The sequence below is a fragment of the Vidua macroura genome, chromosome 4 (assembly GCF_024509145.1).
Source record: "Vidua macroura isolate BioBank_ID:100142 chromosome 4, ASM2450914v1, whole genome shotgun sequence".
Taxonomy (NCBI): Eukaryota; Metazoa; Chordata; class Aves; order Passeriformes; family Viduidae; genus Vidua; species Vidua macroura.
In genome coordinates this window covers 33004047-33292404 of record NC_071574.1, presented here as the reverse complement: position 1 = coordinate 33292404, position 288358 = coordinate 33004047, and the positions used below count along the sequence as shown (strand labels likewise).

Here is a 288358-nt window from a genome sequence, read left to right as displayed (position 1 = left end):
TAACATTTTCACCTTGTCAGCTGGACTATTTGCAAGGACAGAAGGAAAGAACCTGACCCTCTCTCCAGACTCTTACCTGGACTCTCATCCTGATTTTAGAATGATAGTTTCAAGACTTAGAACAGAATATCCAAGTTAAAGAATGTAAGGGTTTTCCTTTCTGTGAAAAGAATGCTTTTGGTAATTTATTCATTGGAGAGCTTCCTTACAAATAACCAGCTGTAGCACAGCCAGCTGCTCAGGGTGATACCAAGGAAGTTAACAGATACTTTTGTAGAAACATTACTAAGCAATTCAAATAGTGGAATCAAAATGCAACTTTCACTAGAGACAATCTTTGCAGAGCTGCTTCTTTGTTAGCTACTAGCGGTTTATGTTGTAAAGCTGCTTTCTTTCACAAACCCAGAAGGGACCCATTTGTGTCTCTGCTGTTACAAAAAGCAGGACACATACAGTAAGGCAATAACTGGCAACAGCAAATTTGTTGGTTTTCTTGGTGTACTGTAGGGACCTGGCCACCAGTAAGCTCACATAACATAGACACAATACAGGTGAACCAACTTGGGAATGCTACCATTATTTGCTTATCACACATTATGGAATATCTTTTTTCTTCTCATCTTATAGTGATAGGCTATAAAGTGGAGCATTACGTATATAATTGTGCTATTTCACCAGTAGTGTATTCAGTATATAGAAACATGAAAAAAGAGATGGAAAGGCTGTTCTTATAAAAGCACTGATTTTAGACTACACATTGGGACTTGAGGCCATACCTGAGATCCTGATTTAGATTAAATAAGTGTCAAGATCTTCCAGTTTCACCTGATCTCATATGATCTGCTCCACCTGGATTAATTTGGAAGAATGTAAACTCCTTCAATGAAAGTTGAATGCTTTTTCTAGCAAGAAAGAAAATGGGAATATGTTTTGTCTGTAAAAATACAAAGATAATGCCACACTGCTCATCCTCAGAATCCCAGAAAGTTTAAAATTTATCTAATTCAGAACTAACACCTTTATTTTATATAAAAACAATATGTTAAATTAAAAAACTAAATAAATGAATAATAAAAACCTAAAAACATCTGTTAGTCTGAGAAGTATCCAAAAAAAGAGAGCACAAAGCAGTTGATATTGCTCATGCACCTACACCTTTATAAGAGTAAGGAGCAGCAAGTAATGAAGGGAGCAATGGTCAGCAGATCTCCAGTGAAAGCATTTGAATGACGCATCTTTGAAAGTTTATCAAAGCTGGAAGTTACTGACCATTCAGCATCATCAGTTTTGCTGAATTTTCAGAGAAAAAGAGAAAAAAAGATACCTCTTGACAGAAATAGTAAGGATCTAGTTACTGACATTGAAGGGAATAACATCCATATGCAGACACAAATTTATGTAAAAAAAATCTTAACCTACTTTTATGTCGATAGCAGCATTACATGTCAGCTTAAGTTAAGAAATATGCATTTTGTCCTTCACTGGGAAAAAAGCAAAGTATTTCAAATATTATTGCACTATGTCCCAGGGTCTGTATTCCAAATATAAGAGTTCAAATTTGGGGCTGTTTTGGTTTTAGCTAGTATTTCTCTTTCCTCCCATTTGCTTTCTTTTTTCTGGTCAAAAGTCAAAAAAGAACTTTGAAATCCCAAAAATACTCAAATGTTATCAGAATTAACTCATATCCTTGAAGCAGCATATTTGGAAGACAATAGATGCCATTAAAATCTTTTTAACCAGTATCCCAATATCTTAATTTTTTACTAGCATATCTGCTAATATGCATTTAAGTGGGTACAAAGAAAGGTCAAAAACAGCTCAGTGTAATCTTTAATTAAAGCAACATTGACAAACATTCCATCAATTTGGCTGACAATCCCACTGAGTGGAAAAGGATTTCTGAGAGGGTTCTCATTTAAATCCTTCTCACAATACAATGTAAATGCAATTTTCTTCTCTCAGATCAGTTCACCAATCCTTAAGGAAGCCTATAATAAACCAGTAACACTTGCTAGAGTGATTTTTTACCACTTACTAAGATCACAGACAGCACTGACAAGTTTTAAACTCATGAGCACACATGATACTGAACAGGTTGAGCACAGACACAGGATAAAGTCACATTTAGAAAACACCCATGAGCTAATGAACAGTTTTAGGTGACATTATATTCTTTTTAGATGTATTTCCATAAGGAAACTTTGGCTTCAGCCTGTAACTGAGCCCTGTGTAGGGAGACTTGCAGGATTGTCTCTCCTATGATCACTGGAGATGACAGTGCACAGAGCTTCCCTAGGAAGTTCACAAAGCCACTGCTATCCTAACTCTGAAAATCCTCCACACAGCAAACAAGCAGTGTAGAGGATTATACCCCACACCTTGAGACAGAAATGTAATTTCTGGAGAACAATGCAAAGTAATCCAATATTAATCAAAACATTAATGTTATACACAAATTTCTTTAATAACTTAGGAATTTGATCATAAAATCATACCTATCTCAGTGTGATGCCCTTCCAAGCAAATTGTGGCACATCTTCAAAACACAGTATATTTATAATGGAACTCAGTTTACAACCTGAACTTTTCTGAAACTAGTATTATTTTCTACATCATCTTTGGTATGAAAATTCTGTGCCAAATCCTATTTTTTTGCCAGTATCAGAAGCAAAAATCATTGTAATTATGCAACCATTTAATAAACCTGCCTCTGAAAACTGCTCCTTGTATGAGACTGTCAGAGTCTACCAATGTTCATATTTGTGACGTAGTGTGATAGTGCTGGCCTGAGAGCAGGAGAAAAAGACATATTGCATAATATGCATTTATTCCCAGTACATACTTTTAAATGTACAGGTGGACAATTTAACACTATGATAATCTCATTCTTATTAATGCAGCAACCACAGTTGCAATCTCAATTTATGAGACTCATTCATTCACATCCATCAAGCTGCTAAGTCTTTGATTGCCACAGTGTTTTCTAAAAGAAATGTATTCAGAGTAATTTTAAATTTTAATGCCAAAGTATATTGCATTAGAAACCTCTCCCAAATACATAATTTTCTTCTCAGTTTAAAATTGATTATTCATTCTACATTTTCCTTTGGTTGGCACAATCCACAAAACATTTCTACTGATACATTCAGCTCTCAAGCAATTGAGATCCACCATGTTCCTAATGCCATGCTTTTCCTAATGAGATATTAGAGGTTAGCCCTAAGCATACAAAACATAGAGTTAAAAAGTGGTGCTTGTTTAAATAAAAAACTAATTTGGATTTTTATCCAGAATATGACACTACTGATATTCAAAAGGACATGTGTTTTGATCACAATCAAAACAGTTTTTAAATTTTTTTTCTGTTGATCATTGATCATCCAGTTCAAAATTGTGCTTCTTTCTCTTAACCCACAGTATCGAAGTTGGCAGTGTATATCCCAATTTGTAAAGCATTTAAGGACATGCTTTTCTCTGTGTATGCATGAAAAGCACTTTCCTAGGTTGAAAATAAGGACATTCATAAAAATAAAAGCATTCCCCAGATGAGATGTGAGAAAGTTAGTGGCTACACTACTAAAATGCAGTCAACACAAGCACATGCTAAAAGTAATTGATTTATACATATTGTTAAATCAGAGCCTGAGTTACAATTGCAGAGCCAATTTCCATCTCCCCAGCATTACAATTAATACTGTCAGGCAGCAAGGACTTACTAAAGGGTCTCTGATCCCTTTATTAACAGCATTTAGTGTGGTCCATTGCTCATGTTCAAGTGATAAAAGCAGTCATTTATCTGAACAGAGTATCACATGTACCATCACTGCACTGAGCCCAAACATAGAATTATAAAACCATAGCATAGTTTTTGTTAGAAGGAGCCTTAAAGATCATCTAGTTCCAACCCCCCTATCTTGGGCAGGGATGTCCTTTACTAGACTAGGTTCAGTACAAACATCTGGAAAGTAATTCATGCTAGAAGGCAGCCACATCAGCACACAAAAGATGCAAAGATGCAAAGAAGCCATTAGAAGCCATTCGTTTCTGAAAAAAGGAAGATCTGCTGAGGATCCCCAATGTTACCACTGATCACAGTCACATGAAAGCATGGATCAGAGACCTCCTGATTCACAGCCCATATCACATAATACTTTTGTCTGTCTTTCCAGGACTAACTGATTTGCAACCGTGTATATTTTATTGAAATACAGAGTTTAGGATTTCAAGATCTATCCAAAATGGTCAGAAAGCCAGACAGAGCTGGCTGTACCTAAGCAAGTCTTTCTTTGCAGAGACAGCGAAACAGGCAGTTCAGTGAATGTCAAGAAATAATGCCTCGCTGCCACCTAGGGGCAATCCAGATATTCCCTTTCTTACCGTCATAAAACCTTTCCTGGTTCTCCTGCTCAAAATTCAGATATTCTTTATTGAGTTACAAGGACAAAATAGGTTAATCTCAAGTTGGTTTAGCAGGCAATGAAGTAAATCAATTCTCTATGGAAAATGGGTATTAGTTAACACTCAGTCAAATATCCAGGTCCTTCTAATACCAACAATGTTGTAACTAAGCCTGAAGACTATGCCATCCTGCACTACAGAGATCTCCTTCAGAGGCAAAAAATCTGAGGTAAATGTAAACATGCACATTTTATAACATTGAGGTAAAACCTTGATTAAAGAGTATCAAAGATGCAAAATCACATCTCGGAGGTATAGTTGGACAGTCTGAAGCCAGTAATATAGATCTCATCTTTTACTCTTTAATAAAAGGACAAGAAAGAAGCCTCCAGAATTTTATTTTCACTATTGCTACATTAAAATGCTTGCTGGCTTCTTGAGTGTTGAAATGTTGCTTGAGAAAATAATTTAAACACACAAAGAAACTCTAGACGTGTTCAAATAAAAGGCTCTGTCTTCATTTATTTCTATAACTTTTATTAACATTATCATTGTAACTGAAATTTTCCATGGTGGGTATCTGCACAGACTAATGGATTTGGGGAATTTTTGTTTTTAATATTCAGCCTTCCTCTTTTGATGTAGTTAAGTAAACAATTTGTAAAGAAACTTGTGAGAGTTCGGAGGGGATGGTGGCAGAAATGTCCTAAAAACTATTCGTTTAGTTATTACACTAATAAATTCTAGTACTTCCTAAACTTCAAATTTAAATTTGAAGCTTTAAATTTTCTATGGAGTCATCACTCACCCTGTCTACCTTTTGAAAGACATAAGTTCGCCTATATCTAAGCAGGTTCTACAGCCATGAAATAAGCTGTCACTTGCATGTGTCCAGAAGAAATTTTCAAATAGTTTAGCAGTTCAGTTCTCCAAAGAGTCTGCCTAGAGTGAGTGTCAAAGCTCCTAGAAACCAAAAAGAAAGGACTGCATTCATAGACCATTGTCATTACACATGTTCCAGCCAGTTCATGCAGGATTTTCCCTACAACTATCAGAGGTTATTCAGAGGATACTGGAAACCAATCAAGAGCAGAATTACTAGAAAACATATTCTGAGGTGTCTCAGCTACTCCAATTTTTTTTTCTCCCATTTTTTGTATTCCTTTTTTTTTTTAAATCCCAGGGGGTTTTTTTTGCCTTGTTTAGGAAAAAAAAAATCTACAGAAGTTCTCTTCAACAGTTTAATCCCTGTTTGAAATAGACAAGAACCTGCAGCAAATTGCAGAGACCACGTTGATTTATTCAGAACACATTGATTATACTGGGACAAGTACAAGGAAGCTCAGTACAGTCATTATACAGGTACTGCATCCATTCTGCATGTGACATTAAGCTTATTTATTAGCTATGCAGTTTCTCCCTTTTTAGTGACCATGTAAAATGGAAGATATGGATGAATCTCAGTTCAAATTCTGCCCTAGAGAGAAGAAGAAATACAAAGCAAATGGAATGGGGAGGAAAACATCCTCCATGAGAAGAGGGCTAAGTGCAAGATAGGAATGATGGTTGTGACTGAACTGCAGTCTCTTCATAACAGTATGCTTTGAATACTATCTAACTTTATTACTAGCTGGGAATACCCAATCTGCATGACAGTCTCATAAAAAAATATCCTTCTCATGAAATCTATACTTTTAAAAGCACTGAAAATACACAAGAAACTGTCCTTTTTGCACAGGGAGATTGAAATGACAGCCACCTCACTGCTGTCGGGAGAACTGTATTTGCATTTACTCTCTATCTTCAGGCAGGCTGCTGAGGACTTTAGATCTCTGCTTTCCTAACCAGGTATTTTTAATCATATGTGCCTAAGCAACCAGTAAGACTGAGGCCAGCATTTTGTTCACGACCTTAGCCTCCCCAAAAGTGAACTGTGACTGCATTTACTGCCTGGTTATTCAGCCACTGATGTGAAAGGCTTTTGACTTTCTGTCTTGAGATGATTCAGCTGACCATAACTTTCTGGATGAACAGTCTAGAAAACAAAGGTGTGCTGTCTGGCACCTCTTAAAACATGACACATGGAACACAGATCAGATAGCTACAAAAAGAAAGAAAAAATAAAAGCAACAAAAAAAGCACCATTGCATTCAAATACCAAACCAGAGTACCAGCCAGAAAGATGCTCTGAACTGTGAAAAAGGAAATTATTTTTCATTGTTTGTTTCACATTGTGTTCAGGACAACAGAAAATTCCTTCTTTGAAATGATCAGCATTACATGAAAGAAATATGATTCCATTATCAGTTTATTCCTCTCTTGAGAAGAACCCATAAGCTTCTCTAAAATTGGCTGTTTGGGTCAGAAGTATGAGGTCGTTCTATTCTCTGACATAGACAGTATTGGTTCATAAAGAGGAATTTCAATGGTAGGATTATCTGTTTATCAATACATCTTAATACTTGGCATTATCATTGACTTTTCCTCCTGGGAAACAGATTAAATAGATTTAGTTGTTCACCCCCATATTATAAATTATTTTAAAGACTGAACTCAACTGAAACTGCCTCAGCTGAAGTTTCAGATACTTAAGACAATCAGTGAAAAAGCTACTCTATTTTTCAGAGTTTTTCTCAAATTCCTTGAGTGGTACCCTGAGATGGCAGTGGTTCAGTGACTCTAGGGCTGAGAAGTGAAAGGTAGCAAAAAATCCTCTTGTAAAGTGTTTATATTTATTCCCTGACTTTGGAGGAATGGAGCTGTGGCCAGCTATTAGAAGTGTTTAGCTCATCTTAGGTTACTGGAAGCACTTAAGAAAATTGTTTCTCACTCCTCATTCTAAAAAAAAAAAAAAAAAAAAAAACAACCCATAGAGTTGGATGATACTAATATCCAGAAGCTCACAATTTCTAGCTGGCAGTGATACCACTGCTTGCTCCCTCTGCACCACCCCAGCTGCTGTGTACTTGTATCAGTTGAACCAGCCACAGCATTTGTTGGACCTTCCATGAAAGAGAAGCTGGAGCATTAATCTAACAGAAAATTAGCTCCAAAAAAAAGAAAAAAAGAAAACAAAAACAAAAACAAAAAAAAAAACAAACAAAAATCCCAAACAAACAAACAAACAAACATCCGGGTAGGGAGTGTTTTATCTTGGCTTATGGAACTCAGTTGGCTCCCATAAATATCTGACAGGCACCAAAGCTGGCATGAGGGGAGGGCAGAACTGTGGAGCCAAAAAGTGGTGAAAAGGCAGAAGCAAAGAAATAGAGTGAAAACAATCTTTTAAATACAAAAAAGGTTAAGGTTTAATAGGTCTAGATCCTAAATCTCATGCTCACATGACCCGTTTTCTACAATAGATTTTCCTAATCCAGCAGGCATGTCAGTATAGTGTCCACTTACCTCATCCTTACATATCTGACAACCAAATAAATTTACTTGGCATGAAAAGTTTTGGTTATATTTCTGGCATTCGCTCCAAAGACATGCCAGTATTTCAGAATAACACTTTCTCTGCAATTCAGTGCACTTCAGAGAAGCAGGAAGATGATATGAATTCAGTTGATTTTCAGTATGGATCATGAAATTAGTTCATAGCTGCAGAAAAATCAGTCAAGCTAACCTACGTGCCATGACGCTATTACATCAAAAGAAAATTTCCCAATGAGCCTGCGTAGAAAAGAATAGTATTTAGTAATGATAATTACAAATGTTAATGAAATTATTTCCTCTCAGACACCATATGAATGTGTGAAAGTTACATTGAGATGCAACTGCTGCCAATCATTGCAAGGTCCTTTTCATTGTAGTAATAAGCCATTTGCTATCAACTGTTTCCCTAGTTATTTCAGGTCCACTATTATTTTCAAAATAACTCTCATACTGTTTTTCTTATTCAAACAAATTCCCCTCAGATTCCTATTGCACTGAATGGCAATTTTGAAAGACAAGATATGAAGCTCCAAGAGTGATTTGCAAAGAAAAATGAAGTCCTGGTCATTGCTTAGGATAGCAGTGACAGCAATATGTAGGTGATAAAAACTGATTTATAAAATATAACTGATCATTAGATACTAATGTGCTATCAAGTTTAATGGTCATTGTTTTTTCTTCGGAGTATTTTCTTTGTGACAAGGCACAGCTGTCAGAGCTTCAACAGATCTTGATTTTTTTGGCAGGAAAAAAAAACCAATCTGCAGTTCACTGAATATTTTCCAAGCATATTCCCAGTTGCCATAGAGGTAGTAGACATTCTGGAGAAACTCCAGCTAAAGCTAAAACCAAGCAGTTCTTGGCATTGCAAAAATTATTTTGATACTGTCAAACACTCCAATAAGATCCAATAGAGAATTATAAAAATTCTGCTTCAAAAGTTTCACAAATCCTTCTTTGGAGTTGATCAGAAGCCTCCAAAATACACAAATGTTGCAATATGGGCATACAATAACTTCAGAGCTATGAATGTCTGAGATCTGCCACCAACTGCATCATACTACCTGTGGAGTAGCATCATATTAGGTCAGAAAGTTGGGCTACCAGCTAGCAGTCAAGTACAAGAAAGTTTTGGATATTTCTATACTTCGCAAAATGCTTGCTGAGTAATTCTTACAGAACAGTCTGTTCAGTGATCCTGACAGAGTGGGTGCTCAGGACAAGCTGCCAGGAGGCTGCCATTTGTGTGAATTTAATGCTCAGATTTGATTCATATATTGATCTTGTTTTTGAACTGAAATAGTCAAATTCCTAGCAGTTGTTCAGCTATGTTGCAGGATATTTGCATACTCTCCAAACTGGATGCACTTACAGCATATCCAACAAGTGTTGTTCAAATCAAAGGAAAATGCAGCTGTTTCCCATAGTGCATGAAACCTTGGGATTTGCATTCTGTGAACGTTTAGGATTGACAGACTATCTGGACAGCAAGGAGAGCTGAAAAGAAGGAGAAAGCTTGTTTGAAACAAATTCATTTAACAGTTCAAAACACTTCACACTATTTACCCCAGCCTTAATTATAATTGACTCTGAAGGACACATTTTGCACATAAGAGTACTGAAGAGATTTAATCTCTTTTAACACTCAGAGGCATAAATATCTTATCATGGGATACCTAGGGAGAGAACAATTCCTAAAAGAAAAATCAGAACATATACAAATGCTATAAAAACCTTATTGTCTCCTCCCAAAAAGAAATTCAAGGGAGCTTAAAGGTCTTTTTCAATCTAAATGATTCTATGATGCTAAGACACACATGCCCTCATTAACATATTTCAAACTCATATAAGGGCCTATAAAATCCCACATATAATATGCAGTACTCCTTCTGACACTGTACAAAGATAGTGACTAACACTTGGAGTGATGATTCTATTTCTGACTACTTGAACAGAATCTTATCTGAATCCTGGCCCTTACAACATATTTTCTTTAGATTATGTGCCTTTACAAGGATGATCTCATCCAGATACAGTTGTTCCAGCCATGGACATGCCTATCAGAACATAATCTTGGCTATAAAAAAATAAAACTAAAAAGCAAACACCTATATGACCTTATTAGCACAAGGTCTTGGCATGGTTTAACATAGCAGGCAGTAAAATACCACACAGCTGCTCACTACTCAATTCACCTACACTATCCCAGAGGGATGGGAGACAGAACTGGGGGAGAAAATGTCAAATTTGTGAGTTGAGATAGAGACACTTTAATAGGACTAATAGGACAGAAAAGGAAGAGGAAATAATAATAGCAATACCAATAATACTAATAATGGGATTAGAATATACAAAGAAAGTGATTCACCACCTGCTGAATGATACCCAGCCATACCCAAATAGTGGCCCTGGACCAGCTTTCATCCTAATTTGCATATTCTCCTTCTGGTGGGGTGGGATGAGAAGCAGAAAAGTCCTTTACTCTGTGTAAACATGGCTTAGCAACAACTAAAACATCAGTGTGTTATCAACATCACTCTCACCTTGGTTCAAAAACACAGCACTATACTGCTACTGGAAAGAAAATTACCTCTAATCCTGGCCAACACTGGAACAGATCTCCAGCTCCTCTTCATTCAACCAATGGATATCAATGAACTCCAAGTTTTCTGCAAGCCAGACAGCAATGCTAAATTATTTAATCTGTCATAATGTCAAGATGTGATACTTTAACCTCAAAATCCAGAAGTATTTTCTTAACAATTATTTCTGTACTGAACCAGCTGAGCCTTCAGCCTTTGGCTCCCCTTTTTTTTTTTTTTTTTTTTTTTTTTTTTTTTTTTTATTGCAGAGCAATTCAACTGTCAAATCGCAATAGATGAGATGAGATCCCCTAGAAAAGGTAAGCAATTTCTATCTAAATCTCCCATATTGATTAACTTCTTGTAGCTAGTAGCTATTATTAATAACTAATACAGTAATAGTCAATAGTTAATATTATTTTCAATGGGAAAAGTCATATTGCGCTTCTGAAAATTTCACCCAGCTATTTCAAATTTTGCTTTGGAGTCAGCTATTCACTTTAGTTTTAAAGACTGTTTTTGAAGCTGGTCCTGTTACCAGACATTCACATCCTGATAAAAAGTCATACAATTATTTTACATATAAAATATAAAAATATAAAATATACTTTTTACAGCTGTTACAGTAAATCTTATAAAAATGGCATGGCACCCCAAGACTGTTAGTCAAGACAAATACAGAGATACCATCTCATTCATAAAAGCATAATAGGGCATTGCATTTTTAAGTAGGACTCAAATGTATTGTTTGTCAATTTATAAATTTTTAGACATCATTATCCCACCTGTAAATGAGAAATATTATTTTCAATTTTCCAAACATCTAAATAAACATCTCTCTTTCAAGCTTTGTCTCTTTAGACTAGAAAGAACTCATAGAGCCAAAGTACTAGCCCTGTGCATTAATACTTCTGCTGATCTGGCACCTAAAGCTAATGTTCAAGTTATACATAATATGAAGATTAAAACCTTTAAGGAAAAAAAGATGGAATAAGTCACTTGGGTTCATGGCCATTAATCTTTCATTTTCTGAGCAAATCTTTTGCAAAATACACTTAAGTCACTTATGGTTTCAGACAGAAAAAGAACAAATACAGAAAGTTATCATCAGTTAAGATTTGAAAGTGAAACACTTAGATCCTAGAAGAGAAAACAAGCACTGATCATAAGTAGTTAATTCAAGGTATTAAAATAGTAGTGCATTTCACATTATCATTAAAATAACACTATTGCAGTCAGTTGCCCAATAGGAGTATTCATAAATACTGACAATAATTTTAATATTTTGATTATTATTGACTTTTAGAAATCTTCTATTTCCTGAGAATCCTGTTGATTATTTCATGTCTAGGAATCTACTTGCATCAGAGGATAGACAACTTTCTTTTCCACCCAGTTCCATTTACTGGTTTATTTGGGGGTGAAATTATTTCTTTGTCCTTGTGAAAGTCACAAGGTACCTTTGGAATACCATGGGAAATTCTGAGAACAAGGTGCACACAGGGTAGCAAATCATATGGAAGAAAATATCCAGTGAAACAGGCAGTTCTCTCTACTCAGCTTTTCATACTTGGATGCTGGCAGTAATTGCTGACCAGTGTACTGTGGGTTATTGCACTCCTGCCTGATGGCTTTGCAGTAATACACTCCTGATAATCCTAATAAAGAACGACAGGTGAAAGTTTCTATCTTCTTGTGGGGAAAGGAAGTGATACTTGTTCTAAATCAATCTCTTTAATAACAGAATTTTAAAATGTCTTCACTAATTAGTTCTAGCTGCTTGAAGGATTGTTTGGGGCTTTTTTCCCTCTTAATTATGACAATTTTCTAACCTCATTTAGCTCTGCTATTGTTTGCTAAAATTTAAAAGCACAGCTGTCACAGAGAAAACTTTGATGCTTTGCAGCCTTTTGTATTTTTGTTTAAGTTTTTTTCTCCTAAAGAAGGACTTACACTAATGTCTGAAGTATTTCATGTCAGTTTACTAGTTAGTGTTCAGGTAATGAACCAAAGCACAAACTTCTGATGGAGGGTTTGGTCAGGAGCTACTTCAGAAATGTATTTCTGAACACAAAAATATTTAAATTAGAACTACTTTCATTTTAAATAGAATAATTTATGCTTCTGAGGGAAAAGAAAATTTGAAACCACTCAAGTTTTAGATAATAATAATACATTATTATTATTATTATTATTATTATTATTATTATTATTATTATTATTATTTTGGTTCTAATTTTGGAAGATTGGACAAACTACTGAAAACTTACAAAAACCCCAAATATTTCCTGATTTGGTTTCAAAAGAAAAGCCAAATGTTCATTTCTCCATTAAATTACTTTATTAGTAAAACATGTTCATTTAAAACATGTTTTAGTAAAACATGTTCAACATGCTCTTGCAAGCCTAACATCAAGCATAAAATATAACTGGATATTGCAGGAATGGAAACAGGCAGAAAAATTACTTGTGATTTGAGTAAACGAGCTAAACCTTTCAATTATTCAAGGACAGAAATAAGACTGGAGGTAATTGGGCAGCTCTGCATTGTTATAGAAATGTATGAGAACAGCATGAAGCTGTCAAGGGAGAATTTAGGTATTTAAGCCTATTGACACTAAATTTGCCTTTCTAATTACCCTCTACTCATCCTAAAGACATAGACGCAGGAATTCCCTAGGCCTGTGGACCATGGGTTGAAAACTAATCCTGCAGTGAAAAAAAGCCGTCTCTTTAGGATAAAATTTGAAAAGCACCAGAAGAGAAAGCTTTGGAGTGCTGTCACAGAAATATTAAGCTTGGGATGGAATATGAAGATAAATCTCTATAAGATTAAGAAATAAAGAGTAGTGATTGTGGGAGCTTGGGAAACTAATCACCCCAGCTTGGATGCAATATAAATGCCATCTTTAGGAACTGAAGGCTTAGGTAGTCTTGAACCTGCTGTAAGACAGATTTCTTTAATAAATACCCAGTGAACCAATGAAAATTACTGCTGCTTTGGACACAGGTTTAGCAAGAATCAAGGTCTTACAGCAGAGCTTTTCACAGAAAATCATCTTGGCTGTAGTGATCATAAACTGAATCAGTCTCTCTCAAACTGCAAGGCACACAACAGGCCTGTCTATGACTAATGTTTGAGATTTTAGAAAGGAACTAATGAAAGTATACACAGTAGGAATGAAAAGCTTTTAAAACACAAAGTAAGGAATTACTTTAAATCAAAGAGCAGGCACTATTTAGGATTTAAATTGCAAGGAAGGAAAAACAAAAGAAGCTAATAGAAAAAGCTTATGAGGTTTACTTCAGTGAATTGGCTGCTTTTGTAGACATGCAAATCTACCAAGAACAAAGAGAGAGCACTGTTTCTCAGAAGTTAGAGGATATAGAAAAGATGAAAATAGTGTGTGTGTGTGTGTGTGTGAGAGACTTCAATTACCATTAAAAGAATCATCACAAAGTCTTTGCAGCCAATAAAGGAGCATGGAGAACAAAAAATGTTACAGTGTGCAAATATATAATTTATTGTTAAACAGAGTTTTATTAGAGATTAACATTACTCTGATCTGATTACAGTTCTGATCCACACATTAAATGCATATTTTCCCTCTATTTTCTATAAAGTTAATGATGAGGACATTAGTGGAGAAAGAAGCAAAAATGAAGGTAGTGCATAAGAAATTATGACACCTGAGGGAGAAATAAATGTTAACATTCTTAATACCTCATAAAGCAAAAATAAGGCAGGCTGGATAGTCCACGGTGGAATACAGAAATATGAAACTGTCATATGAAATTGACACTCCAATTGCTAGAATTTTTGAAGGCAGTATCTTATGACTGGAGAACAGCAAATGTAGAACTAAATTCAAAAGAACATGAACAAAGACAATTTCTGGAACAACTAGACTTAATAGACTTAATAAACTGATCTTCAAAAAATACTCAGAATACCATTTGAAGGAAGAGCTAAAGGTAGAGAGATAAACAAAAGGCAGCATAAGTTTTAATGTGGCTTTATCAAGGGTAGATCATCTCAAACCACTCCAATATCTCTTTTCAAAAGTTATCTGCTTTATTAGACAGGATAATATTATTTATCAGATATTTAAATAAGGCATTTCATTCGTTCTCCCTGCAGAGAAAGTTTGCTAAAGGTGGAGAAGCCAGGTGCTAATATTCAATTTCTAAAGCAGTTAGAGGAATCAACAATAACTTATACTGACTAGGTAGACAAGGCATGAGGATAGTTCATTAGGTGTCTTATTTATCAGTCCTGTGTAGTAATTTATTAAAAGTTTTTCAGGAAAAGTACAGGTGAAATGAGCAGACAATATAAAGCTGTACAGGATTATCATTTTTACAAAGACCATAACATCTTATAAAAGCATTAAATTACTTTAACTGATACAATGAAATATAAATTAATAGTAGGAAAAGCAGACTCATGCCACTGGAAGATTACTGAAGTTATGAATGGGCTAATGAGTTCATAAATGCATGGGGAAAGACATTTGGAAGCAAAAGGCCTCATCAGAAATATCGTGTAAGGTTCTGGACAACTAGTTGCAGTGAAGTTTAATTGGAATATCTCATAAAATTATTAAATTATTAGAGAGAGCTAAGTAGGCAATATCAGCACAAGGTTAAATGAAAATGTCAGCTATAAATGCATCTTTACAACAAATTCAGGAAAAGACTTCCAAATAGAGTAATGACAGCAGGAAGAAAATTCTATTATTTCAAGATAAAGACTTATGAGTTTATATATAATATTGTATGAGAAGATAGAAGAGTTCTTTGTGATAAGAGCTTTTGTTCCTCTTACAAGTTTTCCTAGACAGCTACATATGTCTAAGTTACATGCACACATTGGAGTTATCCAAATCAAGTATCCAGTAGGGCTGGTAATCATCACCAGACAAAGTATATAGAAAATAATTTTTTCCTTATGATAGGTCTGCAGCATTCAGTGTTTGACTTTTGGGGGGGGTTTGTTTTTTCATGTTCACCACCACAGCATGCAGCATAGACTAAACTCTGATGAGGGGGTTCATTTCTCTAATAGAATGCTAGTGCAGTGGACAGGACACAAATGAGCATTCACATTGTCTGAGACTCATTACATTTGTGCCATTGCCCTTGTACTACAAACTTAATGTTATATAGTAATGGGAAACATTTCAATACAAGTGGAACACAATAACATGTTATTTTCAAATCTCACTGAACTGGCTGTCTGCATGGATGCACACAGCTGTTTCAGATTATACATATCACCAAATGTTGCCTTCCTGTGTAATGGTGGAGTGTGAGAGAGAACATAACCAACTCACCAACATCAGACAGAAGATCAAAAGAATGAGTGCTCAGATCACATTAAATTTCAGACCTGGATACAACTGAAGCAATCCATATATATACACATATGCATGGTCATATGTATGTATGTATATGTGTTATATATATATTCCACATCAAATTAAGGCAAAAGAGGAGAATTGGCAAAGGACAGAAATTATCAGGAAATTGAAAAGAAAATAAACAACACTGAATTAATTGAAAAATCACCATCAACAAATGGGAAAAAGCTGCATCAATTCCCATTATTGCCTTTATGAATGGCAGCAGAGAAAAAATAATACTGAATTATACAATTTTTTTTTTTGCTATTTTAAGTTAACATTCATGAAGTTTTCCATTTATTTTTATTTCTGATGCCTTTCCCATACATTTCTCACTGTATTTCAAAAAGTATAGAACATGAGGGAAAAAATCTCATTTCGTTTGTTTTTCTGACATGTAAACAAACATGGGCTCCACTGTGACTGACAAATCTGCAAGGCAGATAGAGCAGAATTCTTGGTGAAACAAACTGAACACTTGCAGCAAGTATGTCTAAGTGATGGTGACAGAATCATGTTGAGAGGAAATGGCTATTTCTTAAATTTAGGAGTTTTCTTAAATTTAGGATGCAAGGCAACAAACTCCCCCATTCTATCACCAGACAAATAGCTTATTGGGCTGGAGGGTTAGATAACATGGAGCAAGGTGAACTGTTGTGGGTTGGGTTGGTTTAGTTAGGGATTTTATTAAATGTTAGTTAGTTGGTTCTCTGTAGCCCTATTTCCCCTCACAATGGTTTGCTCCATTGTGTTTACCACAGGAGCTCTTGTCACTCAGACATGTCAATCTTCTCACCTTACACAGTTTTCTCCTTACAAGGTTCTGTCACTCAAGGGTTGTCACTCCTTGTTGGGGTGTCAATCTTGTAGCCACTCCCTGCTTCTTCATGAAGGTTCTGTATCAATCACCCCACCTTTGCACTGCTATTTGTCCCAGAACACTGTACCCACCTCTGTTATGTTACCATAGGTTGTTATGTTCTATGTCACTCCCCTGTCATGCGTCCTCATAGGGCGAGGCAAGTTTCCACCCATGTCTGCCTGTGGGTATTCTCAGCTCAGTCAGAGAGAAAGAGAAAGGTTTTCTAACCAGGCGAGAGCCTGGGAAACAGTTGGGAAAGAACGTAAATAATTATCTAATCTATCTTGTTATTCACATTGTTTATAGATATGTCCTGCCACTGTGCGTCATTCACTGCACACCAATGGTGTGAGATGTTTTTACTCTAAGACCAATGAAATTAGTCTTCTCTATGTTCTCTATATATAGAGCAGTACATTTGAAATAAAAGGAGCTCATTCTCTTTGCCTTCTGATCTGGAGTTCTCTGTTCCCGTCCTGCTCAACAGCATCATCCGCCCACCCCCTATTTAATCTAATGCTTTCTTTTGTCCCGTTGCCATTTTGCCTTGCATTGCACTGGGAGCGGTTGCTCCGACCATCGCTGCGACCACGCATAGAATAAAAGCTCTCAAGCCCGCAAGCAAAGTGTCCTTCTCTCATCCCTTCGCTTCCTCTCAGTGTGAAGCTACCAAAGCTGTGTTACCCACGCCGGAGTGCTCAACGCTCGCAGGGAGGCAAACAACATAACCCTAGAGTGCCCATTCACGTGGCGGCTACGGTCTCGCAAAGGCAGCGCTAGTCAGGGCTTTTCGACTGCTTGAGGTCGTAGCAAGTAACAGCCGCAGTGAACCCTCCATAATCCCCATTAAATCCTTAAGAGACCTCTCTAGAGCTGTCACAAAAACCATGTGTGCACGGTCATGCACAAATGAGGACCCCATGATGTCCCACTATCTGCTACAGTACATTTCACAATGTTAAAACCATTGATTAGAGGATCCATGACAATGCTTAAACCTTAGCTAGCTGCAAAATGGGATGAGATAGAAAGAGATAATGAATATAATAAAAACAACTCCCTAAATGGGTGGAATTAATTTGAGGCATTGCTAGGTCCAGCTGTGAAATGGGCTGGGATAATGCATCAGCTAAAAAGAAAGCCCCCAAGGGACAAGATTACAAAGACAGACCAGTGAAAGAGGAAAGGAAAACTAGACCAAAGATAAAAAAGGTAAGAACCCTCGAACATAATCTCAATAACAGAGAAATGAATTATGGTTGGATTCACAGAGCATTCCTATAGTCTCAATTCAAGGTCAGCCTACTGGCATTACATTGAGTCTAAATGAAGCATTCCAGAAAAAAAATAACAGTGAAAGAAGCATATTTTAACTCCCTAAAAAGGGAGGCAACCCATTCCTCCCACTTAGGGAGAAACTGCAGGACATTAAGTGAGAAAATGAGTAATTGGACTTGATTGTCCAGGATATGGAGGCTGATCAGTGGATAGGTGGTGATGGCCCATACATTTTAACTCCAGTTAGTCCTCAGGGACAATTGGCAACATTTTTAATAAATACAGGCAACATTTTTAATACATGTTTAATATTACATTTTTAATAAATAAATATATATTAAATATTTATTTAATAAAATAAATTTCTTTTTAATAAATATTTATTTAATATAAATAAATAAATTTAATAAACACATTTTAATAGATGTATTTTTAATAAATACATTTTAAATAAATACAGGAGCAAAAATTTCAATAGTAACACAAAAAGCCAAGAAGCAGGACATGAGAGCCATATGGCAAACAGCTGAGGCAAGCAGTGTAAACTGCACAAGTGGGTGTTAAATTGCCAAGGGCAGTTTATGGCTCCCTAATGGGAGGCACGTGGCAATTGCTCACTTCACAATTAAAGGCCATCATGAAAATATTTTAGGTTTTGATGTTTTAAATGGACAAACCTGGCACATGGTGACAGACAGTGCATGTTCCTTCATCTCAGACAGAAAGAGGGAATCTGCTCTGTGGCTACTATGCACAACCCTTGCAGCACCTGACAAAAAATTACTGACACATTGCAGGATCCAATCTCTGTTGTGGCATGAAACAGAATTTCTGAAATCACAGCTGATGTGGAGAAAAGACAGTCATCTTCAGAACCACTTCCAATTAGCTCACCTGTCTAGCCACTTTGGTCACCAAGGTGACTGAGCAATTGACAATACAGCCCCACTAAGAGCTACTAACAGCTACCACCAAACATTGCAAACTTAACATCTATCTTGCAAGCAGCTGCACACCCCTGGATGGGCAGGGTTCAGTACAAAAAGTTATGTTCTCTATGGATCCCATGAAGGGGTAGGATAAAGAGAAGTTTGCTTGGGAAGGAATATAATATGCCTTAATAGATTCTCATAAGGATATAAACATTTACCCACCACTACTCACACTGTGCTTGCTGAACTTCTACAGACAATCTCATTCCCCCAAGATAAGAAACTGTACCAATATATCAGTGATATCTGGATTGGTGAAACTTCCCCTGAGAGGGTAGGGAAAGCAGAAGAAGTAGCATGGCAAGTACTCAATAAAGCAGAAATTGATATTCCACCCAGAAAATGTCACAGACCAAGTAAAGTAATATTTTTAGGTACTTGGTGGATAGCAGGCAGTGCAGTGATTCCTCCAGATACCTTACGAAAAATCAGATGCAAATGCCCCAGTCAAGAAAAGGGTTACAATAATTAATGGGAATTTTAGGATATTGGAGGGTGTTTTATCATTTCCCATCCATTATACTCACTCTTTTGTTCCTCCAGCATATTCATGTTCTGTCTATAATAGTTTATGTGATCTTGAAAGATTTTCAGTTCTAAACATAAGAGGGAGCAGTGAAGCTCCTTTTAATATGACATGAAGGTTACTTGGTAATCACACACCAGTCTTCCAAAGCTCTAATCAGAAAGTGATGCATAAAAGGCCAGCATTTGATGTTTTTATTGACCTGATGAAATATTCTTAAAAAGGGGGATACTCTTTCTGATGTGAAGAGGGCATCAGCTCAAATTAACTTTGTGCTTAAGGACTCTGATTCATCAGACCTTCCAGTACTTCATTTGCAAACCAAATTACAGTGTGTACCTGTGCTCTACTACTGTTAGTCTACTCTCATTAGAAAAACTGGTGTGGAAATATTGAAGTGATTAAATGTCAGTGTAAAAAAATTCATATACTGAAAGGCAAAAATGCCAAAGTGTCTAAGTTTAAATAAGTCTTTCATAACAGAAGTGAAGAAGGCTGAAGACAAAATGTATGCTGCAACCAGCTAATTAAAAAGAAAATTCTACCAGAACAGCTTGGGTAGGCAAATACTTTTGTTTCTATGACAAGTACAATAGGAAATCCAAAGCTAACCAGGACTGACATATTTGTTGTGGTAATGGGCATTTGAATCCCATTGGCAGCTGAAAAGGAAAAGTGTACAAAGTCTCTGCATGTGTTTTGCTCATGTATTTTGCCCATCTACAGCATGAATTGCTTCATCCAAACTTTGCTTTGAGTTGACCTACTGTTCCATAGGAATGAACAGTGACTTGCAGGAGTATATTGAATGCCCAGAATAAATCATACAAATTTTTGCTGCTTATTCGCTTCATTAGGAGACAGGATTTTAACTACAGTCAATTACAGAAAAAAAAAAAAAAAATGAGTCACCAACACGTTTCACCAGTGTCTGCTGTCTGAGCCATTACCCAAATATAGTTACTACCTCAGTAGTTTTGCTATTCTAGGTTATGGAGAGCTAACAACAAAAGAACAAATGTGTCTTACTAGAAACTTTACTTTCCTTTGTTGTCATATATATGTCATGATCAGAAAAATGATAGAATGCTGTTCTTGACCTGCTATATATTTTTTCTTTTATCTTTTCTCAATTATAAAAGCATTGTACGTATATGAGAATTTCACAGCTCATTCAAAATCAGAGAAAAATTTTACCACCAACTTTATCAGAGTGAGATCTTCCCAACAACAAACAAATAATTTAATAGAAGTTTTACATAAATATAACTGAGCACAGACTGCAGTTACTCCTCCTTGTATTTCAAGTGAGAGAGTTAAAGAGAGAAGCCTTTGCTCATAACCAAATATGAATAAATCCAACACTTCAATAAATAAAATCACTATGGCCCATGACCCCTTCTCTGTTTAAAGATAAATGAAGAAGCTCTAAAAGGACTTACATCATTCTTTCCTGCTCTTTTTTTCTTTTAATCTCTGTTATATTTAAGTTCTTTTACAAAGTCACTAGAAGGGTGGGTCTTTACAAGCCTTCTGCTCTATTTTACTGACAATGCTGTAAAGATAACATCTTAGAACAGACTGGGTGCAATGAAAGTCCCGAGTTCTCTAAGTGTTTATTTGTCGTGTGACTGAATCTGCTCAATATTTCATGAAAATAAAAAAGGGAATGACTAAGAACACTATCAGCTGCTCACAGTGTATTAAGGATACAACACAATAATGATTCATTTTAACTATTCTGTTTTCCCCTCCTGTTTATTCAACCAGGACTATGATTATCTGACAGTTGGTTAATATCTTCCACAAAACATGCACCTCTGTGACTGAAGACAGGAACAGGACACTGAGCAATGTGCAGAAACATTAGAGTGCAAACTGTTTGCATGCTTTAAGCAGAGTTTCTCATAATTACAAGAGAGATTGAAATTGTTAAATTGCAAAGCATGCCTAACATCCCTAAATTCTCTGTTGATCACTATGTAGCTGCCTTCTTTTTTTTTTTTTTTTTTTTTTTTTTTAATGCGGCCTTTTTAGGGAAATTTGGACATTTGGCAATGAAAGTCATATGTAGTGACCATGCCCACGATGGCAGAAAACACACACATCTGAGTCTGATCTTCAGAGTGTCACTGTCAACATTCCAACAAATTAAGTCTTTCCAAAGACATCCTTGGTCTGCTTTTTCACAAAATCCATCTGGTAAATATCCTATAACCTAGTTGAGATTTTCAACTGTTGTAAATATTTCACTGTAGTGATATGTATTACAAATTATTAGCATCATACTAATATAAAGATTAGAGAACCTAATTTTTCATTTTGAAAAATAAGTAGTATCCAACCTTAAAACACCTGAAATACAGCAGTTATATCCAAAATAATCATACTGAAATAAAAGCTCCTATCAGCCTCTTTATGTCTTTGGACTTTCCATATTTCATCTTTGAGTATACAGCCACCAGGTACCTCCTCTTCTACAGGTCTTATATTAAGAAAACACCTCAACAATTTAGATTGCAAATTCCTTTCCTTACAATTCACTCCCCATTTTTTAAGCAAACCAACAAACAAGGAAGTAAAAGACCCATTAAAATTCACTGGATTGACTTAACTTAATCTATGTTGAAAGACCAGAAAGAACAGGACTGAGAAACCACTAACTGAGATGTATGCTTTTTGCTTCAAAGATTTCAGTACTTGACTAAAACTTAGTATTTTCCATGAGCATTCTGGAAAAGAACTAAAAAAAGGAAAAATGATCCCTAAATTTTGGATATCAAGTTAAAATCAAATAGATTTTGATTTTAAATAAATAGTGATTTGTCCAAAACTTCACAGCAGGTCAGTAAAAGCAGCTTTGTTAAAGGGAAGTGTAAGTAAAACATGCATACAGAGTTGCATTCATACTTCAATTCATCTTTGATGATATAAGTTGAAACTAGACAGTAAAACTATTGCAGTTACTGATAATAATTTACAAATTTAACAGAATCACAGAATCTGCAAAGTTGGAAAGGACCCACAAGGATCATTGAGTCCAACTCTTAATCCTCCATAGGACAGCCCTGAAAGCATTGTCCAAATACTTCTTGAACTCAGGCTAGAGTTCAAGGGCTCAAGTTCACTTCTTGAACTCAGGCTGTGACTACTTCCCTGGGGAAGTTTATTATTAATTTATTATTAACTCAAGATTGAGTAATTTATTTATAATAAATACAGTCCACAACTTGTAATGAGTTGTTGAAACAGAAACATGGTGGTTTTTTCTGTTCAAGGAAGCTCTACTTCCTTGATTTTTGTTAACACTTGTGTTAGGGCACTGCCGAGTAGAAAAGGTAAATAACTATGTAGTCAGCAGTGACCGAAGTGAAAAGCTGAAGGGAAGTTTTTCAGACATCCTTTTTTAATCATCATTAAGTCCAAAAAGAGAGTAACGCTCTTTTTCATAGCCAGACTGACATGTTTAATAGGAAAAGGACAGTTTTCACACACAGAGTCATTAGACAAGGAGATTGTTTAAGACTTTTAATGTTTGAGTAAGAGTGCTTTGCAATGTAGGAAAGTGTAAAATGGCACAGATCTCATTCAGAAATAGGCACTATGCAAGAGTAAAGCATTGCAGCGTGGAAAAAATAATGGCAAAAACCAACCTGATGCAACATTATCATACATGAGATAAAATTAAATAAACTGATGTTTAAATACATGCAAAAGCATCTGTTTTAATATCAGTGTGTCCTTGAGCTGGAGCATGAGCATGTTCAATATGACTCCAGATTTAGGATTTTAACAGTTTAAATACTATCTGGATACAAATTTTGTCTAACATAGATATAACGTACATTACAAACAAAGTCAGGCCACAAAACTCCAACTACGAAAATTTGTCTTATCAGCTTCAACATTCCTATCTCTTTTTATAACAATCACCCTCCATTCAGCTCCAAAAGAATGCTGGAGATTTATCTTTCCTAGGAGCTAGAATGAGTAATCCTTGTTGACCATGCAGCACACTCTGTTTAAATTCCTTGAATTAAAAGAGCAAAGGATGCTGTACTGTTGATGTGCACTAGTAAACCTCCCCAGCTCTTTAGCCCAAAGTATCAAGCACCTTTATTGTGTTTAGGAGAGTGGGTTTTCCCCCACATTATGGCAGCTTTCTTTGCACCAGTTATCTCTGTGCCATTTTTACAATTTGTTAGTCTTTCTTCTGCATCAGACTTCAGCTGCCAATGTTATGAACACCTGCTGTACTTCTCATATATCTGCAATCAGATGATATTGACATCCCTCAGAATTTTAAAGTAAATTTTCCTTCTTGCCATCCTTGCCTCTACAGCCACAGCAACAACCTGAGGCAAGTTATCAAAGATCAACTATTTAAAAGGTGTACACAAGCACAGATCATTTTAGTTGAAACAGGTACACAAGTACTCATACTAACTGCTCAACCAGAAGCACTGAATAATCTCTGAAAGACAGGCCCATTCATCAAAGTATTGCCTATAACTAAAAGAGGGAAAAAAACTCTTGCAGCACTGTTAGAATAGCAATGTAAAAAAACAGACCTTTATTTGGAAGCTTCCAGATGTCTTGGTAGTGATGGCTACCAGGGACACCCAGCACCTGATTTCCACAATTTTATAAGGTTAACTAATTAGGCTAACAGGTACATCCAATAGGAGATTCAGTTACCCCAGTAACCCACCCCTGGGTCAGTCCCCTTAGAGTCAGTCCAAGGCTTTCTTTGCCCCACTTTTTGTTATGACTTCTCAGATCTTGGTTGGAAAACAAAATATTCTTCTTGTAGGTCCTCTTCCTGACAATAAGACTATGCAATATTTCAGGAATGTGTTTAGAAAGTCAGGTTACTGTTCTAAAATCTAAGAGCAAGGGTAGGAAATGTACTAGAGTTAATTAAGAAGATATGTAACTATATAATAGTAGTTTACAGAGATAGGAATATAAGAAAAATGTATAAAATCAAAAGTCTTTTGGGCCTCAAAAGTAATTCCTTTTCTTGGCACAGATGACACAGTTACACATTTGTCCCAGAAAACAAATTAACTCCTCCAGTAGATCACAATAGAAAACTGAGCAGATAACGAGAGATACACCCATTTCTAATAAAAATGTAATGATTATTTATTTCCTCTGAAGTTATATGAATTTCTGCATTCTGACCAGTCACATCCCAAGGTCAATAATTCAGCACTTCTACAGCAGCCCTGAGAAAGAAATCCAGCTATTTAGTCTCTGTTCTGTGATTCTTACCCACTGTTAGCACTTTTTCATTTTTGCAAGGTCTGTTTACGGAGAGAGAGGTTATAAATGCTCAAAAGTAGAAACCAGCCTTCGTGTTAGTTTTACAGAATACTGTATTCAAACAGTGTCAGATCAGCTGGAAAATCAAGCAAATACAAAACATTACTGAATAAATTATCATCTGTTTACATACTATTGAGACAGACATGATTGCTTACATATGGAAAGAGAGGAGGGATAAGACCAGGTGAAGCCTGAGATATGTTTGAAATAGACAAATCTTGAACCTGTTCCTTTAAGTTGGCCAATATTGAAAAAGTGACCTGGGATTTCAGAACAAAAAGGTAGTTTTCTCTTTGGAACAACCACATGCCAGCAACGTTTGGTTTCAGACAAGGAAGTAAATGCCCAATTCCTAAAGGCGCTTTGAGACGCCAGTCATCATTTCATCACTTCCTGTGCAGAAGGGGAGGAGGAAAGGTAAGGATTTGTGGCTAAGGCAAAATCCTTCCGCTGGCTGAGCGGGCCACACAAGACAGGACCACACAGCAACCAAACCCAGGACAGCTGCCCTTCTCAGCTGTGATGGTGAAAGCTGTGTGTGATACAACCACAGCCTGACACAATCATCAGTCTCCTAGAGGCCTTGGCATGGGTTATCAGAGGCCAACCATATGGAAATCTGTTAAGGGTTGTGGAGTGCTTTTTACTGCTGTTGTGGTTTCAGGCAAATGGGTGTGGTGCTTCCATGCATCATGGCACCGATCAAAGGGTTTAAATATTCATGTGCTGAACTTAACTGGTCTTACTAGCTCCTGTTTTCACTAACTGTCCATTCTGTGATGGATCAGTAGGAGACACTAGTTCCCTGACCACTGCTTTTTCCAGAAAACATATTTTCAACAGCTGAAATTGCAAGCAAGATCCATTCCCGCTGAAGAAGTCAATTGCCTAAAAATTGATAAAACTGCCTTTTCCTTCTCTGTTACATCTAAGCCAGCTAGAAGGTGTTGTCACCAGCACAATTTCTATGTAGAACAGTTAAATGTTAAGCAGCTTGCTGATGTTTGCATACTTTTTGACATGCTTCTCCATCCTACATGGTTCTTGAAGACTGCATTCTTTAGGATGCTAACATTAGCAAAAGATGTTTCATGCCAAAGAATTTCCCTCAGGACAAGTTGTAGTTTGTTAACTCCTCTAACTTGTTTCTACTATATTGACATTGACAAATATAAATCCCTACTAGTCTATCAGATTAATTAATTTTCTTCTTGAATGTCTTCTATAATTACAGACAAATAATTTTCAGGGCTAAATCAATGTCTAAACTAGATATATTTTCCTCCAGAGAACTGGAATAAATAGTTATTTACACTTCAGCTCTCTAATCGTCTGTTTTAAAGAATAAGTATTTATTTTAATGTTGAGTAGGAAAAAAAGAGTAAGACAGCTTTGTGGTTTAGACAGGAGGTTTTTTCCAAGCAACTTTGATCACTAATTTCTTCTGGAATTGGAAAAAATCAACATACCATGCAGAATTCAGCTAGAGTATCATTTAATTCAGTTTTATTAAGCAAAACCAAATTATCAGTTTATTCTAAGACTGCATATCATATTTAAGTTTTAAGGAAGCAAATAAATGAACATGAATTGATTTAACTACCTTTTTTTGTTAATATATAGCCTGCTAGCTTATCACACTCTAATAGTACACTCATACACATCAATAACAAATTCATTCATCCCAGATGTTAAGTATTTCTATCACTAATACTTATCTTATTCCTCTTCTTAAAAAAAAATAAAAAAAATAAAAAAGAAATTTTAAGGCTACAAATAAAAACAACTCTAAGACATTTGAACTGCCTGAAAATTGAGGTTTCTTGTAGTCTTTGGAGGGCTAATTCACTTGCTCTCCTCTCATATAGCTAAATCAAAAACTATCATGATTCTTATTCTAAAATTGCATTTTATGCCATTACCTCTGCTTTAACCAGTATGCTGTAAATAAGCACTGACCAAATCTGGCTTCACTTAACTTCACTATTTCCATCACTCTGCCAAACATCCACGCATAAACTCTTCTGGATTTGGTATGTAACAAACATGCAAGGAGTTACTATGTTTGGAAAGCTGATATAGGATAACATTTGAATTTCCTTAGGTGTTGCTTGTTGCTCCCATGAAAAATAATGCAAAATTCCCAAATACTTCTATAAAATATAATCTGGCAGTTACCTGAAGGAAATTTGCTGAACACTCAGGGGGAAAAAAAAAAGCTTTCTATAAAGTTTCAGCCATATAAAACTCTGTCAGAGAGCTGTAACATTGAGTGAGATGAAAAGGGACATTAAAAGGGACCCATTCGCCGTGAAAGCTATAGCTGTTGCCACCAAAAGAAGGGGTCACAATTCCACAATAGGAGCTGAAATTCATATCTGGGTGATAGAAAAAGCCTGATGGAGCGTGGGTAAGGAAGTATTCTGTGGCTGAAAGGAGGAAACAGTATGAAAGAAAGATGTACAGCTGACAGAAAAATATATTGCTATTCCACTGTATTGTAATAGATACCATGCAATAATTTAAAGAATCCTTTTAATCCCCTACAGATTCCATTGACCTAGCAAAGCTATATTGTCACTTCAAACTCCAAGAAAAACCAAAGGTTTTTATGGAGTTTTCAGACTCACTTTTACATCCAAGATTTTTCTTCTTGTATGGATCATCCACAGCAGAGGTAACAGGTGCTTGTAAAATTGGATTGCTTATCAGAAGAGCATTCAAACAGACATCACATAATTTCACAATTAATTTATTCACTAGCAGTCGGGGTAAGTAGGTATCAGCTTGAAAATGCCATTTTTGTTTGGCCAAGCTGACTCAGATTGTGTGTACATGATTACATAGAAATGATGCTTTATACTAGTCTTCCCATTTCCAGAGACAGATTTTACTTATTTTGCTCCCACTGGAAATATTCCAAAGTAAATACCCATTCTTCCTGCAATTCTTATTGAAAATGTGATGACTGTTACTTTACAAACTATCCCACTGGAACCTTATAGGACATCTGACATTAGGGTGATTTTGTGTGGATACTTATTATTGCAATCTAAATTTAAAATCACCTGGCATTACCACTTTGCTACAAATTTCCCACTTCAGCTGTATCATATAGTTATGGAATAATTTAATCTTTGGAGGTCACATAAGCCAACCTACAAACGCACACACAAGCAAGAAGAGAGATATTGACTCAGGACAACCTGTTTCACTGTTTCACAGCTTTACAAAAGGGTTGAGCTTCACAAAAAGCTGGGTTGTGGGTGTTACAGAAACCAGTATTATGTATTTGGAGATAGATAATACATAAGAAATCTGGAAATAAGTCATAATAAACTTAGATTCTTTTTTTAATAACCTATTGAATTTCTTTATGTTTGAACCTATCTCTAATTCACCATGGAAGAAAAAAGTCCTATGTAATAAATAGTGTTGGTAAGTATTGATACCCCTCAAAGAATTTTCACCTGTATACATACATACAGAATCATAAAATATGCTGAATTGGAAACAACCCATCAGGATCATCAAGTTCAACTCCTGGCCCTGCACGGGATATCCCAAGATTTACTCCATGTGCCTGAGAGCATTATCCAAACACTTCTTGAACTCAGAGAGGCTTGGTGTTCTGACCATTTCCCTGGGGAGCCTGTTTCAGTGCACAACACCCTCTGTGTGAAAAACCTTTTCCTGATATCCAGCCTAAATGTCCCCCAACTCCATTTCATGCCATTTCCTTGAGTCCTGTCTCTGGTCACAAGAGTGACCAGATTGGTACTTGCCCCTCTGCATCTCCTAATGAGAATGTTGAAGACAAAAATGAGGTCTCCCCTCAGTGTCCTCTTCACCAGGTTGAACAGACCAAGTGACCTCAGCCACTCCTCATGTGGCCTCTCCTCCACACCCTTCACTATCTTTGTTGCCCTCATTTGAACACTCTCTAATAATTTAATATCTTTCTTATACTATGTCACCCAAAACTGCCCCCAGCACTCAAGGTCAGGCTGTCCCAGCTCAGAGCAGAGTGGGACAATTCCCTCCCTTGCCTGGCTGGTGATGCTGTGCCTGATGCCCCCCCAGGACAGGGCTGGCCCTCCTGTATGAATTATACATACAAGGGTAGAAGAAATACATACTTGGGGAAAAAATGTACAACACTCAGAAAGAAAAGGCTTGCATGTCCCTTTAAACAATGTGCTGTATCTTAGTCACTTCCTTCTATGCAAGAAATGCAGGTCTACTGAAATACTCTGTTATTTGAGTACCAGAAATATTTATTTTAAATACATCACAGAAAAGAAAAAAAAAAAAAACTACTGAAGGAGGGAAAAAAACCTATCCAAATGAAAGAAGAAAAGATAGTTTGCTTACATGCTTTTCAGCTGCCTGTAATGTTTTTAGTTAAGTCACTTTAGACTTAATTAAATTTAAATTACTTCTATTTATCAGACTGAATGGAAGTGCTTAATACTGATGGTTTACCATACTGTACTATAAAAAAGGAGTTTTATCAATCCCAAATAAGCACAAGGACAGAGGTTATGGATGCTAATGCATAATTTTGGCATTTCATGATTTTGCAAGCTGGTTTGCAAGGCACTATGGGAACCAAAATTCCATTGAAGAAAAAAATCACTGAAGAAACTACCCTTTGACCATTTCAATTATAAAGTGATGCAAAAATTCAGTGTGTATTTGGCATGTCCTTGGCTAAAAAAAGGACATACATTTTCTCCTGACCTGGTAACCTGGGATCTATCTATATCATTCTGCCTATAATATAAAACATGGTTTGCATTGGCAACCCAAAAATCGGATAAAATACTGGAGCTATTTTTTTCTAAAATATCTCTAATTAGAGGAAAACACACTGAAGAAGTCTGAGACCTCTATCATTTAATAACTTGGTTTGAAATATGAACTTAGAAGTACTTATATCAGTAAAAGATAAAATACAGCATGACAGCAGAATGAATAGCAAGTGGGGTGCACACACTGTCTTTGCTGACAAAGTATGTGTAAAGATCAATTCCATTTTAGATGTGTGTAAACCTTTGACCAACAAGCTCATCCCATCAGAGGACAACAGGATTTCTCCTGGGATTCACTCTCTTCTAAAGTGACATAGGCACTACATAGTTATGCTGTAAGCCATATGCTCAAGCTGAGGATACTTATGTGCTACCAGGATCTTTTAGGCTACAATTCTTCCACAATTTTGACACCTAGTTTGAAAGAGATTTTAAACAAACAAATAAACACCAAACAAAGCTAATTTGCAAGCCAAGGAGTCTTAAACATTTTGATTCCTAAGACTAGAGGAATTCATCTAGGTACAACATAATGCATCCATATGTTAAAAGAAAGAACGTGGAGAAATAGAAGATAGATTAATAGACTATAAAGGAGAAAGTTTTGAGTCTTCCAATGATTTTGTATCAAATGACAGTATTTTGCAAAGAACCTAAATCAGGGATCCAACTGTTAACATTTTCTGAGAAACTCCTTAGTTCTCAATGCAATTTTAAAGACAAATTATTGTGCACTTTATTCACTGTGAGTAGGAACAAATGCATACCACCACTAGACCTGTTTCCCAAGCAGATGAATATGCAAACACTGCTGGTGAGATCACTATGTATGTAAATTTAAAATCCATTTTACTTTAATTGCCAAGCACATGACTTTGAAACTCACTTTTTGCAAACTGTCATGCCAATAAAGCTGAATTACATAAATGTAGATTGAAAGTGAACAAAAAGGGAACACACAAAAAATGCTATAATTTCAAAATATGAATGACCTTTTGAGTCTGCTGCTAGCAGAAAAAATTCAGTCATCTGTGTCCTCTTCAAAGTCATGACCTTAAAGTGAAACTGAAAAATTTCCAGTCGGCTATTCAAAACTTTTTGTTCCCAAAAATATTGCTGTATTACATACATTGTAAAATGCATACATTAATGCAGCTAGTTTATAACTCCATCAGGTGTAATGCTCTTAGCATCATTCTTCTAATGCATAAGGCACAGTGTACTTCTTCTTCCTTACAATTTTCATTGGTAGTTTATATTCCTCAAGCACTTTTTAAACTTGATATCACAGTACACCTCTGAAAATCCATAATAAACTTTACTGTGTCATTACAATTGATATGCAGGCATACTGCATACAGCCAGCAGTAAATTTTTGCATCTAAGGATTTTCTCAGGCAATCTGTATATTTGTCAAAAGACATATTTAGAACCCAATTCTTTCATATTCAAGGGTATAGGCTCTAGAGTATAGTATACACAATTTTATACCTATTTGGTATGTAGAAACATGAAATGCAGATTTATGGATATAGACAGTGTTTCCCTCTAGCTATTCATGAACATAATGTACACACATTCAGAAATGAATATGCAAATCCTGGCTCCCCTGATGCTGTTGTCAGAATTCTTATTGACCCCCACAAGGCCTAGTTTTCAGATGTGATTACTGACCAGTAGACAATGTTTCCATTAGTTCAAATTACAGAAAGAGTAAGGAGATACCTAATTCTTAAACAACTTAATATTTTGAGGAGACCATGTTTTCTTTCTGACTGCAAATTTGAAAAGTTCTCTTTTTATAGCTCAGTTGAAAGTCTCTGGAGCCTAGGTGTATTTGTAACTCAGCATTCTTTTTGTTCCTAGTAAATAAAAATGTACCCATTTAGAAGCTCATCAATATTCAGAATAACTTAAAAAGGTAGCCAGCTTCTAATATGGCTGAAAGAGCAAGTAGTTCCCCAGACAGTTATTTCTGAGTCCTAATGTTATACACGTGTTATCCCACTGGCAGTACAGTAACTAGTAAGTAATGCATGCATAAACCATATCACATTTGCACAAGACTGTTCCTGTAGAGATGTACTCTGCTTCTTCGATCACTAAATATGCAGCCACACAGACACAAAAAACCACTGTCAGAAAAGCCTGGGTTGAATACATACTACAGTTCTGACTTTTTGTTCTTTCATTTTCATAGAATAATGTGAGTTTAAACCAGTGATATCAGCTCAATGTTACAAACTTTTCACACTTTGAGGATATTCAAGAGATATGGACTTCGTTCTAACACTAGGTAATATTGCCCTTGGGGCAAAATGTTTTCCCATCCCTGAAATATTAGTTCTTGTGTCCCCCATTACTTCCAGCTGTGATGCCTCTGGTTTTGTACTCTTTATAGTGCCAATCTTGACACAAAATTGACAGTTGACTGAAGTAAAAATTAAATGACAACATACCTTGTTCACATTCAGAGGAAATTTTTGGTGAATGTTCCACTTGTATTATAGTATTACTTCAATTCTTCATTTTCTATAACTCTTCACCAATCCTTGACCCACAGAACTCTTACAGAGATGATAATTTTCACCTCCACTTTTGCAAATATTCCTGACAGTGTGTAAACAGTTAAAGATCATTACTGAACCTTTACCTAATCCAATTACATTTTCAGACCAGTGGGGGTTAGTCTGATTCTGTGCTGGACTTTTTGTTTGGTTGGTTTTGCTTTTGAAAGAATGTGCAACTCATTCCTCCACAAATGCTGTACTAGAACTATAAGCTAGAAATAAGCCAAGAGACCATGTAACAGACACCTGCAAATAACATCCTGGAGCCTACAAACATCCAGGTAAATGTTATGCCTCACATTCTGTCCCTCTATTATTTGTATTAACACCAAACATAAAGATGACATTATCTATGTTCATGAGAAGACGAGCCACATGAACACAAAACAAACAACAAACAAAAACCACAAACATGCAAACAAACAAACAAAACCCTGACTTAGTAGTATATTTTCCATTATCGTATCATTGAATATGACAATCAAATAACACTATTCAGTCATCAAGTAAAACTTGCCTTCCTTACCTTCATTCCTCTGCATATCAGTGTGATAATTCAAAACCCAATGTTGAATCAAACTAGACTCCAGCTTTAATGGTCCACTGATCCTAAAAATATTTGTTGGCTTTTGTATAGATGAAGAGATTACTTTAGCATCAGCTGAAGTGACATCCCACAGAGTTTGGTCAATATCTTCCCTCCTTTCCTGTTCCAGTTCTCCTTTGTTTTTCATTACCAGCCTTCATCAAGAAGTAAGCCTGTGCCTCAAAATCCCTTTGGAATTATGCACATTCTCCTCCCCTATGTTAGCAAATCTAGCAGATTCCAAAAGACCCAGGATCTACTGTCTCTTTCTATTCCTGTACACATCAAAGAATTGTTTTGTTACTTTTCCTCCCTCTGTGTGAAGAATTTGCAAGTTGCACATAACATCTAATCAGAAGAAAATGTTTCTGAGAATTGTTTTTTATAGTCAATTTTTTCCTTTGTTGGGGTTTTTTGATCTTCATGCAGTTATTGTAAGTAGTGAGCAAATCCTCTTCTAGAGGATGTCTCTGGGAGAAATACCACTACTCCATCTTACTTTCACATCCATCTATTTCTGCTAAATAAATTTTCCACTTTGAGATATTTCCATTTTCCTTGTGCCATTACAAGACAATTGTACATATGATGACTGATGCAATTTCTCTAATTTAGACAAGGGAGCTTTGATCAGCATTCCAAATACATCTAACTGTTGACTATACAGAACTCCAAATTTTATTTAACAGCTTAGAACAATCATCTCACACAAGGGCTAATCTATTAAAAATCTACTTTCTTGAACCTACATTGGCATTTCACTAAGCACTGGAAAAGAGCCTTTTCTGCTATTTCCTTTGTGCATTTAATATTAACATAAAAGAAACTGCTAAGCAAAGAGGTGTACTTAAGGTAAAGGGAGTACTCAACATTTATTTTTATTCTTTTGGGGGTTTTAATTCTACCTCTGTCATGGATTTTTTACCAAGGGATTATAAAAGATGACTTAACCAGGAAAATAATCTAGTTGAAAAGATTTTTGATCAGCATGTCTAAATTTAAGAGACTTCAAACATAAATTCTGATTAAAATATCTAAAGTGATTGTGGCCATTTTCAAATGTTCAGATTAATTTCCCTGTGGGGTAGATGCCCAGTACTATAGACATTCAGGAAAGTTTTCCAAGCTCAGGGAGACATTTTGGCCACTTCAGTGAAGATACACTGTCTTAAAAGGACAGAGACAAATGAATCCAATTTTTAATTTCAGAGCTACATCCAGGTATAAAACATCTCCAAAAAAATTGAGATAGTAAACTAAAAATTTTGCTGTTGATCTGTGTTTAACACCTATTTTAAGTTCTTACCTGGCGACATTCTATCTTGTAAAGTTAATTTTACTCATAACCACATAGTACATGTTCGCTTCAGCAAACCACAAAGCCCAGAGCTCCAGGGACACTGCAGCTGCAAAAAGCCAACCCAAGGAGAGTGCAGCACTGCCCCAAGATTCCTCTCTCCACATGCTTGGCATCACTCATGTGCTTGCCATCTCAGTAAAAGGCAGTTTTTACTGCTCTGCTTAGGGTTAGGCTTGTGCTCAAGGGTAGGCTTCAGAAAACCACAAAGCCTAGACATCCTGGGACAAGGCAACTACAAAAGGCATGCAAAGAGGAGCACTTCATGTCATCTCATTACATTGTGTTACAATTCTTTCATTTCAGAATTTTCCTTTATTTACTTCCATAGAATTTCATTTCAATAAAAGTCCACCCAAGTCAGTTTGTTTCACTTTGTTCTCTGACTTTGAGATTTTATTTCCTTTTATGAAACGAAATTCTTAATTTCATGATAAAATTAAATCTTACCATTTCAGTGAGGATCAATTCAGCAAAGTCTGGTCCATTTCCCTGCTCTTCATGTTACCACATGCCATTTTATTTTTTGCCCTTTGGTGCAGAACTTTTTTATTTTCTTGAAGCATTTTATGTCATCAGTTTTTTCTGTCCTTTTGTTTGATTTTGTTTCCTGATTTGGGGATGTCACTAAAGTTCATTTTGCTATGTTTCAGTCCTTTTCAGTCCAGTACACCTCATTTAATCGCAATCCATTTGGTTGTAGTCACTCCATTTCAATTTTTTTTAATTGCATTTTCTTTTATCCTCTCTCCCTTCCAGAGTGATTGTGAAACTTTCTCTTCTGTTTTCAATATTTTGTTTTGTTTCACAAAAGAAATTTCTTCTCGGTACTGTCCCAGCATTGCTCACTCCTGATCTTGCTGCTTGTCATCAGCATCAGCTCAATGCTGGTTTTAGAGCTCCTCCTAGGGTTAGGATTACACTTAGGGTTAGGGTTCAGAAAACCACAAAGCCCGGAGTTCCAGGGACACTGCAACCACAATAAGGTGTGCCAAGAGGACCACAGTACTGTCTTAACCTTTCTACCTCCTCATCTTTCTGCTTGGCACCAGCCTCAGCCAAATGCTCTGTTCTGAGAGCTCCACCTAGGGTTAGGGTCATCCTTAGGCTTAGGGTTTAGAAAACACAAAGTCCAGAGCTCCAGGGACACTGCAACTGCAAAAAGAATAACAAGGGGAGGGGTGCACTGCCCCAACATTGCTCCTTCCACACCTTGCATCTTGGTAGTACCCATGTGCTGGGCATCTCATATTTAAGTGCAAAAATGTCGGGGCCTTTCCAGGATCACCTTTGCATGTCTTTTTCAGCCCCATTATTCCTGGAGGTCCAGGCCCTTTCACTCTCTCAATGCTAATTCTAGTCCTAATCGCACCTTGGCGTTGTGGCAGAGGCTCTTATTGCCATAGGTGGCACAGATTAAAAAGTGAGTGGGTGCCAGCAATGTTGCCACCCTGCCATGAAGAAAATTCTTCATTACATGAAAGGAAAGGAAATCTCAAGATGTCAATTAGTATCATTTCATAAATTTTGGTTAGTTTCATGGCACTTCATTTCATTTGAACTCCATTCCACTGATTTGACTTCTCCCTAAGTATTTTCTTTTTTTTTTTTTTACATTTTATTTCATTATCTTTCCTCTTCTGTCTTTTCATTTAACTTCTCTACTTGCTTCCTCCTTCTATATCCCTTCATAAAACAAATTTCATAAAAAGAAATGAAATCTCAGTGTTTCACTGAGTATCATTTCACCCTGTTTCCATCCATTTCTCTGCACTTTGTTTCATTCCATTCCATTTCATTGCTGCCACTTCATGCCAGAATTTTCTTTTTTTTCCATTTCACTTAATTTTATTATATTTCCTTTCCTGTCTTTTCCTTTAACTTCATTCCTTGATTCTTAACTATGCTAATTAAATAAAAACAATTTTTTTTAATTTTCCTCACCTTCAGAAGATTGCTGCATACTGATAATTTATCAAAGGGGAAGGCTTAAGAGAAAATTCTATTTCACAACTCTGTATTTTTACTATATTTTTTTTCATTTTCTGAATAGCTGCATATCAATGAAAAGGGAAGAAACCATATTTTAAAAAATTGCTAAAATTAAAGATTCAGATTTCTCCAAATCTAATCCTTTTTTCTCCTTGCAAGACCTACTGGCCAAATTCTCTTCACATTTGCAAGTCTTTTCCACTACTTCACAAATGTCATTTTCAGCAATTAAAAAATGCCTGCAAGCAGTTAGATTTGAGTTACAGATCATCTCTACAATAGTCAAAAAGCACTTACTGTGCTTCTTACGTTTAAGTTAAGAATAAATATAATCTTCAGTTCATTGTCAATTAGTCCAGACCCCATGATTTGTGAAACCCATGGCTTAAGTTGAACTCCATGACCTTAAAAATCTTTTCCAACCTAAGCCATTCTCACGTTCTTAGAACACTCACCTCACTGCTGGCATTCACCTTTATTAAAATGTAAAACTTTACTTAAAATAAAGGAAAAATCAGACTAAACTAAAAAGCACATGGCATGAAAATCCAGGTAGCTATTTTTTAAAGGAAAAAGTATTCTATATCACAAAATCAATTTTAATTGGATACTTATGCTTCAGCTGTTCTCAAAATACTGAGTCTGAAATTATAAGTAATATCAAAAATAGAGGCAAAACCTTGTTACAGATAAATGGACAATAATATTATGACATTATCTGTTTCTCATATACATATTGAATTCCTACACATACTTTTGTAGTTGAAATTCTTGTTTATTACTTCTCACCTAATTCAGTGAGTTTATTTAAATGCAGATTTATCTCTCAAGTCATTTTGCTGCTGTAGGCACTCACCTATATTAAAGTACTTATATTAGGTAACCACAACTTTTACAGAAATGTCTCTAGTAACTGTTGGAGGTGGAAAGGGGCAGATCACTTTTCATGTTTTTATACATTACTATGTGTATTGCAATAATGTTCTCATATTGATCCTAACTTACAACAATATTAAATAGAATAATTAAAATCTATATGAAAATTACATTAAAGTGCAACTGAAAGCAGCTTTTAAATGTCTTTTGTTTTTTTTTTTTCTTTAAATTCCTGTGATTACCAAAAATATATTAGATCTGTGATAGGCTTTTTTGAAAAGCTTTAAAAGCCCATTAACCTAAAACTATTACAAGAAGCAGATATTTCTGAATAACTAGGTTATATTTCTCTAAGACTGTAATCAAGCTCAGCTTTCTTCCTTATGATCAAATTATTAGCAGCTGTTAGTTGCCTCAGGGAAGTACTATTTGCTTCTTAGTGACTCTCCTTAAACTCACCATCTATAGAGAAGCATATTTGCTTACAGAATAACAGAATTTCTACCCAGGGCAAGGAAATCTGTAGAGAAAAATTTTTCAATCACCTTTGATTAGAGAAAAAACAAGAGAATGTTTTGCAAATTTTAATGTCATTTAAACTCACAAAATCCCAGGGAGAACATAAATTTGTATCTTCATAGCAAAGCATAAAGTAAGAATTCCTAGTTCAAAATGGTGTTTGTTTCATAAATGTCACCATAATCAGAACCCTGATCAATTTTATTTTAATGCTAAGCTGAAATCAAAACTTCCTCAGGCAGCTGTGTCAAATCACTACTCCAGTGCAAAAAGCTCAGCAAAGGTATAGAGTACATGAATGCCCCTTTTCATACCTTGAAGTTCTCCTTGCATTGGAGACCGTATCTTATTTTTTACAAAATTCTTATCTGCCAGTCTTTGCTTTTCTCACAAACTCAGATAAAAACCCAGTAAACAAATCAACTACCTGGATTGACACAACTTCTTCAGCACTGAAACAGGCAACACGAATATGCCTACTTACTGAGGATGCTTGCATGCTGGCATATATTCTCCTCTGCTTCCACAGGAACCATGGAGAAGAGGAAATGCCATTTCTTCAAACAGCTTCAAAAATCCATTGTCAGGGATGGACTATATGGCTGCATAGCACTGTGTATACCCTAAAAAAGATCACAGAATCACAGAATAGATCAAGTTGGAACCAACTCACAAGGATCATCAAGCCCAATTCCTGGCCCTGCACATGACCATCCCCAAAAGTAACACCACATGCCCTGAGAGTGCTGTTCAAATGAAAATGCATTGGTGAGAAGTCCCAAACTGCACAAAATATACTAACAGCATGGGACTCCTTTTCTTTTTTGCCCAAGGGTATTGCCAATTTCAAAAACTCATGCCAGATAATGCCAATTTCAAAAACTCATGGCCATAAGTATTTCTCCAGTTTAGCAAAGTGAAATTCCCATTAGTAGGATACAGAGCAGCTTGGATATTGGGTAAATTGACTATGCTGCAAGACTGCATGTTACAGTTCCTGTCAAAGTTGAAGAGGATATAAGGCAGCTGCTAACCAGTCTAGGCTGATACAGCACAGTGTATCAATCCCTTCATAACTGCAGCTATCTCAGGAAATATTCATCCCAATAGAAGGAACAGTTGCTGTTTAGCCCTCAGAACAGTTTCTACATTACAAGACACCGTATCTGCAATGTTTCTGCTGGAGCACAAAACTACCCACTACTAAACTCTCTCATCAATTAGGCCCTGCACAAATTCAGCATGTGACTACATTTTGGCACACTTCAGAATTATGTGTAAAACTCCATGCAATATAATTCAAAACTAGTAATACTAAGGTTCATCCCCAAAGTTCCTCAAGTTGCTCAAAATTCATATATAATTTGGCATACAATGCAGGCAGAGGCATATGCATGAAGGGAAAATTTAACAGCATATTGTACCATCAAATATAGAGCATAATAAACTTTGTCAGCAACAATCATAGATGATCTTAGCACCTACACAGTTTTACAGCTCCATAAACCTAAAATTAGAGAAATTACATTTTTTCCAAAGCATATTTGGAATCCGCAACATCCGTGTTATTTCTGCTATTTTCTTAATGCAAAGAGATATAAGATGTAACTAGTAATATCAACACAATCTGCGTTTGATAAATCTGTTTTCCCAGATAAAACAAACAAAAAAATGCACAAAGATACACAGTCGTGTATATAGCAAAATTTCAATAAAAGGACACATTTGCTTACACCCTTCAGTGAAGACATCTGGTGATGTAAATCTGATTACAAATTTGATTTTCTGAAAGGAATACTTGCCCTAATATATGAATCTTCCATGGAGCCATACAGAGGCCTCTACTAGAGCAAGTAACCTACGGGTATCACCAAGCCCTGTTCAGTCTCCTGCTCACTTACTTCTATCAACAGAACCACTTGATATTGTGGCTGATTAAACTACCTTTGCTGTACCGTAAGTTTATTCAAAAATAACTACAAATAATGCCCTAATATAAACAAAGCAACTACACATGTATAGCAATCCTTCATCTTTTACCTACACCATATAATATCCTTTAACAGGCTGTTCAACAGGCACCCAGTTCTGTGTGAATCTGTATGCAGTGCTACCCTCTAACCATTCCTCTTCCACATTCCTCTTCCACATCCATCAGTCTACTGCTTACTGCTTCTTCAAGATCCCTTCTAAGCCCAACCTGTCACATTCTCTGATTGTATGAAACATACCGTATCTATACACATGGAATTCAACAAATCTAGGTAAAACATCCTAATTAAGTTGAAGAAAACTTATAAAATTAAAGTGGAAAATGTAGCTTAATGTTAACAACTAGAGTAGCAACAGTAAGTCCATAATAAAATGAAAGTCCATAGAATGAAGATATTATCCCTTAAGCAATTGTGTGTCTTAGCTGTATGATCATGGTTCCTAACAAACGTGATTATCAGATGCCAGAATGATAAGCATTTTGTCATTTTTGCATCAGTCCACTAAGCACAAGTGCTAGAAGCAGTAAAATTAGGATGATGCAATAAAATGAAATGGACTTAACAGAATAAATGGTTACCAGAATTCCAGAATTACTGAACCTAGTACTCAACATACAAAATACTACCACAGAGTACTCTGTAGTGCATTATCTTTCTTTAGCTACAATTCTTTCTCCATACTAAAAATTTTCTGAACCAGGGACATAATTTCTCACTTCAGCCTGGAATTTTTGCCTCTAACCACTGTGAATACCTGTAATCAAGATGCCAAATATGAATATGTACAGGACAAAACAAAATGTAGTCTTTCTACCTTGTAATTGGTAGGATGCTGTACAAAAGAGAAAAAAAAAAAAAAAAAAAAAAAAAAAAAAAAAAAAAAAAGAAAAATCAGTCAAGAAATTTGAATGCCCATAGAATTATTAACGCTGAATACTTTTATAGTCTTTTGGTATATTTCCAGGAATATAATTTGAATGGGGAACTCTGTTGCATCCCGGGTTGCGTTCAGATTAGGGGTTCTGATATATGTTAGTTAGCCGGTTCTGTGTACCCCTGTGTACCCCCATGTCCCCCCAGCAGTGGTCCGCTCTGGGTCACTTACCATTGGAGCATCACCATGCCAGTCTTGTGGCCACCCCAGTGTCCACTCCTGAGAGTTCTGTGTCTGTTACCCCATCCCTGCATTCCCATTCATCCTGGAACCCTGTACACACCCCTGTTGTGTCCCCATTGGTTGCCGCAGTCCACGTCACTCCCCCGTTGTCTGTCCCCATTGGGCGAGGGGGACTTCCACCCCCGTCGGCCCGCCCCCTATAAAACCCCACACACCCCTTTGTTCATCACCATTTTGTCCATGTGGTGCTAGGAAGCAGCCGCTGTTCTCCATTGCAGCTCCACGCAGCAATTAAACCCTCTCCAGCCAAGCTCAGGACAGACTGGACATTCCTTCACCTCTTTGCCTCGCCCCAGCACTGGCCACAGAGCGCAGCCAGCCCCACCCCGGTGCACTGAACGCCACAGCACCCGGGTCTCGCGGCAGCCCTGGTCCCGCCGAGAAGCAGCGCCTTAGCCGGTCTCTCCAGACCTGCCGTGAACGGGGGAAAACTACACAAAGCCACAACTCTACAGCCATTTCTGCCAGTATTTCAGAAAAGAAACTGGTCAGGCTTATTATACACCTACACCAATGATTTAGATACAGCTAAAGGTTTTGTGAAGGCCCAAGATATTGTTCTCCACTACCATGGTTTCAAACTTTTTTTTAAAATTTATTTAACTCAAGGAAGTAAACAAGAAATTGTTCATCAGTATCAAGATCAAAACTCCAGACTCTCCCAGAAGCAGTATTCTATTCCACACCAACCATCATCTCATCAGGTATCTTAATTTTTAATATATTTCAGATAAATCCTTTCAGAATGACACAGTTTTGTTTTCTGCTGACAATTACTGTTCAGAATTGCCGATACTCTATTCACAGAGAGTAAACCATGTTAAGGTTGAAGCAAGCCCTTGTTTTCAGGTATCCACTGGCTTCTAAATTGTTATTACAGCACTGTGAAATCAGTTCCATGTTAAATAGAAGCAGTAGTGCTTTACTTAAACTCTTTTTCTCCCCAATTTTTATGCCTACAAGCATGACTTTTTTTAGGTGTTTCTGCATTCCCTACTGTTTAACAAGCACCCACAATTGAATAATACTCTCACCTTCTCCTTTTTTCCTGCTGTGTGAACTAAGCAGAATACTCAGGGTTATTTTATCTAAAGTGTCACCTGGATTTGCTAACGCAGGCTGAGCAAGAATCAATTGATCCTAAGCATATACTAAGAGATTTTTTATTTCCCCCAAAAAAGCCCCAGTGAAATTGGTGGTTAAGTCTGGAAGAAAAATGCGTGAGTGCCAGGAAAGGTATTTGATGCACTAAATGATATTAATGCTAGTACAATTATGAATTTAATCCCCCCTTTAACACTCAAAACTCAGGAAATACAAAATTATGGTTCCCATAGGTGTCATAACTCATGCTCTTGCATACATGCTTTATTTTATATTACACCCTATTAAATTTCTAGGAACTACATGGGCAAATTATAGTTGTTTTTCAAGCATTAATTTGAAATTCTTGACTGGAGACATGAGGGCATAAAAGAAACATTCAGCAGCATGTTACAGAGCTACAAGCCTGTCTTGTCTCTGCAAACAAGCAAATTATATGTAAAACTTGGTGGATTTTGCTGGAGTTTTACTATACTGCAAATGTCATCAGACCTAACTAGCAGAATGTTCAGCAAGGATCAGCACTCCACATAATCAAAAAATCCTGTGGTTTGAAGTGCATCAGCTGGACAGGAGTTACTCGGTAGTCAAGGTAGGGAAGGTTGAGTTCTTAAATTTCTACATGTTGATATGTCATAAAAACTAAAGAATTGCAGATATCCACTTGAGAGAAAAGGAGTGGAGAAAAACTATTCAACCTTCTTTGACACTGAGGATCAAAGAAGTGGATAGAGAAAGAACTAATCTGAAAAACTAAATCATTACATTTATTCCACACATACCTGCAACATGTCTCAAAAGAGAGCAACTTTCCAGTCTGTTAAGCTCATGAAGTTGCATGTGACTTTTTAAGTAAAAAATTGTTTACTGTATTTTACAATATTCAGTAAATGTTCACTTTCCTGAAATTTAAATAAAGGTAACTTTTCAGGAAACTCAATATACTGCTTAAACTCTTAGTCATGGACAAATAACATCTAATAAAGTTATGCAACACCATTTTTTATTTTCTCCATCTAATTGTTGTTTTCCAGATGACATTAACTTATGTTAACATTCTTCACAAGCCATTGGCTTGAGTAGTTTCTTTATAAATGTGTTTGCTACCTCCCAAGTGTCAGAACTCTATAAGCTTAAAGTCATTCACAGGAAAGACTTAGATTGTTTCTACCATACTTTAAGCATATCCTGATATAACTAGGAAACGGAACAGGAGTGTAACACTAATCTCATATTAAAGCATGCATAGCCACAGGCATTTAAAATCACTGTCATGCTATATCATAGGAAGAGGTAATACAAATCACAGGACTTCTTGCTACATTTAACACATTTCTCAAACTTCTCTTTTTAGCTCTGCTGTCTTTTTTTTATCTATCATCCTGCAAGAGCGTTTGGTAATGCCCCGTGTTTAATCCATGTGGCATTTTACATGTTTTGGCAGGAGATAACTCTAACATAAGAAGGATATCGCCTGACTCCAGAATATTGGCACCATAATAAAAAATATTTTCCTCAAAACCCTCTCTCCTTTAGAAAGTTATGGTATCTTTAGAGTCAACAGGTCATGCTCCATTTGGCATTTTTATTACTCTCCAGCTGAAGTGGATCAGCTACAGAAGAGCTTGATTTTCCTTTGGGGTTTTCAGCAGTGTGTTTCAAGCCCTTCTTGTCAAAACACAGAGAAATCTGGAAAACAGAACTCTTTAAGCTTTAATAACAATGCAAATTTAACAAACTTAATAATTAGACTTCATAATTTTAGTGTTTGAATTGTGAGGTTGAAGCTCCTGAGCTGGCAATGTTATAAAATGCTAATACTTAACCCTGCATATGTCAACACTCAGAGAAGCAAAAGGTTTATCTAAAATAGCACTGGTTGCCAGTCAGCTCCAAAAGGAGACTTGACAGACCTGTATCTGGCATACAAATGTCATTTGCTATAAAGCAAGCAACTTCTTTTTAGCTGCCCCCTCAGAAATACCTTCAGTACCAAAACAGCCTCTAGAGTCAAAATAAGGTTTTGCTCATCTGCAATTACCAGAATGCTTTGAGCAACTTCAGCTGATGTGCTGCATTCTCTACCAACTCCTAGCAGACTGATACACAAAGCAGCAAGATCCTGGGCCTTAATGACTTTCAAATGATTTTGCAACATCCAAACTGTTGAATTTGGCCTGGCTGCAAAGAGGAGCACTTGCCCATTGCCGAGTGACTAAGAGACAGGACTCCAAAGAAAAGAAGGGGTGCAAAAGTAATCCAAACAAAAAAGCCAAAGCCCAAAGAAGTCAGAGTTGAAGTAGTTTATTGAAGCCTGAGCATATGAAGTCTGAGCATAGAAGTACAGGGCATTATTAAAGTCATTGAAGTCAATTGTTGTTCATCACAGATTAGCTTATATACTGTTGCAGCTCCAAGCAGTTACAGCTTTAAGCAGTCACTTCCTTAAGTAAGAATTTTCCCACTAGTTACAGCCAGCCTATTGCGTTACTTAGCAGCCTTACAAAACTACATGGTTTCAAAAACCTTAATATGCTGTACTTTTCAGTCTCATATCTGTAGTTGTTTATCCCATGGCCTGTATCCAACCAAGGCCAGAGTATCTTGATCCATAAGCTCCACTATGCTCCCTATTCGATCTCCCATTTGTTTTCCCACAGCCCCTGATAAACACAAAAGGAGAAGTACTTCAGCCTGTACCATGTGCTTAATAACTTCCCATTCCCATATCCACCTTAGCAAAGTAAAGAGAATAGAACCCTTTTGAATGGTCCTTGCAAGCGGTTTAATTTTTTTATTATTATTATTATTTAACATCTAATTACAACCCTTTTTTTCAGCTTTGTCTGCAAACTTACCAGCATTTTTCATTTCTCTGTCCACATATGGTGCATTCCCCGCCTTACTGTACTGGGGCTCCCTTGAGAGCAAAGCCTCCAAGCATTGCTACAATGCATTCAGCAACAAACCCAGCAGGATACTAATAGGCTGTCTTCATTAACCTTTGCTGATCGAACTCTGCTCTTTGTACTTGCACTCTGCACATTTGTGATGTCTCATAAAGATTCATAATAGGAACTTTATTGGCAAAAGAGCCTGTACACTAAATTGCTTATGCACCAAAAAGGAAGAGTGGCTGCAAGAAACAGTAGAGTTTTTTTTTTCTCTCATCAAAGCAGTGGCAGCACTTGAAAGAGGAAACTGAATATAGGAATGGATGAATAGAGGAACAGCACAGATGATAATTAATGCGGGGAAATGGCTATTTAGGCACAGTAACAGAAGCTGCATTCACCAGGTATCCAAAATAAAAGGCAACATGATCTGAGAGAAAGCCATCGGATGACGTCAGTATTAGCTCATGAGGTACAGAGAGTCCAGTGTGATTATACCTTTCACAAAACATGGCTGTCATCCCTCATAATACACCATGCAAGCGAGAAAAATGATGTTACCAACAGATGTAACTTTTGAGGTTAAATACCTTGCCTTTAAGATACTTGTGGAATTTAAACTCCATATCAGATTTTTCAACTTTCTGCACTCATAGAAGTTGACTAGATGAAATTCAAAGTAATTTTTAAGCCATGAAGAAGGATGATCAGTGCAACTTAGAATTTTATATATTTTATATATAAAAACAATAAAATCTCCTTCTGACTTTATGAAGCAAATATCCCATACAAGTTAGGCTCTTAGTTTCTCACCTTCTCAGTGTGATAATGAAAAGTCTGTAGGTTACAATGTAAATGAATTAATAGTATTTGATTCGTTTGATACAAAGGGAAGAAAAACAAGAACTATGATACAGTTCAAAGATATGGTAAACCATAAGTGGAGAGTTACAGTTGAATGAATATAAAGCAAATTTAAGATAGCTATGTCAATGAAAACAAGGAAGATATTTTCAGAACCATCAAAGATATGTTCTGTAGGTCAAACAACAGCTTATATTAAAAAAAGAGAATAACAGGATAAATTTTGATATTCTCTCTTTTTATTAGGCATTGGGTAAGTTTCTAGCTGCAATTTCAAAGAAACTCAATAGGTACTTTCAGCTGGAAGCAGCACCCTTGCCTTAGACCATGAGGAAAATTAAACCACAGCTCTCCTTTAGTTTAATCAAAGTCTGCCGAAGCCTATCTGCAATGTGCAAGTGGAAGAGAAAAGGTATAAGCACATAAAGTCTGCAAAACCTAGGGGATGGAGATGGAATTCAAGCTTCAATAAGTATTTACTATTTCTGCTTTGCTGAAACAAAGCAATCCAAAACATTAGCAAGTCATGTCATGTTCCTGCACTGATTGCCACACCTTCTGAAAGCACATGTCTTTACAAGTACTCTTCTAAGCAAAGAAAAAGCTTCATAGCTCATCAAAAAACAGGAAAGAGTAGATTTACAGAAATTTAGCCACAACGTGTTCAATAATTTCAACAGAATCAAGCAAATCTTCACATTACCCTTTAAAAATGAACTGAAATAAGAGAAAAACCTCTCAAAGGGTCAGATGTTTTAAAGGCTTTGCTATACATCATGGTGTGGAATACAAAAATATTTTAGAATAGAATATTTTAGAATAGAATCTTTTTGTGGCTGTTTCTATAATTTTTGTACATTATATGAATAGTTAGTAGATATTATTTTCATTAAAACTCTACTGTTGAGGAGGAAGGACCATTCTTTTTGCTAATTACAGTTCTTCATAGATGAAAAAGATTACAATCATTTGTAACTAGTGATCTGGAATGTTGTTTCTCTTTCATTTCAGAACTCAGACAGGAATATTTAAGATCTAAATTACCTTTTGGATACTTTGGGCTTATTAACATCACCCCACACCCTCCCACACCTCCCTCAATGCTGTTAAAATTGATTCACTAATTTTTAATCTAAAAACAATTAATGTAGGATGTGAAAGGTTAAGCTTGAGATAAGGTGTGATACAAAGGGGATGGCAGGCACCCTGATGAGAAGCAGACTGGCTCTGAGCTTTTGCAAGCCAAGTGGAGATGTTGTTGTTCTGCTATGGATGAAGGGGCTCATTATCCCAAAGATAATTGCCCAGATGCCACACCAGTGGGGTCACATGAAACATGGCAGTGATTGCTGAACCAGTATTGGAACTAATTAACAGTTAAGGCTGCAGATAGCCATTCTGTACAGACCTCCACTTAGATGTACAGCCTTCCCATACCATCAGTGTTAAGCATTAGGTTACACTCTTTTTGCTGCTGAGTGAAAACATCATCCCACCCATCAGAAGAATAAACACTTTGGTGTTACTTTTACAGCATTAAAATTCATTGTTTCAGTCATCTTGTAAATACTGAGGGTCATCAATCATTTTTATTCCCATATCAATTAATGATTTGGCACCTCTTTGTTTAATACAGAAAAAAAGCTGGAACACAAATTAAGAGTAAACCTGAAGTTCTAAAAAGGGCTAACTCACACTAAGAGGAAGCAACATTTTAATTTTCAATCATGACTATTTTTTCTGCTGTCTCTCATTCTGGATTACATTGCTTACTTAATAAGGTGAAAGCATGAATTGAGACCTATTGGTGCTTTCAGAGACCAATCTATTTTTCAGCCACACGTACTTTACAGGGGTGGTTTAGTCAATAATGGAGCAGTAAATTCTACACTTGCAAACTTACAGGCCTCTGCAGACTCTCCCTTGATTTTAGTGGGTATTTCAACACGAGCACACACAGACATCCACGTGGAGCAACTGAAGCAATAGGGGATTTTCCATGACAGAAGTATGCAGGCCAGATAGGTAGTTTTTAAATAGTCTTTTCCAGATGCTTTAATTTCTTCCAGCTTCTTCAACTGATATCTGGTATGTTCTCAATGCCTTGAAAAGCAGCCATTGAAACTTGACAATTCTGCATTTCTAAAACAAAACTGAGAGAAGTTTCGACTTTTTGCCCTTGTGAATTCAAGTCAAGCTTGCTATATCTTTATAGTCAAGAAATACTTAATAACTTTTAAAAACATGGGTTACCTTGGAAAAAAATGGGCATGTTTTCCCTTTCAAAGTTGTTTTCCCTTTCATTTAATCAGAACAATCAGAATAATTTTCTAAGAGAAAGTGAATTATTCTGGGGGTTTTTGCCTTTTTTCACCAAGGGGAAAAGATTTTGCTTTTAAGCTGTTGTGAGACAGTACCTTTCCTACTTTTTTTCCCCCCTCATTTCACTCACTGAACCAAAAAACCCAGCTGTCTTGATCCCAAACTGCTAGCTTTATTCTCTGAATCATTTAACCATTACAGGATCTCTTTCCAAGACTGATGTCATTTCTACACAAGGAACATGTAAAAGCCTGAATCCCAGAATGGCTAATGTTGGAAGGGACCACGGTGTATCATCTGGTCTAACCTCCCAGCTCAAGCAGGGTCATCCCAGAGCATTTGGCACAGGATTGTGTCCAAACGGTTCTTGACTATCTCCAGTAAGGGAGACTTCACACACTCTCTGGGCAACTTGTTCCAGTGCTCAGTCACCTGCACAGTAAAAAAATTCTTCTTCGTATTCAGGTGGAATTTCCTGGGCATCAGTTTCTGCCTGTTGCCTCTTGTCTTATTGCTCAGCATCACTGAGAAGAGCCTGGTCCATCCTCTAACCTCTGAGGAGGTCCCCTCTCATTTCATGGCTGAACAGGCCCAGCTGCCTCAGCCTTTCCTCATAAGAGAGATGGTCCAGTCCCTTCATCACCTTTGTCATCCTTTGCTGGACCTGCTCCATTGTCTCTCTTGTCTTGAGGAGCCCAGAATTGGACACAGCACTCCAGACGTGGCCTCACCAGAGCTGAGTAGAGGAGCAGGATCACCTCCCTTGACCAGCTAGAATGTTCTTCCTAATGCACCCCAGGACACCGTTGGGCTCTGGGCCACAAGGGCCCTGCTGGCTCATGGACAGCTTGGTGTCCACCAGGACCCCCAGGCCCTTCTCTGCAGAGCTGCCTTCCAGCAGGTCACCCCCAGCCTGTGCTGGTATAGGGGGTTAATCTTCCCCAGGGGCAGAACCCTGCATTTCCCTTTGTTGAATTTCAGTTGGTTCTTCTCTGCCCAACCTGTTGAGGTCCTTCTGAATGACATCAAATGTAGAGAGGCCTGCTTTCACCTAACGTCATCTGTGCTTTGCTTTACTCTTGCCTGCCACTTGGAATTTCTACCATCCCCTGCAGTTTTTGAAATCCTTGTTTCTTTACAGAAGGCTCATGTTACACAGAGGTGATTATAATATTTCTTCTCTTAGCCAGTAATGTTAAATAAGTTCAGTTTTTACTTCGGGTATGTCTTCCCCCCCACCCGTACCTTCTCTCTATTTTTTTTTTTGGTCAGGTTTGCTTATCATAAATACATATCACTTGGGCTAAGATTGCCTAGTTTTAAAAGCTAGCCATGCATTTCAATATGTATATTCTATGTACATAAATATATATATGTATTTAAGGGAGTGTTACATTGCATACTCTTTACAGTGATCTGTCAGGTTTTTCTGACCATATGAAGGTAATCAACAGATTCCCCTCTTTGGAAAAAGTCAAAGGCAAGTAGTATAAATGGTTAGTGAAAGCAAAGCAAAAATAGAAAGAAATCCAAGAATGAACTTCTGGGAACCTATAACAACTGTCACAGAATGGCTGTAAATGGGCAAAACCTACACTGGAAAGAAAATACAATGATAATATTTGTAGGGTCTGCAACAGGACTCCATACAACATAAATCTAACTGGGAAAAAGCTTTCAAAGATTAAGAACAGTTATTTTGAATACATGGTATGTAGTAGGGAATCTTTTGGGTATCTAAACCTGGAAATGACAGCTTTCAAACAAACCCATAACTGTAAAATTGCCATTGTCTTCTTTTTCACATATACATGTGTTTTTATGCCTTTGCTGTTTCCGCAGTTCAAAGACTGATTTATTACGAGAGGAAAACCTGTGAGAAAGGCAAAAAAGCAAATGCAGGATTCATTCAGGCTCTGCTCTAGTTCCAGTCCTGAGATCCCCCATCTCACTAAAATTATTCTGCATGTTTGTGCTTTAGAAGTTCTGGAGATTTTAACCTGGAATAAATAAAAGATAGAAGAAGAGAGCAAACTCAAGGCCTGACATAGGGAACATGATACTGACTTCAGATTTTTAAATGCTGATTCAGTGCTTGCCAGTCCAACTTACTAAATAATTTCTAGCAAGAATCTAATTTATTCATATACTGCTCTAGAGTGCACAATGTCTGATTCATAAAGGTGTGACTCTTTTGAAAAGTCTGCTTTTAAAAAAGTTATTTGATTTTTTTTTTTTTATGGAAGGGCTCAAAACGTTTTAATCATTGAAGCAGCCTTCTGAAAAGAAATCAAGTTTGGGTTTAAAGACATAAGCATATTGGCTATGCAAAGCTCTAGGTTTTTCCTGTTTCATGTTACTATGTATAACATTACACCACTATAATCTAATATTGTTATGGTGTCACAAAACAGGAAAAAAGTCAGAGCAAACTGATTACAGATCAGGAAAAAAGTCAGAGCAATCCGATTACAGAACATAGGAGCTGAAAAGCCATCACAACATATATGCATACGTAATGTATACTGAAAACTTGAAAATACTGGAGTCCTGGATTTGCTTGAAAATGAGAGCAAACTTTTTATAGACGTATCAGTTCAATGTATAAAGAACCTCCAAAACAGACAAGAATAGGAAGGAAAAGGAGAGATTTTTAAGTTTTAATGTGAACCCATCTCTAGTAACAGCTAGTTAAGGTGGACTTGCAGAGCGACAAGATGGAACACAACATAAATACGTTTAAGTGGAAATTTGGAGTGATTAATTTTTTTATCAGTAACAGAAATGAAAGTTACAGTACTGTGATGCTAGGAAACTATACACTAGCATCTTACTTGATCAAGCATGTGCACACCATGGAAGGACCACTGGAGAGCAACAAAGATGGGGAACAGAAGGTCTGTTAAAAAAAGAAGACAATATGGCCCTGGAGAAACTGAGCGTGAGCTTGACATTCTCTGCTTCCAGTCACGGTTTTGCCTGCAGTGCAGACAGATGCTTAAATTCTTGACAACTTGCCTCTTAGCACTGTAATGAGAGAAGTTTGCTGCTTCTGCAGATGGTGAAGTTGGCATCTTTGAAATAATGTAACTTGCATTAATAAATAATAAAAATTAATATAAATACATTTAAAATATATTTAAAATTAAAATAAATTTTAGAATTTAATATTTTAATAAAATACTTATACCTACTAGGTCTCACAAACCAAGTCCACAAATATAAAACACACAACTGTTATTTGTCCCATCAGAAGGTGAATGAGGCTATATAAACTATAATTACATCTTTCACCCTCCTCACACTACACAGAGATGCCTGTTTTGAAGACCTCTCATAAAGCTGGCTCTGTAATAAGTAAATAAAGAGGTTCTCTGTTGCTTCCCAACAGTATGACTATTCATATGGTGTTTCTGTCCATCGTATATATTTTACATTTATTCGCTATAGGGTCAAAATGTATCCAAGATATGGTTCTCTGGTTGAAGTACATTAACGATACTTGAAGTGAATGCTAAAGACAATACTGAAACCCACACATATATGTCTGCAGTGCAAGAGTCTGTCCTGCTACAGTGTTTGGATTACAATTTAGATAAGCATTAATAAAGATAGTATTACAGTTGGCAGAATATTTGCTGCACAAAAAGAGTACTTGGAATCAGAATATGCAAGAAATTATATTGAATTATATTGGAAACAAATTTCAAGGGACTATCAGTATAACAGAGCCACTGGGGAATGAAAGTCCATTTGTATTCCTGCTTGGCTAGTTTTGGACAACTTGAACAACTGTATGTTTATATTTATAGATGAAATATACTGTTCAACAGCAGTGGTTCGTGGTAGCACATAGCTATGAGGATACACATTACTGCATTAATTTTCCCACTTTATTGCATGCTGCTTTAAATTTTGTTTCTGTTTACTAAAGATGTACAAAACCACAAGATGTTAGGAAACTATTTTGAACTTAGTAAAAGAGGCTGTACAGATGATAAAGCAAATTATCATGGAAAGGTAGCAGTTCTTTTTTTGAAAAAAGGGTAAAAAATGCTAAAAGTTCCACAACTTACAATAGCAGGCATAATGGTAAGCCACCAGAGCATTCTGGGCCCAAGTCCTAAGGGAGCAGTAAGTGCTTACCACAAGCTGTCACTAAATTGTAGAATTGGGAAGGAAAAGGAAAATGAAAAAGGAAAAAACAAGTAAACAAAAAACAAGCCAGTTTTCCTGATAAAAGCAGTGATAAAAGCAATGATATCAACAGTGGGGTTTCTGAGAAGCAATCTGGCATTTTAAAGTAATCCCTCCCTTGTTCTCCACAGGACATTGGTCTTCCTTGCAACAGCAGAACATAGAAGGATACACCTCTTTTGGGCTGAGAAGCTTCCAGGTTTTCCAGAACCACTCCATGAAGCCTGCTCCATTTCTATGTAGAAGTTGCTGTGGTAATTGAACCCAAAGTAGTTTCTTTTACAGTGCCTCAAGGAAAACAAATGAAGGTAGCACCAACTACTGTATTATCCCTGATATAACTCCAGTCACATTCCCTTCACTGGTGTTCAGTTCTCCCACTACCCATAACACTCACCATAATCTTCAAACCATGCCATGCAAATCCAGGCTCTGTGCTTGGGTCACCAGTGATAATGCAATCTGATCCAAAGCAGTCTGGCCTCGGACCGCCCTCCTTTGCTCTTCTCTGAACGCTTTCCTCTTTTGCCCATGCTCAGTTCAGGAAGCACAGTGCCAGCCTCATGGACCAGTACAGAAGGAGGTTTGGAAAGGCTGTACATGGCACCAGGCAAACATTAACTGGTTTATGCACAGCCTGGCTGGAAAGAGGAAGAGAAAAGCAATGCTCAAGGAAATTAACTCAGTCTTCCTGACTATGTAAGTGCCTGTTGCCCAGGGTATGCTCCTCTACATGAATCACTTACATTCTGTCCTGTCATTTTTGCTGCTAGCACTGATTAAAATTCCTTTCCAACTCTTCTTCACCCTTCTTTTGAATCAAAGTCATCTCATAATAACCTCAGCAAATGCTACCACCACACTGCAGCTATTTTTTCTTCACACAAAGCTATTTGCCCATTTTATTCCAAGTAGTTTCACAGTAATGGAAACGCCATTCAGAGATTAATAACTTAATCCTTCCTCTTAACAGCCTCCCCTATCTCTTCCATTTGATTTGGTGTCTTTGCCAGCTCAGTATATATTTAACAGATATTTTTGGGGGTAAAGACCCTATTTTCTAAAATATTTGTACAGTAGTTAGGCAAAATTATGCTTTTTTAACTGCTTTCATTTCAAGGATAGTGCTATGGACAGGAAGGTAATTTAAGTCATTACAGCCTGTCAACCAAGATCTGTTCATTTTGACTTTTCAGATAATTACACTTTTTTCATATTTATAGTGTAAAGTATATAGAGAAACAAATGGATGGAATTAACAGCATAGAGCAATTGCTGATTTTCTAAGCTTTAAAGCAATGAGTATAGAGGAGAAGAATGAGATCGTATATTTGAAGAAAGGCTATCCAATATAATTGTTTGAAATAGAAGTATATTGCCATTTACTGGACAGTCTCATCTAATTCACATTAAACTTTTATAAAAAGGCATTACTATTTTGGAATTTAGTCCTCCTGATAAAGGACAGACTGGTATGACATCTGTATCAGTCACATATGTGTCTGCCTTGTGCACACTGTAGAATCAGAAATCTAATTCAAGGAGAGATCTGCTCCATTTGGTGTCAGACTTCTAACACAGCTCTGTTCAACACAAGTAGGCACACAACAATCAGCAGCTTGTTCCAAAAACTCCTAGGGGGACAGCTGGCTTTGTCTTACCTCCCCATGCAAATGTAACAAGAAATAACTACCAGCATATGCCAAGTATTTATCTGAATACCAGAAATATACACATATGTATGTTAGCTTAAAAGGAGTGTTAAGGTGTCTTTGTGGATAATTTCATTCTTGTGATCTCCCTGTCATAAGGGCATCACAGTTATCTGGTGATACCAAGGTAATTAATTCCACAAATTAACACTGCTCTGTATGTTGCCTTACCCCTTGGTCAGGCCAGCTAATTCATATCCCCTGTCTTTTCTTCCTTCTGGAACCAGCAGAAACTGCTACTTTTGAACATGGGACTGTCTGGAATGACAACCTCACTCAATGCAATGGCCATATCTCGAGACACTCCTGCTGTTCATAGCCCTTCTTTTCTATTGCAGGTACTTCTAGCCTCATTTTTATGGATTAAGGCTAGTGACCAGGATCCCAAAACATACCAAGTTTGCCCTTGTTGGCTCAATCTGCAATTCCCTGCTCACCCAGATATTTATTGTTGGGTTTGGTTTTTTTATTATAGAGCCATTTTTTGTTTTCAATTTCTATTTGAACAAATGTCACAGATGATAAATCACACTTCACTGTCCCCATCCTGTAACTTAGCAGAGTTAAGAAGGGATCACAGGTTGAACCTACATACTCCTTTAATAGGCAATCAAGTATTTTGATGTCCTTTTCCACCAAATTATTATGTATAAACTCATAGACTTTACATGCTACACCACTACTTCACTGCAACCTCATAGATTCCTGACTGGTGCATTCTCTAATACTACTACAGCTCTTTCCTTAAGTGGACCAATTCTTTGGAAAAAAAAAATCTTTTTAACCTCAGCATTACCAGATTTAGCAGTCACGAGTCCATTTTCACATAAACACATTTTTTTCTTTTTTCCTCACTTCTTTTAAATATTTCTGTCACATGTTTCTTTTTATCATAGAGAAGCAGGTCCCACTAACAGTGCTACCTTGCACAGGTAGCACTGTCAGAGTATATGAAGTGCTCCAAAACTAGTCACATATAAGACTAATACCAAACAATCTTGGTGTTTGTTGTAATATAATGCTTGCAGACATGATAGAAAACAAAACACTACTTAAACTGTGTCCTGGTTATTTTCCAGAGAGCTTCAACTCTGAATGGGTTTCTTCTTGTTTTCATTCTTCTCAGATTATTTTTTTAGTTTGTTTTCTCCCTTTATGGTGTATGAGCCAATAACCACTTAGCCACAGATTGGCAGAAGGAGTCCATTTCATTCAGTGTCTGTGTTTTAACCTCTCAGCTTTTCACCATCAGGGCCTCTGTGCTTCAAAAGTCTATTGAGTTGGCTTACAGCAGGATGGCTATGATATGTCTGTCACCTCAAGCTGATTCACTAGAACCTGTCTCCTGATACCACAGGTAATAATGCACTGCTGAACCCAGTAGAAGCAGGGAATTAGCACTACTTCTGATGACTTTTGGATCAATTTAATCAGACTAACCATATGGATCATTTCAGCTCTCTTCTCAAACCTGTAATAATTACTGCTTTTCAATCAGTCATTCCCAGCTGGCTGCACTGAACTAGAGTTCTGTGACTGGCTCCTAATTAATTCACTTTAAAATAATTGTCATTTCTGAGTAAATAACAATCAGAATCAGATAGATGAAAAGATCTTTCCTTTCCACCCCCAATTACCAGCATAAAAAATATACTGGATGTATCCTTAGCATATCTCGCTCAGAACAAAAAGTTGGAACACACGTTACCATCTATAACAAATGCCACTTGTTTATACAGAGCAAAGCTTTCTCAACCCAGAACTCTGTCTCTTTCTTGAAGAAAAGCTACCTCCAGCACATCAATTAGCACAGGGTAATTCGAGTTCAGCCAAGTTAACATAAGGTTTTTTTACAAAGAGGAGGAGAGCCAGACTGAAAGGTATTTGGAAGGTAATGCTTGTTAACATGCAAAGGTTGCAGGCAGATATGGAGAGATCTTTGGTTTACATCTTGCAGCATTTTCGAAAAGAGAAAGAGAGAAAAGGACTCCACAAAAAACCCAAGAATATTCACCAGCCTCTAAAGCAGTAGCCTATCCCTGCCAGTAGTTGCTTGAAGTTTTATATTAAAGTTAGTCCACAAGCCCCTTCCTGCTGGCTCCCAACCACCCTGATGTGTGGCACAGAGGGGCTGGGGCTGCTTGGGTAGCTTGTTAGCACCCTGGCTTCAGAGGCACCCACACCCATAATACAGCCTATGTGTTAACTTAAGGCAGAGCAGGGATTTGGGTTCTGTTCCCCTCACCACATCAATTAGGTATATTACAAAACAGAGTTTCACAGAATCATAGGGAGGTTTGTGTGACATTCACATTCTCTGGACAGAGAGACATAATTCTGTCTCTCAGGATTTCTTAGAGAAGCACAGAGAGAAGAAGAGAAAACAATCTTTACCTCTGCTCATTTGTTTTCCCCATGTAGAATATAGTATAGAGATTGTTTACCGAAAGTAATTGCTTAATTAGATTCTAGTGAAGGTTGTTTAAGTTTAATCGCATCCAGCTGTGTCTCAGACTCTCAGCAGAGAGTCAAAAGTTTGTTAGACAAGTAAGAAAGAAGTATGTAGAACAGTATGGTATCTCTTTAAATAGTATATTAATGTAATATAGTATAGTTTTAATAAAGCTATCCTTCAACCTTCTGATCTGGAGCCAGACATCATCATTTCTTCCCTGCATCTGGGGTTCGACCGCATTGTTACTATAGGTTTGGGTTGGAAGGGACCTTAGAGATAGGTCATCTACTTCCAATCCCCCTGCCACGGGCAAGGACATCCTTTATTAGACCAGGCTGCTCAGAGCCCCTTCCAAACTGGCCTTGAACACCTCCAGGGATGGGACCATGTACAGCTTATCTGGGCAACCTGTTTCAGTGCCTCACCACCCTCACAGCAGAGAACTTCCTCCTAATAATCTATTCTAAACCTCTTGTCATTTAATGTGAGCAGTTTAAAAAATCATAACTATATAAAAATATGTATTTTTATCTATCTGCGTGCATGCTTTGACGCAGAAGCCGCCCAGCAGCACCGCACGACCAGCGGGGCTGTCACGCCGGAGGCCTCGGAGCGCGGCGGGGGAGGCTGCGCTGAGGCGCCGTTCCTGGGGGCACATCGCCACCTAGCAGCGGCCCCGCGCAGCCCAGCAGAGCCGCCGAAACCGGGTTAAATCAGCCCTCCGAGCACACCCGCCCTGCCCTGGTGCGGGCGGCAGGCGCAGGAGGAAGGGCAGGGTGGCAGCGGGCCCTGCGCCTCCCCCGCCGGCCAAGCCCCGCAGAGGGCAGCTCCTGGCGGGCCGTGGCAGCGCCCTTGTCCCTCGGGTGTTTGCGCAGCACTTGGCAGCACCCAGCTCCCCTCCGCCCTCCTCGGGGACTGATGTGTCCCCGGGTGAATTTGTTCCTATACGTCAGTGCCCTGGACCCATCTCACGTGGGCGAGATGGTGGCATCCGCCTCCCTTTTTCATCACAAGCCAGTGAACAGGCCCCGCTGTAAGGTAATTTGCAGGCAGCCAAATCTCCGTAATTCAAAGTCCCTTTAATTACTTTCTTAGTTTCTTCATTGTGCGGCTCGGAGTGTCAGACCCTGCATCCGTCTGGGCGTCGCCACCTCTCCCAAGACCAGCCAGTCACTCCCTACAGCAGGCCGGTGTCAGGATGTGCCTGTGGAGCCGCACCCGTCTCGCAGGGTGGAAGGGAAGGAGTTTTGGTCTTGGCATCCTGAGTGTCTCCAATAGACAGACATAGCTGGGGTGGTGTAAAACCACACACTTGTTGAGAAAGAGGGCTGAAGGAATGAGTAGGTACTCATTCCTAGGAGAAACTCAGCAGGTAAGAAGAGAATAATTTCAAATATTATGTCAAGATGAAATAATTATTAAACCCTTTAACCATCCTTTGTGGCCATTTTTGCATATGAGCACACAAGCAAGACAGAGACACATTCAAGGATATTTTTAAAATGTATTTGAGGTGGGATTACGAATATTTTCTTCATACATTTCCTAGGCAAAAAGTATGGAGCTTTGCTTTCCAAATTACATATCTTATATCTTGCAAGGTTTAGGGTTTTTTTTTCCACATTTCACACTACCACTTATTAAGAAGTGAGGACTTTTAGGGACATCAGTACCAAATTTGGTATTGCCCAAGGTAACTTGAGTTTTAACTTTATACTGTTAAAAAGTGCTACAAGTTTTCAGTACCAAACAACCATTTTCATCAGTAATAGTGTGCTTTTCCATTATAACAAAATATTAGATAAAGGAACAGGATGTACTGTGTGGAACCAACTGTATTTCCTCATAAACCAGACTGAAGTTGTTTAAAGTTTTTCAGTGAGGACACCAGCTCAGTCATTTACCCCTACAAAAACAAAAACCACAAACATCCTCTATCAGCAAGTCACCAAGTCACCTACAGGTCCTAGAATAAAGAAATGAGAATGCATTCACCAGGAGGATAACGTCTCTTAGCTGACTACTGAGACTGAAGTCAACAAATTCTTTTGTGAACCTGAGCAAACCTGAAGTCAAAGGCACCCCTCATTGATTTAGTGTGCAGTATTGTACACTGACACTAGCTATTGTTTGCTCTATAAAACACCTTCAAAAGCACACAAGCAAGTTCTCTGTTACAGAACCCTTACACAGCTGAACATTTTGTTGAGCAACACAGCGGTGCTTAGAATTACCAAGCTGCATTGCAAATATTTATTTCAGTGTCTCCTCCAAAATGCATTTTAAAAAGAACCTCTCTTTGAAATTGCACAGTGGCTCTATTGACCTTTCTCCAATACATTTCTAGAAAGTGTGACACTCAGCTAAAAATAAAATACCTTCAAATTACAGCTGTGGCTCTGCCCCAAAACTGTACATACAGGAAGTCATCTCTTCCAACTGTAGAGAAAGTTATTTCGTACCAGACACAGATCTATTGCAGGCACCATTTGGGGGTTTATCTTTATCATGCTCTCTCACATTTCAGTGAGAACATTCCTTTAAAAGGAACATACATTCCTTTAAAAATATGCCCCAGAAAGTTAGAGTGAAATATATGAATAAAGTTGAGATAATTGCATGTCCATATACATGGAGAATATACATGAAGAATATACAAATGGATGGATACATGCAGCTGTTCCAAGACAGCATTAGAAGAACAATAAATTGTGAGGCTAAATACATCTGGAAAGCTACAAGGTATCAGTGCTGACAGACATCACTGGTCTGAAACTAGATTATAGCTATAGCATTGTTTGAGGTTGCAGAAGGCGATCCTTCATTCCACAATCCTTACAAGTAAGTTCTTGAATTATCCAAGAGAGATGAGTGCTTTTTACATATCACTTCAAACAACAAATGTACAGCAGGCTTGGCTGTCACAGCAGGGACAGCTCCCTGAGACCTTGGCTGCAGCATTCTGTGGTTCAGTAATGGAACTGGCTCTAATCCTCTCTGTCAATACTGCCCAGACCAAGGTGGCGCCCTTTCAGGCAAAATGCCCAAGACTGACCCACTTTGCTCCCTGCTATCTCAAGTTCAATAAGCATTGCTTATTTCTACAAAGCATGGAGCTATTTTGGATGTCAAAGTCATAGGTCTTAGAAGGTTATTTCTTGTGGCCTTTCTTTCCCAGCAGTTATACATGGGACGTGTTTATGTTGCACAGAAGCTAGCAGTGCATGCACCCCTGAACCAGTCCCAGCACCAAAAACAATGCAATAACATGCTCACAGCACTCTTCCAGACTAAGTAATGTGGGAACAATGCTTCCAAAAACCAGGCAAATATCTTTGCAGTGTCAGGTAGACAGCACTTTACTTACAGCAGGTATTAGTCATTCCACATCCAGTCTGGCTATAGAGAAGACAGGGTGCAGACAGCCTCTGCAGTAACTGTTCTTTTCTCAGATAAACAGAACAATCATAACCTTTTATTCTCTAACCTCTTTCTGTGAGGGTCAGTAAATGCACTGCATATTTCTAGGGGATGAAAACTTTCATAATTATAGGAAGTTGCTTCTCTACAACTGTTCTGGTAATTGCACAGTGCTTCATTGCACAGTGTAGATTCATTCCCATCATTATTTTCATGAAATAGGGAGAACTCCCTGCACACTAAATCAAGATAAGCTTTGTTAACTAGGGGTGTTTGGGGATGATTTCCTTATCTGGGTCTTCATATGCCTTCATGTCCCAACAGACATCTTTCTAAGCAGCAACCAAATTATTAGCACATAACTTATGCTTCATTAATGTTACTCTGCAATTTACCAATATTAAATGTGGATCAGAGTGATTTTCTTGTTTTTTCTAGCTAGCATGACCTTAATTATTCTGATATTATTTCCCAATAGCCTTTGTCATGGTTTTAAGCCCAGCTGGAGATGAAACACCACATAGCCACTCACTCAACCCCTCCTCTCTTCCCCCCTCATCCCAGCGGAATCAGGAGAAGTAAAACTTGTATGTTGAGATGAACAGATTAATCATTGAAAATAAAGAAAAATACAATAATAATGCTAAGTAATAATAACAATTACAATAAAAAGGGGAAAAAAACACCAACTGATGCAATGAACCACCACCAATGCAATTGTTCAGCAGCTGCTGACTGATGCCAGACCTCCCTTCCTGAACCCAAACCCGGGTCCCCCCTTTCAGGTAACTCAGTCCTGTTTATATACCAGACATGACATTATATGATGTGGAATATTCCTTTGGTCAGTTCGAGTTCCAGATATGCTCCCTCCCAGTTTGGTTTTTTTTTTTTTTTTGCATTCAGAGTATGAGACAGGGAAAAAATGTCCTTGACTTAGGATAAACTTGACTTAGCAAAAAACCAGAACACCAGTGTGTTTTCAACACCATTCTCATTATGAATCCAAAACACAGCACTGTAACAGCTACTGAGAAGAAATTAACTCTACCCTAGTTGGAACCAGGACACCGTGTTATACTGGAGATGATTGGCTCTAGCAACTTCATGTGTAAGCCTTCACTTTTCCACCAATTTACTGCATTCATTTTTAGCAAACTCTATCCTATTGTCAAAGATTGCAGTATCTGGAAAATAGAAAATATATAGCAAAAAAAATTTACTAAGCGTGATAACTTATTTAGTTGTAAGAGTATCTGGTGAGTTTATCTCAAGGAAATAAACACAGTATCACGACAAGTAACTTATTTGTGGTCTTTTTTCTCTTCAGTGCAAGAAGAAAAAAATCTCTGCATACCTTATTGCTGATAACTTTTTTTTTTCCTTTAGCAGCAAACATAAGGTATATTGTTCAATTTAACCTGTGTTTTGGCTGGTGTGGAAGTCTTAAGAATTTTTGCAATGTCATAATTACCCAGACCCTAATATAATTCTGTTCTCTCAATTAGATATTCCAATGCCAAGTTTTCTTGTCAGATTTGTAGGTAACTAATGTAGCTCTGAAGTTTCCAGTGGCCTTTTGTTAACTCCTTGCAACCACCTATTTTCTCTAGGGCTCATGTTCCCCTTAAAAGTCATGTCCTGTAACAGGAAAAAAAAATTGTCTGCAACTATTTATAGCTCATCCTTCTGCTCCCCCACCAGATTTGAGTGAATCTCAACAAAGTAGAAGTTCTTGTTGCCACATTCTCCCATCTTTGGAGCTTGTGTGTTTATTCCTTTCATGTTCCAGTGTCAGTGCTCAGTCAGTGGAGATCAGCTTTCTCTGGTGAGACTGGAGAAACAACCTTTCCATGTAGGGGAAGAAGCTACTGGAAATAAAGAGAAAAAAAATACCTATATGAAAATGCAAAATTAATTAGTAGGTATCTGAAATAAATAACTTGAATACAGCATTGTCAGCACAGAAAATAGTTTGTGTTATCTAAGTGAAACACTTAATTTAGCTGATCTACAGACTTTCTAGAGTCAAGAGAAAGAAGGTCTTTCCTTGTGCAATTCAGGAGACACCATAAATCACCCACCAAATCAGCCTTTTTCTACTCAGTGAAGGCAGAGACCAATGTTGCTGGCTGGTGAATTTAGCTCTCAAGAGTTGGTACTGGTGAGACACCCTTCACTTCAGCTCTAAGGATACTGAAGAGGAGAGGAATTCTGGAACTTAATGGTGGAACAAGAATCACAGATGAAAGAGGCTTGACGTGATGCTACTGGATACTTAAAAAGAATTCCTTATGGATATGTCTGTAAAGTCTGTAAAGTACAGACTGCTCCATACTCCAGCCTTATTGGTGACATAGACAGGGAACAGTCCCTACCATTACCATAATTTCATATTGGGTGGGAGAACCCAAATGCATATGGCTGGTCTCCCCTGATTCAGCAAGCACTAAACGTTTGAGAATGACTCTGTGTGCTCCAGGTAGGTCCAGAGACCACAGAGTAGCAACAACATTTGGGTACAGTGAAGAATTGTTCACTTGCCTACCCACATACCAACCAAGTACTGCTACTCCATCATCTCAGGTCTGAGAGCTAGATTTCAGAGCAAATACAGGTATCAAACTCCTGATCTCATTTTCACTATTATAACAGAATCCAACAGCAGCCACTCTTGCAAGCTTTAATTCTTGTTTTTCTTGAGTTGCAGCATGGTGATCCTCCATTTTAGGCATCTGTTATACACTACACTGAAACAGTGCAGAAAACTTTATCACACGGTAGAGAAAAGTGCCTTTAATATTGTTATTTTATGTCATTAAAGACTATTAACCAAGAAGAAACAAAAAAGAATAATCATCTTCCTTTCACTAATTGTCTCATGAGCAGAACATTTACAATGCAAGACGGCTAAGACCCTTGTAATATTAGTAATTTTTGATACAAGATTAAACTTTAATAAAAGGAGTGCAAGATATCTCAGATGTTCATTTTTCATATGATAACTAAACTCATAGTAGATATATGCCTTCAGTCCTAACTACAATATCCTGTTACACTAATGACATTATTGCTAGTAACATAGAAGATACTATTACTACATTGTTATTGTATCACAGATCATCATTCATGTGCAAATCAATTTGCTTGAATCCAGTAAAAAAAACATTTAGGATTGAAACATCAGTAATTTAATGAGGAACATATACACAAGATATTTCCCTAAAAAATCAATGCCTAATTTGTTTGTTGAAAGAGCAGAAGGTGATTAACTGAAGACATATACTTGAAAATAAATTGCTCTAGCTTAGGATAAAGACATCTTCCTTTTTCTTGTAGGCTCTATTTTAATTATTTTTAAGTTTCTTTTATCTGACATGGGTTCCTGACAGAGAACTTCTGTCCACTTGTATACACTACTTTGAACCCATGACAATGCTTTCATTTAGGACAGGGAGGCTTAGATGAATTAGAAGAGTATTTGAAAGGGGTCCCCTCTCCCACTCACGATACCTCCCTGCTTCTTCACTCTAACTTCAAGTTTCAGGCTACTTACTCAAAACTAGATTCAGGTAAGTTCACATCTTGCCAAGCACTGCTGTAATTCTCTATCAGCCAGGACAACCTTTTTTGAAGTCACAACTTACCAACGAAGCATGACAGCATGTGGCCGCATGACACAGTAGACTACCAGAAGACACTGTGAAAAAAATAGGAGGAAATTTTTAAATGAAAACTACTTGGTCCTGTGGACTTGACATCCACACCAGACATGGTTAGGGTTTGTCTAACCATTCATTTTGGACTTTTCCTCATGAACAGAACACCCATCTGTGTCTGGAGAGCTTTAAATGGTTCCTGGAGCACTTCTGCCAGTGTTTTACCCAAGAGGAATCCATTTCACTCTGAGACTGCTCCAGGATACAAAGCAAAGTACAGTAGGTGGGAACAGTCAGCAGACTGATCTAAAAAGAACACACCAATATGCACTGGCATACTGACATCAGCTCAGCTCTTGAACATCAAACTCCCTCCTACTCAGATGGATTCATGCTTCCGACCAGTGACTTTTGATTAAATCCAGACCTTAATATTAGATTACTTTTCAGCCAGGCATTGTCTTTTTATGTGTATATTTTTATAACCTTTCAAGCTACAAAGGAGTCCATTCTGAGTTGGATCTTCTGAGTGCTGCCAGACAATAAATACCAGGTAACAAACATGTAGCTGTTTTTACAGTAGGGCAATTTAAGTTAAATCACTTGCACTCAATGCTGATTCATGGCAGTGTAGGTATACTTACACCAGTTTCTTTGTAAATACATTTTCCAACAGAACATTATGTTTGCATAACTCAGGGTGATATATCCCTATATTGATAGTCTACATATGCAGTCAATTCAGTCTCTCTGCAGAAACACAGGATCCTTGCAGTCATTCCTTCCAACACAGCAAGGCCTGGGCTATTCAAATCAGTTATACAGCCCAGTTATCAGAAGTTTACAGGCCACTTTGACACATTTAAGCAGTAAAGCTTGTGGAAACAATGGAACTTGTAGTGTGGCACTATCATAGCAACAAAGCTTAGCTACTGTAGCATTCAATATTTTGGTATTCTAATATCAGACATAAAGAATCAGTCAGCAAATGTTTCTTGGCTGGTATGAAGGCTTTAAGAAAAGACTAGAAAAAGGAAGAAACAGGTTCATGTCACAGAACAGCTGGTATTTGCAGTAGCTACTTTGGGTAGAAAAAAATTTAGGACTCAGTTTAGTCGCACCTAGCTCATATCCAAGTATAGTATACACACACTCACTGCAGTGCCAGACACCTTTCACAGCTCCCCAGCCTTTCAGAGACAAGATGGGATTCCCTGTGGCACCTCCAATAAATACTGATGCAGGCACAACTGAACTTAGTTCCAAGAGTGAGAGCCCTTCCAGAGAGAGATCCTGAATGTGGGTATCTAAAAGTCCCCTAACTTCACATCAAAGAAAACAGGGACTTGAATCAACAGTCTGAATGGAGAGCAGACACAGACAATTACTTGATAAAAATTATTGTTAACACTTATTCACCTAATCTCCCTGGCTCACTATTTGGAGTTTAGCTATATCAGTATTTTGCTCTAAAACTGCAGAGTACATAGAAAGAAAACACCTCTGTGTAGGATGCAAGCCTGTGGGCCTGCAATATTATATTGCCCAATTAAATAACATAAATGACAAATAGTTCCAAATGAAAGGTTTAGATAATATAAATGACAAATAGTTCAAAACCAAAGGTTTTGGTTTGTGTGTTTTTCTTTAATTAAGTGCAAAAATAATTAGGGAAGGTACTAACCGGTGTACCATATGCTCCGTGTTATGTGGAGCAGTTGGCAGCTGTAAGTCTTTTAATGTAACTTATCTACAGATTGTGCGTTTGAAGGCTTACAGAAAGAGGTGACGTTTAGATTGCAGAAGTGGTAATCTACAGAACAGCGCACTGCTTAAATACATATCCTTAAACTCTCCTTGGATTGCAGCGTCCTCTGCCTGCGAACTTCCCGCGTGTCCCCCAGCCCTTGGGGAGGAGCTGCTCTGCAGTTCCCGCGAGTCACCGCTGCGAGGCGCCCGCTCACCGCGGCACGCAGCGCAACGCGGCTGGAGCGGCCGCCGGGAAGAAAATTCCTAAAGTCTTGGAGAAACCGAAACAAAAATAAACCGGCTCTATAAATCATCATCACATTCCTACAGCGGGAGCTTCAAATTTGAAGTCATCCTCTCCTCCTCTCCCGCACCTTGCGATAACCCAAACCAATAGAAAACAATAAGCCAGAACTGTTTCCAAATAAAATTCATTTCAGACCTGAATTCTAACTCTATGTTTATTCTACAAACACTACTAAGCTTAATTTTCCAAGAAGAATTTTTAACACTATATAAACTGGTCTTAAAAGTTACCTTGGGTGTTGGGTTCATCTGTGTTGCAGTAAAAAATCTAAAAAGATTAATTCTGCCTAGAATATATATACATATATAAAGAGAGAAATCCCAAGCATCTTAGGGCTGAATGGAATTACCTGCAGCATTAGATGTGTTAATTAAGATCAAACTCAGAACTCATACACCTATGTGTACATATACAGAGACCAAAAAAAGCAATTGTTACTTTACCTTCTGGAAGCTCAAAGGTCCTAGAGAAGGAGAATAAATTTAAACTGTAGACAAACCCAGCTCAAAAGTTAAATGCTTCTTCATCTCTCCTAGTTCAAACAGCCACTATGTTAAGTCTAGTCATCATCTACCTCTTTCTTGAGTGACTGCAACAACATCCTTCAGCTGAATCTTTTTAGATCCAACAAAGGAAAACGCACGTCCTGGGAGGTCTGGGAGTTGCAGGTGCACAGGTGGCTGTTGTTGCTGGAGTTCTCTGTGGGCACCAAGAGCTATTTCAATGGTATTCAACCTGCTGACACAGGTGTCAATAATACCTTCTACAACACACACAGAGCCACACAAAAATGTATGACCTCAGGAGGAGCATATTGCTTTTAAAATTATCCCAAGAAATATTCCCTTTCAGCCAGGCACCACAAGGACCCTGTCAACCCAGTTGCCAGGTACCAGCACAACATTATTCATTAACTCTGCCCCAGAGCAGACCTTGTAAGTTATGGTCAAAATCAAGTGTCACAGCTGCAGACCCCAGATGGGCCCTCTCTGTAAGCTATTCTGTAAGATAAATAGCATTGACATATTAGGTTAATGTGCCCAGTTTGGCAATAAATGTAATTTCACCTGAGTTAATTTCTTGAAGTACCAAGAAGTTTACATAGTCTGTCATAGAGTGGTGAATGAGTTTGAATGGCAGCATCCTCTTTTGCATTTAAGGGTTTTCACTTAAAGATAGTCTCCATGTTCTTCACAAGCATCCATTTCCTTAGAATATATAGCTTTGCACTTCCTTATAACGCTTTACTGACAAAGCCTTGAGGTTTTGATGTGATATTAAATGTTATGATTGACTGCTTTCCTCTACCTCCTTGGATAGCAGAGCTTAGCTCTTAGCTGCTGAGAAAGTGAACTGAAGTTAATTTGAAATCAGCTACCTGAAACTGAGAACTGAACTTTTTGTTTGTTGTTTGTTTGGGGTTTTTATTGTTCTGTTTTGTTTGGGGTTGTTTGTTTGTTTGTGGTAGTGGGTTTGGGGTTTGGTTTTTTTGGGAGTGGGTTAAGAGAGTTTATTAACTTCCTTAATTATTTTCATTACACAATCTGTTGGAATTTTATCTTATTTTAATGAGTTGAGAGTAACTTTTATGAACCATTTGCTCAGCCCCTTCAGATTCTTACGTAAGTGTAATCAGGAGTTCCTCTCTGCTGAAAGCAAGATGAGCCTTTTGCCTTTGCATTAACAACATAACTTCAGTTTATACATAGAAAAAACACCATAGATGGAATCAAAAATTCACTGAGGCTCACTTGCTAAATACATACAGAGTACAAATATGTTTGTACTCTCTGCATATGTACACGCAGGCAGCTTAAGTAAAATACAAGAAAGAGCACAGATTAAATACAAGGAAATTACCTAGACTAATATTAGTATATATCACCTGCATTTGCATCTAATGTCTAAATAGAGAAAGTAAGCATCATGTTTGATCAAGCACCAGTAGTTTCTCCCTCTTTCATTCTTCTTTGAAGATCCACTTGCAGTGTCACATCATTTCCAGAAAAAAACCTATTGTAACAAACAGCTTGGCTGCAGTGTGAGTATGGCATCATCTCACCCAGCATTTTACAAGACTGGGAAGCAAGCAGAGACTGCAACACAGACAGAACCCTACACTCCTCTGCACACCTGGCTGCACTGCCTGCCTGGGCCTGGGGACAGGGCAGAAAGCTGCACGAGGTGGCAGGACCAGTCAAGTGCTGTGCTGTGTATTTCCACAGATCAGTGAGTCAGCCAGTCCCTGTGCAAAGATAACTGAACCTGGAGAGATAAGGAATTATGGGATGAGTGAAGGCTGCAGTTGCCAAAATGGGACCGTTTTGCTCTGCACCACGCCCTCCTTGGCCACATACTGCTTTTTCTTCAGCTGTGCTACCCCTCGCTCTGGGAAACTGATTCAGCTACACTTTTTTCCCCTGAAGTTGCTTCTAGTTATATCAGTTTCTGTATCTGGCATATCAAATGTCTGTGCTAACACAAAGTGAGAACAGCTTGCCCAAGATGGGGCTTAGATTGATTTAAGTAACTCTGGGAAGCTGCTCATTGAGGGTAGGAAGGGATACACAGAAAGGAAAAGAAGAAAAAGCTAATTTTGCTAATAAAAAGAAATTAAAATTGATTTTTTTTCATTAAAATCTCTAATAATTCTGCAGAAAGGATGCACCGGTTTACATCCTATTTTGGATGTGTGAAACTTGTCATCTGAGAAGTAATTTTGTCTTAAAATAGCCCAATTTTTATTCATTTATACCCTCATACTTTAGGATTGAAAACTTATTATTAGACTCTCCAACATCAGGATGATGACTGTAAGAAGTACATTGTTTGAAGGCAGAAGCTTTTTGTCAGGCTCATGAATGAATCTGCTAATAATAAATATTACTTTGAAACATAACTACAGCATTTTTTTAAACCTACATGTGACAGTTTTGCAGCTGCAAACATTCTCAGCTTCTGAGTATACATTGCAAGCTGTGCACACAGAGATGTATAATGTACTGAAGGCACTTGAAATTTGGCTGATGTTATTCCACAGGAAAAAAAAAAAAAAAAAAAAAAGATAATAAAATTCCTGAATAAATCCTAGAAATACCTATAAGGAAGGAAAAAAAAATGAAACCTAAAAAGCTCATCTCATTTTCTCAAAATATTTTTTTTAATCTTCCCACTAAAATAGACTATATTTTTTCTATACCTAAAATAGGCTATAGTCAACTGATACAAGTACATGGAGTTTCATATTATACAATGAATCTGTTGAGATAATAAGTACCAGCTGGATCTATCCCCAACAGCAATAACAGTATGTAAAGCATGGTTATAATGTAACAGATTGTGAAACAGAAGAGATGGTTTCACTTATTAAAAGGCCCTTATGTTAATGCAGTAACAGAAGAGAGTTCTGCTAGTATACAATGCTTCTAGCAAGGTCTTCATGGTAATACAGTAAATTATTTAAAAGGTGAATTCTCAAAAAATATTGTTCATGAATATTTTTAGGAGTTTTAGTACACAAATGTGGGCCCATTGCTGAATGAAGCAGAGTCTCTGGTGACAGAGGACATTGGAAAAGGCTGATGTACCAAATGCTGCCTTCACCTTAGCCTATTCTAGCAAGTCTGGTCTTCAGGACCCCCAGTTGCTGGAGATCACGAGGAAAATCTGTAGCAAGGAAGCTGTATCCTTGGTAGGAAGTGATGAAGTCAAGAAATACCTGTGCAACCTGGATTTACACAAGTCTATGGGCCCTGATGTCCTACAAGTCCATGACGACCTATAAAAGCTGAGAGAGCAGGTAGATGTCATCACAAGGCCACTTTTGATAATCTTTGATCATGGCATTTGGGAGAAGTACTCAAAGACTGATGAAAAGCAAATATCCCTCCTGTCTCCAAGAACAAGGACTCCAGGAATTACAGTCCAGTCAGCCTCACCTCAGTCCCTGGCAACGTTGATGGAGTAACAATTCCCAGAAACCATTTCCAGGCATATCAAAGACAAGAGTGTTAAAGGGGTTGTCAACATCGCTCAGGGGATGTAATGCTTGACACCAAGGAGATAAACTTCTACAATAAAATGACTGGTCAGATAGATGGAAGGAGAGCAGTAGATATTATTTACCTGGACAGCAATAAGGTTTTTGACATTGTCTCACATTAGAACCTCATAGAGAAGCTGAACAAGCAATGAGATGGACTGGAAACTGGCTGGACATCCTGGCCCAGGGGATGGAAATTGATTGAAATCTAACTGAAGAGCAATAATAAGCAGTGTATCCTTCGATCAGCACTCCTGTACAACATTTTCAATAATAGTTTGGATGATGGGGCAAAGTGTACCCAGAGCAGGTTTGCTGGTGATTCTGAACTGGGAGGAGTGGATGATATGATGGAGGGTTGTGCTGCCATCCAGATGGACTTAGACATCTGGAGAAATGGGCTGTCAGGAACCTCATGAAGTTCAATAAGGGTAAGTGCAAAGTCCTGGGTCTGGGGAGGAACAACTCTATGCACCAATGTATGTTGATGGCTACTCAGGTGGGAAGCAGCTTTGAGGAAAAGGACCTGGGGATCCCCGTGGACACCAAGCTGACCATGAACCAGCAATGTGCACTTGCAGTAAAGAAGGACAGTGGATTTCTGGACTGCATAAGGAGTGTTGACAGCAGGCTGAGGGAGTTTGTTCTTCCCCCCTTCTCAGCACTTGTGAGGTAATGCCTGGACTTCTGGCATCCCCACTGCAAGAGAGACATGGACATATTAGAGAAACCCCAGTGATGGATCACTACGATAGTTAAGGGAATGGGACATTTTTCCTATTAGGAAGGGTTGAGAGTGGCTATTTTTTCTATGATTCTATGTTTGGCCTGGGGAAGAGAAGTTTCCAGGTGGATCACATATATGTGCACATATATCTGGAAGGAGGGTGTAAAGGTGACAGTTACATGTTACATTGCTAAAAGCAAATGTTACATGCTTTTAGCAGGCAAGAACATGTACACAGGCATAGCTAAACATCATGCATAAGGAGCTGGCAAGCAGAGACACAGAAAACCATTCCAAATGTCAAGTAGCTTAAAGGCAGATCTGTGTTCAGCAATGAGCAAAAATGCAAACAGTTTACATTATTTGACAAGGAATTTTTTTTTAATCTCTCATTAACTGAGTTTGTTTCTTTAGGCTTTCCAAAAACCATTCTGCTGAGCAGCATTTACCTTGATTTTGAGATCTTTAGAGCTATTCTAGTTTCTTGACAGATTTTGAAGTTGTATGTTTAGCTATAGCTCTTGTTACCTTCCAGAGCGAAGGTTTTTTGTCTTGCTATTGGCAACTCCTCACTGTTTCTATGTGTCCTCCACTACTAAAATATATTTGCAGATTTAGTTTTTTTGGTCTAAAGGCAATGACCAAGTAGTCAAATGGAACATCAGCTTGGAAGCAAAGCTAGTGGGAATAATTGGCCTGTTTGCCAAGTGTCTGCATATTAGTCCCCATCCAAGATGGCCTGCTGACTGCCCAGAAAATTCAGTCACGCACTTGTTGCTGATAGTTCAAGTTGAAAAGAGCCACCTGCTGCTAGCTTGCATGATGTTGTTTTTCTAAACAAGGCTCACACCACTGGGTGCATGTCTTTTCCAAAAAACTCCAGTGCCCAGATTTTTGCTTCCCAGTCCTGATATTATAATAAAGCAACTTAGAAAGGCTTCTTAATAGCATATTTTGCAGAAGGTAACTGCTCCCCCAAGGATTTTGCAATTTCTGAAGAAAATCCATAAATTTTGATAATTTTAATGATGTGTTTAAGATATTAATGTCCATTCCTGAATAAACAAAATCTACCACACTTTATTGTACTCATATACAACTCTCATCTCTTTGAAATGTGACAGCACACCTGGGATTATAGTCAGTATTCTGTTGATGTATAAGAAATTGCATGGAAAAGCTTATTGGACTTGAAATATCAGAAAATCCATGCAGGAAACAGAATTTTAAAAAATATTAATCAAGTATTTTCTTTCTCTCTCTGCAGTTGCTGTCTCATTTTTAGGTTGTCTTTTGATACTGGTGCTGTAACAGCACCTGACATAGACACCTACTGTAACCAAAAAATTCTAACATTCAAACAATCAGAAGTGGCATCCATGAACTTATAATGGAAAGTTAATATAATTGAAATAAGGTTACAGAGACAAATATTTCATTCCAGAAAAGAGACCTCAGTTCTAGAGATTACTTATTGGATAATGATGATGTCTTCCTGTGATAAAAGTACATTTTTGTTGCAATAAGGTTTGGACACATACACAGAAGTTCCTGGAAGTCCTGAAAAGAACAATTTCATTCACTCACCTCACATCACAGGTTTCGTCTTTGGAGTAACAATCTCCAAATGTAAACAGGATACGTGTGCTCCCAGAATCTGGGCTTGAAGGCACACTACTCAAAATGGAATAATAAAGACAATGAAGCTGTGTTATTTGTAATAGTTTAAGTAGGATTAGACAGGTTAGAACATCACATTCTCAACTCTTCCCTTTTCCTTGGACATGCTAACCATTGCCAGGAACTCAGGGCTGCCTTATGATCAAAGAGGCCAAAAAAAAGAAGAGAGACAAAAAACCCTCCTGCAATTTCAGCATATCTGAAGTTTACTGTATAGTAAACATAGCTCTTTAATACACAAGTAGTTACCATGTGTGGATACCATACCATTTTCTAAAATTCAGCTAATTTTTTTTAGTCTTGTTCCTACCTTAAGAGAAGATTCTCTTTTTAATTTTCTTTACAAAACTGTTACTTCAAATTGAAGGATTATGCAGCAGTATCTTCAGGCAAAATACCTCCTCCACAGCTAAGTAATCATCTCAGAATTTTTTAGGCAGAGACATGCAGCACTGTAGCTAACAGAGAAACCCAAATAAGCTTTTCAGGCCTTCCCAGAAGAAATGAGGTTCTGCAGAGCCAGCACAGGAGGTCTCCAGCACATGCTGACACTCATCCCTCAGCCTTTCCTCATACATAAAGAGGAATAATACATAATGCATATATACAGAATGCTCATAAAGCATTTCCAGGTTAGCTTACCTCTCCCTGGAACAGCTTGGTCCACATAAGGAAGGTGCCAAGCACTTAAGTTGCAAATCTTGCAGAAAAGACAAAACAGACATGGGAAGAAGCATTGCTGCCCATCAGCTGCAGGCACACAGGCACACCCTCAAAGCAGTCCAGGTCTTATTGCTGGAGTTCCAGCAATTACAGTCCTTCAGCTGCCTTCCTCTTCATCCTGCCTTTCTATTCCCTAATTTCTGCTCTGACTATATGCACTTATACCATCTATCTGTAATAGTCACATGTAATGCTCCTTTTGGAGCACGTTACAATACTTGGGCACAAACTAGTATCAGGAATATTAGGAATACAGCCTTAATTTCCCTATTTCTCTCTGTCACCTTTTTTAACAAAATTTCCCAATGCCTTTTTATCCTATCCATATTATTCTCCTGATGGTTTCTAGGTGTCTTCAAAAGGCAGCAGATATTTTGGGTACAGGTAAGAACCTGATATTTTGTCAATGTGTAGGTTATCATAGGTCAGTTTGGGTTCAAAGGGACTTTTAACGATCTTCTAGTCCCACCCCCTTGCAGTGACCAGGGATATTTTCAACCAGATCAGGTTGCTCAGAGCTCTGTTCAACCTGACCTTGAATGTTTCCGCAAATGGGCCATCTACCACCTCTCGGTTCAGGTCTTAGATGTTCCAGTGTTCCACCACCCTCATTTTAAGACATTTCTTCCTTATATCTAGTCTGAATCTATCATTTTTTTAGTCTAAAATCATTACTCCTTTGCAGGGATTGAGAGACGCGGCCCATGCTATGCAAGCAAAGCCAGTTTACTACACTAGTCACCCGTATTTATAGTTCTCCAAGTTCCATACAAAATTTTCTACTCAGACCCCTTTGCCCCTGTTCCCATAGCAACACAATCTTTTTGGTTATCAAGTCCCTGTTACATTGTTTTGTGCCAGCATGTCCTTGTTCCATCTTCTCTTGTCAGAGTGGTCAGAGTGACCAGACATGATGTCTTCACTTTTGTTCTTGCCTTGAGTTTATCTCTCCCATGGCTTCCACTGTACCAGGGCCAAGAGGTCAGTGGCTCTACCCAGCTCAGCTTCTGTAGCTGTCTCATCTTCCACACTCCTTCACTCCTACTACTACAAGTCCTGCTAAAGTTTCAGCACTGAGAGGCCACAGCAAGGTCCCCCTGGAGTCTTCTCTTCTCCAGGCTGAACAACACCAATTCCCTCAGTCTTCCATCATAGCAGAGGTGTTCCATCCTTATTATTATTTTTGTGGCCCTCCTCTGGACCTGCTTAATACATCCATGTATTTCCTGTGCTAAGGGCTCCAAAACTGAAGCCAGGACTGCACCAGAGTGGAGTAGAGGAACAGAATCTGATTTGATGTAGCCACTAGGTCAGGCAGGACTTGCTCTTGGTGAAGCCATGGTGGCTGTCCCAAATCACCTCCCTGTCCTCTATGTGCCTTAACACAGCTTAACATCTGTTCCGTGATCCTGTTGAGTAAATCAGCCTTCCCCTTGTCCCTTGTTACCTGTTTGCCAGCTTTACTCATCATGGGGAGGACGCTTTCTTTGATCTTCCTTTTCTGGCTGACTACCTGTACATGGCTCATCTCTGTAAAGCTTCAAGTGCTTCAGTGTAGCCAGCAGATCTCAGAGCAACAGGCTGAGGGCTCTCACCACCACCCTGTCCTTCTAACCTTGGTGTGCCATCCCACAGCTTGTCACATGCAGTCCTGGTATTATCCCACTCTCTCTTCAAGTCTAGCTTAAAGCTCTGTCACTGAGTCCCACTAGTTCATGAGGAAAGACCTCTCTTTCCCCCTTGAGAAATGTGAATTCTATCTGACACCAGGATGTCTGGTGCTGGTTGGACCATCCCATTATTGAAAAATCCAAAAAGTGTTAGTAGCACCAGTCATGGAGCCATGTTTTAATGGTATGGGCTCATCTGTTTCATCCCATGTAGCTGTCTGAAACTGGAAAGATAGAGGAAAGAACCACCTGACGGGGCTCACCCCCAGATTGGGGTGACCCCGAGAGGTGGAAAAGTCTCTCCTCCAACCCGTGCCTTCAAAGAAAGACTCAGTAGTCTTCAGTCGTCCGGTCTCAAGGTAGATTATTGTATGTTATCTAAAAGATTTTCTTCCTGAACTGCTGCGGTCCATTCAGCAGGTCAGACAAAGGCACACACACACTGACACTCTCTCTGACACCCTCTGACTGCCCAGGGGGCTGGTGCCATCTTTTATATCATACATTACATGTTAAACGTTTATGGTTTTTCCCCAATGCCTATTACCTATATTGAATGGTGACTTTCTACTCTAAACCAATCTGTGAGTGCCAACATCACCAAGAACATGGAGGATAGGAAGGGGAAAGAAGGAGGACAGGGCACGCCCAAATCCCTCCATCTTAGAACTTCTGACCCCCATGTACAAAACTCAGACCCCTCTGTACAAGGCCTAAAACCTCCCTGACAGTGCTCAAAAATTCTTCCTTTCACTTTGTGACTACTGCTACTATAATATCTAAACTTTTGTGATTTCTTGTTCTTCCTGCAAGGTTGGTAAATTGTTCCATGGATCAGATTCAAAGCCACAGGGGTTTCCGGCTGCATGCCAGGGTCTCAAATGCTTCTGACCTGGGCCCGGAACATCCAAGAGTATCTGAGAGATACTTTGGGTTCCAACAACCACCCATCCTCCAGATTCCATTACCAGCCATGCTGAGGCCCTGAAGTCTCTTTTGATTGTGCTTGGACTACACATTGCAGCTCCATCACCACCCACACAACAACAATAATAGGTAGCAGTCCAAGGTTGGGAAGGTTCTTGGTGATGTCCTTAACCTGGATCCCAGGGGCACGGACTTTGGCAGCACCTGCACTGTACATTGCAGTCAAAGGAGACCATAAACATGCCAAACATACTGTGCTTGCCTCAAGCCTTGTTTGCCCCCTAGTCGTCTATAAATATGTGTAGATGGCTTATTACTTACCGCATCTTAGATGAAAGGGAGACCCAAAACCAGCTCAAAGGAATCATCAGCAGGCAGAATCAGCCTGTCAACTTAAAAATATAAGTTATCATTATGAATACAGTTAATTTGATTTTAAAGAACAAGATTCCAGAAGTGTTTTCTTCAGTATTAATTCTTATGACATAATTTTAAGTAGTCATTTTCTCATATTATTTTTATGCCTTATTTTCTGAATAAGGGATTTTTTGTTCATTGTATTAGTTTGAATTAGACTTATCACTCATTTATGACAAGAAATGAGACATGTAAACTAAAAAAATCTAATCTCACCTGACTGATGTTTCTAGCACTAATGGCTAGGGAAAAAATTGTTCTCATCCTGTCTTGCAAAACCAACTGCTTTCAAGACTTTATTTGTGTGTATTACACATGTTCTGCATGCTTGCTATTTGGCCAGAATGTGAGTATACCTAAAGATTATTGAGTGAAGGTCAGATTAGCATGATGTCTGTTCTGTAGTTTGGAACAATGCTCTTCCTTGTACATTTTTCTCATTGGACTGAAATATGCCATTTTCTAACAAAAAGCTGGAAGTGATGTGGTGTGGAATTTTTTGGGGTTTTTTTTTGGTTTTGTTTTTGGTTTTTTTGTTTTTTTTTTTTTTTTGGTAAGCATTCCATTTGTTGAAATTCTCCAGACCATTAAACCAGTATAAGTCTTAGTCAATTTATCACTATTTTTCTTTCTTAAGTATGTATGAAGAGGTCAATAACTTTAACTGAACTCTCATCTTTGAAAAATCCAATTTATTCTAATAAGAATAAATGCTATGTCATCAACATGCAGTATTCTGTAAGTACATATTTTTAGCAGTTTTGTGAAAGGTATTGATTGGGTACATCTGGCCAATTCCATGTTTCTAAAATCCCAGCACATTTCATTTATAAAATAATATTTCAGAAAAGGGTGACCTTCACAGAGCAAGCAGTGTATTTTAAACTATTTAAGTGTGCATCCATAATTTAAGAAATCTGCAGACAACTGGGCTTTTTTTTTTTTTTTTTTTTTTGTAACCTTGGTAATGCAGAGCATGCTTTGAGAAAGAAAAAAGCCAAGAGTTATCCACTGATATTATTTTATAAATTCACACTGCCTTTCTCACAGAGTCTCCAGTCTAAATTAAGCATAGAAATTGGATGTAGTAAATGAAGGTAAACAGTGAGGAGGAACTGAAATGAAGGACAGATTGTGCTGGTACAGTGCAGTGAAAGATTATATATGAAACAAATATTGGTATAGGCTAAATTGACGAAGACTGCAAGATATGTAGCTGAAGACAGAAGAAAAGCAGTAAAATAATGTATAAAACATTAACCTACAACCCCAAAACTCCAAACAGCAGCAATAGCAATTTACTTGACTATCTTAGGTGAATAATCAAAAGAACACCACTGATCACTAGCTAAGTCAGATTTATGCCCTTGTCTCAACAAGGACAGAAAGCAGGCAGGGATCCAACAAGGCACTGGAAGTGGGACAGCCCACAGGAGAGCCTTCAGCCCAGCATGCCACAGGAGCTTGAACTACTGTCAAGCAGCTCATTTGGATGAAGGGGGGACATGACCACTTTCAGCAGGTCAGCAATTTGCATTCTTCACATTTATTTATGTATGCCTTTTACTTATGCATACTTTCAAAGCATCAGAAACAGGAAGAAGCTCCTGCTTCAACCACAATGCCTTTTTGGCGTGACCCACACCAAATGGCAACTGTCATAAATTTGGGCAGGACCCTCTCAGCTCAGAGCTCCAGGCACACCAGAATGAACTGAACTAGGACTTGTGCTGTGATGAAATTATGTAGCAAATCATGAAACAATTGGGAAGGCTCATTAGAGCCATATGATACAGGTTCACATCATAATCAAACATTGTTAGAACAAAAACACTGGTTAATATAGTTGCAATATCAGGGAGCACAAGCAGGGAATAAAAGGTAGATAATAAAAAGGAGTGTAACTTTTGCTTTTAGAAATCTTGTTTAAAAATCCACAGCATTATTGGTTTTCCACTGTTTAGAAATAAGCAAGTTTATTCACTTCACAGTATAAAGTGTTGAGAATGCCAACTACATACCCTAGATAATTATGCACTTCCTCCTTTGTCTTTGCCAATTGCACTAAGGAAGGCCTATCAAGTATCTGCAGCAGAAACAGTTGCAAATCAGGGCTACTCCATATCCCAACCACAAAAATCACTCCCTTAGGAACATTCTATCAGGATAGCCAGTACATAGTATGAAAGATCTTTTTAAGAAAATAATCAGCAAGTTAACATTGCAGTACTGGCTGCCACGAGAAAGCTCCTCAGGCACCTGTGAATTGCATGAAGAATTAAGAATTCTAATAGTACTAGCTAGGACAGGATCAACATTTTCTTTCATAGCCATCTGTCTGATAGTGAGATGCATTCTCAAGAGAAAATGTCTCCTTGTTGTCCAAAGACACCAACTGCTGCAAATGAAACTATGCCCAAGAAAAGTCCATCTTAAGTGTCAAGGGCAGCTTGTGCATACAGCATTAGTGCACTTCAACACAAGGAGAAGAAATTGTTTGTGACACTCAGACTAGCAGGAGATGCAAAGAGGAATAGCATCAGCACATCAGGAGGCAGCAAATACATTCAGCTGCAAAGATTTCTTTAGAAGTATACAGAAGTTGAAAGCAAAAATTCAGCCAAAGCTATTAAAATTATGAGGACACAATCATCAGGACAACAATGAAACGAAGGACAAGCTTACAAGCATGAAAGGAATAAAGACTGACACTGCTGACACTACATAAACATCACTGAATTCCTGATTTCAGTTAAAACACAAATTCAGAAACCTCAATGACCCTAAACCTTAAATGAAGAATTCAAACAACACTTAGGTGAATAAAAAACAAACCAAAAAAAGTACTAAGAGCAAACAATGCAGTGTGACATCTCAGCAGCTTAGAGGTCAGCAAAGATTTAAAAAGATACAGAGTGTGCCACACTTACTTCAGGGTTAAAAACAAATCCTGCAAAACAAAGGCTTAAATTAGAAACTTAAATCAAAGACTAGTAGTAGCAAAGACACCAAAATAATGTCTGCATCAGATGCAGGTGATTTAAACAAACACTTAATCACCTTATACTCTTAGTGATAGTTATAGACAGTATCACTTGACTGAATAGAGTAACTTGCTCTCTGCAAGTGGACTGACATGTTTAAATAAATATTTGTGCACAGTGACTCCACCAGATATTCTACAGGCCCTTAAGGGATCTTTGCCCACAAGTGACAACATTTTTATATCCCTAGTGCAAAGATAACATAAAGGAAGATATAACCATAACCTGGAAATACCTGCCAGAAACATCTGGAAAAGTGTAATTAAAATTGGCAATAGTACCTACAGGACACTCACTGACCTCTTCAAGTCTTAGTCCAATCCCTTACTAAAAAAGTGTAACTAACTGCCTAAAGACATTACTCCAGCTACTCAGAAACTATTAGAATTTGCAAACTGTTGCATTCTAGCTGAAATGGCAGCGTTACAGCCCACTTATGTGCCACATGAAAGGAAACAGGATGTATCCAACGGACTCCTTAACTGAGGCAGCTCTACAGTATAAGCAATCAAGAACTGGACACAATCTTCAGTGAATTACAGAAGACCCACAAGATTTCAAAGACATTAAATGTGTGACATGCCAGTTTTCATGAAAAAGTTTCATTTAAAGAGCAAAACACAAAGCTACACGAAAAAAGAATGCCTATGCACAGCACTCTGGAAAGTCAACTGCTTGAAGAGCAAGTGCCAGGACGGAGATATCCCAACCAAACAAATGCTGTAATCACAGAATATTCTGAACTGGAATGGAACCACTATGATCATCAAAGTTCAACTCCTGACCCTGCACAGTACCACAACCCTCAAAGTAACACCATGTGCCTGAGAGCATTGCTCAAACACTTCTTGAACCCTGGCAGGCTTGGTGCTGTGCCCATTTCCTTGGTGAGCCTGTAATATTCAAGATGGAGGTAGTTCAGTCCTGTATAGGTCTTCAACAGTATTTTGTAAAGAAGCATGTTTTTATAGAGAATGCATACTGGTTAAACATGAAAAGCAGCAAAAATGTGATTTACAAGAAATAATAGTTAGACAAAAAAGAGCCTTTCAATTATACAACAGACCCCTCTGCCTTGTAAGATTACTGTTTGCATTTGAGAAGTCTGGCCAGAACCACACCTGCTCCCTCATTTCCCCTCCTCCCCAACTCCCTTCACTGGTTCTGAGCCACACTCCATTTCTATCTGACAAAGACTTCAGCACATAAAAAACCAAAAACTTTGTATTCATCAGATCATAACAAAGTAAGAGTTATGCTATGAATATATTGTGGGCACTACACAGAAACATGAACAATCCAGCTTTCAGGCAGCAATTGAGAAAAAGGCTATATACATGCAGACAAAGAACTGGAGTCTGAATTTATCCTGTCTGGGTACACTCCTTTCAAGCTTTCTGAGCATTAAAGTGCTGCCTCCTTCCATTGTTTCGGAGGACTACACACAAAACACACTTTGGGAGGAAGGAAATGGGTGGTACTGTGTTCTACAAAGGAGCAAAGAGAAGCTGTGTGAGAAAGCTGCTAATATAAGCAACAGGAAGAGGTTAACAGGGAGGAAGAATTATGCATCTAAAGAACAACAAGGGAGGCATGAGAAAGAGGAAAAGCACGTATGTGCTGGGAAGAGGAGAAGCAGCAAAGTACACCCTTTCATAGTCAAGAAAGCACTTAAAACATGAATGGCTTGTTGAATCATATTCAAGAGCAATAAATACATAAGCCATATGAACATGAATTTTGGTAAAGTCTCTGCTATGAGCTTTTCATAAATGCAATTACTGACTTGCCAAATGAATTTCACATCGACCTAAGCATAGCATGCAAAGTCTCAGGAAGCTCGGTGATTTTGCCAACATTAATTGAGCATAAAACAAAATTCAACATTCTTTTGAAACTTTTACCTTCAACTTTAATGATAGAAAGACTTCTACCAGTTTCAGGGCTGTTCAGTCTAGACATTGCACTGTGCTACTACCTCCTCTCAGGGAGCTACTGGAAGTTGCATTTCACAGGTTTTCTTTTTCTCCTCTACTAAGAAGGCACAGTCTTTCTCAAAGCACAGTACTAGAACCTGAATAAACCTCTTCAGCCAAGTTCTCCGCTGACATTACTTACAGTGAAATATTCACTTATTTCAAAGGTTACCCAAAACACAAAGGCTGTCCAGAATGTGTCATCAGCAAGGGTAAGAAATAAAACCAAAACAAATTTTTTGAGTAACCAGGAAAATTTCTCCTCTAACCCAAACCAAAATAATAAGCAAAGGAAACAAAGATTGACAAATTAGTATATTGGAGGACGGAGAAGAAAAATCAAAATGGACAGAAGTCAATCTGAATTAGACCTTTTCATTGACACAAAAAAAGTCAAAGATTCTTCCATTGAAAAAATAACTCGAAACTAAAATGAGTCTCCAGTGCCACTATATGGCCAAGAAAGAAGAGAGCTCAGGAATAATCCATCTATAGCTATGTACTATAGCTACGAGTTTTGAAAGAGCTAGTATTTGATACCATAAACTGAATAATAAGACCTGGTGAAGTTGTCACATCAGGAGCTACACCAGGGGACCGAAGCATTACAAACTTATTAGAAATGTAGGGACAAACAAGTCATCAGTCTGACTTAATAAAACCTTGAGAACACATCTCAAAATAGAAAAATGTTTATAGATCCTGGAGAAAATACAGGAAGGAATAAAATGCAAGGTAGAGGCAATATCAAGTAAAATAAACCACCTACCTGCACGGGAGGGAAAAAACTATATGCTGTAAGACATGGAAGTAAGTATCCATTTGGAGAGGGACTACTGCTGGAGTTCTTTATGATCAGATTATTACCTTAATAACAACAATCATCATAGCAGAAATGGTTGGGAGTACAGTGTTGGAAGACACTGACAACAGATCAGAAAATTTTAAGAGGAGACTGTGATGATGTGATAATCACAGTGACAAAACTAGAATAAAACTCAGATCAAGATGCAGATCATGCTTCATTTTAAGCAGCATTTTAGACATCTACATTAAAAGAAAAAAAAAACAGAAACAACCAAATAAACACAACACCCCCCCCCCCCTACAAACTGCACAAGATGTAGAATGCAGACAGAAATTTCCACTCTTCCTGTCCCACTTAAGTTTGACTTATTCTGACAGGACAGATAGGAAGAACATATAGCCACTGTAAGGTATAGGTACAAGAAAGAAGAAGGGAAGAGAGCTGCTCAGCCCAAAGAATGTTTAATGCAAAAATCACATACACATATAAACCAGCACATGGAGGCTCAGTATCTTTTGACAACCAGAGGAATGGATCAGTCTCCCAGGTAAGAAATGCAGCAACAGCACTATCTCTCCTTACGAGCAAAACATGTAGCAAGGCCATAAGAGGGTTCCCAGGACTGTCAAACCAGAACAAATCCCATTCTCCACTGATGTTGGAAGTAGGGCCTCAGTGTGGAAGGTTGCTTTTTATCAGTGCAATTTCCTGTGTTTTACTTGGACTCTGACCAAAGACACCAAGGCAGAAAAGCCATCCCAGGCCTCATGGCCTACCTTCTCTTAGAAAGCCACAGTTCAGAGCATCTTACTTGTTGCACAAAACTCAAAACTAGTTAAAAACTGCTCATATTTCTGTAGTTATGAGAAAAGCCTCAAAACATATTGAACACAGCACCTAGGTGATTTATCTCTGCCACACCTACTGACCCTGGCACAAGTGGCAAAATTTTCCTGGAACTGTATCAGAAGATAACAGCTGCATGTCAAAACAGTTTGGTAGTTACTGAGAAAGCATTTTAAACATCACTACTCCAGTGTAAGTTTCACTGAAAAAAATTACTTTAAATAATGCTGCACTGGCTTCTTTTCCAGTGCAGATATTCTAGCTAAAAAAGTGGATGCTGCAATAGTATACAATGTTTTTTTTCCTATACATACACATACATATATAAAATGGGGTTTTATATATATAATGTTTTTATATACACACACAAAGGATTTCATTGCCAGCAAGGGCAACAGTGCTGCAAAGAAAATAATCCTCCTTTCAGACATTAGACTACCTAGGCCAAAACTAGGACTTTAAGGATTGACCGAATAAAGAAAGAAAATCCAAATTAATTCTCCAAACTGAAAGAGAAAACTGAACGTGTCAAGCCACTGAGTAAAAAGCTGAGGGAGCTACGAGTCTACACTTAAGGAGAAGCCAGCACTTCTACTTAACACAAATTTGAGTTTTGACACAGAGAGCCAAGACTCATTTCTCTACAGAGAATGCAGCCTGTGTGTAGGTGTGTAGAGTGTCACTGTATAAATTTAATCCCAGGAAAATCAAATGTGAATAGTTTAAGATTATGCTGTTGATGGTTGCTAGTAGTTGAATATCTTAAACTAATTCCTACATACTCACCACATATAAGCAAGAGAGAAATTTAAAGGTTTTCATATTCTAGTAAAAACTCTAAATTTTCATTTATTACATTTTCAGTGGAAAACAGAAAGTAACAGATTCCACCTAACATCAGCAGTAAACCTACTTTCACTCCCAGCCTTCTCTCAAAGCATGCAATTTTTAGAGACAAGATTGTAAAGCTTACTTAAAGGACAATCTAGAGTTAGGGGACCAAAATTATATTAATCATTTCACATGGCTGCTGTCTCCTGAGGGGGTCAATTTTCAGAGTAATTTTAACAATGTTCATATTTTCTTCAATGGATCTGTGTTATTTAATGTATGTTAGAGAGGCTGTTCCTGCTACATAGGCTTTATTCACAGAAGTATTTTTAATGTTTTATTCCATAGGAAGGAATACATAAATATTAATAGTTGCAATTAAATCATTACTCGAATTCTCTAGAGTTGATTTTGTTTCAACTGTGCAACAATCCATATGAGACAGCCTAGAAATTTATTTCATTTCCTACCAGTCTTGAAGAAAATAGAGGGCTTTTGGTTTTGTTTCTTTTTTAAAGCAAAACTTGTTCCTCACCTTAGGTTGACCAAATATTTTAGTCTCAGATTTACAGATGTAAAACATGCACACTTAACCAAGTGACCAAGATGAATCCATTGAAGCAGTACCCTCAATACTTCAGCTTTTACAGATTTGTGCTGACTATAGTGTGCAATATACTGCATAAAGGAGTAGCCTCTGCCTCAGTAAGTTTCAGTAAAAAAACAAAAAATAAATAATGAACACACATAATTGAATGTCATTTCTTCAAACACACAAAAAAATCCTTAAATTTCAGTTCCATTTTGGTGAATGCAACACTAAATCCCAGCAACTGGTATTTACTGGTCTGCATTTTGCTGCATCCACTCAGTAAGTACAAAATTCATATTACACATACTACAACTACCAAACCTGTTTCAGATGTCACACCAAGGCCTTTACTTCTATTGAATCAGTTGCTGTGTGATGTGTTATTTATCACCCAGTCCATAACGAATTAAGCTATCTATACTGGATGCTATGTTGAGGATGTCTCTACATAATGTGATCTAAAATACTAATTACAGTAAGGAGGCAGAAACAGGAGGATAGGGAGCACTGCCTAATTCAATAATATATCAAGCACAGAGAAAAAATTGACAAGTGTGCAAACACCTCACAAGTTGTTAAGAGCAATTATTTAGCTATCACTGTGCCTTTGGTATTACTGGAGGACAATCCTGTAGGTAAAATATGTAAAAATGTGTGTTCATTCTACTAATGTAAAAACAAATTTTAATCTTTAGCTTGTTGAAATGTACCCAAAAAATATTAGCCTCTGATTCACAGAAAGTAGTTCCACTACACAACACAAATCTAAATATCCATAATTTCTTTCTTTACGTGCTAGAGACTACGGCAATAAAAAACGTTTACAAGTCCCATATTTTCAGTGATTTTTAGCTTTCTTATAATTCTAAGTTTGGATCATTTCTAGAGCTATGTTAGGAAGACTTGTATCTAGACAGCATTTTGTTGCTTCTCTTTGCATTGAATTAATTTTAGACTTGGAAACGCCACCTGCCAGGCATTTCAAAGCTAAATGGGATATGGCTGTTTATGGCTTTAGCAGTACCATTTTAAACCAGTCTTCTGCATACCATTGGAAATAAAGAATCTAGCCTCTGGGGGAAAAATCAAATCTACAGACTTGACATTGAATTAACATCGGCTTTTATTACTGGGGATGCTATTGGGTGATATTCATTATTTGACATACCTTGTTCGGTAAAAACTCAAATGGATCACCTTCCATACTTCTCCCTACCCAAATGTTAAAACATATATTCCTTACTTTTACACTATTCAGAATATAAAATCAACACAATCTTACCTTTAAAACTGTTTACATTCTACATACACCTAAGTCCATACCTTTTTTGGCATCTCAAATGATTCTGCTGGGGATGCTCACAGTATCAGTCATTCTCATTCAGCAGTACGCACACTAAAGTTTTCAAAAATTATCAGCAGCACAACTATATATCAAGAAAAACTCCACACCAGTGGTTTGCCCACATCACTTGGCAATGTCCTTTTAATATTAATACACAGAGAAGTAAAATTTTTTCATAAATTTGTTCAAGTATGTGGAACATGTAAAATGCATAAGAATCAATATGGACTTCATTAATGTTATATTTATTTATTTTCCAGCTTCATACAAACTGGATGTAGAAGCATAAACATAGTACATTTCTACCATTTTCAACAAAAATATAACCAATATGTACAATTATTGTATTAAAAATACAAAAGGATACAGACTCCACCAATGTCTTTCTAAAAGACATACAGGTACAAGTAGTATCAAAAGTATGAGGAAATCACCAGTTAATTGTACATTCTGCACTTGACATCACAGAGCGAACTGAGATTAGCAGTCCTATGGTCTACAATTACTTAATGCTTATATAACATTTGTGCAACTTGTGATAGAGCTAGGATTTTGTATTTCTATATGCACATGAGGTCCATAACCTTGAGAATAAAACTGGCAAATAATGCATATTACATGTAAAATTACAAATGCATAATTGACAATGTTATATATAAGCAAATAGACAAAAGCTATGATTACTGGAGAGAGAATTAAATAAAGCACTGACATTTGTTTGATACAGTGAAAAAACACTGCAATTTGATCTTTAAAAGTTGAAGCTATTTACGTTTATCTACTGATCAATATGATCAGCTGAGTTCAATGGAAAAAAAAAAATCCAAGACCAGCAGTTCCTCACATTTGAGTACTACTCGGATTGGCAGCCTTCACTTCTCCGGAGTCTGTGCAAAAACAACACAAAAATAGAGGGGAGGGTCATTTCAGTCATTATAGGGTTAATAGCAGCTGTGAGCAGGTGGTTGCTACACATTGGCCTTCTCTACACATGCAGTGTTCCATGAAGCCATTAACAGTTGTGACTATTTCTGCATTGCAAAGGCTGGCAAATCTAACTGTGTTATTTTTATTTTTTTCACTTAAAGGCTCGATTATCCCCTAATGTCAAAGTCAATAGATGGAAGTTATTAGATCAGTGTTAACAGCTGACACGAGCTGTGCCATCCCAACTTGCCTTCACTGCAGTGTTATCCAGTTAATTTTTATTTTAATATAACTACTATATAGTTTAAAAATAAAAAGTATATAACTTAACAGTGGGGTTGCCGTCTGTCTTATTACAATGGGACACTTTTTTTTAGCATGCCATCCTGTATTCCGCAAGGCACAGGTATGAGGCACACTGTGTCCTCTTGATCACTGACCAGTTGTGAGCACTGTGTTTCTGAATTTATGCCAGACCCAGATGAGGATGCTGTTAGCACTAACATTTACAAACTTGTGAAGATTCCAGGGTGGGGCACATTAAGAGCAAAGCCAGGTAGTCAAGGAAAGGCTGCATCCTGCAACCTCTGCCTTCCCTTCTGCCCTGCTCAGCCATGTGATAGCAATATTCTTCCAGGAGCTCAGGCTGGCAACCCTACTTACAGGTGTGAAATAATACTGTAATTACTCTTCAGATGCACTATTTGATCTCCCAAACACAAACATACAAAATTGTAACAAAGGCATTGTAAACAAGCAAATAACCACTGCCTCCTTGAAGGATCTCAAAGCAATTTTCTCTTTGTAGGTTAAAGGCCAAATGTAATTTGACAACTAACTTATCTCATTATCCCAATGAGACTAAGTGCTAGGACTGTGATTAAAATCTAAAAGGAAGATTTAAAAAAAACCCTTCCAGGCATTGGGAAGTGCAGCCAGAGTTAATCATCCTGATGTGATGATCTTGGAATTTGGAATGATACTGTGTGATGTGGCAGACAGCGACAGTGGTAGCTTGGAGATTGCTGCACTGTGCATTTCAAGCAACACAGTTTGAAAAGTGCCAGGGCGATTTCTTCACAGTATTTCACATGCAAGGGGAGAGGGGACAGAAGGGGGAGGGGCAGAGGAAGAAGCCCCATGCTGCTTTAAGGCAGGGAAGGAGGCAAATAGGTCCACCATCTTTTTAATCATAGTTCCAAGGCTCCTATTCTAGGGACGTCTTCTTGTGCTCTCCTTTAAGGTGGCTCACTCTGGATCCAGAAAAACCCAAGTCTTAGACAGCAGAGACTTGTTCATCTTCTGCAAACATAATAGGATAAAGAAAAATAGAATTTAAGGATAAAGAAAAATAGAATTTAGTTCATAAAGAACAAGACTGATACTGAATGAAACAAGCTGTGCATACAACAACTGTGTGTATTGTGCTCATGTGTTCTCCATTTCATTGTATAAGTATATATACTTTAAAACAATCTAAATTTCAGTACATTTCAGGTCTCATGAGACATATTCCTTTGGAATTTTGATCTTGAAGAAAAAAGGACAATTGCTTTAACTGAGCTAGATGCAGTTATCACCCTGAGGAGCACAACAGAGACTCCTAGATCTCTAATAGCTTCAGAAAGGCATCTGACATTTTTTCCCTAAATATATCTTCAGTCATTGTTGGTAGAAAAAAATTAAAATTCTCTGTCATGGTAACTCAAAATTTGAGGCAATTCAGTTAAGGTAGACTTCATTTTTTTCCCCCATCATGCTCAACTGCACCTAAAACCTTAGTAACTAAGCAGTTTGAGGGAGAAGGGGAATGTTAGTCTATCATTAAGCAAAACAAAGCATTCAAGTGCGTGATATTGGCACCACCCTGCCTAAATTTTGAGGACCTAAAGCTCCAACCCAGCTACACTTGCTCTCCATGGAAAAACATCACAGTTGAGCTGAAGCATAAAGATGTAGACACATTTGGACCAGCAAAGTAGCGAGACGGCAGTGGGCTCATCATGTGAAATAGAGTGGAAGACTCAGTGTTCACAGTGTAAAGAGCTTCAGGTAGAATGTGAGCAACTATCCAAATAAACCTGAGCAACAGTGCTCTATGGGGTGGATTTGGACAAGTATTCTGTAGACCAGGATGCATTGATCCTAGTGTACAAAATATTTGAGCATTTTTGATCAAGTTAAATTTGATCAAAAATTTTGATCATTAAATACATGGTTAATATGGAAAATCTTGGCAGGCAGGGCTGTACAAGGTGAACATAGGCACCTCCAGAGAAGCTGCCTAAGCCAACTGTTTGGTTGTTCAAGATTCAAGTGGACCTATGTTTCAAATTTTAAATTACATTTAGGATGAACTGAATTCCTTCCCTTCCAAAAAGTTAACAAATAGCAAGTTTTGAAATGAAATAGAGTTCAAATTATGGCAAGATTTGTGTCCTTTGCTCTGTGTCTGTGAAAGCACTGACCCATTTTGCATGCAGCACACTCAAAATCTAACAACTAGAAATTTACCATCTTCCTCTGTGGAAAACCCTTGAGATGGATAGTGAGCAAGACGTGGGTCTGACTCATTTGGTTTATGCCACTGAGGTTTGTTCACGGGCCTGCCAGCTGAGTGGCTATGCGACTGCTGCTGTGGAGTTGCTGTCCCGTGAGTCTCACATGTCCGTGCCACCATTCTAGACCTCTGAAGTGCTATGTTGTAGTCTGGAGGCTTCCTGGTTGGATGGGAGCCACCTTCTGCAAACTCAGCAATAGGTATTCCTACATAACCGGGAGGAGTTGGAGGTGGTTCCCGATATCGACCCTCTTTTCTTGCTGCAGGAAAAACAACAGGTGATTGTTAGAGACAGGATGAGGAACACTGCTCAAAGGAAAATAGACAGTCAAAAGCTAAATAACTATCAACCAACTCATAGCCCAGGAACAGAAACTCTGAACAACAGAGGTTAACTATCATATGCTAGACAAAGAACTTGTGAAAAATAAATGAGTCAAGAAAGTGCAGAATATATAACATACACAGGATATAACTATTCTTCCAGCAGTGAACCGTTAGTCTAACAAAATTTACCAAATTTCATAGGGAATTTGTTCAAACTTCACAACTGAAGCTGTTCCATCAATTGTATACATTAAAATGTACAGTGATCAAAGCAACATGGAAGACTCAAGAGTCCACAGAAGTAGTAAACATGAATTCTGGCATCTCTCCACATGTATGATTAACTTAATTCTGAAGATGGGCTTTGCATCCAAGAACTCATCTCTTTTGTTTTTAGCATCTTGGAAAGGAAAAAAGAAATATATCTTATACATTATTTTCTTCTTACAAAACTTACTACTTAATGAGACATAAGCTACAACTCCAAGAGATCAGGAAGAGAAGTGGGCTTCATCATTATACTATTTGCATGCACTACTGTCTGCAGCCCCTATGGTTGTATTTTCTGCAAAATCAAAATTGAAAGTATTCCCATAAGAACAATGACTGAATATTATTTTATCTAGGAGATGGAAAGACTACCACCTAGCCTGTGGATCTCACTGAGATGTAACTGTTTACCTGAACAAGGCTTAACTCAGGGCATCCTGAGAAGCCCTCTTGGAGAAAACTTTAAGGGAAAAAAAAAAAACCAGTTAAAAATCCTAAGCATCAGCCAGGACACACAACAGATAGGCAAGTCTCTGTTTCAGAATTAAGTGCTTAGAGAAGTCAACTGGGACTTTGATACTGAACACTTATTGTGGGTCCAGCCCTTTAACACATGACCACTTTAATGGCAAACCTTACAAATACAGCAGGAAAAACCACCGACACAGACAATTTGCACAGCTTGTCATACACTATATTCTTACATAAGTGTTGATGACAACACCACCCTGCATTACACAGGATGATTTGACTGAAAGGGCTGTACAAACTTAAAATGGACGGGTGCTACTTGGATGCAAGTTTTTACAGATTTAAAAATAAATCCTTGGTATTACAACAAAACCAAAAATTTTCAAATAGGGTCTAAGTATTTTTCTTGGGCAAACTGTTCTAACTGAGCAAAACAGCATGAAGAAGTTTCTGAGAAACTTTATTCAAAGATTTCTGAAAATCAGAAGTTCTATAGAAAAACTCTATTGTAGAAAAATTCTACTGTAGAAAAATTCTACTGAAATACTAAGAGAAATCAGTATCTATTAAGTGCAAAAGAAGTATGTAAACCAGTGGGTTCTGTTGGATAGTGATACACAGAGTTACATTTGCAGGACAGTTAGCTAATAGTAGTGAAGGCCATGGAATTGTGTTGGTTTGAATTTTCAGGTGTCTTTCATGTTCTTTCAAGTCCGTAAAAATGCAGTGGCAAGCATTGCCTTGAGAGGCAAGTTTGGAAGCACACCTGTTACACATTCTGGAAGAAACCAAGGGTATCAAAGAGTAAAATTAGAGATTGGCATGAATCCATACACCTTCTTCCACTTGATAGCCCAGGGATTTAGACCTGCACCCAAGCTTTGAGGCAAAAGGCCACTGCTAAGAAATATACTCGGGCAGAAAATGGAAAAGCTCTTTATCATAGTGGTCTCAGCATGACCTCAATCTGGCAGACTTTCAGCTGTGTCAGCAAAAAATGGCTTTTAGATAGTTCTTCATGTTAACCTGACAAAAGGCAAAGTGAGGGGGAATGAAAGGAAGAAAAGAGGCAAAAATTCAGAGGTATTGGAAGGCCCACAGATTAGAATGCATAGAAGGAACAATATGATAAAAATGTTAAGCTCTGCCAAAGACACCTTCATACTAATTTATACATTATCTGATCTTTCCATTATTGAATGCATAGAAATGTATTTCATCTCTAACTTATTTGAAACCTCTTCAGTTTCAGCAGTCCAAAGAAACATTTCAGTTGGTATTTTAGCACAAAGGGATCCCATTTTCAGAAGTAAGGAATATTCACAATTATCAGACAAGTCATACAAAGGTATAAAGTAAAACAGTTTGTAAAAATCAGGCCACATTTACTAAGATTTCTAAATATAGCCTATGGAGCCTTACTGAGATGAGAAATTCAAATTTCAGAACAGACATCTAAATACATCAACCTCTCAAAATACTGCCCAGCAGTTGAGCTAGTTTTTTGATGTATGGCAGGCTCTCCTGAAACACAAAGGCACTGCCAGAACTGAGAATCAACAATAAATTATATTTTCCCTAGCAATATATGTACAGTTAAAGGGAAAAAACTGAGACTACAAAATATTCAGTTTTGCTTTAAAAATTAAAAAAAAAACCAAAAAAACACAGACAAAAGAAATGCAGAACAATATGAGAAAACTTAAGCAAATAAATTAAAATACTTCACGGCAAACAAAACTTAACTTACCAACAAGCCCCTTTGTACTACTTGATGCTGCTGCTGTGTGGGCAGGGACGGGAGCTGGCTTTGTCTCCTCTGCTGGTACAGATGTTATGCTACTGGTTTCAGCTTCAATCGAAACATCCTTCCCACCCCTGCGCTTTATGGTACCTGTATCACCCTCGGAGTCCTCTCCCCAGTATCCTGTGGAAGATGCCCAGCTTGCTCTGGACTGTGCTTGATCAAGGCCCTCCCTACCTTGACTTTGCCTGCCATACTTTGTGCCATGGTCAGGGAACATCAGCTGGTCCATATGGCCGCCTGAGGCCCACAGTCCCGCCCCATCGCCTGAACTATCAAAATGAGCGTGTCCAAAAGGCAGAGTCTCCCAGCTCCTCTGGTGCTGAATTGTCTGGATGTTATCATGAGAGCCACTCGAACAAGAAGTCCAGCTCCCACGGCCACTGTCAGCTGCGTCGAGCGAAGCTCTGTCCCCCTGGTCCTGTGACAGCTCTTCTGTACTAGGAGAAGAAAGTACAGTTGCTCCAGCATACAGGCCTCTGGTCTCTGACAGCGGTGCATATGAGCTGGGTACACATTGATGAGGGGGACAAAAAATCCAGTGTTGGAATTGGAAATCATGAACAAGACACACAAAGAAACAACCAAAGGAAAACAAAACATGCTGTGGGTTGGACTAGGTAACATTCATGACATTTTAAAGGTCTCTTTCCACTCAAACATTCTATGATTCTGTGGTGGAAGATTTTGATGCACTTGGTAGTACTTATTGTTTGCATGAATGGCTGATTCAATTTTGAGAATATAACATTTTTCTTTCAAGTACATCCTCAATAAAACAAAAGCCAACACAAACAAACAAAACTGGATAGATAATTTGCTGAAGCCTTACACTTCAGCAGTGTAATTTCAAAAGGTAAAATCTTAACTTTGCAACAGCTCTTTAAGACAGGCAAACCACACAGACATACATACAGAGAAACAAATACGGTTAATCTACTGCTTTTCCAGCCATGGTGAGAAAATGCTAGAAAAAAAGCTAGCTTTCAAAAGCTAGGAACAGAATTTAGCAGCAGTTGGCTGATATTCAGGTTTAGATTTCAGGGGTTTTTTTTCTGCTTAGGAAACTGTGAGAGCTAACTTTTCAACATTTCCTGCAAATGGAAATGTGTTTTAACCTTATTTTTGGAAACACATGCTACTTCATAGAGCAAATATGTCTTCTGTAGCCTTTCAATGATAGAGTGAGCCTGACATGATCCCTTACACAGCAGCAGATAAAACCAACAAAGTGTCACTTTTGCTTAGCAGATATCCAGACTCCTGGACTTGTTCTTCCAGGACACCTTCCTATGCAGACTAGAATCCTCTTCTTCCAAATATTTAAGACATCTGAATAAAGAGTTTGCATAGCCTGAGATTCCCAAAGCTGAAATACAACAGTTTTGAAACAGGTCTGCCATTCTCAGACCCTGCAGGATTAAAACCCCAGAAACCATTCTTCAGAGGACTGAAGCATCCAAATAACAGCTCCAATTATTTTCACACCAAGGTTCACTGCTAGAGATTTAGAGAACTCCTCACAGCACTAGCTTTCCCACCATTACAGAAGTTAATTACCTAGAAAATTACTAGAAAACCAGCAGCATAATGTGAATTTTAGCTTCCAATTATTGTTGACTAGAAGAGATATTTGGAGTAAAATATTTTGGAGTTAGACAAATATGCACTTTTCCATGAAGCAGACTGGAAAATTGCTAGCTATTTCTGTTCTCAGTTTGATCACTGAGTAATTGTTTGAATATCTCATCTAATTCAGTTAATTTCCCATGGAGAAAGCAGACTAGGGTACTAGTTTGCCACAAAGTGGATAATCTATGGCACCAATGAAATGCTCAGATGGTAACATCTACTGAGGTGAGGTCTTGCTGCTGTAGACCTCATCACTCACTCAGGAGTACAAAACCTTTTCTTGGCAGGAAAGGAGCATTATCGCAAAATGAAACACTGAAGTAGTAGTTTTTTAAGAGCAGAGGAGAAAAAAATATTTGAGAGAAACAGGGAAAGTTACATGGACAGATATACATGCCACATACACACTGAAAGTATGAAAGTATATGAAAGTATAATATAAGTAAGCACAAATAAAATTCTTACCCTAAGCTGTATTGATCTGGTTCAATCATGATTCTTCTATCAATCCTTCCCACACCAAGATTTGTCTCCACAATGCTGACAGAATGCCTCTGTCTCCTCTCATCATGCAGGGGGACTGGCATAGAGTCAAAAGAGGAATTGCTGACAATACTAGATCTAGAAGAAATTTCACTGTGACCAGAATCGGAGAAATTATCCACGGTACTGCTTGGAGCCAAAGTGTAACCTGCAAAGGGAACATGGTGTTAATCTGACTCTCCAAGATGCCTGCTCAGTTCTTGTCAGGCAACTGGCAATACTGCAATAAAACTGGCAATAAAATGAAGTTACCATTGCATTTACATAGCACTGCAAAAGATAAAGATACACAGCAAAACTGTGTGACACTGTCTTTGGTATCTTAATCAGAGATTGAGGATTGTGGGAACATGTACTACTCATTTACAAACCAACTGCTCTCCTTCCCTCTTCTAAATTCTTTTCAAATTCATCATCATATCCTCACATTATGAAATACTACTTCTCAAAATCTGCCTGTGCATAAACACTGTCTCCAAGACTGGAAGGAAAGAGATGTTCTGGTTGAGATTTCTGCTTAAAGTAATCCCAGAGACTCTGTCATACATTCTTCGTATTCTGCAAAGCTATGCTTCAGAGATTGCTGGGGAAGATGAAACCAGGAAAGCCTTATAAATATGATTGCCTGGCAAAAGATTTTGAGAATATAGAAACTATAAGAGAGATTGAAATGAAAGCAAGCTTTGAGATAACAAGCCTTAGTTACTGAACAACTGGAAAACAATGGTATGGCCGGCTGAAGGTAATCCCCTTTTGATTAAACAACACCCTCTGCTTGCAGACAGGTCCAAGGGTCAGAGCAGACCCTACTAGCTTGGCAGAAGGGGTCCAAAGAGTTTAAAAGGGTTTAAAATGTAACACAGTATGATAATGTCATGATTCTTATAGGCTGTATGTAAATGCTATAGGATTTGTATCTTGTACTAGATTGGTTAGTGAAAATTAGAATATTCAGCACAGAAGAAGATTTATTGTATTGTAATGGGAACCTCCCTCTCTTACTTTTACTCTTGCCCTCTCTTGCTCTTACCTCTCTGTCTCTCTTGCTCTTACGGGCCTGCTCCGAGCTGTAGCTAGCAGCTCTAAGCAGGGCCCCTGCACCCACACCCTTTGTAATAAACTGCATGTTTCAAAACCTGACTTCAGAGATCTCTCGTCTCCGTCGACCGTCCTACCAATTAATGCTCCCTCCGACAGTCTGCACATCAGAGATGAACAGATACATGCAGCCCAGATGTCTGGGCTAACTGCTTATTACATATTTTAGCTGAGAGAGGGGCAGGTTTTCATGTTTTCTTTGTGATACTTGGCTCACTGATTAATTCCAAAATCTATATTACCAGAATTATGGTGAAATTTGGAGGTAGGTAGCACTGACACGGCCCAACTTCTATGACATGCAAACCATGTCATGGAAGCAAATTTAGCTTTTCTTTCAGTATTAAATAAATTGTGCTGAATGTTCTTGCCAGCTAAGTTAAAGATCATTAAACACATCCACAAGTCACCACAGTTTTCATATTTTGCTTTCACTCTACTCATAAGAGTCAAAATTACTTCAACTGATCTATCCCAATTCACTTGCTGAGAACTAATGCTGGGAATTAATGCTGTCATTTTTATCTGAAAGAAAATATCAACCATCAACCCAAGGATTTTTTTTTAATCATGTTTACGATTTGCTTTTTGCAAAAATAAATTGCTGCTCACAACTGTGAGTTAAGTACAGAATTCCAATTCCTTTTTCAAAAAATGCATAGGCCTGACCATATTTATATAAGTTCACTCTTTGCTTATCTTGTATTTGGAAGAAATAATGATGGCAGCTTACAAGGACTCAAGATGATATATCCTCTACATATTATCCTCCTCCATCTGACCTTAGTAAATAACACTTCAATAGAAGTCACTCCAGCCTCAATGTATATTTTACCATAATGCTCTATTATGTAATTCTAAACTGAACTTTTATGCTATCCTGAAAAGAGAATAACTTAGAAGTCATATACAATACATCTAGGCTATCATATTTCCAAAGTTTCTTTTTTTTTTTTTGGTTTAAATTACAGGACAATGCCTCGATACTCTGTTTTGTCAATTCATAGCCAGAACTACCATGAAAACAAACAAGCAAGCAGGTTTTTAAAAAATCCCTTTAAAGTCCTAAATTTACTTTAAAAAATAACTCTATGAAATTACTTAAAAAGATCTTGGTCAAGAAAGCTCCAATGTATAATACCATTCCTTAAAAATTCATATACATGGTTTAAGTAATCAGGCTGCTATTAAAAATTCTGTAGTATAAATTACAATATTAAATATTCTGATTTGAATTCCAAATACCTTAAGCCTTTCTGTCATATGTAGGTCACATCCCATTCAGATGCATGACACAGCAAATAATTCCTCTGATAGATCAGTGTGGTCAATGCTGTACAAAGATTTTAAGTTTCCACCTGTACATCCTTCCACTGAAGGCAGGAAACACTCGTCATTGGAATATTTTTTGTCAGAAGCAGCTGCAGTCAGAGTGACCTGCTGCATCAAATCCCGTATCATACTAGGCTATCTTTTCTGGCTTTTGATCACCAGAGGGCTTTCAGGTACCCTTGAAATCAGGTTCACAGCTACCTTTCACGTATCCCACTCTGCACTACATTTTCTGCCCTCTTGCTGACCATGTGCAACAAAAATTGGAGCAGCAGCATTGAGTGTCCAAATTCTCTCTCAGAAGCTTGCAAAGTCCATGAGCTTCAAGAAACAGGATAAGAAATATTGAACATCTACTACCTTTCCTTGGAGAGCTCTGTGGTGAAGTAGGAGGAGAAGACAGCTGCGAAGATGCACTTGAGACAGTGTCTTCAGATTGTTTCTTGTGACGATCCAAACTTCCTTCTTCCGATAATGAAAGGATTTTCTTTAAAGCTTGTGGGGAGTTAATGCCTTTAGGTAAGAATTAAAGTAGGAAGATGTAAAATCCAGTATAAATGCATCCTTATGTTTCACAATGTATTTATAGAGCACACACTCCACAGGAAGAAAAGCTACATTTTTTTCCAGTATATTTCTGAGTTCCTGACACCAGCTTAAATGAAGCAAAAGGTTAAAAGTATTCCCATTTAAAATATAGTGGTTTATTCCTGCACATTAATGCAGATGATCTTTCATTCTGGCCACATAAATACTTTGCCACAGAAAACATGAAGCTTTGATGTTGCAGAATACTGCCTCAACATATAAATGAGGATATGCATAGGAATGGTTACTGAGAAACTTGAACTAAAATTAGCTTAAATACAGAGACACACCCATCTCACTGGTTAGTTTAGATTTATATAGTAAGAATTCAAACTACTCTCCTGTTTCTTTTCTATTCAGAGTAGCCTAGAAGGTCAAAGGAAACTGGAAAGAAAATTAATAAGGATTAGGCTTATGAAACAAGACCATCCTGAAGCTGCCTTTCTCTCTTTCCTTTTTGAGAACTATCTCTGCACCAGCTTATTTTGGGAAACTACAGAGTAAAAACATCCTGAAGATGATGCATGATGTAAAGATCTAGGGCATTAGGAATTGCTTTTCCCAAACCATATAAATTCATCTTTCTTTTCCCCTCCCCTCAAAGATCCACGCTGGGACAGCCTTATAAGTGAAGACAGTTTCTCTGACAGTTTTGCCAATGTTTTTGGTAGAGGTTATTTCCAAACAGTCGTGGACTTCTATCTTTGATCTGTTGGATCACAATCCTGCTATCAATAATTCACAGCTGCCTGATCATCATAACCTAGTCAGTTTTCAGAAACTTTGCCACTATGAGCAAAAAAATGCAGTCTATGAAGCTTCAAAGTCCTTTCAAGATTAAAATTTAATGGTAAAATCAACAAGATCTAGATGAATATTGAATTGTTTCTTACTCATTTTGCTGCTTCTAATGCTTTCTTGCAGCCTAAGCAGTGCATGAGGAAAACCCATAAAGAGTGAAATCAGAATTAAGCTCTTATGCAATAACCATCATGAAAAAGGAAGGGCTAGTTATGCTACATATACTTCCTAGGAATATTATCATACCTGTCATTTAAAGAGTTCATTAATAGTGCATATATATATTTTGTACACATGTTGGGACACAGAACTGGAAATCAGGGTAGAAGAAGTTCCTATAGTCCAGTGCTTTTCTGTAGAATACAGAGGCAGCAACAACAACCACGTAACAATAAAAAGCAGAAGGGAGTAGAAGCCAAAGGGATAACTGTCAATGTGAAAGTTCAGACCCACATTTCTAATAGGACTGCCAGTTTGAGCAGGCCTCAATTTCACCTTAAAAATTTAACTTGTGAAGAGATACCAAAATTTCTGAGGCATCTCAAGAACTCCAGGTACCCAATTCCTCTAGAAAAGTTAAGACAAGATCCCAAGGCAAACTGTGAGAAACATTTATTCTTTCCAGCTGCTAGCAAGAGGTAAATATTTACACTGATTAAATTGACAGGATGCTTTCCCTGGACTTCTTCCTTTCCATTTCTAGAGAAGAGAACTATGCCTAGACACTGCATGAACAGGTATAACCTGCATATCATACTACCAGAAATGGAAGTCTGAACCTTATTTGATTAAAAATGTCTTCTTGACATAGGCAAACAAACTTCAGAAAATTAAACCAAATTCTTCCTTGTTCCACCTACCGAATGGTGGGAGGTCTTTGACTGGCACCTTCTTGCGAGAAGGATAGAGAGACACGGCCGGGACCTGCAATGCTTGGTTTACTTTATGCTGCTGCTGCACTTTCTGCTGGATGCCTGCCCGGGGAGCCACTGGTGATGTTTCTGATTTCCCAGATCTCTTGTCTCCTGTGTTCTTCGGCACTTTGCAAGAAAGGGGACAAAACACTGAATGACTACCAGCTGAAGACACAGTGGTGTTTTAGTTTGAGCAGTGCAAAGCCCTCTGATTAACAATTAAAAGGCGCGCAAATACTCGTCCAATTAATACAGCATGATATCTTTAGACAGAAAAGATGAAGAGGAAAAGAGGGGGAGATGTAACTCCATTTAAAAGATGTACATTATCAATGAATGTTTTCTTTCTCAAAATAAAGCTCTGTTACAAAAAACATGACCAGAAGTTATACTGGGCTATCATAAGGACTACAACTGATTCAGAGCAGACATACAATTACTTTTTTTTTGCTACACTGCAGGAAGGGAAGGGCATAACATACAACATTGCTTAAAATCAAAATGAAATGGATATCCAGGATAAGTTTCCCCTATGCTGCCCCAGGTACAGCCCTCCAGGTATCTCTGAAACACCTGGACATAAGAAAATCCCCTACTCCCTCAGAACAACCATACTGCTGTTCACACTTAATAACCTCAGTATATCAGAAATATAGAAGAACTTTTGACTCCTCCATACCCTTTGTACAGACGAAATCTAAAAAGCCATTGTATACTTCATTGTGACATCATCTTAAAGCCTTATCACATGTATAAATACTATGTCTCTATCCTGTTAATCCACAAGATTATTTCCTTAGGATTCATAGATGTTTAGTACTTGAAAATGACTCGACAATTTTCTACTTCATTGTCTAGTTACTGTTCCCAATTGATTCACTGGACTAGAAACAGAGTTATATTGAACAATTTTCTTGAAATCCACAACAAATGACAATGCTTACATGTGTTCGTGGCTGGCTCACACTGCAGAGAGAGTGTCTGGAGGCTCTCTTCATCCATTTCTAGATCCAAGTTTGAGAGATACTGCTTTACTTTCCGTGCCATCTGAGCATCTTCATAGAGCTTTTTAGCATTAAGAAAGGAGCTGCGACGGACCCGCTTTTTATGCCCTCCTGCTTGTGCAACATCCAGCACAGCTGCATTGGCACTGCCCTGGCTGAGAGACCTGGAGTGAGGGGACAGGAGGGGGAAGAAAGAGAGCAAAGGTATGACTTAGTCCAACATGGTATCACCCAATAAATGTGAAACGTGCAAGAGATTGCATGAATGTCAGTCTATGGTCAAAGCTTACATGCCTCATTCCAGTAAGTCAAACAGCTATAACAGATAGAAAGATGAGGGCCAGGAAATCTTTTTACTTGGTTACAGGCACTATTTTAATGGCACAGATATTTTAACCTATTTTGCTCCAACTAGGCAATAACACTTCACACATCTAGAAAAGCATTCAAGGTAGCTCTCTCATATAAGCCATCTACTGAGAGGATTGGAGCATTAGGAAAAGCTCATGCAGTAAGGCAGTGTTGACAGAAGACTATAGCTGAGGTTCAGATACACATAAAGGAGGCATTTTGAAAGCCCTCTGTGTTTGAAATCAGACTATATACAGAATGTACAGCTCAGTTTTACAGAATAGAACTTCTTTGTAACTTGCAAGACTGAAGAGAGTTTTTTTAAACAAAATGATCAGCTAGTTCATGATGAAATAAATGTCATGCACATTTCAATGTATGTGTATCTATATGATATGCATTGGTCCTAAATTGTTAAGGTAAAAATGATGGCTAATTGTAATATGAAAGTAAGTTAGTCAAGCAGATACTGTAAATTTTAACTTTTGAATTTGATTGTGATAATTGTTTAATAGGTATAAGGAAATGAACAGCTATTTTCAGCTGTTGCAACTTTGCAATTTTGTAATTTCATTTTGACCGAAAGTCTCTTCCATCCAGAAGATGCTCATCAATTTAAACTAGAGGTTGGAAAGAACACTCCACTTCTACCTATGACCACTTAAAAATAATTTACAACTTCTGTGTTTTAATCCCAAATCAAATATATTGTCAGTAAAAAAGGGTTACAAAAGAAAAAAAAATTCAAAGCACCAGAAAATTAAAGATAGCAAGTAGGAAAAAATGCAAATGGTAAAGGAAGAATGAATGTCTGTGTGTGTTGTCTCCAACCACTTACCCCAAACTCCTCCACTTCTTCTTCCTGCAAGTGAGAGCCAGGAAGAATAAAGCATGGGTTTAAGAAGAGACAGAGAAAGATCACAAGCTCAGAAAGAAAAAGACCAGACCTCAGGACAAGCAGTTCTGGAAGCCCACAAACATTAAAAAGAGCCTTGACTTGGGCATACAATCAGATATTACAAACTCTTCTAGCTCAAATTAAGGAAAAAGAGTATGCAATAAGCTTGTCAAATATGAAGCCTAAGAGCATTTACTCCATGTTTTCTAACACAAGTAGCTGACACTGCTTCAGATACATTACCACTTCTACTAAATCAAAATTATAAGGCTGACACCCATCAATATTTCAACTAGACTAAGAGATATGTTTTCAAGACAGTTTCTCTCCCTCCCACAGATAGAACCTCATTTTTATGATGTAACCGTCAACTACAGGATAGTAAGAAACATTTTAGAATGTATCAGTAACCACAAAATGTAACGGATGCTCCAGTTTTAGACGACCACATCATGCTGGTCAATTGCTAACATAAAAAATTCATACTGCTCCAATAGAAGGTGCACATAAAAGTCCCTCTTGCTGCCACCCAGCCTTCTCCCAGCTGGTGAAAGCTCTGCCTGGTATGACACACTTGCCTTGTTCTGAACATGAGAGCAGGATCCATGTTCACGGACGCCATGCGACCAACATGGCGTATCTCCTTCGCAATCATCCGCAGCTTCTCAAAATTCACTAGGCCCTCCACTTTAGAATCATTTCCTACAACCAACAACATCAGTGATTAGGCAGAAAAGTTACTTTTCCTTAGCTAGTAAGAGGTGATAAACTTCTGCCTTTACCTTCATGAAGGAATGTAAGGTCTTTTTTGATGACAGGAAACAGGGGGATAATAGGGGGCTGTAGATTTTGGCTGTTAAGGACATTACGATATTTTGCCATATTCCTAGATGGATCAAACAAGTCCTGTAGATCTTGAAACAGTTTTTCATACTTGCTTGGAAGCTTTTCCCAAGTAGTTCGGAGCCTTGCAACGGGTGCTAAATTCAGGCCACTTGAAACAAAAGAAGTGCAAAAAAGTTGAAGAACAAGAGGAAAGAAACAAAAAATCCTAGAAAATATCATGTTAAATTTTGTATGATTATGTAGAAATACCATATAGCCAGAACACATTAGCACAACAATGTCAATAAAATAACAGAAATTTTAAAACTTCTTTTTGCCAGCATGGATTACAGAAAATAATTTTTATAAAAGCTATAATAACTGAAGATATCTACATGATGCAACCATAAACAGAAAAATATTACATTTGGATAAGTAATTAAACCTTAAAGAGAATATGTATTTGTCACTTTAGAACAGTGTCTGAGTTTGATAAGACTATCATAATCTAAGTACCTCAGAATGACGACTTTCTTCCAGATTAACAAACTGGCAGAAAAACTATCTTCCAGCTACATGATGATGTTCAGGTGGTGACAGCACACTGACCTACCTTCTTTCTGCAATAATCCTTCTGACTTTGTTCTTTCAGGATGAAATTTTCTAACACTCTCTATACCAGAGGTTATTCTCAAGCTGTAGCTGGTGCAAACCCCCCTTTTTCCCTGTAATGACACTGATTATCTTGCTGTTAATTTCTACCTGGTGGGAAAGTCTGATACCTAGAATCTTTCCTTCACACAAGTTTTTCCTAGCAGAGAGCCTGCTTTTGTTTCTCCTTGATACTGGCTGAAATAGCTGAACAAAATCTCAATATTTTGATGTCTCAGAGATGCTGACTGATCATCAGCATGGATCCTTGACTTTGGAACTTGCCTCATTTGCTGAATGGTATTCAAACCTACTCATTTTTTTCCTACTCACAGGAAAAGTGTCACATTCAATCTGTTGTCTGAATGTCAAGATGATGACAAGAGCTTGTGTCAAAGACAGTGATAACACTGTCAGTTTACCGCAACTTACTTGAGCTTTTTCATGAGAGACAATATAGGGGGATTGTTTGTTTTTGTTTGGGTTCTAAAGAAAGTGTATAAACATATACATTAGAGTTTTCTCTCTTCCTTCTCATTCCAAAACTAAGAAAGGTTTTCTGAGATTTTCAGTACATTTTAAAATTCTTATTACAAGATCTTTATTTACAGACTATATTAGGGCATCACAGTCTGTTATTGATTATTTTCAAAGTTATGTGAAAGAAACTGCTGACACAAACAAAATGCAACATATTATGGCTGAATGAATTTAAGATATTTGGCAGTACAGACGAAAATGAGCTGCTTTGGGGAAATCAACCCATTCATTTGCTACAATTGTGTGGTTTTCCTGTATATACCTGTTGTGTTTTTTGGTCCTTGTCTTTAAATAAGTGCATTAGTTTCTCTTGTGCCATGTTCACCTTGCCACACTGTCTTGAGCAGTAAGTACATAACAGCAGCATTTCAAATAATATTTCAGCTAACATTTCAGATTACAGAAAATGCCCTCCTTAGCAGAATGCCAAGTGTTGATGTTAGCAGTATAAACTGGTTTACTCTATTACTTTATTACTCTATTACTCTATTACTTTATTTTTTTAAAGACTAAGATAAGTAAGATTTTTCTTTTTACTTAGAAGTAAAATTATTAGTGGGCAATACCTAATGATGGCAAACATCGAGTTGAAGTTCTTGCATTCTCTGCAGTGCAGCGCTATCTTAATGAAATGCTTAATGATCTTCATCCTTTTCAGCTGGTTGGTTTCTCTTAGAATCTCAGAAGCCACCCAGAATGTTTCTTGATTTATCACCTCTTCAAACCTTTTTAGATTAGTGCAACCTGTTTTTGATTTGAGTTTAAACAAGTCATCTATGTATTCCGTGGGCTCGATATTACGGAACAGCTCAAAGTTTCTCATGGAGAGTTGTGTAGCCACCTCAACAGTACTGAGCTGTAGTAGGGAAATTTGGCTTTCCCTTAGTAACTCTTGGGCATCTTCATCTGAACAAAGAGTTTCTGTTTCCATGTTGTTCTTCAGGTAATACCTGTAAAAACAAAATTCAAAAAAAGACACTAGATACAATAGACCCAATTAGTGCTGAGAATTACAGCAATGATCCAGTTGGAAGCTGAGAATAAAATGAACTTCACCAGGCCTAGGTATTAATGAGATGTTGCGTAAGCAGCTATGTGTTGCAAAGAAACAGAACATTAAATAATTAAGTAACACTCCTTTAACAAGATTTTGACTTAATAAACCGGCATCATCAGCTTTAGCTCAGTCTCCATCTTACCTGCCACTCAGCTGTATCCTGTCAGCGAGCTTGGATAGCTGATCAGGAAGCCTCCTTTGCTTGATGACCCCCTCAGGTGTGACAGAGACCTCGCACAGTGAATAGGCATCAGGGGTTGCAGTCAGAGCAAATTCCCTGATGGCCTGGATGACCACTTCCTTTGCTGTTGTGTCCTTGCTGATCATTATGTAGCGACTTTGCTGGTCTGCCTTGAAAACCCGCAGAACTTGGTCTGGTAAGTCTGGAAAAAAATTACAAGCAAGTCATGCAATTTAGTAAGCAAAGAAAAATAAAAACCCAATGGTATAAGAACAGGCAAGTCACATTGAGTTTAACTGTTAGTGTTATCAGTTTTTAATTCAGTAAAAGTCCTGATGAAAAGCTAGACTCTTACTGATAAAGAATACCTTCAGTAAAAGCTAGTTCTATTAACATCCAGGAAAAGAAGCTAGTTAGGCTATAAATGGAGCAAGCCACAAAAATATGTTAATATTTTCAAAGTTTGGAAAGACAAACTAATGAGCATGAATATATTGAAATCCAGACCCACTAATCAACTGAATTTTGCTATTTATTACTGTATTATTAGAAAAAAAAAGATAAATGAAATTATACAGGTATCCATCACTAAGTTTTTTAACCTCAGGTATTTTTAACTGACAAGTATTTCAAATAATTTAATTTCTTCCCTCATTAGAAATGAGCTTTTCTAGTTTTGTGAGGCATGACATCTACTTATTTTTCTTTAATATGTTTCTTCTTAAGAATAATTAATTTTTTAGATCAAAGAGGTCATACAAGCAAGAAAATATATAATAATAAAAAGCTTTCTAAATGAAGGCTTCTGAAATGACAATCATGATAAAATAGTGAAAAAACAACTGCCAAATGAAAACATTCACTTTAGTACAACTAGATGTTTTTTTTGACAAGACCTGAATGTGCATAACATGTATTCAAGTTACTACAGAAAGCTCTATTCAGCAGCAGAAATCTTGTGACAAAAGAACAGAACTTAACACCTCCCCACTGCTCCTGCATATTTCCAAAATAATAATTTGGAAAGCATTAAGATGAATCTCTCTGATATGAGTTCATTTACATGCCACAAAGGCTTTTTAGGCTTTAATATATTATTTTACAAATTTCATGCAACTAAGCCTGTAATGTTTAAGCTCTCAGTAGTTTTTTTCAGCTTGAGAAGCACTAATACCAGAACACACTAATGCTTCTGGTTACATCATCAGTTATACATAAAGGATATCATTACAGGCCAGCTTTTAGCCCTTCCTTTGCATTCAAGTCAAATGCAGAAATACTTCAAAACAAGCAAGCCAATTTTGCCTTTTATCACCAACTCTACACTGACCCATCTTCCTTCAGTAATTAGTTGAAGAAGGATACAGAGCAGAATATTTTCTGAAATATTTTCTACATTTTTTGACATCTGGAGGAAGGCAGATGCCAAAGACACAGGCTTTTGGAGATGTTGTTAAAAACCAGACCCTTCTCTAGAGCTGGCTGCCTATTGCTGTTACAGAAATATTTTTGTTTTGCTGTTACAGAAATATGCCAAAGAAATGCTGTGAAGTTGAGAAGCTACTGTAAACAATACTAAGGTGAGAAATTGTTTAACAGCCCCTAGAAATAAAGTGTTTTGTGCAACAAGAAAATAACCTGCTCTGCTGGCTCACTGAAGTCAATATGAAGAAACGCAGAGGACAGCAAATAGAGGAGTCCCATCTTTGCACTGCATTTTACCACCCAATTTCTTGAGCTGCCCACCTATCAAAGCTGGGAGCAAAAGCTCTACACAGAATACACAGACGTCTGCCAGCAAGTGAAATGATTGCAGCTATAGCAATCATAGCAAGTAATTCAGCCCACTAATTTTTAAATAAAACACTTGAAGAGAATCATAACCACCCCCCCTTCACTGGTTTTCAAAAAGGGAAACTGGAGTGGCTGGCTGAAGAATGCAGTGCTGCATGATAGCAATCTATTCCCTTAGAAAGACTGTGAGGGGAAAGAAAAAATACCAGTGACTGGCAGTTCATCATTACTCTATTATTTTGACTTCCAATCAAATAGCAAAGGCAGCACAAGAAAAGAGAAATCAAAGTGCTATTGAACATTTAAAAATAAACCTTTAAAAGTATATTTGAGACAGCCCGATCCAATCAGAAGGGAAACTAAAATGACTCCTTGAAGATTTCAAGCTGTTCACACTTTCTCCTCAAAGACTACTCTTCTAAAAGGAGCAAGTTGTTTTACTTTTTATCCTGAGGGATATTTCTCAAAGCCTCAAAGGACAGCCGCTCTACCCATTTCTCTTTCTCCTCCAGTGCATTCAATTTCTTGCAAGCTGCCTCCATTTCCATCTTTAATTTAGACCAAGGTAGTAAAAGGAATTAAAACTGCAGGCTTTAATTTTTTCAAGTCTTGAAATATATAGAGATATAATTCAACTTTTCTATATACAATGCAACACCTCTAAAGCCCTTAAGGTGTATGTTCTTCATTTCAAGCTGCCTTTTCCTTCCTTTCCACACAGGAAAAAAAAATTGCCTGAGAATTACATTTAAAATATTCTGTGTGTGGACCTTCAGGCAAATTTTAAGGGAAAAAAAAAAACAACAACAACAACAACAACAACAACAACAAAAAAAAAAAAAAAACCAAAAAAAAAAAAAACAACCCAGAAAAAAAACCCAAAAAACCAAACCAACTTTTTTTTCTTTTTTAATAAGGAAGAAATACATTTTCTACAAAGACACAGAAAAACTGCTAAAACATTGGAGCAATGGCATTACATGATATTGATCTCCTTTCCTCAATGCAAAATGCGAACAGTTGAACCTTATTCATTTATTAAGCTTCTCTGAACTCCATCTATATTTGAAAGGTCTTTAAGCCTGCAATGGCTTTCCTTCTCATGGAAGTTTGTTCAAGCTGCATGAGTCAGCAATGCCCACAGCTCTAGAGGTTGGCCTCTTGCTGCACTTAGCATTAGGGGCACTTTAATTACCTAGAATTGTCTGGTCTAGGTAAGTGGCAAGCTAGAGAAAGGAATTTTCACCCATGTATAGAGAAAGTCCTGGTGAAAAGCTATGCTCTTACTGATAAAGAATAGCTTCAAGGTGTTGGACACTAGTCATTGGAGAAAATACAAAAAACTATCCACCTTCCAGGTCTCTCAGGATCAATCTTAGGCACTGGGGCAAAAATCACAAACCACCTCCTTGCAATCTCCTCTAGCCCTAAAACACTTGAGATGAAGTAATGTTCAATATCACAGTTTCAAGCACAATGATTGCATCAACTTAGCCAGTGTGTAGGCTGATATTTAAGCAGCATCCCTTTAGCTAATCCTTTAGGTAATGTTTGAAATCCCTCATTCTTAGGAGAGCACTGAATTTTCAGTTCTTTTTAGTAATTCTTTAAAGATTAGGCAAAAATAACCAAGTGTCTGCTGACCTACCATCACTGTATCCTGCTCCAGAAGCTATATTTTAATAGCAAAGACTTGGATACTTAACTCAGGAAAGGTTTCCCACTAAGAACCTTCCTGCAGCCAGATAAGAGCCCAAATCCCAGCCCTACCAGGAGCTCCAGCTAAACCGTTTTTATAAGATAAGGCTCTCAAGTTTCTCATATTCTCCCCCTATTTCTCCCTCATTCACCCCTGTGCTTTGATCCTCTCTAAATGTGTTCATTTTTTATCTATTTCAGAAAGGGATTTTATATTCAAAGAATTTGGCATACAGCTGTAGGGTAGGGTGACTAACAAGAAACTTTGAAACTCTGTCCCTTACAAATGTAGTACAAATTATATAAGTCAGTTCAGAAAAAGACTGAAATACATGTCTTGAGTCCCAGCCCAATGTCCTTTCCCTTTAGTATAAGCTAATGATCTGCTATGCCATTTGAAAATATTGCAGTCTTGTAAACAATGATCCATCGAGGCAAATTATAAAATACCAGGCAAAACAGGTCAATCAGTAAGAAGCACTCTGTATACAGCATACATGAAAAACAGACATCTATTATATGTGGGTGAAGTATATTGTAGCAAATGTAATAAATCCTCACGCAGGAATATGTGGCTCATTTGTGTATGACAGCAAACAGTTAATAAAAACTCGCATGCCTCTTCGGACTCTACAAATCCACACAAAAAAGCCTGAACTACAAAAGGAAATTAAAAGGTCAAGAACAACAATAAAAGAAGGATCCTTACCTGGAGTAGTATTAAAGTCTAAGATGCGGTGATGAGACTGCAGCAGGTCGGGATTACTGGATGACAGGGTTCCACTGACAGGTAAAGCAGGAGGAATGTGCTTTGTTTGCCTCAGTCCCACAATGCTGTCATCCTGAGACTGGCCAATTCCAATGTCACTGCATCCAGAAAGAAATAAAATCAGGACTTAGAGACATTCAGAGATTGGCTATACTAGAGGGATTCAGTGATGTCTCTATTGCTACATTTTCATACTTTCAATTGTTGATACAGCAATTGCTATTTAGAAGTCAAAGTTCTCCAGACAACAGGACTTGCTTTGTGAACAGTTCACTCAGAGTGACTCGATTTGCCTGCTCACACTGCCAGAAGATGCTCATCACTAAGCTCTGAGGAGTTGCTACGCTCATTTTTTAATGATTTTGGCCAATATGTTCATTCAAAAGGTGGTACACACCTTATCACTCTTGCATTACACCATCACCCAAACTTTGAGTAATACTGCTGTCCCCTCAGTGCTGTTTTCAGGCCTGGACTTCATAGATTTTTTACCCCATCACAAACAGGATTTGCAACTATATTTGTGTTGTTTTGTAGCCATACTATATAAGATCTTTCAATAGACAGATGAGAAAGGATCATTTGGTTTTCCTACCCTGTATAGCTTCTCTGAGTTTGTCTTCACTCAGTGTGACTGAAGTGATACCAGGTAAGGCTAAGCTAAACAGCCACACTTGGGTATACTCTTCAAAGTACCTGGCAGCTGTAAATAAAGTATTCTGTGATAGAGGTGAAGGGTTTTATCCATGAAATTGTGTAAGGCAGGGTCCCACAGGAGATCAGTAGTGCTAGATGGATCAGAGACAGAGCTATCATCATATTCGAGTAGGCACTGATTTGCTTATTGCTTTTGAGTTCATAATAGCGTGAAGCAGAACACCAGCCACAAGATGTAGAGCTGGAGACAGCCATTGAACTTTTCTCTAAATATACAGATCAAAACCCTTAATAAAACACTCAGAGGGTGTAAAATGTTGAATAGCAGTCATTATAGAAAATGAAAAGCATTAAAAATGTGGCAAGTATAGGCAAAGTCTTTCTAAAAGCCAAGCACATCTAAATCTGTATTTACACATTTAAATAAAACATAAACCAGAATTTAGACTTCATTGCAAACATTACAACTAAGTCAGTCTAGTAAATTAAATGATGCAACACAAATGACCACTTGTACCCTAACGTTGGGCACCTAAGCCTTTGTCTAGTGCTCTATCCATCCTTAGAAAATCTAAACAGAAGTAATAAAAGGCTAGATAATTACCCTGCTAGCTGTAACAGCACCAATATCCTTTTGTGCTTACTGATGAATAACTACACAGTGCACTCTTGTACCACTTCTTTAAGTGCTATGAATTGAACAGTAGTCTGGAAAGCTAGAACAGTATCTGAGCACTAAAGACATTTTTTTTTTAAATGATATGGACACAACTGCTTTTGAGAAGGCAATGTATGGTATTTCTCTGTGTTGTGCTTGGGTTTTCTCATTGTTTTGTTTCTAAAAAACAAGATAACTCTGTATTACCAGCACACTTTTATGAATTGTAAACCTCAAGCCATGAAAGTGTCAGAAACACTCAAGTCCACTAGAAACAGATATAGGATTCTCTCTTAATCAGAAGGTAAGTAAGTCTTTCACTACAACCAAAAAAATTGCCAGCAATCAATATCAGGTCCTTCAAGCAGGAACCACTTCACATTTAAAAAAAAAGTAAACAAAAAACCCTGCAGCCCTAGTACCTCAAAATGTTTTCTGGTGGTTCTAAACTACTGTATACCAGATTTCATAAATACTGCAAACAACAGTATTTTCTCTAAAATCAAATCAAATTAAGACAATGTGAATCTTATATTAATCGTTTTATTTGCATTATGCATTCCTTTTGCAGTTTGCCAGTTTTATATAATCTTATACCTATCCTGTGCATCATGACTGAAGCAGCTTCAGTAAAGTGGATCAACTCTGAAAATGTTAGGTTTAAAAGCAAAACAAGTGTCTAAAATTGTGCTCGAGTTTAAGTCTTCATATAAGAAATTGGAATTCATTTACTTTACACTCAGTCTACTCTATTTTTAAAACTTAAATTAGAACCTGAGCTCTAACCTATGCAAACAAGTCATGAACCCTAGAAAAATCAGAAAGAAAGAACAACACTAAAAAAAAATCCAGGTCCCATGATGATCTACTGTTAGGTAAAATGTTTTATTATGCCAATGAAAGAAGATTGTGGTTTTAAGGAAACAGCATTTCTATTGCTTTCTCTATGCATCTGCCATGCAGGGAGACAGCACATTAATTAATAAATAACTTTCCTGCTGAATGACAAACGGTAGATAATGAAATGACAGAAGTATCTGAATGCTTCTTCCCTCAGAACACAAAATCCTGTGCATCCCACTGCAGGACTGCAGAGAGGAGAGATGCAGGGGCTGCTGCTTTGTCTGGGATGCTGCACTATGGACCAGGTAGAACTTTACTAGAGAGGGAGGTGGGGATTGTGTTTAATCCTCTTTTGGACACATTGAGCCTACAGACCACAAAACACTCTCTGTCAGAAAAGTAAACAAAGAGCACCAGTGGAGATTGTACCTGGAACCCTTCAAGAGACGTCCCACAGACAGTGAAAAGATTTCCCTGTAGGTGCAGAGGAAATGGTGCTGTTTGCTCCACTCGGGAAGTTATTTAACCTTGTTGAACTAAACAGTGAGACTGAAGGAAAGCATTATCTCCTGCTCAAACTGATTCATCTCTGATACTGATTTAATGTCTCATGAAGTAGACAAGCTCCCTCTAAGAGCGACCTCATTCTAGTTTAAAGATTGGTTTTGTCTGGGTATATTCTCAAGGCACTGGAGCCTTCTGCAGTCTTCATACTCAAAAACAGTGGACAGTTTCACCTCTTAAGCCAGCTGAGTCATGAATTCTTTAAATGACTCCATAAATGTTCTTACTTTAACTAAAGAGTAAATAAGCTTTTTCACTCCTCTTGATTTTCTTATATGCAAAAACATGAGACTAAGTAAAGTCCCTTAATATATACAACACCAGTAATTAAAAGGAAGAATGAGATTGATGCTTCTACACAATAGGGGAAAGAAAATCACAAACACGAAAGTCTATAGCTACAGATCTCTACATAGAAACTGTGCAGACAAAAACCACCGAACGTCAACAGGCTTTGCAGACAAACTGCTATATATAACACATAAAGTAGAGCTAGCAAAAAGAAAATAAAATAGGTCAAGTTTTTCTGAATCTTACCCAAAGAGGTCCCTGTACAGAAAAAGTGTAAATATGAAAGAAAATAAAGGAAAAAAAAAAAAAAAGAAAAATCAATATGAAAATTTAATGCAAATGCTATGAACCATAGTGACCAATGTAGAAAAACAGACCTAAGTATGCACAGCTCATCAGAGAAACAAACATGCAAGACCAGTTAAATAAAGGAAAACATGCTAAAGACAAACAACTCAGAAAGAGTTGGATTTACAGATTCACCTCTATTGAAAGGTCCTGCCATCAATTTAAGAAACATCCATTATTTGGATATAATAATTAATATTAATTTAATAATTCTATTACTAGCATTCTCTATATAATGTTTCAGAATAGTTTTCATTTAGTAGGCAATATCTAACATCAGTTAACCAAACATTTTTAAGTAATGGCAGGAAAAAGAGCCCTGCACTTTAAGTACAAGTGTCTTTTTTTAAAATTTACATGGAATAGTTTCTTCCTTAGTGGGACACAGGAAAGAAAAATGCAAGACAAAACACTGACCACACAACTACCCTCTACAATTCATTTTCCCACCATCAATACCATTTGCCTTGGCCAAGAACCAGGTTCCCGTAATATCATATAAAATTCACTCTTCTATTGTTGCCAGCAATTTTCAGAACTCTATTTCTAAAATGTGTTCATAGAATAAAAGTTATCAGATAGCATATTTAGCTTTCATTAAAAAAAATACAATAAAAAGCCACACACAATTCCATCAAAGAACTCAAGTTAAAATTTTAACCTCTCTCTCCCTTAGAGAAGTACAGAAAATTTCTTATAGACCACTGGAATGTGGGGATACATTGAAACCATAGCTCATACCAACCCATTGCAAGTAACCTGCTTGCAGAATTATTTTGAAATAATTTCAGTTAATAGTCCTCTTAAAAGAAAAAGGGAAATGACATAAAGAAGTATTTGTGTATTTGTGTCATTACTTGATCTATAAGAAACAAAATACATCTAAATTGATGTCAGGAGCTGCGCTGTTAGCAGTCTATGCTTGTTCAAATATTCAGAATGGTTTTTTTTCTGCTATTTTTTCAGATTTAAACATGATTTGTATTAATAAATAAAAAAGTATAATCACAAATTATAAGTTCATTAGGAATTCTTATAATTTAATGCAGAGGAAATATTTAGGAGGAAATAAACTCACTTGTATGGTTTCTGAGGAAGAATGCTGATTCGAGTCTTGTCAAGTATCTTCTTTAATTTATTTCTTCCCCCAACTGTGTTGGCTTTACTTTTCTTATTTACTTTTTCTAATCCTATTACCTGCTCCACATCAACAGCAAGGTCAGGGATGGAGTAACGACTCGCCTTTTTAATATCACCAATTTTAGGCAGGTGGGGAGCACCATTTCTTTTTTCCTCTGACAACCTTGTTAAGAGTTCTTTAAAAACTGCACAGGACAGAAAAAGGGAGGTAAGAAAAAGGACAAAAATGTAAAAGAAAGGTCTGTGCACAAGACCAGTTTAATATTGATAATTAAAAAAAAAAAAAAGATTAGGATATTCTGTCAATTCCAGCATTAAATTAATTTAGGTATAAGCTTCAAAAACATTTTTACTTTTAAAAATTAAATTCATTTTCTGTAGTATGAATCAGAAAATCAGTTAATTGGCCCAGCCTAGAAGAGAAATACACAGGTGCCCACATGGTTACACGGATGGTATCAACAGAAGGAATTTGACTTTTTAGTCTAAAGACAAAGGCTTCTGCAGAATAGCAGCATGTATAAAAAGAGCACATTAGACAAAAGTGAGATAGGAAAATAAAAATTAGAAGTAAGTTTTAAACAGAGAGGCAGCAACCAAAGCTTTCAGATGGACAAAAAATCATTAGCAACAGCATCAAAAAAAAAACCAGAAGGAAAACAGCAACAAAGTCATAAGGAAAATAAAGCAGGAGACTACTGAGACACCTTGGATGTTTGACAGGGCTGTTGTATCCATCTGCCAGAAATACAAAAAAAAACCACTCATTCTCCCTCAGCTCCCCAGCAAAGAGTCATTTCTGAGGCAGAAATATCTGATAAATTTGTGAATTAGTTCTACTGCAACTTTGAGCCTCAAAAAAAAAATAAATCAAACAAAACTGAACTGGAGAGCAAGCAATGTATTCTGAGTGTTAGAGGAGCTCTCCATACAAAAATTGGAAAATCCTCTGATGACTTGATTTGTAATAATAAATGAAAAGTGATAATTAAAACTAAGGAACTGTAGAAAAACATAGGAACGAGGGCAACTAAGTAAGGATGAGTATTAGGGGCTATCTTTTACTGTTTTTTCTTTCTCTAATATCTAGAGGCACAACAAATTACCAAGAGACTTCAAAAAAGCTTGAAGGAAGACACAAAAGTGGAAGAGAGTAAATCCAGCCAATAACTGTATTGTTGAATAGGACTTAAGAGGCTGGAGAGAGAAATTAAGTACAGATAAGAAGATGCTGTTGAAAAAGGAAACTCTCCTTTTGGGATTTTTGGAGAAGAAATTCTGCATGCAATACACAGGAAGTAACTGCTCTGGGACTATACTGTAATCTGATTTCAGTATTTGCAATGGAGCCACAAGATAGAAAAATTAGAAAAACACTTCTGAAGAAAGGAAGAAATCAGGTTTAATCTTTAATATAGTAAAGCAACACATGAGATTCAAACATCCAGTGTGAGGAGGATAGTTACAGAACTTACGCATAGAGAAATGAGAACATCCAGGTAAAAAAGCATATCCAAATATATTAAGAAATTTCTTTAATTATTAGAAACAACTGAAATATTTGAATCCTTACTGCAAAGAAAAAAAAAATCCCCAGGAAAAAGATTTAACCACAGACTTTTGGAGATAACCTAGGTAAACTAAATTTTCAGTTAGTGCAGTGATGTGCTGTGGTAATATTCTGCCCTACTTACTTGTGATGAAGAACCTGATCCTGAAAGAGATACTCAAGGAACACATCACTAAATTGTGTAAGTAATCCAAGTACCCAGTGGTAAAAAATCAAACCAAACCTCCAATCTATTAATTACTTATGATGCTAATTGAGGTCCTGAGCTGCTTGAAGACTCTTCCATGTGTACTTTAGTACTTGTTAGAGGGAAATATGTAGAGAACAAATACAGAGGGTAGCAAGAATCTTTTCACCTAGCTGTCAGGAAAGGTTGTAATAGCCTTGAGCTTGTTACACTTAGAGTGGGCTGAAAAACTACAAGTAAATTCAGCAGACAGAATAAGACCACTGATCAGCTGAAATGCCTGAAGAGGCTTCTTTCTTGAGAGAGAACTAAACATTATATACACAAACAGGTTTTTTAAGTTGGAGCTATAGTTCCTCTTAATCAAGAAGCGTACACTTGTGAGAGGGAAGTCACTTCATGTTAAATTTCTACTCATAAATTTTTCTTTGCAATTATGAATCAAGGTATTTTAGGCCCTTCATGTTTCCTTCTTCTATTCTCTCTAGTACAAAAGGGTTTCAAACATAACTATTTTAAACTATAAAAAAAAATTTTGATCTCTATCAAAACTAGAATGAACAATGCAGACAAACTTACCAAATAAATTGGTTTTCACAGTGATAGACAGATGAGTGTTATTTCTAAGGATTTCCATGGCTTTTGTCAATTGAATGTTTTCAAAGTTTTGGCCATTCACTTCCAATATCTAAAATTCAAACAAATTTGAAAAATTTTCATGTAGTGAAGAGAAAGGAAACAAAACAAAAAAAAAAAAAAATGGGGGCAGGGTAATGGAAAGACACATTTTAAAATTACATACCTGGTCTCCACGTTTCAAGCCTGCTTCTGTAGCTTTGCTACCAAAATCTACACTGTCAACAAAGATTCCAAATCCCTTTTCTGACCCTCCCAGCAAGATAAAAGGCAAAGGGGCTTCTCGAGATGGCTTTGTTAAGGTTATCAATCTTCGTTTAGCTTTAGCAGCACAAGCAATATTTAACAGCCTCAAATGTCCGCCCATTTTCTATAAGAGAAAAGCATAGTAAGTTATATATAACAATAGCCTGGTTATTCCCTGTTATCCCAAGTTGTCAGAAAATACCCTCACTCTTACCTCCCTCTCCAAATTGTTCTCAAATTCTTCCAGAAATCGAGTCATAGCAGGATCTCCTTCAAAATCATTGAAGTGATTGTTCACCCACAACAATACTACCCGTGTAACCTGAAAATTCATCAATATTATAAATATATTGCTGGAATACTCAGAACAACACTACTGCCAAGTCCTTTAAGAATACTGGTCATTAAAGGCCCTGTAAATTTTCACTGGAATCTTAAATAATACATACACACACACACACACACACACACGCATATATATATATATACACACACATCCAAATCAAACTTCACTAATATGCAATTATATATCAGGAGAATAGAAAAAATTATCAAAATTGATTTCACGTGTATAAGCAATCATATATGCTGTATTTCATAATTAATGCTGTAAGTCAGAAAACACTGGCTGTATCAATTTTTAAGTAAGGAATAGTGCACAAAGGTAGAAGGCAACAAGGTAGATCAATTTCTGACTTATAACAATTTCCTGTTCATGTACATTTCCAAATCTGCTTAGTTCTCCAAGCACAGGATCACAAAGCTTACAATATGGCATTATTATTATGATTGGTTCTTGAATCTCCTAAGTCTTTAGATGTGCCGCCATTAACTTAATTTGGCATTTACCTCTGTAAAATAACTACTGTATGTTTAAAGAGGCAGGAAAAACAAGATATTGCAAGAAGCATGAAAGAGGTTTTAATAGAAAAAACAGAAATTCCTTTCCTTAGAGCCAATCTTTCCCATTTACTCCTCCTTTTTTCCCTCCACTGACTACCCCACCCAAGCAATTATGATGATAGAGCTGAGAAGAATCTTAACTGGTATTTTACAGCTTCTTAGGAAAAAATCTAAAGAAATACCATTAATTAATACTAATGAAGGTAAAACCACAAAATAAGAGCTGTATTTTTTAAAACTATATGCTTTTACTATAATACTCTCTCTTTTAGTATGCGATTTGACCTGGAACATCAGCAGCATTTGTCCTGACAAAACAAAAGTGTTTTGGTGTCTTGAATTAGTATTGATTCATGCTATTTTTAAAAAGATGCTGAATCCAAAACAGTTGTGCCACTCAATGCTACCTCTAAAATACAGCTGCATTTCTTCTTTTATGCTGGGAAAGTAAATCAAGTAGGGATAAATCTCTAAACATTTCAAAACCTAACACTTAAGAACAAAGGCTCATACAAATTTTTTAATCAGTTAGTGCTAACCCCTGCGCATTCTTTGTGTCTGCACAAAATCCAATCCTCTGCCCCATGTGCTAAAGGTCTGACACTAGGCATGCAAAACCAATCCCTGCTACCCTCGAGGTTTCTAAGTAATTTTCCTTTTTCCCCGCAAAGGAAATTAATTCAGAAGAGCTGCTGAAATTAATGACCAAACTAACCAAGCACTTCAGAACTCTTCAAGTTCAGATTCTAACTGAAGGCAGCTAGCCAGCTCTACATGCTGCAGCTCCCAGCCACAGGAAAATACTTGAGATTTCTGCACCTTTAAAATTGAAGATGAACTTCATTCCTGTTAAACAGTTTTGATATTTTTCATTGCTGTGGATGACACTGGAAGATCCAGACAATGTCTGGTTAAATTTAGGGTAATTGCAGATTATTAAAATTGTCTGGGAAGTTGCAAGCTGTACCACGCAATGTATTTTAAACTACTGCAGTGACAGCTTCACTGTCAATGCTGCTTTTAAAGTTGGGACTTACTCATCTACACTCAGAGGACACTGAGCTGAGAGGAATTGAATGCTGACTTCCAGAGGAATGCCATTATTTGTGTCACAAATCAGGAAAAGCATTAAAAGAGGATTAAAGCTGTAAAATCAAGTAACTTGCTGCAGGGCAAAATCATTGCTAAGGCTGGATGTCCAGTGTCCCACTCTGAATGCTCCTGAGTACTGATCATCCCCAGAAGTTTTACTCACCCCTTTCACTCCCCTTACTGCCTACGAGCACCCAGTACAAAACAGCCAAAATCTTCCAGATTCCTTATTCCCTACTTGCTTATCTCCTCTTGTCCCAAACTGTTCTCTGCCTCCTGTCTTTCTGTCAGTGCTGCTGGAGGTCAGAAAAGGCTGGTTATTGAGGCAGCAGAACAAAGAGCTGTTCTGTGTTCAGACTGATACAAGCAACTGTGCTGGCTCATGCTTTTAGAGGCTGAGGGGATTGTCCATTGGAGGACAAGCAACATAAATTTAAAGATGAACTCTAATATTATAGCTCTGAACAGTATTAGCTGCAAAGCCTACCCTCAGTCATATATAAGATCCTTCCTTCAAGGCACATTTCTGGAAGAAATTTCTGGAAGAAAGACCCAGATTTAAATAAAAGCTGAAAACCAAATTTCTCTTTCACTCTACTAATATAATTCCCATGGTTTCAAATTCACAAAAAGAAAAGGGCATCTGTAATTTTTTACACTTTTTTAACATAAGAAAAAGTTGCATACAAGAGAAAATAAAGCAATATGGTTTGAAGCATGATAAAGCCTCAATGGCCAATGTGCCAACACTGGATGTGCCTTAGTCTTCCATCATGGAAATTTTGTTTAGGGAAGAAAATATCTGATTGCTTTCTTGTATTTGGGTTGGGCTTGGTGGCTTTTTTTTAATGCTACATAAAGCACAACAGATTTTTAATAATACATGAATTTTCTATTCTGTTTTTAAAAAAATCCCATTTGCCACATTGAATTAACTAGCATTATGTACAGAAAAACATAGAACTTAGTTATATGCTCAAGCTTGGAGACACAATAAAACTATACTGAATTACATTAAATAAAAATACTATTGGAAAAAAACCTTCCTGTACACCTGCAAGCAACTAAGTTGTAAAAACACAGTAAAGTAAAACACAGGCAATTTACCTTGCATGAGCACAGTAATATTTAAATAAAACAAGGGGAAAATGTCCTTAGTTTTAGCCATTAGAATATATCACCAGCTATTTGTATCTTATTCAATTTAGTTATTCTCTCTAAAGTATATTTTATTCTTATTACCTTATATTTCAATTCAAATGGTAATACATGATTTGGGAGATTTTTACCTTATCCCTGAGGCTGGGGTCATTGAACCACTCCAACAACTTCTTGCCCACTTCCATTGGGCTGGAAAGAAAAGTCCTATATGTCAACAAGAAGTCTTCTATAAATGTTGGGTCTACCACAGAGTGCTCTTCCACCAAATGCATTGTTAACCTTTCAGCTGTTCCCTATTGAAAGCAAAAAAATTGAAAAAATCATAGTTATTAACACATTTTCAACACATGCAAATTTGTTTTCTTGTAACATACTGAGGACTCATTACACTAGAAAGAATGCTGACATCCATTAACTGATGAGCTTAGCAAACATAATAGCTTGACTACTGTGTTAAGAAATGTAAAACAAGTGTGTAATTAATCTCTACAAAAATCACCTAGCTGTCAACATGCATAATTATTTTTAAAAATCTAGAAATATTAACAGTCCATTTTCAAATATTTACTTCTACAATGTATATCTCAACTGATCCTGCATCTAACTTGCCAAGTTAAGAGGTCTACAGAACACAGACTTTTTCAAGAGACTCTCTCTTTTCCTTTTACCTTGATGACAATGTGGCCTTTTCTCGTTCCAGTGCGGTCAAGCTCCCTGTGCTCCTTCACCATCACAATCTCCCCTTCCTCTTCTACCTTCTGCATGTTCTTTTCCACTTGATTGAGGATGCGGCAATAATCTTGCTGGGCTATACAAACAAACTGGAAAGAATCATCGCGCACCAGTGTCAGAAGGTTAAATCTTCAGAAGAATATTTAGATTTAAGGTGCAAGTACTCAATCAACAGACAAGATAAAGTAGCTCCTCAACCTGCAGAGAGCCAAATTTGTTCTTCCAACAGTTCAGCTGTAGCAAGCAGATGAACAGATGAACAGGCACAGTACTGCCACTATAATCCTGCACTTAGAGGAGGCCAAGATCCATCAGAGCAATATGATTTAGTATTCCCAGCCATTTTCATTCAGCTGCTTTGACCTCCCCACTGCTGGAGATGAAGCCCAGCTCTTTTGTGGTGTTCAGAAGAGTTAAGTGAAAACTCAGCTTTTATTTTTTGTGCCGATTGTTTTGGTAAATAATCTTTTTTTATAGCTATTTTATTGAAGTCAATTAGTAAGAAAAATAACATTTATTAAATTAATTAGTGCAGGCACAAAGAAAGAAATTACTTCTTGGCTTAAAGCATACAGCAGGAAAATTATTTTCTACAATCATCAGTTCAGCCAAGAATAAGTGCAAGAATAAATATCTTAGGAAAGCTCCTAATACCTACACTATGCAAATATAATTAAGACCAACCATTACAAATTAGAAAAAGATTACATTGTACACAAATTGCGTACAATTTGTCTCTTTTGGGGAGCAAGATTAAACTGCCTTATTATGTGAATTTAGGTATTTAACAGAGAGGAGCAGTGTTTATTATAATTGAAAAGTTATTAAATCCTCACATGCATACTTAGGACAAGGGCCCAAGAATCAGAGACACTACTTTCTCTTTAAATTCATTTACACACCATTTCATTTTTCCAGCAGCTAGTAGTAACTGAAACAGAAGTCCCACAGTTTGGATTTGTTGAAAACATTACCCTAATGAGAAACCATTTATGTACATTTTGGGAGTTAGATGGGCAGCCTAAACCAGGTGACTCTATTAACATATTTTCACCCCTTTCAAAGGTCATCTACTTGAAACTAATTAACCATCAGGACCAAGCAAAATGCTTGATTCACCCATGGTTCTGTTATTTTTTTTATGGATGGGAATAAGTAAATAGCAACCACATAACCAGATTCAGCCAGTAGTTTTATGCTATGAAAAGCATTTTTTACAACTGACTGCTTGTATTACAGCAAACATCAAGGCTTTTTCCTTGAAAGGTCGGATTAGCCAAAATTAGATCTTTCACTCAAACCACGGGAGACAAAGTTTGTATTACTCTGATATTCTGTAGCTGAGTTGAGTAAGGCAGAATAGCTATTAGCTGCAGAAGGAAAGGAGCCTGTCATGGCTAATGGACCTTGAGATCCTACTAGGAACATTGGAAGCAATGGATGTATGGCTGGTGGCCCTCACATTCTGGAAAAAGCATGTAGAGAAACATCTTCATGCAAAATGATCCTTTACCCAGACAAAGAAAACTCCATTTCCCAGACTGTGGGTATGCAGGAGCCAAACTGCCCAACTACTGTCCATGGTTACCCACTGGATATTTTACATATATTCAGTTTAAAATAAAACTGGGTCTCATTATAGAGTTGTACTACACCTATGAGGGTGTGAATTTGCATGTACCACAGACACTCTACCTGGCAGTCATCCACTTTGGTTCTCATCACTCCTTTCATATATTCCTTTTCCATGGTGGGGGAAACACCAAAACTGTTCCCCATGCATAATATCTCTGTTCTTCCATCAGGGTATGTCACCTCCACAGAGCCATTCAAAATGACTGACCAGGAATCCAGCTACAAATCAAACATTGCAGGATACATGAAGGCCAAATCACTTAACTTTTTAATATCATACTACACAAATACAACTCTCACGATTGTTCTAAAGCGAAAGTTATTTTTTTAGCACCTATTAAAAACTTTACAAGCTCATTTTCCTTAAATGTACAGCTATTTCCAGCTCAAGAAACTGGGATCTTAAGTTCATCTTTACTATTAAGAGGTAATGAAAGTGGAAAAAAAAAAAAAAAAAAAAGGAAGTTTTAAAGCAGCACTTGAACACTGACATGAAGTCTCCAAATGAGCTCAGATAGGCAGGAAGCATTTTGTACAGTAGAGAGAATGTTTTCTGGTTTTATTGCTTAAGAAAGGAGTGAGAGCTTAAACAAAAGCTTTCAGAAAATTCAGAACAAAAACAGTCCTGATTTACCTGAATGTTGTTTTTTTTTTCTTTTTTTTTTTTTTTAAGTAACAAAAGAGGACCTTAACTGTGTGGAATCTGGGATGTTTGGTATAATAGGAGAGTCAAAAGCAACTTCTACTGACCTCTTCCCCATCGTTCAGTACAATAGTTCCTGCTCTCTCCACAACTGCAAACACCATTACAGCACAGAGTTCTCTCCTCACTGACATTGTCATGTTGGCAAAAGCAGGCAATTGATGCATGAATTCCAGTAGTTGTTCTGAAGGAGAAAAAGCCCACTGAGTCGTGCATGTCAAAACAACAAAGCACAGTAAAGACAGTTCTTCAGCAAGATGCCTGAGGCTGCTTAAGATAAAGCTCTGCACAATCGTTTCTGTATACTAATAAATCATGTACAGTGGCCTGTTTTAATTACTGGGTATTTTTTAGACACAGACTGGCTGGTCATATCATCTATAGAAACCCTGCAAAGTAAAAGTCAACATAATGGAAGGATTGTAATGTAACCAAGAGCTCTGAATACAACCAATGATATTTTTAATACTCCAGTCAGGGCAATAATTTCATTGTGACTACAACTATATAAAATACAACAAGACAAATTCCACAAAACTGAGCAAGTTGTTTGGTAAAGCCAACACCTCCTAGTCTAGGCTTAACAGTAAATTGTACTTGATTATTGTCTGGTGGTTTCACAAAGTTCCTCTCAGATGGACCAGACAGGATTACTGTCTTAAAGGTGACTACTGCGGCTCTCTCTTCTACATGCACTTGAGTTGCACTTGTACTCAACAGTGAGCTTCCTGTATTTTCATTTGTTTTTGCTGTTCATAACTACAGAACTCAGTTTTAGCAGTCCTGCCAAGTGATTATATGTCTAAAAATGTTTTTTGCATCCAGTTTGATCTAAAATCAAACTGGATTTGAACTGAAAGAGTTCAATAGGATCCAATCTTTTCCCTAATTTTTTATTTACTCTGAATCACAGAAAGGTTTTGGTTAAAAGGGACTTCCAGAAGTCAGCTGGTCAAACCTGCCTGCTCAAGCAGAGCCACCTACAGCCAGTTTCCCAGGACCATCTTTTGACTATCTTCAAGGAGGAATACTAACACCTCTCTGGACTAACCTCTCCCAGTGCTCAGTCACAGCAGAAAAAAAGCATTTCCTGGTGCTCTGATGGAGCCTCCCGTGTTTTAGTTTGTGCTCTTTGTCCTCTCACTGGGCACTACTGGGAAGACTCTGGCTCCATCATCTTTACACCCTCACCCCAGGGTATTTCTACACATTAATGAGAGTCCTCTGAGCCTTCTCCAAGCTGAACAGCCCCAAGCTCTCTTAGACCTTCCTTGCATAAGAGATGCTCTAGTCCCTTAATCATCTGATAATCAACCTTAATCATCATTTAGTCATACTTCAATAAAAGAAAAATATCTCCCCCAGTGAAACAGATTAGATAAAAATTTGGATTCTAGTTCTGCTTTGCTTTCAATGTGTTTACTTGTATGTTAACATAGCAAATTAGTTTGATTAGATGCACATTTATGTTAAGGTTTTAAAGGCTCCAATGTTTCCAACAAATGTCAAGTCACAATGTCACAACTGACAATTAAAAACATACTGTGAGAAGCAGTGTTGACTTTGCCAAGGTTCTGTCTGTTTTCCAGTTTTCAATGACACCTCCTTCATAAACCTGTTCTGATATCAATTAGAAGCTAAAATTTGAGATCAAAAGGGCCAGAAAATAATAGGTTTCACCCATATTATATGTGTTTTCCTTACTTGTTCACATTATATATTTACTTATATGAAAAACAATAATAACAAACACCAAACTTACCAACTACAAAGGCCAATGATTAAAATAAAACCACAAGCTCAAAAATTAAGTTTTTGGAGGTAAAGAAGAACATGTTCGACAACATTTTAGTACATTGCAATACTTACCAATGTCATCATCTGTCCTGTCTATTGGGTCTTTCTCCAAGCAGTCTCTAACAATATCCCTACTCATCAAAGGATCTGATGCCCTTTCAATGTCTTCTTCATCATCATCATCCTCAGAATCCACTGCTGTCTCTGGCAATCCACTGAGATCCATATCACCAGCCTCACTTTCTGTAGCCTAATTAGTACATAAACAATTAAAAAACATTCAAACGTGTTCTTTACTGCTGCAGTTTTCTGGTTAAATGTACAGAGATTAATTCTATCATTTAGCAGATCACTCCAATTTATTCAATATTTTTATTCTATATTGCTTTTTTCTTTATGTATCTTTTTAAAACAACTAACAATTAATCAATCCAAACCCACTGTGTTTAAATACAACTTTTAACATTTGTTTCAGTCAGTCACACATACAAAGGATTCAAAAGACATTACTTAATCTGTGGGTCTTGGGGGGATTTAAGGTTATTACATTTCAAGCAACAATGTCTTGGACTGTCAACTGAATATGATTTTTTTTTCAATAAACAGTTTTCATTTGACAATTTCTGTGCTCACCCCAAATTTACATTTTAAGACACTTAAGAAAGCAATGTAATTTTAAACAGATAGTTTGGGGAAATGAGAACAGCATCAAAATGCTACAAGAATTTTGCTATTTCTCAGTCACCTAGAACTGCACTTTCCTTTTACAATTCCAGTTGAACATGGTTAAATATGGCTTTCGTTTGCTGATAAACTGTCTAAGAATTTACAGATGCAGAAAAAATGCAAAGTCATTGCTTAAACACCACAGATGGACTACCCAGAATATCTGCCAAACTTAACCTCTTTTAAATTGTATTAAAATGAATGAAAACATAGTCCAGATATAGCTTGAGGTCATTAGTACAGCACCCAAAGGTAAATATATTTTAATGATTGAGTTTGAAGACCGAACACTTTAATAAATCCCACAAAGATTTGTCTGTCGTGGCTGATATGGCTGCTTTTTCTCAGAACCTGATTTAATACCACAGCAGCTGCCAAGGCTCAGCTATGACAATTTTTAAGGAAATGCAAGCTTCTAATAAACTTTAAGCCATAGCTTGAGAAATCCAGTTTCACAGGCCTTAAAGGGATGGTTAGCTTCTGAGACTCTGGGACCACACAATGCATTCACCTCTACTTTAAAAATAATACATGGGACAAACACACCTACTAAAGCTTGTTTCATCGATCTCTCAGACTGGTGAAAAAGACAACCCACAAAACTAGGTCACTCTCTGAACACAGGGAAGGTAAGCGAAATTGCATTGGTAATTTTGTAGAATCATCTCCGCTGTTCCTGCCTCCCTATCTGTGGCTGACATCTGTTACTTTAATGCCACTATACACAGCTACCTCATGAACAGCAGCATATGGCTGGAGATGGATCAGGGGCAGCTAGTGAGAGACTTAAATGCTTCTGTCCTACAGCACAACACAAGCTTTGTAACTGGGCCTTGTTAATATAAAAACGCATGAGAACAGTATCTATGTAAAATTCAAATTATTCTCAGTTTGTGGTTTTGGCTTGGGTATTTTTTAGTTGTTGTTGTTCGTTTTGGGGGTTTAGTGGCTTTTTTGGTTTTGCTTTTGTCAAGAAGAAATGTTGCTCATTTTTTAACCAGGATAAGGAAAGATGTTACTGGCATAGAAACAAATCCCAAAACATAGCACAGATAGCAGTATTTTTATGAGCAGGCTTACTGTGTTTAACATGCACATTCCCTGTGATACATTTGAAACAGCTGCTGTAACTAGTCTTTCAAAATAGCCTTCATCAAAAGTGACTGGTTGAAAAATTAGTGGTGATGAGTCAGTAGACACACAGCTTATGACACCAATCTGTCAGAATCTGAAGTCTCCAGCAGTGACAATTCCAGTGACAGTGGGACTGATTCACAGTCAGTTCTGCAAACCTTCCCATCATTAACAAGTGCCCCTCCTACCTGCCCAGATTAAGCTCTCTCTAAATGCAGAACTCAATTTAGTCACACAATGCTAATATAGACGAGAAACTTCCACCTATTGTACAATATCTGATTATTAAAAGATAAGTTATTTTACTGTCTTAGAGCAATTAAACAAAATTGGAAAACTCTTGAAGCTCTATTATCAAGAAGAGTTGATGCTATTTAAAACAAATTCTCACACTGAATTAAATGTAACTTTGGACTCAGAAAACACTTTATAAATACTACTAAATGCTACAAGATTTCCCAAATATGATCACTATTTACACTCACTGTTTCTTTTTTTTTTTTTTTTTGACAACTGAAGTTATTGGTGCATGGAAAGCAACTACATCTAACCATTGCAACAAAGAAGTTCAGTATTGAATGCCACAATCTACAAAGCAGTAAGAAAGTCTGTTAAGTTAGGACACCTTTAAAAACACCTTTTGAGGAAAAAAATTACATGTTTTCAAACAACTTTCTGAAATTGCTATGATCATGCAAAAGATAGCAAAGAAAGACAAATGTAGCCTTTGTGCATGACAAAACAAAACAAAAACCAAACCAAACAAACCCAACCCCCCACCCCAAACCCACAAACAAACAAACAAAAAAAAAAAACCAGAAAACTAAGAAAACCTGGAGGGCTCCTTTTGTTTATACATCACAAATAGCATTTTTAGGCTTAGTAGCAGCATGAATGATATCAAGTATTCAAGGTCCTCTTGCTGAGACATTAAACTTCATGACCCAACTACTCTGAGTGCTTTTGTACCCCCTTCTGTGTGAGAAAAACCAAACATGTCTGCACAGGAAACCTTGGTTACTATGCAGTAGCCTTGCATCTGTCTAAGACTAAAGGGAAGCTCCTTTGGGCATAGGGGATTCCTTACGAACCTCAGCCACCAAAAACCCAAACACAAGATGAATATCCAACAGAATTTGTACTATAGTCAATCATGAGGCTTACATCTTCTCAGGGCATGTAATCAAGGATGAAATACACCTCAGAATTGCCACTCTTGGGCACATGTTGTACTTTGCTTCTTGGGCAATAAGAGAAATTAGTTTCACTTAAATAAATTTGAAAAGATTGCATGCAAGAAAAATGTTGGTTGCAGCCTGAAGTACAAAACAATGTCTCTCCATAGTCTGAATAGCAACTGTGATAGAAATTTCTCGTGTCATCTTTCCAACTGTGGAGAAGTTTTTTTAAGCTTCAAAGTAATCTCATAATAGTGACAGCCTAATATTTTATTTGTCACATCACCAACATGAGAGTTAAGAGACTAAGAGAGACATTTTCAAGCCTGAGTTGGAGTAGTATTTCATATTTGACACCTAAGGAGAATCTGACCAGTTTTAAGCAGTGACTATGAAATACTGCACCAATACAAAACTAGTTGCTTCAGCTGCTGAGGATCTTGAAGTCCAAACACACTTCCAGATTTGAATGATAACAACTAATTAAACAAATACTGTGAAATAACCAAGGTAAAGATGTAAACTAAAAGAAGCCTTGTCTAAGTTCTTGGTTAGCCTTTGGTTCCTTGACTGACATGGGGAAGAAAGGGAGAATTAAGAGATGAAGAATAGCATTCATCCTCCCTAGGTCAGACTGGGCAGACTGGGGAAATGGTGGACCCTTCTGGTCACTTTAGATCAGCAGGAGAGGAAACTCCCAACTCTACTGGTCTTTCATTTTTTAGAGGCACCATGACGATGAACACAATGAGAGGTGATGGACTACATGAGCAGCTAAAGATGACTTCTTTTACTGACTGCCTTCCTCCTCTTCCACTGAATTTTTTAGTTTCTTGAGAAAACAGAATAGAAGAGGATAAGGGCAATCTCTACCTTTACACAACCAAGTAACTCTCACTCCAGTGAAACAACTGCTTCATCACACACACCCCACCCTTACTAAGGGAAAGACAGTGGGAAGACTTGGAGAGCTGCTTATATGACAGGCTCTGTTTGAAGTGGCCTTCATGGTTTTCTTTCTATACTGGTTTGGGAAAAACTTCCAACTGATGGTAACAAAGAGAAAAAACTAGATAACCTGTAAAAGTAACCACACTAACTACTGATTTCTTAGTATTTTAACCAGACTATTTTTAATCTTTACTTTTTAAACATTTTTTTTAAATTACTTTTTTTAGGAAACGTATCATTTTGAAGACCTAATTCCCCTTGTAACTATCTAAATCAACAATCCAAATTCTCCAAATATGTCAGATAAAAAAACCAGGGACAAAAAGAAAAAAAAAAAAAAAAAAAAAACAGGAATAGAAGAAACTCCTTGCACAAACCAGAAATATGTTCATTGCCTGGTGCAGTCCTTCAATTCCATGAAGCTAACAAAGAAAGAAGCCATGCTCAGCTCAAAAACACCATCTCATCATTACTGTCATTTAAGGCTTAAAAATAAACTAAAAAATGAAAAAAAGAATGTCTATTACCGAAACTACTCACTTTTACGTTCTAATTTTTAAGCTGATACCTATACAAAACACCAAGAGCATTGGCTCTACCTGTCTCATTAAATGACTTGCAGAAGTCACATTAGCTTGAAATATTCCCTCATGTCATATAGACACATTGGATTCAGTGTCTCCACCGAGAGTAATCATGTCTGGGGTTTTGTTTTAAATTAGCTTTCAGATGACTGAGCAAAAGTTTACAATATCAATAAATTAAGATGAAATTCAATCCATGCCACTATGATATACATTTGTTTATTAAATAGTTATCATATGTACTACAACTATAATTATTATATGTACAGAAATCATACACAGTCTAAGGTATTATTTTTTCATACTACATTGACATGAGTGTAAATATCCATGAAATACCTTAAAACTCCTTCAGTCCAAGATTTTCACAGTGCTCTCCATATTTGTTCTTTCATTATCTACCCCAAAATTTACAACACAGCAGCCCACATGTGCTGCAGAAGTTTTCCTCACTGAAGACGGAAATGTGTAGCAATCCAGACAACCCACCAGGAACAGCATCCCCCCCTTATTGCCAATAATTGCCTCCTTCTCAGAATGGAGCAAACGTCTGCCAGGACCACAGGCATACAGAACATGGACTCTGGAAGTCACAGAGCAGATTAAGAGGCCCTGCATTTACAGGAGTGATAAGGAACTGCATCGGGCTTCACTGAAAATGCAGAAGGGGCAGTTCATAGGACAATTTACCTGAGCTGTTCCAGCCATTCTGGCATTAGCCAGAGCCCTGTACTTCAGCAGCTGATACAGTCAAAAAGAGTGGCTTTATCTTAAGGTAAAATGTCTTTATTTTGTATACAGTGATTAAAGGGCAGGCTGCATGGACTCTCTGGTTTAAGAGACAAGAGACTGGTCCCACTCAGGAAGAGCTGCTGAAGGGCAGACCTTTCTTCCAGGAGCTATCATATCAGAATCATGAGAAAACAAAGCTGACATCTTGAAAATTTCCAAGCAATACACACATCCTGGGAGGGTCTCAGAAAGGATGTTCTTGGTTTCCTGTACCGACAGTGGTATCTGGGCAGGCACCAGAGGGCACGTAAGCATGGCAGGAAGCCACCAGGCTGAGGACAGGATAAGGTAAAGAAAGGCTGGCAAAGAGCTGAGCCAACACAATAATGCTTCCCAAAACAGGGAGGGGAACACACATGTTCATGAGCTTAGATTCCCTCACTCGCTAATCATCTGGTAATATATTTAGCAGGTAGAGGAAGCATTTAGGAGCATATAGGAACAGGTATAGGTGTTCATTTAAGAATCATTAACTAAGCCTAGGAATCAAGAGCAAGCAGACACACATGAGCAGCAGCAGTGAATGATTTGCTTTGCCAAGTCAAAAAAAGACAGAAGCAAGGAATTGTTCTTGGCAATACAAGCCAACACACGATCTCTGACATTCAGCATCCCCTTCCTCTCAAGTCACCCTACAGAGTTCGTCACTTGAACTTATTTCCTAAAATAAAAATAACAGTATTTAAGGACCTTACTAATTGGCACCTGATATGTTTTTGAAACTTGGGTGGGGTAAACACAAAGGTTGATTTTATTTTGGTAAGTATTTCTTATCCTAAAAGAAGTTCTTTCATGTGCAACGTTTGACAAACAAATTTAGATACTGCATTAATATTTAAAAGGAAGTATTCTCAGTTCAATGCTGAAAGCATCTAAAGATTCAACTTCATGATTTATTTAAAAAATCTTAAAAGGCCATGAACATATTTTCACTGGAAGCAGCTGCTCTTAAGGCTACAGAACTAATACTTACGGGATGCAAAACATTACATATTACCTCAGATTTCAACAGTAATGATCTAAATAACAGTATAATCTTTAAAACCATTTTTTTTTCTATCAATTGCAAGACAAGATGATGATCTTTCTAAATCATTGCTTTCTATGTAGCCATAATGAACACAAGTCCACCCCACTGAACAGAAAAACGCCATTAACTACAAAAAATAAGAATCAAATGAATAATGATCATGTGCTTTACCTAAGATTTATCAAATTTGAAGAAAAAAAAAAAACATATTGATGACTTGGTTATGGTTTACTGTTTTTGAATAAACACTTGGGAGAGAATTGCAAGGCAAACAATTGAGTGAGAATGACTGATTCACTCTCCTGATTTAAGAAAAAAAATATTTCTCTTTAATCCTTAACTTGGTCCTAGAGTCAAATTATAGCCATTTGGCAGTACTTTAACCTAGCCTAACACTCTGCTACATTACATTACATTCCTTTATGACTGAAACTGAGGCCAGAAATTAGTGTTTTACCAGAATCTGAGAAACCAAGGCAAACAATACTTTATACCACTAAGTTAAATTCAAGAATTTAGTAACCTTATCAGTTTCCACACCTGAATTTACCATTTCATTAATAAACATTCCTTCCAGTATATGTATTAAGACAAAAAAATGAGGTTGCATTCTACAATACATGATCATATTTCTGGATGTAGATATGGACATAGGTTATTATTCATACTTTGACATTGTGCAATTACACAGTTCTTGATATATCTGTGCCAAGTCATCACCTTTAAATGTGGTATTAATTGCAGATTAATTGAAGAAACTACATAATATTTTAACAATGGATTATGCATTATGTTTGTAAATTCAGTTTAAAAGAATACTTAAAGAGTACATTTTGTCTGTATAAATACTTCAGTATACCATTATCTCTCCCCAAAAACCAACCATTATGTTGATTGCAACACTGCAAATGAAATCAGTAGGAGTCATAGACCATTGGCAACAACACAGAGAAGTATTTTTCTGAGGTTTCTGCAGTCCTTTTATGTAGTTTGGTTGGGTCATTTTTTTAATTGCACAGAAATTCAATGATCTTTTTCACAGTTATGAATGTTTTGCTGAAAGTCTGCAAAAAATTGACTTCCAACTTATCTCAAGAATAATTTTATGACTGTAACTACATGCCACCTACAGCTGTCTCTAGAGGTACTTGTTATTTTTCTGTTAGAGTAGAAATCTCTGTAATGAAAGGAATGAAAATCTAGAGAAGACTAGAAAAACAAAACTGATTTTACATCTTCTTCATTGTCACAATATAAACCTAAATCCTGCCTCAAAGTAATCCTGTCTTCAGAAGAAATTCTGACAAACCTACTTGACTGACATTTGCTATGCCTAAAATGTTCAGCTAATTTCATAGTTTTGCAAAACTAAACCTTTGCATTATTGCAATTACTGTCTAAATTGAATTGTGATCTTTTTATAGCCTATCTTCTCTCACAAAAAGAAGCCTATAAGCTTATACACCTCAAAGAGACTATATTCTACAACTATGAACACAGCTGAACTTTTATGTATTTGTAAATATGCTTTTCCTGTTGTTTAAATGTCTACACTTGCAATTTCAGAAGCATCTCAAAAAAACATTATTCATCTTCTAGTTAACAGTACTTCATGTTGAAGTGGTCTCACTACTTTATGATTATTTTGATAGAAATATATTTTAATTGGATTTGATTCCTTCCTTTCAGAGTAACAAATTGGTACACTTCCCTACCAGGACAGCTCCTCCTCCAACATTGCAAGAAGCATAAACATCAAGTGAAAAATGCATAATTCCTAATTTTATTTCACTTTAGACTTTTTTCCAATTTATATTTAGACTCCAGATCAGTTTCAGAGTCTCTCTAAACTCAAGCTGTGCCCAGTGATTAGCACAGAGCTTTACAAGAAGAAGCCACCTCAGAAGTATAACTTTAAAAAGCATCACCAGTTCAACCTCCCCACCTTTCTGAGGATGGCCAAGAGAGGAAGCACTGCTAAGAGGTTGGCATCACATTTCTACAGGGTGAGAAAATAGATATGCCCCTCAAGCATGGGCTGCCCACTCCATATTTGTTTCTTCCCACCATTGAATAGGTTCTACATTATGAACTCAATATATCTAAAGCCTGAAATCATTACAATTCAAACAAAAAGGTGGGTTTTTTTTGAAGTCTATTGAGTGCTTCTTCAGATAAAAACTGACAAGAGGCAATAGCAAGGACATTCAGCTATTAAATGCAAAACTGCTGGCAATTGCATCTCCCATCAGCAACCCTTCCAGTCTTACCTGGTAGATATCAGAAAGGCTGCTGCTTCCTGAATCACTAGTGATGCTACATCCTGAGTGACTAGATGAAACGTGGGTCACCTGTGGGTGGAGACTGTCAGTAAGGTGCAGCTTTGTGAAATCTGCAGGAAGCTATAGGTGGAGCAGAAAAAGCATCATTACAATTTGAGGGAGATACACAGCAAAATTAATTAAAATCATATATGTCACACTTTACTCTCTGCCAGTACCAACTATTTAAGAAAATCACTAGGGCTTGAGAATGCAGCATAAAAATTTTGAGTTATGCAGCTTTTTTAACTCATGCAGAGGTCAGCAAAATACCACCAAATTATTGTAAATATAAGAGATTCAAGAAAAACACGTATCTGGGGACAAACATTAGTGAAGCAATATGCCAAAACTCTTCAGTAGCTTGCTGTGGGGTTGGATAGAATTAAAATGCATATGAATATTGTGCTACTTCCAAAATCAATGGTTTCCTGCAGGACGGGAATTAACAGGGGAGTAAAGTCACATACTTCTTTAAAAAAATCAACCAGCACTGCTCTGGATTTGGTAAACTCTTGTTTCTCAAGTTGACAAAGTTCATTAGAGACAAGGAAAATCCAAGTCACAGAGCTATCCATTATACTTTGAGCCAAATAATATGACAGTAAATAGGAAATGTGGGAAGACTGACACAATTACAGAGAGCTATAATCTTGAAATTAGTTTGCTCACATGCAGTGCTGAAGAATGAATTGAGACAGTATATTTGATCATTTAACAATCATTCACCAAGATTTGTAATATATATTTCTACTATTGCTTTATGGCCACAGCTCCCATGAAAATCTTTAAGAACTTTGACAAAGTCTGAATAAATATTTAAATGCTCTTTCAGGGGCAAATTACTCTTCTCCCCAAGAAGCCTGCATCCCACAGCTAGTTAATAAAAGTATGTTAATGTATCAATTTTGGTGTGCAATAAATTCTTCAATAATTAAAACCAAAAATCTTTGTTCATTAATTTTATTTCTACTCAGACAAGGCAGATACTCTCATCTCTAAGGAGTTGTGTTTGTATGAAAAATGTCACATGCAGTGTGTCCATCCATGTCAATTATGAATGCTACCTTGGTGCTTGCTCTCCCTGGATGGAAATAAGACCTCATTCAGCATTAAGAGAGAATAAGCCAATCAGTATAAAATGTTAGGGAAAAAAGTCAACTCCAAGTTACAAGAGAGCATGCTAGAAAAAATTATTAGCTCTATACAGCTAAAGATACTGAATGATTTTACTGCTCTTTGCCTTGTTTAGTTCTGTTTTTGGAGCATGCCCAGAAAGAACCATGGCTTTAGGATTTGCAGTGAAATTACAGACAACTGCAAACCTTAGTCTTATTTCGACTTACTGGCATTTCCTATTCTAATACATCTAACAAGGATTTCTTCATTATCACAGAATGACTGCATCAGTGATAGCAGAAATGGCTGCATTTAAAATAATTCTTTCCTAGTATTTTACTGGAAAGAGTGGCTAAAACCAGCTACCAAATACTAATAATCATAAAAAGCTACAGTAAGCCCAGAGCTAGATTTGATCTTCATCAACAAAGAAAAGGCAATTAGGAAAAGCAATACTCTAATACACACAGCCATTAATGCTGCCTCCAGAAAAATCTAGTTATGTTCAGTACTGTTAATGAAGTATCAGAAGGAGAAAATACAGCATTATGGACTGCATTATAGTATCTGTTGTCTTTGCTGCTTTACTTTTCAATCTGTAAGTTTGAATTATCACATAATATATATGTGATATTATACATGTGAACCATATATACTGATATTCAGGCCACTATACATTTTTTTAATCCTTTTTGAGCCTTATTGAGTACTTATTCCATAGGTAGAATGCAAGGGAAATGAACTGCCACAGCTTTTGCCATGTGTTGCTGACTACTTCTCAAAGTACAGTCTCTCATAATTGAAGCAGCCCACATTTATTTCCAAGTAGAAATCCTACATAAGATACAAGCGCAAATCATCTAAGATTCACACATTTAACAATAACTTACACAGATATATTTTGAGGGTTTTACCTTTTACAAATGGTAGCTATTGCAATACCCAATAAATATTAACTCCATAGGGAACTGTATATGAACAGTGTGGCACCCAGTCAAGCCTGTTCAATTTTATAGTGCCCTGCAAATATCTCCATGTCATTAACAACAGCATTTATTTTTTATCAATGCATTAAAAATTTTAAAGAACTTTTCATCCAGGCAAATCCAGTTAGTATGTTAAAAAGCTAAATCAAGCTATGTTTAATATAATGATCGCACTCTGTTTTAAATGAACAGCAAGGATTTATGTGTCACTACTGCGCATAAGGCAAAAGGAAGAGGCAGGGGATCCCGCAATAACTGATGGAATACACTGCAAATAAAAGCAAGCCTTCTGAATCTTTTTGGCTGTAGACAATCAGCTGAATGCTTGGTGATTACTGGTTTCAGAGTAACTCCTCAAGTCAAAGCCATGCTGCATGAGCTGGACTTGCCAAGTGGTGACAGAAGATCAGAAGCAAGCATTTTTCTTTAGGCAACCTAACTAGTCACTTTGATCCTAATCAAATAGGACTATTTACAAGCAGAAAGCACATGCTCATATCTCTGCAGAACACTACATCTCTGTGCTACATGCCCGAGAGCAGCATCCACTGCAACTGCCCTACCCCCCAAAGTTAAGGTGAGAGAATGCATGAAGAAAAAAATAAAACACAAAAATTAAATAAACTGAAACATTTAAACCTCAAACTCAATGAACAATATGTGTGAGAAATACATGCATTTCTATTTTAGTCACGTCCTGCTGTTTAAAATACTTCATATTTGCACTGTACACAATGGAGAAAAAAATAAAGCACTGATGACAATGAATACCCACATCTGCTTAAGTCTTATACGGAAGTGTGGTGGGCTTGACACCAAAGCCACTCTGTCACCTTCCTCAGCTGGACAGGGGAGAGCAAATATAATGAAAGGCTCATGGTTAAGGACAAAGAGAGACCCCTCACCAGTTACTGTCATGGGCAAAACAGACCCAATTTGGGGACAAATTAACTGAATTTGTTATCAGTAGGATAATGAGAAATAAACCCAAATCTTAATGACTTCCTCCCAGCCTTCCTTTCTTCCTAGGGTCAACTTCACTCACAAATTCTCTACCTCCCTTGCAGTGCAGTGGCAGGGAATGGGAGCTGCGGTCAGTTCATCTCACATTGCTTCTACTGCTCCTCCCTCCTTGCATGAAGGACTCTCACACTCTTCTCCTTCCAAAGGAGGCAGTTCTCCATTATCACCTCCAAAGTGAGCCCTTCCCATGGGCTGCAGTTCTTCACAAATTGCTCTGGTGTGTGTCCCCTCTGAGGTCACATGTTCTGCCAGTAAACCTATTCCAATGTGGGCTCCTCCCTCCACAGGGTCACAAATCCCACCAGGAGCCTGCTCCAGCGTGGGCTTTCCACAGGCATCCTCCTGCTCTGGTGTCCTCCAAAGGCTGCAGGTGGAATTCTACTTTCCTTTGGATCAACATAGGCTGCAGAGGTACAGTTGCCGCACCATGATCTGCACCACAGGCTGGGTAAATCTCTGCTGGGGCAACCAGAGCACCCCTGCCCCTCCTTCTGCTCTGCCCTTGGTATCTGCAGGGCTGTTCCTGTCACATTCTCACTCCTCTCTTCTGTGTCTGCAATTGCACAGTTTTTGTTCCCCCCCTCCCCCTTTCTTAACTGTGTTATCCCATAGATGCTACCATCTATCACTGATGAGTTCAGCCTTGGCCAGTGGCAGGTCTGCCTTGGCACCAGCTTGTCTCCATTAGACATGGGGGGAACTTCTGGCAGCTTCTCAAAGAAGCCAACCCTGTGGTCCCACACGACCAAAATCCTGCCACACAAACCCAATACCAGCCAAACCTTTTATTCTTGGAGCACAACATTTGGTAAATGTTTTTCAGGTAAGCAGAACAAGGACAAAATGCAACATTCAACAACCAGCAAAAAGCTGTCTACCCCAAAACCAGGATATTTACATCCAATTTCTTACTTGCAGTGAAACAGGATTAGAGAACATCATGAAACCATGCTATTAAAACTCAGTGAAAAAATTTCCTAGGAACCATCTCCTGGCAGTTAAGTTCATGACAATAGGTATGTTTGCTGTGCTGAGTATCACTTTATTATTAAATTATTAAGCACTCTGTGCTTGTATTGAGCTATCGTTCCGTTCTATAGTTTAGTACTGACTTTAGTATAACAGTAAAAATAAAAGTTTTCTTGATCTAACATATGCTATATCCACCAGACCATAAGCAGGATGAAGAAGCCTAAGGACCTATCCCCTGCCTCAGAAACGTCACCTGTCACAGACTGACACCACCACAAATGGTGTCAGAACTGTTTTCTCATTTTTATCTTGTTTTACATTTTCATTAAATGACGGCTAGTTTTAAGAAGTCATTCAAAGTAATAAGGATCAAAAGCAGCTTGTATATTTTACATAACAAGCACCACACTTAAGTACAGCTTTGCTGAAGCCAACAGCTACAATATTTCTTAACTGCATTACTGAACACTTTTAGTCACACCATCAGAAGGAACTGGCACACAGAGTAAAAACATAGCAGGATAATTTCGAAAAATTAATGCATGATTTGTTCTTAACTAAATATAATTTCAAAACACAGTATGTACACTAGTTTCAATAATTAATTATCATTAAAAAGGTCAGAAACTGTCCTGATACCCTAGTCTCAAGCACAACCTTTGTAAGTGACAAACATTAAGGTGATATATACATAGCTCTAATCACAAGTAACAGGGACAAAAGTTTCTAGTATAAAACAGGACCTGATAAAATAGTTATGATCTAAGCCCTAGTCTTAATTTGACAGAGGTGAAAACACTATTTTATATTTATAATGTAGCTCTTCATATGCAAGCATACCTACATAAGTACACACATTTATACAGATTGTATACGTGGATAGAAACCAGAGTTAAAACAATACATCTGGGAACTCCCCATTTTTACTTCATGAAAACCCTAAACCAAAAGAAAATTTAAACAGTTATGTGAAACTGTCTTAAGGGCAAAGATATATATCCATTTAGAACTGTACAATACCATAAATCCTATCACATCTTCCCATCTTAAAAGCATCATTTTATTACTTCCACCCTCAAAGTGAGTCACCATGTTATGCATGCAAAACTAACAATTACTTTGCTCTGAATATGTTCCTCCTATTTTAAGAACATCATTATTTTCTCCTACCCTACAGCAGGCCTTTCATTATAACAAAAGTCACCTTCTACTCAAGGAATTGCTGGATTTATCTATGGATACAGTATTTTAAAAAAATATTAAATAAGTTTTGAAAATGTTTACTGGACAAGAAATTAAAATCCTCGGATACAGCATTACAATGTATGAGAATAGCCAAAAAAATAAGTGAAATTACACCAAAACATTTTCTTTCTTTAAATAATTTTTTTTGAGGTTTTGTTTTGATTTTATTCATTTGGAATTTTATGGTTTTTTTTTAAATGCAGTTATATGTGAAAACAAGTATAAATGCAACAATGTAAAAGACAAACATAAGAGTGTCATTTTAAATTACCAGACGAATTCTAGTTAGAAAGCTTCAATATACCACTCATTTTAAGACAAACAAAGCACATAAACAAAGTCTTCTACTGAAGGCTGCTCAGCACTTTATGAAAGATTTATAAAGCCTGCAAAGTGACTGAAGTACATTTGCAAAAAAGATGGGATTAAAGAGAGCAAAGGTGTAACATTCTGTTATGCATTTCCCAATGAATGATTTTATATGTAATTAAGTGCCACTGAGATAGGCTGAGCAAGTAGACGTAAAACAACACAAACTATCGCCTTTATAGCCTCTATTTCCACTTTCTGAAATTAAAGAAACACAAGCAAGCACTGATTCTTCAACCTCCAAACACCTGCATCTGAATACTTATTCCACAGCAGCTCTTTACTAACAAAATAATAAAAGCTACTACACAACAAAAGCCACCACTATAAATAAATTTTTTTAAAGTTTTTTATTCCTTTTACAGATGACACACTTAGTCTCACAAACCTAAGTAAGTTAAATACAACAAACTGATTTTGGGATTCTGGTCTTTTTTCATGAAGAGAGAAACAGCAGGCAAATAAAAGCCATACTATGCCTTAGTCTTCCTCATTATTTTTTTTCTCCACCCAAGGTAGGAATCCTAAATTTTTTATTGCACTACAAAAGTGTAGATCACAAAGGTAGTATTCTTCAGTATCCTCTAAAATTATTAACACTTGATTTCAATATTTTATATAAATATTTTCTATATTAAATGTTTGTACATCTGTTGTATTTTGTATTTTAAAGCTATGCCCATATTTATGGTATTTAATAAGATATGGAAGAAATATTTGTAATAATGCTGGGCATTCATCTACATGCTATTTCAACATAATACTTTCACTAACCAAGAAAGACATCAAGGAAAACATTTTTATGGTTGAGTGATTTTAAACATAGCAGTAAATGTAAGTAATTACAGAACAATAAAGTAATTTCTATAGATTCTGTCTACAGACCTGATGCAGGCTGACATGTCCATGCAGAGTTAAATTTAAACTAAAAGTGCAAACTATATGCAATTAAAATTAGGATGCAATTCCCAGGGAAGCAGGATTTCCTTGCACCTAGGAGTGGAAAAGATTGAGAAGCTTCTATATATTTTCTAAGAAAACTTCTGCAAGACTTAAATAAAAACCTCCTGATTTGAATTATGTCTTCTGCACAATCTTTCATTTTACACAACAATACCTCATGTATTTTCAATCTCCAGAGTTTCCTCAAATAGACATCCTTCTGTGAAACTGTGAAACTTCACAGAGACCTAATCTTAAGAATGTTCTTCATCTTGAATCCAGCACAGGACACAACCCGTGTTCTGAAAATATTGCATGTAGATACTATTGCTGTTAAGCAGTTGTTTGTATACAAAACCCACAGCAGAACGCCCCTAACAAGAAACCAAACCAAAAAGAAGGAAAGAAAAGTATTATAAGGAACTTTCCCAAGCGCTTAATTCTTTCCTCCACTGATATTTTGCTATAGCTAGCCTCCCAAAAAAACTATTCAGAGGTTCAAGCTAATGCAATGGGAGCTGCTGGTCTCAGGGAGAAAGAGAGAGAGAGTGAATGCACAGGAACTTCATTCTGCTTCCCTTACAAAACACACACTGACTGCCACTTACTGCACATCTCCTAGCTCTCAGCACCTAATCCTATGAGCACTTCATGCATCGAATCCTTTGCTTGAAGGATTATTGACTTCTGCAGAGAGACAGGGGTGGTAAAATTTAAATGGGTGTCTGGGGAATGAAGAAAAACCTTTCAGATGCAACTCTTTTTAAAGGAAAAGTAAGAAATACATCACTGAAACACATTCACTCTTATTTAATTTAACTACCTTCTCTTTCTTCTTCCTTTTGGAAGTATTTGAATCAAAGATTCAATGCAGGATTTCATATTCAAAAGTGTCTTCTTCAGAAAACCTGGCATAAACACTATTCCTTCAGGAAACACAAATGTCAACTTATTGGCAACAGCTCAAATTAAGTCAGGAGTGAAAAAAAAAGAAAAACTGTTTTATACAGGTGTTTACAGCACCAGTGAACCCCAAATATAAAACAAAAACCAGCAGGATGGATTTGAACTGAATCATGCTAAACTAAACTAAATAACATTAAACAATTTTCTGAAGTTTTCCTCAGATTTCTGAAAATCCGAACTCAAATGTTTATAACATATTTATAATGAACAGTATAAACATGCAAGATCAAAATACTTTTATTCAGCATTTACTCAGAAGCCTGTCTCAGAAAATATCTGGTTGAAGTGTAGCTTCTTCACTGGTCAACAAAGGATAATTCAGTACTTTTAAAATATGGTTTTAAAATTATAGCAGTTCTGCTGCAGGCATCAAGCTAAAAAGACTGTTCTACAACTGTTTTGACTGTGCATATACCTTTAAGTACTGACAACTCTTTGACATCCTTAACCACATGTAGAAATGTGGTCCAATAGTTTTTTGTTCCAAATAGTGCAATGGAAGTTAAACCTTCCAGAAGGGAGTTAAGTAGGATTTTCAAATTTCAAAAATCTCCTTTTTTTTGTTTTTTTTTTGTTTGTTTGTTTGTTTGTTTGTTTTGTTTTTTTAAGTGTCTGGTATTTTATATTATTTTGAATCCTTTATTTCATAAAGTGATCAGATTTAGGTCCAATCCTATTCTCAGTCACTTTGAACTACCGTGAGTAGCAGAATCTCTGTTCCAGTGTATTATGTCTGCATATGTCCCCATATCATAGGAGTCCCTGTTCCATAAGGGACACAGCTTGTCACTATTGGTAGCACCCTGATGTCCCACCAAGACCTTGCATTTAAGAATGCTGACAGAGCCTGCACAGTCACACCCTCTCAGAAACTAACAGCTTCCCAATAACACTGAATAAAATTGTGAAGGGAATTCATCTTGTGGAAATCTACATAATGAAAACCAACAAGCAGGGACAGGCACTCACTGATGACTGCTTTTTAAGTTGAAGGAAAGACTGTTCTGAGGCATTTCAATTGATTTTGAAATATCTCTAGGGAACAAGAGTAGAAAACTGAGCTCAGTCACTGAACTTCTGTAAAGGCTCCCCATTATTTAATATACGTGGACGAGAAAATAATAAAGCTTGGCTTTGCAGAGATCTCTCTCTTGGGAATAACTGGTTTTCATACTAAGAAAATGCATGTTCCAGTTGATGTTTTTCCCACAGTAAGTATTTCTAAATACTTCCTTTTGTGGCTGTTCGGGTGCTTAATACACTGAGAACTACTGCTGATTTGGAAACTCAATGGCCTACTTTCAGGGCTTTTGGAGGCTTGTAAGGTTAGATTTTGAACTCTCTGGCCTATTACAACTAACTGTGGGAGAGGAAGGAACAGAGAACCTGGTCACAAACTTTGTTTCCACAGGAAACCAGACAAAAGATTCATGCCTACGGAAATAAAAGCAAAAAAAGTTCAAGAACATTTTATGTGGGCACATATGTTTACAGGAAATGTTAATTCAAATATTTTCAAAGAAGATGCTTTAAGTCCTGCAGAATACTTTAAATAAATAATAGAATGTCTATGTGTATCTCATATACAGACTCATTTTGGATTATTTACACAGCAGTCTCACAACTGGATGTGGGGGATGTTAAAATGCAATTACACCAGCAGGGGTAAAAATGATGGCACCCGAACTCAGATTTTATTTTCAGCTTTAAAGCACTGCTCAGAATTGAAAACCACAACAGAAAAGTAAAGAGTTTAGCCCAAAGGTGAAACATATATCTTGGGCACAATTTAAATGTTTAAAGCAAAGACCTATGAAATGCCTACAGTTCCAAGTGTTGAAGCCTCCCCATCAGTAGGCTGTTCCTACACCACACCATATGTCGGTAGTGGGGTTTTTTATACCTATCACAGAAAACTTCACAATTACAGGATTCTAGCCACTCTAACAAAGCTTAGTGAAGTTTTTTAAACATTCATGAAGTGATAACTTAGTTTTGAACTGAAGCCACTCAATCTGAACTACTGCACTTAAATATTGAACATCACTGAATTTTACTGCACTGAGCTAACTTACAATAGTAACGAAAAGTTAATTGATTCTAGAATAAAGAAAAGTAGATTAAGGCCTACTTCAGTTATTTTTTTAAAGATGAGATATGAATGATGGATATACAAAATATCTTAGAACTCTCCACTTTCCAAGTGGAGGAAAAAAACTGTTGGCATCGCTGTGCAAAAAGACACTGTTGATAACAAGAGATGAGCAGTAGGAAGAGATGTGAAATCACGCACTTTAAAACAAAAACCAAGAGCCTAGGAAATTCCCTGTCAGAAATGACTGTGAAAAAGTTTCCATGTAGCAGCTGAGCAGAAGGTGACTGAATTGTTCAGGTGATGTAGCAGAAGGAGAACCCAATATGATCACAGCATGCATCCTCCAGAAATACAGTTCTGGGCTCTTCTCCACGACCCCAGCAGAGACCTTATTTGGAAATGTTGCACACATTCCCAGCTGTGTGTTTTAAATAAAGATGGCTCAAAGCCATACACATACATAGAGTCAGAAAAAAACTATCAGGATTATGAGAAGAAAAACTAATACTTGATAAAGTGCATGAAGAGCACAGCTTCTTCAGCCCACATTGAGAGAAAGATCACTATGCAGAAATAGAAAGGAGGAAAAAGAAATATTTTCAGAAAAAGGCAATGCAGGTGTAAAGCCTAATGAGCAGGAAGCTGAAAGAAGGCTGCAATCTAATGAACCACAGAGATTCTCCAAGCCAGACTCCACAGGAGCTGTGATAGAGAAGGCTTTCAAACTGAAGTGAGGCAAAGTTATGAGTGTGCTGCACAAGTGTGTAATGGCAGTGACCCAGAAAATTCTTTCCAGATCCATGTCACTCATCCAAGCAGAAAAATCTGAAGTAAGCCTGTTGTTTGATATACTTAGTGTTCAGAAGCAGACCAACCAACAGAGGAAGAAAAAAAGACAAAATCCAACATGACTAACATAAAAACATCTTAGATGTTCTTATTCGTAGCTTCTTAGTAAATACCCAAGTGCTCTGAACACTTCCAAAGAAAAAATTTTTAAAGATACAAATATTTGGGGACCTTCTGTGCACAGATGCAAAAACTGAGCCCTGTCTCCAAAAATACCATATTAACTGAATGAAATTTGATGAAAATTTAAAGAGAGACATGACTATTCACAAGCAATTAAATGGAAATTTTGTTTGAAGTCTGACGGCTGCAGCCATGTCAATGGCGCCCTTGGAGTTTTAAGTAAAGGATTATCTTTGCTTTAGAGTATCAAGGAATAGCTCAGGAGAAAAGTGGGTGGAAGTTTCCACTATTTTCTTTGACTGACAGTGAAAGTTGCACTTCTGCTTCACCTCAAACAAACAAATAAAAAAAAAAAGACACAAAGAATTGCAGTATTTCTAATAAAACACAAGTGGACATCAAAGCCCTTGCTAAAGCTTGTTTTTCTACATATTTTGATTGTAGCATTTTTTAATATAAAGAAAAATGTATATTGCCATAATCACTAGTCTTAGCTTCTTAATTGCACAATATTGAGCACTTAAAACAATGTTGCAATTTTTTTTTAAAAGTTGGACAACTACAAGGCAATTAATTTTGATTGAATATGGGGGTGATGTAATTTCAAATGAAAGATTGCTTAAAAAAACTTAAAAGTCGGTAGATAATACTCCTCAGACCAATGCAAAGAGTAAAATCTTTTCATATTTGCATTACAAATAGTATAGGTAGTCTTCCTATTTCTCTGGCTAATGAAGAAAGAGTACAGTAACAAGATAAAATGGTTTTCAATGACAAGTATTTCCCTTTATACATGACTAATGTTGCAAAACCTTCAAATAGTATTATTTTACCATAACTATAATTTTTAATGCTATACTAACATGACTACTAGTCAAACAGCTTTATTACTTATTTTATGAGTTTTGCAAGTGCGAATGTTCTCATGCCATGGCAACACAACACCAGTGAATGTTGCTGTAACACCCCAAGCTTTGCTTGCTACTTTACACTTTTCCTCAGATGGTAGTCAAAGAAAATTAATGAAAATATTTTAGACTGACACAAGTTTTTAAAACTGTATGTGCTGTCATGTCATCCTGCATTCCTAATACCTCCATAGCTTCTATTCTGTCACACAGAGCAAGATTCCAACTTCTATTAACAACTCAACTATTAACTACATTGGCCAGAAAACTTACTAGTGTGTGCTCACTGAGATCACAGGAGGAGAAAGACCAAAGGATCATGTTTCTTCTTTTCATCAAGGAGTCTTTAGGAAGTGCTACAGTGCTCCCTAAATTCTGGAGCACAGTGCAGCAACAACTGTGCAAAGCCATTTAAAATTATTTACATATATCATTTTTTATAGTAATAATATCTCCAATAAATTTTGAAACAGCCTGCAGAGCTTTTCTTTGTAGTCCAAGTGACATTTACTCAAAACTGTAATATCTAACACTAAATTTCATTAGCCTCCCATCTTGGCTTTTTTTTTAATTGCCTAATTTTTACAAACAACTACATTATAAGACAAGCAAAACAACAAGGTCCTATATGGAGCCCGTTATAATCAAGGCTGGTTTAGAATAAGCAGACATTGTCAATTGAAGCACCATGTAATTCTGCTTAAAATGCTGACATTCACATGTGACTTTCAGAAATTCATCTATTTGTGTCAGTGCAGGTGTGCACACAGAGTTTAAATTATCCTGTACGGTCCTGCCTTGTGTCAACAGCATCCTAAAAACACAACACATGTAAAACCTTACATATTCTACTAACAACATGACATGTTTCAGTGGTGTCTATTTAGGAAGAGATTTTTACATCACAGATTGCCAAGCTGCAGAAAAATAAGCAGTATAGAAATCAGGTTGAAATACCAAGACCAGTAACTGCAGCCCATTCTACAAACACAATCAAGTAACATTCATCGTTTTTTCTCTCATCTATCAGAAGTTAAACATTGGAGTAGTTTTCATTTACATGGTCAAGGTGGGTGCATTAGGTCACCTTGCAATGACCAGATAATTTGAAAGCAAAACCAACTGCGCATTTACAACAGCACTAAAAAAGTAGTAGCTGTTCGCTGTAATACATGGTGCAAGAGATTTAGAAACTTACTTTCATAAAAGTGGTAGACATTTTAGCCATTACTACCTTAAGCATGTTATCTATGGATTCTTAACTAAATAAAACCCAAGTTGGAACACTGAGCCTCCATTTAAAAAAAAACCTCTAAAAATAATCATGCTACTCTAACTCAGGAATTCCTAAGTTTAGTTTTCCCTGGGTACCATCATCACAGAAGGGATTCTAATGTACAATACTACTGGAAGTTGCAGGTGTAGGAGTGACATTTAACTGCCTAAACAACCTCTTCCTTCAACAGGAAATAAGTAGATAACTAGATTTTCTATATCCTACTGCTGACATGCACACCACTGTTTGGGAAACTCCACTTGAGTAACCATTTATTTAGGAAAAGCAGCTGTATTTTTCAGGGACCTTGAAAATATCTGTTAAATGGAAATGTCTAAAAATCCTTTGCCCTGAAATGCAAGAAGTCTCTAATCTTCTCACAATACACAAAGAACACCACCCCAAGAACAAAATTTTTAAAAATCCAAAACAAACAACAAAAACAAACAAATAAAAAACACACACACCAATAAAAAAAAAAAAAACAACAAAAAAAAAAAACAAAAAAACAACCAACAAAACCCCCAAAAAACTCCAACAACAACAATATTATCAGCTGTTGATAACCTACTGATTTGAAAATGAGCAAGACAGAATAGGACAGGAATTCCCAGAGTCAGACCACAAAAAATATTTACAGAAGTCATACACCAACAGGCAAGGAGAGGTACACCTAAATACATGTTTCCACAGTTATTAAAAGAAACTAACACTGTTCTCATTTTAGTTTAGTTTTCAGTCTGCTCCTACAGTTGTGAACAAATTCAGTTTTAAAATAAAATATGAGTCTTCTCTGCTGCTTTAAAAAAATCCAGTGAGCAACCATTTCCAGACACAGAGTTAATTATTTAAGTAGCACATTTTACTAAGGCACCAAAATCCATAAATTCATGCATTTCCCTTTTCCTCCTGGTTCCTTAAAAGTGAGGACAACAGAAAAAAGAACATTCTACATTATATATGTGTATTTCAAAAGAAAAGAAAAAAAAAATCCCTCTATAGTCAGCTACTTATTCAAAGTTTAAAAAACCTAGCTGAAAATCCACTGGTCAAGCAGGAATTTCAGCAGGTCAAGACTGAAAAGGCAAGCGAGACACATCCAAGTCTAACATCTGACTCTTTCCTGAGCAACCTAGCTGAGAAAAGAGCTTCTGCCTGCCAAAAATTTGGAGAATACAGGTTCCTCTTCTTCCTAGTTTGTTATCAGAATTACATTAAGATTTAGAGGTCAAGCTCAACCCTGACTGGTGAAACAGCACAGGCAAAGAGTGCTTGTTTTGAAGAGCCTTTATTTAGCTTCTTACATGCAAGGAAAAAACGAAACCACTCCCCCCCCCCCAAAACCAACTAAACAAAAGCAACCCAAAACCAACAAAAAAAAAAACAAAAAAACCAAAACCAACAAATAATCGTCAAAAAAATCAAACAAACAAAAAACCCACCAAAAACGTCCTCAACAAATGAAGAGCATAAAGAACTTACTTGGACTAAAATGAGAACAGCAAACCTAGGATATAGCTCACTAAGAAATAATTCCCAAAATTCAGTTAAAATTCACAAATTTAATTTTTTTTTCACCTTTTTTTTTTTCAACCATGACCAAACACATTCAGGTACAATGTCCTTCATCACCCCATTTTCAAGCCATCAATCCTACTACCAATAGCAAATGTATGGCTCAGTTCTGTACCCATGCTCTCTTTTTCAGGCTTCCCCATGCTCTTTCAAATCATTCTGCATTAGACCTTCCTGACATTCATGCAACCCCTACAGCATTTGGCAGGCTGGCAGGCACACAGCAGCAGATAGGCATTTAGGAAACAATGCCATGGATGGAGGCCTAAGAGCACAGCCCAGCTCCCATTCTTCTGGCTCTGCAGGAAGAACAGCAGCACGGAACAGTACAAGCCTATTTTTAACAATAAAACAAGCCAACATGACTACCCACACAAAGGGAGACCCACAAAATAGAACAACGTCATTTTTATGAAATCATTCTTCAGAGGAGGAATAAAAGAAGAAAGCTTTAAACCAATTCTTCTGACTAGCAAGGTCACAGTTTGGAGTCAAGCTATAAACTAATGAATCCTACCTAATGTGTTTGTCCAAAGGACACAGCACACAGCACCTATGCTTGCAGGAGAATGACGGGCTGCAGTCAGACAAAATGAGGCAGTATTTATAGACTGAGTGAAAGAAATCCCAGGCTGAGGTATTTGACCATCAGGTTATTTTCTGGGTTTGCAGCATGGTTCCTGGCTGTCCCTACGTCTCTGAAGATCAGGTAACTGCAGTTAGCAAGAGGATGCATTACTGTCATCAAATGCTGGCATATGGTCACCAGCCAAACCTGAGACAGTTGAAATAAAGAATCTACAGGTAGAAAGGACTACATGGAGCTACATTTTATGCCATTTGTTAGCTTATTAACAGATCCTAAATGAACATGTAATGTAATACTTTGCTCTTCTCCGCATTCTAAGTCACAAGCCTGTTTCTCCTCTATTTTGAAAAGCAACTGGCTCTTGATCCATGTTAAGAAGCTGGAACTGAAAGAGAAGGCTGGTGTTAAACCAGTTTGCATATTCCCAGTCCAAAGGAGAATTGTCATCTCCATTTGCATCTAAGAGCTGGAAGTGCCATGGAGGTATGCATACATTTGAGTGTAGAGAGTCACAACTGTTTTCACATTTAAAGCAAAATCTTTTTGACATTTTGTCAAATGGTTCAGAGCTTTCTGCTGTTTACAGAAGTCACTAAACAAATTCAGAAGACATGTAAGAAAAAAATCAGAAAACCCATTTGAATTAAAGGAAGGGTAGTCACACTCCATACACCACAAAGGACAGGAATTATTGAAATTGTAGCAGATTGAATTATTTGATGCCTTTTTAAGGTGTTCCGGACAGGGTTTGGAAGGAACATCATATTACTGGAGACATCAACTTGACTGCCTATAACTCAGGACTTGGGAAATGCTAGAAAACTACTCAGTCCAAGCTGTGAGGTTTAGCAAGCTACTTTCCATTTAGGAAAATTCTCTTTCACTTTTCATAAAAAGGGAACTAAACATACCAGGATTTTTTGTTCTCCATCTGCAATGGAGACCAGTGATTGCAAAAGGACCTAAGGCCTTATTTTTAGCTTTTTGAGTAGCTTAAGGTTTAGGCCAAGTATAGAATGCCAGGTTAGCTGAACACCATGAACCAACTGGTTCATGGCAGCAAGACTCATATTTGCAGTGAGAGCAACCCAAAAAGACAAATATAGCCCTTTGCTCAAAGGACCAACATTCTTGCTAATGGAATTAATAGAATCTTGCAGTCTAGTAACCAAGTCCAGCACCACAAGAGTAAATTACAAACACACACAGAGAATTTCCTATGTTCCAGTTATTTCACCAAATTTTGTGAACCTTCATCTTTCCCCAGTGACAAATAAAATCAAATAAATTTAGGCAATAGCTGGTCTCCATCCCTACACCTCAGACCTATTAGGGACCAGCAGCAACACTTGTGTCAGGTACTATTATAATGTAAAGCTATTTACCTTCAACATCACCTACATAACAGCAATGCAATCTCTTGTCCTTCATCTGTCCTTCTAGTATCCTCATACAGAACAGGGGATTTGGAAGGAATGATAAACACTCCCATAAATTTGAGCTTCTGGGCATAGGATCAGCTTTCACAAGTAACCCACTGAGCAGAGACCCCTTCAGCACAGTTTATTCTTCTCCTGGTTCTCAAATGAATCATCACCATCTCAAAATGAACAGCAAAAAGACTACTGGCAAGCTGACAAAATTGGAATAACCACCAACTATCCAATTCTGGGATACCATGCGAGTGCCAGTGACATTTCTGTAACAGACTGATGGATTAAGCATGCAGAGGTTAGAATCCTAAAAACACTGCAGAACTGCTGGAGCTATGCCACACTTCCCTTGCTCTACAGCTACCACATTCTTAAACACAATGTTGGCAATGAAGTGTGGTGGGTACAAGATTCTTTGATCAAGGGTAAATCTCAAGACATTCATATTTCATGTTCCTCAAATCCTTAATATTAACCATAATTCTTAAACACTGCAAACACAGGTTCAGTATTACACCCACTAGAAGAAGTCCTGAAATACCCTATCAAGTGGGGTTTCTTCTTTTTCTAGTAGTATTACTTCTATTAATTTCAAATTTTAGAAAAAGCAACCAAGAATCCATCAATAGTAGTACATTAAAGAATCAGTAGTCTGGTCATATAGCTGCTGTTGCAATTAAGGTATCAAAAATAAAAATCAGATTTTTAATAAAATAACCCTAAGATCCTGAAAATCTTGTATCTATTTCAGTCAAGCAAAAATCACACCACTGTGTATTCAATGAGGGATTAGTAAAATTAGCTCAGTTTTCAAACATCAAGGATGTTGTTAAGGGCTAATTTGTAGTAATTTAAAGCCTAGAATACAGCAAGGAATAAAAAATATGCAAGACAATTGAAGAAAAACAAACTTCAAATTAGCTTAAAAAAATTATACTTCAGAGTTTCCAGCACTAACATCATGATGCCAGAGTGCTGATGGTCTGAACATAGCCTAAATGTTTATACAATTCCAGTTTAGAATTTAGAAATCATAGTTCCTAATGCTCATATTCTTAAATCATTCCTGTTATCTCTTGTTATTTCATTGATTTTGCAGACAACCTGTAAAGTTTTCAAGTACAGAAGTATTTTGCAGATAAGCTTCAGGTCATGTTAGTAGCAGAATACAGAACATGAGACACCTCCCCTCTCTTTTGCTGCTGGAGTCATACCCGCAGCAATCACAACTGCAGAAAAAAGCAGCACAACTCACAGCATTTACCAATCCTCTTATAAGCTACATGTTCCTTTACATATCACTGAGATCCCCTGCCTTAGATAACTAAAAATTAAATTTCTCCAAAAATCTAACTTACTTCCTCTCACTGGAATATTTTTACCATTTTGTTGACTCAACTGTTGAGTTTACATCACTTGGAAATGAAGCGCCAGCATTAAGTATCACTGCTTAAAACCCTTGAGCCAGTATTCAGCAACGGACTGCAATTATTTTGCAGGTGGAATAATGAGCTTGAGATACTGAGGCACAGGATTTCCTTAGTTTTCTTAGTGCTTGCTTCTAGTTACAATGAACCTCATGCTACTCATTGTGTATATTGTGAATGTCATATTTAACTTATTTTTAACTTAGGCTACTTAACACAACACATTATCTCTTGCTTTTTAGAGTTTCTCTTCTTCCTATGCCTTTATTAACTCATAGAATCAGGAACAAGTCAACATTATGTTAAGTGATTTAGGATTTTTTACTTCTTTTGATGTTTGGGATTTTTGGTTGCTTGGATAGTTTTTGGTTTTTTATAATTGTTGGGTACCAGCAGCCCTCAATTTCAGCTAGATTTTCAGCACATCTGATGATCAGGCAGGAGTGCCAACAACCCAGTAATAATAAATAGCTTCAGTCTCTCAGTCTCAAAATAGCATTTTGGAAGAAGCTGACTTTCTTTTTCAGGTTCACATCTGCATTGTGACTATAAATGCCACATTACAGTATGCATCATCAAAAGCATCACTCTGCAAACAATCCAACAGCACCACTACATTTGGCCGCTTTAGAATATAAACCAGAACCATAATACTGAATATGTTGTGAGGCCTGAAACTCTCTTACTTCATAAACGTGGTAAAAAAATGCCCTACTGTGCAATATTCTACATCAACTACCCACACTGACCTGAAAAAATTTTAGATACTTCATTACACATAGATGGCAGTCTTTCTTGTATGGTTTTGAGGTTGTTTTTTTTTTCCCTCTTCTCTCACTTTGAAATATGCTGTGCAATCCCCAGGCTTTGAAGACAAAATAGAAAGATAGCAGGACATCCTCTATTGGCCAAGGATGTTCTCATTGCCATCTCTACAGGTCACTAAATGCATTCACAGTCATTCCTCTGAAATGACCCAAATTTTGCCATTTATAAGCTTTTGGGGAAATCTGCAGTTAAATGCTATCCAGCAGAACAGGAATCTAGCCAGAGTCTACCACAGATCTCTGGTAAGATGCCAGGCAAGTCACTTAAATATGATCATTAGGCTGTGAGTGTCTGAACTGGGCCAATATAGAAAACTCAAGCAACAAAATCCATCCTTTGAATGCTTATTTAGACCTTCCTATGCCATGGAAGGACCACCTTAAGCTCTCAAAATTCTGCCCTTATGTTTTGCCAAAGATTCGCTTCAGCAGACCTTACTGAAAAATGAAGATAACGCTGCCCCTGCAATACTTTAATTATTTGCCTGAACACTGTAGTTACAAGCATCTTGAAAAGCCACAGAAGAGAATAATATTTATCCTTTTCTCCTCTGAGTAAGACTTGAATAGTACACTATAAACACTACCTGGCCTTTTGAGCTATGAAGCTAGCCCAAAACATCAAACAGCTGCTCATTACAAAGCTATCCATCTTGAGATAAATCTTGCAGAAGACACACGGTCATGCAATTAAAGACTCTATCATAATGCACTTATAAAGAGGTGAAACACTATTTCTAATCACATGAAAAATCCACAACCCCTTTATTGGCCTCCAGAGAGGAAATTTTTTTTCAAAATACGCAAATTAAAAGGAAAGGAATAATCAGAAGAGGCCAAACCAGAAATCTGGTTTCAATAAATGCTAAAAATGAAGGTGCCTAACAACAAAAGAAGATAATCTGTATCAAGTCCCAGAGCAATGTAATTCATCAAGATGAACAAAATCATAACCATCAGCAGCTGCAGCAGCTAACAAGTCACTACTACCTAGACAGAGCTTTTTCATACATCTATTTTTTGTTCCATATACGTATATAGAAATGAGGAAAAGCTTAGTAACTGCAGCCATCTGATCACAGCACCACACCCCTTTTCCACAACTTAGAAGTGCTGTGTGATGCTCGCTCAAAGGACAAATAACTATATCATGCTACATTTATTATATGAGTCAAGGAAAAATACTGATGATCTCTTCCAGTAACAGAAAATTATTTCTGGTGTAGTTCTAGATTTCTTAGGAAAGCATGCCAACAGGCACCTTTACTACACATCCAACTAAAATAACCATATTTGAACAATCCCCATTCAAGACTTTCCTGCAAAATATCACTCATTTCCTTCTCTTTCCTGGGAGGGAAGGGACCCCTAGCACATGGCCACAAATCTTTGTGAATTAAAATATGGTAAGAACAACCCAAAAATTTGACTTAGCGCTTCCAATATTTTTTTAGTATTTCAAGACAGGTTGCGCACATCAAAGACTGCAGTGCCCATGACCACTAAAGAAGTGCCGCTGTGCCAGCAGCGAAACTTGTCCTTTTTTAGCAGACTTTATTTCAATTACACCTGAAGTAAAAACGTACTTTCTTACAGGTTGTCCACAAGTCACTCCAATGTATTGTGCAATTCATGAGTTATTAATCATTACACAGTCATACATGAACTATGCATCTCAAGTCCCATTTTTATAAGTCATTATACCTGTCAATTTTTTCATTTTGTTTTTTTTTTTTTAATTGACCTTGAGTAAAGTTCCTACAAACAATAGATTCAAAGGAAAAAGAGAAATGAGATCAAAAGCTAGCACCTTACAAAGCCCAAGCCTACAACAGGAGCCTTCATACACTAGACCGTCATATGATTTTTTTTTCCACGTAATAAACCCGGTTTAAGATGCAATGTGTGAAGCTTTTCAAGAGATTGTTTGAACATCCACAAAACAATATTTCTTGCAACACCATTCAACTTAGTAAAATTTAAGATTAGGAAAATTATAATGAAACCCCTACAAATCTGGTTGAGAGGACTCCTATAACCAGCAAGGACACAGCCAAACATAATGAACCTACTGAAGATGCCCCATCCCTGGAAGTGTTCAAGGCCAGGCTGGATGGGGCTTTGAGCAACCTGGTCTAGTAGAAGCTGTCCCTGTCCATGCCAGAGGGGTTGGAAGAAGATGGTCTTTAAGGACTCTTCCAACCCAAACTATTCTAAGATTCCTTTAATTACACAAAATCTGGTAAAGTACATCAAATACAAGAACTAAGCAGAAGTATTTTTGCAACAACCCTGCTTTCATTTCTCTGACATCTTTCACCCAGAGGATAATTTTACTCCCTGTTAAACAGGTGACAGTAGTTGATTATCAAGGAACACTACTTTCAGATATGTGCTTATAGCACTGCTTCAAACTCCTCCAATTTATGAAATATGAGGCATGTAAGACCAGTACACTTGATTGATGTGGCTGACTTTATTTTTTATATTAAAAAATCTAGGAAACACAAGCGCATTTTTTACTCTTCCTCTCTCCATTTTCACCATGATTAACACAATGGCCAGTTTGCTTACCACTTTCACAGAACAATAGATTTAAACCATATCACTCATTCCCTAACTAAACTAGTGTGAAATTAAGATTTAACAGCATAAGTAAAATTAATTCATAGAAATTTGTGAAACCTTGCACAGGAGATTTTTGCAGTCAGTTCCAGACTGGAACTGAATTTTGCATTCAGTTCCAGCAAATCAAGCTGTGAGACTCTGGGTGGGGATGTCACAGAAGTAATTAAGCCTCTCTCCTTGAAATAAGTTCAAGTCAGATATCAATAAAATATTTAGAATTCTGGGAACATACTAACATGAAAATAACTCATTACCAGAAATTATTAATTCAAGAAGTTTTTCCTCTAAGGCAACGTAAGATAAACTCTTATGCCTTGGAACTCCAAGCTTCCCTTCCCTCTCTATGAAAAATTTATATCTTTCAGTCTTACCTTCCAAGGAAAATAATGTCTACCTGGTGAACAGGCATGAAAAGTTTCATTGTTAAAGCAGTGTTTTTTGCTGAGCTAGTCTGTGTCCTAACAGTTTAGTTTTAAAGTTCTATATAGTCTTTAAACTATGTCTTTTTTTCATGCAAAATCTGCAACTGCAAATACCTTGACCTTTTTCATTTTATTATTCCTACATTTTAGTCCAGTCTCCATTTTGGAGAGCGAAATTCATCTCTGTGATTTAAATACCTCAAAGTTATACAACTAGAATATGACAGAGTTTGTGATGTAGAGTTTCTAAAAAGCCAGTTTATTTTTTTCCTTTATCTATAAGCACTTATTTAATATCAGTTAAACTTGTTGTGCTACCAGAGTAAATCTAGAACTTTTCATTGCCATTCTTTGGAGAGGAGAAAGAGCAGGAAAACACTTGCAATACATATGCAGCTTTTTTATTTTATCCCTATTTGCAAATTCAAAGTATCCTATTCTATTTCAGCTTCTTCAGTGCTTGAGTTTCAGGAGGAAAGAAGGTGGGTTATGTTTGGGTTTTTTTAGATTAAGTTCTAAATATTTCATGAACACCAAACCGTTTGGTTACATGAACTCCCTTATACTTAGAATGTAATTAACAAGGGAAAGGAACAAAACAGTCTACAATAAGAAACTGTGATATGTTGCTACACATGTAAGAAAAATTCACTGGACACATTTTAAAACATTTCTAGATTACTTTCTGTATTTCTACACAAACACTGAATTCTTACCAAAAAAAATATTCTTCCTTCAAAAAGTTCCTGCCATCACCTCTTCCCAGTATTTATGATTATTTAACTTTATCAGCTGAATATACTGTTCACATTCCCATGTACATTCTAAGACACGGTAGTCACAGAACACATATTCATAAATATCTTCTCAAGAAACAAATTTTAAGATTGAAAACTATATTGAACCATATAAAATCTAGCATGAAGGTTTAAACATTTTAACTAAGCAATAAGGTTCTATACATTTTTATAGAACTTACAGAACCTTTTTGTCATGCAAAACCTAAATTTCTAATTCCTGACACCTGAGGCCTTGTTAAATAATGTTTGCTTTTCTGCTTATGAATGCATTTTTCCCAAACAATAAACACAGGCAGCCTATGGGATTAAAGCATGACAAAGGTGTAGCTGACTCATGGGATCAATTAGAAAGCATCAGTACTTGTGCCTTTTGTTCATTCCATGTTTTACTAACAGTTTCTGCATTTCAGCATAAGTGTATCACAGATGTTCAACGCCATGCTACAAGGCAAAACTACACTAGTACCACACACTAGACAAAATAAATCTATTCTTATCATCACCTACAATTACATCACTTGTTATACAGCCTATATATTGCTTTAAAGTTTTAACAAATGCATAATGATTTTAACTGAATGCTCAAAGCTTCCTGCCCAACCAAAGCATGTCAGCATTTTTTCAGTAAATTTTTAACATTCAAAAAGAACCTACAGAGTTCCCTTTTTTTAAGCTAAAAACAATCTCAAATACAGCCACCGACATTAAAGCCATCTCAGGTACAGCTTTCCCTCCAAACCCACTATCATATCCACAAGCAGGAAAGCCAGTGAGCAGGAAGACAAGCAGCTTGAATCTCCATGCAGTTTGCCCGTGACAGGTTATTGATAGAACAAACAGAATTTGCAATACTTACTGAGTGTTTCTCCTGCTGGCCCATAACTCCATGGTTAGCTGGGATTGCAAGTGGTTTCATAATGAAGAAACATAAGCTGAACTGAATTTACACATCATGTACCAATTTCTTATGGATGGCAAGTCACCCTCTACAGCATTAAATTAAAAAGAGGCGGAGGGGGTGAAACCAAGCTGGAGCTAAAAGTGTCACTACTGTTAAGCTCAAAACCCCCCTCGCACTTGTAGTGCAGAGCAGCAATCCGAATGACGGCGTTAGTCTCCATTTTTGCAACACTCAAAGTCGAAGCGTGTCAGGACGTACAGAGCCTGATGAAACCCTACATATCCAGCATCCATTCAAGGGAACAAAACCATTCCCTGAGCTTGAGGAATGGGAAAGGGGGGGTGGGGGGGGGGGGGGAAGGACAAAAAAAAAAAAAGCTAAAATGGCTGACTGCACAGAGACTCCCTCAAAAAGGCTTAATACAGTATTATATTGGTCAGGGTGCAGGAACCAGCCTCCAGCACTCAGCCAAGCATAGTTAATACTCCTGTTTCATTTGCAATCACACACTCACAAATGCAGCCTCCCCCCTCCCGCCAGCACTACCCTGCACTCCCCCAAAATCGGGGCAGCGCACACGAATAGGGACCTCCTCCCCTGGCTGCTAATGATGCTGACAGAGTAGTGACCAGTGATCTCTGTTCCACTCAGCTAACCAAGTTTGCACAATTAATCTCAGCAGCATGACATTGATGGGCATTTAATTTTATGATGCCTGTTCCTCACAATCGAGACAAGCACTTCTACCGCCCAAAGAGTCAGCAACAAAAATACAACAGTTACACACACAAAAACCCAGAGAATCATGAGTCTGAATGCAATACGCCAATATAATTACGTTATTGTGCTTACTTTGGAAGACCATGGCTGCAGGCAGTTGGCATAGCAACGCACAAGGAAAGCCATTTCCTGGGTAGAAAGAATGCTTCCTTTTCTAAATAAAAAATTCCTCTTAGGATACAAACGGCATTGCTGCTTCCTGCAGAAAGCAAAGACACTGAAGTCTGTCTCTTAACCTGCACACAGGCACACACTCAATGCAGTTCGAGTGATGTAAGTGGATTTCTCTCTCTCTCTCTCTCCTCTCCCTCCCTCTCCCTTTATCCACCGAAATATTCGAGTCAAATGGAAGACACATTCCTAGAGGCTCGCCCCCTCTGATACTTAACTGTTTCACTCATTAAGGTAGAGATGGACAATGCAGATAAAACAGCAAGCTCCTGCCTGTGTCTGGTATCAGCCTCGGAAGATCAAGGCATCCCCAGAGGGGAGGGATCCGCTTGCTGCTGGCTCCTAAGAATATCACTGAAGTCAGGGTGGGAATGAGGACCCACGTTTACCTCGCCAAATCCTGAACTGAACACTTTTCAAGAAGATATGCTCAAGCAGAGACATCACCTCCCTTCCCCCGCCCCCCACCCAAAAGAGAGCTGCTGCAGAGCTGTAAACATTTTTATCACGTATTTACAAACAGTGCACTTGATGAGCTCGCTCAGATTTTCAGCAGCTTTGCCCTTTCACAGGCCAGAGACATCTACCCACAGGGTGGAGGTACATGTCCAGACACCTTTAACATACCATTTCAAGCCTTTCTTGAATGGAGCTCCTGCTTCTCCTTGCACACTGAATACACAAATTCTACTAAAATCACACAAGTATATAGGCTGTGGAAGAGAGTGACATAAATATGGCATTTATAATTCTCCCCTCAGAATGTAACTGTATCTTAAACTCAGAAATGTCTCCAGTTATTCCCATTTACATAACATCCCTTCTCGCACAGTATTGGTAAAATCATGCTGCAGAGGAGCTGAAAGGCAACAGGGATGTGCTCAAACAATAAACTGTCAGCCCTGTACAATGCACATCTGAAGTGCGACAGGTTTGTACCACCTGCATTAGGAGTGACCAAGCCGAACATGACCACTTCCATTAGGCTTCAACTTTAGCAGAGTTCTCTGTAACATCTTTACAACACATTCTTTAAAATCAGAGACCATCTGGCCTTACAATAACTTCAAAGTGTTTTTTTCTTTTCCCCAACAAGGACAATAGAAAAAAAAAACTTAACAGTTGTTACAGAGGCAAAATACACAGGAAAAAAATTGGATACTACAGAATGCTATGTCATACAATCTGCAGCTGCCTTCCCCCATATTAACATGTACACTGATAATGAGCTTAGTTTGTTACACATTGATTTCCTTCACTCCTGGCAATGATTGCTAGCAAATGAGGCTATAAAAATTAGTGGAAATGAATTCTAGTAACAGTGGAGAAGATCCTGAAATAATCCAGTCTATTTTTTGCACAATCCTTCAATGGACACAGTTTCATATACAACATCTTTTAAACTGAATGTATTTACACTTATTTGAGTTTAATGACATTTATGCCCTTGGTCTTCAATATATCTAAAAGATAAATTATTCTTTAAATTATTCAATTACAACAGTTAGTTTAGAATTTTTAAATTCTTTGCCATGTGCCAGTGCAACTAACAGATGATTTTAAAACATTAAATTATGCTTAAGCCTTGTAAAACAGTTTAATGCTGAGTACAATCAATTTTCTGATGAAGTGCTGATTAGAAGTAGCAGAAGTTATGAATTCTTGGAAGCTTAGGCAAACCCTCTCTAGTACAAAATTTAAAAATACTAGTTGTTGACAAAGCAATTAAAACCCTCTTCGGTCTGATTGGGTGGCCTTGTGGTTACCACCATGAGCAGAATTGGAGTATTTTATGCTCATGTCAAGAAAAAATGAAATTCTGCCAAAACAGAAACATCTCCCCAGTGCAGGAAGGCAGTACACCACTTTCTGAACTCCGTCACACACACAGCTATCAACATGCATCCTCTCTGCATCAGTTGATATTTGCAGCTAAAATCCAGCATAGGTTTCTGTGCCATAAGCCTTCACAAGTAACATGGAAATATGATTAAACCCATCAAAATAGTAGTGAAACACAAATCTTTCATATAACATTACCATGAAGCACTTTCTTACTATTTATGCTGGTCACCACTATACATCTCTACTCACATGTTAGTAAATTAAGCCAGTACTTTGTCCAAGAATGCAAAAATTTTTATTAACCTAACGAAGTTTCATTGATGTTTACATGCATCAGACTGACAAAAACTTTGTGGTTTCCAAAACAGAAAAATAAGCCTCAAAATGTGAAAAGTGAAATTTATTAAATTAGGTGAAGACAACAGCACTCACAGACAATTTGTGAGTCAAAACAGTTTTAAGAATAAATGGTCAATTCCATTTCCCTACTCCTTTCTCCTCAACTGCCACCATTTCCAGGTATGGTGTGATTGTACGTACTGTCCCTTTTCAGTTCAGAAAATACTCTCACATAATTTATTTTAAAAAAGAAACATTAAAGTAGAAGTCCAGTGAATTGTTATAGGTTACAGTGAAAAATTATTGGAATTTAAATCAATGTAAAACACAAGAACAATAAATTGTGGAAAGTTTCTAACATAAACAAGTATAAATGCATCACAGAAAGCCAATCTGCAACTTTCTGTTCATGGGTTTTTCAAAACTCATTGCTTAGACTTAAAAGCTGGGGGGGTGGGGGGAAGGCAAGACAGTTTTGCAAAAGGTTTTTAGGCTATTAAAGTGAAATCTTAATAAACCTGCCATGCAATAATTGCACATGATGAGCTACCAAAATACGGTATGTATTTTTAAAAAATCTAGTGTTACTTTATGAGCCACAGAAAAGAACATTAAAAAGCCATTTCAAAAGTGACTACAAATGTATGGACATCCTAGGACCAAACCATAGGATTAGGGATTCACAAGCAAAACTGAATTCTACACAGGAATTGTTAGAGATCTCAGCAGCATTATCATCTGACTGTAGTATCTTTCAACTATTTTACATTCCAGAACATCATCTCACATGGATATCATTCTCCTAAGCAGTGCCAACAATGCCTGGAGTATTAAACCTTTCTAGGTTAATGACAAATGCTGCAACAACAAATTATCTTAATTCCTCAGTTTTAAGCAGTTACCTTAACTCACAACTGTTTACAGAAGTACTTAAATTTTTATACAGATTACATACACAGAGATCATTCTTTTCCTGAAGTACCTCAAAATCAGAAATTATCAGCACATTTTTGCCTTCCCTTTAAACACAATGTAAAGTATCATTTCCTTCATGTTCAAATACCTAGTCAAAAACCAACAGAACATTCTAAGGTCACTGAATTTACTGCCACTGCATGACTCCAGTGGCTAGAAAAAACATTCACAGTGAAGGGACAATTACACAGATATTACACAGCTGTGTAGGTGGAATAACAGACAGCTAAATTGAAGAGTGCAAGAATGGAGTATATAATTTTAAGGAAAATACAGCAGACCTATCTTCTCTTTCCCCCATCCTCCTCACTTGGAAAGAAGTGGAAGTTTAAAACTTAAATTTAAGCTCAGGGCTATTGGACACAAAACTGCTAAAGCTCCCAGTAGCAAGCTTCTGAATTTTATAATGCTGGTGTCCTCTGCCTCCCACTAACCTTACCAGAGAGATTACTATGTAACAATCTCTTGCTCCCATCATATTTAAGAACACCAACTGAAACTACTAAAAACCCAGAACAATAATTCACTCAAAATGCTATGGTACACTAAAATATCCCATACGATACATAAGTCTTATTCTAAAGTACTCAGACAAATTTACTGCCGACAATTTAAATCTCTGGCCATATGACCTGATTTCATGCAAATGAGTTCCTGTTTATCAGCATAAATCAGATGTGGGACAGTCTAGGCATAGCTATCCCTATTAGTATTTTCTCAAAAACTTTGAGAACTTTAAGTAAAACAGCTGAATAGACAAATATTACCAAATATGTTCTCCAAGGTACTAAAATACCACTTTGGCCAAAACACACAGATAAAGTAACAGTATTCACCACATTATTTTTTTTTTTAATTCATAAGGCTGTGGCACTGCCATCACTGTAACAATGTTCACTGCACAACTGTTGACACCAAAGCAAGACTTACAATGGAGTGGTGCGTGCTGTTTTGATAACACTTTTACTAATGTTACAGACCATTTGAACAAATGCCCTTCTGTTGAACTGCTGCTGCAGATGAATCTATAACCAAGATCTTTAAAATAATGACAAGCCCAGAGCAGTCAGGCTGGTGCCTCAGCTGGGTGGATGTGCCATAGACTGCCAATCTTCCCTCTGACAGCAGACTCATTTGTCACCTTCTGTGCACAGCTCTGCTTTCAGTACAGCAAACTTTTTATTTGCATGCCATCCATCTTAAAATGGGAGCAACTTATAGTATTAATCTAAAATACTTGCCATCGAAACCTCTTACATTGGACAACTATGTTAGAACAGATATGAGGAAAACCTATGGATAGTCACTCATTCAAAATGTGACAAAATATCCGATTTCCAGAATATCTGTCAAAATCACATATTACATACATATATATGTATGCTTGTGAAGTCACTTTATGTGATGTTTAACTGATTTACCTGTGATTTTTACACAAAACAAAGCACTCGTTCTCACACAAGCTGAAAGTTGAATGCATGGCTTTAAAACTATATGTTATCATTATTAAATTAAAAAATTAGGCATAAAATTTGCAATATTAATGACTTCAGTCGGCAGAATGGTCACAGATTAGTTTCATTTCTTTAACTGTTTCAGTACTTCAGAAGTGGAAAAAATGCATCATGTCAGGAGAGATGGAAGTTTTTCCCAATGTTTACAAAATTTTCTCACATTGATGTAATGATTAGATTTAACAATGGCACATTAATTACATCAGAGAAGGTGAGAATGTGCTTTCTGTTCTTGAACTGGGGGAAAAATCATGAAAGTGAAACAGCAGACACACTTTTAAGGTCAAGAATCATGATGTCAAGCATACAGGAGTAGCAAGTTGTCTTTACCAGATCTAAACAGCACTTTGACATCCATACCTGCTGGGGACAAGGCTCACTACTGAGATACAAATCAGCCCACTGTCTTGGAGGAAAAACAAACTAATAAAATATCCATAAAAACTCCCACATATCATCATGTCCATACCAATTTCACAGCAGGAATCCAGGGACACAAGCCCTTCACTTATGTGAGGCAACCTTAAAATTTCACATTCTCTGTTGTAGAACAATGTAGGAAAACTTTAAAGAAGGTGGATGACTGCATAACTCTTTCATGTGTATCCTACTGCTTCACTGTAAAAATGTAAAAATAAAACACAGAGATTTTTCTGAGGCCAATAAACTGTCCAAATTCTATATTGTTAAGGTCATTAGTAGTCTCATTGAAACTCATTACCTGAAATATGCTGATATATTTGCATTACAAGGATGATTATTGTGGCACAGAACTGAAACGTATCTGAGACCAACAAAGGCAGGGGAACAACTATTTAATGTCTCAATATGAAATATTAATGGATTAAAAACAAACAAACCCCAGATTTTTCAGTCTCCTGTAAATGCTAGCTGGTTTTCTGTTGCTTTTTGTTGTGTATTTATTCATTGGGTGACTTCAGCAGTAGTGAAGGACAGTATTTTCATTCTAAGCTAATACAATATGCTTTTCTGAAGGCAATAAGGCTGGTGAGGGGCTTGGAACACAAGTCCCTGTGAGGAACACAAGCTGCTGTGAGGGAGCTGGGGTTGTTTAGCCTGGAGAAAAGGAGATTCAGAGGTGACCTTATCACTCTCCACAACTTCCTGAAGGGTAGTTGTAGTCAGGTGGGAGCTGGTCTCTTTCTCCAGGCAGCAACTGACAGAACAAGAGGACACAGTCTCAAGCTGCACCCAGGGAAATATAGGTTGGATATTAGGAAAAAGTTTTTTACAGAAAGGGTGAAAAAGTACTGGAATTGTCTGCCTGGGGAGGTGGTGGAGTTGCCATCCCTGGATGTGTTAAAAAAAAAAAAAAAAACAACTGGATGTGGCACTTGGTGCCATGGGTTAGTTGAGGTGTTAGGGTATGGTTGGAGTCTATGATCTTGAAGGTCTTTTCCAACCTAGTCATTCTGTGATTCTATGTGTGTGTGGTTCTAACAGTTTCTTACTTAGAACCTTTAAAGGAGAATCTGAAATTCTGTTCAAGGTGCAAATGTAGACGGGACCAGCAGAAAGCCACCTGTCTGTTCATCTTTTTTAATGTACACTTGGACATCTACCAGAGTAACTTACTACTTATCTCTGGTGTTTTGAGGAAGTTTAACTCTGAAAGACCTGATTACTGTTAGAGATTATTTTTACTCACTTCAGCTGTCTGTTGGAAGGAAACTCATTTTTGTCTCCAGTCATAGTCTCATGCCAGGAGACTCTCTGAAGAGCCTACTCCAGGGGTTCCCAATTAAAATCAACACTGAAGAGTTTACTAGTGTAAGATAATTTTCTTTTGGGAAAACTCTCTCCTTGTGCCCTTACATATCCTCTCTTGTGTAATGCACCATGCCCTAACATATCTTGAGAGCTTTGTGCCCTGCCTCTAGCAACTGTACAGAAATAATTTATACAAATCTCTTATCAGTAACAAACCCCATGCAATTTCACATATCCCTTACTTTAAAAATAATAATCAATCAAAATAAGCGAAATTGGTTTTCTATAGGAAAAAAGTCAAACCACAACATCATATCCTTCAAATAAAGAAAACTAAATATAAAAGTCTAAGAAATGCCCTTTCCCTTTCCTCTTCCCTAATCAAATAAATCAGGAAGCCAACTACCATCACTTGATGGATGTCCCATTTTGCAAATGGGACGCTACATTTTTTCCCTTGCAATTAAAAGATCAGCTAGCTAGATTCAGAAGCGTTAAATAAAAATAGGTAGAAGTGCACCTACCAGACTGAGTTCCCCTTGTAATTTGGTTGTACACTGTTTCATATTCCAAGACTGGTGTCAGAATTCTTGCTTTTAACACGGTCTTTTGTGCACCACAGATCATTTGAAAACTTTAAAACCAGTTAGCTGCAGGCTTTTACAGTCACCAAATTAGTGTTCAAGAGTAATACATAATTTAGAAGTAAAAGGAAGGAAAAGTAAAACATTTTACATTGTAGGACATGCATACACACACACAATATTTTATTCACATAAAATAATGAAAAAGTGTAAGAACACAATATATGTAAGTTTTCTGCCAGACACATCAACAATAGACATAACACCTGCCAGCTATTCCAGTTGCGTGCTAAAACTTTACTGTCTGAAAAGTCAAATATAATTAAGACTAACCTCTCAAACCTAAAGCCCAGCTCCCAATACCCATTACACATACAACAGAATACTAACACTAACTAGACCTTACATTAAAAAAAAAGTTTTTTTAGGAAAAAAAAAAATTAAAAATCTTTCCATCAGAAAAGTGCAAATACAAGGAATTTAAAAAGTACATAAAAAGTATGTCTACACAATAGGGTGGTGAAGGACAGGGAAAGAATTCACACACAAACCTTGTGGTAAATTCAAGGTAACTACCTTGCTTTACTTAGGACTTGCTAGCTCTCCTGAAATGAACTGTTACTCAATGAAGGATGCAAGCATGAATAATGGCATTTACACTCAGCAAGATCTAGCCTGGGCACTGTAATACACACATCTACCCAATAAAGTTGAAAATGGTTTATCCATCCCACATTACATTCAACACACTCCAGCACCTCAATGTCCTTTTCGTAGTGAGAGACCCAAAACTTAACAGAGGATTCCAGGAGTGGCCTCACCAGTTCTGAGTACAAGGTGACAATCACTGCTGTTCCAGGCCAGAATGCCATTTGCCTTCTTGGAACTTGGATCATTACATTTTCTCAATGTTTCAATTCTATACTTTCTTAGTTGGTTAGGATATTTTAACTACTAAATTTCTTAATTTTTTTTTAGAGCTTTGAAATTCCCTCAGCAAAATGATAATTTGAAACTAGTCGAGTCAAAAACAAGGCTTTATTAAAAGTACTCAGAAACACCTAATGCTAATAATTTTATCTTTAAGTCACTATGTCAAGCTCAGGTCATATAACAGTGGCTCAGATGCTTGGGGAAAAAAATGAACTGACAGCTACTTTCCATCCTTTAATGGGCAAATAACTGCACTACTACTATCACCCATGATACTCGTCTGTACAGAAATGCCAGCACTGCAAGGATCTGTATTGGCATTCTACAAATATAATATGACAGATCCCATTTCCCCATATGTACTTTATATACAAACAGGATTTCTAACTGAACAGCCCCATGTTAATGAGGATATCCTTTTACACATGTATATATTTGATTTTTTAATTTTCCTCAGCTCTAATCACAGAATCTGCTGAGTTGGAAGGGACCCATAAGTATCATCGAGTCCAACTGGTGGAAATACAATATTTGTATTTAGTTACATTATGCAGTGATCAATTTAGAAAAGAGTTATGAAAAACCCACTTTTCTGCTGCATGAACAACTTTCTGCTTTGATGACATACCTCACATTTAGTTTTATACTCTGCATCTCAGAAAAACAATCTTTTATACAGTATAAAAGAGCACATCACAAGTCAGTAGCAGCAATGAAATCATGCTACTCTGGAAAATGTAGGTGGTTATTAACCAAAGTTTTACATAAGTGTGGTCATTGTCAACTCTACAAGCTGTAAATAGGATCTAGTGTCATTAATATGTCAAAAAAAAACCCTCAGAAATATTACTGACACTTCAGTTGCAGAAAATACTGCATGGCTTCAATGTTTCTCTGAGTTTCCACATCTAATCACAACTACAAATCCAGTTATGACATCAATGTGAGCCCTTCCAAAGGGAATGGAAGAACAGTAAATCTCAATGGATATAAGAGTTCTGCAGTAAGGATGATGTAATTTATAAAAATAGACAACCTCTGACAGAAGCTGCAAGTTGAGTAAATAACACACTGCATGTCATTAATTTTGCATTAGCTTGCCAGTAGTAATTACTAAAAGGATGATGAACTAACAATTTCACTTTGCTTTGGGTGCTACACAAAATAAAATGATAGCATTGCTCATATTTTAATAATAATACAAAACTTAATACATAACTTGAAACAGTAGCAATCCCTTACAACCCAGATGAAGAAAGGAAGCTGTGAGGCTAAAAAGATGATGTTTTGCCAGAACACACAGAACACAGGGACGGGAGTTACTTTTTGCCATTATAACGTTACCAGTGGAGGCTCCCGTGAAGAAACATCCAACTTCTATAAAAAAATGGTTACCATGAGCTGCCCAAATCATCTCAAGCATTTTACATTTCAGGTAAAATTATCCCAAAATTTTTGTAGTATCTCAGTTCAAAATGCACCTAACATGGATAACACAGCCACACTCTTCAGGAATTAATGCTACTAGATGCATTCAAATACACAGATTATCTATTTAGTATTTTGTATTACTTCCCATTATGATGTGCACAAGAAGCTCAGGTGCAATCATGAGCAGATCATCACCATCATGAAATAATAAAAGCAGATGCTTTTGAAATTACACACTGGATTTTGTCGATGAAGAAAAGCACCTTAACAAATAGCCTTCCTGGTAAAAGGACACTCACACTTGGCAGTGTTCAGAACTAGCCCCTTTATTATTGGGCTAATCAATACATTTTACTTTCAACATGGACATTAGAAATGTTAAATAAATTATTTTATACTGTTTTGTTATTAATAGAGACAAGTTTGTTTGGGCAAACAAGCATGCATTATCTATGCTAACATGTTTAAAACTGCATACCACGCTACTTCTCATCAGCAATACTCTGCAAATTTAGGTGTTTACACAATTATGTTTTTCTGCTGACATTTCTTAAATTAATTTGTGTCATAACCAGGACAGAGTGAGTTCAGCTCAACTTTTATTTAAAAATAAATAAAGGCAACCTTCTTGCTTTCATTTTGCCTAAGCCACAGAGCAGAACCTTCTCAGCTTCCTTCCTCTTCACATTTTTACTCTATCTGGGGAAAAATCAGTTACCAGCAAGTTCCAAAATTGAATCTATTTAAATAGGTCCAGGTACCGTAACTCATATGAGCCTCTAAAACCAAAACCCTTGAACATCCTGCGCTCCAGACATTTCTGACAACCAAGTGTATTTGTCCCCATTTGTTTCTCTGGGAAATGTTTTCCTTTGTAAATATACTTGCAACACTTCTAAGGTCAAGGATGCTTAAAAAATTGTTTTTCCCTCCAACCTCTCCACATCCTTTACACCTTTTCAAAAAGTCAAGCTTTCATTGTGTCCGCCACACTTTCTTGTCCACTGTCCCATCAAATAATTTTCTTAGATGTGATTCTTTCTCCCTGAAAGCAAGCTTTTTTTTATTGTTAATGTGAATACTCATGACTAAGTCTGCCATTTGTATTTTGTTTTATTAAGTGGTCTTGTATTAGAATGGAATTTCTAAAATTTCTATATATTTCTAAAAATCATCAGGAACATTAAAAGCTGCAGCTATTTACAAGCTTGAAAGATTGACAGTGTTCCTTTAAACAGATTTCTTGTAGACCGGGTATCTGGCAACTGTTTCTACTGATTCAAACTAATTTAAAACAAGTGAAATTCCACAAGACAACTCAGTATGTTATGACACTGGCATCAATTTACTATGTAAAATACAAAGCACTAACATGAATGCAGTTTATCAAGCTACTGCAGAGTCCACATTGTTGAAAAGCAAGCAGATGTGAGGTATTTCATGATCATATGTAATGTGGTCCATGGAAGGACATGAAGCAAGATATATTTTACAACATAAGCAAACATGCAGAGAAGCAATGGTATTTTGCTGGTTTTTAACATTAAATCTCATCCCAAAATATACTGGATTTCTGTAACAAAGTGCTAAAAATTGAATCAACTTCTTGGAATTCTCACCTACTGTGTTAACAACCAGAAAACACTGCTTGTCATCTTATAAACTTCCATATTGCTTCAGTAGCCACACACTGAATAAAGGAGAAGAGCCAGGGTTTTGCATCAAATTCAGGCAGAAAAAAAATTATGAGTATTTTTTTTCGTAATCCTTCCTAAATGTAGCAATATGACACACAACAGTTTTATAATGTCATTTTGCAGACAAAAGAAAGGTAAAGGCAAATTTGTTTCATAAAACAGAATAATCTGAACATAAATTTCCAATCCAGGTATTTTAGATTCTTGGCAGACAATGGGAATCCAAAGCTTTTCAGGAAAAAAAAAAAGGCTACTTTGCCAATGCTTTGCACTATTAGTGCTAAAATAAGATAGGGGCAAGAAGAAAGTTTTCTACAATTTACTACTACTAAATGAGTAGGCTCTTATCCTTTTCTAAAAATAGCACGCACAAAAAAAAAAAAAAAAAAAAAAAAAAAAAAAAGCGCAGCTAGAAAAAACTCTCATGCTTATCCTTTCAGGGAGTCATGGCTGCAGATCAGATTTGACTCAGCAGCATTAGACATGGTATAATTTCCAGCCCTCCTCTCATTCACATTTTCAGTCAACTCCTTCAAATAAAATCCAGAGGAATACTTGTCTGCCCTAAACACATCTCACAGTGCTCCACAGCAGTGTGTGAGGATAAAATTGTTACATGCCTGTAACTGGGGTAGAAGCTGGGGTTATTGATGGCTCTGTGCCCACCGCTCTTTTCTTTCCAACACCGGATAAAGGGATTGTCACCCCACGTGAATCTCAAGCTGAATGTGATAAGGAAGGCTACTAAAGGCAGAGAGCCCTTTTGCAGCGATTTCAGCAGCTGGCTGACAATGCACTAGCAGCAAATTTCATAAGCCTGTTAACCAATTCAAATCTAGAGAGATTCCCACAGAGTAAAACACCACACACCACCTTTTTGTTCAGAGCTATCCGCAGGTGCTTCAGCATTATTCTTACAGGCCTTCCTGCATCTCTTTACATACACCCCAGTCAGATTTGATACTTTGCCTTTAGCAAAGTAAAGACTACAGTACAGACTAGTAAAAGCCCACATCTCAGTTTACATACCAAGTCTAGAGAGACACAGGCGTCACAAACTAGGGAGTTACAAATCACTGCTTTTACTCTCTATGCCACTAAAGAATAGCAACTTATTTTGGACAGAGTGATTTTTCCTTTATGAGCTTGTGTCAATTTATGCCAAATATTCCATACATTATATACAAAATAGCCAGCTCAGCAACACTCAGACCGAGTAACTCTTCACAGATGCACTGAAGCAGCCACGAAGTTTACTGGCAGTAAGATATTACAAGGAAGTCTATCCTTTATTAAAATCTTTTCACAGATGACTATTCACTTTTAAAGTATTAAAAAAAAAATACAACAGTCTAATGCAGAAATAAAGCCATGTAGGCTCTCAGGAGAATGGGTTCACAGTTGTTTCAGTCAAATCATTCTAAACAAAGTCTTTACATTGAAAACATGATGTAGCCTTAAGTACAGGTACACACAGAATGAAAATCCACATTCAGGAGTTAAAATCCTATTTCTGCTATTAAGTAAGGAGGCATTAACACTAACCTAATTCAAGATGTTTCTGCTACACAAGAAGCACAAACAAACATTTTCTAGATTCAAGTGAGAGCAGCTCAAACTTATCAGCTTTGGGGTTTTTTTCCAAAAAAAGAACTGACCAATTTTACCAAACTATAAAGGTGGTAAAAAAAGCATGTAAATTTATCTGTGTGGTAAAACACATTCATTTCATTTCCACATATGACAAAGTTTCTATTTTCCTTACCCTAGAAATCACCAATACTTGTCCCAAAAGTAACATGCCTAAGTACCGATACTCAACATTAGATTTCACTTCAAATGATCTTTCAAACATTAGGGTAAGTTATAAAATACTACAAAATCTTTCAAATTCCTACCATAATTTGAGAAGTACATTATCACTCTTAAACATAGTGTTTTAGTAGCCATAGGTTACTTAGGATCATGCCACTGAAAAACTGGGGAGCACTGATCTGAAGGTAAGGAACTGGGTTCCTAAAACAAGTGTACTGTACATTTTGAAGAAGGAGAACATTTCAGCCCAGAAATCACTTGTCTATGATACTGGAAATATACTGAAATTTCAACCCTCTAAGTGTTTTAGAGAAATTAATTTAACAATGTGACACAGGAGGAGCTTTTAAAATAAACACATTTCCTGATAAAAAAAGTACCAGGAGAATTGCCCAAACCAATGTTTGAAGAAAGGGAGAATTTTTTTAACCTAAAATAAATTAAGATGTTTCAATTTGATTTCAGGTCTATCACAAGAGATTTCTCAAGCATAAAAGTGGGGACACTTAACAATTTGATAATACATATTCTTATCAAACACTGTATCTGATGGAGGCTTAGAATTTATTTTGGCATTGACAGGTGCAACTGCAAATGCCACTTAAGTTTAAAAGATGCCACTCAGATCTTCAGATCACTTTGAATGCATTTGAGGTCTGATATCAGGAAAACTTCTGTATTTTGTTTGGTTTTGTACCATTTCAAGATACTTGACTTATTTGGGCACCTTCTTCTCCCTAGTTTGGCAAAGCTGTGTTTCAGATAATGGCCATTTAGACATACTTTGCCTAGAAAATCCAGCCTCTTTACACTAAGTCAGTAAAAACCATCAGAATGGAAGACAAGCAAAAACACCATGGCAAAGCCTTTTTTATTTTCTTTATTACTCATCCTGTCACCCTCCACTTCCCCATTTTATTGACATGCAGGTACTAAATGGTGATAGGAGGCAAACTTTTTAAGTTAAAATCAAAGATTAAATCCTCTGAGTCATGAAGAAGATAGTTGAGTAAAGCGTCTGCCAAACACTAAGTATTTGATATACATCCTTTGTTTATAGTTCTAATTTCCTAAACATCACAGGATGCCAAAGCAAGGAAGGTCAATCAAGCTGGGCAAGAGACATTGTGCTGTCAGTAAATTTCACCCTTACATAGGCATTTGTATAGCACAATGAGATTGGTGAACTATCAAAGCAAAGGCTAGAAGGCAATTTTAGTCATAATGTCGCATCACTATTATGGCATCACACCACAAACCCACAAGCAAATTGTTAGTGGACCATACACAGTAAGTTACAATACCTGAGGTTTAGTGCATTCCTGTGAGCCAAAATGAAATGAATGCCATATAGGAGGAAAGGAAAAGATGAACATTATCAGACAGGCCATAGCACATTCCACCACTATGAAGATAATGTTAAGATCATGTTAATGAGGGTCCACCATCCCATATAAGTTGGCTCTACTGCAGAAAGCCATGCTGCAACTGAGAGCACTGCATTTAATTTTTAATTCTTGAAAAGCACACCATGCATCTGCATTTCATCTCTGCATTTTGCTCTACGCTTTTATTCTATAGAAAACTTTCTTCAGAAAATACTGTTTGAACCTTCTGAAGAAAAGCATACAGAGTCTACTGCAAATAAAAAATAACTATTTATCAACAACCAAAATAATAATTCTACATGCTAACTCTGTGGATTTAGGGTAAAACAGAATATAAGGAAGTTGCACATTGTGAAGACTTCAAGGATGCTATGAAAGCAACTTTATTACTTTGAGTCTCATATACATAACACCTAAGCTAGAACACATGCATAAACTTGAAAAAATATATCATATTAATCCTCTTTCAATTTATCTTAATTTAATGCTTCCCTCTTTTTCTTAATCAAAAATTTAAAAAGTAGAAACAAATGACAACACCCTGACAGATGCTGACCAAAGAACGGATGGGCAACAAGTCCACAAGATATGTGCTGTAATATGCCTTAAATTTCTACGTGCTTCAAAATAAAATCCTGCTTTTTTCAGTCAATTTTTCAAGAAATTAAGACCAATAAAATTAGGTCAAAGGACATAAAATAAGAAGGGCAAAAAGACAATGCAGTCTGTAACATGTATGGTTAAAGCAATAGAAGTAACATTGCTAGTAGAAGTAAATGAGGGAATAATGTCTACAAGATCACCAAATACTGTAAAAATAAGAGGAAATGGACCAGCATGGAAAGTCTTAACTACATTTTAAAATTCAGTTGAGCTTATTTGACTCTATTTGCCTTGAAAAAAATAATAAAGCCAGTCATAAGCACTATATTACTCTTTGAAAAGCAACATTTCACTATAATTATTGTAAATTTTACAGTTTATTTGGCAATCTCTTCCATCCTAATATGAAATCTCGCTTGCAATGGATTTCCCAGCACATACACAAAACCATTATGAACTTGCACAACAGAATAGCACAGGATGGACTTTTGCTTTTAGTACCAGCTAAGCTTACAAAAACTCATCAGGCATACCTAAAGTGAAATTTATACAACAGGCAAGGACCTATGAATGCAAATGGCATTGTGTAATCTAAATACTGCCCTTCCAGAGTTAGGTACAAATCACACTACTGCTGTTTGCTAAGCACAACATACACATCTAAATAATATGAACAAAAGTAATTCTTTCTGTAATTCCTACAAAGTACAATCCCACTTTTTTTTTTTTTTTTTTTTACAAAAACTGGCTAGTAAAATCTCTTATCTTCAAACCAAGTGAACTGGCTCAATTCACCTTAAATTTAGAGGCAATTAAAATTGCATGGAAAATTTAACCATTAAAAGCTGTTGTATAAACAAAACCAAATTGTTGGCATAAAATGTAATTATTCAAGTCATGAGGAAAAGCCTGTATAATTAACAGATGTAATCAAACATCTACACACTTATAGACACACATTGAATATACAGTGAACTGGCACACAAGTCAAGGAATAAAGGGTAAGTAAAGAAAACATGAAAAAGCTAACAACTGCATTGTACCAAAGATGGCATTTTAAAATCACTAAAGCTCTCATCCTGCAAATTTATATGTATATGGCTTACATTGTATAAAATTCAGCCCATGGAACTCAATGACATTAAACATGCACAAAGTCATTTATGCCCATGCCTTTATGGTTCTAGCAGATTTAGGGCTTAAACAAATAAATGAGAGCCAAAGACAAACAGCTTTTCCAGTATTTTGCTCACAGTTGTAATGAATACAAAACCAACATATTAATCTAATAGAGCTTTTCTCAGTTTAAAAGCCATATAAAATATTTTGTTGAATAAGTTTTAATTATTAGTTTATTTTCATCTCAAGAGAAAGTCTGGAAACTTACATAGATTCCCTCCCTCATCCCCAAAAGCAATCAAGTAAAATGACCAAATGATTTCCTCTATGATGGGCCAACTATATAGCTCACTAAAGTCCAAGTATAAAAGGCAAATACCACAAGAAGTTAATTTCAATTTTACATTTAAGTTTTCGATTCCAGAAAGAAATGACAGATTTAACCCAATTTGGTGTACTGCAATGCAGCACAGTCTTTTTCAGGCAACACCTGTTATCACATATGTGAATGAGTGCTTCACTAACTGACCTTTTAACACAGTACACTAAACTAATTCTACTGTAGCTTAATAGAAAAGGAAATGAGAACAGAATTTCCTTAGTTTCCCATAATGATTGGAACATTAAAAAAATAATACACAACATTCACAGTCATAAGAAACTTACTTTCAACTTTGAACTAAGATGCAAGCAGCACACATTTCACGTACTGATGGAGCCACATTCACAGTTATTTTGAAGGGAAACTTCCCCACAGAAGCACACTTGATATCAGCAAGTTTAGCCATTTTGACTGTGTTATTTTCAGTAGTTTTCCTGTTTATGTCCTTTTGTGAACCATAAATACAGACAGCTTACCGTATGGTAGCCTCTAGGTAGAGGTGGCTTCCCCACAGGATAAGGGTCAACAGTATCAATAATTGTTTGCCGCTCCCCTTTCTGGTTGATTTTCCTAAACCTTCTTCGAGATTGCCTGTGAGATGCTTGACGCTGGAAATATTCCTCATTTTCTTCCATGTAATCAACCTACAACAGATGCAAGAGAGTGTGTTTTTCCCCACAAGAGAGAAAAATGTTTCCTCTTGTTTGAAACAGAAGAAATCCTATTTTCAAAAACCAGCAGCCAGCTCTGAGTTTGCTGCATTTTCAAGACTAAGTGTGAAACCACTACTAAAAAAAGAAGTAGAACAACATTAGTATGAAAAGGATCACAGAATATGATCACTTTTCAAAAATGACAGAAGAAAAATTCTCCCTTCCTCACTCCTTTCTTAAGCTTGCACAAATACAAACGTTTCACCAATCAATACATTACAGAAGGAAAACTGGCACAAGAGAACACTTGCCTGTTTCCCTATTGACATCTATTCAGCATCTTCCCTAACTGATCCATGGCAAAAGCTTCACTCTTCAGTCAGGACTGGTTTTATTATTTCAAATATTTTGAAGGCATAAAAGGATTTATAATAGACTGGATTTATGTGTTTAAAAAAAACACTTCAAAACAACAACAGGGAGAATAAAAAATACCTATTAGATATATCCAAGTATAAAATTAGTCTTCTCAGTTTCACTGTCTACAGAGTTTGAAGACTACTTTACTACACAACAGTATGCAGCCATGAAAATATTTGAACTAATAATTCTGGTTTTCCCAGAAGAGAATGATCTTTTTGCAGTAATTTGGCTGAAAATCAACATTTCTTCTGTGTTTACCCTCTCATAGAAACCTTAGTCGAGTTACTTGAGACTAACAAGGAAATTAAGAAAAAAATCACAGCTTCCAGCATTGACTACATAGGGGGATTCAATTAATTCCTGTTATTCAATTCCATCCCTCAGAATGAGAGATGAGGCACCTCACAAGGTTCCTGCACATTTTTCAACAAGGAAATGTTAGACAAAATACTCCTATGAATTTGCAGCTTATCCGTGTCAGAAGTGTCACACATCAGTCAGCCCAAGTGACAAAGTACAGCTTTCAGTGCACTAACTCAAATGGATGAGCACAGTCCCTGGTTCACCAGAAGAGCAGGCAGTGTTTACTCCCTCTGCAGGGAGGATCTATTTCACATCTGACACCTTCACACTCACACCCTGCTACACCTCTTGTGTGCCCAAACAACTCTGGGGATAGGATTCTTTCTATTCAAAGTACAATTATTCCTTTGAGAGCCTGAGTGAAGGGTTCAATTTCATCTTTCCAGAACTGTAGAGCTTACATTTTTTGTCAAACAGTTGCCTTTGACCTAACATTATCCATCAGCCAAAAAAAATTTCTTGTTTTTTAGTCACCACCTTTCCCAATATTTATCTTTATACCACTCTTCCTTATAACTTAAAAGGGAATGCATGTGAAACAGGCAGCCATTCACACAGCTACAACCAGTGAAATTGTATACTTCTAGAAAAGAGAACTGGGACAACAAACTGATTCCCAAATGGTCAGATGCAAGTTACACAAACTGGTAATAAACAAGTACAACCCTAAAGTAATACCACATTTTCCCGAGCTTCCACAAGTTTTACAGACGCTGTTACATTTTAGGAAAAAAATGGTTAGTGTCACAGTCTGTATTTAAGCTATCTATATGGCTTAGATAATTGTCATGCCTGTATTATGAACAGATATGTATCTTTGTGATAGAGAGAAAAAAAACTAGCCCATTAATTCTGCATTTGTTCAGATGATATGCCCTGAAGTGTCAAATAAAACTTTTAAGCCTCACAGACAATGTTCTGCCACTGGACTACAGCAGGTGCTGCTAACAAAATACCCTCACCTTCACCCAGGGAGGTTGACAGAATTTAAAAACATTCAAATTTATTCTTAAAAACCTGAGACGGTTGAGATTAAATTTAATTCAAACATTAATTACTTAAACTAACCTGAGCTTAATACTTTAAAGCATCTATGTTTACCAATAATAATAAAGCTGTTTCAAAAAAAAAAAAAAAAAAAACACCCAAAAAAAACATGAACTCTCTTTGCCAGAACAAGAAAACTTTTGTTTTACAAGAAATCTGAAAAAGTAAATGTAACAACAATATAAATTATAGGTATGCCATATTATATTTATTAAAAGATCATATGGAAACCAGAAAATCATAAGTCTTACTGGCAGTTCTAGTGTTACCAAAGCTGATCTGCAAAATTTGAAAGCGACTGACTGAAAATATTCTTACCACAATCATTTCAGATGGCTCTAAAACAATGCATTCACATCCACGTCTGAAGCTGCCGGCAGAACGCTTGCCAAAACTGAAAACCAAAAATATTTCAGTTAGAAAAGAAATCAGAGCTGTAACATAATTCATATGCATATTTACATCTTAGCCAGATATTGTAAAGCAGAGAAAAAACATACATACCTGTGCAAGATACAAGTTTCATGCATATGTCCTTTGACAATTAACTGAGACCCAAGGACACTGAGAGCTGTCTATTTTGTATTTACATAGTTCCCTAAGAGTATCTGTTAAATAAGTCTATTAACATCAAAAGAAGTGTCAATCAAGAGCTGTCTACTGAAGAGGCACAGTTGATTCTGAACTGCACTAGAGAGTTTGATCTAGTATCTTCTGGCATTACAGTATTAAGTTACCTAAGCTATCTGCATCTCTTTAACAAAAGCTAACTGGCATACCAAAGAAAGAATTAAAATGCTAATCAACTTCAACTAGCTCTTTTCTACTTAAAATGAATTAATAAAATAAGGAAGATGAGTGTATTCCCAAATTAAATAGATGAGGACAAAAGGTTGTTCTGGCCTTTCATGAGAAATTCTCATCATAGTGGAATAATTAAACATTATATATTTATATATATTGTTCCCTGTAAGAAAAAACTGAAAGCTTTTTGTTTTGTTTTTTGGAGTGCTCTGCCCATATTAGATGTATCTGTGCACCTGCAGGGTTCACTGCAAAGAATCCTCAAAGTGCAGATGTAAAGGTGGAGAGCAGAGAACCAGTACATGATTCAGTGAAATCCAGGACCTCTACAGTTAGATCTTTAATCACACACTATCAGAGTGGAAGAAAGGCAGCCAGCTAAAGTTTGTTTCCGGGGTGTGTGATTCTTCCTCCAGGTAAGAATGTCAGGTCAATGCCAGACTTTTCCCATTCCAGACTGAAGAGCAGGACAGACACCAAAATGACTGCAACTTCAGGACGCCTCTAAGTTTGCTGTAACCAATCCACCCTAAAATAGCTGAAAGCCAATATAACTATTTGGCCTTTCCCCTTCTTCCACTTGGCACTGTGCAACAGACTTGGGAAACCTTCCTGTCTGAAGCCCTAGGGCAACACCTTGAAAAACAAACCAAACTCAACAAAACTGCAACATCTGAATTTTAACCAATGCTGGCATGTGGCAACACACTGAAGCTACAGTGTTTGTGAAAGATAACTGTTTTAAGCTTTATTTCCTAACTCACAAACTGCAGTTCACACACCATTCGGAACAGTCTATGTAGCCAGCTCATATCTGTGCTCCTGTCCTGCCCGGCGATTAGTAGAAATGAACAATTTAACTGCTACCCCAAAGGCTAATCTCTTGACAACAGCACATTTATAGGCTCAAAAAGAAGGCAGTCAGATATTGAAAAGAAATGCCAGCTGTGCTTATTCATCAAAATAATAATCGCATTTAATGGTACATGGGACTTTTACAATAGGAAAAATTTTCCAGAATACTAGGCCTCTTGAAAAGAAATATTCAATAAAGAAGTCTCTGGACAAAATGCTTATTTTCCTGGAGGCAAACACATGCTTCATCCTATAGTCCAGCAACTAAACACAGGGATCTTTACTCTATAATACCATTTTGAATTTCATACAATTTCAACTACTCTTAAAGACACCAGAAAATAAAGCCATTATACTGATTCATTAAACTGTTGTACAAGTGTCAAAACTTATTTTCTTGGCCAATAGTCTGATTCATATCACAGTTTTTTTAGAAACAGAAAGGAGGAGTAAAGAAAGGAGAAAGTAAATCAACTCATTGACTGAAAAATGAAAATGCAAAAAATGGTGATTAATAAGTCAACTTATTTGATATTCTAGTTGGAAGCACACAGTCTTCCGACTTAGAAAACACACATTGCGGTATTTTTGCCAACCCATTTTTGTAGCCTCAGAGCAAGCACTCATTTCAACAAAAAATGCATGTAGACTTTTCAACTCCACCTTTCTTCCTCCTCTATTGGTGTCTGTAAGTATCAACTTTAAACTTCTGTCTGTTGCTAATCACTGCTGACATGCCAAAGTTTCAAGCTTTAGCAAACAGAGTAAAAAAAAAAAAAAAAGCTGGGTTTTGGATGTGCTTTTCTATTCTTGAATAATTTATTTAGATTTCACCTCTTAGCACCAGAGAACAAGTAATCAACATATTAAGATAGAAGGCATGAATTCAGTTACTATAAAGAAAATTCTCGATTTCTGCCCCCAAGTAACGCACTGGTTCTCACGGCAAATAACTACGCCATTCCTGGACTATTCAGACTCCTATGACAGCATGAAATTTATCAAAGCAGGCAGCGCATCACATGTATATATTATCTTTGACCAAAGATCACAAGGCACTTCAGGCTGTAAAAAAACTCTAAACTTTGTGAAGTGCTGTAAGAAAGAAGACAAGTAAATCAAGGCACAAGAAAGGTAAATGACCTTTCAAGCATTCCAGTTCTCAGATGGCCAGCTAAACTTCTCAGCTAAACTTCCTGACTTCCAATCTCTGGTGAAAATTCATCACTACTGAGAAATCAGCATAATCAGGGAAAATTAGGGAACTCTCTTGTTACTGTCCACTACATCTGGGCACTTCAGAACTGTCCATCTCCGACAGTGGTAGAACATCCATCACAGTAGTACATACCATCTCTTGCAGAACCACACTCGAACACAGGTTTTTGCTTGATATACAGCTCTGAGAAACAACTGGCATCTTAGGGCATTGCTAATCCTGCTGTTTCAGTTCATAAGACTGACATCAAAGTCAGTAAGTTTTATCTAAATTAATTTACCAGAGTTTCCCACAGGAGCAAAAATAAAAGACAAACAAAAAAGTACTTCAGTGACAGTCTTCTCCAAAATGCCTAGCTGCAGTAAATAGCCACTCAGTAGAGGAAGCCACCAAACAAACTCAATTTAATTGAAAACATGTAATTTGAAACATTAGCATGCATTAAGAAGCAGCAAATACCCAACAGATGATACAGTCTGTTTAGTGAGCTGATGAAAAAGTCCAAAATGTAAAACCTTTTATAAAATTCTTTATTATAAGAATGTGAGGCACTGGAACAGGCTGCCCAGAGGAGATGTGGATGCCTCATCCCTCAAATTGTTCAAGACCAGGTTGGATGGGGCTCTTGAGCAACCTGGTCCAGTGAAAGGTATCTCTGCCCATGGCAGGGGATTTAGAATTATCTGATCTTTCAGATAATTCTAAATATCAACCCAAGCCATTCTCTGAAGTACCAGCAGAAAAACTTCATACGAGGGACCATGAGCAGGCATGTAAGCTGGCTTGTGGGATGTTAGGTATCACACAGAAACAGTACCAAGCAAATAAAGCTTCAGTGGAAGGGCTAATATGATTATCTTCTTAATATCAGCTCTATTTTGGTAACTTTGACTAAACAATATTCTTTACAAAATTCTGATGCCAGACTTGCCATAGAAAGTGAGTTTGACTACTCAGATTTCTCACAAAATAGTCAACGTAAGTACTGGCTAGCTAAAGTACAATGTAGAGAGCCTTTATTAGCAGGTTTCAATAGATCAGGCATCTGACAAATTTACTTCTTCCCTTACTATAGGGTGGGATAAGCCTGTGCATACAGAGAGCATAGGCTTAAACCTCATTTTTGTTTTTAAAATGCAGTAGAGAATTTTACATGATATACAGTTCACATGTGGTTGTATCATATCATTCCATTTAAATCAAAATTGTCTTATTAAGCCTTACTAATTTCAACTCCTGGATATAGTTTGTTTGCAACTATTAAGGCAATGTTACATCTGAAAGAATCACAGATTTGCAACTATTTTCTCTAAATCGGTGATGTGCCTAGGAGAATTTCACCAAAGGAAGGTAAGGCAGTTTAAAGGTATCTTTGCAATTGTAGCTGACAATATGGGATGCAGAGGTTCTAATAGTAATTTAGAAAGTCAGAAGGGCTGCCTGGTCAGGATATTGCTGCCTCACCTAAATTCCCCAGAGAACCTTGTTTTGCAGCAACTTTTCCAACACTTTTCTTCCCTTGTACCACACAAGCTCTGACTTGACATTCCCCAAGTATTAAGCTTCACAGATGCTCTCATGAGTACCTGTCCTAAATATAATTTCACTTCTGAAGTCCTTTTCTATCACAGTACTTGTATTCACATAGGGGTACCAAATGCATGATGTGAATATAAACCTACTTTAATTTAAAAAAACAAATAACAACAACACTAACTAGCCTTCCCCCCCTCCAAAAAAAAAAAAAAAAAAAAAAAAAAAAACAAAAACCAAAAAATACACACCCCAATCCAAACAACTACGTAAAGATATATAAAAATATTATTTACAGGAATCCACTTTATAGTGGACATCCAGGTATTTTCCCCAAGCAATTTCTCCCTAACTATACTATTCCTTTAAACAACTGACAAAAGTCTAATTTCCCACTTGACTATTCAAAAGCATTATTTCCAAAAAAAGTCATTAGTGTTTAAAAAAAAAAAGCTTCTTCTCACTGTGTATTAAAAGCAAGTATTTTAACCCATGTAAGTAGTTTACAATTTCATTCGCATTTTAATGCATTCTTAAATTGAATTTACACTGATCAGAGATGACAGTTCCCCTATCCATAAGTGTATCTTACTACATACATTTGTCAGCTTACAACTTGTTATACTGAAAACACACATAGCTGGCTAAAGAACAGAGGTATCAGTTTTCAGGTTTCGCGCTTGTTAACAGAAGACAAGTTTTAAATGGAAATTAAGAGTTTCGATGTTTCCCAAGTTTACATTCTCAGCTTTCATTTAAAAAAAACTCTTCACTATTATGAAAGTACAGTAGTTTAAATGTGCCTATGCCTAACAAACAGCAACAGAATAATTTAGGACCACTGTCTGCATTTATTCCCCTTCAAATTTAATAGATTTACTAATAAAACAAAACAACAAAGTACTTCAATTAAATGAAATATCTAAAGCCACAAGCAACATGCAATTTTATAAGCACTTACGCATAGAGACAACCAAAAACTTGCAGGTATTGAGGTGACTTGTTCTATTCTTTCTCTTATTATCATGACATTGGAGGACAAGGCAGTTTTCTCCAGACACGACCCATCCATTTCCCCAGGCCCCCAGACATCCTCATACTCGCTCACACAGATGCTCTTTTCAAAGCTCGCAGGAGAGGCAGCAGCTACTGAAGAGGGAATGTTTCTCTATCAGCATTCAGCCCTGTCCCCTCACCCTGGGCCTCCACATTCCTGTTTTCACGTCAACCCAGCTCCCAGATGGAAAGTTATTTCTCAGCACTGGAATGTAAATGCATTCATCAAAAGTGATGCAGAATCTGAAGGAAACCTCACGGCACCAAGAAAAGGGTTTTCAGTGTTAAGCCCTTTTCTTTTTTCCTATTAAAAATCAAAGATCACTCACATAGAAAACTGAATTTCACTAATGACAATTATTTTGCAAAAAGGACAGACAATATTTAGGGTTTCCTCTACAAGGTAATCTTAACTTTTATTTCTTTTGATATTCCCTACATTACATTAGCTTAAGATTTTAGTAAAACTATTTCTAAGTCTCACAAAAAAAGCTCCACAAAATACGGTCATCTCTGTGGTACACATTCTTCAGCAAATAATACTGTTATAATTTTATGTATATGTAATTGCAGTATTTTGAACAAAGTTGCTGGTTGAGAAGAAAATCTATTTAATTAACACTTGCTGTGAATCAAAAAGAACTTTATATTTAGACAAGTTGTAATGGAGGGAAAAACACAAGCAGCAAATTTTCTTGTTTCTCAAGTTGTTAGAATTTTATAAGGTATATGTATGCAAAGAAATTAGTTCCATACAGATTTTGGGTTTTTTTGATAAAAAATTTACTATATAATTAAAGTAGAAATGTAATGTATGAATATTGAAATATTTTATGCCAAAACTCTAGAAATCAAGATATTCAAAAACTTTCTTTGTTCTGAAGTTTTCAAATGGGAAGTACAATGGTTTTAAGAACACTGATGTGCAGTATTTGCCAATGCAGAACATCTAAATAAACATGGAGATTAAAGTAAACGTTATCCTTCTCCCACCTTCAATGCAACCAATCTTTATCTGTTCAAGACTGTATATGAATAAATCCATAAGCACAAGGCTATGCACGGTTCAGTTCAGTTTCTCAAACTTTTAACATATTCATGATAAAAATGGATCTTAAGCTACATAAACCAAATACTTCAAAGTGCTTTTTGTGAAAATTACATTGCTTCAATTGACACCTACATTTAGGAGAATCATAGAAAACTAACGAAATTAAATACAGAGTTATTGCATGAAGCATATTTAGAATTTAAAGTTATGTAAACCAAAGTGTCTTCATTTGCACTTAGGTAGCCCTTACCCTGAAAATGCTATTACCATCACCATTTACATTCAAGTGCTATCTACTTCATTTCCAATCTTCCCTGTATCATGCAATTTTCGATATCAGAGCAGAGAGGAGTCCTCATCCCATTGGATGGATCATGTGCTGCATGTCCCACCTGCACACTCCACTTCCTCACAGCAGTGTCATGAGTGAGGAGGTCATGGCAGGCACCTGCTTTCAATCACTGCATCAATTATTATCTGATGATAAAGAAACAAACATGAGCAGAATGTCTGGTCTCAAAACAATCCCCAAATCAAATCTTGATGTAATAATCAACATTCAGCTAGCAACAACACTGAAATGTTAGTTAGATTTAGCTGTAAAACCAACCAGTCACACTGAATTCCTTGATGAAATATAAAGCAGTAGTAAGTAGATGTCTAGATGGGAAACAAAATGGGGACTATTTTCTATCTGTCATTTAGAGAGATAATAAGGGATTCAGTCAAGTTTCTCCTCATGCATCTTTTCCATTAAGAACCATATTTCATTTTGGTATGTGCAGATCAGAATGAAAAGCATCAGTCCCTCTACATGGTTTATTCTAGCCAAGCTAGGTTTAGCTGGGTTTCACATCAGTGCGCTCTGAAACCCAGAGCTGCACCCAACTCATCCTTGCCAAGGAAAAGATGAAAGCTACAATTAAGAAGCTCGTGTACATGTACAAGCCATTCCCAGGGGAATGCATAAGTGCTCTGATGAAAACTGAATTTGGCATGGCCATTCTCTGACCCCTCAGAAAAAAAGACAGAGCCCGTCATGCATGCAGAGCCACTCTAACGTGAACAGCGCTCCACTGGGGATGGGGCAAGCAGGGAAGGCAGCAGCGGGTTTCCCCACGCTTAGAGCTGCACGCTGGAAATCATGAAAGAAAGAGTTTGCCAACTAAAAGACAGGGAATCATTATACAGAACATCAAATTATCTGATAATATAGGTTGACTTCTTTGATTCTCATTTGAATTAGTGCCTGTCTTTTAGGAAAAGCAAGTAAAGATGCAAGGGAAGCCCAAGATGCTTTTGACTTGTAATAATTATTTCTTTTAATAAAAATGTAGTGGTCATCTGCATATCAAAATAATAACTAGATTAGGTTTTATTTCTTTTAACTTGTTAACTCCTACAATGTTATTCTATTTATAGCTTTTTTTTTTTTTTCAGCAAAAGCAAGTAGCCACTTTACAGAAATGCTTTTCAGTTGAAAAGAAAATTGAGATGCTGGCAAGTTGAAGAGGCATTTGCAGAACTGTCACTACTTGCAAATCCTGGAGACATGAGCTCACTGCATGCCATGGATAAGGATGATTAGGCTTATCCAATGTCATACGATAGCTTAGATGTTTACAGTCTCAGATACAACAGCTCATGTGTCAGGGAAGGAACTCACTTGCGATATCACAGCTAAGTACACACCACTTAATAATACCTGGGAGAAGTGTTTCACAAGAGAAAAAAGCCTCAGACATCACTGCAGCTCCCTGTTTGACTTGGGACCCAAACCACCCGCTGTCTGTCGGGAAAGAGGAATCATGGTGCCAAGGATAATAACCCTGCTGCTGCAACAGGAGGGTGCAAAGAACGAGTCAAACAGACAGAGAGAATGCTTGATGACTAATCAGATCATATTAAAATTATAGAATAAGCACATTCATAGTAAATTAACACTTTAAATAATTCCTGCTAAAAATGTGTAGAAGATAAACTCCAGCTGGAAACTTTAGTGAACCTCTTCAGTATTTTGAACACTTAGTTAGCATCCTTACAGATTACAGACTATAGTGCTTTATCTATGTAATGTTCATAGGGATTTAATTCTTATGCAAATGCAACCCAGATCAGAGGTTGCATTAATCTGCTAATTTATAGCTGACTACTGAAAGCACTTCAAAAGAAGTTCCTGAAAACACACAGTGAATAATTTGAAATTAGCTAGATTCGAGAGGTTTGCTTCCATAGAAAGTCCTCTCAGTCAACCCTGAAACATGTGATTTGTGATCTTTACACAGTTTGTCTTTTAGAACAGACTATTGTTTTGAAAAGTGAGGTTAATTTTAAAATTTTACCTGGTTACAAGATTGAATATGGTAGCAAGTTTGGCTAGTTTAGGTAGAAAAATAAAGTAATTTTATGATGTTTCAAATATCTTATTTTTCACTTTATCTTTTCATAATGTAACATCAAAACTAAAGCATTAAGCTGAAAAATGGCTAAAAACCCCACCTGAAAAAGCACTTTTAAGAATAACTAACTGTTTTGCAAATCTACTGTAGAAAGGGTAAATGTTCAGGGTCTTCATAGTAGCAGGTGATCCTGAATACCTTTCAGACAAGAATACCACTTAATGTTCCTTTACAACCCTTTTATATATACTACACTAAAGAAACATTTTGATGGCATTTTTCTGTTGAATTCACTACCTGTGTTCACAGACTAAATATACGATTATATAAACAAAAATGGAACCTACTAGTAGAGGCAACAACAAATTTAGCTTGTTGCAGCAGTTCAGCTCTGCAACCTATCTAGAACAGAAAGCTCAAAGGCAGATACCTCATCAGCACACCTGGGAATAGATCCTTCTTTGGGAAAAATTACCCTTATTTTAGTTTTAAATTAGAAGTTCTCATATTATTTTATCTCAGAAAACATTCAAAGATGAAAGGTTTTTTCCTGACCTACTTTTTATCTTATTCTTTCAAATAAATAAATTAATAAATAAATGGTTTGAATAAAGACAGCTTTGCTTATGCTTCATGTTAATGACGTCTGTGTTGCCATGGAGATTGCTGTGACATCACAAGATCTACATAATGGTCTCAAAGAATGAGAAGTTGTTGGAAAACATTACTTAAGAGGCAAGACCTTGTCTAAACACAGCTTGGCTTATTAACATTCATGAAATTCATTAAAACAGCAGAGGATTTTTCCAATGTCATACAAAGACTTTAGATGCTAGTTTCTGAATGAAGACTTTTTATATTGAAAAATACATAATATGCATTTTTAAGTCCCCCTAGAGACTTTCATGATTAAGGTATTGCAAATTTTCAGGTTTTTTTAAATTACTAAAATAACTTGACATGTCATCTAGGTTTTTACAAGTAAAATAAGATCATATATATTGACACTTTCCACACACACTTACATGCTCAACTCATTCAATACAACTAATTCATTCACTTGGGAAGTTGTACACATTACTTCAATAACAAGTTTCCATAAATTAGTGTACAGAGAAGATGTATTTAAGTTACATTTGTATATTTGTGAATGAATAAACAAAGTAAACCAGTGGAGCAGCAGTGATAATTTTGTTTTAGCTATTTCTATTATAATTTGAAAAATAAATTATTCCTCACTTAAAATGTGATACCATATCTTGTATCCCTGGATTTGTTTTTCAGAACATTTGAAAATTTTAGTATCAACTGAAAGAAACTCTCAGACATTTTCAAATCTTCTACAATATGGAGCAACATTTTGTTAAAAAGACCATTTATGGAAGAATTACAGTACTGGAACCATGCTAAGAATCAAGGCAATAATTCTAATTCCTTTCAGGTATTCTACAGTCTTCCAAATAAACAAGTAAACATCATTACTTCCACTTATCAAGATTGTCGTTCAGCAAAATTAAGTGTACGAAAGTTTAGATCCCGAGAGGTTCATGTGAGGCAAAGAAAAGGCAGTGTCCTCTGTCCCCTCTCTCCACATGGGTATAAATTCTCCTTTTGGTATTCTTTATGTTATTTTTGCATACAGTTCCTTTCGTTGCTATTTTGAGATACACAATAACCAGATTACTTCAGTTCATTACACTTCTAAAACTTGTCCAGAGACTCAGAGCACATGAAACAAACGGGGTCTTCCTTTTGACCTCAGCAAGAGCCCTATAATGCAGTTTTCCCAAGTAACTGAAGGGGGCTTTGATGTTCTGCAGGTTTGTACTATTTAACCAAAACTTTAAGTACTATTAAACTAAATCAGAGGAAATCTTAAATCAGAAGGAAGCGATTACATAATAGGACACCTCACCAGCTGCAATATCCATTGTGAAAAGGCAACAATTTTCTTCAGATAGATACCTATAATTAACAATGCAAACAGTAGTGGATACCCTGATCCACATTTAACTTTTAAATAACCATTTATTTTATTTCACAGAGAATTTTCTCCTATGTAATTTCTCAAAAAGAGTTCTCAATTTTTTTTCACATTCCCATTTGTATGCAAGCAATTTATTACTATTTCAGAAAACAGCTTTTTAATATTAAAATCAAAACCGAAATTTTAGAAAGAAAACATGAGTATGAGTACTATTGAAATAAAATATTTCACATAATTATAATGCACAGAAGAGCAGTAAAAGCAAAAGCAAATTTGAACAAGATTGCTTAGATGTTCCTCTTAATGACTTCAAATTGTGACATGCTCCATTAGAGACCCTAATGCTGGAATTAGAAAGGTGCCTCTAGCCAGTGAGACACAAAATAAGCTAAAAAGAAGAGTCAACAATGAAATCATATTGTTTCAAGGCCAGCTTTTACTGCAGCACATTTTAGAAACCAGGCAATCAACTAAGCAGCAAAATTTTTCAACAATAAGAATACAATGTCATTAGGAAAAAAGTGAATGTGTTCATTGGATTTAATCTTTTTTGCACCCAGATGGGCAGGTGGGGGAAGATAATAACAAAAAAAAGCTTAAAAAAACTCCATCACTATTCCAGCATATTTTTTCAAAAATTCGTCAAAATTTTAACCCAAACTGTCTAGGATTTAAAGAAATGGGATCTGAGAGTTGGTATCAGTCAGAGTTATCAAAGACTACATTGCCTCTATCAGCTACCTTAAAGGATTCTCTCTTTTGCTCTCCTGTCTTTCTGCTCAAAAATTATGCCCCATTAATCTACGTTGCTAAACTCTTCTGCTTATTTTATTTTTTCCTTATGGTCCTTTTCAGTTACTTTGAGCTATTAAGATACATTAATGCTCACACAGATAAAATTTACTGCCCGTGTGACCTCAGATTTTGTTTTTCATTGACAGTGGCAATATCTCACTGAAAAATTTTCATAATACTTAATCTGTAAAGTAAATGAAAAAAGAACCTAAATTGGTTCACAGGCAAAACTCTCCATAAAAGCAGTGGTCTGGATTTATAATGATGTGTACTTTGTTTCTAGGCTCTATATCAGAAGTGCCATTTTTTCATTATAGTAGGTACACTTAACTTTTAAGTATTTTCACAGACCCTCAGTTTCAATGGAGAAGATAAACACCACTGAAGTGAATAAAACAGAATGTAACAAAAGCCTAACTTCTTTACTTATTTTAAATGTACCGACAGTGGCAGGAAGTGTCATCTCGACTCAGCTTACAATTACCATGAATGAAACAATGAAAAACCAAACCCAAGGATCTCTTGAATCTGAAAGCTCTGCACCACCAATTAACGGTGTCTCCCCTATGGAAAGCATATGAAATTGTTCTGAACATTCCACAAATGCCCCTGAGCACAGGCAGGTGATCCAGACCTTCTCAAGCTCATCGTCAGGTCTTCTGCATTGAAAGAGACAGGAGTCTGCAGCTCTGAGTACACACATCTAGAAACTGGTATAAGGTTTGCATGTATGAGAGCTCCTGAAGTTTGCTTTTCTCCTACCATGAGCATTTCCATCCCTGAAAGCCTTCCTCACCTTAAGAGGAACCAAAACAACTCAGGCTCACTGAAAACCTATTCAGGTCATTTGACACTTTCAGCTTCATTGTTATCTTGTCATTACAAACTTGGAAGAAAGCCTGGTAGCAGCAAGCACACCACACTGAATTTCTATTTTTGTTTTCAGAAGATGCCAGTGTAATAGATTAAGTCCCTTAACATTTTATCAGCTTCACAAAAACAAAATTCCAGTAGCACTGAAATATGACAGGAACAACACCAGACACCAGCCAATCTCATCATTTAGGAATTGTCTCCTCTTCTATTTGCCAACACCTCAAATACTGTCATGATTAGTTTCAGACCTCAATAAACACTTCAGTTACTCAGCAGAACAGAAGATAGATGGGATAAAGAATAAATTAGCTGTAAAAATAATTATAAGTATTCATATTCAAAGAAACCTGTACACCATTTTTTTCCAAACTCTAAGGACACTTTTGGGTGACATGTAGCCTGTGCTCTGAATCACAAATTTTGCTGAAATAGCAGGTGACATCACAAGGCCCATCAATTTATGGTTCAGCTAATCCAGCTACAGCCAGAGCTGACTGTGTCCGAAATGATGAAGTCAGACTCACTTGAAACCCTCCCTACATGCCCTGCCTGCCAGCCAGCCCTCAGGGAGCTGGGCTCAGCCACAGCCCCATGGCAGCTCCAGCTCCTCCAGCACCTCACAAGGCAGCCTGCAATGACACACGAGAGAGTGCTGGATTTCACTGGTAGCACTGACCATGATACCAACAGGAGATTAGCAAATTCAACGTAGATGGCCAGATCAGGCACTCGCAGTAAAATGGCACCTCTTGTAAGCAAGATTTTATTTTCTCTAGGAATTTGAGCCTCAATAAGTAATCACAGTCACACATGCTACGGGGTAAGTCTAATTTTCTGCTTGCAGGTAACAGTAAGTGTCTCCATCCAAAAGGACAAATGCAGTCTTTTGAGTAAATGCAGACAGTACAAAGCAATTAGTGTTTATTTCTCAAAGTCTATTTAAAATTCATTGTGAGTAATTCATGATAGCTACACAGTCATAAATGGACTGACATCACTACTACTTCCAGCTTCCTCCTTCAGCTAATGATCTCAGTCTTTCCTAGATTAAGCCCTAAGATCACACTCCTTCATGCCTCAGTTTCAATTGATGGGACTGAAATGCTGAACCAGGGCATTCAAAGCAGACAGAGGACAAGGCAGCAGAGGGGTCAGCCCACAATACCACACTCTATGCCTTCCCACCAGCCCTTAGAGATAATCATGAGTATGGCTCCAGAACACCACCAGCTTGATACAGACATACCAACTCAACAAACAGGTCACAGGAAAATCCAGCAGCATTTCTATCTCTCATCTGCTATTCAAGACAGAATTCCAAGGACAAACTAAATCCAAAGCATACACTTCCAAGTAACTTCTTAGACTTAAACAGATGTTCTCTGAAAGTATAACCTGGGAGGTTATTTTTCTCTACAAATGTCCAGTGTATGGTCTTGATGTTTCCATCACAATGCTGCAAATCCTTAGCCATAAGCAACTCACAACCTGGAAAAAGCTAAATAAGCTCCACACAGCTCTAGATCAACTCCCTCTGCAGCTTAAACAACTAAACTAGCAGCTCCCAAAAGTACAGTTCTGAGCCTCCCACAAGTCCATTGTTCTAAAACTCTGTTTCCTGCTTAGGGGAAAAAAAAAATCCCTTTTTTGGGATTAAATATAAATTTAATATTAAATCGTGGTTTAAATATTTATGTATACTGATCACACACAGTTAAAATCACAGTTTCATTCTGTTATCTCATAGGTGTCAGCCAGTAATAGCCATTATTAATAAACTAAGTTGCAAATATATGAGTCATACTGAGAAAAGGATTTTATCATTGTGATTAAAGCTGTCAGCATAATTTTACTTACTCAAAAAGATCAATCAAAGGCAATTCTCTATTCAGAATATAAATACACCATCAGTTAGATATATGTAAACCATACAAAACAGCATGATTCAGACAGCACAAAAATTAGGAAGTATGTTTCAGATACATAAAGCTCTATAAATGTATGTAGATAGCCAAGGGCTCTGCTCCAGCACCATTACACTCACATTCATTACCTGTCAAAATAAAAAAGTCTGCCAAAATCCCTAACAAACTTTATCCTGAAATGTTACTTTTGTAAGTTAATGAGGATACACTTGGATGAGGACAAAACATTTCTACATAAATTGAGTTTTGCTATTGCTTTACACACATTCAAAAGAAGTCCATAATTTGTTCAATGACTCTCTAGTATGATTAGATATTCCATTCCATTTTTTAAGTTATTTTAGTATGAGAAAGACCAGAGGGCTAAACCATCAATATTTAAACACACATATCCCTTTTAATTTTGAAAATAGTGAAAAACAGATGTTCTCTCACCTTCAAAACTTAAATCTTTTAATTAGAGGAAAAAGCTTAAATAATTGCTCTTGTATGTAAAATCTGTGAACTTGCCAAAGGGAAAGCAGCTCTGCATCACCACATGAGGCAGTGAGGGGAGAACTGGTTGGATGCAGCAGCAGTGAAGGAAAAGAGGCTGCAGCAAGGAAGCAGCAGATGAGCAAGCAGTGAAAACCAAGTGTAAAGCCTGGTTTGTGGGTGGCAAGTCAGCACACTGGGATGCCCAAGCAGCACAGCACACACTACCCAGATGGGCTGGGAAGCATTCTAGGAGCAAAGCAGAAATCCCCAAGCACCAGAGCCAACAGACTGAGAAAAACTGCCCAGCAATTCTGTATTTTGCTGCTGCTAAGAGACAGCTGCATCCTCTGGTCATGGAGGCCAAGAGCAGGCACGAGGTGAGCTGTGGGAGACCCAGGAGACCTTTTGGTACTGCAGCTCCCATTTACGTAACACGAAAGAACCCAGTGGAGTCTACACTAGAAGCAAAGCTCTGGTACAAAAAACCATACGGGAAGTGTGACCCGTGGGAAGCAAATGACCAAATGTGGTGAGAGCATGCAGCAGGCCATGGCAAGCTGGAGCCCATTCCAAAACACATTTTGAGGGACTGTCACATAGTTGCTGTCAGTGGCCATGTGAAAACACAGGAGAGCCAGGACAGCCCTCAGGGAATTGCATTTTATGCTCATTTATTTTCTGGAGTTCATACATAAACCTCATTCTACCATATGAACTGTTTCAGGGTACAGATGCTCAGAGGAAATTATGAGGGGACTAAGCGTTAATTTGTGCTAGTTTGATGGTCATGGTGGGAGGAAAGAATTAAGTAATGTTTAGTTTAACATAATAGATGCCTGATATGTTAGAGTAAATGAAGAAGTTTGCAAATATTAATAGAAAAAATGGGAGAAAGGGGTAGAAGTAAAGAGGGATGATCTTCCTCATATTAAACTGTCAATTTCACTGTTGTAATTCACAGAAATTAAACAGGAGAACAAGATAAAGCTTTAGCTTATGCCACCAAATAAATGGCAGCTTTAATTGTTCAGAGCACAATTCCTTAAAACTGTGGACTGTATATTTTCCGAAAATAATAAATTAAAGACCATAAAATCCAGCCTTATCTTATGAACACTATTTGTTAGCTGATGGCTGGGAATTTGAATAAATACAAGTTAAACTGTATTACAACAGGGAAATAAAATTAAACTCATGCTATTAAAAAAAAAAAAAAAAAAAAAAAAAAAAAAAAACTAGACACAGTTTAGATATTAAAAGTTCCCAAAGCTAAATACTCAATTTAGGACTTCATGTATTCCAATATCCCATCTTGAACAACTTCGCTTTTTAAATTTGAAATTAAAGACTTGTCCAGTAGCTAATTACAAGCAATTTTACAAGTCATCCAGTGCATTATAAAACTTTGTCAAAAATTGGCAGCTTTGACACTTGTTTCAAACTATTTCAACAGGTAGCTATTTGGCCATATCTCATACACTACAAAGCTGGCTCATTTTGGACTGCTGTACTATTTTTTCTTTCCATAGGTTTTAGTAGTATTGCTGCTGTTACTGTCCATTTTTTTATCTCATTGCTGCTTCCAGTAAATTGTTCTTATCCCAACACATGATCTCTGCCTTTGTGTCTCCCACCAGAGAGGGGAGTGAGAGGCGTCTGCTTTGGGAGACTCTCACTGAGAGGGGGCACTAAATTAGAGTGTGCTGTTCCTAAGCCACAGCAGTGCAAAAGCAGGGGGGTGGTCATTTCTTAGACATCTTTTAGATATCTTCATGGTGGGGGAAGGGGTTATTTTGTAAAACATTCTTCTTCTCCAACTATGTATTAACTATCTGCCAAACCTAGACTCTCTAATGAAAGACTTTTAAATGGTATCTTAACACTAGAAATGAAAGCCATGGACAGAATGATTTGGAAGAAAGAAATACATTAAATTTACGTGACATGACATATACAACAAAAGAGCATTTCCAGTGTTCCTCACCAACCAGTCTGAGGATGTTGCATCTAAAACTAATGCAAGCAAATCGGCTAATAGAGGACCCAAATGCAAATAATATGCTGAGCATAGGCAGTCAAATGCACTAAGGTACTTGCAAGTGTCAGCTCAAATCTAGTGACAGCCCTCTATCCTGTTCATTACAGACTCACATCCAATTGCCATGAAGTTTTAAGACTAAGGCTGAATTCTGCACAGGACTGAGAACAAACCTGCAAATTTGTAGGCAGATTTGTCCACTAGGTCTGTCTAAATTACCATGAGATACTACTTTTGTTCTGGCATGTAAAGACATTCATTTCAAAAGAGTGAAATCCAAAAAAAACTAGCAAATGCTCTTGAAATTCAGGGTTTGGGGTGGGGGTGGAATTGGTAGGATGACAATATGTGTCTCATTTTAAATTTGGTCAGCCATTATTCAGTGAAGCTGAGCTTGAGCAGGTCAGGACGACAGGCATGGGGAAGCCCTCAGTCTGAGCAAGGATCAGCAGCACAGAGAACCTGTCCAAAGTACTTTGCTGCAGGTGCATGGGGCAGGCTGACAAAAAACCGAGAATAGTTTTAAAGTGGGAAAAAAATGAGGAGTTTTGGATGGGGAGATGCTTAGGGGTGAATTACATTTGGCTGTGGGAAAAGAAAGTTAGGGAAATGAGAATTTTCTGAGTCAATTGGATTTGGATAAAGGAACATACTTCTTGCTTTCTACATATTTGATTGCTCCTACATAAACTTCTTGGATCCATCCTGCTCTCTTAATCACAAGCTACACATGTTGCAAAAAAATATCCTAGTGGCTTTTTAGATGGGCAAAGATAAAATGGATTAACCTGAAAAAAACCCCACATTAAAATAGTGTAAATATTAATTTACTATTGCAAATTTAGTTTACTCAAATGACAAACAAAATCAAAATTAGATGATCTTACTTTGCAATGTTTAGGTCTCTTCCTATCACTTGATGTCAGTGATGCATGAGGATGTGTTCCTTTTGCTAAACCATAGCCAGTTTATTTCAGCAGTAATAGGACATTGAGATGCACAAATTATGCAATGCTCAAAAAGGCCCTTGAGGTTTTTACTCTCTGTATATGCAAATAGTCAGTTTCAGCAAACACTTATCCAGTAACTGTCTTCTGTCCACTTTTGACACTACTGCTTAGATTCCAGAATACCACCTTATCAGTTCTTTCTGGACAGCAGCCTTTTCAGTAGGTTTCACTCCCTTTTTTCTGAGCATCATAAAACCTTACTTTAGCATTTCTGCCAATCATTCTCTTCTGCCTGGCTTGTATAACTGAGCAGTTTGCTATTTCTCTCCCAGCAGTTCACTGGCAGTACAAGTAAAGCTGGAAAACTTAATTTTCTTCTCAGGCCATTTTTTTACTAAATAAATCAATCCATAAATAATTTATTAGCCACCAGTATTCCAAATCAGAAATTTAACCTGGGTGCCCTCTCACTTTTGCCAAATTTCTTATTCATGGATATGCAATTTTAAAATTTTAAAATTGAGCCCAAAGCCCAATTGCAACTTATTCATTTACAAAGAAAAAATCCTGATTAACCTTGCCCTTAATTTTAATAATGGCACTCACCTACCATTCAATGACTACAGTTTCTAAGCACAAAGCCCCTCACTAGAAAGACTCTGGTTTTACTCTCCTGAAATACTTTCTATCTTATGTAATTAAAGTTTCTTATTTTTGCCTTCATGGACTTCAGTTATCTTTTTCAAATCATCCTTCTTGCCTTTGCTTCCCCACACACTAGCTTTGACATCTACTTAACTTCATCCACAACTATAAAACCTCTTTGTATCACAAATTCCATGCCTGTATTTCACTAAGGTATTAGACTCTGTCCCAGATGTCATTTTAAACATTTCTCCACATGAACAGCACTTAATGCTCTGCTTACTGCCACAGGATCTGTAATTTTCTGTTCATTCTACCAGGAAGTGTCTCAAGCTCATTGTTTATCTTACTAAATCTCACCTCTCTACAAGTGCCCAAGTGAGTGAGGCACAAGCATTGCTTTAAGAGGAACAGAAGATTCTTGCCACGGACTATACACAGCCACCCTACATTAATTCAGATATTATATATCTCTTCTCCTGGCGCCTAAAGGTAGCACTTTCTGACAGCTTTTGTCCTAGCACTGCCTGCTCATGGATGACACATGGGACAATTTCCACTCTGCCAGAAGTAGTGCTCCTATAATCTGTTGTTGTGCTACTTTTTCCAATAATCAGTTTTGCAACTTCAGCATTAACTATTCAATGGCACATCTTATATACCTTTTTATGAGCAGTACCTGACAGACACAAGATACTTAGTTTCACCAAGAACACACCACCATCATCAAATGGAAGTCCCAGAACTTGCACTGCTCTCCCACTGGAAGGCAGATTTGAAGATATAATATCTCATACACCAACCAACACTAGCCATGAATTGGTTTCCCAACTTTTAAAAATGTAAAAAAAATTTCCAGTTCTTTCATTATCATGATGCTGAACAGAGATGGGTCATTCTTTCATTCTGCCTTTCACAAATTTTATTACATGCCATACATTTCAAAGCAGCCTTTTATGGTGGTCTGAATGAATATGCATATAACCAGCATTTTAAAATAATTCTGCTCTGCTTCCATTAAAACGATCAAGCTTAGTCACTTTAGTCTAAAATCCTTGCCATCACTTGCATTTTTTTCCCTAGCTCAAATTTTTTTTTTTTTTTTTACTGGAGCAATATAAATGTTGAATACCTCACACTCACACTTTTTTTTTCCATCTAAGAAACTGCTCTTCATTGAAAATCCATTTGCATGAAACACAACATTATACAGAAGCAGCAGTAACGTGATCTAAGCATATACTAAAACATGCACCAAAGATTTGTGCAGTAAAGGAAATAGCCACATCCAAATTCTAGTGCATGCTATAATTTGACATATGATTACTCACAGGAAGAGATTACTCAGTACTTCACTCCAATTTGTCAGGTTTTTAGTGGTTTTACTTTTTAAATCGACAACATTTGCATCACATGTGTATAACTGTCCACAAAGATGGACTTTCAATTCTAGCTATGGGCATGAAACAGCTACTAAAGGCAGGAGATGTGTGTTTAGATCTGTTCTTCTGTGATTCATTAAATATAAACCACTGCCTTTTAATTCTAAAAGTTCTCTACATCTCATGATTTATGTTTAAAATATAGAATGGAGTATATTCATAGCTGACATACCTGCTCCTTGGAAGAAACATGGATTCTTTAATGAAGACTGAACCAGACAGCAGGATATACCAACAGGTACCAATATCATCAGGGCTGGAATAATTAAAAAAAAAAAAAAAAAAAAAAAAGATAACACAGTTTAAAACACTTGATTTAAATTACTCACAGCAGCACCAAATTTGCACTACAAAGAACATCAAAGAGGCAAAAATGCTCCAAACTATGGAAGGAAGACACAATTCAATTATTCAAAAAATAATTCCATTAAACTATTCTAATTTCCATCTGTAAATATATACATTATTAGAATGCTCAATTTCATTTACTTGACTTTATTAAAAGCATCTATCCATCCATTTGGTAAGAGCCCAATTCAAATTAAATATAACTGTAAGTGATTAAAGGAAGCCAAGCTGCAGTAAATATACTGCACTGTATTCTATCAAATGCATTGAAAAAGAATAACAGCTCTTCAGTTCTTGCTGAAGAGAGCTGTAGCATCTTTCCCTCTATAAATAAAGGCATCCTTTCCCAATACTAGCCATCTTCTTCTCAACCCTTTCTTCAAGACAAAAATTTTCCTTTCTGCATCAGCATGCCTTTCCACAAGGTAAGAGATATTTACAGACAGTAAATCTACATCAGATTTGCCAGTCATCATTATCTGCTGCTGCTAAGACTGCCCCTTTCACATCATTTCCCAGCACCAGAATAAATTCCCAACAAAAGGGGCAAAAAGTTTCTCTTCCCCTCTCTTCAACCTGTAGAGGAAGTGGATGAGGAAGACTTTGTCATCCAGGCACAGTTCATTCTACTGTAGATTCAGATGTTGCTCCTTGAGTAATACAATCCTTTTCATATGCTTAGATTCTTTTTGGATAAGTGAGTTCAAATAATGTTTGGACAGGAAAATAAAATAGATTAAGGCTGCTAGAAATAGCTGCAGTAGAATCTCATTCCATGTTGACAGTCAGTGCTGAGAATCTCTCTACTGTACTTCAGTTTCCACCACTCCTGCTTCTTCCAGAGAAACAGATTAATTGAATTCAAGACTAATGGAGTTCATTGTTATGAATTGCATGAGCATTCTTATGCAAAACCACATCCCTAGCGACACTAAGAGATGCAGATTACTTAATAAATTTGTAGCACCTTCATTTTTTTAAATTATATGTCTCAAGTCGTTAGCAACAACTAGGTCTACTTCAAGTAAGAACAGCCCACACCTTTTAAAAATGATGGCAGCATAGCATTAAAATCTAATCTTAAATCTTAGTAGGCAATGTACAGGTTAGCAGTGTATTTTTCATTTGAAGAACTGCAATTTAAGAAGTAAATACACAGAAGTCCTCAAAACAAATGTGCAAGCCTAAAAGAGTTGAGAGCAAACCATCCAATCTAAAAACATGTTCCATTTTCATTTTCCACTGTATAATATTAGCATAAGAAAAAAGACAGAAACATAGAAAATTAGCAGAGGAAACTGAGGGGACAAAATCTATGGCCAAGAACAGAGGAACTGAACAAGAAGATGGAGACTGTATTTCTTTTCTAGCAGCCAGTGTCCTGACCAGTGAAGTGATGGTCAGCCACACATACTAGACAATATCTTGTGACAATATCTTCAAAATCAAGATTTCAGGAATACTTCTTTATACTGATAGACCATAGAAAACAAAGCAATAACAAAGTCCCACAGCTAAAACAACAGCATTTTGATTCACGTAGCTGAAGTGTTCTAAGCTGCCTATTCTGAAATGTGCCTCGCTTGCTTCTCACATAGGCCTGTATCACCCTCAGACTTGTTGGTCTAGAAAAATCAACACTGTGCATAAGTGCAGAGAACCAGGTTTAAGCAGTTAAACACAAAAAAAACCCAGCACTTCCAATAAAAATATAATTCTTAAAAACATTAACTTGCACCTGAGTTAAGTTACACAGCCATTCCTTCTTCCCCCACAAATCCTATGCTGACAGGTATACAACAGCACTGCTGCTGAACTCCAGGTCTGTTAGGTTTTTCATTATGTTCTTTAATACCTGTCATTCTGCATACAAATAATCTGGACTAATTATCACAGTTAAAAGTTTTTGAAATAGAAATTTTCAGCAAAGGATATAGACAAAGTGATTTCCCAAATACCTGGGAAGTAACTGTACTAGAATGTGAATAATATTTTTTCCATGTGGATTACAGCACATTATATTATCACATAATAAGTTTTGTGGTCTTGGGGGTGGTTTTTTCTCTTTTTCCTAAAATCTGGCAGTTTGACCAAGTATTGAAGTGTAGTATGACAGAACAGAACCTGGGGTCACAGATTTTATAATTCTAAAGCAAAAGTAATTTAGAAGATCTTCCCGTGCTTCGAGAAAGGCATTTCTAATGATAAAATAATTGAAGCAGAAAAAAATTAAGCCAAGAGAAAGTATTTTAACTTTCACATATCTACTAACATCCAAGCTCTTATTTTCCTCGTTTTAAGACCTGATTAACCTTTTGAAATCCTCTCTCAAACCACCTATTTGTAAGTGGCTTCAGTTATCTTTTCTCATTGGATATCTTTTAACTTCAAAGAGAAAAGCAGCTACTGGCTTTCACAAGCATCTGTCAATATGTTCAATATGCAAATTCTTAAGGCTACTTTTGAATATACCTTTGAATCACTTAACAAACACCTAGAATGATTATGCATTCAACTGCAGCAGTTTGATTTCTTCTTATTTAATCACACACAGCATGACTCTTCACTCAGTTAATTGTCCAACTCAGTTTTATCTCTTCTTTTTAGCAATTCACAGGTTTATTCTCTTTCTCTACAAGTTGGCTCTTCAAAAGAGCTCCTTCTCACTTATCTGTCATGAACATCATACTTTATCCACCTGGTATATAATCAAATGAAGCATCTACTCATTTGACAGCTAAAAGAACTGATTAAAAAAATAAATCAAACTTAAGGAATACTATCTAATTGGACTTGTTTTCCCTTTGCTTTATGTGTACTTAATAACTAGCTTTATTTTTACAGTTACATTTGAGAATTTCTAAGCTCTAAGCTATTTGCATCATGCATATCTACTGAACTCAACACTTTAATTTATCTAAATAAAAAACACTTCAATATCACTGTGTCACAGCAGTGGAATATTACTACAGAACGTGTCTGCATTCAAGGTATCTTCCCTGAAATACACTCTGTATTCTTCTAAAACTTTCACTGTCAGCCAAAACATCATAAATATTTCCAAGACAGTCTTCAAGAGCAAAGAACACAGATAGGGTATTAATTCTCTTCATTTTTACAACTAGTAGTGTTTTAATATAGTCTTGAGCAAAACATCTTAAAAAATCCCACATGTATAGCAAACACATTTCTTTCTCCAGAACCCACACGCTTTTCTCAAAAAAAAAAAAAAAAAGGCAAATGAAACACTGATCTATTCCTTTCATATGAAAATATATTTAACTCTTGCACTTTTAACACTTGTTATACTCCCAGTTGATTACAATTAAGCCTCAACAAAGCCATTTGGCAGCCTGCTTTTGCTAGACAATACTGTCACAAGAAACACGTGCAATTCTTTCATTTTAAGGATTCTGGGCTTTCCACAATCCTATTCAAACATCATGTGGCTTTCAATCAAGCTTCCATGTTTTCTGTACTATGCTTGACATTTGTTCTTCAACAATGCATTTGCATTCTTCAGGACTTTTGTGCCTGTCATGAAAGACAGAAGCAACTATAGAAGAAGCAGATGCTGAACTATAAAAGTACTACTTCAGACCACTTGAGGACTCATGCAAATACCATTTTACCCAACAGAGAAGACTCATATTTGAAAGGTTTTCTTTGTAGTCACATTTTACATTGTATTTTAAACATTAAAACTGAATTCTAGAAAATAAGCCTAATTGTAAAGTTTTCTTTCACTGCTAGAATAGTGCCTCCCCCTGGCAGCCCACAGAAGAATCTAGAAACTTTATTTGTCCTAAAGATATTTCTACTGCCGAAGAGACAACAGCAAATTGTTCTTTAACAGCTTTATTGCAGACGGGACACTTCCCTGACTCGGTTTGCAGTAGGGCATTAAGTCCACATAAGCACTTCATCAGGAATTAGCAGAAGCAGGATTGATGCTGATAACCTTTCCACAAAGGCATCCTTCAAGAGACATGGGGTTTTTTCAGCTTAGGAGACTTAAGGGGAAGGTCCATAGCACCTGTCACTCAAGCTGATGTAAAAAGGAAAGACATCTGCTGAGGTAAGATCTTTCCTATTACTTGTTTAGTAAGGATGCCACTGATGTCCAGCACCACCACAACCACTGAAGTAGCAGCTGTCACACATGAGGAGACTGGAAGTGCAGTGAAAGCTCCACAAAGCAATGGAGCTGGTGAAGGGTCTGGAGCAAAGTCCTGTAAGGAACAGCTGAGAGAGATGGCAGTGTTTAGCCTGGAAAAAAGGAGGCTCAGGGGAGACCTTATCACTCTCTACAACTGCCTGAAGGGAGGCTGTGGCCAGATGGGGGTTGGATATTGAAAGGGTGGTCAAACACTGTAACAGGCTGCCCAGGAAAATGCTTGAGTCACCATCCCTGGAACTATTTTAAAAATGTATAGATCTCCTTGGGGAGAGGGTTTAGTGGCAGACCTCACAGTACTGGGCTAATGGTTGGACTCTGATCTTGGAGCTATTTTCCAACCTTAATGATTCCATGATCCACATCAGGCTGAAAGCAAAGCTCACCTAACCCAGCAAACAGCACTTCCTTTCTGGTTTTGAATTCCTCTCTGCTCCCTCCCTCCACTCTTCCAGGGCCATATGCACAGTGGGAGTGGAAATAATTGAAATCAGGAACTATTGACACATGTACATTTCCAAGCAGGCATACAAAGACCCTTTCAGGCAATAATTTACATTTTAGCCTTAAGTGATAGAATACATTGCTTCAAATAGCTAAGACTGGGGGAAAGTTGTTGTTTGTTTTGGGATGTTTCTTCAGCTCAGCTACTGTTCTGGGTATTTATCTGGATGAAACCTAGGACTGTTAAAAGTTATACAGCCTACCAAAAGCAGCAAAGATATCCACTTTCCCTAGTTACAGAAATCAAGATTTATTGCCACAAAAGTTAGATGGCACAAGCAATTTATCCTGCAGAGAATCATAACAAAGTCAACCCCAAAGTCACTCATTAGGGGCAGTAACAACAACAAAATCAATACACACTCATTCAGTCCTGAAAATAAGACTTGTGCTCTGCAGAAAAAACAACAAAAATACTCCAGTACCAAGATTTAATGTTCTTCTTTTGTAACTACTATGATAGAGCTACCTACTAATAGATTTTCAGAATATTCAGGTTCTAGCAGCAACCTTACAGTGGTGCAAAATTGAAAGCCAATACCAAAAAAGCCAGCAATGTGCAGTTTTTATTCATAATCTGAACTTTAGTTGAACAAAATTTGAATAAATCTCCTTGAAATCCTGATTTTTGTATTACAGCACTTTCTAGAGCAGAGGATTTCCTGAGGAATCTATATATAATTTCCCAGAATGCCAGAGAACTTGACTTACAGGAATTCAGGAGCTAGAAATGGAAAGTCATAAATTGGATTGCAATGCCTTCCCATTGTGTTTCCCTGTCCAGCTTCCTTCACGTAGTCCTTTAACACAACTACAACCTGCAGCCAGACAGGACGCCTTTCTGCTTTGAAAATCACACAAAAAACTGAAAATAGAACTATGCAAAGAAACTTCATAGCTGATACTAACTGTTCTGTCTAGAAACTTCAATTGTGCAATTATGCAATGGCCTATGACATCATTGGGTTGTCAGCACTGATGAGTTTAGACAGTATTTTCAGACTGAGGCTTTCACATGTTTTAGCATATGAGTGTTTTCTCTGAGACCTCAGAGGCACACAAAGTTCAAAAATCAAGAAGTGCTTATAAATCTCAAGACTGACAAAATCCAAGAAGTTTCCAGGCTCTCTCACAGTCTCTAGCACTTCTATCAAACTCTTCATGCCATGATCTATTTATACCCCGATAAGAGGCAGCTTCTTATTACCAGACCAGCAAGTAGCTACATATACACTACTTAAAACTAAAGCTTTATTTTCTAATTACAAATATTTTATTTCTATATAAAGTAATCAGCAGTGCTTGCATGCTTGCAACTACACATTTGTAACTATATATCTGAATTATATATTTATAGCATATCAAAGAGCATATCAAAGAAATTCTTCACAAGAAAACATGTCCACCACACATATAAATTCTGTAACGCATCTGTTTACAGTAGCACAGGTGTTCCAATTTTAGCTTTCAGATTTCCTGATTACTTAAGATGCTGAAAACCCTCCAAAATATTTAGCTACAATAAAGATCACCCTGTTGAAAGAAGGAATAAATCTCAAATATCTAAACCATCTGTAGTGTCTTCCTCTATCCTAACAGGTCCTGATGCATCACTTTTCTTTAAGACTTCTTTAGAAATAGCTAGATTTTAAAAACAGTAATCCATTTAATTCTCATTCTCCATCAAAATGAGACACAGTACTACTAAAACCTCTGGAATAATGAATCATATTCAGCACATGCTTACTCAGGTTCAACTGGGATAACGATCATCGTAAGTGGGTACAGTAGCAAGAATTTGCAGTTCTTTGTGATGACAGCTGTCAAACATGCTTTAATTCTGTCAAATAAGACATCACTTGAGTGCAAAATTCAGCACCTGGACTTGAAAGCACATGCTAAACAAAAGTTTTTCTTCTTCTGCCCACCTTTGGTCATTGGCTTCTCAGCCATCTCTTTAAAACAGCACATGAAAAAAGCTAAATAGCATGCAGGTCTCAGTGGAAACAAGCATGGAAATTACTTCCATATAATTACTGCTTAATATTCCTTTTACACTTGTGTCTATACTGAGACCTACGCTACAGAGGAGTCATTCTCCCTCCAACACTAGTCTTCCAGCAATTCCAGATGCTGGAAGGACCCCTAACTTAAGTCATCCTCAATATCCAGAATTTCTTTCCATTCAGAGCTATTTTCAAGCTTTGTCATAAAAAGGTCATGAATTCAGCAAGAACAATTTCTTAGTTGTGAAAAAGCTAGTTTGATTTATGGAGACAATAATTCTTTAAAATTCCAACCACTAAAGGATTCATTCAAGATTTACATTTAAACTGGATGTAATATCATCATCCTACAATCTATAACACTTGTAATTGTTTTGATAAAATAACTTACAAACCGAGGTGCACCTATTACATTTTCATGTCATCATATTCAGTGTTGTTCAGAGTAGAATAAACTCCAGAAAGTAAGCAGAGTAATTCCAAAGACATTGCTCATGTTCCCAGGTCTCCACTTGAGAGAAGCAGAAACAATAGAAATTGATGTGTAAGAACTGGGAGCTCTTTCAGACATTTAAGCACTACACAAGAAGAAATCCCAAAGAACATTGCTCTGCACGCTCATGCTCCATAGGATCTTGTTCCAGCAGATTAATCTGTCTGTTTCTCTTTGCTCATTTTGGTTATCCTCTCTATGCTGAGAGCTATAGGTAGTTTATTGTTTTAACTGAATAATCATTGCCAGAATTAGACATTAGCCTTGAGGTACCTTGGGATGTCAAACATGTCTAAGTTGAACAATTCTCTCAGGTAGACATCTCATTGCCTGAAGATCCTGCCCACTAGCACTGTAGTGTTCAAACACAGAGTAACCAGAAAACTGCTTACTAACACTGCCAGCACTGCCTCTAATCCTCCTTATTAAGCCAGTTAAGCAGTTACCTGACATCTGCCAGAGCATTTCGGATGCTCTTGATCACATTAAGAGGTATAGCCCAAACACAGAAGTAAAAGAGATTGGTAATTGATGCATCAGCCACACACAATTTTGAAATACTTTTCTTCTTATATGAACATATTGAAGTTATATTTAGAGTGAAGATTAGAAATAAGAATAAATTTAAAACACAGTTAAAATTATTCAGTAACAAAACTGAAAACTCAGAATTTTGAACTTCTGATTTTCACTAAACAGTGTGCATATTTCAAGTTACGTCCATGATTATAGTTGGATACAAGATGAAAACTTGTGTCTTGATTCCTAGTAGCAACAATGGGAAATGCAGAAGAATGGACCACAAGAAACAATTCCTCCATATTCATGGAAAAAAAAATCAGAAGTATATTTTTCTTTAGAATAATTAAGTTATTTGTAATTTTTTTTCTGAGATATAAAAAATCTCAGAGATATTAAAAAATCTTCTGAAATAAAAATCAGTGAAATAAAACAAGAACTTTGGTCAAATTAGAGATTATTACAGAGTGTCATTAATGCCTGTCAGTCTAAGACAGTGGATTAAGTATGCAATCAATAAATACATTATACAAATATATGCACACAAGCTAATGGACCTATTGTCATTGAAGACTTGATATTAAACTTGTACAGTAAATTAGCCCTTCATATCAGAAGAAAAATTCAGAACAAAAATTACAGTCTCCTAATCACCAGAAAACAATAACAGAAGCAGCAAAATAAAATGATCTTGCACCCAAAACACTCTGAAGGCAAGTCAGACAAATCTTTACAACTTTCTAATGCGTCTCCAAAACCAAAGCTTTGAGTGCCTCAAAGTTCTCAGAATTACACCAAAAATATGACAGCTTTCAGTGAAACATTTACAGTAAAGAAGGTGCAAAAACATTACTTCAGTCATCATTCAAGGAAGTCTCAAAATCAGGTCAAACAACAACACAAATTTGGAACTGGCTGTGCAAAGCCAACAGACTGTCCCATTGATCACTGATACTATTAAGAAGCCTTGATTCAGTGTCTGTTTATACAAATACAACTGCCAAGTCCTTGAATGTGTTTATTTTAATGATAGACATTGCCTAAAAATTCCCCACAGAAAATATATCCACAACACAACATATGAATCAGGTTCCTGATTTACTGCAGTGCAGAACTGGCAGTATCCCAGTAATATTTTGGCAACTGCCCAAATATTAGAAGGCACAATACACCTTTAGGAAAATTTTCAGGACAAAACAGAAGAGGCCAGCCCTGCTGCAGAACTTCTTTGCATTATTAAATGTACTGCTGCAGAACTTCCACAGAAGCCTATGGATATAGAAGAAGCATGAATGAATACACGTATTGCCTGCTGAGATCTACCTGAAAATTCTGATACTGACCCAGAGATCATAGAATCATTTAGGCTAGAAAAGATCTTTACAATCATGAAACCCAACCATTAACCCACCACTTCTGTGTTCACCACTAAAACCGTGTCCCCAAGCACAACATCTACGTCTTTTAAATACCCCCGGGGATGGCAGCTCAACCACTTCCCTGGGCAGACTGTGCCAGTGCTTGACAACCAGTTCTGTAAAGAAATCTTTTCTGATATCCAACCTAAACCTTCCCAGCACAGCTTGAGGCCAGTTCTTCTTATCACTTCTTACTTGGGAAATTCTCTAGCAATTCCTTTCTGCAGTCTTTTAGGACTTAAGTTTTCTTAAGTTATCTGTAAGATACAAACATATATAGCTATAGACCACAGACATTGCATCTATAAAAGCACTCCATCTTAACACAATTTCAGTAAGGTAGTCTCAGCAGCACTGTCCTGTTTAAAAATCATGAGACCCTGAGAAGAGTTCAGTTGGCTAAAGCAGAGTTCTAATGATGCCAAGGTTGTGGTTTTGATCCCTATATGGGGCATTCACTTAAGAGATGGATATGACAATCCTTGTGAGAGTCTTCCAACTCAGAATATTCTCTGAGCATGTGTGTGTGTGAATAGCTAAAGAAGATAGTTTCAGCTCACTTTTGTCCCACTTCAAGTCAGGCTATGCAGAAACTTTGCATAACTTTTTGTTGGTTTACATGCACTGCTTCTGTCCTCCTGAGGGTCTTTAGGGCAATATGTTACTGTAAAAGAACTGTGAATTTGATAAATGCCACTTTTTATTGTAGGACTTCAAAGTGTGACTCTTGGATTCCCACTCTTAAAAAAGACTACTCACAGATCTATTTCTCACCTGTCCTTGCACAGACCTACTGCCCTGCAGCATTTTTGAGACATTCTTCTCTACCTCACGAAAGACATTAACATTTTCATCTAAGAAAACAACTGATGTTTGAGTAGCTACCAAGAAGTTCTGCTCCTTTATTCCCTTTCCAGACTTTATTTGTTTCAGGATTTGATGGCTGAGCCAAGCCAGTCCTGGAGAAGGCTCCATGACTAGCCCAACACTAATGTGTTTGGGTCTTGTGATTTGCCATGGTCATGTAATTCTGAAAACTTGGCTAAGGCTGGATGGTGATATTACTACTAATAGACCTGAAAATTTAATTTAATCACGGAAATTTCAAAAATAATCAGCTGAAAATACATATCTTTCTCTTTTTTACAGCCTGCTCCATTTCTCATCCCCTTTTCCCTCCCCATTCCACCACCACACAAACACTACAGTCTTAATACAAGTAGATGTTTTTCATTCCAGACTGCATGACAAACTGGGAATGAGGAAAAAATCAAGACACAACATAACTGTACAGCTTTTTGTCTCACACCTGCCTACCACAGTCAGTAACTCAGAAACTAATCAGCTTGCTATTTCTCATTTCAGCTGTGAATGTTCTCTGCAGTAATAGCTGCGTTTTACACGCAACATTTTTCCCCTCCAATCTCCAGTTTATATATACAACTTCTACTTTTCTTTCTCCATGCTGAATTTCATTAAAGGTTGCAAACTGAATTACATAAAAGCACACAAACACTTTGACATTAGACGAGCTTTTTCCAGCCAGAGACATTAATACTAAAATTCAGTTCAAGATGTCCAAGAGATAGCTACTCTTTTTTAAACATTTGTCCTTTTTTAGGAATCACCACCATCACAACCAGTAGTCTACAAAGTAATCTACTGTTAAGATCTTTAATCAAAAATGAAATCTTCTCAGTAGGGACATGTGGGAGGTAGAAGCATATACCCTATCAGGACTTCTTTTGAAGGATCTCTTAAAAAAAAAAAAAACCACTTCACAATAACCTGGACTGGAGTTTCCTTCAAATTTTTAAAAACAATACAAGCAATAACTAAGTTAGTTCCAAATTAAATTGCTCAAACTACAGGGAATGTAATCACAAAACTGTGTTGTGCTACAGCCTGGCAAGTCAGAAACATCAGGTTTTATTACTGAGCGACTTTAGACTGCAGGTCAGCAAACCTTAACATATTTTCTGCCAATCCAATATTCTTAGTGAAGAAAATAAGGGAAGCTTAAAAATATACAAGGTTTCCTTATAGAAAGAGTAAACCAAGCACCACTGATGCATACACACAGAAATATCAAACAGCCCTCACATGAATAATGAGGAGGAAAAAGAGGTGTTTGTTTTATTAGACACACAGGCACTTGCTTACATCCAAACCACTTATTGCCAAAGAATCCTCTGCCATCGTAGCACAAAATTCAATTTTGAGCTGAAAAATTTTGTTCAACTGTAAAGAGGTAAAAACATAAGTCTGCTGGAATTTTGTTTTCTAAAGAAAATGCTATTTGGAACCTCACTGTTGGAGACATCAAGAATTACTATAATGCAGATATGACAACAGAACATTTCTTTCTTTGGACTTCTGATAAAACATATATTAAGTGACCAAAATAAATATATTTTGAATGAGATCTCTAAGTAGATCTAAGTAGCAAGTAAAAAAAAAAAAAAAAACCACCACCAAAACAAAACAAATATGCCTGTCAAGTAAGCCTCAGTTCTCAAGTTTTGCTTTGCAGGTTTTAAGCTCTTTTGTCATTAACTTCCCATCAAATGAAAAGAGTAGAATGAGCGGCAAATGAAGAATAACTCAAGCTGAACTGCCACTTCTAATAACCCAGTTTCCATTTAAACAGTGAGATGGCCGTAGGGTTTGAGAATTTGTCACTACCATGTACACCCGCTGATAGTAAAGTAAATGCAGATGAGATGAGCCAATTTTAAGCAATGTGCTCCTTTTTATCCTTTTGGTCATAGAAAAAAAAATCTATACAGCTTCTATGAAAATAAACAACTTTTTTTGTTTGTTTTTGTAATGTAGGATGAAATAATTGCTGTGCTTGTAAGGAATGCACATAATTATTTTCAGCATTGTATAGACTCAATAGCAACTTACTTTTCTATACATACCACTGACAAAGCAGACACAGTTTTCACAATGAAAAATTTTTGATCAAATAAACAGTGCAACTGCATTGGTCTGCCCATCAGCATTTAGGGATAAAGATTTAGCTTTTCTGCACTGAGACATTAAGTTTTGCCTCAGGGAGGTCAAACACACAGGTCAATTAACAGCTCCAACAGTTGCAGCTATTTTAATAGATATAGCACCCAATTTCAGATTTCAATGCAAATATACCATCACGGGGCAGGGGGAAGATGTGGTAATTTAAAAAGCAGTCAAAAATGTTAAAATCTAATGCTCTTTAAATACTTTAGCCTTCATGACGAAAATAAGAGCATCAAGTGATAACTCTGGTAAGTTCATTAAAAAGTAGCCAGGTTGCATGTTCCAAGCTGATTTCCTACAGCTCATAGCTGAGTGGATCAATCCTAGCCTGGCTATCACTTTGTTTCTCTCCTGTAGTACTCAAAGAATTTTTCCAAACATGTACATAGTGAAACTGAAATTCAGTTTTTTTAGAAGAGTAATCTTCAACACATAGGCTGAAATTGTGAAACAAAAATAAAGATCCCTTCAAGTTCATTACCCTAAAAATAGAACACTGAAATTAGACTGCAGGTTTCATGGGATTTTCTTACTAAGCAGATCTCAAATTATTCATTAAAAAATGTAAAGCTACAGCTCAGAGTAACAGAACATATATTTTTAGTTTCAAAATATGGAGTTTTTAAGTTTCACATTTAGCCCATTAAGCATTGCATCAGAGATGTGAAATGCTAGAGCAAGCACATTTTGCATTAGCATCCAGAAACTGCCAAACTGCCCATTAAATCTTTTGAATAAATCATGGGGAAAAAATGTCAAGAAGCAACTAAATCAGAATGACAGGCAAACAACCAAAGTGAAGATGAAGTCACATGAAAGGAGTGACAAAGAAAATCAGTGCAAAAGAACTGCAAAATGCACTTCCAGTTAACCCAGATTTCACAATCTCCTGTTTGTGAATTGTATTTTCTCAGGCACATATTTCCTGTAATTTTTGCCTGCATTGAGTATATGGTTAGCTAGCAGTATGGATTCATTCAGCATATAATTCAAATTTTAGTAAGTGCTTAGAATGATCAAAATACTGTGTCTAAACAAAAACTCTGTTACGTAGGATACATGACCCAACTGCCTAGAGAAGGACAAATCACCAGCACAATGGTCCCTTGCAAATTAGTGTAAAATGAATAAAGATTGTATTGGTCTAATTAAAATTGTCTATCCACCTATAGATTTTATCTGTCCACCTATAGATTTTGACCTTGTGTATTTCCCATACAAAACATTACTGGGTTTCGTTAGACCTTAATTTAACTCTGCTGAATGGTCATGGCCCAGCATTTGAGTTTACTCAATCTCATCTTCCTCCTGACACTCCATTTAGGAGAAATTCCACAAATACAAAAGAAGGCATAGAAGTATATTATTTGTATTATTAAATGTTCAAATAATGCCAGACAACTTAGACAATTTTTCATTTTAGGGGTAGGGGTAGCAAAGAATCTGATAAACATTTTGTTTCAATTAATTGCTTCCATAAATGAGGCAATTACAATTCTCAGCTCTCTACTGTAAATCTGAGTTGACACTAGAGCACATCCCTACTAATTATAAACCACGTTAGATTTGTCAGTTTGGCACCACTGGCACGAAAATCTGATCACTACTACTTTCACAAAACTGAAGTAAGACTAAATGACAATCCCACATCCATATATTAATTTCATATACATTTAATACAACATGCATCACCAAGCAAGAGCCACTGTTAGTTCTCTCCCTGGCACTAGCAAATTTCTCTGGTGTTCGATGATGAAAATGAAGTGGATCATTTACATTTACAGACTGTGCACGCTAGGCAAGGAATTTTGGCATTAAACAGTCCTCAACTCACTTTAATATGAATTAATTCTTTCAACATTATACAAGAGGAAGCAGAAATACTTACTAGTACAGAACTTCATTTGCTTCATGCCTTTCATATCTAACAGTTTCACACATCAGTCTGAAAGAGAAGAAGTCAATTTTAGTTATGATTCCTATCAGTGTCACAAAGACTTCACTTTCTAAAGTTACTCAGCATTTACACAGGTAACTCCAGCACTTACAGAAACCAACCACTAATTTAAATCCAAGCTGATTCAAAATTCAAGAGAACAAATTGTAAAATCTACGCATTTAATTTATTTGGTCCAAGAATAACTTAATATAACTTATAATAATCCAAGATCAGATTTTATTTAGGACACTAGATGTAGCTGTTCCCATTAAAAATTCTATAAGAATAAGGGAAAATTACATTGATCTCATTTTCCATAGTGATGTGATAAAAGCAAGTAACTTTATAAAAACAATTCTACATTTCAGAAATGGTTGGAAATGTACTATGTGCAACACTAATCAGATCTGCTCTCCTTTTCAAGTAAGGCCCAATAGATAAAACAAGAAATTATGTTGCATGGTAAATCAATGCTTCTCATTTTGCTAAAATTCAGCAACTTGAAAATTACCATGAGATTTTAATGCTGAAATCCCAGAGGGCTCAAAGTGGAGAGAATTTCCTGCAGGAAAATCCTCTGTATAGAGGGGAGGATTAAAGTGCTTTCGTATTCACTGTCTGCCTGACAAATGTGGCATAATAGAGAGCAACTATAATAGAACTTACCACATGCTAGGAAATGCAATGTTAACTTGATATAGAAAAATCACAATGCCATTTCTGTCTAGTGCCTTAAGGAAACAGCCCTGTGAATTACTGGGGGGGTGGGGACAAAACAAATCCCACTGCCTCCCCTGGCCTTTCCACAGCTCTGAAGCAGACTGCAAACCCCAAGGCTATTTGACAGTCAGACAGAGATTTACCTAAGAGGCTCATGAGAACATTCAAATAAGGAACTATATTTAAATTCTGGAAATAAATTCTCTTTCCTCTCATAATCCATCATCAGAATCTCGGTGTATCAATGACCAGCTGCCAGCAATAATATCATAAGCAGACAAAAGCACTCAAGAATTGCTACTCAGGCAAAAAGTCTCCAAAAAGTTGATTTGAGGCCTGTAAGAGTTGGTCTGGGTTTGACATAACAATCAATTGCCATTTCCTAGATCATTCATTTCAATAGTCATCAGACTGCTGCAAAAGTCACCTTAGCACTCATCTCTCACAGGATTTTACTTATTACTTCAGCCCACTAAGAAATAATGCTTCTTTTGTTCAGAAGTGGTAGGCTTATAGTGGTATCATGACTATTCATAAATCATTAATAGAAAATTGAGATCTTAATTCTGTTTGTAGATAGATATAAAAATTAAGAATCAAGTTTTACTACCACAGTCTTTGCCATACCCTGGTAGTTTAGATCTACATTTTGGACCAACTTTTCTCACTGAAAAATGTCTCTATTGTATGAAATTAAGCATTGTATATTACATATCAATTTCAATCTTTTTCCATCCTGGCACAACAAAAAACTTTGAACCACAGAACCATCTTTTTTCAGACACTTCTCTCCACCATAAAGTTGGGTCTTGTCAAAATCTTTTGCAGACACTGAAAAGCTACTGTCTGCTTCTACCTCCTGGGTTTTTATCTTCCCTCTCTGATGCTGTTTTGAGAGGGAAGGAAGGGGAGCACAGACATGAAGTCACTGGTGACAGGATACCAGAAGAGAAGTCATTGCTAAGAGTCAGATTTAAAAATTTCAATACTATTCATGGGTAGTCTGTGCCCTACTGGTCTGGAACGATGCTGGGCAATGTGCCACATAAGGGCAGGAGTCACAGGAAACAGAATCACTTTAACAAGCAAGTTTTGTTTCCCTCTGAATTGGGATAGAAGGAAACATATTCTTGATAAAGTCACACAAGCTCACCACTGGCACTGAGTTTTACAGCATTTTGGTCCCATTATTAGGACAGCAATAGGGGAGAAAATGCCTCTTACAAAAGGTAGTCAAGCATTTCAATTTTTGTGTTCCAGTGGAACAGTTAGAAATGACAGTGACCAAGTTGTACAACCTAGATTGCTTCCTCTTTGAAAAATTGAATTAGTTCTGATCAATACTGGCGTCCAGTTTTTGCTCAATCACTCAAACGTGATCTTTATCTGCTTCCTGAACAAATGTAATAAATTACATATGAGATCACCAGCAAGCCATATGGTAAGTTATTCACTACTAGAGGCTACATTGAATACATTCAGTTTTAATGAATCTCAGAGGTTTTTGTGGCATTCCACTGCCACAAGAAGAGTTGTATCCTAAAGGATACTATAAAAGCCTTCAGTCCAACATCTGCCGGGAGCCCGGCCTTTTCCATGTATGGTACTGTAAACAGAAGCTCTCTTTGAGGAATTCGCTATGCTGCGAGAGCCGAGTTCCACACATTCCTCAGCAAGAACCTCATGCTGCACAGGAAGCCAAGAAGCACACATCAACATACCACACAACCATATGTGCACACTTTGATCTTTGTAAACAAGCTAACATCAGTTTAACTCCAGCTATTCAAAGCTTCACGTGCTAAAAGTATTGCATATAAAAACATAACACAAAATACTTCGACTGAATGTAACCATGACCTCCTTCCAAAGCAAAAGTAATTACAGAGACTTCTTTGAAGTTAACATTCACATTGCAAAATGTGTCTTGAGCACTTTGAAAGAAAGAAAACACCGCCTTTTGTTTTCTCCAAATTACAGAATATTGGCTTGGGAATGTGAATGACGAAGTAAGAGGCCAGAAATTAGAACCCAAACCAGCATTAATCAACTGAAAGTTGCTTCAGCATCTTCAGATGTGGCAAATGCTGGCAAAGCTCAGGATATAAAACAGCAGTAATTCATCCTTTCTACCCACAGGGCATACAGGAGATGTGCCAGCCTCACACTAATTCCCAAATACCCTGAGAAACCTCTGCTGTAAGATGCTTGTGGGAGGACAACTGAAACAATTACTTAAAAATCAACCAAACACAAGTCTTTACCAAAAAAAAAAAAAAAAAAAAATAGGAAGCTCTTGGGAAAGTTTTGACTTTAATTAATTTGCTTCATGAAGCACTTTAATAAAAAGTGTGGATGACATTTACCAAATATCTTTACTAAGTATTATTTGTATTGTACATAATGTGTCTAAAATTTCCACACAAAAGCAAGCACAAACTGAAACAGAAGGTGACAGACTCTGCTCTCATGACTACTATATTACATAAATTATTTCATCAATTTATGGGTTTATACGCTGTATGTAAAGCATTTATTTCTAGTCCTAAAGCTTGAAAAGAAAACAAATGCATCCATAATAGATAGAAATAGGACAGAACAAATAGAGATACACTGTGCAGACATACAAGGAGGAAGCGTTAGAAAAATAAAGAAGGAAAGAAAAGAATGCAGTGATAGGCAGGTTGAGGTAGGATACACACGAGTAGGATATGATTACCAAAGTTACTATTCCTTTGCCTTTGTAGTGCATTAACATATATGGTTTTTAATGCCACAATATCATACCTTAGCTGATGCTCTCTCAGATTAGACAATGCTTCCATTCCATGTAAATATGAATACACAATCTCCAAGTCCTACAAAAATAAGGAAAACATTTTTAGTATTCTCAGTTTGGTACAAACTGTTAAAACACTGGTTTTAAAAGCATCCAAAGTTCTCTTAACAGGGGTAGTAGTGATATTTCCAGGAGTTTAAAGCCAAACTGCAGGAACACCTTTGATTATAATCTGGAACGTCACACGAGGAAGAATGGTAGCATGTCCACATCAAATACAGAAACCTATCTGCTTTTACTGTCATTACTCTACGTCTAGGAAACAAGGCTAGTCCAGAATTACAGTGAACTATTTTGCAACTATCACAGTCCTGCTTTCCAAAGCCAACATCCCCAAAACTTTCATTTACTTTGTAAAGCAAGGTCATAAGAAATCAGTTTTTTCATGTTCAGGGGAAAAGAAAAAAAGTACAACAGAGTCTAACAAAATACTCCATTGTACAGAAATATTTCTAAAATTGTATCCTCTTCAAACAGAAGATAATCTACAATCTAAAATGTGAAAAAAAGCTGGCATGAACAGAAAAATTATTGGCATGAGATAATAAGAAAAACCAAATATGATCCTAATTATAATATGGTGAAATTTTATATTCAACCATTGTGGGCCTCCAATATCCAGCCGACAAAACATTAATAAAGATATGGGAACAACATCCAAGACTAAAACATCCTAAAATGCAACTGTGGAAACACTAATGTCAGGCTAGAGGCTTTGCTCAAGTTACACTTAAAATAACTACAGCATTTAAGAGAAAGTTTCAGTGAAGCCAACAACCTCTATTTAAAGTGATTTAACTTTGGCTCATGGATTTCATGCTGTTTCATCGCTCTTTTTCTTATTTTAAAACTTGTTAGTTGAGAGACAAAGTATGATCCATAATTCATTAAAAATCAGAGCAACAGTCCTCAATCACTAACTGAGGCAGACAAAGTTGAGAATAAACTAACACCAACACAACTCACGTAATTTACTGTGAGAAGATGCTTTTCAAGTAATGGAATATATCAAAGCTAGAAATTTATTAAAGATTTGATCACTGTGAAATATCTGTGAATTGAAAATTGCCTAAAAAGTACAGAAATACTTGTTTTCAGACACAATGAAAGAATGTTCTTTGGGCAAAGACAAAGAATTGATGTCACAGAGAGAACTTGAATTTAAGAAAGAAAAAGAAAATCCCACTTAAATACATTAAATACATTAAATACATTAAGTGTAGAAACATGCTGTAGTTGTTAAAATCATGGAACAGATCAGAAAAGATACCAGGAGTAACACTCTGTGGCTAAGGCCAGATAGATGCCTCTCATTCTGTAACAAAAATAATGTCTTTTTCTCAGAGTGGAAAAGGCAAATGTTCAGCTTGAAAAAGCAGAAGAAACATACAAGCCAAAGTGCTGCAATTTCACTTCAATTTTGGCCCTTCTGTTCCCTTGCCCTCTAGAGGCTTTGGTCCTGCAAACAGCAGAGGGCACATCAAAGACAAAAGTAACTGGGATGGAGGAACACTGTACACACAAGGCTCTGAAGAGAAAATACAGCAGTGGCTCGCCTTTTTGCTTTTTCTTCCTACAAATAAAAGTGTGTGAAAAGACACGTCTGCTGTAGTCAGCGACCTGCTCACTCGCCAGACAGGCTGGAGGTGAGCAGGGGCTCCTGGGAGCCTGTGCTGGCGGCAGGGTAAGATGCAAGCCAGGCAGTCCCCTGGCACTGCTGCTGCTCATCCAGACGTGCTGGACTTCACGGCACAAGCCAACAGCTGCCATGGGAAGCTGGGAGGGGACTACTGAGGATCAGATGCTGGTAGCAGCATCTTACATGGAAAAGAGTCTGGCCAGAAAGTACTTCTCTAACTCATTTCCAGCAAGTCTCTCTAGCAACAAGCAGAGGAAAAAGGAGAGTAACTTTCTGCCACCATCTTTCTCTGGAGTGGCAGAGACTATCTGCTGTAAAGTATTCACAGAAGAAGAGAGAACCATTAAGGATGCTAGCTTACAGACCCAGGAATGGACCCATGGGCATGTGGTTTCCAAAACTGATGGGTGACATAAACTCAGTGATCAACCCTACAGTTGTTACAAAGGAGTGATGAACACAGGTTGTGTTCCAAGAGGAATGCAGCTGAAGTGACTCAGTGGAGGGGGAATGCATTAAATCAGGGAAGGGAGTCATAGAATCATAGAACAGTCTGGGTCAAAAGGGATGTTAAAGATCATAATTCCAAAACCCCTGCCATGAGCAGGGTCTCCTTTCACTAGATAAGGTGGTTCAAAGCCTCATCCAGCCCAGCCTTAAGGCATTGACCAATTTCACAAACAATGAGGTATGTTTAGTGAAATCTTTTTTTAAAGTAAGAAATTCTCTTTCAAAATACAAGCATACTTGTCAAATATTTGCAAATCCCATAGGTTCCCAGATGAGGAACTGCAGTTGGTGGAGGTCCTTGACTAAAAAAAAAAAAGGAATAAAAGAGATTTTAAAAAAATCTGATGAACTCTAATAAAAGGGAGAGGAGAGGGAAAAAAAACACAATTAATGAAGTCTTTACTTGTGCTTCTATCATAGTTGCTGGGTAAAGATATCTCATCACTGAGAGAACTAAGGTGGGGGGCTTTTTTCCAGTTTGCAAAAAAACAAAAGAAAAAACAGGCAGCAAGAAAACATGCTAACATCTCAGCTGCCATGCAATGGATATTTCTGACAAGTGCCAAAGTGAGCTGCTGACCATTCCTTAAGCGGAATCTTTCCAGAGGCGTCTGGCAGGGAACAGCTCCCTCTAGCACCAAAAGTTTGGCATTGAAATTGAAGTAACAAAAATACAGTAATGCTCCTTTCAATCAGCTTCTCCACAATACTGCAAAGTAGTACTACTACAGTAGAGTCAAAAATGCAAATATATATTCATACGTGGTCAGTAGGCTCTGCACATTTCCAGTTAGCCTGCAGCATTAAAGAGGGGGAAGGCAATTAAAAAAAAATAAAATCAGAATGTCAAGTTATTGTTGTTAGGTCACATCAGTTTTCCATTTCTCTCAGGAAAAATCACACTGCACTTATTTGGCAAAAATACTCATTATCGAACACAAATGGCTGTTTCAACTTCTTAATTCAAACTGAATTGACAGAATGTAAGAGTCTTTTGGAAACATCTGTGCCAAATATTGCAATATCTTAAGCAGATTCCAAATGCTTGAAATTAAATCACTTCACAAAAATAACACACACAGACATAAACTTAGGCATGTAAGCTATGAAAGTTTTTTATTTTGACATTCAAGACACTTGACAAAAGCTAAACTTCTCAATTTCTCAGAAAACAACTCTGTCTTTAAAGGATGTGACATGCCTACATGATTTATACAGACTAGTTAATCAAAACCCTTAAAGCAGCAGCTAAAGGTAAGCCCACTGGGACTTACACAAACGTTTCTGCCAGTTCGCAGTGTCCCTGAAAGCCGCCTCTAGCTGATGCACAGGATATGCAGAAGTAAGCAAGTAACAGCACAGATGCTGCTTTTACAAGGCGTGTTCCCAAATAACCACCGGAGGGCAGACCGAGCCACCGAAATTTCCGAGAACGTCATTCTCTCCAGTTTCTCCCTTCATTGTTTCGAATATAACTTTTTAAGAGTTTGAAAACGTCAAAAGAAGCAACGTTAAATCATCACCTGGTTAAATATTCTGCTACAGGAAGGACTACTTATCCAAAAGCACAGAGGAGCTACCAGCTTTCTGCTTCCTAGTTTTATCTAGCCAGCAGAATTTAAAAAAAAAAAATAAAATAAAAAAAAAATAAAAAAAGGCAAAAGCCATGCAAAGCCTCAGCTGATCTTGCTACACAAAGGTTGTGGCAACAGCTTGCAAAAACATCTCAATGGAAACTCCAAACCCAAAAATTAAATGCAAAGCAGAAATTAGTGCAGCTTTTAAAGCATGGTTTTATTTAAATGAAAGCTAAAAGATTGAAATCTAGTCTACACTTAAATCTGTACTGCAGCCAAAGTCATATGCTTGGGTTGCTGTGTGGGAAGCAGCATGAAATTTGTTTAATTCAGTGTTATTTCTTAATTTACTTGTTTCCGTGGTGTCAGATGGATCACTTTAAAGTTCTGACTGTACTTTGAAACAAAACAGACACTCAAGTTTTAGCACAGCTCAACTTCAATTAGACCTGCAGAAACATATTGGTCTGCAACCTTACCTCTGCTCTCCATGCTAATAAAAATCTGTCTATGTTTATGCCCAGACTTTCTATCCATTTGATTTGTGCTTCAAACATATTTGCCAGTTACACAAACCAGACAAACCCAAACCAGAATGCTGGCCCCAAATTCATAATAACTTAATGAAGACATTTTTACTTTATTAAGATGATGGAGAGGTGAAAATTTGTTATTTTGGACTGAAAAACATAAACCTCTCTAAAAATTGCAAGCTTACACTGATTTCCTGGTTTGCATTAAGGTGTGAAACTCAACTATTCATCCTCACCACAGTTAAGCAAAATCCTGAGAAATTCATTGCTCTCCAAGTAAGAAATTCACTCATTTCTGTGATGTGGCAAAGAAGCAGAGAGCAGCTTTCATCTTATAATAGTTTTGTTTCTTTCAAATCAAAAGGAAAAACAGAAAACAAGCTAACTTCTTGATTCACGGTCTTGAAGGATAGAAGAAAAAAGCAACTTTTCAAAGCACCTAATATTCACCTGAGGCTCAAAACGATCTGTGTGCTGAGAGTACAATGTATTTTGAAAGGCTGATCTCTTAAAAGTAACATATCTTTAGTTCACACTCAGACAACCACCAGGAGAACCAGGCTTCAAAGGATGCACTCACTCCCCATCACATGAGGCCCCTCCAGACCACACCCCAAGCCCAAGTTTCACTGCTGTGAGGACAGGAGGTCCCACCTAGTCCCTCCATGCCGATTCCTCCACCTCCCTGGCCCCAGGGTGAGCACCTGCTCACAGGGACACAACTTCAAGCTGCTCTCTTGGCAGCATGAGACCCATGAGCTCCAGTGTCGAGGTCATGGAGGCAACTCTCCTGCAGCCCGGAGGAGGTGGGACCTCAAAGTCTTTGATGGGTTTCAACAGACCATGAAACTGCTGGCAGGAAGACAGTTATTTTAGCTCAGACTGGGACCTCCCCAAATTGCAGCAATGCCCAGTTTTTTCTTCTTATTGAGCAACGAAGTCACAGTCCAAAACCAGGTTGTTGAAGTATTGCCTCTCTTTCATTGTAGGATCTTCTCCTTTTCCCTTTTCTTCACACACTCAGCACCTGAAATCATATGACTCTCAGCCACTAGGATAGCTATACCAAGCACTTACATTCCTTTTTTCCCCCCTCTACTACTGATTTAGCACTGTCTGGCTGCCTGTACTGGCTCACAGAGGCCAAAGCAGTGCCAGCATCACCAAAAGAAAGAGACTGGACCACAGCAACATCAATCCCATCCAGCCTACACAAAATCTTCCATGTGCACAGAGGAGCTGTGGCCACTCTCACATAGGTTTGTTCACATCTGGCTCACACTGAAATGCCAGGCTCTCACCCAGAGCAGCTCAGGAGATGACACAAGTCACTGCCTCCAGAGACAGTGAGGTGGGCAGGCAGACAGGGCAGGTATTGGGGGAGCTACCCCAGCCAAATCTCCCTCTACAGGCAAGACCTGAGGGGGAATAAACAATCCAGTAAGGGGGAGCTCACATCTTGCAAATACTGACCTGCAAAACACAGGAGCAAACCGCAAAAACTGACTTCCATGGTGACAGAAAAACCCAGTATTGCTGATACCAAAATCACTGCCATGCACACATGAAGAGGAATATTTCATCTTCACCTCCAGTGTGCTAGCAATGGAAAAAAACCTGAACACACTCATAACTGCTGTGTAGGAGCATGCCCAGGTATGTACACACTTATCACTGAGCCATAAAGAGATTAAAAAGAACTATTTGTCTGCAAATTTTTAACATTCTTTTTCTTACACCAGGACCTTCAAATTCAGGTGGGGGCACTGCCACATGGGAAGCCTGCCAGCATCCAACCTATTTTATTATACTACCATTTTAAGATAATTTTTTTAAGATAATTTTTAATTTTTAAGATAAATTTTTCTTTTTAACTTTACTATAAGCTACAACATTTCTCTGCAAGCCATTTTCACTATTGTACATAAAGATCTGTGGCTTAAAATAAACTAAAGCCTAAGTTATTGGGAATAATTTGTTGATGCTGAATTGGCAGCTATACAAGAAGAAATTAAACATTTCAGTGAAATTAAATATGTTTAATGGTCCTCATTTCATTCATACATGACTGAAATTCCATGGACCATGTTTTAAGGAAGAACATAAGTCTTGTAAATTTACCTGTAAGTTCTGAAAAATCTTACCATCTTAGCCTGCATTATATTATATATATCAACTATATATAGCATTATATAGTTATAGATCAACTAACATGCATTATATTCTGGTAAATTCATGACAATACATCACTCCACAGCAACCAAGCATGAGTAAGCTTGGGAATCAGCCTTCACCAGAAGGGAGCTTTCAGGCCATCCAGCCAACCCAAGCCCTCACTTCATCTAGGCAGTGGAAAAGAGATATTGTACTGATCTTCTTAAGAGTTGTTGACACACAAAAATAGTTATTTTTAACTCCACCATGGGGAGGGTGGGGATATTTGTTCTGGGTTATTATTTATTCTGGGTGGAAATTTTAAACTGGAATAGAAACAGGGGGAACAGGCGATTTTAATCTGAAGCACCCATGCATGAAGCTAATCAGGAGCAACTCCAAAACCCCATAAAGAAAAATCTCATTTTCCTGGGAGTAGTCCCAGTACAGAACAACAACACGCTTTTCCAAAGACTTAACTGAATTACTGCTTCAATGTCAGATGCTGGAGAAACACCATAGGATCATAGTAAAACAACTGCAGAGAAATATGATGTTTCAGCAGAGTATTGAAATCAGCTTTCCTGTATTTCAAAGATTTTTTTTTGTGAATTATTTTCTTTCTAAAGAGTTTCCCCTCAAAAGACAATTTCATTACATGCTCATTTTTGCATTTTAGAATTTTTTTTTCTAATTGAAAGTGTCCAAAAATGAGTTGGAAGGTTCAACGACCCACCCACACTAACAGACTTTTAACATTGTCTCAAGAGTAGTCCAATTGATTCAACATATCCTGCTGGTCATAAAGCTTTCAGCAGAATAAAGCAAAAAAAAAAAAAATTAAGACATTCATTATTATAATCATCCTATAAGATGGGGGGATGAACATGGAAAGGGTAGATGGGAAATTAAAGCCTGCCATGCCATAGAAGTCCATGAGCAAACTAATGAGCATAGGAAATTACAGGGTAGTGCAGTGCATTTCTTTTCTGCCTTCCGGACTCTCAGAAGTCAGACACTTAAATGCTTAACACAAAAGCCCAAGCTCTGTAGTCAGAAATCCAATGTCCAAATGCAAGAAAAGCAGTTCCGCCACAAAAGATCCTTCCTACTGAGAGCATAGTCCGTAATTATAAAAGGTCCTTCAGTTATTCACCATTAAAAATATATGTAGTTGTCTTTTTGCATATTTTCAATATTTATTGCCATTAGTTGGAGGTTTGTATTAAGGCTGTTAAATCCATTTTCACATTCACTGCACAAATATTCACATCTTTTGTTGCAGAGGGGTATTTTTGATGCTAAGGAGAGTTTCAAATTATTTTGAGATTGGGTTATTCATCCCATATTTTTCATTAGCTACGTGAAATAACACCCAGTATCCTATTAAATAAAAATCAATCTTGCACTAATAAATAGATCAGCTACTAAACATGGCCGTATGTATTTTTAAACAACTACTTATAGCAGAGACCAATTTAATGTAAGTTTATTCAAATATACAGTACTATAATGATTGGCAGATTTCAATTTAAAAAAATTATTTAAAAAAAAATCAGGAACTGAAAAGGGAAAAACAAAGTGATACACAAATGTTTTGGAATTAATAGTCAAAAAGTAACTCCTAGTTGATACCAAGTTGTGATGGCAGAAGCACTCTAAAGGACATCAGCCTAGAGATCAACATCACAAAGAACAACTAAGGTGGCCAGGAAAAGAAGACCATGGTGTATCACCTAAAGTTGCCTTCCAAAAATAGGGTCAGTAGTTAGCTGTGCTTAGAGGATTCCCCAAAAGCTGTGAGAGAAGATTAAGATATGACAGTTCTCAGATACTTTTAGAGGTGCATTTGAGGGGCTTTTTAAGAGTGCTTAATTAGTCTACAGGTTTCAAAGCAGGCAGGTTAATATCCATGGTGCCAGGTTACCTACAAGGACTATAGTTCACACAACCTAGGAATAACTAAGCCAGGCAAACAACTTGCCATGAAGGAAGCACATCACTACAAACTTGGCCTAGAAGAAACTGTCATACAAACTCCCTTATAGTGAGCAAGGGCAATGTATTTTCTGAAAAAAATTAAGTTTCTGTAAAGCCTAGGTCCTGGTACTAGACACAGCTGCACAGTATTCCTTCTTCAATGCATCCTTAAAAGTGTTGTGATCATAAATCCTAACAACGTATACTTTGTAGCATACTGCTATTTATGGTAGATGAACACATGGTGGACCAGATGTGTTAAATGGGGCAGGTATTCCAAATCATGAGCAAAAATGTCACAGTGACATAGAAGAGGTGCCTTTCATCAACTGACATGTGGTAATTGCTCCTATGAATATTTTAAGCTTTCCACTGTGAACAAACTATAAATTCAGCACCAGGATAAGGCAGAAGTGTGCCTGAGCTGATAAAGGGGTAACCCCATAAGCCACCTCTGCACCTGTGATCATCTGTCTGGATCTGAAGCTGTAACAGCCCCAACTGCTCACATTTATCTAGCTTCTCAGACATAACTGCATTCTAAAATGCAATGTCTTGCTTTTAAAACAAGACCTTCGAACAAAGCTTGTTGCTGTTGGGAAGGAGCGGCCCAGCAATGAAATGGGGGTTTCAGCACTGTCCCGAGTGCTGAATGTCATCACACTCCACCCTCTGGTTTGTGCATTTTCTCCCTTGCCAGCCAAACCCAAACAAACCCCAAAACCACCCAGAAACACAAGCTCCGCCCTCGTCAAGAAAGATCAGTTCCCAGGCACAATTCAATCCCAACGCAGCCAGCAATACACTCCTTCCAGAACTACCCAGAGCATCAGGGCCACCTCCACTTTGTAAACTGGAGATTTCTAGAAGTCCATGATGCCAGGGGAGACCCTGACCACCCCTCCAGAGGTTACTTGTCATAAACAGCCACCACTGAGCTGGGCTTAAGCAACGAGGAGCTCCAGGCTGCAGCTCCCGGCTTATTACCATGACAACTCACATCCAGAAACAAAAGGAACCTGCACGCGTTGGGAGCTGTGCTCTGCCAGAACTTACTACGAAAATATCTCAGTAGTACTATAATCAACAAAAAATACAGTGACTTGTTTTCTGTGGCTGGCTTACAATCATTTTATATTGCTGGCTTACAACCAACCAAAGCAAAAACACAAAACAAACAAGACAAAAATAAAGTTCCCCTTTCCAACCACAGAGGCAACAGCGAGTATTTGCTGAAGTAAAATTGCACTATTTCTTTTTGGTTTTGAGAATTTGGAGTTTTTTTAATGGGAAATAATGTTGCTCAGTTTCTTCATATTTATGAATTAAAAAAAAAAAAAAAAAAAGTAGATCTAATAAAATCATAAGGAAGAGGGAGAAAATATTACATCACAATTTTTATATCCCAATATATATCCTTTATATTCATGCTTTTAAAGAAAGCATTAAAAATCATTTACACAGATAAAATTTTCCCAGAAGTTACAGACACAAGATAGCCAAGAGTCATGTTCTTTTTCTTTGTTAGCAGATACATTTGCAACATATTTCAGAGCATTGCTTCCAAGAGATATAAATCTTACTTGAAGCATCAACAGTAGGTCACATGAAAATTATTCCCAGGCTATCAGGCAAATGATCATACTGAAGTACATATTTACCTGTCAAATCATTCTTCACCCAAAAATTAATCTCAAAAGCTACTGGTGGTCACATCCTACCAGAGCTGGCATTTCTCCTCTCTGTAAAGGAGGCAAACAGATAACTAACTAAAGTTCTAAAGTATTTTCCACACAATATACATCAAGCCTGAATTTATTTCTTAGCTCAGATATTTTCTGAAAAATAGACTGCATTTAATAGCACCAAATTATTATCTTTTGGCATTTTTGAGGGTTTTTTCCCCTCTTCCTATAAGCAATGGTAGAATTCTGAGAGGGTTTGCTTTTTTAAGTATTACTTGGGGTTGAATCAATTTCCATATTTCAGATGGACTTACTGGGGACACTGCTCTGATCTGACTTCAGCACACATTTTCACTCTTAGAGCAGAACACCAATCACCAAAAAAAATTGCACTTCAAATGGGCAAACATCCACAGAGGTCAAGCTTCTGTAGGATCATGGCGGTGGGTGAAGCACAGCCCCTCTCAAGCCATCACACTGCAACGCAAATGCAGCTCCAAGTACCACAAAACCAGATGGAAAACACAAGTTAGTGCCCTTCCATTGCTGAATGGGTTGGACTTTCATAAATTCAGGCTTGATGATGATTCTGTGGAAAGTACTTTAGAACTTTAGCTGTATGTTTGCCTCCTTTACACAGAGGAGTAATGCCACATCCTGGCAGGATGTGACCACCACGTTTGAGATGCATATGCTCTCTTGGACCCTGGGAGAGCATCTGACACCTCAGTGAGCAAATCCTGCTTGGCACAGCTGCTTCCTCTCTGTCTCGGGCTTATGCTGTGACCCTTTAATGGTCCAACAAGCAGAAGTCATGCAGGCACTCACAGACAGCCCACAGGACACTGTACCAGTGCCAGGGCACGTGGGACCACCCTGGCTGAGTGGCAAAGCAGGCAGATGAGCTGGGTTCAGCCCTTCTGCTCTGCCTCTGCCTTCTGTTAAAGTGAAGTGACACAAAGCAGCTGCAGCTTAAGTAACTCATCCCTGCCCTTAGAGGGAAGGAAGGACTTACGTGTCTTAGCTCAGTCTTACCTGGCACAGCAGCCACAAGGGAAAACCATCGGGAACCGCACAGAAGTTTAAATACAAGAGAAATCACACAGTGAAACTTCACTCTGCCAGCCCCTAAAAAAATCCAATCTGGAGGGAACAAATCATTCGGCTTGTTTGGCTGTACTGTTAAACCATAGGAGAGAATCTGTGACCACCCTTCTCAAATATCCCCCATTAGCAGCTCTAGATAGCTCTTTCTCAACTCTTTGAAACCCTTTTCAGCTCATCACACCTGCTGAAGGCAGCCATCAGATTCAAATCCACTTCCATGCAACAGACAGCTCAACACCAAGACCTAACACCTATACCCTTTGTCAAATAGCCAGCTCCATGCCTCAAACATTGCATTTGTACCACAGATTACAGAGCTGGTCACACAGACATTTTCACTCACACAGAGGAGATTCTGAAAAGGCTGGAAGCTGTGAATGAAGCTGATCTGTCACATACTCTGTTCCCTGACTTGGCTGGCTCTGTATGTGTTTTTCATTAACTCTACCAACAACCACAAAGAAACAGAGATATTGCCAGATATTTTTTTGTGACCAGGGACTTCCTAGTTAAGAACACAAGGCATCACAATAGCAGTGACTGCTCTTGGCTGGCCTAAACCATCTACTGCACTAGAGTTTAATTTCTACGAGCTGCTAGTGAGATATGTGGCTGTCATGTCACAGCTGATTTTTTTTTTTTAACTGAAGTTCAAAAACGCCCCTCCATATGCTATACTCGTTTCTCTCCCCAGAAGCCCCAACAAAGACGGACATTTACAAGTCAGCAGGTGGTGCAGCCTCCAAAGGACCAACAGCAAGTGTTGCGGGATTGAGAAACCAAACACAGCGACACATGAAAACCCTGTCCACAGGACAACAGCAGGCAGCCTCTCAGAGTCTTAATCCAACCCATATTAAAGGGAAAGAGGTTTTTCCAAAGTCTTTCCAGAGCAGGACCATATGTCACATACTTTGTTCAGTGCAAGTTAAACACGTGTTAGAGATATAACATGGAATTCCTCTTGTATAATAAAATACACACCCTTGGTTTCATAACAGAATATTTTGGCCTAGTTCTTGAGCATCATTTTCTATAAATTTTTAAAACAGTTCTTGATATATAAAACTTATCGGTTGATTTGCAAACTAATTTAGACTGAGCATATGACAGCCATCCATTTACCGAATCTTAAACTGCTTATCAACTCCTGAGCAAAGGATATTTGTTCTTAAACTAAGTGCATGCCTTCACAGCAGCTTAAAATCATGTCTCCAAAATCAGACATTAAAGGTATGCACATTCCTCATCAGAGATTTCTTCTTATCTCCTGAGTCTAACGACTCGCTCTTAACATTAAAAACAACTCCAAACAGAGCTCAGGTAAGGCATGGCAGTGAAACATCACACCCCTCCCAAAAGCACTCACATGGACAATAGGCGCAATCTCTGCCATCGGAACACCACATTCAGTGGCAAGAAGCCCTTGCAATTAGGAACCCAACTCTAAGCAGGTTTGAGCACCACATCACTATCTAAGCATCCCTAAGACTGTACTAATAAATATGACCAAAATTAACTAGCTGCTTGCACAGCCCTAGAATGTCCTAAAACATGGAAGAAACAAACACCTTTCCATGTTTTTTCCTGAATTTGCCGCAAGAACACAGGAGTGACAAATGCAATTTCAAACAGCAGTGAACCTTTCCTAAACATACAACGGCCTATGATGCTGGATAACAAAAAAAAACGGGAGACCATGCAGAAACACAGCCATTTCCTCCAGAAGCCAGGTGGTAGCCAGGAGCCTTACTCCAGGAGCATCTGTTGGGATATGTGGATGCACCTTGCTCACCAGTGACTCTGAGCTTTAGGCAAAGAGCAAGAGGGATGATTAGTGACAGTGACTAACAGCAGAGGACTCCTCCAAAGGCTGGCCATGGTGACTGAGGTGAATGACTGCAGAGGGATGGGAGGGCAAGGCACAAGGACACCACACCTGTGGTGTTCAGCACGAGGAACTGAGATCCAGGCAGGTTTATTATTAGCTCCAGCCTCCATGGCTGTCTGTTGGTACCAATAGAGCTAATTACTGTTTCTGCTCTCTGCTCCCCAACCCCACTTGGAAGGGCTCATTAAGTCAGGAGTCAGGCAATACCCACAACAGCCTCCACTACATTTAGACAGCATTTCTCTGCTGGAGAAATAAGCCACAGAGACCCCAGAGAGTGAGATGCAGAAGGCAGATCCACACGGAGTCAGCTCAGGAGCAACAGAACTGGATCAGAACTAGCTCTGTGGAAATCCAAGGTGCTTTCTGCATCCTGTTCACTACCCCCAAGTCCAAAACTAAAGCCCAGTAATTACACCATCCCTGCATCATCAGAAGTTTTCCTCAATGTGCCTGCTGCCTCTCAACTAAAGCATCCTGCAGGACCTGACTGCAGGATGCAGGACTGACTCTCTTTAAAAAATCATAACAGCACCTGTAAACTGACAGGGAAGCCTGTAAGTGTTGAGACATTTTCCTTTGAAGACAACATTTTCAGTTAACACAGATCCTGATTGTTATTTCTAGTGTCACACATCAAGGAGTGGCTTGTCTGTCAGACTTTATCTACTTCATCTGCAAGTGGTCAGCAGTCAGACAAATTATCTAGTTTAAGAAACAGTAGTCAGACTGCAAACTTTTCATCCACAACACAATACAAATAAGTGTTTTCAGACTATAAAGTCATTGTTTCTATGTACAAGACCCATGCACTACAGCTGAGAGCTTCTGACAAAATAAGGTTTTACCTTATCACATTAGCCTCTCTGCCTTACCTCCCTCACCAGCAGGCTTAACTCATTTCAAAAGTTTGATTTTTTTCAGAAAGATGTGAGGTTTTTGGCTCCTTTGTGAAACTATCAATTGCTGTAGACTGGCAAATACATCTACCATTTGCTTTTTCCTCATCCTTAATTCAAAGAAATTAATTGCTTATATTTCTAGTGTGTTCCCTTCTGTAGTTTCAGTAATACTAGCATTTAACCCTAATAGGCAGACACAGAGTTGATGGTCAGCACAGAAATGAATTAGAGGTCTCAACGCAGCTGCTAGAGGCAAAACAGCCCTAAAGAAACTACCAGAGGAGGAAAGAACTTGCCACCTCTCTTGGCAGTCTCAGATACTAGAAAAAGTCTGAATGAATCTAGCAGCAGCTCCAAGACCCCACACATTTAATGGCAAGCCAAATCCTGCAAAATCTGGTAAAAGTTCTATGGAGTTTCTAGCTGTACTTTTAACTAAAGCTTTTTGGCACTTGTGAAGGTACAAAGAGCAGCCAGGAGCTCCTAGAACAAGCACATAAGCTGGATGTGTCCATGAAAACAACCAGCAATGCAATAATTTTCTTGTAAATTTTGCAAATACTTGATATCTGTTCTCAAAGAGGGGACCCTGCAGCTTCAGGGTTAGCTCAGCTGGTTAGAGCATGGTGCTAATAATGCCAAGGTTATGAAGCTGATCCCCATATGGGCCATTTACTTAAAGAGTTGGACTTGATGATCCTTGTGAGTCCCTTCCAACTCAAAATATTCTGTGATTCCTTCCCTTCTGTGCTTTGAGTGCACCAAGACTGCAGTGCTTATGCTTTATATTTATCTTCCCATAGCTGAATGGACTGAAATAAGGCAAGAGTCAGCTGTGGATCTTTGCCACAAGTAACAAATTTAAGCTATCTGCAGTTTGACTCCACTTTGGCCAAATACTATTTGCTCACTTAGATTTAGTGCACACGGTGGCACAAAACCTGCCTTGCATGCAGTTTGGGGGAACCTGCACTCATGAATGCCCTGCTAAATTAAAATTCTGCCCTGAAGGATTGGGAAGACCTTTTTGCAACCTCCCAGAGACTGCCTGATGATTGTAAGCTATGTACTGATACAGCACATGTACTAAGTGCTGTCTTCTGCCAGCTCTGCTTGGGTGGGTACCGTACAGATGAAAGACCACGTTGACAGACAGACACAACTGTTCCTCCAGTTTCAACAGCAAGTTTTGCCAGAGGAGATTCCCCAGAGTTACAGTCATGATTTAGCTGGCTCTGTACAGTTGTCTAACCCAGGGGTCAAGGTCTGCACTTTTTTTTACCATTGATTTGCACTTCTCTTTCTGCTTCTTTTTTTCTTGTTTTGTTTTTAAGACTTAACTTAGAAGTCAAGAACAGCAAATGCCTTGGTTTGTGTTTTGGGGATTTTTTGGGGAGGGGGTTAATTATTGAAATAGTACATTTTCATTTTAGTATATGAAGAAGTCATAGATTTCTAACCTTAAATTACACAGCTTTTTCCTTCCAAGGATACTTTGATTTTCTTTCCCACGGCACATGACAAGACTCTAAGCTCAAGATTTAATGCAAGAACACATACTCTCTGAAATCATTAACTTGCACTGTGAGCTTACAGAAGGTACCAGCTGAGTAAGAAGTAAGAGGGTAGCTATTTGAGGTTAGCTATTTACTAGGTTAAGGTTACAGTCACATACAGGGCACGTATGGAGCACAGTTAGTCACAGAAGTATATGAAAAGACCATGTGCCCTTTAGGGAACCAGCTGATCATTCCAATCAGTTCAGGCTCAACATGATATCCTTTACTGTATCATGGGGCTGGTGGAGGTGTCGGGCAGGGTGCTCCTTTGGCATTTGGGGGAATGGTCACAACTGTGAGGGCGCAGGGAGGTGACAGGACAATGCCACTGTAAGAATGCCTACAGCTTCCCTTGTTCTATGCTTTCTGAAATTTGTTTTCTGGAGTTACTTCAAGGATATTAAGTGCTTGAGGAATTAACTACGTCATTTTGATGTTTTAAACAGCAGAATAAAGGACTTTCTGAGAAGCAGGGTTGTACAACAGATCCTTAGGCATTTCTCCTTTTGAAGCTTTGGCAATAGCTGATCACCTTGTGGCATTGGTATGGTCTCACTTGGTAACTGGGAATTTATCTAAGGCCAACTGGTCTTAGTTTTGCTGTAAGTGATTTAGAATTTCCAAGGGGCGGGGGAAGAGAAGCAAATACTGCATTCAGTACTGATCCAGAGACATAACCAAAGAAACAAGCACAAGTCACCGTAATAAAATCATGGAGTCGCAGCACATCTGATTTCAGAAACTTTTCAAAAGTTTTTTATAATTATCTTCTTCATTCACTTATATCTACAAAGTCTTGAAATAAAAAGAAAACCTTTTGCAGAAGAAATTTGACTAGAATTATAAAGCTTTATCAGCAAGGAAAACCTGAGCTTAAGCTTAACTTTAGATGCTGTCAAGAAAAATAAAAATTGAGTACTATGCTAACAGCCTTACAGAAACTGATGAAACTTGCAAATCTGATCCAAAAAAGTCAGAATATAATTCAGAAAAATGAGATAGTAAGAGCTGAAGTTCCTAACAAACCAGCCTTTCAAAGGTACATATCAAAAAAGTGAATCAAGTGAATCTTTTATTACAACATATTTATTCTTTTGAAGAAAGAAGGCCTTTGTACACCTCCTGTATATATCTCAGTTTTTGTCACGTATGAGTCCACTAGCTAGTTTCAAACTTTTTTGACAGCATGGAAGATTTACAACAAAGAGAGAAATAATGAAGAAATTCAAATAAACTGAAAGCAACAACTTTAGAGGATGAGAATCACAAGGAAGGCACAAGTTGAGAACATCAAACACTTGAAAACACAAATATTTACCCAGATTCTTAAACTCATAGACTAACTCTTTAAATATTAATAAAACCCAAACCTGTAAAGTACTTCATATCAACACAAATGACCTGAAACAAAAGATCAGCTTTTACAGGATTTCTAAATTAAAGTTAATATTTAATACAGAGTTTTCCTTAGTCCAGTAACTAAAAGTGAGCTCTATGTTAGCAAATCAGAGCATCCTACTTGCTTTCAAGTTATGAATATACTTTTGTATGTTACAAATAAAAGGTGACCTCAAGAAAAATGGAGCTTTGCTAGTTTTGAAGTAAACACAGCTTATCCAAATTCTCAGGTCTTATAAAAATGCAATGCTTTGATCTCTGATAAATAACATTTTGCCCAACAAACAAGGAAAGGACTAGCCCAAGCTCTCACTGTTGGCTCTCATGGCAAGCTGGCAGAGGGCTCAGGCAGGGAGGAACTGGAGAAGCTGGAGCAGTTGGCAATGGAAGATCAGGAAGTCAGTATCTGGCTGTCTGACAAGACAATTTTCTGGCTGTAATCTCATTCTTTTAAGCAAATTAAAAGAACAAAAAATGCTCTTATTGCCCTTCTGGTTAACAGCATTTCATTTGAACAGCCTGCTGTTTGAGTTCTTAATACGACTATTACCAAGACTAAGTTTTATTTCTGACCTCAAGCCAGCAGAAGAAAGTCTCAGAATTCCCTCACAACACTGACATGGCCCACAGAAGTCCAACTTAACTCGCAGAAGGTGCTTTATTGGTGAGTGCATGCTTTATTGAAAACAACAACATGCATCACATATGGAAAAAGGGTTAAGGGTGGACCATTTACCCAATGAACACAATAATCCTGACCAAGCAGCAGTGCACAAAACTTTTCTTCTATTCTCTATTCAGTTGATACTAAAAAGCATTCTAAAGTAGTCTGAAGCAGTGGAAAAATGTTGAAAATTCAGTAATTGGAAGCAATAGTCTTGCAACAAAACATACACAAGATTTCCAAACAAGAAGTATTCTACTGCCTCTGGTGTCAACGCTTTTCTCCAGAACACTGTATTAATAAAGGGCATGAAGAGGCAAATGAAAAAAGCCCTTTTAAGTATAAGCTCTCAGCAAGAAGAGACCATGTGATTGTCTGAACTCCTAGGCACCATTCAACAAGAATCACGTTACTGTAGAAATACATTTTGACATTATTAAAGTTCTTGATTTAGCCTCGCCATAGCTCACAGTTTACAAGTAACCACAGTGAAGTGTCAGAAGATGCAGTGCAGAGCCTGCACTTTTTAAAAGAAGTCTATATTTTTTTCTTTTAATATTTCCTACATGAGCATTTCAACACTGAATCACACAGTTAATATGGTTTTAGTAGGTTCTGCCCCAGTATCTTGAAAAAAACACTTCGATATTTATAAGCTTTTTATGCAACATGAAAAGCAAAAGTAACCAAATAATACATCTGGTTGTTTCCTACTTCACCGTCACAACACCAGAAAAAAAAATACTAACTGTTTTGAGACCAAGAACAAAGATGTCCTAATTACTGGAAATCCCTCAACAAACCTAAGCAGCAGAGCAAGATTAATAGTCACAAGACTCAGAGATTAATCTATTTACCAAAGACTCTCTGCAACAAAGCAGTCTAATACTAAGATTACTGAAGTTAGATTTTCAACAAGATAAGGGTCAAGAGACCTAAACACTGCAAAACATCTCCCTAATAATGACTTCTTATAAAACTAAAAATACGTTCCAGAAGAAAAAGATATTACCTTGATTACATCCATTTAAAATGTCTAACTCAACAAGCAAAACTCTCTAGATGAATTAAATCAAGAGCCAAAATTACTATAAACACATTACAATGTAGACTAACTAACAAGCTGACCAGTGAAATAAATCCTTCGTTTTTAATTGCCTTTAAAGTACAAGAATGGATGCCAAAGGCAAAAAAAAAATTTAAAAAAAAGGCCTTACCCAACTCCCTCCCTCCTCCCCATTAAAAAAAATCCTCTGTGTTGGAACAGCATAAACATCAGTACTAAACAGCATAACCAATCAGTAAAATAAAGCCAAAATTGAATTGCTAATAGGAAAAAAATATCTAAAATTCTAATTGTAAAAAATTATCAATTCAATATATTCCACAATTCAGACATGGGATTCCCTTCCAAAAGTGTTTATAATTGCTTTATAAGGAATGAAAACCAACCAGTGTCAGATCTAGGACACAAACTTACTAAGCTTAAAGAATATATAAATATATAAAAATAAAATTAATATAACATTAAATTTTTAAAAAAGGCTGATCAAGTTAGCTGAACTAAGAGAAAGCTCTGAGGTACCCAGACTGGATGATTGCCTGCCCGCAAGCATCACATATCAGTCTTCCAAATCCCAGTTCAATGAAAGGTGGCAAAGTGAAATTCAATAACCCAGAACCTGTAACAAGACAGTTCAAGCTAGAAATTTCAAGGGCTAATGGAGTCTTTGTTATGTAGACTGTTTAAAAACATTCAGTCATCTTACCAAAGAATTCAGCAAATTTTTTTGCTTACACCAGGACAGATGTCTTTCAAAAGACAAACTGGCTGTAAGCTACATGTATGCTACAGAAGATACCAGAGTTCCTGTATGTTGGTTGATCTTCCCACACTTAGTTATTTAGTCAGAGACCTCCACTTGCACAGATTTCAAAGGTATGTGCTTTAAAAAAAGAATATTCCACAATACCTTAAACCAACCTAGCACTGTTGTCACTTGAGTTTGTGCTAGAGACATAAATACTCACTCCTAATCATCCTATAGTTACATTTACCAATCTATATTTTTTTAATTTGCACAGCATGAACTAGATGAGAAACACCTTACAGCTCCTAAGAGCATGTGCTACACGAGGGGGAACACGCTGCACTGAGCTGCATTCTGTGCTTCACAGGCTATGCTGACACCACTGAACACCTGACTGAAATGGGACAGCAAAAGATCTCCTGGCTGCTCATCCACAGACTTCCAGGGACCTGTAATAAAGCTCAGACACTTTCCTCAGCCTAGGAGAGCTCTCCCATGAAGACAGAAATCATTCCTTCCATCTAGGGCATACAACAGAGGGGAAAAATGAGGATGACAACAGAAGGTTTAACAATCTATGACGGTTCCCAAATTCCATGCTACAGATTCAGAAGTCAGACAGTTGGTCCCAGAGGAGCATTTCCTAGCTGAAAACAACCACCAGACAGTGCCATCCACTCCCCACTGTCATCTTGTCAACTGCCTGCCCCAATGGCCCAGTGAAGATTGGAGAGACACCTGCTGATGGCACCCCCAATACATAACCAACCTGGGGGAGTGTGGAAGGAAGAACGGGTTCAGTGGTGGCCAAGGAATGCAACAGGGCAGGGAATTTTCCCTACAAAGTGAACTTATTCAATGTTCAGGCCTCGGTCATCAGAAATTGCAGGCTTGTGGAAACTGGTAGTTTTAATGAGCCAAATGCTAAATATAAGAATCCATGAGCTATCCTATAACTATCCTATAACTATCCTATATCCTATAATTATCCAAGGCTATCCTATAACTGTAAGCACTGATAACTTCTTCATTTACACCTAGCTCAAGAGCCAGTTGCACCAGCCACATCTTCCATTTCTTTTGGTATTAAATAATTCTCTTTAATAGTGCTTTTACAGTAGGCCTTCTTTTTCCCACAGTCTCATTAACCTGGAGACTTGAAAACAATAGGTCTTCTCCCATGCAAAGACAGAGGATGCAGCTGCTTCCACCTATAAATAAAATGTTGTTGTATCAGATGTGACTGCTATTGTTTCACCAGTCCATCGGTTACATGAGAAGATTAGAAGTAAGGGTCAAGGTGTATTTTTTCCTTTCTCTGAATTGCCAGGACCACTCTCAAAAAAAAAAAAAAAGACCAAAAAGGTGAACAGAAGAGAAATGCAATAGTTTATACATGTCTCATGTTTTCCAGGTTCTTGACATAAGACAAACCTGAACTGTAATGACAGAAACCACTGAACAGTGGAACTAGCTTTGTATTTTAATAATAATTTATGAGATTACAGAGCTGTCACATACTGTACATCCAGTGATACTTTAAAAACACCTGTGGGAAAACATAAATATGAGCTTTCATTAAGATTTTTGTAGTTAATGGCCTATCTGTACATATTGACTTGTATTTAAATCACAACTCTGATTTTCAAGGACGACACAGAAGAAGCATAGAATAAAAGCTTGTATTACTCATCAACTGAGATGGCAGTTTAGGAACATTTTATAAGGAACATGAGTTTAGGATGGGTTTAACATATATCACACCCCAATCCAATCCACAGGTGCCCAGTACTTTAAGCTCACTCCTGAGTGATGAAAAGAACGTGGGAGACAAGAGTAGGGAAGCACAAGAAAATCCACATGCTTTCAATACCGGTTTGTGAAACTGCACCTCAAGAAGAGAAGGGTCATGAGAGGTAAAAGAGTCACAAAGAAAGAAGGGGAAAAACGAAAAAAAAACACTTCCTATCTTTGTCAGATAATAGAACTTCACTGATACATTGTCAAAAATTTCCTCTCTGATGTACCTATTTCTTGCGATGACACCAATTATATTAAGCCATACCACCCCCTAATCCAAATTAGCACTATCGTAAATCAAATTGCATTAGAAATACTCAGACATTTCATCAGTACCTTTACTTTACAAAAGTATATTTTAAGTTTTTCCTGACAGAAGTGTATTAAGGTAACAGTCGTGCACTGGCTATAGTACACTCACCATTGGGATTTGGCTGCTCTAAGTGTTATCCTGAACCTGTTGGTGACAGAAGACAGTTCTGCTTTGGAAGAATGGCAACACTCCTTAAAAAGCTCGTACACCTTGCCAAGATGTCTTCTAGCTCCCTCTTCCCAGTGGCTCCTAAAAGCCAGGTTACTACAGTAGGGGTGCACCCAAAACCTACAGAAAAACCTTACCGCTCAGACAAAAACATTTCCACCTTTCATAATGCATCTAGAACACACACTCACAGGCAAATTCCAGTCTGGCTCCAAATTCAGGGACACCTGAGCTGAAAAATACTGCAGTTTCTCACACAACCTCAATTTAAGATCTACATGATCTATCTTCCCGTATGTATATAAGGAAAACAGATAAACAGATATTCCTCACAAGCTGTATATAACCTTTGGTCATTTTTCTGTACTAAGCTTCATACCACTGTGGGAAATTTGAATTAAGTTTTGTGTTTTCGTCATGGATTTGAAAGGCAGGCAAGCCCTGAGAAATATGGTGGGGGCAGCAAGAAAAAAAAATTAATTAAAAATGGGGTTAGGGAAAAGAATTTTCAGAAGCACTTGAGGCAGAAACAAGCATTGCAGTCAGAATGAAAACTGTAATCAATTCTGACTGAGTAAAAAGTACAATCCAACAGACCCAGAATGTGCTCACAATTTAGTGAATTCATTATAAATATAGGAAAAACAGCTCTGAGCACAATTCTGTTTTGTTTTTTAATCTCAAAAGTTTACATGTATTATGTTGGAAGAAACTTACTCTTTTGTGCCTGCTAGCAGGAAACCCCTATTTTTACATTCAATAGTTCCAGAAGCCTCCAGCATCCATTAGTGACTCTGTTTAGCAGAAAAATGTGACTTTCATCAACAGTAACAAAGTGACATCGGTATTCACAAGTGCTTTACACTATTCTTCAGAAAACTGACTTGCTTTTTGTTTTTTATTAAAGAAAAGCATTAAGGGCTGCTTACAGCAAGTTATGCTGCCTGCACACATACTCATGCCTCCCACAAAAGTTCAGAGGAACAAGCCTAGACTCAAAATTGAAGCCTGCACCAATTCACACAGCCACAGATTACTGATGATCTCTTGCCCTTTTAGTCACAGCTAAAACCCTTTGAAAAATTCTTTCAGTGCTGAATCACACAATCTATAAGCATCTGGAACTATCATAAAAAATACCATTTGAAAACAGGCTAAGTCACTCACCGGTTTTTAAGGGCAAACTATACATATCATAAAACTCAGAATTATTTAAGTTCTCATATCATTTTTCAGAAAGGAGTATATTTTTCCAATTCTTCTTGAGAAAAATAACATTGGAGTATCAATTAAAGGATTTCAATGACTTTCATAGCTTGCAGATATATCAATAATATACAGTAGCTATACAAGCTCATCAGCTAGACAGCTTGTCATCAAACATTAACTTTTACAAGGTATTAAGAGTCTTCACATCAGAAAGCTATCTTAACATAATACTTACTTGCCACTAATCTTTTTCCTTAAAAAAAGTATTCTTATTTTTGGACAACACCCTGGACAAGGTTTCAAAAGTGCATTTTTAAATAACGTTGTTTGCTTTTTTCCCAAACTGCCCATCACACACATTTCATCATTTAAAAAAAGATGCTATGGTAAACAAAGAACAATACAACACTCATGAAGCATCATTCACCATAAAATAACAAATATGTATATTTCTGGTTTCAGACCAAGTTGACTGAAGTTATATTAGACCAAAGGAAAAAAACTATTATTGCTTTAGCATATGTTCAAAGCACAGCAATAGTATGGTGGGTCTACTTTAACTGAATACCAGAGAAGGTATTGCAGCACCAAATTCATAATCTGAATTAGGTACCATACACAACACGACTGAACTGAGTACCTACAAGTGCTTTTGTAAGCCTGCTCCCTGTAACAAGGCCAAGCAACATTCTCATTACAAAAAAATACTCCAGGCTGTCCAAATCTATAGCTGCCAGGTGACTTCTGGGCAGATTTTAATGTAGGTATTTCTTGTGCTCCAGTACAAAGCAACTCCTCCTCCAGTTTTGTTTTTATTCCTACTCCAACCACTATAAGCATAAAATAGGCAAGGCCTATACAAAATATCCTATACGCTGAGGTTGCTTTGTTATGTATGAGCTACTGCCAAAAGAAAGCAGCACTGTAATAGCCACTTAAAATAGAGAGCATAATTGGAGCAAGTCAGCTGCAGCACAAACACAAAAGCATGGGGGTAAAAGGAAGCACCTTCCTTACTGCATAAGGAAATATCACCTTCTTCCCAGCAAAACAAACTCCGTGGAAGAACAGCTACAGCAGTACAACCCCTCTGAGCACTTCCGCCACAGGAAAGACAGGATTATGAAAGATCATGAACTATACTGTTCTCCCTACTTTTTTATTTCCCAAAGGTATCACAATACCAGCAAATTAAAGGAGCGTGCCTTCCTCCTCTCCTCTGCATGGCTCCCAACCCCCATGGACTTGCTACACAAATGTTTACACAGCCTTTTGCATTTATATATTTTGATTGATTCTGCTTTAGAAAAAGTCCCATACTACTTCACTGTCTCACAAATAGCACAAACATTTAAGGTCAAATTTACTTTGTACTTGAGATTTGAATGCTGAAATGGTGCAGAGACTATACAGATGATTACTAGCCCTACAACTTTTCACTGGATTTGTGGTCAATGAATAAGCATTTGCAATTTCTATATTTTGTGTAGAGTTACCATGCTGCATACTGAATAGTTATTGTCTCTTAAGATGAAAATGAAAACTTGCTATTCCAGAATGAGAACAAAAAAATGCATCTTTCCTTTCTTGTCTATTTTTTTTTTTTTTTTTTTGAGCTGAATAGGCACTGTCTCCTGAAGGGACTTTTGTAGATCTTCAAATTTAGATTTTCCCCCTCATCCTCTGGAACACAGATTTGCAAGTGGAAAATGTTGGGATTTAAGACTTACTGTTACTTTGCAGGAGCACACTCTGAGAAATGGTTTGACAGAGCTGTTTAATATCCTCCATAAAAAGAAAGTCTTCTTGCTCAACTAATTCAAGGTTTTCCACTCAGCCTAGAATCCCAAGAATTAAAGAGATGCTACATTCATTTTACTAAATGAAATTGGGTTCATTATCGTCAATATTAAGTGCTTCAACATTCTTCAATTTCTTTAAGAATAACCATAATTTTAACAAGCCACTCTTATATTGTTATTCTTTTTACACTTACCAGATGAACTGGGAAAAAAAGTTACTAAGTCATTTACACAAAATTTAATGCTTGTGTGAACAAGTCTACACTTCTCTCCTTATCTGGCATCACCAATACTTAGCCTGCAGCATTTGCTATATGACAGCTTCCCTATATGTCCCAGATAACAACAGTTTTGAAAAAAACATTCAAGGCAGCCCGCTCAAAAATTTGATCTACAAACACCCAAGGCATACACAGATGCAATTTGATCATTTATTTATCCCTCAGAAGAAAGGAAGGCATTTACTGGAGATGAAGAACAAAATGAGACACATGGCTTTCACATCCCTATTTTGGCAAAATCTCTTTACTTTCAGCCAGCACGTGTTTACATCCATTTGCAGATGTTTCAGTCCTCAGACATTACCAATGCAGTTTCAGAACTCATTCTACTATACCAGTGTCTTAAAAGAGTGACGACATATCTTGACAGGTATTTTTGAAAAATGTATCTTTACTACCTTCCCACACCCCCAAGAACTCATCTCCTCTCTTTCTTTGCATGAGCAGCTCCATAACAGCAGCCACAGTTTGTCACCTGGATGTGACAGAAAGTAGTATCATCATAAATCAAATAGAGCTGAAAATTGCAAAGCAAACTGAACATCCAAAGCTTCTTCAAGCACCTTAGTAGACAGTAAAAAAAGAATGCTAGAATGGTTTGCAGATGAAAGGACCTTAACATCTAGTTTGAACGCTTCCAGGGATGAGGCACCCATAACTTCTCTGGCAACCTGTTTCAGTGCCTCACCACACTCACAGTCAAATATATTTTCCTAATATCTAAACCTACTCTCAGTTTGAAGTCATTCCCCCTTGTCTTGTCACTACATGCTCTTGCAAGTACTCTCTCTCTCCAGTTTTTTTGGTAGGCTCCCTTCAAGTACTGGAAGGCAGCAATTAGATTACCTGAAGTCCTCTTTTCCAAGCTGAACAGTCTCAATTTTCTCAGCCCTTCCTCATAGAAGAGGTGCACCCTCCCTCTAATCAATTTAGTGGCCTTGTCTGGACTTGCTCCAACAGCTCCATGTCCTTCCTGTGCTGGGGACCCCAGAGTGGATGCAGGATTCCAGGTGGGGTCTTGCCAGAGCAGAGCAGAGGGGCAGAATCCCTTCCCCCTCTGCTGGCCACACTGCTTTGGATGCAGCCCAGGAGACATTTGGCTTTCTGGGCTGTGAGTTCACATTGCTGGGTCATGTCCAGCCTCTCACCCACCAGCATCCCTAAGTCCTTCTGGGCAGGGCTGCTCCTGACCTGTTCATCCCCAGCCTGGGTTGATATTGGGGATTTCCCCAACCCAGGTGCAGCACCTTGGTCCTGTTAAACCTCACAATGTTCCCACAGGCCCACTTCTGGAGCTGTTCTGGGTCCCTCTGGATGGCATCCCATCCTTCAGGTGTGTCAACTGCACCACTCAGCTCAGTGTCATCTACAAATTTGCTGAGGGTGCAGCAGGGCTGTTCCAAAATGTTTAATGGGAGATTAGATGTCATCTTATTTATATCTTTACTAATAGCCATGAACAAAACACAGCACTGGATTATATGAGAGGCAAAACAGTCATTAGGAGGGAAAAAAAAAAAAAAAAAAGGATACAGAAGTGTAAACAAGCAGATGCAAAAGACACAAATGCTGATGTTCTAAATCTGAGGGGCTGATCAAGCCAGGTTCACCCATGCTTGGGCTTCCAGTGGGTCTGTCAAGTGATGGGCACATACACACAGGGCACAGAGCCCCTGCAGTATCTTCACTGAAATATGACACATAAGAAAACAGTCTTGTCAACTGTTATTGTAATATACAAGAATAAAGGGGTTTTGACCAAATGTAGAGGTCACGGGGAAATAAAATTCATTACAACACATAGGCAACAATATACCCAAATAGTTACATTTGGTTATGGGTTTTTGTTGCTTTCTTAGACCGGATCCAGAAAGAGCGATGGTTCTGACAAACACCACACAGAACACCACTACCACTGTAGTGCCACATAGAACACTTGTAAATATGGAGAACGTAACAAGTTACAAAGAAACACAAAATCCAAATATTTAATTAAAAGGGAATACAGCAAGGTATCACTGTAATCTTTTCATTATTAAACTTTTCTCCAAATTACACCTATGACAAATGAAAGCATTTCAAAAACCAGTCATACATGACGAAAGAGCATTTATGAACTAATAAAATAATACTTGTTTGCTATTTGATAACATGACAGTTTTGAGAGCCCATAATGTAGCCACGAGAGAAGTAAACACTGTGATAACAACAAAACCACTTGAGCCTTTCTACAAATTGCTCTCAAGATCCAATCTAGTAATTTCCTTCAGATTAATTCAAAATCAGAAGAACTGCAGAAAAGAGTCTGTTCTGCAAGAGAGCACTCCCAAAATGCCAGCTATGGTAAAACACAAAAGAGGTCACAGGCAATTGCAGCTCTCTAGAAATAAAGTTAACTAGAATATACACAAGACTATTAAAAGACAAAGCTGACCTAGTAACACAAGCACCACTGCAATGGGAATTTGGAAAGGAATACAAACAGTTTAGGAAATACTCTGCTGCACAGAAGTCTGACACAGCAAAAGATGGATTCAGTCACCCAGTGGCCTCTTCTATTTCAGCCCTAAAAAAAGACTGACATGTATCATGTAGAAAAACAAAAAAACTCTCTTCTCATTTTATTAATAAACCAGTTTATTAGTTGAATCCCACCATGTGATTTTTGATTGCTTAGATTTGGTAATACTTATACTACAAATTCTATATACAAACCATTGTAATTTATAAATGCTCACCCACATAAACAATTCCTAAATGCTTGTAACTTGAACAACAAGATCAAAATTCTGTATATTTTCTTCATTGTGCTTTTAATAAAGGTTACGTAAACCTTTCTGTCAAGGACAGAAACAAGGAGAAACCTGTAAAAGAATGAAATTGCATGGAGTTAAATTTGTTTTCTAGAAGTAGTAAATATATCTGCCTTCTTCTTGTCCGTGAGGAGTCAGTAATGTATCAACCATCTGCTCTTTATGAGAAAACACCTGTAGGGGATGGTACAATGGCTTGCATCATTGGGCTACAGCTACTTTAACTATTTATTACCTCAATAATTAGAATGGCTGGCTTTTAAGATTATGGTTATCCTTGCAATAAAATAAAAAGGAACAAAGAGAGCACATGACCAAGCACAAGCATTCTACCAAGTCAAAGAGTAGCAAGCACAGTGTATTCAACTATTTGTAGTATTGGGAAGATTTAAAGTTTAAAAAACAAAAAGGGAAAAGAAAAAAAGAAAATCACAAAAACCACCATGACTGAAATACTAGCAAAGGTTTTTTTTCATTCCAACTCAACTTCCCAGCCCACTTTAGAAGAGCAATTTGTCAGTAGAATAGAGGGAAATTAAGTCATTCATTTCCTGCTATTAGTACTATTAGCAGGCAGAATGGTGCCCTGCCTTGCTCAGGGGAGTTTAATAGGTAAAGGTTTATACTGCATACTTTACCGTTTGGAACAGTAACATGGTTTAACAGATTAGGTAGGAAGTTCGTAGAACTCACCAAGGGTAATGCTGCCTGCTGCTGACTGGTATCACTTACTCCTCCCCTGTCCCTGCCCCGTGTCTGTCCCAAGCTAAGCTGCTTGTTTTCAGCTTAAGAAACAGGGCATGTAGATGAGCGAGTAACAGACACTTGGGATTACACACAGGTGTCAATTTGACAATTATGAAGTCAATACTACTAAGGGAGAGGTATCCCCAGTTCCTCATTCTTTAGTACCAGCCCAGGCACGGTAATTGGTTTCAGGATTCTCAAACCAGTAAGTTGAGTTCCCCTGGATCTATCTTTGCCATCTCAGCTCTGGCACACATCCTTCCCTATTATCCTTCCTACCTTTCGGCACCATAATGAGGAGGAGGAAGGCAACATGATTAACCATAGATCATTTTCTTCCATGAGGTGAAACAGAAATTGTAGTTCTTGCATACCTCTGAAACAGAGTCCTTTTTCAGCCTTCATCCACACCCTGAATGCCATGAGTTACAAATAGGTGAATGATCTCTTCTTGCCATTAAAGCTTTCAAAACACCCCACGATAATAAACATGCTTACCTCATGTTGTCAGCATGAACAGAGTTGCACAGACTGTAGCGACTACTGAATTAAATCAGTTGAAACAGAAGCAAAAACTTCACTGCATGCAGTAGAGCAATCTTAGGTTCTGTGGTAAGTGGGATTTTTCCCACTGAACCTAAGGTAAGTGGGATTTTTCCACTTCCACTTAATAATTTCTATTACAAGATTCTTCTGATGAGTGTGTTTTAAGTTTAAAATGTCCTTTTTTTCCCCACTGTTCATCAGCTGCCTGTGTCAAGATTCACTCTGTGTGCCTAGCATATTATTCTCCTTCTGCAACTCTGAACTGACACCAATTCTGTAAGACATTTAATATAAAAGTCCACTTGCATTTGTGAAAGGAGTTCAAAAGTTGGAATAAAAATGGACTTTTTTGACCAGAATTTTGAGAAAATAAGTAAGGACAAGCAACATTTCAGAGGGTATAATTAAAGCTTCATCTTCTGGAGACAAACAATTTTGGATTTCTCAGAAACTCTATGCAGCAATAACTTATTGCTCAATTTGGGTGGTACGAAGTATTGTTTCTCCCACTTTCCCTCCTCCTCCCACCAGCTCTGGGCTATTCAAAGTGACCCAGAAGAATTTAGAATGGTCACAGTTGTGTTAAACCCATGTTTACTAGCTGAGCATCTTCAGTGTATTAACCATTAAACTACATTAAAAAGATGAGAGAGGAACAGATCAGGACAAGTATCTATGCAGGCCTCCACTACTGAGAAAAAAATAAGCTGCCCACATAACAACTCTCTGAACAAGTCAAAGAAATATCAATTTGTTCATAAACCTGAGTTTATTACTTAGAAACATTTGTTCAACCACAATAAAACCAAAAACAGCTTAATATACTTGTATCCCTTTTGATAAACATCTAAGATCACAGAGAAGCAGGGTTGCCTCACAAGTAACTCCAGCACCATTCAGCACTCAATAAGCCCATCACAATCTGCAAGACAAGAAAATCCTCAATATTTTCTTTGAAGATGAAAGAACTACTTCCCCAATTTATCTTTTAATTTTTTTTTCTATTGAATATATTTGTTGTCAATTAAGCTTTCAATTTGGTCCTCTTATTCATAAGAAATGTATAAAGGGGAAAATCGATTACAGTTAGGAAAATAGCAACTTTACTTCCTCAGCTCTCTAGTTCTCATGGTCCACAGCCGTTATACAGTTTGAAAAATATTGCTAAGATGTTTTTATAGCTAAGATGAGCTATAAATAGGTTCCTTTGAAAGAAGGAAGGAGAGATGGATCTGTAAATCCCAAGATCAGTACACACAAATGAGACTAGGCACACAATTACAAACTTAGAACAGCTAGTATAGATAAAGTTGTATTTTAAATACTAAGCTGCTAATAAAAGCCCGGATTTGTTATAAGCAGAGTCCATAGAACCCAAGTGAGAAATGTAGAAGGAATATAATTCAGACTCATTCACTAAGTCTAGACACCAGCTGATCCTGACAAATATAAAGATATTACTAGCTTGAGAATTCTTTTTTAAACTAGAGAACCAAAAAACCGACCAAAGCCTGACAGTCAGAGCTATCCGTTTCTGTCAAATAAGGCTCAAAAACAGCTGTTGGTTCTGCTGAAGAAGTTTGTTTCTGATACACATTCTTTTGCCATCATCTCAGCAGCACCCAAACAGGATTTCCTGTATTAAACTCATTTTTCAGCATTAAATAGCATGCACAGTGAACCCAGCTCCAAAAATATTGAGAACATAGTGCTTATCCTTTGCATAGCTACTGAGTGAGGAGTCCCATCACCTGGAATTAGTACATCTAAAAGAAAAATATTACCCCTCTTTTTCCCAGGTTTCACTACAATTGGAAAAATCCAAAATGTTTTTGTTCAGTTCATTTAAAAATAACACCTGCTACAGGCAAAAGCTCTAAGAGGTGCAGGAAGGGAGAAACCTGTGCTGTTGCACTTTCTGGGAGGCTACTGTTTGGTGGTATCAACTCCCCAGCTCTATCAGCTGCTCCTTTAGACACAAGGACAGAATCTATTTAGGGAACTGAACGAGATCATACTTGAACATATTGATTCGGAGTTAGGACAATTTCTGTACACCATCTTTTTCTGTTGTGTAAAAGTTGTCATTTGCTGTAGCAAACAAAAGACTACAATTGCTTTTAAAGAAAGCATGGCTTAAGCTGATTTGGCAAGTGACACCTCTCTCATTACCAAACAATTGTCATTTATTATCTATAACCTTCCTTGCCACAGCCAAAGATGAATCCTATGCATTTGCACTTCATAAATATAGCAACAGTTGCACACAGGAGCTGGTCCCACACAGCAGCTGTGCTGTAAAACTGAATCAGAGAAATTAAGCGCCAAAAAGCTTGCCCACAGCATCAGCTGGCACATCCTCCACAAGCACATGCACACCGGCTGCCTCTACAGTGCAGCCCTGGCCACCTCGTGCCACCAAGCAGCTGGTGAGTCACCTGTTTTATCATGTCCTCTCCAGCAAACTCTCTCTGCGCAGTAATCTCATTTGAAATACAGTCTCTGAACATTCTGGTTCCATTCCCTTACCCTTTTTCATTAATTCTATAAGCATTTCTTCGTCCACTACTCCCCTCTCTAGGGTTTCCAAATTCCAAGCCAGAAAAATCACAAGTCACCACAACCATCTTTCTCTTCTTTCCTTCCCTCCATTAAATTATGCAAATACAACAGATAAGCATCCAGTAAAGTCAATCCTCACTCTACCTCATTTCATTTCAGACTCAGAATGGGGAGGGGTTTAGGGACACCTTACCAGGACCATCAGCTAGGTTACAACAAGCATTGAAAGTTAAAGGGTGAAAGCACGCAAAGGGTTACAAGGAGAAGGTGAGAAGCAAAAGAGTTTTAAGTGAGACTGAGTAGGAGCTAGACAAGCCCTTGAAGGCTGCCTTCAGGAAGGGTTACAGACCAGCAGAACTATCTTTGGCAGCAACTCTTTCAAGGGAGACGGGAATTAGTGGTCATTTTTGGTTTACTCTGTAGAAATTAATTCTCCTTCATCCATGCTCTTCCAACAGCCCTGCCGGAAACTCACACAGTGCAAAAGATCCGTTTGATACGCTGAAATGTATTGTTACAAGTGTTTGTTTCACCTACACTACAACACAAACCAACAATTTTCCAACACTCTGAGATTCCAGGGCGATCCTAATACCTCATAACAAACCTGTGCCCATTCCGATGCTACAGTCGGCTTTCAAGTTTCAGGTTTACATCTTTTGCCAGCACTCATACCACCCCAGTCTTCCTCAATCATGATGGATATTTGGTAATCCTCTTTGGTAATTAATATGGTAATCTCTTTGGTAATTATTTGGACTGTACATTTTTTGGGAAAAAGCAAAGTTTTGTTGTTTGAAAAAATGATACAATTTGAGCAAAGATGAAGCCACAAGACTGAACATAAACATACCCTAAAGTAAGTTATAGCTTCTAGAATATCCATACTCCTGTAATGAGCTGCATTTTGTCTGAGCACTCAGAAGTCTTCAACTATTGGGTTTCCCCCCTAGATAGGACAAGCATGCATTGTTTTCATTTGTTTTCAGAGAGAAAACACTAAAAGAAAATGTCTTCCATTAAATTATTCTCCATTTGGCACTTCGACTGTATAGCATCTGAGGCTTAAAGAACTAAACTGAAAGAACAGAATGAAAGACTCATTCTTTTTGAAAGATTGGTCTTTACCACTAAAAAATGGAAGAGTTCCCATCTGCAAACATCTCTCTTCCTGCTTGGCAAACCTCCCCTAAATCTTCAAGAAAACAAAACTGATATTTTTAAAAGTAGGTATCCATTGGATATTTTTTATATGATCAACAGGATGCAATTTTATTTGGAACTGCACAAAAATATGGGGATGTAGTAATTATTTTTAGACATGCCACAGCAACATGGAAATATTTTCATGACAACGAAAGCCAAGAAGTTAAGATATCTGACTAATGACCTTTAATGAACTCTTAAATTTCCTTGGACAGCATGCATTACATATATTATTTTGTTTGGGGTAAAATACCTCACTTTCTCTCTCAGTAAAAATCAAGTATATATTTTTACAACATTTTGTATAAAACAAGGCCATGAAATCAAGCTACAGACTTGACACACCTTATTATAAACCCTTGCAGGTCATTGCCCGCAATATTCACAACAGACTACGGAAGCAGGGGTAAAAAAGAACTCCTTAAAGGACAGCTTTTGGGAAAAGAGAAGCTCAGAGGTTAAGGTGATAGATGGCAGATGCCAACAAATACATATAGAATTTATATATTCAAGAACCACTATAGTGTAGGAAAGCATCTGAGAAGGGTATATAGCTCCTATCACAAAGTTTAAGCATTACAACATCTCAACTACTATAACAGAACTGCAAGCTAAATGAATTCACAAGGTCAGAACCAAAGAGAGCTATCTTTTTATGCTTCATTTAATTATCCAACAAAAACTGTACACACATCCTTTTTCCTAACAATATTGTGTTTAATACAGCGGCATAATCACACCATACGGCTCAAGAAGCCTTACTACAAGGACTTAGCAAAAATTCTTGCCCATTTTTTCAAATTAATTAGCCAGTAAAGGTTTTAAGTCAACCTGAAGCTTGTCTACAGAGAAATTGCAAGGGAATGTATGCACTTCAATGTATTTAAAATACTTCCAAACATGCATATAGGGAGTATCAAGGTTGTAACATCAAAAATACACTTGTAGGACTCAGCATAGCCTTTCCAGTGGAGAAAGACATTGGCATTTCAAGAGCACTATTTACCAGGATGGCTCTGCTTAGCAGGTGCTGCACCTGAGAAAATGACAGAAGTAAGAAACACATACAACAAAATATTTCAGCGAAAAAATATATTTTACAACTATAAAAATTTCAGCTAAGGCTCCTAAACTATCAAGCATAGGGAAGGTGCCATAAGAAAGGCCTATTTCATCTGGTCACTGTCAACAAGGACAGAGCTAAGTCTTTCACTACTGCAGGTTAAGAATTCTTTGTCTGCCATTGAGACTTGTTATTTAATTGCACTCTAATATTAAATATCTACTAATTTTTATCCCACAGTATTCACCGTCTAGCTTCTTTAGGAGTTGAGACAATGAAGTATCACAAAAAAATCCATCTCAAAGAGATCGCTAGGATTGATAACTTCACCATTACTAGGCAGTACCATAAAGATATTATAACAAGTTAATAAGCCCAGAGCACAAGAATACATTTGCATATTTATTTTACAGTGTTTACTTCCTTCCTATTTGCTACATGAGTGAGCTGGCATTACTTCTTGCAATTAAATCCTGCATTTTAAATGACAGCATAAAATTGCATATATTCCACCCAACACAAACCAGGCCTCTCCCGAAGCCACAAAGACCGCTTTTCTTCTGTCATTCACTTGTCCAATATGCAAAGCAGAGCTGTCAATCAGCTACCATCCCTGACAGCATAATTGCTGAAGAGAACGCAAAAAACATGAGGAGGGTTGGGACCAAAAGAGATACCAGCAACATTCCTCCTTGCACACTTTAGTACTAATTGAGGATTCTGCTTCATCAAGATTCCTTCCCAGTCACTATTACAGCAAAACGAGGAATCCATAGAAGAAGGTTGAGAAGGCCTTCAAAGCCAGCAGTGCCAAGTAAGTTTGGGTTGCATCACTCCTGCTCATTTCAAAAGCAAGCAGTAGCATCATTCACCAATAGATGCCTCATCTTTGAGGAGCTGGTTTGTCTTTACCAACAGCTCCAAGATTACATTTTCTAACTTCTTACCTGGTCCACACTCCCCTCTCTCAGGCTGAGCATATGAGCAAGTTTTCCTCTGTGAATGTCTAACAAAGCTACATCTCACTGAATGAATGGCATCTTTCTTCTCATTTCCCTGCTGTCAAGTTAGTATTCTATCTACAAAATTTATTAGAGAAATTTTCAGATGTCTGCCTCGCATGAAATAATACCACCCCTCGCAGCACGCGAGTAAATATTTAACTTCATGGAAGTTATTTAACAGCTATGCAGCACAGAGGAATTTTTCTGGAGTCATGATCTGCACAGACATGCAAATCATGATGCAACAGAAGTGACATTTTTGACTACTGGGAGGCAGCCATTCCTTACAGGACCCAAAAGTATCTTTTCTTTTCAGTCTATGCTGACTGAAAGTCCAGCTTTTCCCAATGCAAGTGTAAATAAAAAATACTGGTGCATACTAAGCCATTTATTATGTTTTTTTAATAACTCAAACCCTGTTCCAAATCCCTAATTCAAAATTTTAAAGAAGGAAATAAAACCATACACTCTCTATAGCCATATCCAACTCCAGGCTTTGCAACTATTATAGTATCCATGATCTAGAAAAACATTTAGCATGTTAAAAAAAATATTTTGAAAATGTTATAAATATCATTGACTTGCACCTGACTAGTTCTCAGCCTTGAAAATACCAGCCATTTATTATCTACTGTTAAAATGTTATATTATCCAAAGAATTTCTAGTCTTCTTAGTGAAGGTTATTTATATTCCACTTCCTGAAATGGAAATTCAAATTTTCCTGAGATAAAAATGTTCATGACTCACTGCAGGGGTTTTGCAAGACACATCCCTTTAAATCTGAGCAAGTCAGGCGGTCTGGGTAGCTTATATAAATCTGAAGAAAAACATTTTCTTCAGGTTCCACCAACACGCCCATTTCTAGAGTTCTATTTTCAATCCAGCACAACTCATGCTTTGATAGCAATAGCACACAAGAAAAGGATGTTTTCTGAGAAATTTCAAGTGCTGCAAAAATTTATATGTTAGAAATACTACAGAGTTATCTTCTAGACACAAGGAAGAATTTTTTTTTTTTTTTTTTTTATAATGAGGCCACTGAATGACTGGCACAGGTTGTCCAAAGAAATGGTAGATGCCCCTTCCCTGGACACATTCCAGGTCAGGTTGACCTACCTGACCAACCTGACCTACCTGAAGATGGCCTTGCTCTTTGCCTGGCTGGACTAGATGACCTCAAAAGGTCATCCAAACCATTACATAATTTTTTTGGGGGCTTCAAAAAAAAAAAATTCAGGTGGCAAGAGAGAGAAAGTGAACTTGCAACACCTGAAAGAAGCAACAGAAGCAATTTTGGTTCATGTCCTCCCTTTCTCTTCTGTGGAAACACAGAAAAAGAATTTAATAGATACATTTTTTGCAGCTTTGTTTAAAAGACAATAAATTAATTCTGATGGCCTTAGCTGCATTTTCAGAAAAACCTTTCGCTAGTATATTTGCAACAAACAAAACTTATAGAAGTGAAACATCTCATAAGCAAACTCCACTAGTTCAGACAACTTAAGAAGCTGCTGTATGACTAAATAAAGTATATTTCTCTGCTTAGCAGAGGGAAGGAATTTCCCCTCCCAACGCCCTAAAGGCTTTTGATGCATTTTTTTTCCTTTTCACAGAAGAAATGATTAATAGCTATGGCTTAAATCCAATGTACAGTTTTGGCAGCTGCTGATGGACTGCTCCATCTACTTGCTGCTCCCTCCTTGCTACGTTCAACACGTGCTGTTGAATGCATGCTGTCAAAAGTGCTAAAATTATTCACTTTTAAATGTGGCAAATATAGATAGTGACTACTTGAAGATGTTGCTTCATAACTGCACGTGTAGAAAACAAACTTTTTTCCTGTCAAATATGGCATGTCAGCTTTCAAAGTATATAAAAAGAACCATCAGGTAAAAAAAAGTTGTAACTTTTTACACTGTCTACAGAGCAAACTGTAATTAAACAAATTGCAAACCCTCCTATGAGCAACAACACAGCCATGAAAAACAAGGTCTTACGACTACTGGAAGTCTATTTTTTGCCTCCATAGTTTACACAAGTAGCATTGTCTCTAAAATTACTGTTTAGCCATGATGGAAAAAGATCTGTTTTCAGATTACCAAAATAAAACTTCTCTCTCGAGTACAGTCTGGAACCAAGAATTAGGAAAAACTTTACTTAAGAGATTTATGTATTCAAGAACATAATGCCATGATTTTTGTTTCAATCCCTTGCATGCAATATAGCCTTGCAGAGAACAAGAGCATCCCAAACACAAATAGAGATGCTACTCCTAACACTTCAAGATCATTTAAAGTCAAATAAATGCTTGGCTGTCTTAAGATACCAAGGAGTAAATGCATTTCATTTCCAATAGCAACCAAAGGTTGAGTCTTTGTCAGGTTTTAGAATAAGTTCCTGGACAGAAATAAGACAGCCTATAAGCTCTACTGTAAAAGAACAAATTGGAGATAATGGGCATTTTGAAGTGTTATTTATTTTCTTCATACTTTCAAGTTTTATTTGATGTATTAATTTTTAATGTTGCTCATGTTTTGAAGCAGTGCTAGCAGTGTATCCGATGCCAGCACCAATAATTTCCTTCTGTTTTCTTTTGGTTTGCCTGGTTTTAAGTAAAGAATTAAAAATTTAATTATTGCATGTAAGGACATTTCATTGAAATTGGAAGCTCTTGCTTGTTTTAATTGACATTAGCAATGTTAATTTCAACTTCAAATTGGCATAATCAGTTTTTAAGCAACAAAATATTTAAGTATTTAAATACTTGAAACCGGTATTTGCAGGTCCTATATTTTCAGTGAAAGAGGGAGAAAACATTAACTAGCTCTCAGTTTTCTCTCTACAAGCACTGTTTGATAGCCAAGCATAAATGTATAGAAAGGTTGCTTTTCTTATTAATTCAGTAAAAGTATGTCTGGTCTCCCCAAAAGAAAATTTGATCCTCCTCCTCAAACTATACAATCCCCTTACAACAGCAGCACTTCTTTTTGAAGGACATACCAGACTAGTAAAATCAGAAATAATACTACAAAAGGCCCAGTCAATCCATGCTCCTGCTCATCCTCCTGAAATACAGTCATTATTCCAAGCTTTACTTTGAAGTTAGCCTGCCTAATGGTTTCATACAGCAATATTTACCACCTTAGCATTCTTCCCTCACCCTTTTTGTCCTCCAAACATGGTTTGTAGTGAGTTGCATCATGTTTTAGTAATCTATTGGAAAGCTATAGGACTCTTTCCTGCATGAATAGCAGCATGAGTGAGATGAGACATACCTACTGACACCATAGACATCCAAAAATTAGCTTAATTAGCTAACAGTCATTTAATTAGTCATTTGTTAGCTTACCAGTCACTTAATAAATTGGTGAAGTAATACATGTACAGAAAGAGAGCAAGGAGACTACAAACACTTCACTACATTTTATTAAAATGAAAGCTGTTATTATCACACCTACACTCTCTCTCCAGGCAGGTCTATAAAAGTAACAGCCTGCAAAGCAGTCAAACCTAACTGACACAAGTAGAGACATCTGCAAAAGCTGCTTTGTCAGTACAGTTACCTCTCTTCTCAGAACAAAACGAGTATTTGGTGATATGACAAGATCAGAAGAATTTTTGCTCATGTGAAAACTGATCAGAGCATAAGCTAGACTGGTGCCATTGTATTGGAGAGCATCACTGACACTCCTCTTCCTTCTGAGCATCTCAGTCCAGACATGAGAAACTCCCACAACCTACTGTAGGCAATTTATATATGACATTAGAGCCTATTAAATCAGTGCATAAACAGCTTTGCCAGTACCATTAATTTAAACCATGGAGATGCTCAAATCCAATTACATTTAAAGCATATTTCTACCTGAACAACAAATAGTGGAGAGAAGAAAAAAAGTAGAAATAAGCTAAAAACCTGGTCATACTGAAAAAGCTCTTCACACAATTTTTTGCAATAAAAGATATTCATGTACATCCTTCTGTAAATAAAAATTAATAAGCTTACTTAAAACTTATCTCAGTTGCATTTATGCAAAAACATGGGATGAATCTCTATAAATTGAAGTCTACTTCTCTCTCCTTACATAACCTCCCTCTGAAAGTTAGTTTCTTCTGCCACTATAGTAAATGAAACAATATGTCTTTCTAAAGAGCCACAGATCAAGTGCCAAGTGCTGGAGGCGACAGTTAACAGGCAGAAAAAGAAGCTACCTGGAAACATGCACCACGTATTCTGACCTCCTATCCTCTTCCACTTCATTCCTTTTCCTGTACTTCTCATCTGGGGCTTAGCCTTTAAAAACCACCAACCTCTTAAAAAGACATTGTTCTGGTAAAGTGGTTAATATTAATCTACTACGTGTGAAAATGTCACACACAGTAGTACCTACTCTGTTGGCTGTTAGGCGGCTTCTGGCGAACATCACCGCACTTCATTATTTAACAACTTCCTCACCGTCCAGAAACTGTCTGGACTAGTGGACTGAAGGTTATTAACATTTTAAAATGCCTGCAGCTAATATTTCCAAGTTGTCCAAGACAGTAATTATTGCCCACATTATTGTTAAATATTAGCATTTGGTCATATGATATAATCCAACATATATTTTCAAGCTGGACTTCATATTTATTTTGCATACAAAGACTTTCCCCCCCCCCCCCCTAAATAAGCCACACTAAATTCCTCTTAAGAGAAACAGGATAAATATTGATACTAAATTACCCTTCTTGGGTTTGGATAATGGAGAATATTCCTTTAGGAAGAAAAGGTCACATTAACATGGAAAAACACTAATTGTATACAGAATGCATTCTACAGAGTTACAGGATTCTGTTCATTCTGAAGGGGGGAAAAGAATTCCTGATGGTCATTTCAATAAAAGCCTTCCACAGACAGCAGCACAGTGATGCTCAGGTTGATGCACAGCACCTCATCTAGGCAACAGAAAAACATCCATTAGCAACAACCACATCTGCATGCACACCTCGACTCAATCAGCATAACTATGATAAAACACTTCCCCTCTCTCTAGCTAGAAAAAAGGCTCAGAGTTATCTGAAACTGTAGCAGGTTCCCTAATAAAAGTCTGCTCAAGTTTCCCTGATTGTAAAGATAGTTTCACGAATAATCAATTTTTGTCACTATCAAGACTGACTGGTGAAAATTTTTATTTCATTCTCCCAATTTTGTTTAGTTTTACAGACTAACCATGGAGAACTAAGAACCAACATAAACATAGGCTGTAACTGAATTAGCTACCCAAGACTGTGATCCTTACACCTTCACCTACCAAGTCAAACTGCAGGACCTGGAAGATACACATAATAATTTTCTCCTGGGTGTGTTTCTCCTCAAAATAAGTGTACGTGGGTGGCAGACAGACAGGATTAGATAAAGCTCTTGTGGTATTTTAAAATTAATTTTTAAATTATTCAGCTAATTTAAGGGGCCATAAGGTCCCTCCAAACAGCAGCCTACCACCAAAAAGCCTTAAGATCTAACTTCTGAAACAGGCAACATCTTTCAGCTGTCCACAGGGTAGCAATTACAGACTAGTCATAGTGCAGAAACACCAAAATATTTTTTTTTCTCTACACTGCTATCATTGGAAGCATTGTAACTTCCAGAGATGTTCAAGGGAGCTGGACACCAAAAAATCCATGCCAGAGTTTATTTATAAGCCAAATTATCTGGAAAAGAGAGCACTCAAGTCGTTGGCTTGATGTCCGAGCTCTAATGGTAGTAGACAGCAAAGCAGCCTGGCATAAAAATACTTGTTTACACATGAAAAAATATACCTTTACCTTCCATTGAAAGTTTACACTAACTATTAAAGCATTTCTTAGTATCCAAATCCACAATTTTTCCCACCTCTACTTTGTCAAACAAGCAGCAGCTCACAGAAAATCCAAGAGATGAAGCTTTACTTCTCAAAACTATTTGGAAATCCAACTAAATACCTCCAGGGTTCCGCTAAAAATTAATAACACTTGATTCTGGATGCCACCTGTACTTTTAAAGCTGGAATATGGCATATGAATAATTTACATGCCAGCTGATTTTCCAGATTACATCTTTAACAGACATGGGGAAAGACTGACAAACTGCTACCCACAATTCCAAATATGAAATAATGATTTGGAAAGCACATCCTCATTCTTACAGTCATTTAAGGTATTTTACAGTCCTCCTACGCTAAGTGGAGAAGTTTTGTTTCCTTTCTTAAAGACATACTCTATTTGTTCAAACTGAGCGTGATTATGAAATGTTAGATCCATTTGAATAGTTACTATAACTCATACTAATTGAAGACAGCATCATGAGGACAGAATAACAAAAAACCCTCCACAACTGAACACATAGAGCATATTCCTGCTGTTTCAAACATTCCCTGCTGCCAAGCAGTACCATTTCAATGTAGCTGTGTTAGTTCCAGTTGCCCTAACACATTTATTCATAACGCAAAATAAAACAAAACCAAAGAAACCACATGCACCCCACAGGACAGAAAGGTCATTTTCTTTATTTTATCCAAGTGCAAACAGATGTTTGAATAGAATATTTTTTTAACATAAACACAATCAGAAACCATTTCTAAAGTATGTCATTTTAGAATTGTGTTGTTACCAGGAACTTTATTTTTTAATAAAAAGCAAATGTAAACTACAAACTATTGATTAAATAGCAATCCCATAAGTAACAAGCTAAAAAAAATAAGAAGGGGCTCTGGTTTTTTTTTTAATTTCAGCATACTAAGAGATGTCAGGGCAATTGCTAAACCACCCTTCAGTTTTTGACACTACATGGGATTTATAAATCCCATATAGCTTTTAGGCTGAAGGAAGAATCTGTCCATAAGCAGCAAGTACGCTTTAGTGCTTATGACAGGCTGAATTCCTTTTACCCCTTAAAGCATTTTTCTTGCATTGTTCATTACCAAAGTGAATAATGTTGCAATTTTAGAAACTGAGTCCTAGCAGCACAAACCAATCAGAAATAAAGTTACACACAAAGAAAGCCTAAAACTATGAAGAGAATAAAAAGAGCAGAGAGAATAAAACAGTAGAATGAGAAGAGTAACCGAGGGGGGGGAAAAAAATTTAATTATAGTTGATAATAACTGGGAGATTCTCAGCTGGAGAAAGGAAAAAAGCCTTCTGTCCATCAAAGAAACAGAATTGGGTGATGGTGGTATAAAATGCAAGCTGAAACACACAAAAGATGACTCGCTGTGTGAGGGATGCTGTATTAACTAGTGCAACATTTTTACTGTATCTGGCTTCTTATCAGGTCACTATCTCACACCTACCTGGAAAATTCTCACTATTTTTTTTATCTGTCTTAGATCAAAAGACAATTTTCTGGTTAGCAGGTGGTCTCACACATCACCAATTTACACACAGAGATCCCTTTTGTGGTTTTTCTTCTTTTCCCTTTTTTGTTTGTTTTTTGGTTGGTTAGTTTCAAGTTTTTTAATTACAGGAAAAACACTTAGCAAGATCTTCACAGAAGACCTTCTCCTGAGAAGATTAATTAAAATGGTAAATTAGTCCCCCAGGAATAATTTCCTTTTAATATTGTCAAAGTAAAGAATTTATACATGAATTAAGTTGGAATCTATTTGAAAAGCTACTGCGTGCGTTTGTCCCTGAACAGCAGGCTCCTAACTAAAATTTTCTAAATGACTCATGATTGCAGCATCTCCAAGTTTTGTAAGTGCACTCTGAGCAGGTTATCCTTCCAGAGAAGCTGCAATGCAGGCATTGCAGGGCCATGCTATCCTTAGAGCTGGAATTTGCTGAAATGACTCAACGCCAAGGAGCTGCTCCTGAACATCATGGTGCTGCCTGCAGACCACCACATCTGATGGTCTGTCACTGGAGGTGGTCATAGATCATCTACAGACACTACTTTGTCATTTTTCACTCCTTACAGACACTGTTTTGTCATTTTCTTCTGGGAAAAAAAAAAAAACATACAAACCCACACATCCATCTTGAAAGACAAATGTCCCTTCTGATATTTTAGACAGCAGATACTAAACTAAGATACCAAGAAGCAGATGCAAAAAGGATCATCTTCTGCACACAACACGTAGCCTCTTGCCCTACTTTAAAGCTGCAAAATCCACTCATTAAATGGAATACAAAATCACTCATTTTAACATGCAACTAAGTTCCAGTGGTTTCAAGGCCAACTTTCAGCAGACAGCAAAACACCTGAAAAGATGCTTGCCATCCTTCAACAATTTACAGCTGGAAGACAAGACAGAAGTTAGGCAGATGTAAAAGGGGTTTTTTGTCATAACTGTAGGTCCCTGTTATTTTAAACGGTAAGCATTAGGAATACAAGAAAAACATGAAAGTATCACCATTATTATGGTGATTACTTGAAAGCAAAAAAAAAAGTTGTAAAAACAAAAAGTTACTCTCTGTCTGCAGAGTCTACAGGATATTTTGGACAAAAAAAAGGAAGGTCTACTAGTTCACAAAACCTCTGATTACTGGAAGTCATATGACTTCCAGTCACTTGGGGTTTTATCCCTTCTGTTAGTTAAATACAGAATTAAAAACTGATATCCCAGTTATCAGGGCACCAAAAAGGTTAAAAACAGGATCAATACAGAAAAATATTTTGTTTGTGATTGTTTCCTAAGAAATGCCACACTAATTTTTTTGAATAAATTTAGAACATTCTGTTCAGTACTTTGAATTTTAACAGCTATGAAAACTTTCAGACATGCAGAGCTGGCTTCATAAGCTTCTTTTAACTGGCACTGCACACTGAGGATGAGACAGTTTAACAGTGACAAACTCACCATTGGTTTTCCTGAAACCTGCTCAAGACAATGCATTGCAAAGGCTCCTAAAGCAAATGCAAAGTACTAAACACTAATCAGGCCCATTATAAAAAGTTATACAAAAGCCATATATACAAATATGAAGTTCAACAAAATGTTCAACTACTGCTGACAGTGTAATTCTAAATATAGTTTACTGCATATGGAAGTACAAAACAATATAAAAGAAAGTCAGATGACAAACTAGTCGTTATAGACTATATAACATACTGTCAAACCCATATTCCAAAAAGGAGTTACTTGCCATCAGAGGTTTCAATAAGTAACATAGGTTTAAATAAATTTTAAAAGGGGAACATCACAAGAAGACTTGGGTGCATGACCCTTATTTAGTTAAAGACTTTAATCATGTCTTCAAATATAACTTCATTTTAAATTTCTTATTTATTCCTCAAATGTACTTTGCAGTGCATGCTTGCTAAGTGGTCATACCACAGGCATACAAGTTCAGTTGTACTGCTGCATAAACAATAGTGCAAACTTGAATGACTAAATAGAGCTGTTTGTAAGAAATCAATCCTGAATTTAAAACCTTGCACTGGACCTTGACTATGAGAAAAACAGTTTAGTCAAAAGCCCTCATTGCACTCCCACTTTGGTGCCCTCAGGATTGCTGTACTCTCTCAGAGGACTAGTTTAAGTGGTTAAGCCTTTTGTTTGTAAATTGGGGAGAACCTCTTTCATACACTAGAATTCACAAAAAAAAAGTGCATGTTTAATGATCATTCACTTGCTGTTCATGACCTCCAAGGTAGGAGAGAACTTTCATATTTAAGATCATCCAAGATCTTCCATGGTTGGTAGAAGCATTGAGTGGATGAGCATCTCCCCTGAGTATCCCTATGTAAAACAAAGTCATTAGGGTCATCTGAAAATCTAAGTGGGAAATGAGTCTTACCAAATAGGATACAGCCTATGTTCCTCTGCCTCCACATAGGAGGCTCTATTAAAATGAAAATAATTGAAACTGAAGTGATTACTGTCTTTTGTGTTTTAATCAGTCACGTAAGTGTTGTGGACACCAAGAGATGATTTTTAAAAGTTTCGGTTTTGGAGGTGAACCAGTATATGCCAGAGTCACAGCATGACACTGCAGAGCTGAGGATCTGTGTTTCATTGTGGAAAAATACTTTCTGTACAGTTCCTTTTGGGAAGGAGAGGGGACAGGACATGCCAGAAAACCACAACAAGTAGCATTTTTGGAGGAAGGCACTTCCTGACCTTAGCTTTCAGATAAATCCCAAACTGAAGACATCTATAAATAGAAGAAACAGGAAAAAAAATCAAGTAAGATATCAAATGTCACTTGTTTAAAGCAGAACTTTCCTTTCTCCTTAAAAGAAACTGTGACACAGTTTTCCTAAAGCAATGTACAGTGTGCAAGTAGCCTTGTCTTACCAGCCTGGAGACTGGCCCAGCTATTTCTTCATTATCTCCTGGTTCATTTTACAACCAATTTAGAAATATTTTTCACTAGTGTTCATAAGTAACATTCAGACTTTTCAACACTCTCAGGCAACTTACCACAGACTCTCAAAACCATTTTGTCACATTAAATTTAACACATTATGATATGGCTGCAAAACTTAATAAGCCCATCTTCTACTATTTTTCGTGTTTTGCAGAGTTGGCAAGTTTTAGATTATTTCTTTTAGAAACTAAGATTACCCTGGTACATAAAGTTATCTTGAGAATGGCATTTCAGCAGCTATCTAATAGCAGAGGGGACAGGCCAATATTTGGCTGACAAATTGTGATAAGTGTGCTCTAAAAATAAACAGCGACTTATGAGGCACCAAACACCACAAAGCTGTGGCCATGGGTTTTTTTTTTTTTTAATATAAAATGGAAACCTCGTGCAGTAAACCAAAGTGCCTTGTGAAGTTACTCATGGTTAACAGAAGTAATACTTCACCTAAAAGCTATTTATGAAGGCCAGGGTAACCATTAGAGCACCTGTTTCAGACAGACCTCCTTTGTTCAAAAGAAATGTAAGGTAACTCGCCTTCTGGAACGTGGGCCAATGTCAACAGCAAATCCAACTGGATTTATGTAGGTTGTGTCACTATAAACCACGTCACTTTCGTCATGGCTAAATGTTCGTTTACTATCAAAGCCAAGATGGATTGTAACAAAGTGCCATTATTTTCTCTTCACTTTTAAATTTGCATAAAATATTCATTCACATAAGAACATTAGACCTTAAACAGCAATGTTTGCTTATCAAACCTGGTAAAGGTAGAAACCTGACATATGACAATTCCGATGATGACAGACTTGAAGTATTTGTAGATTTTGCTTGAGAAGTGAAAATAACCTGTACAAGGTACACTGTATTGCAATTTATAAAGGAGAGTTCCTTTCCCACTCAGAAATAAATAAATGTGCAATAAATTATTAGCCAAATCACCCTGTTCTAAGTGCTCACCTCGTAAGAAAAATACCTGAAGTAATGACTAAGGCACAAAATTCAAAAAGCACTGCAATAGGGGTTTAGAAAGGGAGAAACTACAGGAAATCAAATTAATAAGACAGAGGCTAAACCATAGCACAAGGCTAGATACAAAGAATAACTACAGGAAGGGAGAAGGACTCATAATTTCCTGGGCATTCAGAAACATATTTCAAAATGAAGAATCCTATCCCAAAACTCAATTTTCTTTGTTTTGGGTTCTTAGAACCATTTTCAAAGCTAACAGCATTTCTACCCCTTTGTGCCATGCATTGCATTACTCACATTTTCCAGCAATATCCTGTAGTCCAGAAGTTTTTCAACTACTAAAGTGATATGCCCCTAAAAGTCATCTTAAATTAAGAGTTGAACAAGACTGTTAAAGAGGGTTTAGGACTAGTGAAGACCAGCTATCTATCGATACTCAGTCTGGTAAAATACAAGCTAATAGCACTAAAATAAATGGCTGTCTAAAATGCAGCAGATATGGAATATCCTCCTCTCTTCCACCTTGGCAAACATCTAGAACAGAGCTAAAACAACTCTCACCCTTCCCTTGGCACTGTTACCTCAAGCCATTTTTAACAGCTGAGCTGGAATTGTGCTGCCATCTGATAGTTGTTCAGTGGCCTACGACCAAGGAGTTGGCATCTTCCAACTAAGTCATCTTGAATTAAAACAAGGCATTGGCGCTAATTAGCAGCTTTCAGCAGTAAGGCAGAAGCCATGGCAAGGACGGAAACTCAATTACCCTCGTTCCAGCAAGTGCCTGCTCCTGGTCAGCATGTAGCTGGCGGAGCCCCTTGTGTTTCCCTATCTATGGCACACGTGAAATACTTCAGTCTTCAGATCAGAGCACCGCGGGTCATTCACACAGAGGTATGACCTTTTATGCTTTGCACAAATTTGTAACAAATCCATTGAAGACCCCCAACAAATCTGATGCACTATGCAGCCACGTGTACCACAGGATCAATGGAGAACACAAAATGCAACTCAGACTGAGACCCTCACAACTACTGTCCTGTAACTAAGAGTGAAAACTGCCTCGCTGGGAGAGTTTACCATCTGGTCACCAGCTCCTCAGCAGTGAATACATTCAAGCTACTTAGTTACTGCACTAATCGATTTTAGAGGGAGACACCACCTGAACATCCTTAACCAGTGCCAAATCTTATTTTCTTGTTTCATACTCAGCTAGAGTATCATCCATGAACTACACTCCCATTTATCGTCTCTCTTAAGATAGTACAATTTCAATGGATGGGCCACTTACTGCCTTCACTGGTGAAACTGCTGTTTATTAGCCACCTTCAACAGGAAATCAACAAATGTGTCATGATCAACTACATCACTTCAGCTTTCAGCACCTTGTTACGAATTTAGCAACTGGGATAAACGCCCAACCACATTGCACACCTTTGCACACATTCTGCTTCAGCAGCATCCAGCACCTGCTTTTTTCTTCCAGTTTTTGACTCTTTTTGGAGACTCTGGTTCCTCTAGAGTTGAAGAAGAATTCCACAGGGAGAACTCCCGCAGTGGTTTAGGAATAGTATGCCCCAATTTAGTGCTATTACAGAAACATTCCAAAGCACACAGCGCTTACTCACTCTCTCCTTCCCTTCCCCTGCAGCAGGATGGAAAGGGGAATTGGAGGCACAAAAGGTAAAGACTACGGGTTGAGATCCAGATATCAGAACAACTACATTTTAATTTTGCAGTTGATAGCTAAAGTTCAAAGCTATTTCATCATAAAGCACCATTGTACATGAACAGAATAAAATGCCATAACTTTGAAATACCAACATATCTATTTAAACCAAAGTCCAACTTTTTTTGGTACTATAGCTATGGCACCTTCAAAAACTGCCTGAGCTACTGCACTGAAGTAGAAGTCAGCAATGGGATGCTGTGTTCTGGCAGCGCCTGCCTGTCCTACAGCACTGGTGAGGGAATTCACTTTGAACACCCACAGCACCACTGGCAAGGGACAAAAGAAGTCTGTAATACTGCACAGACAAGCCTCTCTCTCTCTGTTCAAAATGTATCTAAATATTTACTACCATGTATGCTGTGTATTCTGAATGTCTTCTGACAAATAGCAAAACTCCGCAGAACCATTCAAATGAGTGCTGGCTACTCACATAATGCAATGTGCAACTGATTTCTGCAAGGTCATTTATTTTGAGGAAATGTTCTGGGCAGGCGAGGGAATGGTTTCCTGACAAAATTAAGCAGTTACCTCAAAAGTCAAAACAAAAACAACAGAGGGTACATATTTTAGGTATGTCCCAACAGACTTCACATACCAGATGGAAAAATGTGTACATCTTTTAACTTGCATGCCAATAAAATTAAATGTCTCTTCTTTGTTTTGCCCCCAGGAAGAGAGTGCACCAGCATCCAATATTCAACAACTATACAGCAAACCAGTGTAAATACAGACAAGATTCAGTATAACAGTACAAAAAAACCCCAAACCCCAGGCCTTAGCATCTCCTCACCCAATTCAGTGAATGCAAAGGTGCCCCTTTTAACACGCCCCTTAAGTTAAAAAAAAAAAATATTCTTATTTTAGGAAATTCATCACAAATAAATAATGTCATAACACTACATCCAGTTTATTTTTTTTATACTTCTAGACAGTGTTTGAAAATGGAGCACCATATACTCTCTGGGAGAGGTTAAGGTATTTCAGAGGTTCTTACACACAAGCATAAGCATTTCTTTTCAATCTCTTGTATCATAGGTCTTCACACCTTCAGCTGCACCAACACAAATATTTGAAGCCACAATCTAAACCAGACTGAGTCACTTAAATTTTAGAAAGCAAAAACCTTACTACATAATCTCCCAAAAGTAAGATCCTTTTCTTCTGTTCAACTAACAAGATTTTATCACTTATCCCATGTTTTTTGTAGCCTCACAAACAGTTGGACGGGCAGGAATGAAGCAGCAGAGAACATCAGCATGGAAAAAAAAGTGAGTGAGCAGCTTTGGTGGGTGCCTGGCATCCAGCCAGCATCAACCCACTACAACTAGCTCTGCTGCTAAAGAAATACCATGTACTACAAAAGATTCAGCCTTTGGTTTCAGCAAGTCAAACCTCAAGCCGATATTGGTGGTACAGCCTTGTTTTCCCATGGACTACTTACAAACCACACTTGTGTAACATTCTTTCTCACCCCTCTAAGTTTTGAGTTATTTTTTGTGTAACAGGGCAAAAAGTGTGAATGATTAATTTCAGATGGAAAAGGCTATATCAATATTTTTTTCCCAACTACAGTAAAAGCAAAATAAAGATGGGAGACCATATCACTAACAATAAAGAACTGCAAATATAAACTAAAAAACAAAACAAAACAACAAACTACTAAGCAAACAACCCACTGATAACAGGAACCACCTTCCCTTTTAGAAACCCAAAATGACTACATAATAAATATTTTTATTATGATTTTTATTAAGCAAAGTTTATTTTAACTTTAAGACATAGAAAAAGCAAGCAAACAGAAACAAACAGCCCAGTAAAGACAGTCAACAACAGGCATGCTCCACAAATGTGTCTTCCATGAAACTTAATACCCATTCCCAGATAATTTACACTGAAACTAGATGCTGTTTCATTGTGTTCATGTTCATCAGAATACACACAAATAAGAGAAAAACAGGAAAATAATGCTGTCCACAGAAATATTGATATCAGGATATTCCTTTAATTTTTATCAGTGCTGAAAAGCAAACTCATGCCCTTCCCCCACCCCCCAAAAAAAAAAAAGCATTTAAATATTTTAATTTTTTCTTATTCCTTCAGTGTTTTGCTCAGGTAATGATATACATGCTGACCTTTATTGTTGACTAGAATTCCTTAGAACTGCTCTAAATCAAATATTTAATCACTCTTACTCAGGTCAGACAAGACAGACACACACAAAGAAACACATCTACAGCTCTATGGGCGTAACAGAGATACCCAGAGAGAACAAATAGCTAATTTTAACTGCAAACAAAGCTGTAAGAAAAGCACTGCAGTAGGGCTTCTCTCTCTCCCTTTTTCTTGAAAAGTGGTCAACTTCACCAACTTCAGAAAAAGGGAAGCAGAGCACCACTTCCATTTTGAGACTTATTCAAATACACCCCTTCACGCAAAATATACCCAGCAAATTAAATCGGCAACACTGGCTGCAGCAAACAAGGCGCGCAGGCTCAGCTGCCCTTCACAAAGCATCTTTGTAGAGCTATCTTTCTGCCAGTGCTCCTTTTGAATTCCCAAACAATACCTCGCAAAAATTAGATCTCCTACTGTGGGAAAGTTCCCAAAACACAAGCCAAAATATATTTTCTCATGAGGATACCAAAAACCCTCAATGAGGAAGTCAAATTTCTTACAATGAATGTTCAGTGTACATTTAGTCATTCTTGAAACATGCTAACAGATTAAGTAGCAAGATTCTGATTTAGAGAAAAAATATTAAAAACAGATCAGTAGTTCAACAGAATGAATAGCTACTGCTAGTAGTTACTACTCAGTAATTTGCATAAGCATAGACTTTTAAAAACTTTTACGCATACAGGCTTTTTAAAACAATGGATATCAAGAAACAATAACTTATCAAAAAAGCCTTAGCTAAGGGATATTGTAATAAGTGTAAAATAAATGAATCATTTTTAGTGGTTACACTTAAATTATCTTTTTTTTTCCCTCAGGTACCAAGGGTTCTCCATGAATAAACAGATAACCCACAGGAGACTCCAACCTCCTACTAAAGGAAAACACGATCTTGAGAAAATGCTTGTATGTCCTTTACTTTTGCTGACCTTCACTATTACACCCAAGACATGAAAGAGCTATCCTTTTGGTCTCAGAAGCCCAGCAGATGATTTTGCTCATTACTAGTTTTGGCAGAAGAGCAAGCCTATCCACGGCAAGCAGTCTTGCTTTACAATAATCCTCCTCCACCAAAGCCTCCCCTGCAGCACCACCGGCTACACCCCACACACCAGGGGTGGGTAAAGATGGGTGGGAGGGTCCTGGCCCTTTGGGGTACAGACACGTGCTCTGATGTCTGAACAGCACCTCAGGAAGCAAGTGGACAAAACAAGCTTGGACTGAGTAGAAGAGCCCTGGGCTTTGGGCCCAGCACTGCTCACTTCAGTACATTTCCTAGGCAAGAATGCTGCGGAAAGGCTCCCAGTTTTTAAGTGCAGGAAAGAGACTGTCCACAAAGGCTGAAAAAAACATGCTCACAGGAAGATATTCAGCCCAAACCCAGGGCAAATACTTCTTCAGCCACTGCAGGGCAGAAATCAAAAGCAAACTCTACCAAACAGATAATTAATCAAGTAGGAAATTACACAGAGCTTATCGGCGCTACAGTTAAACCCTCACTTTCCCAGTTTCAAACCGGCTCGGATACATACAGCAAACCAAGCTGCAATCTTCTGATGCAATGAGAAAGCACACAAGTGTTTAGGATAAGGCTTCAACTCAGCTACTTCTATGCTATAGCTGAAGGCTCCCTGATCATACCGAGGTCTTTGCAAGTGTTGGCAAAACTCATATCATTAAAAGATACGAGAATCTATTAATGCACAAAGTACTAGCCCTATGACAGGGGAGAACTACTGCAAAAGAAATTTAAAAGTCAATACTCTTGCCATTCTCAAAGCTCTTGGCCATGAAGATATGAATGGCTATGGGAAAATACACACACACCCCCATCAGAAAGACTAGGAAATAAGCATACTCTTTCAAAATAAACAGGATACTAAGCAGCCCATTGCAGTACATACCATTAGTTTTGAAAATGACATGAAAATTGACACTGCAAGTTCAGAATCAAACATTCCAGGGCTGTTTCACCAGACTGAGATTAAAGAGTTCACAAGAAAATCTGAGCTATGCAAGGATTTTCAGCTTTACTTATCAGCCATAAAAGATATATTCATACAAGTACGTTTGTTGGGCATGAAATACTGCTGCGTAGTAATACTAGCTTGACCAAAAAATGTATGCTTACTTCCAAAATACATTCTCTGGTATTATTTCTGTACTAAACAAATACATTGTTTGCTTTGTCAGGTAAAAGTCCCACTTTTTCCCAATAGTTCCTTTGGTTTTTATGCTGCCAGTTAAGTGCTGAAACACAGCAGGAAAAATCCCTATGGTTAAAGGTATCTACATACATGAGTTTATAGTAACTTGTTTCATCTGTATTTACCTCCCCTACTTACAGCTCTCTCAAGAGCCACCACAAGACACCACTTAACCTACAGTTTTTCAGGATATGTTAACTATTTTGAAAAAGTTTCCAAAACCCTACAGCATCTAGAGGTTTGTTGGTTTTTTTTAGTTCAGACCAACTACCCTTACAGCTGACTTTATGATGGCAATTCTACTTGAAGCCCATTGCGGAGCAAGAAAGGAGCCCAGACCAAGAACCAGCAACAACCTTTCTTCATTAAGCTGCATTACTAATGATGGTCCCAGCTTTAACAGAAAACGTAACAGGCTCATGACCCCACCTCAGAACTAGTCACTGCAGTCAGCAGAAAGCCTGACCACCACCACGGGAAGCAGAGTTAGGAATCTAATTTTGTTGGTCAAACGGGCTCCCCAGAAAGAAACAGCATGTCCAACCTTGCAAAGTAAGGCTGCTCCTGAATAACCACATAACAAAGCCCTGAGATGCATTATGGAAAGACCATTATATCAATGCAATACAGCCAAATACCAGGCATCAGCTGTCACAGTCCTTCACTTCTCAGGGCTACCAAGAACCAGCAGGAGAGTTTAGCAACAGAATCAGTTCTCAGCACTATACTGCTGTTAGCAGCCTGATTACAGGGGTTATCCTCCTCTGTAAATGTTCACCTCAAAAAGACGGCAACACAGTAGAATGCTGACAGTAAAGAAAATCTGAAAGCACAACTCAAGCTTCAACATATTTTTGTTTTTCAAAGGAAAGAAATCCCAAATAAGCTCTTTTGAAAAAGATCATTTTAGTCTTCTAATGTATTTGATATACAGACACACGATCAGCCCAAATTTAAAGACTAAATATTCTTTTGCTAGACTCACATATAAAACGCTTAGTTCCTCTGATCCCATTAAACTACACAGCCTTGTATTTATTTTTTAAGAGATCACTGTAGCAAGAAGGAAATGTTCATTTCTGACTTATCTGAAGATTGCACACAATCATGTTATCACTGGTTACAAGTATAAAAATAACACAACTGGGGAACAAGCTGAAAGTTTATTTGGAAAAAGCATAGGTACATCCTATAATTAAACCATTTTTCCTCTCAAGTGTTCAAGAAGGGAGTATCTGCTTTACAACAGCATCCTGTTTAGATGTCTTCTGACATTCAATGACGCATTAGTATCAAACTAAGGGCTACTGTACAGTTCTCCCCTTCACCCTGAAGATCTGGTGCGATGCTGTTACATCTCTGCTCTTCATTACTGCTGTGCTGAACTGCCTTGGTGTACCACACCGGCAGTTTCCAGAAGCAAACCTTGGGCATCTAACATGTATAAGGCACGCATTCAAAAAATTTCTTCCTGCAGACATCACCACATGGCATGAAAACAGTGAACAGTATGCAGAGTTTCTGAAGCAACCAGCTATTCGTATACCATGCAATGCAAATGAGTTGTTCGGATAAAGAAAGCTTAGGGCTCAGTTTCTCTTGTTTGAAAACAAAAGCAGCCCTATTTTTTCAGACCAAGCTACACCAGTATAAAACTGCATGCTTTCTAAAATGGCCTATGATGCCAAAAAGAATTTTTGTAAAGACTTAAAGCTATTAACAGTCCACGTGAGAGGACGTTAGGAGAGAAAAAAACTAGATCACTATTACTCACAGCTTAAGGGCATAAAACCATTTGTAATTTATGAACATTTAAAAGTTAGATTCCCCAAAGTAGTTAAATTAACTTCCTAGTTCATGTCTTCAAAGAGAAAATGAATAGTTTAATATATCAATTAAAGAGAAGAGTTACACAACAGGCATGTTAAAGTGCAGGCCATGTATAAATCCTTTTCTTTTATTTCTCATTTTCTTTAGCCAACAGAATATTGAGTTGTGATTCACAAAAGTCAGGAACACTCTGTAAAGAAGGATATACCAAAGAGATATAAAGTTATAAATTTACAAAAGCAAGTGCAGAATAAACTGTTTACCTCAAGGAAAAAAAAAAATCTGTTCAATCCAAAATTACCAAGAGATTTTTGCACTACAAATGTTCGTGCCAAGTTAAGTTTGCTTTCCCCAACAATGTTTATCAGACCCACTTCTCAAAGTTGTATATACTGGCTATCATTCTGTCACTCCTGTCCTCTGAGCCTGCAGTGAAGGCATGGTGCCAAATTTGCACCCTGACAGTCCAGGGTGAATAGTAATGTCAAATAGATATTTACCACATCATAATTTGGGAGAAACTGAGCCCCAAAGAGTTTGCTAACATAAGTAAGAAGCAAATATGCTACTAACATACTTCTCTTGCTATTTCCTGCACTGACATGAATATGATAAATATATTTTCTCTTTCCAACCCTCTCTCAACTTTAAAAAAGCCTCATGACTTCCCAAAAGCCAAAATTAAGTAGCTATCTTTTAGAGATAGCATAGCAAGGACAGGAAAATACAAGTAAAGAGACAATAAGTTACTTTAAGAAAAGAAGGAAAAACAAGGTCTGTGTACCTTTCTATATAGCTTTTTCCCTTTTACGTAATGATGAAAGATGATGTTCATAAGCATATTTCTTTCAAATTCCAAAACTGTTGTAAAATAAAATCAAACTTCCTGAACAGAGAATCAACAGTAGAAAACTAACACACACAATTCAATATGAGCCATTTACAAAAACACCAACCAAGTTTTCTGCTGCAAGCCCAATCTCTCCAGCAGCAACAGGAGGGCACCACCAGTTTCAAGTATTTCCAGTGCTAACAACGCATTAGATTTCCCACATACTTGGTCTTTTTGTGGATTATTTTGGGTCAGTGTCAGTTTCATGGATTTAAAGGTGGGTTTCTTTTCCTGTGGTGATTGCCACAGCAGGCTGCCAATGTGCTGATTCGGGAAGTTTTACAGCACTAACGCAGCCCTGGTGTTCCCAATTTAGCTCTCTGCTCCGTGCCCTTCACTGGGCTTTATCCCTGCATTCGGGCTGGATTCTTCACTGCGTCATTTCTTACTTTCTGCCTTTGTGTGTTTCCTTATTATCCCTTCTAGACAGCAAGGCCAACTGGCAAGGACACAAGAAAGTTTAACAGTTCACATGGCACAGTTCATACCACAGGGGAAGCATCATCCCCAAGCCCAGCCTGGTGGCCCCACAGCCTGACCTAGTGGTTTCTGAGCATCTGCCTGCATCTCTCCTCCTGAGCACCCCACCATGCTTCCATAACCATGTCCTGAAGCTGGACACTGCTGGTAGGCTCCCCCCAGCTGGAATCTACGCCTCTACCAATTCAAGTGACCTCGCTGCCCGTTTGCAGAGAGTGTCTTCTCCAGGAGAGAGCACTCAGCCTCCTTCAGCTTTCACAACACACTGAAGGGCTGGGTCCAGCACTGAAGGCAAACAGACATTTGGAAAAGGTCAAACAAGGACAGAGAAACAAGTTTAGCACCACAAAAACATGTTCCAGAAGCAGCTTCCTTTTTTTTTATAAAAGAAGAAAAAAATAGAATTGCCAAAAAGGCATGCTACATACGATGTCTATGCAGTTAGTATGTTTTTCCATGAGAAGTTTTATTTTCTCACACATATTCCATGAGTACGGGGATAAAAATAACATTACCACAATGACGTATCTATAGTAGGAGGAATGACTTATGGGTGCTGAGCAAAAGTCAAGGTTTCCTCTCTGCCCCAATTTGAAATCATCACCAGCCAGTCAGACGCCTGCCAAAACAATCAGTAACAGCATCTCTTCCCCAAAACCCGAATACAGGGACTGCTCAGAGAGCAGGACAAGCCTTTAGAAAATAGGACAGATGGCATTACAACTCCAAGCAAAGTAACTCCTTGTATCATTAGCTATTGAACGGCGGCTTGATGTGGGGATCAGTGTAAAGCTTATTAGTCTTTAGACAGTTGGCAGCAACAGCCACTGCAGCAACCGTTCGGGAGCAGAAGGAACTCATTCAGTTTAGTTGTTTTTCAGGTCATGTTAAGTCAAAATGTTTCTGTACGCACTCCAGTCCCCAGCTTAACCTTTCTCAGCCTCTCTAAGCGCAACTACGCTCACAAACAGCTTCGACTCACACAGCCCTCTGATAAAGGGGACTCCAGGAGCACGGCGCAGGTATCTAAAAAATTCCTGCCTGGTGCCATTGTGTAAGGATTTCACCCTACTTTGGAGAGCAAGGACTTGCCAAGAATACCACTGACCTCAGCCCCTACATTATGAAACAGTACTGCCAGCTCCAGCCAGCTATGTAAAAGTAGGGATTGAATTCAAATCCTGAGCCACCCGTACTCCGGGGCAATAACAAAACACACACACTTACACGCAGAGGAGGGAAAAAAAAAAAAAAAAAAAAAAAAAAAAAAAAAAAAAAAAAAAAAAAAAAAAAAAAGACAAGAAAAAGAAAAGAAAGGAAAAAAGAAAAAACACACCACCGAAAAATTATACTCTAAGTTCATTTTCTTTTCACCGGAAGCAACCTTCAAAACAAACCCAGCTGGCGTTTCTCCCTCGCCTTCCCCCAAAATTAGGGAGTAGGAGGAAAGTTGTCGCGTTAATGCGCGCCTTCCCTTCCCGGGAGCTGCCGACAGAGAATTCAGCGCTGGGGAGTTCGGCGGGGGCTGGGAGCGGGGTCAGCCCTGGCCGCGCTGCCCCGGAGCGGGGCCGTGGGGCTCCGAGCTGCCCCGGCCGGGGCTGCGCGGGGCGGGCGGGGGCAGCGGGGCGGCCCCTCCGCCTGCGGGAGCCGCGGGGTCCGCGGGCAAGGGGCGCTTACCTGGGGGCTCCGCTCCGCCGGGTTCTTCATCACCGCCTGGCGGAAGCTGTTATCCACGTAGGACGCCATCGCGCCCCTGCTGCCTCCCGCCGCCGCCCGGGAGGCGCTGGGGGAGGGCGGCCGCGGCCTGGCGCTGCGCGGCCGGAGCGCTGGCGAGGAGCGGGGAGGCGGCGGCGCGCGGGCACCGCGGGCTCAGCAGCGCCGCCGCCCGGAGCTGCAGGCGGCGGCCGAGCCCCGCCGGTGGCAGCGGCGGCGACAAGGACTCGGCGCTCCCTCTCGAGCCGGCTCTACGCCTCCCGCCGGCCCGCTCCGCCGCATCCCCTCGGGCACCGTCGTCGTCGCCTCCTCCCTCCTCTTCCTCCTCCTCCCATCCGGGCTGATGGGGGGCTCCGCGCCCGCCTCGGCGACGGGGAAGTTGCCGGCTCGGGGAGGCGGAGCGGCGGGGGGCGGGCCGAGGCGGGACGGAGAAGGGGGGGGGGGGCGGGTCGCCGGGGGTCGCCGCCGGCAGGGTCCCCTCCGGCTACGGTGCCTCAGCAGCCTCCCCCTGGGAACGCATCCTTGCCAGGTTTAACCACAAAAAAGAAGTCTGAGCGGCCGCCGCCATGGTCCCGAGGGACGCGCGCATCATCGCAGCTTCGGCGGTGCTCCCTGTGCACGGACAGTGGTGATGGGCGAGCTGGACGCCAAAATAAATAAATAAATAAATAAATAAATAAATAAAGACTTGATCTGCCGAATCTAGTGACTTCGGGGAGGCCACCTGTTGTCACGCTTCTCAAAAGTAATCCGTATCAGCCGGCTGTCCCCTCTGTCATTGCTATATGGGGTAAAAATGAGGAAGGGAGGGGTGTGAAATCGTTAATTTATCACTGTTCTGGGGGTTATCTAGCGGCAGATTCTTCTCACGTGAACTTAAGTTTTTAAAGAATAAAGGATCTCGCAACATGGCTGATTTTCTTTGTTTACCGCGACACCGAGCACGTCTCAGCTGCAGCCTGACAAACGCCAACCATGGAAGTATTATTAGCGTGCCATTAGCGGCGGGGTAATACTATTAATGTATTTGCTTTCACAAGTGATGTGTACCCTTCGCTGATACGGATCACGCAATGTAAATAATGTCAACACTAATAAATCTGTTTAATTCCCAGTCACTAGCAGTCACATTTCAATTCCAAGTAAGGTAGTGTCATCTTTATTTGATTTTTTTATTTGTGAAAATTCCCAGGGATAACCATCTTTTCCTTACAAAACACACACTGCTAGTCCCAGGAGAAAAAATGTTACACTTTTAGACATGTGGCCCTCAAAAATGCTGTGTCTTCAGACAGTAATCTACTAAACCTATTCAATTTCTAGATGTGGCTCATTAACAAAGATAGCTCTTTGGGCTAATCCCACTCATACGTGTCAGCAAAATATTTTTGCAGTAATACCAATTATTCTGGGCAGATAATGGGAAAATACTAGGGAGTGCTCCACATTCTCTACATCCTGCTTACTAGAAGTCCTTATGGCGGATTTTAATTTTTTTTTTTTTTTTTTTTTTAAGTAACAGATTGAAAATGTCATGTCCTTTGCCCTAAAAAATAACAGTTTAAATATGCCTTGTGTTCATCATCCAGTGATGATAATAATTCCTTCAAATTAATCAAGCCTGCAGCTATAGAAAAGTGCCAGCTTTTCTGCAGCTCAGTTTACCAATCCGGAGTGCTGGAATTCCCTTTTTTTGGGGGCATATGTATAGAAGAGTGCCACAGGAATGTGAGGAATGCTCTCTTGGGCTTCACTCCTCAATCACTTCAGGGCACCCATTCCCTGCTGCTGCAGCCTAGCTTGCCTGACGTCTTTATATCTCTACATCAAAACAGAGCTACCCACTCTATTTTAATATGCAATTATCTTTCATTTCAGACCTATTAGCTGTAACAGCATCAAGTCGAGTATTTTGCTCTGGTTAATTTTTTGCTGTGCTGTCTGGTAACACAATACCTGTGATTCATAGGAATATTCCACTTCAGAGAATGGCATTTCAGGGCTCTCATTGTATTCTGATCAGTGTCACAAATCTTGATGTTTATAGATCTGTGTCAAAGGCCCATCACACATTACGTGACTTGTTATAAATGGGAATGAATGAAAGAAGAGAATTGTACATAGAGAACTATGTACAAATATACTCAACAACTTCTCAATAATATTTAAGGATGTGTTGTGTTAACACCTTTTTTTTGTGTCTGTAAACAACATATTTGTATAATGCAAATACTTCTGATTATTCATATCCTCCATGGTGGATACTAGCATGTCCTTTATGCTGTTTTTTTTCTCTTGCTGAAATCAGTCTAGTTATTTCTGAATAGAAAAAAAATAAACAATAAATCAGTAAATAATCATCAAGATTCAGAGTAAGGACAGTTATTACTAAAGAAAACATGCAATTATCTCCAGAAATCCCCATTTTTCACTGCAAATATTCAACAAAACATAATTTACGGTGTCAAATGTTTTTGCAACTTACATTTTCTCTTAGTCTGTCTTCCTGTTTTTCAGCTTCAACAAAAAATCAGTATGATTTAAAATACACATCTATACCAGGACATGCCATTCATTTTGCTTATTGCTTACTCTTCGGGTTATATTATCTAGCCTTACCCTTATTTACAATGGATTGAGTTTTTTTGAGGGGGAGTGTTTTTCTGGTCATGGTAATACATTACACAGGTTTCCTACCCATCTTACACCAGGAAACCAAGAGTTAACTGTACACATGCAGTTCATAAAATGTTGATATTTCAACAGTATGAAAACGCTGCAACACAAAATATGACAGCTCAGCATAATATCTTTTTGGATAGCTATAAGTAATAGCTATGTTATTTTATAGAAATATTTTGCCTTAGAAATACAAGGTATCTGCCCTCCTGAATATGTCCATTTCTTTCAAGTGGTAATTCGAAAAGGTCAAGTCAAACAGTTACTAAAATGCTAAGAAAACAAATTCAGCAGTTCTGGGAGCATTTTGTTCATTTGCTAAACCTCATTTTTAAGATATACTTTGAAAAGCTTGCACTTGGCTTAGCCACATGGCTTTCAATTCATTACACCTCTAGTTAGCCACCCACAGTTAAATGCTTGGTTTGCTTGGGATGCACCAGTCTGCCCTAGTAAGAAATAAAACATTTTCACTTTGAGGGAGTTTAGCAAGTTATAAACAGTCTGTATGGCTATAAGCCCAGGGATGCTTCTTTCTCCCATTTCTTGGGTAGGTACTTGTTTCCATCTATCTACTGGAGATAGCATGGCAGGTGAAGCAGATTCATGCAGTCAAACTCCAGCCCTCAGAACTGCCCCTCTCTTTTCCAGATCTTTCCTGGCACCTTCTTAGCAACCATAAAAAGATACTTCCACAACCATTCATGGAGGTAGACAGTTATTGGGGAACAGAGGGTGAACCCCTCCAGAGCTGACCTTGAGAATAGTAGCCATACCCGCTGGACTGGGCAGAAGGCAATTTTATTTTTTTTTTAATTTTAAGTCAGATGAATTATTTTAGGTACAAGTAAGGCCTCTACCAAGGAGAGATGATCTTATCCTTCAAATAAGATTAGCCTCTATGCTCTCTCTTTAGGGTGGCATAATTTCCAAGAATGACTGCCACCTTTTGGGATTTATACATGGCTGGGATTACTAGCACTTGCAATTCTGGTTTTTAGTACCTTTTGCATTATGATGAAGGGCATGTGAGTTTGGTTGTTTGTTTGTGTGGTTTTGTCTGTTCCTTTTTTAGATAACATCCTCTGTTATTGTGGATATTTGTCGTCCAGTAATCATTTATGTATGGGCACAATATGGAACAACCACTCTGCACCTTGGATAGATAGAAGGCTAATACAGACCATAGTAAAATAATCCTTGAATGTTTACCATAGGTTTTATGATCCTTTTATACTCATAAGATGTATGAAATTTTAAAGGTTATAAAAGAGAACCTGGCTGTGCCATAAAGGAAAAATCATTCTTTGTTTTTTTTTTCTTGAAGGAAAAACAGAAGAACTTTTGACTACTATAATGCATTTCACACATTTATTCAGAATTTGCCACTATTTGCATAGCTACATTTGGGAATATTTATCATTAGGTTCTGCTGTAGCTGCAGATGTACGCAAACCAGGTTTAGCTAGTTAGATTAATACTAGAGAAACAGCATGTACCGTCCAAGTATTTACATGATCTTGGAGAGGAATTCACAGTCTACACAGTGTTCCCTTCAGCTGTACTGATAAAGGTGCCCAAACAAAAGGAAAGGTGTCTGTACTGCAGCAGCACCCAGGAGGCATAGCAGAAGGCCTGTGTGCGCACTGAACAAATCAGCAGCAGCTCTTGAAGGTCAAGCGTGTGTTTCTGAAGCTCTGAAATATCTATACAAACTTCCTCTGTGCTTGTGACCATGGCCTCAGGAGTAAAAGTGATGATGGGAGGTCTTCTATCCTGGTACCCCACTGGGAAGGAGTGCTTCAGATCTCAGGTCAACATCTGCCCCAGCTTCTCCTTCTGTGAAAAGAGACACAAATGTAGCAAGTAAACTTCTCAGGTATTCTGAGATATAAAGAAGCACAGCAAAGTGCTGTTTCTAGTAACAGTAGCAGCAGCATTTTGAGTTTGGTTTTTTTTTAAACATAAAATTAACCACAAAGAGAAACAGTGAAATTGCATCTTTTGCACATCAGGGTGTGTGGTGAAAGAGGTTGGTTTGGTGGGATGGTACAAAGCAATAAGTCAGTGCTTTGGTCCTGGTGTGCTCTGGGACAGGCTCCCAGGGTGGAGAGGTGCTCTGTGTGGGTCGCAAATTGCACCTGCTACAGAGTGGCAAAAGTATCAGAGAGACTAAAGCCAGCGTCGTTTTAGATAGATGACACTTTCTGAATAATGTATAGGTTAAAAACACACTCCACTCCTTTACAAATAGTCATCCATGAACAAATATAGGCAGGATATACATAGGAACAATTTCAACTGTTGAATGTATCTCATAACAGTTTCATGATCTACATATTTGGTGTCACATATATTTCTAATAATATATTTCAGCAAATGACATCCCAAATAAGGAAAAAAAAATATTTCATTCTTACTCATTGCGTTTGAAATTTAAATTACTGATCAAATTAAAGCCCAAGCTTACATTTCACTGTTTTACATTTAAACCAATATATTTCCTAAAAGAAAATACAAGCTTTCTGAAATACCTATAATTGTATTCTTTAAAATAATCTTTTGAAGTTTCTACAACCCAAATATTACATGATTGTGCCAAAGTATCAAAAGTAGAAATTGTCTAAAAGTCAAATATAGATGGGATTACTATTTATTCAAAGCTGGCCAAGTCCTTAAAATAATTTAATTAATACATATTGATGATAGCTAGATGATCATTATTGTCCAACAATACTGCTTTTCATAAAACACTGATGATAAAGTTATCTAATAGATCATGCAGAATGATAAATAAAATATGTAAAGCTCTGCTAGGAAAATGAAAAACATAGGAGATAGGAACTTTATTCCTGCACCAGGATATAAAATATTTATATGAGAAAAAAAAGTGTCGTTAACATTGTTATTAAAACCTTTTACTCTAAGTGTGCTATTTTCAGTACTAGGATTCGATACTAACTGCCTAATTTTCACTGGCTGCCATCAGATATATTATATATATTATATAGTATATAGTATATAGTATAGAAGCATTTATCTTCAGCTTGTACTAGCTGTTTCAAAAAATATGAATATATTTATAGCTTTTGGCATTACTTGAGGGCATTATTCTACAAATTAAGTTTACAGCTGGTAGCATTTTCCCATATTGAATTATTGATTAAATATTCCAGATACTGCCCGTCCTTGCTCCAGCACCAAGCACTGCTTACTGCACTGCTAAGTCAGCCCATGCTAGAGCTATTCCTTGGACCGAGTCCCCAAACACCACATTCCTGTCAGTTTTCACCTCTTTACTCTTGTCACCATCTTCCAGAGAAAACATGCACGCTCCTCCCCGCCTAACACACTATGGTGAATCACAAACATGTTCCAACGTAATATTCCTGGCACTTATTAGAAGAGCATTTGCATTTACATTGCTTCCTAACAACCTTTATAAATTATTGCTTTGCCTTGAAATTAATAGTCATTGTGGATAATGTTTATATGGCTCAGCCTTCTTCATCCTTCAGTCACCATTTAGATCTGTTCAAAGCATATGGGGATGTGTGGGTGTGTACTTAAGTGAATGCTTCTCTGCTGTGCATACATATCCTGGCAAAGCGTATTCACACCTATATCATAATGTGAAAAGTACTAGGTACCAATTTAAATGAATAGAATCAGCTTTAAGTTCAGTGAATTCTATAAAAGTTGGTATTTTTGTTACTTACAAATTAGTGATACCAGACTCCATCGATTTCTGTTCCATTCTTTCTTCCAGAAAGAAACCATCCAGTAACTGGAATAAAAGAGTTTCAAAATCAAATTTTACTCTATCCAAAGAAAGCATATTCCAGGTAGATGGATGCTGAGTTAAGCTCCCAAGGTGATCTAAGCTTATAATGAAATTGTTTTGATCATTCTGAACAATTTAAAGACAATATGCCTGACCCTGTGTGTGCAGAGCTCCTCACTGAACCTGTATTCAAATAATATTCTTAATAGACACAAAATAAAAAATTTACACAATTCAGGTTCAAAACACTTTTATGACCAAATGTGTTTCATAGATTCTACAGTCTCTGTTAATGTCAGCAGTGAAAATTAAGGTTTTCTAGTCCTTTCCTTTTGTAATGAACTTAATACAAAGAGATCCCTATTTCCACTGTAACCTTCAGCTTCTGTACAAATGCATAATGATAAATTCAAGGCTAAAATTCAGTTGGAGCAAGAAATCCTCCAGTAACACAGAAACAGAGATGTGAAGGACCGGACAAAAATAAGCAGTACTGCGCTGTTAAGCAGTCACTAGCTCTGAGGTAGACGTTTACACAATGTATTCCCTGTGTTTCTTGGATCTAAGACAGACAGCAACAACTTATCACTTTCCCTCAGGGTTTTTATGTTAATTTTGTTATTTGTTTCATTTATGTAACAGATACTCATAATACTCTTTAAACATTCAGCAGCTAGCTGTGATAAACCCTATCTTCCTACTCCTGCAACAACTGATTTCTGCTGCGAACGTGCACCATTGCCTTCTCGTGCCGCTGGTGGAAGAACATGGGAACACACTGCCTGTTTCACTTTTCCTTTCTAGAAAAAAAAATTAAAATAAGAAGAAAAAGCCTATATTGCTGTGCTTAGCAGAGCAATTAGCAGAGGGAAGTTGCAGATGAAGATCTGTAGCCAACCAAGTATATCTTGTAAATAAGTTTTCTAGGTCAGGAAGAGAAACTGACATGTGGGAAGTAATTGGACAGAAAGAAGTAGTTGAGATTAACGCTTTGTGGCAAAGAGATGACTCTCTAGAAGATGTAACTTTTGAAAAATAAAGGAACTCTCAAAGATTTTGTTGGAGGAAACTATTTGCCAACAATTTTCCCTTTTTTTTTTTTTTTTTGTTTGTTTGGTTGGTTTTTTGTTTGTTTGTTTGTTTGTTTTTTTAATTGGCCACTTACAAGACTACTGACATATGCTGGCACCTGACTGGCATGATGAGAGCCCTGTGCACTGCCACTGTAACCACACTCCTGCTATCCATATTTAAATTTTATCTCTCACTTCAGCTTAAGCTAGCTGGAATGGAGACAATCCTGTGTATTTAGTCTTTGGGATAAGGAAGTCTTGAAATACTTCACAAGTACCCTCCTGCAAATAAACTGGAGGGTGGAGATTGGCATCCACGTACTCTTGTTAGTGCTCAAGCTTCGTTCACATGAGGAAGCAGATTCTTCGGTGGGACAAGAGTTCCTGAGAAGAGTTCCAGATCTTTCTCCTGCTTCAGTGTATCTCTGTTTTACAGCCCATGTCCTCATTGATTAAAGCCCCTGTCTTTCAATGAGACCAACAAAATTCTTGTTTAAAACAGCTAAGCACCCTCTCCCTGTCTCTGATCCCTGCTGGGCTTTTAGGGAGTTCTCACAGTGTTGCAGCAGAGGATGGGCTCCAGCTAAAAAAAATAATGCACTGCTTGAAACCCCCAGAGAAAGACACCTCTCTAAGGTGCACTCAGCTGTGCCCCAGGAAGAGCTGCATGATGAACAGCAAAACAATCTTGCCCCTGTTAGCCCAATGGCGACATCTGTGTCTTGTTAGCGACGCACGAACTGTTAAAATAGTTCTTCTCTCAGGTGGAAGGGAGCTGTATAACTTCATTCCGTTGATGTGAGTAGCTAACAATGTTGCCTCGAGCCTTTGCATTACTACTGCATTCAGGTATGAGCTTAGATTCCTCTTGCTATAGAGCAAAGGAGTTGAAGCACAGGAGAAAATTTCAGCTTTAATTAACCTGTCTTGGTCCCTTGTGTTACAAAAATACTTTGTTTATTTTGAAATAGACTTTCTGAAGTTTTATTTGAAGTACCTGTAATCCTTAACCCACACTCATCACTAATATACTCTCAGTGAGGGTCCCTCTCACCTTACATGTAAATCTCTGACCCAGATAGTGGGTTGACACTCCTGGTCAATGTAGATACAATTGATTAAAAACACATAGAGCAGAACTTCAAAGTGAAAAAAGGGGTCTTTAAAAAAAAAAGAAATTTTTTTTGAAACCAGTAATGCTATAGCTATTCAGTTCATTTGAATTTGGAGACCAATACTAAAGTTAGGGGAAGTATTTTCCTACTCTGGTTAGATCTTAAAAGATCTGTGCATGTGGGAATTAAGTTGCACTTCACTTTGTGGGAGCCTCAAACCTGAAGGTTCCAAGGCTAATCTTGTGGAAAATAAAAAAGGAATTTGTAGGTGGATGAAGATGTGATGGCATTTGAGAAAAACTGGACTACAGTGGCCTGAACCCATTCTGTAGTGCTTGCAGACATTTATTTTAGCAAATTTTAAAGAGAAATAAAAGTACTGAAGATATCCAAAACAATGTATAGCTTTGAGCTATTCACTAAAATATCTCATGGTATGACCACATGTATGTCTTTTCTTCAAAACCATGCAGGTAAGTAGTGGCTCTGAAAAAGCATCTCTTAACCCAAATGATTAAGGTTAAATCACATGGTATCTCCATCTTCTAGCAGGCATTTGCAACTCTTTTGAAAGCAACTGAAAATACTTAATTGGCCTAGATGCACTCACTTGCACAATTATAAAGTGAAATAGGGTAGCTGGCACTAGAGGCTAAGGATGTAGGAACCATAAAAATGTGATAACTTGTTCCACTTGTAATTTCCCTTAAGAAAAATTTCATTAATTTATGTGCCCATCATTTCCCTGAACTTACCTGAAACACTGTATAGTAGTCATAAAGCCAGAAAATTACTCACTTTTCCCTTTTCTCCAGAGTACTTTGTGGGGCCAGATATCTTTCCCAGGGAAATAAGAGAGAGATAAGATAGAATGTCAAAGTATTCTGGAAAAAAAAAAAAAAAAATTTGGGGGGGGTTAGAAAAGCCTGACTAGTTTATACCATTCCAATCCTTCACCCTACTCTTTGCAGAACTAACCATGCAGTACTACCTGACACATCAGAGAGTTCAATTACACTCAACATCTTTCCTGAGATGCTGCAGAGTCCTTAATTCAACTGACATACCTGTGCGAATATTCACTTCGTGAAAAAATCCCAATAATCTGAAAGAAAGCAAAGCTGCATCAAAAAGCAGGGAAGATGGAACAGAATTAAAATGTACTCTTGTTTTAGCCTATCAAGCTTTACCCTCCTCAGGGCTTGGGCTTCACAGGCTATTTGCAATCTGTTTACCCAGAAAGCATAAAGTACGTGTATGTCTGTGGAGCAAACCCTTGTGCCTGTAGACTCCCCCAGCTAGCCCCTGCTGGTTTGTTCAGAAGAGCCTCACCATCTCACAGCCTTATTCCTTATGGGGCCAAGCTGGCTGCAGTTTTCCAAGCCAATTTTTCCAGCTACCTATGCAGGCCCTAAGGCCCACTGAGGTTACAAAAACCTTAAATGATGATTATCAGACAGCCTTCGAGGTCTTGCCGACCTAGTTTAGAAACCACGTCCCAGAGTGGCCCTGGCCAGGTTATGTGTGCTGGTCAACACTGGAAACTTCCACTGGCTTGTCTGTGCAAGGTAAAGCATGTCAGCACAGTTGTGCCAGTAGAAGCTCAGTGCAAATACATAATTATAGAGACATCTTTTACTGCTACAGCTTATTTCAGCCTCCTCACTAAGATGAGGTACAATATTACAAGAACTTTCAGTGAAAGGGAGTTCATACTGGGACTGTTCAGGTTACTGGAGCTGTTTTAATTATAATCATGCACTCAAAGCAGAGGAAAAAAAAATAACTCTGCACTGTCCTTTCAACTGAGAAGGCATTTTTCTTCATTCTTCCCATAATCATTTCCCTCTGTTTTGAAGTATGGTTTGAGGCAAATGCTCCAAATCTTCTATCAAATTTGAGTCTCTTTGACGATCCCTGTAGGCTCCAGTTCTGCTGGATTAATTGAAGCTTAGTGCAGTAGCATATTTGGCCTCATAAATTTTAGAAATGCTGCATTTTTATCTAGTAGTACTATAACCTGAGATACATTTTAATTTTTGATGTCACTAATTGCTTTTTTCATGGGGAAAGGCATGTTGCCATGGTGAAGTCTTTTAACTTATTATTTTCATAGGAACACATCACAGAAGAACATTAGGAAAGTGTAAATAATTCCTTCCTTTATAATGCTTGCTGTGCTATACCTCTTTGAACAAGTTACTAACATGTGTCCCTCCTTGTTATAACACATATAACAAAACTTGGGCACCTACCTCGTGGGGGCATTTTGAGGGCTGGAGCTTGTAAAGTCCTTTTGAGGATGAAAAGCTTTATGTAAGTATTGAGCACTAATCTCAGCCATGTGGACAAGCCGCGCACATTCGAAGTAAAAACCTTTCTAATAACATCCATCTGCATCTTGAATACAAGAAAGAAATTGTAAGACAGCCTGTCAATGATCAAGGCTTTTTCATGCAGCTCACCCTACTGTTTGGCAGCTGGCCAGCTCAGAGAGCCTACAGAGGAAAATGGCTCCGAAGGAAAAATGTGCATGTTAAGCAGAGGACAGCTTTTGTGAAGGGTGAGAAAAAACAAGACAAATACCCTTGAATACCAAAGTGCTCTCTGGTACATGAAGGAATGAAGTGAGATGAACTGTAAGGAAGAAACTACAGTAGGCAGGAGCCTTCTCTTCTCGCTAAAGATAACTCAAGTCTGTTTGTACTAAACTGGTGAGATAAAACACATTTCCACTTAAGGACCAAGACTGCTTTACATTAAAGATGTTTCTTTGGAGAGAGGCTGGGAGAACCAAGGAAGGATTTATTTGGAACTGCAGCACCTAAACCAACCAAGAATGCATGTCAGACTTCAAAACTCTATTAATGATATCATGAAGTCTTTCAAAATAGTTTGTGAGGCAATGTAGTAGGATCTGAGCACGCGGAGGGGATCTGAGCTGCTCTTCTTCAGAGGGAGTGATTTTTCTTCAGTGGGACTTATCTCACTGGCAAAGGCACTTTAGCTCAGGGCACTGGCTCCCTTCTGTTACAAGCCCCTGTGCAGAGTCATCAGCAAATTCTTTTGCCTGATATATATATATGCGCACACACATATATGTATCCAATGTCAGAATTAGCCCCCTTACTTCCTTTCACCAGTCATCTACAGATTCATTTCACTCAAGCTGTGCTCCAGCTGTACAGCATTGCAGTGCTGCAACAAACATATGGAGTTTCAGCCAATAGTCCTCCTTCACTTCCTATAGGCTTTTAGTCTCTCTTTTTCCCTGCAATGCTTTGTGCACTACCTCAGATGCAGCGGCATTTAATGAAAGTAAAATATGGAGGAATTAAACTAATTACAAGAAAATCTTAATCTATCATCCTACCTTTAGAGAATTTTGTGAGGAAAGATTTCCAGTCCTCCATTAAAATGTTTACCTGCAAGAGATTCCTCCTCTAACAAATCACGATTTACATTTAGATAGTACCTTTTATTCTGACAGCTTGTCTTTACTGAGAAGTTGATTCCAGTCATGACTCCTGTGTAGCCTTTAATTCAAATTCCTGCCATATAGAAAGAGCCCAAAACTAAATATTTAAGCAGCTTTTAATTCACATTATCTTGCCACAGATCAATTTAGCACAACTCATCAACTGCTAACATGATCAATAATTAATGTGGCTGCAGGTCTTCTACTTCAGAGTTCGGTTAGTCTTTGTTATGTCTTCCTGCAGGTTGCTCCATGAGCCCACGGAGAACAGGCCAGCTCTTCCACGGCTCCCTGGAGTGAAATCCATAGAGAATCTCAGTCCACTGAAAAAAGAAATTAAAAAAACCAAGGAACCAAACCAAATTTAAAAAACCTGAAACCCCACACCAAAGCAAAAGACTTTAAATATGCTATCAGAAGTGTTCAGGATCCAACAGATGAGCCCTGGTGAATTTTCCTACTGTGGTGTGTTGTGTTACTAATCCCAACATTTGATTTCCTGACCTCCCCCTCTCCACAGCAGGGATGGCAGAAGAGCACATGTCCACATCTCAGCTGTTCTAGTACAGGGCCTAGCATCTTGAGCCAAAGTCTTTGCAGCTGAAATTGAGATGCCACACTGTGGACTGAAACCAAATTATTCACCTAGGGGGGGATATATGTTGTTCATTTTGAAGCTCTTTTAAAATAAAATGAGCAACCAAGCCTACACAATAGAAAAAGCAGACCATGTGCTGCCTCGTATCTCCCTCTATCTCTGAAACAGACCTCTCCAACCAGATAGATTATTTGTTAGGCCTGAGGAAGCCCTCATGTCCACCACGTGGCTGCCTCAAAACTGCATGTACTTCTGCAATGTGTTTTACTGACTTTGCTGTTTTTGTTACAGCTGAAAATTTTGAAATCATGTGATTTAATCTGCAGTACAATTACACAGCAGCTGTATTTTCCCATCTTCTCTCTTTCTGTGATATATTAGGCTTTTTCTACACAAAATACAAGCATGTCAAGTAGAAGTGTGGTCTTTTACTTTGAGAATTGTGGACCACCATCAGTTGTGGAAGAAGCTTGCATAGCATAAATACAATCAACAAAAATAAAGGTTACCTCCCTTCTTGTGTGAAAATCAGTAGCAACATAAGCACACTTAACAAGAATTGCATCACTTGTGTGAGTACAACACCTCTTCAATTGCCATGCTATTTTCAATGGCTACACTTTTTCATGAAGACAAGGGCTTGAGGACAAAGCCAGCCTGTGTGTGCTGTCTCCCAGTCACAAGGTAGCCCAGCACAGCATTGCAGGTGACAACAGGAGGCTGTGACCAGGCCCTGGAAGTGCAGAGGCTGGATGCACTCCCAGCCCTGCATGACAGAGCACAAAAAAATGTGGCTTGTGGGAAAGTAAAGGTAGGAGGAGTGAAAATGGGAGACCAGACTCCCATTTGAGAGGAAGAGGAAGAGAGACTTCCCATTTGGGAAGAGGAAGACAGATTGAGGCAAGTGACACTGGGAGGAGCAGCTGAAGGGTCAAGAGAAGACAACAGCAAAATGTTGATGAACAAGTAACTCTTGGTGATTCAAAGCCAGTGTCCACCAGCTCAGCTCTTACTCAGAAGATCAGCATTTCCAGTGGGCATGCACAGGCAGGCACTGTCAGTCAAATGCTCTGAAAGTGCCCTGTAGGGATGTTTTGGAAAAAGAAAACTAGTAAAGTGACCATAAAGACTCTTCAGTACAAAAGTCAGAGCTGCCAAATATGTTTAACTAGAGTGTAAGGAACACTGATATTCTTGATTATTCATTAATTACAAGTTTATTTCTGATGTGGTTGGAAATATACTGTAAATCTCTTGCTGAGCATTTTTAATATTATATGTAGTATTGCTGAAGCATTGAGGACATATTGTGTCATACCAGCCCCTTTAGATTCACACACACAGAAGTGGCTTGTGCCCTAAGGTGGTTACAAGTGAAAAAAAAAAAAAAAAAAATTCAGGAGACAACAGATGGAACCAGCAGCTGGAGGATTGGCAGAAATCAAGGCATCTCTGACAGGCATGCCAGACAGATTTTTGTTTGGGGCTCCTTTGTTCCATATTTTTCGCCAGCACCAAAAAAACCAAATCTCAACAAAATTACTCGGCGAACCATAGAAAAAGCAACTCTAGAAAAAGATCTGCATGTCTTCACTCAGATAATTCCATGCAGTGGAAGACCCTGAAGAGCCACAGGTGCTGCCCAGGATCCACCTTTTTGGACAAAGACGCCCTGAAGCAGAAAATAGCAGCTGAAACTCAGGAAGTCAGTCTCCCTACAACTTCAGTTTCCTGAAGACAAATAATTTAATTTAGTGGGCAGTCTCCAGAAGACTTATTAAATGCAGGGAAACAGATGTGGGCCTCACTTGGAGCCAGCTCTCCAAGGGCACCTGCAGGGGCTGCCACCCTGCCACAGCGTGAGGACCAGGCTAGGCCAGCACCAGGGACACTGGCACAGGCACGGGACTGATATGTCACAGTGCACCAGGACAAGAGCAGGCAGCCACTCTGGTGATGGGCACACACCCTACTGCACACCGTGCAGCAGGGGCTGGACCCTCCCAGGCAAGCAGAGGCCACACCCGCCACCCTGCCACCACAGAGCATCACAGGGGGACACATGGGGTTAGGGGATGGTGCTGGGCTCTGGAGCCCTGTGCACAGCAGGGATACTGCTTCAGCCTGGAGCAGGACTGCAGGTGCCAGGGACACAGGGACACAGGGACACAGGGGCACGGGGCAAGGGCAGTGTTACTGCGTACCTGCACTGCCAGTATCTGTGCAGTGGGGTAAGTGTGGTGATTAAAGCACAGGCAGCACAGCAAAGAAAGATTAAGCAGTGACACGAAATGTATGTTAAATGGTACCATAGTCTTTGTTTCAAGACTGAAACATGTTTCCTGACTAGTCTGATGCCTAGGAAGAAAAAACATAATTTTGATGTTCGCATTTTTTGTATCAAGTATCTGGGTATTTTTCAACCACAAGGGATCATTTATTGTGTGCTAGGCACATAAAGGCATGCACACCTAGGGACAGTAACATGAACTGGATGTTTTTTCAATGTGGAAGCTTTTATGCCTTGCCCAGCAGTTCTCATTCATTACTTAGAAGCTTGCCCTGCACCTCCATGTTCAAGAAAAAGCCCTGGCAGTGTTCAAGGAGAAAATGAGGTTCTGCTCCAGGGGATGAATGAAAACCTCCTGCTGGGCATCAGCAAGGATTTCTCAGGGTTTCTAGTTAAAAGCAGCTTCAGAGGTGTTATCCTACTACAGTTCCATTTGAATTTCAAATGTACAAGTGTAAGCGAGCAGAACCCAGAATATAATTGATGGGCTAACAGAAATATGTATCTTTATTAAAAGAATTTGTATGTGTTTGGGAATCTGCTTTTATATTATAATGATGGACTGTGTATAGACTCATGCTTAACAATGATTTTATTTAGAGATTGATACATTTCAGTGTACTTATATCTGTAATAATTAAACAAGAATTGCACAAATTGTATTTCAATAGTCTATTTATTTCTTATATACATAAGAATATATAAAAATATATATTAAATAAATACATTTCTATATAATATATAATATTATATAAAATATATTTTGGTGTATATATATATATAAATACCAAAATACTACAACTAATATCTGGATAGTATAAATAGAGTTGTAATACAGTATATGTCCTCCAGTAGCACTGAACATATGAGTATGTGCTTTTCAAGCAGTCGCTTCTACTATTGAGATACAAGTGACAGGAACATAAAATCAGTAGTTTGGGGTCAGATTAAGAATTCATATCATCTATTATCCTTGCCAGAATTGCTCTTAAATCTCATTCACAGGCTATAACCTTGCAACTCCTTAGTGCCAAAAGGTGACTCGATTTAGCTATGAACTGTGTGAAAAAAAAAAGAATTCCCTTTCATATTTAAATATGTTTCTAGGAATTTAATTCTAGGTTTTGGCTTATGAGATGTTGCAACTGTTTCTTACTCATCTTCAGAAAGGTTATTGTTAAACAGCTTTCTACCACACCCTTTTCAGTCATTTCTGAGAGAGAACAGGACATTTCTGTCAACTTCCTGATGAGAAATGAAATCAAATACATTGACTTTGATTATCATTAGTTTACAGTTTTTAAGATTAACAGAAGGGCACAGGTAGATAAGTACATCCACATTAGCACCTTTCTGTATCTTTTCTCCTTTTAGCAGATCATTTCATGAGATTGAGAAGAGTGGGGAATCAGAAGTGCACAAGATATTCAAGATATAGGTGTAGCACCAATATATTCAGAGGCATAATATCTGGAGGTTATGCTGAATTGTCTGTTCACTAAAAGCCAACATGATACTGTCCCCACTCCTTGTCAGAAGGAGCACACAGTGGTAAAATTGCATGGTGTAAGTTGTATAAATAGCACTCAGAGATGAAAACAGCTTGTCAGTTTACCTACTCAACTCTTCTGTGGCATTGTTAATACCATTAAAAAAACTGAGCAAGCTTCAGAAAAAATGTCAAGTTGGATAACCTTATTTCAATCCAACTACTGTGCTACATGCTGTCCTAAGAGGTTTTTCTGCCAAAGAGCTTTTCTACCCTGCTTTCTATCTAATATCATGGTATGGCTGCTGTTATTCTCAGTAGATGGTGGATTACACTCTCTTAAGGGTGTAAGTTTTCTGTAGAAAGCACTTTTCCTGAGAAACTTATCTTGGGAAGTGCTTTGGACTCTTCTTGCTGACTGTCTTTAATCCAATAATATCACTACAGTATTGTGTGACACGGGCATCACTCCTGTGAAAGACTTGTGCCAGGCAATTCTGAGACAAGAGGAATAGTCAAGGTTATTTTTAAAGCACCACAAGTAACTTAATCTTGGCAACATAATCGCTAATCGAGAATGCACAGCTTGCTATTAGTGACACTGATACCTTGTAAAAGGAAAAGTAAAATTCACCTGATTATTTATAGAGCTCTATTGCATGTAGTGAAGCAAGTGTGTTATTGCAGATTTACAAGTTAGCAAGTGGTTCATAATTAGCATATTATTCATATGCAGCGTAGGACTCTTAACATAAAGAACCAAACATCTATGTTCAAAGTTCCTAATATTCCAGATAGGTTTATGCTTACTGTTCCATTTCCAGTGGTTTAAAAATAAGAAGATTATTTTTTAAAATCCCTTAAATAATTCCTTTAAAATCAAATGGGATTTATTTATGCAATAGTATCTATAAGCTTCTTGGTTCTGATTTCAACAAAATATCTTACTCCCTTGTCATGATCCAATTTCTTAAAAAATAATGCACTCACATACCTCTACAGCTGTGCCCTGGAATTTTTACTGATCTCCTGGTCCAGCTTACAACCCTGAGGTCAAAAGGGGCTTGACCTTCTCATACAGCCTCAGAAACCATCTTCTCACGGAAGCAAAGATGGTAAACTAAGTAATAAACCTGACCAAGCTGGACTTATTCACTATATCATTTCTGTTATTCTCACAGAGCATTCTGATTAACTGCTTGAAAGACTGTTAGCAGCTAATAGGAAGGTAGAGCTTGTTTTTATTTCTTGTGCACTTTTCCAGCCTCAGACTCTTAATGGAATTTAGGAAAATAATGATAAGCTAAAAAAAGCAGAGTTAAATAGTGCTTGAAGTACAGTGCAGGTGATACAGTGCAGTTACCTTTGAAGATATCT

The 288358-nt window shown here is 37.6% G+C and overlaps 1 protein-coding gene across 2 annotated transcripts; it reads right to left on the bottom strand.

Annotated features, from left to right (window-relative positions):
• Window positions 1-84915: 84915 nt before the first annotated feature.
• RAPGEF2 (Rap guanine nucleotide exchange factor 2) lies at window positions 84916-270540 on the bottom strand. Of its 2 annotated transcripts, XM_053975949.1 has the most exons (29): window positions 270440-270540; window positions 213175-213245; window positions 209617-209673; window positions 195412-195495; window positions 175506-175581; window positions 173178-173345; window positions 131869-132000; window positions 123276-123453; window positions 121454-121590; window positions 120764-120922; window positions 119005-119157; window positions 118465-118629; window positions 115395-115502; window positions 115101-115304; window positions 114878-114986; window positions 112480-112726; window positions 107981-108138; window positions 103741-103981; window positions 103108-103491; window positions 101308-101519; window positions 101100-101227; window positions 100466-100485; window positions 99217-99440; window positions 98219-98398; window positions 96330-96482; window positions 93462-93687; window positions 91311-91870; window positions 88447-88752; window positions 84916-87234 (listed from the first exon to the last, which is right to left on the bottom strand). In XM_053975949.1, the coding sequence occupies exons 1-29, from the start codon at window positions 270506-270508 to the stop codon at window positions 87209-87211; spliced, it is 4935 nt and encodes a 1644-aa protein (XP_053831924.1). In that variant the 5' UTR covers window positions 270509-270540; the 3' UTR covers window positions 84916-87208. The 2 variants fall into 2 exon arrangements, with proteins under 2 accessions (XP_053831924.1, XP_053831925.1); XM_053975950.1 differs by lacking the exons at window positions 173178-173345; window positions 175506-175581; window positions 195412-195495; ... (1 more) ...; window positions 213175-213245; window positions 270440-270540 and adding an exon at window positions 155350-155412 and having other exon boundaries at window positions 84918-87234.
• Between the last annotated feature and the right edge of the window lie 17818 nt (window positions 270541-288358).

Coding starts and splice junctions, on each gene's coding strand:
- RAPGEF2 (XM_053975949.1), bottom strand. CDS start 270,508: ATGGCGTCCTACGTGGATAACAGCTTCCGCCAGGCGGTGATGAAGAAC. Junction 213,246..270,439: donor CGGCGGAGCGGAGCCCCCAG/GTAAGCGCCCCT, acceptor TTATTTTTGTAG/GACTTGGAGATTGTGTATTC. Junction 100,486..101,099: donor TCATGTTCAGAACAAGGCAA/GTGTGTCATACC, acceptor ACTTGCAGGAAG/AAGAAGTGGAGGAGTTTGGG.